At 53.4% G+C, this 277,643-nt stretch overlaps 11 protein-coding genes and 1 long non-coding RNA gene across 32 annotated transcripts in view; 6 read left to right on the forward strand and 6 right to left on the reverse strand.

The window, feature by feature from the left end:
- Window positions 1-14,200: 14,200 nt before the first annotated feature.
- Window positions 14,201-28,424, forward strand: LOC148224560 (interferon-induced very large GTPase 1-like). 2 transcript variants are annotated; one of them, XM_088162611.1, is made up of 2 exons: window positions 14,201-14,245; window positions 16,838-28,424. In XM_088162611.1, the coding sequence occupies exon 2, from the start codon at window positions 16,840-16,842 to the stop codon at window positions 24,172-24,174; it is 7,335 nt and encodes a 2,444-aa protein (XP_088018737.1). In that variant the 5' UTR covers window positions 14,201-14,245; window positions 16,838-16,839; the 3' UTR covers window positions 24,175-28,424. The 2 variants fall into 2 exon arrangements, with proteins under 2 accessions (XP_088018737.1, XP_088018736.1); XM_088162610.1 differs by lacking the exon at window positions 14,201-14,245 and adding an exon at window positions 15,525-15,659.
- A 7,002-nt stretch (window positions 28,425-35,426) lies between these two features.
- On the reverse strand, window positions 35,427-63,876 carry SELENOI (selenoprotein I). Its single transcript, XM_088162622.1, has 10 exons — window positions 63,669-63,876; window positions 49,644-49,712; window positions 49,276-49,384; window positions 47,362-47,436; window positions 46,325-46,587; window positions 44,215-44,323; window positions 42,743-42,791; window positions 42,193-42,373; window positions 41,239-41,421; window positions 35,427-39,453 (listed from the first exon to the last, which is right to left on the reverse strand). Exons 1-10 carry the CDS (start codon window positions 63,714-63,716, stop codon window positions 39,337-39,339), a joined length of 1,203 nt encoding a protein of 400 aa, XP_088018748.1. The 5' UTR covers window positions 63,717-63,876; the 3' UTR covers window positions 35,427-39,336.
- A 1,774-nt stretch (window positions 63,877-65,650) lies between these two features.
- LOC106860365 (interferon-induced very large GTPase 1-like) lies at window positions 65,651-79,432 on the reverse strand. Of its 2 annotated transcripts, XM_088162612.1 has the most exons (3): window positions 79,350-79,432; window positions 77,936-78,124; window positions 65,651-74,895 (listed from the first exon to the last, which is right to left on the reverse strand). In XM_088162612.1, exon 3 carries the CDS (start codon window positions 74,891-74,893, stop codon window positions 67,586-67,588), a length of 7,308 nt encoding a protein of 2,435 aa, XP_088018738.1. In that variant the 5' UTR covers window positions 74,894-74,895; window positions 77,936-78,124; window positions 79,350-79,432; the 3' UTR covers window positions 65,651-67,585. The 2 variants fall into 2 exon arrangements, with proteins under 2 accessions (XP_088018738.1, XP_088018739.1); XM_088162613.1 differs by lacking the exon at window positions 77,936-78,124 and having other exon boundaries at window positions 79,350-79,410.
- A 127-nt stretch (window positions 79,433-79,559) lies between these two features.
- Window positions 79,560-82,157, forward strand: LOC148224561 (uncharacterized). The gene is made up of 2 exons (XR_015802776.1): window positions 79,560-79,951; window positions 80,415-82,157. It is a non-coding gene; the product is annotated as an uncharacterized LOC148224561 (long non-coding RNA).
- A 951-nt stretch (window positions 82,158-83,108) lies between these two features.
- On the reverse strand, window positions 83,109-89,441 carry LOC148224562 (protein aveugle-like). Its single transcript, XM_088162623.1, has 4 exons — window positions 89,176-89,441; window positions 88,548-88,647; window positions 87,840-88,071; window positions 83,109-84,015 (listed from the first exon to the last, which is right to left on the reverse strand). The coding sequence occupies exons 2-4, from the start codon at window positions 88,605-88,607 to the stop codon at window positions 84,011-84,013; spliced, it is 297 nt and encodes a 98-aa protein (XP_088018749.1). The 5' UTR covers window positions 88,608-88,647; window positions 89,176-89,441; the 3' UTR covers window positions 83,109-84,010.
- Window positions 89,442-91,700: 2,259 nt separating this feature from the next.
- HADHB (hydroxyacyl-CoA dehydrogenase trifunctional multienzyme complex subunit beta) lies at window positions 91,701-106,221 on the reverse strand. Of its 2 annotated transcripts, none has more exons than XM_014888190.2 (16): window positions 106,138-106,221; window positions 104,424-104,679; window positions 104,057-104,098; window positions 103,061-103,157; window positions 102,053-102,097; window positions 101,400-101,499; window positions 100,168-100,255; window positions 98,784-98,971; window positions 97,180-97,360; window positions 95,833-95,954; window positions 94,242-94,321; window positions 94,107-94,154; window positions 93,721-93,808; window positions 93,569-93,643; window positions 92,844-93,008; window positions 91,701-92,261 (listed from the first exon to the last, which is right to left on the reverse strand). In XM_014888190.2, the coding sequence occupies exons 2-16, from the start codon at window positions 104,488-104,490 to the stop codon at window positions 92,226-92,228; spliced, it is 1,422 nt and encodes a 473-aa protein (XP_014743676.1). In that variant the 5' UTR covers window positions 104,491-104,679; window positions 106,138-106,221; the 3' UTR covers window positions 91,701-92,225. The 2 variants fall into 2 exon arrangements, with proteins under 2 accessions (XP_014743676.1, XP_088018747.1); XM_088162621.1 differs by having other exon boundaries at window positions 106,062-106,141.
- A 218-nt stretch (window positions 106,222-106,439) lies between these two features.
- On the forward strand, window positions 106,440-132,752 carry HADHA (hydroxyacyl-CoA dehydrogenase trifunctional multienzyme complex subunit alpha). The gene is made up of 20 exons (XM_014888189.2): window positions 106,440-106,560; window positions 111,658-111,699; window positions 111,785-111,855; window positions 112,894-113,027; window positions 114,071-114,209; window positions 115,063-115,182; window positions 115,264-115,366; window positions 119,840-119,962; window positions 120,559-120,677; window positions 121,408-121,464; window positions 124,231-124,340; window positions 125,087-125,221; window positions 126,061-126,232; window positions 126,849-126,935; window positions 128,305-128,445; window positions 129,467-129,535; window positions 129,764-129,959; window positions 130,279-130,393; window positions 131,154-131,299; window positions 132,234-132,752. The coding sequence occupies exons 1-20, from the start codon at window positions 106,473-106,475 to the stop codon at window positions 132,377-132,379; spliced, it is 2,313 nt and encodes a 770-aa protein (XP_014743675.2). The 5' UTR covers window positions 106,440-106,472; the 3' UTR covers window positions 132,380-132,752.
- Window positions 132,753-133,516: 764 nt separating this feature from the next.
- GAREM2 (GRB2 associated regulator of MAPK1 subtype 2) lies at window positions 133,517-139,772 on the reverse strand. The gene is made up of 6 exons (XM_014888188.2): window positions 139,646-139,772; window positions 138,199-138,339; window positions 136,850-136,980; window positions 135,350-136,444; window positions 134,699-134,862; window positions 133,517-134,601 (listed from the first exon to the last, which is right to left on the reverse strand). Exons 1-6 carry the CDS (start codon window positions 139,755-139,757, stop codon window positions 133,755-133,757), a joined length of 2,490 nt encoding a protein of 829 aa, XP_014743674.2. The 5' UTR covers window positions 139,758-139,772; the 3' UTR covers window positions 133,517-133,754.
- A 2,470-nt stretch (window positions 139,773-142,242) lies between these two features.
- On the reverse strand, window positions 142,243-185,222 carry RAB10 (RAB10, member RAS oncogene family). Its single transcript, XM_014888194.2, has 6 exons — window positions 184,739-185,222; window positions 157,998-158,058; window positions 150,804-150,942; window positions 148,013-148,102; window positions 147,308-147,409; window positions 142,243-145,254 (listed from the first exon to the last, which is right to left on the reverse strand). Exons 1-6 carry the CDS (start codon window positions 184,863-184,865, stop codon window positions 145,171-145,173), a joined length of 603 nt encoding a protein of 200 aa, XP_014743680.1. The 5' UTR covers window positions 184,866-185,222; the 3' UTR covers window positions 142,243-145,170.
- A 9,908-nt stretch (window positions 185,223-195,130) lies between these two features.
- Window positions 195,131-207,916, forward strand: KIF3C (kinesin family member 3C). 2 transcript variants are annotated; one of them, XM_014888214.2, is made up of 8 exons: window positions 195,131-196,571; window positions 200,892-200,993; window positions 201,133-201,255; window positions 201,337-201,455; window positions 202,556-202,672; window positions 203,027-203,162; window positions 203,683-203,858; window positions 204,577-207,916. In XM_014888214.2, exons 1-8 carry the CDS (start codon window positions 195,159-195,161, stop codon window positions 204,668-204,670), a joined length of 2,280 nt encoding a protein of 759 aa, XP_014743700.1. In that variant the 5' UTR covers window positions 195,131-195,158; the 3' UTR covers window positions 204,671-207,916. The 2 variants fall into 2 exon arrangements, with proteins under 2 accessions (XP_014743700.1, XP_014743701.1); XM_014888215.2 differs by having other exon boundaries at window positions 203,054-203,162.
- Window positions 207,917-216,046: 8,130 nt separating this feature from the next.
- On the forward strand, window positions 216,047-264,904 carry ASXL2 (ASXL transcriptional regulator 2). 2 transcript variants are annotated; one of them, XM_088162625.1, is made up of 12 exons: window positions 216,047-216,268; window positions 233,187-233,269; window positions 239,884-239,992; window positions 240,935-241,085; window positions 248,190-248,302; window positions 249,765-249,918; window positions 250,587-250,721; window positions 252,990-253,153; window positions 254,026-254,122; window positions 254,902-255,007; window positions 256,243-256,870; window positions 258,673-264,904. In XM_088162625.1, the coding sequence occupies exons 1-12, from the start codon at window positions 216,047-216,049 to the stop codon at window positions 260,854-260,856; spliced, it is 4,146 nt and encodes a 1,381-aa protein (XP_088018751.1). In that variant the 3' UTR covers window positions 260,857-264,904. The 2 variants fall into 2 exon arrangements, with proteins under 2 accessions (XP_088018751.1, XP_088018750.1); XM_088162624.1 differs by lacking the exons at window positions 216,047-216,268; window positions 233,187-233,269 and adding an exon at window positions 235,791-237,248.
- Window positions 264,905-268,929: 4,025 nt separating this feature from the next.
- The window catches only part of DTNB (dystrobrevin beta), a 119,699-nt gene continuing 110,985 nt past the window's right edge, over window positions 268,930-277,643 (forward strand). For 4 of the 16 annotated variants that reach the window (XR_015802778.1, XR_015802781.1, XR_015802784.1 and 1 more), the window contains exons 1-2: window positions 268,935-269,029; window positions 269,600-269,678. The gene's annotated coding sequence lies outside the window, so the exon portion shown is untranslated. Of the gene's footprint in view, window positions 269,030-269,599; window positions 269,679-277,643 lie in introns of all 16 variants that reach the window. The other 12 variants (XR_015802777.1, XR_015802779.1, XR_015802783.1 and 9 more) reach the window with 7 other exon arrangements.

Genomic DNA, 277,643 nt, shown 5'->3' on the forward strand with positions numbered 1-277,643 from the left:
GGTCAATTGTCCAATTACAGCTCCAGGTTATGAAGTCCCATCCTCCCAGATTGCACTCCTCAATCTGCTGTTGTTTGGTTTTTTTATACCCAAGGCATCATCTGCAGGGCCTCTGCCACGTTGCTTTTCTTCCCCCCAAGGTCAGGTGGAGACAAGCTGATCTGTGCTGCCATGACATTCTGCAGCCATGTCCCACCACCTGTAGCCCAATTCCATCTTTCTTCCCACCAACAGTGCAGGGAGACTGGCTATGGTGGGTTTTGGTCAGTTGGTTACTCAAGATCTTTTTCAGTTTGTTCAGGAGAGGAGGTTTTTCTCTGCTATGCTGTGGGGTCGTTCCTATGGCATTAACTGGGGTCATGGTTGGAGACAAAGACACGACCCTCTGTGATCCATGTGGCAAAAGCCACTTTATTCTGAACCCTTCTTAAATAGAGGGTTTAAATTTCCTGGCTCATGAGAGATGATTGGTTGGGAGTTCAGGCTGCTCAGCTCTCTGACCAGTGAGGTGTGTGCAGGTTAGGATGGAATATTGTTGGGTGAAATCTCTGTTTGAATAAATCTTATCATTGTTTACCCAAGGGCCTGTTTATCGAAGCAGGCTAATCTATTTGCATTTCTTATCTATGGCAGAATTAACTGCCTAACTAAAAGTCAGCTTGTGCTGTGACACTTCCCACAGGCAGCACAGCTCTCCCACAGCTGCAATGGGGTGGGTCACTAGTCCAAGGCTGCAGTCTTTTAAGGAACAAGGGCCCTCTCTGTCTCTTTGGGCCTCCCACTGATTACATCTTCCTTTGGCACTTTTCTTATGGGCTGCCAGTGCATCTCTGCATCCCCTTTGGACTTCAGGGATTACAGGAGGACAGGTTTTTTTCACTGTGCTCCTTACCACGACTTGCAGAAGAATTTAATCTCTGACTCTTGGAGCGCCTCCTCCCCCTCCTTCTCCCCTGACCTTGGTGCTCCTGTGGTGTCTTCTCTTACATGCCCTCATTTCTTCCTCTTCTCCATCAAAAAAAAAACCCACTTCTGTCCGTAGGTACCACTGCTAACAAGCTCCACTAATTCAAAGACCCTTGAAGCATCCCACAGTGTCGAGAGGTTTGATTTCATTTAGGTTCTGCATCAAGGAATCACTTGCCATATTTCTACTGCCGGCCCTGTGGCCCCTGCTGCCACTGCATGGGCAATGACGGCTGCTGGCACTGCCCCTGCCCTCCTGCCCACGGTGTGGCTGGCTAGAGGTGGCCAGGAAGGCAGAGCTGGCTGCAGCCCAGGCCAAAATAGTGGCAGTGGAGGTGATGCATGGCTGAGTCCTGTGCCGGGATGGCCCCAGTGGCAGCAGCTCGCCACCCCTGGAAAAAACTGTGCTTGTGCTATTTTGATTTTCTTCTTCCATATGTCATCACAGGAGCTTTACCAACCTGTCTGTGTTGGTTTGAAAGAAAAACCAGTGTGAGACTCCAAGTCAGTAATACCACTTAATAGGAAAAAAGAGAAAAAATAAAATACATGCAATAATACAAAAGAAAAACCAGCGACAGAGTCAGAAATACAACCTGACACCCTGTCAGTCAGGGTGTTGGTAGCAGTCCCATTAAATGGTGGCTGCAGTCCTCCTGGATGACAGATGTGATTCTGTTGAAGCAGTGCTCCTGTAGAAGGTGCAGTTTTCCTCTGAAGGTCCAGCCATGATGTGGAAAAAAGGTCCGACTTTCCTCTGGGATCCAGTGGAAAGGGCTGCTTTGCATGCCAAACCCCAGTTTTTTATCTAGGTAGGAAAGGCTTGGCTCCTGCCCCTGGTTGGGGCATCTCCCAATGGGATGATGTAATCTTATCAGTCACACAATAGGACTGAATGGCCCATTAACGGAATATATCTTCTGGAGGAAGGATGGGTTGTGAAAAGATAACGATGATCATCCCCCTGATTTTATCAGAGGATATCTCCCACAGAGATAAGGATCACCACCCCTCCCACATTTCAACAGATGGTGATAGAATACACATTTTTGCATTGTACCCCAGGACACTGTGACACTGTCTAATTGGGCCAGCAGTGTGTTCATCTTCAGAGCCATCAGAGACCCGCTCTGCCGGATGTGCTGGAAGCTTCCAGCAACTTCTCACAGAAACTCCCTCCGTGGTTCTCTCACTACCAAAAACCAGGCCACATAAAACTCCCCCAGCACTGGCCACTTTTCCAGCCCTTCTGTTCTTCTCTGCTCTGTCCCACTGGTTCCTGTGCATGTCCTCTCAGAATTCATGCTGCCTCTCCCTTTGCCCTGTGTCTTGGTTTAGTAGGTAAATTTGGGAGAAAACTTCTAAAGGGGGTCTTTCAGAAATGTAGACTTAAGTGACCCCTCCCCCAGCTGGTTTGGGAAAAGATTTTTTTTTGAGAGAGGTGGGGAAAAAAATGTTTCTTTAACAGGCAAAGCACTCTTTAGCACAAAAAATGAACAATGCTGAACAACAAAACCTTTCACTGCTCTGAAGAGATGACAAATTCAGAAAAGTCCCTTTTGTGGGTTGTAGCTTGGCTCACTCAGTCTTCTTGGCATTGTAAACTGTCACAGCCTAGGCCAGGCCCCATTGGGCCATAGGTGTGAGTTCCTGGTGTTCTCCTGAATTTTTAGTCTTGAGGAGGTTTAAACAATTGTAAGAAAAAAGAAAAAAAACTACAGTCTAGGGAACTTCTTTGCTAGTTAAAAACTAACTAACTAAAAAGCGAAGGAGAATTCTCATTGTCTACTACAGACAACAATACTGTCTGTGAGAAGAATGTGTTGGAGTGCCTGTAATCTCTGATAATAAATTTTCTGCTTCTTCTCTGCCTCTTCACCCTCAGACCTAGTTTTAAAGTCGTAGAACTTAATATTTAGCATAAACAGAATAAGCCATTGGGGATACAAGTGTTATATAGTTCTCCTGGACACGCTGAGCAAGGGGGGCAGCTGGGAAGGGATTCTCGAGTTGGGGCTCTCTGGTGTCTGTCACAGAGAGGGAGGAGACGAGGACGGTGCCCAGGGCTCCGTTGCTCCCGGAGCTCTTCCAGGGTGAGGAGGAGCGTGTCCATCTCACAGCACAGCTGGGAAAGCAGCAGCCACTGCCCATCTATGGCACCTCAGTTCCCTGCTCCCCACAGCCCTCCCAGTCTGGACCCGATGCTCCTCCACGCCAATGTCTTCAGTCTGAAGAATTCAGAATTTAAGAATTAAGAATTCATTCAGACTGAATGGCGGAATCATGCACGTGGAATCGTGATTAGCTCGGGAAGAATGACAGCCGTTAATGGGCACTTCAGGATCCTGGAGAAAACAGGTACCTGGATTTTCTCTCATTGCTCGTGAAGCCCAAAACTGGGCAAGAAAATAAAACTCTACAGCCAAACAGCTGCAGAGCAGGTATTGATTTATTTAGTGCTGGGAGTGAGGGGGATCTCTCTGCCAAAAACTCACTCAATCTTCTTTAGCCTACAGGAGCATTTCAAAAATGCTTCCCCTCATTGTCACAATTACAGATTGTTAGCATATTCATATTTGCACAAAGCTGTGTCGTGATTTTACAAGTTTGTTGCTTTCACACACACATCAGTTCCTTCTGTGGTGGTTGTCAGTCTTTTGGTGGTCTTTTGATGAAGACTCCTGTAGTCTTCCTTTATCTTTTTACCCCTATCTTCACTGATGCCTTGGGTTTTAGCTTTTATATTTTTCAGAATTTCTGCTGCTTAGTGTCTAACTCTGAAACTTCATGCTAGGTGTTAGTAAGTTCTCTTCACAAGGTAGTTCGACAAAACAATCCCTTCCCAGCTGGAGAATCAAGGACAACTGGTACCCAAAAAGCAGAAACAATGGTGAGGGAAAGGGGGCAGGTCAGGAGGCTGAGACTTGATGACCTGGGGCTGTGCTTGGACAATTGACCCCAAAATGTAGATGAACCAAAACTTATAAAAGTGTAAAGACTCATGACCAGGATTAATTTTATTTGGGTGCACCCCCAGCCAGGCTCTTGCACTGCCCAAGGTGGATCCTTTCAATAAATACCTATTTTATTCCTTTTGCTCTGTCTAGTCTCTGTTCCAGGTCAGCCTTTCCAGGCATCACCACTGCATGCCTGGTGCTTCTTGGTTTTCAGTCTAACTTATTTTCAGCTAACTTTGCAGTTTGCAAGTTCTATAAAACTTGCTATCTTGCTCTTGATAGCACATGTTATCTCCCTTGCCCTGCTGTGTTGCTTTTGTTGATATCTTGTTTGCTCTGCTCTCTTGTTTGCTCTGCTCTCTTGTTTGCTCTGCTATCTTGCTCACTTTACCTGCACCTCTTGTTACAATATTACTTGTGGATAACCATTTATTATCAGCCAATAGGGAAAGAGAGAAGGCCACGTGCAGCCAGGAGTTAGGATAAAGGGAGGCTGCGCTCACTGAAACACCAAGGGAGAAAACCCGGCAGGCGAGTGCCCCTGTGGGCTCTCTGCCTTTATTCAAATAAAGTTGAAGGACTCCTCTGAATCACAGAATCACAACGTTAGAAGAGACCTTTAAGACCACCAAGTCCAACCCAGCCCTAACACCACAACTAAACTATGGCACTGAGTTCCACATCCAGTCTTTTTTTAAACACATCCAGAGATGGTGACTCCACCACTTCCCCAGGCAGACAACTCCAGTATTTTATCACTCTTCCAGTAAAAACTGTTATTCCTAATATCCAACCTAAATTTCCCTTGGCACAGCTTCAGTCTGTGTCCTCTTGTTTTGTCAAGAGAAAAGAGAGACTGTTTGGAAAAAGAGACTGTTCTGGTTTGGATTAATTTATTTTTTGATAAGGAAGGAAAGGAAAGGAACCAATTATGGAAGCAGGGGCCAGGCAGGAGGATGGAAGACCATTAGCCTGCAGCTGGAATTTAACTGAATACACCAAAAGCCAGAAAAAAGCCATGGAGCCAGAGCAGCCACCACTGTTTCTCGCTGGGCCCCTGCAATCCTGAATTCTCTTGTAAGTTATGGAGAAGATATGATTGATACATCAGACTTTTTTTTACCTGTAACTCATGGAATGCATTTTGGGGGCATGAAGCATTCTAACCACAGCCATGAGCAGAGGCACAAGCGCTAAAGCAAGCAGATGTTGAAGTAGTTGTGATCCCATGAGAAGTTTGAACTGAGAGAGAAGAGTGATGAAGAGCCTTTGCCCCCAGGGAAAAGAAGAAGAACTCTGTTCCCAGAGATGAAGATGGTCTCAGAAACAGCTGAAGAGAACCTTTGCTTTTGAACAGCTTATTCTTAAAATAGTTCTCCATCATCAGTTTGACGTGGCCCATGAATGCAGCTGTGGGAAGGCTGAGAGAGATGGGAGGGACTTCACAATTGCAGATTTCTGGGTGGCTGCTATTCATGGAAATTAAAAGCCACGAGAGAACTGTTTCTTGTGGAGAAGTCTCCGTGGCATGGCAAGAGACACTCCTCTCCCTAAGTAAATTGGAGAAAGCCTGTAATTATCCAGATTGGTGCAATTACACCACTCATGCTCTTTCTGAATCCTCTATCCACCCCAAAACGTTACCCCGTGAAAGGTTTCTTATCTGTGGTGATCAGGTTTGGCCTGGAATCCTCTCTTGCCTTCAGGGGGGACCCTGTAGCCTTGGATGGTTTTTCCTCACAGTTCTAAAGTTGAATGTTTCTATTTATACAGTTAAATCATAAAAAAGGTCAAAAGTTTTCTTCTTTATAGAGTTGAGTACTAATTCGTAACTTTAAGCAGTTAAATTTGTGACACACTAAAACAAAGGTTGGTGGTTTCGCCTGAAGGCTCTGGAACATAAATGCTGCAGCTCCAGTGATACATGGAGCATATCAGCAACTGGGAGAGCTGAGTTTATTAAATTACATTAAAAGCTTCATTCAAATTAAAATCATGCCATCTGTGTCATCTTACCTGCAAAGGAGCCTTGCAAGTAAAATGACAGAGAAATAGCTCCATGTTTTTAAATAAAAAAGAAACTGGGAATTGTCACAGCACAAGCTAGGCAATTCATTCAGCCATAGATAAGAAATGCAGTGCGATTAGCCTGCCTCAATAAACAGGAGTGAACAATAATAGGATATATTCAAACCCAAACCCAGAGATTTCACCCAATGACATTCCATTCTAAACTGCAGTCACATCACAGGTCAGGGAGCTGAGCAGCCTGAACTCCCAACCAGTCATCTCTGATGAGCCAGGAAATTTAAACCCTCTATTTAAGAACGGTTCAGCAGTATAAAGAGGCTTTTGTCACATGGATCACAGAGGGTCGTGTCTTTGTCTCCAACCATGACCCCAGTTAATGCCACAGGAGCTCAGGTCTGCCCAGGTGGGCAAGAGGCCAGTGGCCCCTGGGCTGTGCCAGCTGTGAGGTGGCAGCAGGGCCAGGGCAGTGCCTGTCCCCTGTGCTGGCACTGCTGGGGCACCTCCAGTGCTGGGGGCAGCTCTGGGCCCCTCCTGACAGGAGAGCCCTGGAGGGGCTGGAGGTGTCCAGGGAAGGGAACGGAGCTGGGCAGGGGCTGGAGCCCCAGGAGAGGCTGAGGGAGCTGGGAAAGGGGCTCAGCCTGGAGAAAAGGAGGCTCAGGGGGGACCTTGTGGCTCTGCACAACTCCCTGACAGCAGGGGACAGCCAGGGGGGGAACAGGGACAGGACAAGGGCAAATGGGCTCAGGCTGGGCCAGGGCAGGCTCAGCTTGGACAGCAGCAGCAATTTCTCCATGGAAAGGGTGCTCAGGCCTTGGCAGGGGCTGCCCAGGGAGCTTTGCAGTGCCCATCCCTGGAGGTGTCACCTGGATGTGGCACTCAGAGCTCTGGGCTGGGGACAAGGAGGGGATCAGGCACAGCTTGGACTCCGTGGTCTGGGAGGCACTGTTCCTGCTTTGCTTTCTCTGCTGGAGATGTGTCCAAGGAAGGCGAGGCTGGATTGTGCTTGGAGCAGCCTGGGACAGTGGACGGTGTCCCTGTCTTGGAATGGGGCAGCCACTGCTGATCTGGGAATTCCATTCTCACAAATCTCCCAGGGAACAATTCCTTCCCAATATTTCGTGTATCCCTGCCAGAAGGCAGTAGGAAGCCATTCCCCCTTGTCCTGTCCCTCCAGGGCCTAGTCCAAATTCTCTCTAATGCTTTTTTTACAAGTATGCATATCCAACTATCACAGTTTCAATTTTTATTATTATCAACATTCAGCACAGTAATTAAGGCTCTGAGATTTGCAAGAGAAATTCTGACTGTGACCCACCTGATTTAGAGCTAGTGTGGAATTTTAAACATAATTTGATAATCTGACTCCAGTAGAGTGTTTCCACGTTCACTTTCTGCTGCAGTAAAATGCCTGATTTCCTGGAATTACCCCACTGCCTCTGAACAGGAGAAGCCGCACCCACTGGAGAGCCAGGGCTGGTTACAGAGGGGCTGTGCTGGATTTCTCCCTACCCTGAGACCTACAGGGCACAGAGGGAGAAGGCAGGGCTATTGGGATGAGCTGAGGGCTGATGTAAATGTGGTGTTTGCACCACTTAATTAGTGGCTTGTCTGCAGTTTTCTTCTCTCTTGACTCAGAGTCAGGATTAAAAAACACAAAGGAGATCAATTCTTCCGTGTTCGGGTTTGGTTGTTTATTAAATCTTATCTAAAGTACAGTGAGTTCAGCAACACTTCTAGATAGCAGCTAAAAACAAGCAAAAAGGAGGTGAAAGTAGGTGATTACAAGGTCTTTTTAAGCTAGATAGTCCGATAGAGAATTAACACCTATATTATTTCTATTTTGACCCAATAACCAAACTCCTGTGACCCGCAGTACTGAGAGCTCTGAGACCAGCATGGAAAAGAAACCAGCATATGCAGAGAGGCACAAATCCATGGTTTATTCTATGAAAGCATCTTATCTAGCATATACCAACAGCTATTGTTTTACAGGGGTTTTTATATCTTTTGAGGGTTTTACAGTTTGCACCAATTACCAAGGGAATTCTACTTTCTAACCAATCCCTGAGCCATTTTACATTCAAAGCTGGCCTATGGATACTAAAAGAAAACGAACCACTAATATTAAAGATAGATAAGAGGGTCTACCAAGGGGGGAGAAGTGGATTCCTTTTTGTATTTGTCATTTCACAAACCATTTCTTATCTCTAAGCTACGGTTTTCCAAGGAGCTTGTTCTGAGGATGCAGGGAGACTTTCTTCTTTATGAATGCTTTCTGCTCCCTCCACACATCACGACTTTTTTCCCCAGTGTGAGCTGATGCCAACATGGCAGAAGAAAAGGCGTCAATAGACACATGCACATACTTAAATCTTCTAAATTCCGCCATGTGGGTAACATCCGTCTGCCAAAGCTGCAGGGCCTGTAAACCTCTAGCATTCACACCCACATGCAAAGGTGCAGCAAGCCCACGGCAGTCAGCACGAGAACTGACAATGTCACAAGCCTCAATCATCGTCAAATGAAATTGCTTTGGCAAAGTATGTGCATTATGATGGAAAAAGCTATGGAATGCCCTGGCCTGTGCAATCCTGTCCGGCTGAGGTGCCACCCACGCAGGGTTAGCCAACCTATCAGCCCTGGCATTGCCCTCCGTTATGAAACCTGGCAAATTTGTGTGACTCTGTATGTGCAGAATATAATATGGATGAACTCAGGCTTGAATCGCGCACCACGAGGCTTTCAACAGCCGAAATAAAACAGCATCGTCAACTTCCTTCAAAAGTGAGCAATCCAAGCTCTGAGTTATGTCTGCAACATCAGCAGAGTCAGTGATCAAATTCAAGGGTACCTGAGAAAACTTTTGGAATGCCATCGTGACAGCCTTCGACTCAATTATTTGGGCAGAGCCTGTCTCATGGCCTCCCAAGACTTACCAGCCAGGCTCATCCTCCCAGGTAACAATGGTCTTCCCTGTCTTGCCTGATCCATCAGTGAAGACAGTAGGACCTTGCACTGGTACTCAACTATTCTTGGGTCTCAACAACAATTTAACTGTTTTCACCATTTGTAATCGCTTACGGTTGGGCAGATGATAGACAATCTGTCCTGTAAAATCTTGCAGCAAAATCTCTGCAAGGGAACACTGTTAACAAAGTTCCCTTCAAAAAATTCCTGCTCTGCAGGAAGATCAATCTTCATGGGAACCACTGCCATCAATTGCAGGCATTGTTGATGGCTTTTGAGTATCAGCTGAGAGAACAATTCAAACACCATAGTTGCCATCTTTAACTGATGCGGCAAAAAAACCATTCTAGAACGTGCAAGGGATCAGGCCATTCATCGTTCCACTGGCCAATGATACCTGTAGGATACAAATCTGGATTGGTAATAAACACAGAGATATCAAAGGAAGGATCTACCCAATATACCTGACGAGGAGACAAAGCGTGCTGCACCTCCTTCAGCACCTGCCGCACCTCAAGGGCAAAACTCCGAGGTGAGTCCAGACAAGAGTCCCCCTTTAGGATGTTGAAAAGTGGGGACAACGGAGACGTGGTCAGTCCCAACTAAGGACGTAACCAACCGACAATTTCTGGGCATCATTCAGAGTCTTAATAGAATCCACAAATTGCACCTCTTGATGTTGAATCGTTTGATCCAAGATCTTGACCCAAATACTTCCAAGGAGGTTGCTGCTGGACCTTCTCTGGGGCCACTTGCAGTCCATAACAGCGTAAAGCAGCGAGCAGCTGAGGCTCTATCCTCAGCAAGTCATCTGGAGTAGAAGCTGCTATTAGGATGTCATCCATATAGTGATAACAATCAGGAAACTGCTCGTGGACTCCAGACAAGGCCCGAGCCACATACCATTGACAGATAGTTGGGCTATAACAACAGCCTCGTGGCAAGACCTTCCATTGATATCTCTGTCCTAGCTAAGAGTTGTTAATTGCAGGCACCTTAAAAGCAAACTTCGGTCTGTCATCAAGACACAAAGGAGTTGTGGAAAAGCAGTCCTTCAAATCAATGACCAGAATGGCCCATCCTGCTGGGAGCATGGTGGGTGAAGGCATACCAGGCTGCAATGCCCCCATGCCTTCCATCACTGCATTAATTTTCCTGAGATCTTGTAACAATCTCTATTTGCCTGACTTTTTCTTTATCAAAAAAAACGGGCATATTCCAGGGGCTGTGAGAAGGTTCAGTGTGTCCCTGCTGTAATTGTTCCTGAACTAATTGGTGAAGGGTGAGCAACTTAGTTTTCGCTAGGGGCCACTAATTTTGCCAGATGGAGGTGTTGGTCAACCACCGTAAAGGTATCATGGAATAATTCTCACCCTTCATCCCAGTGGCCCTGATCAAAAATTTGCTTCAAGTCGCACTCCCCAGGCCACCAAAACATCCCACCCCCAGAGGCTGACTGGGGCTGTGGTAATGTAGGTCAGACTGTGGCTGTCTGCCCTTCCAAATTTTTGAACAACACAGCCCAATGACTTACAAAGGTCTGTGCTGTGCCACCCACTCCCTCAATGGCCTGGCCAAACAGGGCCATCGGCCATGTGGGAGGCCAGGCAGAAAGGGAGATCACCGTTACACCCACCCCAGTACCAATCAAACCTCTGAGCTGAGTTTAAGGCAGGATGGTGCCAGGCAAGACCAGAGTGCACAACATCTGTGGGAGCCGACTGGAGATGTGCATAGTCCAAAAGACCTGTGGTGGTCCCACAGATCCGAAGCCACCGTTGTCATGTTCTTGTTGATCAGCCCTTTTTCAACGAAGAGAAAAACAGTCTGAAGTCCCGTGGATTTCTGTCCTGCTGCTTCCAGCGGGTGGCATCCACGGCTTCCCAGCTAGCTCAAACTCTGGCTGATCCTCACAGTGCTGATTTCAGCTGCAGGCTCTGTGTCCCGGTTTTCTGGGTTACTCAGTCTGCCCACGGCACAGCTCTGGCCAGGCTCAGCCTAGCTCAGTCCGTAAGCCCCTGTTAAGACAGACCTCTAAGTGATCCGTGCCCGTCTCGGCAGGCTTCAAGCCCCGGATATTTCCAGTGCCCTAACGTCAGTAGAAGTCCCAGTAACAATAGTGGGTGGAAGCCTCCAGATGTTTCTGATATTCAAGGGCTAACTATTGCACGGCTGTAATAACACACAGCATCGCACTCTCCTCTCAAGACAGGAAAGAGACACAAAGTTTTATTGTAATACACACTCCTTAAATACACTCAAGCACTACTCCAAGAACAGAATACAGCCCATTGGTCAGAGTGGACAGCACCTCTTGAACAGATGTTTTCATTATAAACAACAGAGTTCTCAAAATGCACACTCTGCAAACAGCAGCAGGTGCCTTTTTTTGTTCCTGGGAAAACCTCTGCCCCCAGGCCAGCTCCTGGGAAAGCTCCGTGTTCACAAGAAGCCTTCGCATGGGCTGCCTGAGGCCTTCTACACATCTGCAAGACAGACTTACCCTTTCAGCCTGTGCAGAAGACAAGAAAAGCAAACCACACTTTCTAAAGCAACCTGGAAGTCCCGTCTTGCTGCTTCATTAAGAAAAAAGGAAAAATCCCTGCAAGAAGATGTATCATGGGAGCAATAAGCCCACACTTAGAAGATGTGATGTGGGAGCAAAATATCCACAGGTAAAAAGCTACATTCAAATTAAACTCATGTTCTTTGTGTCATCTTACCTGCAAAGGGCACTTGCAAGTAAAATGATAGAGAACAAGTTCCATGTTTTTATGTTAGGGGTTGCTTTTTCCTCTCTGCCTGTGGAATTTTTCCCCATTGACATGCTAAGGGAGGACACTGTTGGCTTGAGATGGGGGAGGGAGAGCCACCCTGCTTTTTTGGGAATTTTCTCTTGGAGGTCAGCAGGGGGGGAAAGGGGGTGGTTAGAAGATTGGAAGCAGGTAAAGGCGGATGGGATGCAGTTGTTCCCTCGTTTGCTCGCTCTTGGAGTCGGAGGAGGAAGATCTCTGCTGCTGCTACTCCTCCCCCACCATCCCAACACCTGGAGCCGCCTCTTCTGTTGTTGGACCCGCACTGCAATCCTGCTTGGACGCCATCTCCTTCAGCTTGGTACCTCCAAGCATCCTGTTGGAGCACCGGGAGCGATGCTGTGAGCAAAGTCTCTCCTCCATCCCTTTCCCATCTGGGACACCACCACCATCACCCCCAGGGCAGCTGTGCAGGACCTGCCCCATCCAACACGGGGAACTGCAGCATAGAAGGACCGGAACCAGGTTACTGTTCTGTTTGTTGTTAATTCCAAAACTGTTTTTGCTATGTTTGTCTTGTTATATATATATATATATACACACATGAACTAGTAAAAACTTTTATTTCTATCCCCATATCCTGGCCGGAGAGACCCTGAATTTCAAATTAATACTAATTCAGAAGGAGGGATTTACTTTCTTCATTTCGAGGGAAGGTCCTGCCCTACCCTAGCACACGTGTTTTTTCAAACCAGTACATTTTATTAAAAAAGAAACTGGGAATTGTAAAAGCACAAGATGGCTTCTAGCTAAGCAATTAAATTGGACAGAGATAAGAAAGGCAATTTGGTTAGCTTACTTCAATAAACAGGCCCCTGGGTAAAATATGATTTATTCAAACCCAGAGATTTCATCCAATGACATTCCATCCTAAACTGCAGACACCTCACTGGGGTAGTGTCTATATCTCCAACCATGACCCCACTAAATGCCACAGGAGCTCAGGTGTGCCCAAGTGGGCAAGAGGCCAGTGGCCCCTGGGCTGTGCCAGCTGTGGGGTGGCAGCAGGGCCAGGGCAGTGCCTGTCCCCTGTGCTGGCACTGCTGGGGCACCTCCAGTGCTGGGGGCAGCTCTGGGCCCCTCCTGACAGGAGAGCCCTGGAGGGGCTGGAGGTGTCCAGGGAAGGGAACGGAGCTGGGCAGGGGCTGGAGCCCCAGGAGAGGCTGAGGGAGCTGGGAAAGGGGCTCAGCCTGGAGAAAAGGAGGCTCAGGGGGGACCTTGTGGCTCTGCACAACTCCCTGACAGCAGGGGACAGCCAGGGGGGGAACAGGGACAGGACAAGGGCAAATGGCCTCAGGCTGGGCCAGGGCAGGCTCAGCTTGGACAGCAGCAGCAATTTCTCCGTGGAAAGGGTGCTCAGGCCTTGGCAGGGGCTGCCCAGGGAGCTTTGCAGTGCCCATCCCTGGAGGTGTCACCTGGATGTGGCACTCAGAGCTCTGGGCTGGGGACAAGGAGGGGATCAGGCACAGATTGGATTTGATGACCTGGGAGCTCTTTCCCAGCCTCAGGGATCCTGGAATTCTGTGCCTGTAACACTCCTGCAGCAGGGAATTCTTGAGGTGTAGGAAATATCCCTCTGGAGCCAGGCTAAGCTCACCTGGGCAGGGAGGGACCAAATCCATGCTCTGCAGCTGATGTGTCCCAGCCCTGCCTGGCAGGGCCTGAGGCTTCCCCTGAGCTGCACAAATGCCAGCTGTGTCTGCTCCAGCACTTGTGACTTGGCAGCCTGGGCCAGCTGGTGGCTGCTCCTGGCAGGCTGGAGCTCTCCATATCCAAACTGCAGAGCTTGTTTGGAGCCATGCAGCAGGATTTGTGTGTGCACATCCCAAGGGAAAAGCAATCCAGGCACCCTGCTCTGGTTGGGTGTTGAATGTCCTCTGCCAAAGCCCAGCGCTCTGTTCCTGTCAGGTGTGGGATGTCCCCTGCCAAGAAAGCTGCAGCCAGGCACTGTTCCTGCTTTGCTTTCTCTGCTGGAGATGTGTCCAAGGAAGGCGAGGCTGGATTGTGCTTGGAGCAGCCTGGGACAGTGGACGGTGTCCCTGTCGTGGAATGGGGCAGCCACTGCTGATCTGGGAATTCCATTCTCACAAATCTCCCAGGGAACAATTCCTTCCCATTAGCGCATCTATCTCTGCAGAGGGCACTGGGGAACCATTCCCCCTTGTCCTGTCCTTCCAGGCCCTTTTCCAAAGCCCCTCTTCTGCTTTTTTCACATGTATGCATATCCAACTGTCACTGTTTACAATATTATTACCAACATTCGGCACAGCAATTAAGGGTCAGAAGTCCGCAACAGACAAGTGTCGCAATTTGGACCATAATTCTGTAATCTAACTCCAAAAGAGTTGTTCCACTTTCATGTTCTGCTGCTGTAATATGCATGATACCCTGGAATTACCCCGCTGCCCGTGGAATGGGAAATGCCGCACCCACCGCAGAGCCAGGGCTGCAAAAACAGGCGCTGCGCTGGACTTGTCCCATCCCCGGAGCTGCGGGACACGGAGGGAGAAGGTAGGGCCCGCGGGATGAGCTGTGCGCTGGGAGCCGGCAGCAGCAGGAGCGGGATCTTGTTGGTCTCCTGCCTCCTGTTGCGTGTGTTTGCCACGGCTGCGGAGATGGCAGGGCAGGAGAAGAGGGCTCTGAGGGCAGCGGGCGGGCGCTGTCTGCTCCGAGCGTGGGCTGCAGGAGCCGCCTTTGCTGGCAGCCGCTTTGGGGGAGCTCGGGGGAGCCGTGTGCGCTGCGGGGCTGAGCTGGGAGGGGGGCCGGGCTCACAGCTGGGGCCGGATGGCTGCGCTCCCCGCATGGCACGAGCCATGGCACTGATGCCGGGGGGGTTCCTGGCCCCCGAGCCGCTCCTTCGGGAGCAGGCCAGCCCCGTGGGGATGAGGGGCACGCACGGCACACCCTGCTCTGTCCCCAGCCCAGACTCAGTTCTTCCTTTTCCTCCCCGTGCAGGGAGGGTGGGATTCTCCTCTCTTACAGTCTGAGCGTCAGCACCCAGAGCGCTCTGCTCCCTGGGACAGCCCCACAAAGGTGTCGGTGTTGCCAGAGCCCCTTTCCCTGGGACAGGGCTGGGGAAAACACTCTCGGGGGGCTGTTCCCATGAAACGGGGTGCGGCACGTCCTGCTGCTTGTTACTTCTTGCGTGTTCTACAAGAGAGGAGCTGGATCCCGAGTTATGCCCTGAATGTGCTTAGAGCCTCTCTGCGGGCACTGACACAGTCGCACGGGGCTTTTCCCTGTTCCTGCAACAATGGGGAGCCGTGCAGGGACTGCCAAGGGTGCCTGGGGGAAGGTGCAGGGTGTGGCTGGGCTGGAGTTAACGTTGTCCAGGGCAGCCTCTGGCTCCTGAGACTGAATCAGTGCTGGCAGTGCTCCAGTGGGACAGGATTTGGGAGGGGACAGGGCTGGGACAAGTGCCCAAGGGGACAAGCTCCAGCAGCGACCCTGAGCCAGCAGTTCCCTTCCTGAGCAGCTGTCCCACACTGGGGCTCTGCTGTCCAGGGAGCAGCTGGACATGTGCCCAGCGAGGGCCCTCGGTGCCCGAAGTCCCTGCTGTGCTCTGCCAGCACGCCCAGCTTTCCTCTGCTGCTCAACTGCCCTTGTGTCGAGCCAGTGGCTTTTCCTGCTTCTGCCGTCCCCAGTGGAGGAGAAGGGTTGGCCTCCAGGGCTCCCTGGAATGAATCTGCCGTGCTCATGGGTTGCCTTCTCCTGACTGCCTGCTCTTCTCCTTTAGGATTTTGGGCCTTGCCTTCCTGCTGCTCTTCCTCCTGAGTTCTCGAGTGCTTCCCATCTTCTTCTGCACACCCTGCCGTGTGCCCCAGGCCTGCCACTGCTGCTGGGCTGTGTCCCCTGAGCTGGGGCCCTCGGCTGCCGGTGTCTGCTGGGAAGCCAAGGCTGGGAGAACGGGAGCATCTGCTGTGAGGTGGGTGAGGGAAACCAGAGCCCACAGCCCTTGCTCAGATTGCCCAAATGTGCAGGGATTGCTGAGGGAAAGCTGCCCTTGAAGGCTCTTGATGGGATGGAGCCTTCGGATGTCTAGCTGAGTCCAAGCCACTGGGATCCATTCCTGTTCTCTTAAGAGTGTTGTGGCCCTGGTGGGATGGAGGCTGAATGCTCAGAAGGATTTTTAAAAAGTAATAAATGTCTCCAGTATCCAAGTTTAGTGAGACTGGGACTAATTTAAAAAACCTCAAACAGGTGCCTAGTTTAAGGTTTGCAGGCACTTCTCCTCCTGTCACAAGAGATTTTCAGTTCAGTGACTGCACCTTGGTTGTGGTTGAGATGGCCACCACTGGACACTTGGCTGACGAGACCCTTTGTGCTAATAAGCAGCAGATGATGGAGGGCACCGCTCTGAGTCAGATCCCAAAGTCTCTGGTCTCTCCTGAAGGGCCAACAAGATGCCCCAGGCACAGCTGTGGGCAGGGACAAGGTGGATTTTCCCCCCTGAGTGTGCCAGGAAGCAGCTCCTGGGACGAGGTGTGAGTGGGGTCAGGCAGGGGCTGTGCTGGCAGCTGGAGCAGGAGCACAGGTCAGAGCCCGTGTGGCCGTGCTGGCTGTGGGGCGAGTGTGTCTGGGGAGTGTGGGGTGCCATGGGGGGAGTGGAGTGTGTGAGCGCTGCCTCTGGGTGCTGGGAGCAGCAGGCTGGGCCAGGCAGCGAGCAGGGCAGCCGTGGGGCTGGGCAGAGGGTGCAGGATGCAGGCAGGGCTGTTGGGTGGCAGAGGGGCTGTGCCAGTGCTCCAGGGAGCCAGGAATGCCCCAAGTGTCTGCACTTGTGGGTTGAGGAGTTCAGCTGGCAGGATGTGGGTGATGGTGAAGGCAGCACCATGTCCAGGGCAGGTTGAGTGGCTGAATCTGTGTGTCTCTGTGTCTGTGTTGTGTCTGTTATTCACACTCAGCTTCAGGGTTGATCCTGCAAACAGGAAAGCAGCAGCCACATCCAGGCTGCTGGGAAGGAGAGCCTGGCTCTTGTGCCATCCCAGGCCGGGCTCCTGCAGCCGGGTGGGAGCAGCCCCAGCCCCGCAGCTGCTGCAGAGCCTCTGCCAGGAGGCCGGGGCCTCTGACAACACCTCAGGGAAAGTCTCTTTGCTTCTTCCACAGCCATGGCTTCGAAGGAGGACACACAAGAGGGGGATGCAAAGGCACAGCTCCTGGCAGAGGCTTTTCAAAAGGAAGGACTGGATGCTGGATACTGGCTGCCCAAAATGTCGCAGATCCTGGGAATCGAGTGCAGAGAAGCCCTGCAACATCTGGAATATAAAGACTACATCAAGCTGGAGTCTGAAGCTCGGCACCCCTGGGAGAAAAAGGCTCTTCAGAAAGTCCTGAAAATAACAGATGACAAAACGTGTAAGGAGATGCAAAAGCGTAATTCAGAGAAGACAAAGCAAAGGCAAGAAGTGGCCAAACAAGCCCTGAATGACCTGAAAGAAATGCTCAACAGCCGCAGCCACAGCCAGGATGTGCTGAGGAAGAAAGCAGAGACTCTGTGGCAAGCCATGGAGATTCCCAAAGAGTTCTGGCCATCACCAAAGGAACCCTTGGCAGAAATGCTGGAGAACATCCAGAAGCAGCTGGAGCAGCAGCAGGAGGTGTCAGCAGGCAGGAGGGAGAACATCCCTGACACCGAGGTGCTGAGGCGGGCGTCGGGGGGACTGGCCCTGCAGGGCATCTACAGAAGCAGCAGAACTGGAGATGTGCTGGCAACACGAGAGCAGCTCCTCAGGGTGCCTGAGGGATTCCAGCTCGCCGGTCCGAACCAAGGATCGCAGCTTGAGAGGAGGGAGTTCTCCTCTTCTGCAGAAGAATCCACTTTCACCAAGTCCATGGAGCACCTGGGGTTCAGCATGAGCTTTTCATCCAAATTCTTGGCATTTTGGGGGATTAATGTGGGACAGAGTGTAGATCACAGCAGCTCCTCGCAGACACAGGACACCCACCAGTCCCACTCTGAGCAGAGCTACTTCTGCACCACCAAGTTCCAGTACATCCCCCTGGCCTCCTGCTACTTCCAAAGGCATCAGCTTCGCCTCTCAGATGCAGCTCTGAGGGAGCTGCAAGACATGGAACAGATTTTGGCCTTCACTCAGAAAGAAGACAACCCCATGTTTGTGAAGATGTGTGAGAGGTTCTTTAGCAAGTTTGGGTCTCACATAAACCAGGGTCCCCTCCACTTTGGGGGGATATTCTGGTGGAAGGCATCCACAGAAGGATTCCGAAAGGAGCAGCGGGAAGAGGTGAAGCGACAAACATCTGCAGCACTGAACAGCATGGTCAGGAAGAGCTATGGTGAGTTCCTGACAAGAGCTGCAGGGGCCCTGGATGTTTCTAAATCCAGCTCAAAGGCTTCTGTCCTGGGAAGAGCAGCAGCCCATAGAGCAATTCAGCTTGATGTGGCCAACACAGGGGGCCCAGCAGACACAACTTCTCTTCCTCAGTGGAAAATGGGGCTCGTGTCTGATAACACAACGTGGTGCGTGATCGACCGCGGCTTTGAGCTGATCCCAGTGTGGGACGTCATCCTGTGCAATCACTGCGGGGATTTTAACTCTGTTGATCAGATGAGCAGAGCCCTCAGGGATGCGTACAAAGCGCTGAAAAATCAGAGAATTGGCACCATTTTTGGAGAGGAACTGGGCAGTGCAGTGCAAAAGGCCAGAGATTTCATGGAGACTGTGAAGGCCTGGGAGGTGACAATGGTTGAAAGGAAGCTGTTCACGCTGATGGAGCTCAAAGATGATCTGAATGCAAAAACCAGGAACCACAGTGTGTGGATCAATGTGTGCCTGTCACACAAATCCCTGCAGAACTTCCTGGTGAACACCGTGCGGAGCTGCCAGGAGTCACCTCCAGAAAACACCACTTCTATCAAGGTCATTTTGAGAAGTCTCCTGGATCCTCATATCCACTCTGTCAAAAACTTCCCTGAGGCTTCCTTCATTATGCAGTGGATCTTCAAAACTGAGTACCCTCTTCCCACGTCTCCCAAAATCTCTGAGCTTGAAGACCTCATCAAAACACTGCAGCAAATGAAGGAGCACATCTGTGCTGTCACCTACGCACCAGGAAGCTCTGCTTCTGCCATTCATGAAGCAAAGATAGAAGCCACCCTGACCAGCAGCCTCGCCATTTATTCCTTACTCCAGTCTCTCCAGGAACGGGACAAGAAGGACATGGAACTGTTGGTGCTCTTGATTGCCACCAGCACAGGGTACCAGGTGGAAAGCAGCACTTTTCAGCACCTCCTTGGACACCCAGAAATTCAGTACATGGCCAAGGAAATGGAAGCGGCACATGAGGAGTATGTGAACCTGAAGGAGCAAGATGCCGACAGAGCTGAGGCCTCCCTTCTGCTGATGGGTCTGACTGTGACACCAGAAAGTCAAAAGCTGTCCCCTGAGCAGAAGAGGGAGCGTTTAGTTTTCATGGAAGATCACATGAAAGGCTTGTGGTCCACACGGATAAAGAACCTCCTCCAAAAGCACAGTGCAGACACAGACTGGGAGAGGCTGGAACGGGACTTGCATTCCTTGATCAGTGGGAGCTTGGATGAGGAATGGGATGAACACAGGATGCAAAAAATACTCACAGATCTGGAAGACACTTTTACAACACCTGAGCCACCCAGTCAGTGCCAATCCAAGTCAGACAGCAGCCAATCCAAAGCAAAAGAAGCCATTGCAAACCAGGAGTTCCTCCAGTTGCTCAAGCGCCTTGGACTCGAAAGTCGCTATCCAAGAAAAATGGGAATGGGAGATTTCCGCACCATCTGCAAGATATCTCTGCAGGACAGCCAGCCCAGCAAGGACAAGGAACTGCCATTCTACTTCTTGCAAAAGCTGTTAACTGTGGATTACCAGGTGAGGTACCTGACTTGCTGGGAAGAGAACAACCCAGGCCTTGCGCCCATGCCACAAACCCGAGAGCAAAAGGACCAACACTCAGACTCCTTTGAAAACTTCCTTGATAATCTGATGGGAGCAGCCCCTGAATGTGCAAGCAGGGACGGCCATGTGCACCCCATGGACCTGCAGATGGCCATTTTCCACTGTGCTGATGACTTCCTGAGACAGTCCCTTGCAACCAAGCTGGCCTTCTGCCAACTGGCGCTGCCTCTGCTGCTGCCCAACCCCTGCACTTCTCACATCGAGTTCCCGCTCTACGCCCTCAGCCAAATCCAGAGGAGCTGGAAAGAGGCAGAGAAGTCAGGAAAGCAGGCCCAAACAAAGAGTTACAACAACAAACTCATCTTCCAGGCACAGACACCCATCGTGTCCTTCATCCGCATTGGCAGCTCGGCCTCCTCTTCCAAGTCTCAGCTCCTGAACGCTCTGCTGAGCAAACGCAAACACGACACTTTCTTCCACCGCCACTGCAGAGGCAGCACCAGAGAGCGGCTGCTGATGGAAGGGGTGGTGGAGATCGCCTGGTACTGCCCCCGGGGAAGCCCTGATGACACCTTTGAGTGCTGTGTGGCTTTCTGTAACCTGCATGGAGACGCCAGGGAGCACGGAGCACAGCTGCAGTTCCTGCAGGACATATCTGCTGTCACTGTGGCTCTTCTGTCCGATTCAGAGCACATGGACAACATGGGGGAAAAGCTTCTGCAGGACCTGTGGCAGTCACAAAGGCCTTTGATTTGTCTTCTCACTGAAAAAGAGAACATTGCAACTGGGCGATCGAGCAAAAAAATTAAAATAGGGATCAAGAACAGAAATGAAGCAGAACTGATGGACCAGCTGACCAAAATGATCAGAGATCTCCTGGAAGGGTCGAATCCACGTTTCAGCCTGGAAGCCTGCGCGGACAAAGCTCGCCAGCACGGATTTGTGGTGGATGCAGATCAACCTGCGTGTGTGACAGCCAAAGCAAAGGCAAAGGAGCTGGTGGACCTTCTGAAGAAAGAGAAGCTGTCTGAGATCAAATCCCAGCTGCTGCCTCTTCAAGGAAAACTGTGGTACCAGTGGTGCAAAAAGGACAAAGAACTCACTCGCCTGCAGGAGAAGGGGAACAAGAGCATTGAGCATCATCGCAGCCAAATTGAATATGAGAAGAAAGCAATAAGAAAAAAGCAACTGGATCAAGCATTCCCTCTCAATCAGCTGATGAAGTCATTCCTTGGCTTTCTCCAGGCCCAGCCAGCAGATAACAAGAAATATTTCCTACAGTGGATGAAGGTGTTTATGGACGAGCTGTCCTGTGGTCGCCTTGAAGAACTGAGGATCGACTATCACAAGTTATGGACTGAAATCCTCTCAGGAAAGAAAAGCAAGAAAAAACCCAAAGAGAATGCACCATTACTGAGTCGCTTGAATGCCATCTCTGATGAAATCAACGATTCATCCATTGGCCTGGAGCACTTTCTGAGAGAAGTTGGGCAGATTTATGAAGCTCTGGAATTAACGAAGTCCGAAGAAAACAAATTTGCCAAACTGCCTGAAATTGCAGCAGAGCTGATGGTGTCAGGGTATCCTGTGGAGCTGATGGATGGGGACGCTTCTTACCTGCCCTTGCGCTGGGTGGGAGCAATCTTTGACAGCCTAATTGAGAGGCTGGGGGACAAACGAGTGTTTGTGCTCTCCGTGCTCGGCATCCAGAGCACAGGCAAGTCCACCTTGCTGAATGCCATGTTTGGGCTGCAGTTCAATGTCAGCGCGGGGAGATGCACCCGTGGAGCCTTCATGCAGCTCATCCCACTGGGCAAGGAGCTGCAGCAGGACTTGGGCTTTGACTTTCTGCTGGTGGTTGACACAGAGGGACTTCGTGCCATCGAGATGGCCAATAAACAGTCCCTGAACCATGACAATGAGCTGGCCACATTTGTCATTGGTGTCAGCAACTTGACTGTGATCAATATCTTTGGAGAAAATCCATCAGAAATGCAAGATGTTCTCCAGATCGCTGTGCAGGCTTTCCTGAGGATGAAGAAAGTCAATCTTTCCCCAAGCTGCCTCTTTGTGCACCAAAACGTGGGAGAAGCAACTGCCAAGGAGCAGAACATGGAAGGACAAAGGCGTTTGCAGGAAAAGCTGGATGAAATGACTGTGTTAGCTGCCCAGCAGGAATTCTGTGACGTCTCCTCCTTCAGCGACGTCATTGGCTTTGATGTGAACACCCACATTCACTACTTTGCTCACCTGTGGGAAGGAAACCCCCCAATGGCACCGCCCAACCCCACCTACAGCCGGAACGTCCAGCAACTAAAGAGCAAAATCCTCCAGGCTGCCAAGCAGCAGTCGCAGCGCAGCATTTTGAGGCTCTCGAGTCTGAAAGATCGTATCAGTGACCTCTGGAATGCTTTGGTGAATGAAAACTTTGTTTTCAGCTTCAAGAATTCCCTGGAGATTGCTGCGTACAGGAAACTGGAAAGTGCCTTTAGTCAGTGGACCTGGAGGCTGAGGAGTCACTTCTTAGATGTACAGATGAGAATGAACAACAGAATTCAGAATGGGGACTTGCGGAATGTCACCAGAGAACACCTTGAAGGGCTGGTGAAAGAGACAAGTGATGCCATTGAGAAAGAAGTGGAAAAGTATTTCAGGGAAAACGATGACCATGAGACACTGATCCAGTGGAAATCAAGCACAGAGCTGAAGCTGAAAGAACTAAAAGCAAGTCTTCTTCATGAAACGAAAAAGAAATGTGAGCATCTTATTGAGCTACAGAAGGAGCAGAGGAAACTGGATGCAAGGAAGTTGGAATATGAAGATGAGCTCCTGAGAAGGAGTAGGGAGCTGGCTATGACTCTGAAAGGGAAGAGCCTTAGTGAGAGAGAACTGAAGGACAACTTTACCTCTGTCTGGAACAGTTGGATTGCTGAAGTCTCCCGAGCTGCTCGTCCGCCAGAACGGGTGGATATTGATGCAGAAATCGAAGATGTCCTTCTAGAGCACTTTAAGGAGCCAGGTTTCCATGAACGGATCAGGTCATTTCCCAAAGGCAGAGGATTTTCTTTTGACATGGAGAAACATATCATGAAGAAAGATTGTTCAGGCACTTGGTCAAATCTCAGCTTTTCCAACGCTGATGTAATCAATTTTCAGCACATCACAGACAACATCATAGCGTGTGTGAAGGGAAGTATTGATAAGAAGGAACAGGAGAAACGGGATTATAGTCGGAATTTTATTCATGAAATACTCAATGAAGTACAGAAAGGTGTGAACTCTGTCCCCAGCAATGAAAAATGGACTTTTAACAGAGAGTGCAGAATCGATTTGTCTCTGTATCTGTGCAAAACGGCAGCTGAAAGGTTTAAAGCCATGCACGAAGCATTCCAAAAGGCAAATGACCCAGTTGTGTACCTGAGCAGCAAGAGAGAAGATTTCTTCCAATGTTTCCAGATTTCCTGCCAAGGAGCCGCTTCCATCACAACTTTTGCTGTTTTCCTTTGTGACAAGATTGAACCAGCTCTTCGCAAGGCGGTCTTTGAGAGGACAGCTAAAGATATTGTTGAGGATATGAAGAGCAAATTCCCAGACTTCAGGGATAACAGGGCAAATCTGGAAGTTTGCATCCTGAGATACCTGGCTGAACAGGAAAATTTTGAGTATTTCAAGCAGTACCTTACATCTCCAAAAGAGTTTTTTCACAGTTACATTGAGAGACAAGTTAAGAGTCATTGTTTAGATGGGAGTAGGAGGCTGAGGATGTTTTTAGATTCCTCCCTTGAATCTCTCTATGGAAACATCCTCTCTGCTGTTTCTTTATCAACCCAAATTGTTAAAGACAGACAAGACAGAGAAGACCAAATCTCTCTTTGGCTGGATGAATTTTGTGGGCAACTGATAGAGGTGATCAACTTGCCTAGAAGTGAGCTGAAGGGCATCGAGCACCAGGAGGTGACAGACATTGAGTTCCTGAGCAGTGCCATGGCAGAAGTTCTGTATGACCTGAGGGACAGGCTCATGAAAGAATTGGCTGGTGCTGACATGAGCTCATTTTCAAGGCAGCCTCACACCATCCTGGCAGAGCATTTTTCAGGGTGCTGGGAGCAGTGTCCCTTTTGTGGGGCTGTCTGCACAAACACCATGTGGAATCATGATGGAGACCATCAGCTGGTCCTCCATCGCCCACAAGCTTTAAAGGGAGACACATGGTGGATACGTTTACCTTTCACTTCCGTAGTGTATGATACACACCAACTGAACATTGATACTTGTTCCAGCCATGTTGCAAGCAGCTTTGAATTCAGACTTGCTGATCACCAATGGATCCCTTACAAAACATACCGTAATGCTGGACCTCCTTATTCTACTTGGAACATTCTTCCTGATCCATCCATGAAGGTGCAGGCGTACTGGAAATGGTTTGTGTCTCATTTCAGGAAACAGCTGGAAGATTTGCACAAGGGGAAATTTCAGGGCAAAGGAGAAATCCCTTTGGCATGGCAGAGAATTACCAAGCAGGAAGCTCTGTCCGAGCTGGAGCGGCGTTAGGCCACATCCATGGCAAGGAAGAACCACGGTGGCTTTGCAGTTTAGGAGAACTTTGTACCAGGCTCTCCACAAAATGCAGTTACAATGACAATGCTTTCATGCCCAACGAAGACAATGATATCCTATCGTTCCCAAATTTCATGAAATAAGGTTTATTACTGTGGCCATCACTCTGCAATTTACTCACTTCATGAGAATGCCAGAATCCTCTTGCCTTCTTGCCATAAACATTTCTCTCTGCTTTGTCCTAGATCCAAACCAAACCCCCTCTTTGGGGCGATCAGCCTCGTGGCCAGCCCTGAACCCAAGGCCAGGGCAAGGGCAAAGGCAGCACTCAAAGTACTCCTTGGCTCAGTGGCTGTGAGACAAGAAGGGACAGCGTCCCAGAGGCAGTTTTCCTGCAGCAAGGAAGTGTCCTGCTCAGATAAAGGGTTGCAGGACCTGAGGCCAACTCCATGGTGGCTGCAAGCTGGGCTGCTTGGCTTTTGGGTGTCCCAATTATGATTCATCTAAAAGACGGATTACCACCTCTAACATCAAGAAAAACAGAAGGGCAATCAGTGGGTGATTCCCTTCTGAGGGGAACAGGGCCCCGTATGTCGACCGGACCCATCCCACAGGGAGGTCTGCTGCCTCCCTGGGGCCCGGATAAGAAATACCACTGAGAGACTTCCTGGGCTGATTCAGCCCTCTGATTATTACCCACTGCTGATACTCCAGCCTGGCAGTGATGAGATTGATAAGAGGAGTGTCAAGGTGATTAAAAGGGACCTTAGGGCACTGGGTCAAGTGGTTGATAGGATAGGAGCACAGGTAGTGTTCTACTCAGTCCCCTTGGTGCCAGAGAAAAATGATCAAAGAAATAGGAGAACTCACATCATTAACAAGTGGCTCAAGGGTTGGTGTCATTGGCAAAATTTCGGATTCTTTGATCACGGGGCAACTTTTATGCTCTACTAGAACTAGACGGGATCCATTTCTCTGTTAGGGGCAGGTTTTTAGCTCATGAACTGGCAGACCTTGTTGAGAGGGCTTTAAACTAGGTCTGAAGGGGGAAGGGGATGCACCTGGGCTGTCTGAAAGCAGGCCCAAGGGTGGTAAGCCTGAGCTAGGGGTGAAGTCAGTAGCCCAGCTGAGGTGCATGTATACCAATGCACACAGCATGGGTAATAAACAAGAGGAGCTGGAGGCCATGGTGCAACAGCAGAACTATATAGTCACCATCACAGAAACATGGTGGAATGACTCACACAGCTGGAGCACTGCATTGCACTGCACTGGATGGCTACAAGCTCTTCAGAAGAGACAGGAAAGGGAGAAGAGGTGGAGGAATGGCACTTTATATTAAGGACGCTTTTGACACCATAGGTATTGAAACTAATGATGATGGAGTTGAATGCCTGTGGGTAAGAATTAAGGACAAGGCTAACAAGGCTGATATCCTACTGGGAGTCTTGTTATCGTCCACCCAGCCAGGAAGGGACTATGTTAGACCTGCTGTTTTCAAATAGAGATGGGCTGGTGGAAGATGTGGTGCTTGGAGGCCGCTTGGGGCACAGTGATCGTGAAATTGTAGAGTTCTCAATATTTGGTGAAATCGGGAGGAACACCAATAAGACTCTTACATTGGACTTCCGGAGGGTAGACTTTGGCCTGCTTAGGAGATTTATTCAGAGAGTTCCTTGGGAAGCAACCCTTAGAAACAAAGGAGTCCAGGATAGGTGGGCGTGCTTCAACACAGAGATCTTGAGGGCACAGGAACAGACAGTCTCTGTGTGCCGAAAGACAATTCGACAAGGTAAACATCCCACTTGGATAGGCAAGGAGGTCTTGAAGGAACTTAGGAATAAAAGGAGGATGTATCATCTTTGGAAGGAGCGTCAGGTCTCCCAGGAAGTATTTAAGGGGGCTGCTAGAGCGTGCAGGAAGAAAATTAGGGAGGCCAAAGCTCAGTTTGAACTTAAAATGGCGACTTCTGTAAAGGATAATAAAAAATGTTTTTACAAATATATTAATGGTAAAAGGAAGGGTAAGACCAACCTTTGTTCTTTTCTGGATGAGGGAACTTAGTGACTGCAGATGAGGAGAAGCCAGAAGTGCTTAATGCCTTCTTTGCCTCAGTCTTTAGTGGGAAAATGGCTTGTCCCCAGGACAACAGTCCTCTTGGGTTGGTTGATGGTGCCAGGGAACAGGATGGTCCCCCCATTATCCAAGAGGAGGCAGTCTGAGATGTCTGGATATTCACAAATCTATGGGACCAGATGGGATCCACCCCAGGGTGATGAGGGAGCTGGCAGATGACACTGCGAAGCCGCTCTCCATCATTTACCAACAGTCCTGGCTCACTGGGGAGGTTCCAGATGACTGGAAGCTGGCCAGTGTGACATCCATTCACAAAAAGGGTGGAAGGAAGATCCTAGTAATTATAGTCAGTACTGACCTCAGTACCTGGCAAGATAATGGAGCAATTTATACTGAGAGCCATCATGCAGCATCTGCAGGATGGCCAGGGTATCAGACCCAGCCAGGGTTTAGGAGGGTTTTAAGTGACCCGCCTGGTGGATGCAGGAACGGCTGTGGATGTTGTCTATTTGGACTTCAGCAAGGCCTTTGACACTGTCTCCCACAGCATACTCCTGGAAAAGCTGGCAGCCCATGGACAGGAGCACTCTGCTGGGTTAAGAACTGGCTGGATGGCTGGGCCCAGGGAGTGGTGGTGAGCGGTGCTGCATCCAGCTCGGGATCAGTCACCAGTGGTGTCCCTCAGGGGTCTGTGCTGGGGCCAGTTCTGTTCAATATTTTTATTGACGACATGGATGAGGGGATTGAGTCTTTCATTACTAAATTTGCAGATGACACTAAGCTGGGAGTGTGTGTCGATCTGTTGGAAGGTAGAAGGGCTCTGCAGAGAGACCTGGAACGTTTGGATGAATGGGCAGAGTCTAACAAAATGAAGTTTAGTAAGTCCAAGAACCAGGTCCTGCATTTTGGCCACAATAACCTCCTGCAGCATTATAGGCTGGGGATGGTGTGGCTGGACAGTGCCCAGGCAGAAAGAGACCTGGGAGTACTGGTCAACAGCCAACTGGACACGAGCCAGCAGTGTGCCCTGGTGGCCAAGAAGGCCAATGGCACCTGGCATGGATCAGGAATAGTGTGGCCAGCAGGAACAGGGTCACTGTTCCCCTGTACTCAGCACTGGTGAGGTCACACCTTGAGTGCTGTGTCCAGTTCTGTCCCCTCAGTTTAGGAAGGACATTGAGATACTTGAGCGTATCCAGACAAGGGCAACAAGACTGGTGAAGGACTTGGAACACAAACCCTACAAGGACCAGCTGAGGGAGCTGGGGTTGTTTAACCTGGAGAAAAGGAGACTCAGAGTGACCTTATCACTCTCTACAATTTCCTGAAGGGTAGTTGTAGTCAGGTGGGGGTTGGTCTCTTTCTCCAGGCAGCAACAGACAGTACGAAAGGATACAGTCTTAAGCTACGTCAAGGGAAATATACGTTAGATATTAGGAAAAAGTTTTTCACGGAAAGAGTGATAAAGTAGTGCAATTATCTGCCTGGGGAGGTGGCAGAGTCACCATCCCTGGATGTCTTTAAAAAAGACTGTATGTAACACTTAGTGCCTTGGTTTACTTGAGGTGTCAGGAAACAGGTTGGACTCGATGATCTTGAAGGTCTCTTCCAACTTGTGATTCTTGTGATCCATCCCTCCCTCACTGCAGCCTCCTAGACCAACTGAGGCTGTTCTCCCAGCAGCAGCTGTTGTGCCTCTGGACTCAGGAAAGCAGTGACACGATCAGCCCAGGGCTCAGGCAGTGCTTTCCCTCCCTGTCTCAGAGGTGCTGTGTCTCTACCCAGGGCAGCCCCTCCTGCTCAGGTGCCTGGGGCTGCTGCCCTTCCCTCCAGCCCTCAGCCCCGGCACGAGCTGCTCCTGCCCTTGGCCTCGCTGCTGAGCAAAAGCCTTTGGAATGCCCCATGTGGAGAATGCCGTCTGCCAGCACCTTCCTCAGCAGCCCTCGGGGCAGCGCTGCTGCTGTCCAGGCAGGCTGGTGGCACCGGAGCCGGGCTCTGCACAAGGTGGCACCAGCTGGCTCTGCCCCAGCGAGGTGTCAGGGGCTTTTGCTGGGCAGCTGCTGCAACCCCGCTGGCACTGCCAGGGCCAAGCCCTCCTGGAGAGCTGCCTGAAGGGCTGCTTCAGCCTCATGCCCTGCACGCTCTGCTAATAAAGGACTTGATTTGGACTCTGCTGCTCTGTGTCTCCTTTGTGTTGAGGGGAGCCACAGCTGGGGCTGACTCCAGCTCTGTGCTGCAGACGGGCAGGGGACAGGGGGTGGCACTGGGGGAGGGAGGGGGTGTGGCAGCAGAGGCTCTGCTCCATTCAGGGGCTTTGCTCCAGGAGCAGCTTCACTGGCTGCAGGGACAGCACAGAGGGCAGCCAACCCCAAACCACAACACCCAGGGAAACCAGGGGCAGGGGCCAAGGGAGGCAGCCCAGGGAACCAAGCCTGGCCTGTCACACACAAGGAGGGCTGAGAAGGTTGATCCCAGCCAGGTTCTGTGCTCTGCAGCTGCTCAGCTGGGAACCTGCAGGACTAAAGGGGAACGGGCCCAAACTCTGCCAAGCCCAGCAGAGCCAGGGACAGGAGCCAGAGCTGGGCCATGGGAGTGTGTGCTGCAAGGGCTCAGTGCCAGGGACTGGGAACCCCTGGGCTGGGAGGGCATTTGGGCCGGCCCCCCCAGCCAGACTGGCAGTGGAGGAGCCCCTGGCCATGGAGTCACCTCCTGGACTCAGTGGGATCGTTGTGCTGCTACTGAAGTGTAGGGGTCCCAGTTCTGTGTTTGGACTTATCAGTGATTCTTTTTCCTGTTACCATCGTAAAGTTGCTGGGAAGTGGAATAATGAATAGCCAATAATTAAGCCACATAAAGGAATAGCTAATAGCCCTCACTTACCAACTTGTGATAAGGGGTGTGACTATGTAAAATAAAGTAATACATATCCATCAAGTAAGCAGGGATAGCTAATTAATATGCAATCAGTGTGTATGAGAAGAACTCTGTTCACCCCATTCACAGCACACTCGATTCAAGGAAAATTCCCCTGAGCACTAGTGCTGCAATAAAGAGTGCCTGCCTTCTAATAGCCACAACTGTGTTAGAAAGTTTCTCTCAAGCTGATTTTGGTAAGAAAGGCCACTAATTAAAACTGAGTATGTGTATGTGTCATGGTTTTGGCTTAACCAGGCAGAAACATCAATTTAATATAGTGATTTTGCTTTGCCAATTTGAAATTTACTGGCCAATGCTAATAATTTATGTCGTGGGTTAGCATTGGCCAAATTGTCAGTGCACCCACTGGAAGTATTTACTTATTTCCTGCTGTGAGATAGAATTAGGAGGAAGGCAAAACAGGCTTTAACTTTAAAGGGTACAAAGAAAAACTTTATTATTAGAAACTCTAAGAAAAAAGAATAAAAGAATAAAAAATTTGGAATACTTCCCCCCCACACACTTCTTTCCTTTCACACTGACAGCATATAGAAAATCAATCAGTTTACCAACTTTAAAAAAAAAAATTCTTTCACTAATTTGCTTGGGAGAGGAGACTTCTCTCTTCAGTCTGTGGAGATTTCTCCACAAGAAACCATTTTCTCATGGCCTCAATGTCACAGTGATCTGCCACCCAGGAGAATGGAAATATGGTAACTATGTAAAAATCCCTTCCTCAACAAATAGTTTTCCCCCAATCATTATTGAGCACCTTATCAACCTATGGGGCACACTTTAAGGATTATAACAGTTCAAACAAAACTCTCTTCAGCTTTGAAAACAGAGGTCTTTCTTCTTCTTCTTCCCTGGGGAGCAGCAGGGATCTTCATCTCCTCTTCATTGGAACTTACAGGATCACAGCAATTTCAACATCTGCTTACTTTAGCTCCAATGCCTCTGCTCTTATCTACAGTTAAAACAATCACCCACCCTATAAATATCTTTATGTGTTATAGGGAAACAAGACTCTCTTCTCTACAGCATAAAAAAAAGAGAAATTTCAGTCCATGATTCTCTTTGCCCCATCCAGGACGTGACTTTTCCTTTTGTCTGACCTCGGTGTTTTCATGTTTCTGTGCATCCTCATCTTGGTCCTTTCCTTTCACTCAGGAGAGAGAACAAAATGTCTGAAAGTCTCATTTTGGGCAGTGAAAGAGTTCATATCTTGCCTGGACATGCAGATGGTCATGGGATCCCTTCCAGGTGGTGGCCAGAGCTATTTAGGATAAAAAGTCTTTCAAGGCCAGATTGGAGCTGGACTAGGATCATAAGGACCCAGCCAGAAAACTGAGATTTTAGAGGGGCAAGAATTCAGCCATAGCTCAGAGTGGTCACAGGTTTCTCCATTATAAGGCAATATATAACATTGTAATCCAATGGAAAGTTGCTGAGAATTTCATTTTGTTTTTCTTACCTATCACCTTTACTTAATTCTGCCTCACTGCGTGTACTTTTATCCAATGGTCTACTATTACACGTACACACATATACTTCTACTATCTAAACTCTTAGCTTAGCATATACAGTTACATCACTACACTACAAAGTCCTTCTCCATCCTACCCAATACAGTTTCTTATTTACTTAAGTCATATCCTTACTTACAACTATAGAAGCATAAGTTTATAATTTTTCTGCCTAATGTCTGTCTACTTTTATTTTTATATCAATCCAAGCTTCTTCCAAGGCTGCAAATCAAACCCTTCAGTACCTCTGGAATTTTCTACTTTTCCATTTCCTACAGGTGTGGTTCCCCTGCCCACCCTGAGGTGGGGATCCAATTTGATGCACAAGGGAACTTGAGGGAGGTAAAGAATCATTTTCCCTGAGTGCATTATCACAAACATCCTGCACTGCATTTTCATTAGTGTAAGGGCAATCAGGTCAGGCATATGCAAAAATTGGTGTATTAGCCACAAGTTTGAATTTCAATGATTGGAATAATGGCTTTTTTTCCTTTTTCTGTGTCTCACCATTTACATTTCTTGTCTCTAGCTAAGCTTTCCTTTACATGTATTCAACAGTGAATCTGGTGCTCTTGTATCTATCAAAAATCTATTTCTTCATTCCCCAGCTTTAGCACAACCAGAGGTTCAGCTGGGATAATTCCTGAGTCCTCTTCATGCTTCGTCCACATCAGTTTGACTGCCTGCAGGGTGGGCTCTAATGCTGAAGGATTAATTCTCTGTGCCTGAGGACATTCTTTATTCCCTGTGTTTTGGTTTAGAGACAAGTTTAGTAGAAAACACTCCGGAATTATTGTTTCCTCTAAAGCAAAGAGCTTCAGTAATCCCCTTTCTGCCAATGAGAAAATAAATACCAGTAGGTGAAAGTGAAAAAAAACCCCACAACTATTTATTGACAAAGAAAGTGCCTGCACAGCACAGGAGAAAAAAAAACCCAAAAAAGAATAAATTATAGATACCAAACCATCAGAACTTTACCCTTTTCTCCCCTAACCTCAGCAGACAAAAAACCCCCAAAATTCCAGAGAAAAGAACAAAACAACTGACCACGTAGGAAGAAAGACCAAAATAGTGCCTGACTCTGTTTTGGGGAAGGAACAAAACTTCGTGCAGCAGCTCAGGAAAAAAAAACAGATGGGAACCTGGTGAACCTCTGATGTTGGTCTCCTCACAGCAAAGTTAGTGGATTCAGGGTCCTTTCTCTTCCTGGTTCAGCTTTTTTTGATGTCTGGGGCCGGGCAGAGCAGCTCCTGCAGGTTCTGCTGAACATCTCCCATCGATTGTCTGATCTCAGACCAAAATGAAGCCCAAAAGTTCAAGAAAAAAAAAAAAGGATATTTTTTCCTGCTGAAGGATTGGTGCTGCAGCCTCCTCAAGGCCAGGGAAAGAGAAAAAAAAACTTCGTGCTTCAGCTAACAGAAAACCAGGTCACTTAAGCAACGGAGTAATGTCCACAGGGCACCCAGGATTGAGGCTTTGAACCAAGGCTGCACAAAAACCCCGAGGCTCCCGATGATGCCTTGGAGTGGCTGCCTGGAACAGAGACGGGGACAAGATTAAGAAAATAAAAGCAAGTCTTTATTCAATAAGTGCACCTTGGGCAACCAGAAGCCTCCCGGTGGCTACACCAAGGTGGGCGATGGGCGCTGCAGCCTCTCTGCCCCACAGCAGCCAGCAGCGCTCCCCGCTGGGTGTGCTTGGAACTGCACCAAAGGGGAAATTGCTGACGGGTAATGGGTTTTCTGGGAGGGTTTTGGTTTTTTTTGTTGCTGCTGTTGTCTGTCTTGTTATATATCTATATCTATATCTATATCTATATCTATATCTATATCTATATCTATATCTATATCTATATCTATATCTATATCTATATCTATATCTATATCTATATCTATATCTATATCTGTATCTATATCTATATCTATATCTATATCTATATCTATATCTGTATCTATATCTATATCTGTATCTGTATCTATATCTGTATCTATATATCTATATCTATATATCTATATCTATATATCTATATCTCCTAGTAAAGAACACCTATTCCTTTTCCCCTATCTTTGCCTAGAAGCCCAGTAATTTCAAAGTTATAATAATTTGGAGAGCGAGGGTCATCTTTCCATTCCAGGAAGGTTCCCACCTCCTTGGCAGACCCCTGTCTGTAAAACCAGGACATTCTATCCATTCTCTCTATTATATCTATCTCTTTATAACTATAACTATCTATCTATATCTATATCTTTGTATCTCTATCTCTTTTTATATCTATATATATATATATATCTATACCTATCTATCTCTCTATAGCTATAACTATCTCTCTATATATCTTTGTATCTCACTCTCTTTCTGTATATGTTTTTATATCTATATCTATATCTATATCTATATCTATATCTATATCTATATCTATATCTATATCTATATCTATATCTCCTAGTAAAGAACACCTATTCTTTTTCCCCTATCTTTGCCTAGAAGCCAAATAATTTCAAAGTTATAATAATTTGGAGAGCGAGGGTCATCTTTCCATTCCAGGAAGGTTCCCACCTCCTTGGCAGACACCTGTCCGTAAAATCAGGACATTCTACCTATTATATCTATCTCTTTATAGCTATAACTATCTACCTATATCTATATTTTTGTATCTCTATCTCTTTTTATATCTATATATATATATCTATACCTATCTATCTCTCTATAGCTATAACTATCTCTCTCTATATCTTTGTATCTCTCTCTCTTTCTGTATATGTTTTTATATCTATATCTATATGTCTATATCTATATCTATATCTATATCTATATCTATATCTATATCTATATCTATATCTATATCTATATCTATATCTATATCTATATCTATATCTATATCTATACCTGTATCTATATCTATATCTATATATCTATATATCTATATATCTATATCTATATCTCCTAGTAAAGAACACCTATTCCTTTTCCCCTATCTTTGCCTAGAAGCCCAGTAATTTCAAAGTTATAATAATTTGGAGAGCGAGGGTCATCTTTCCATTCCAGGAAGGTTCCCACCTCCTTGGCAGACCCCTGTCTGTAAAATCAGGATATTCTCTCTTTCCAGCTTCAAGGCAACGCTCTCCTGTAGTTCAGGCTGAACAAAATCTTCCAGGTTTTTGCCCTTGCTCCTTTTCCCCTGGTGACACTGTGGCATCTTTAGGTACTGCAGCACCATCCTTCTGCTCTACCAGATGATGGCACATTGAGAAATAAATCGACATGTGATATTTCATCCCATTTTCCTTCTCAGTGACAAAACATTAATTATAATAAGGTGTTATATATGAAAGTACCATTCTTTGGCTATTTTTCTTCATCGTTTAACACACAGATTGGCCACCAATGGTTACAATATTCAACCAATTGTTTTCTTGTCAAGGAGAAGACCCATCCCCTTTCTCCAGTATTTCAATATACAGCCAGAAGGGAACTTCCTTAGAATTCCTGATTTAGATTAGATTCTTAGATTCCGAGAAGGTGGGAGCAGCTCCAGGAAAGTGGGAGCAGCCCCGGGAAGGTGGGAGCAGCCCCGGGAAGGTGGGAGCAGCTCCAGGAAGGTGGGAGCAGCCCCGGGAAGGTGGGAGCAGCCCCAGCAAAGTGGGAGCAGCCCCAGGAAGGTGGGAGCAGCCCCGGGAAGGTGGGAGCAGCCCCGGGGAGGTGGGAGCAGCTCCAGGAAAGTGGGAGCAGCTCCAGGAAGGTGGGAGCAGCCCCAGGAAGGTGGGAGCAGCCCCGGGAAAGTGGGAGCAGCCCCAGCAAAGTGGGAGCAGCCCCAGGAAGGTGGGAGCAGCTCCAGGAAGGTGGGAGCAGCCCCAGGAAGGTGGGAGCAGCTCCAGGAAGGTGGGAGCAGCCCGCGCCGCCGGCACCCGGTGCGCTGCCGAAACCTATTGTCATTAGCAATCCTTTAATTCCATTACACCTACCGCAGCAATCCGCTTAGGGGAAGCTGTGGAGAGGCTGAGGAAGGAGGAGGCATCGCTTAAATACACCTAGGCTTTATCCCGAGGGGAAGCGCACGGCAGAGGCCGCAGGGCTCTTGGGCTCTGCTCAGGGTTGGCCACCAGCCTGCAGAGTCCTGTGCTGCTCTTGGGACAGCTCCAGCCCCATCCCTGGCACTGCTGGCACTGCTGGCACTGCTGGCACCTGTGTCCCTCTGCTGCTCTGAGGGTCCCCAGCCCAGCTGCTCCCCCACATCGTGCAGGTGTGTTCCGAGGGCTGGAGCCTCTCTGCTCTGGAGCCAGGCTGGGAGAGCTGGGGGTGCTCACCTGGAGAGGAGAAGGATCCAGGGAGAGCTCAGAGCCCCTGGCAGGGCCTGGAGAGGGACTGGGGACAAGGCCTGGAGGGACAGGACACAGGGAATGGCTCCCAGTGCCCCAGGGCAGGGCTGGATGGGATCTTGGGCAGGAATTGTTCCCTGGCAGGGTGGGCAGGGCTGGCACAGGGTGCCCAGAGCAGCTGTGGCTGCCCCTGGATCCCTGGCAGTGCCCAAGGCCAGGCTGGATTTTGGGGCTGGAGCAGCCTGGGACAGTGGGAGGTGTCCCTGCCCATGGAATGAGATGGTCTTGAGCATCCCTTCCCACCCAAATCACTCTTGACGAATCCATCTCTGCCTGCTGCTCTCCAGCCCATTCCCTGCTTCACCTTTTGCTCCTCACCACGTTCAGCAGAAAGAAAAGACAAACACCTGTAAAAGGTGTGGAAAATTTTATTATTTTCTGAACTTTATTCATTTTCTGTTTGGCTTAAACACAATAAATATTTCAGCAGTAGCATCAAACAGACTGGAATTCACACCCACTGCAGTACCTGAACCCCCAGACTCTGGACTCTGGGAAAGCCATTGGGGCCCCCGGGACCACAGCACCTCAGTGTGGGCCACTGCCAGCATCAGTGTCCCCTTCAGCCCAAGGGACAGGAGCAGGGCCGTGTCCCTGCTGGCAGGGAGGGATGGGGGCAGATTCCGAGGTCTCCAAGCAGCTCTGACCAAACGGGCTCCATGGCTGCTGTGGGCTGAGGAGAATCACCCCGAGAATTTCTGCTCCTGGGGCAGGGATGGCCCAGCCACTTCCCTGGAGCCCAGCCTAGGGACTTCTCCAGCCAGGTCTGAGCACACCTGGATGGGCCAGAGGGTCTTTTCCATGGGGAAAGAAGTCAGAGTAGTTTCCATTGTCACCATCGAATCATTGGCGTTGGAAAAACCCTCAGAGCCCACCAAGTCCAATAGCCAGCACTGCCCAGGCCACCACTGTCCCATGTCCCCAAGTGCCACATTCACAGGGCTTTTAAATCCCTGCAGGGATGGGGACTCCAGCCCTGCCCTGGGCAGCTGTGCCAGGGCTGGACAGCCCCTTCCAGGCAGGAATTGTTCCCAATTGTTCCAGCCTAAACCTCCCTTGGCACAGCTTGAGGCCATTTCCTCTTGTCCTGTCCTTGTCCCACCAAGAGCAGCCAGTGTGTCACCTCAGCCACTGCTTTGACACAGCTCAGAGGTAGAGATGGGCAAAATCAGGAACCAAGGATGTTTCTGAAAGCAGCCCCTCCCCAGGGACTTTGCAGCTCTATCAGAAGCAGGCATGGATGCTCTGGGAGGAGAAGAGTTCAGGGGCCTCACTGGAGCTGAGATCAAACCAGCTCTGACTCCCAGCTGCAGATCCTTGATGGGCCAGGAGGTGACACTAGGCCAGCTCTATTTAAGGAGCTTAAAGATGTTCCCAGAGCCTCGGGAGCTCCCACTTCCAGTGGGAAGCTGCTCCCGGTTCTGGCAAAGCCTTGGGGCAGGTGGATGAGGGTTATGAGGAGAGGCGGCTGCCAAACCCCACCATGACCAACCAGGGGAGCTGGAGAGGGACTGGGGACAAGGCCTGGAGGGACAGGACACAGGGAATGGCTCCCAGTGCCCCAGGGCAGGGCTGGATGGGATCTTGGGCAGGAATTGTTCCCTGGCAGGGTGGGCAGGGCTGGCACAGGGTGCCCAGAGCAGCTGTGGCTGCCCCTGGATCCCTGGGAAGGGTCCCAGGCTTGGATCTAACACTATCCCTGGAAGAAGAGACAACACAGATCAGCTCTTGGGCACCAGGCAGGAGGAGCTGAGCCAGGACCTGCCCTCTCCATCCCCAGAACACCCCATGGGAAGAACAGAGCCCAGGCAGTGACCACCAGCACAGAACATCCCCCTCAGGGGCTGTGACCCAGCAACACTTTAATTCTTAAAACCTAAACCCTTGGGAAATAGAAGGGTTGATTCTCAGCTGCCACACAGGGTTTGGTCTCTGTTTCTATTCCCCTCTCAGAATCCAGGAGCAGAAATCACTGCATTTCAAAGATCCCAAGGAGAATCCCCCTCCCCAGCAGCTGCCTGGGCACTGGGCATGGGCTCTGCTCCATCCCTGTCCCCACCAGGTACAAGCCAGCCCAAACCCCAGCGCTGATTGAAGATTTTTTTTCTACTTTCAAGGTGCAATAAATTTAAGGCACCAAAGAGCCAGAACTCCTCCAAGATAAAGCCTGTGCAGAGGAAGCAGTTCCAGTTTTGGAGAGGGATGTTTCTCCTATACATCAAATCAAGACAACTCCTCCCAACCTCAGCAGCATCCCAGTCCTCTGGGGCCAGTGATGGAAAGAAACAGGACAAGGCAAGTGCCAGGTTTGGGAGCCCAGAGTTCAGCTGGAAGCCTGAGGGAACAGCTCAGTTCTTCCCTGCTTGGGCAAACACAAAACTAGACAGAAAATCATCCAACATCCACATTTTTCAGTGCTGCCAGCCCAGCTCTGCTATCTGAACAAGTCCCACAGGAAGCTGTGTCCCAGCTGAAGAGTCCCTCGGATTCCTGTGCGAGCAGAACTTAAATTTATCTCCATAATTCTATTTCATGAAATAGCAGGAATCAAAAACTCAGGTGCAGCCCAAGTCATTTGTCCATGGATGTTTGTTTTTTGTTTTTTGTTTTTTTGCTGTACAACATCAGTAAAATGGATTGGAGGAAGCTACTTTATTAAATAAACTCTCCATGGAAAACCATCCACCCCTTCTCCCAGTCCCAGGGACACGTGAGCACACAGAGAACTGGAGCCTCCCACGATGGATGGCAGCCCTGGGGAGGGCCCAGTTTGCTCCTCACAGGCTGTACCTGCCCAGGGGCTGCCCAGGGGCTGCCAAAGCAAACCCCTGAACACACGAGCTCCACCTCAGGGCTTTCCAGTCTCCTCGGCGGCGTGACAGCGATTCCGATTTCCAAAAGAAAAAAGCATTAAACAGCAGTTACACGTTGAGGGTTTCCCAGAGCAGAAGGAAACTGCTCTGACCAAGCTGTGAAGCTCCACGTTGCACAACAAAATCGGTGTCTGGAGGACTTTGTTCCCATGGTGGTTCCACCTGCACGATCAGCTGTGCTTGTTCGCTTCCGGATGCAGCCTTTCCAGAGCCTGGCTTTAAGCTACACTCTTCATTCAAGCACAGGTCTTCATTGAATCAAGCCAACAGGAAAGAAAATCAGCATTCAGTCTTCACCACCCCACTCAAACTCAATTATAAAAACAAATTAAAAAAACCAAATCAACGCAAACACAGCTTTGACAAGAGGACAGTAAACGAAGAGATGAGACACGCGGGTGCTGGGGACAAAGAGAGGGAGATGTGGAAAGGTTCCCACCCCTGGGAGCATCCTGAGGGTGCACACAGGACCAAACCTGGGCTTCAGGTGCTTCTCCCAGTGGTGGAATTGCAGTTGGGAAGGGCCAGGCTGCTCCTGGCTGTGGAAAAGGGGCTCAGGCAGCAGGAAGGAACCCACGGAGCCAACCCACGACAGCAAATCCATGCTGATAGGAACGGGGAGAGCTTGGTTCTGCAGTCTCAGCCACCTTCCAGAGCCCAGATCCCATTCCCAGACTGGGAACACACATGGACACACAGGAACACGGTGAGCTGTGGCCCCAGGTACCACACAACATGCAGAAGCCACGTTCCCATTGCTTTGGGAAATTGAACCCTGATTTTCCAGGCCCCCCAATTAGGATTGAACTGCACGTTTTGAGTGTCTTGTCTTTTTTTTCCCCCGTTTTAAGGGAAAAAAAAAATAAAAGAAGAAAAAAAGAAGACAACAAAGGTGCTAGCAAGTATTTGCCCAAAAGCAGGAAGGCAGGACAGAATGTGGGAGAACTGTCACCATCTGCTCCCAAAGTACCAGCCCAGCACAGGGGCTGTCCAGACAGCAGGACTGGGGACAGCCAGGATCCACCCCAGGATGTCCCCCTGCCCTTGGAGCAATCGGCTGTGTTGGTTTTGGTGTCAGGCCAAGGTGCTTTGCTCAGGTAAAGCATTTGCATCCCCAAGCAGCTTTCCCTGAGCAAGGGCTGGAGTCAGAGGCTTCTCTGGGAACATTCAGCTGGTCTAAGGTACAGTAACAGCGACCTGAAAGGCTCCTCCTCCTCCAGCTCCACCCAAAACCCGAAGCTTGCAGGGATGGAAGAGCAGCAGGAGCCGCCCCGGCCCGGCCCGGCCCCGCCCCGGCTGCAGCGGATCCCGCGTGTCCTTGGCCCTGTCCAGAGGAAAGTTTGATCTGTGGTGATGGCTGAAGTATTTACAGGTATTTGCAGCAGGTATTTACAGTCCCTCTGCAGCCCGCAGGCCGATTTTCTCCTCCTCTGCTCCCAGTCAGTCCGGAGTGGGTTTCCGTAGGGAGAAGGGCCGGATGTTGAAGTGCCGGCTCAGCTGGCTCACCTGGGACAGACATGGGAGCGGGTTATCCCGGATATCCTGGATCCCGGGCAGTTATCCCGGGTCCCAGGGCGTTATCGTGGATCCCAGGGGGTTATCCCGGGTCCCAGGAGGTTATCGTGGATCCCAGGGGGTTATCCCGGGTCCCAGGGGGTTATCGTGGATCCCAGGGGGTTATCCCAGGTCCCAGGGGGTTATCCCGGGTCCCAGGGGGTTATCGTGGATCCCAGGGGGTGATCCCAGCTCCCAGGCACGAGCAGCAGAGCAGGCAGAGCCCCAGACCCGCTCCCTGTTCCCACCAAGCCCCTGGCACCCACTCTCCCCCTGCCACCCCAGCCCTGTCCCTGTCCCTGTCCCCAGGCACTGGCTCCACGGGGAGCAGCCCTGCTGCCTTCCCAACCTTCCCAAACAACAGCCTGGTCTCTCTGGGAGTGGCCTCACCCTCCATTCTTGCCCTCTGCAGGGGCAGGAGTTGGGAATGCTGAGCCCAGGCCTGCAGGATTTTAGCCTCCTCCTTTATTATTCTGTTTAAATTAATTTGATCGTCTCAGAGATCTGTATGAAATATTCCTGAATCCATTCAAAGTGGGAGCTGGATAATTTACTTCCTGCAAAAGGAGGCTGAGCTTGACACAGTCAGGGCAGAGGCTTTATTCCTAATCAATCTTCCCAAATTCAGAGCAGTTTGGGATTATGGCCCAATCCCAAAGCTTTTAAAGGCTCTTCAGCTCCAAGTGACTTTGCTCCTGGAAGAGGAGGTGGCACAGATGGGCCCTTGGAAAGCCAGAGGGAGGGAAAGAGGGAGCAGAGAGGAGCAGAGCACAGGGAATCTCCTGGCAGGATTACACACCCGGCTCAGCCCCATCTCTAGCTGTGATTCCAAGACCAAATTTATTTAAGCTTCTTAGTAATTCAAATCCGTCTTGCACAGAAGCCTCATTAGGCTAATTGGAAAGACAAGGCAACCTGGCTATTGCTCCTTGGCTGTAATTACAGCTGGGACTCGACTCCACAGGCTCTGGGGGAGAACTGGGGCTCCCAGGGGAAGGGGCTGCCCAAGGAGGGTGTCCCCACTTCAGCTGGGACATGTGGAACCTTCCTCAGCTTCCCAGGGCACTGCCAGCAGGACTCTGGGGCTTCTCCAGGTTTGTTCTCTCTGTTAATCAAAACTCAGGGAGCCAGGCAGAGCATGAGGAGGAAATCAATCCCTGGGTGTGTGTGCACAGCCCTTGCAGCAGGGGAGGCCCTGGAGCTGTGTTCCCACTTTCTCCAGCAGGAAAATCCATCCTGGCTCTCTCAGCATCTTGGAGACCTCAGTGGGAGATTCTGAGCCCCTCGCAGGGCCTGGAGAGGGACTGGGGACAAGGCCTGGAGGGACAGGACACAGGGAATGGCTGCCAGTGCCCCAGGGCAGGGCTGGATGGGATCTTGGGCAGGAATTGTTCCTTGGCAGGGTGGGCAGGGCTGGCACAGGGTGCCCAGAGCAGCTGTGGCTGCCCCTGGATCCCTGGCAGTGCCCAAGGCCAGGCTGGACATTCCTGGCACACTGGGAGGTGTCCCTGCCATGGATGAGCTTTCACACCCCTCCTAACCCAAACCATTCCAGGATTTTGTGCTTGGTTTCCCACTCTGACACACCCCAGGGGAAGGACAGCCCCTGCCACATCCTGTGCAGTCCCTTCCAACCCCATGCAACCTTCCCAGTCCTCTCACAAAGAATCCAGCCCAAACTCCAGAGGCTCCCAGAACCACTCCCAGCCACAGCCCAGCCCAGGAGGTGGCACCTACCACGACCACTCCGTAGTGGATGTGTGCCAGGGTGAGGAAGGCAGTCAGCAGGTACAGCAGGAGAGTTTCACTGCCAGGAGCCAGCCCAGACACCACCAGCAGCAGCACGGCCGCGATGGGGAGCAGCATCCAGTTGAGGGGCTGGCACCGTGTGCTGCTCATCTGGCACACGATCAGCTGGCACTGAGGGGACAGGGACACAGCCTGAGCATGCTGGGGGCTCTGGGAGCCACAGCTGATTGTCCCCAGAGCAGAGGGGATGGTCACTGGTGTGATTTGTCACACTGTCCCCTGTGCTGGCACTGCTGGGGCACCTCCAGTGCTGGGGGCAGCACTGGGCCCCTCCTGACAGGAGAGCCCTGGAGGGGCTGGAGGTGTCCAGGGAAGGGAACGGAGCTGGGCAGGGGCTGGAGCCCCAGGAGAGGCTGAGGGAGCTGGGAAAGGGGCTCAGCCTGGAGAAAAGGAGGCTCAGGGGGGACCTTGTGGCTCTGCACAACTCCCTGACAGCAGGGGACAGCCAGGGGGGGAACAGGGACAGGACAAGGGCAAATGGCCTCAGGCTGGGCCAGGGCAGGCTCAGCTTGGACAGCAGCAGCAATTTCTCCATGGAAAGGGCTGTTAAACATTGGAAAAGGCCCGGGGCAGTGGTGGAGTCCCATCCTTGGAGGGATTTAAAAACCCTCTGGATGTGGCACCCAGGGTGACCTCGGCAGTGCTGGGGGCCAGTTGGACTCGCTGGTCTCAGAGGGCTTTTCCAACTTTAACAATCCCATGATTCTACCACTATGCAGCTAAATTAAATTTTGACCAAAAAATTTAGTCCTCCCATTTTAAGTTAATCCCCAAAAGGAGGCAGAAACTCCTTTCCCATCAGCACTTTGCTGCTCACAGCACGTGTGAAAACTCAATTTAACCAAATCTCCATTTTCTCAAGCAGAAAGCAGAAGCTCTTACAGAGATGTTGGCGAAGGCTGTTCCAACCATGAAATAGAAGAGCCTGGGCTGGACCTCCAGGATGTCAGTGGGGGACAGGAAGATCCAGGTGGTGCAGAGCAGGAACAGCAACACTGGAGACACGAGGGGCAGCAGGATTTCGTACACAGAGTGGTGCTTCAAAGTGTTATTTTTATAGGCCCTGAAACACATGCAAAGAAATAAAAAATGAAAATGAAAAAAATGGAATCGGTGAGAAATCTCTGGTGCTGCCTGCAGGGCTCCAGGAGAGCTGGAGAGGGACTGGAGGGACAGGACACAGGGAATGGCTCCCAGTGCCCCAGGGCAGGGCTGGATGGGATCTTGGGCAGGAATTGTTCCCTGGCAGGGTGGGCAGGGCTGGCACAGGGTGCCCAGAGCAGCTGTGGCTGCCCCTGGATCCCTGGCAGTGCCCAAGGCCAGGCTGGACATTCCTGGCACACTGGGAGGTGTCCCTGCCATGGCAGGGGTGGCACTGGGGGGGATTTGGGTCCCTTCCCACCCAAACCCTCCTGAGATTCTCCAAACTCACTTGTAGAAGTTGTACAGGCTCATGGGCAGGGTCACAGTGAGGGCACAGACTGGAAGAGAAAAGTGCCACGTTAGTGCCCCAGGGCACAGGGGACACCCCATGCACCCCCAGTCAGGAGGCTCAGGCTGGGCTCTAATTTAAGTTCCCTGCAGCAAAAATAGCTCCGAGGGTGCCCCAGGAATAGCTCAGCACATTTGGAAGTCGCTGCTCCCAAGTCTGGCCCAAGAGCTGTAATTAAAAGTTAAAGTCTGCTGTAAATTGAAGACATTTCCATTTGAAAGGGCTGCATTAAGGAGCTCGGGTTTGTGCTTTGAACAGTGACAAAGCTTAATTATAATACAACTCTAATGAGACATGAGTGTACACTCCTCAAATGACGTGGCTGGGGACAAAAATTTTCACAACAACGGCAATTTGCTGTTTTTCTGGTTGTGTGCAAACATTTCCAGTGACCACACTGCCAAAAAGTTGACATTTAACTGGATAAATGATACAAAGCACCCAAATAACTGCAAAATCCTGACCTCAATCAGAACCATCAACACCACCCATGATGTTCCAGCACAACTCCTTCCCTGTTTATCCAGCAGAAGGTGTGTGAACAGAGCTGGAAATATTCCTGCTTTAATAACCCAGCTCCTCTCCCCCGTGTGGGAATTGGGCTCAGTTTCTCATATAGGAAAAGCACATTCATTATTCATGTGAAATCACACAGCTGTCAAAGGAAAGTTGGCAACATCCAGCAGATACAAGTGCAAGAAGTACTTTTAACACACCAATTAACTCAAAATTAAGCAATTACAAAGAACACCTGAAGGGACACAGAAAATAAACTGAGCAGAACTTGTGAATTAATGGCATTGAACAACATCAGCTCAGCTGTACCCTTTGCAGTTAGTTTGACTGACCACAGGAGAGCAAGGCTGGGCCTTTATTTCAATTTGATGATGATGATGATGATGATGTAATGTTCAGGTGGGTGGATGGAGGGCAGGATCCCCAAACAGCAGAGCTCCCACCCACCTCTGTGGCTGCAACCTCCCTCCCACACAGTGTTTGGGCTCTGGGGTGAGAGGGAGCCTCAGAGCAGCAAAACAAAAGTGTCCTGACCCCCCCCAAAATCAGCCCAAGGCTTGGGGAGGCTTCACTGAGAGCCAGGTCCCACCACACCGTGCACACTGGGCTTTATCCCCTGGAAAATCTGGGTTTATCAAACTGGTTTTATCCCCAGGCTCTCACTGAAGACAAACTAAGCTTCTCTGGAGTGAAGTCAGTGCAGTTCTCCAAAATAACTCTGCAGGAGACAAGGCTGTTTTGAAATGCTGGGAAAGGGCAGGCTGTGAGAACACCCTCAATTAGTCACTTCAACAACAGCCCGGGGCAGCAAACAGAACAGTGTTAGCAGCTCATTAGCAGGGGGTTTGGGAAAAAGGTGCAGTTTAAAAGACAGGCTTCAACATGGAGTTTCTTACCAATAATCATTGCAGTGAATAGGTCTCTATATAAGAAATTAAACAGGAAAGGTGCATACCAGGCCTCAACTCCCACAAAGGCTGTCACTATGTAGACAATTGAAATGGTCTGAAAGAAAGCACAGGACAAGCAGGGGTGAGAAATGTGACGGGCAAGGCCGGCAGCACCTGGTTGGCAGCACCGTGTGTGTGTGCCAGGCAGCTCCAGGGAAAGGCAGATCTAAGCTATGACATGTTCAGTCCTACCCACCAGCAGGAAAGGAGAAAAATAAATCCACAAATATCCCACGTTACCAGGTGTAGGAAGTGTGAGGGTGGGAGGTGCCTGTCCCCTGTGCTGGCACTGCTGGGGCACCTCCAGTGCTGGGGGCAGCTCTGGGCCCCTCCTGACAGGAGAGCCCTGGAGGGGCTGGAGGTGTCCAGGGAAGGGAACGGAGCTGGGCAGGGGCTGGAGCCCCAGGAGAGGCTGAGGGAGCTGGGAAAGGGGCTCAGCCTGGAGAAAAGGAGGCTCAGGGGGGACCTTGTGGCTCTGCACAACTCCCTGACAGCAGGGGACAGCCAGGGGGGGAACAGGGACAGGACAAGGACAAATGGCCTCAGGCTGGGCCAGGGCAGGCTCAGCTTGGACAGCAGCAGCAATTTCTCCATGGAAAGGGTGCTCAGGCCTTGGCAGGGGCTGCCCAGGGAGGTGGTGGAGTCCCATCCTTGGAGGAAAATAAAAACCACGTGGATGTGGCACTTGGGGACATGTGGCAGTGGTGGCCTTGGCAGTGCTGAGGACATGGCTGGACTCGATGGGCTCAGAGGGTTTTTGCAACCTCAGTGATTCCATGAGAATCCATGAAATTCCTTGAGATACAACCAGGAGCTGCCCTGGCTCAGCCCTGAACTCTCGAGGTGACCAAAGCACAGTTTTACACAAGCTGCAGTGACCCTGGAGGGGTCACTCAGGGACTCTTCCTTATCCCTCTGCTGCTGGATTACAGGGAGAAGCTCACCAGGGCTATTTCAGCTTTAATAGTCCCCTGAAGCTGGGTGCAACACGCTGCTCTGCCCTCCACCCCTGCCTTTCTCCAGCAGGCAGCTCAAAGACCTGGGTTAAGCAACATTTTGGGAGAAAGGATCAGAGTACAGTCAGGGACCAGCTCTGGTCTCCTTTTAGTAGGAGAGATGATTATTCCAATTAATGCAGCTGCATTAATTGAACTCTCCTTCCAACTCGTTGCATTTCCCACCCAGCATCTGACAAGGCAGAAGATAAATAAATGGACTTAAGATAATGAGTTATAAGGAAGAAGCTTTTTTACAATGAGGGTGGTTGCCCAGAGAAGCTGTGGCTCCCCCATCCCTGGAAGTGTCCAAGGCCAGGCTGGACAAAGCTTGGAGCACCCTGGGCTGGAGGAAGGCACTGCCAGCAAATCCAGGTGAGCTGCCTCATCTCTCTGCTGAATTTTTGACCCAGATCCTGGTTGTGCCAAATTCATCCCAAACTTCCAGGCTTCACTTTACCCACACTGGTAGCATGTAGGGAACTACTTAAAGCAACAATTCAGGTGGGTAGGAAGCAGGGAGAGGAGAACCAAGGCAATGCCCATCCTTCAAACTTTGTTTGTCATGGACAGTCCGTGTCCATGGAGTTGATGCCTTGAGGAGCTGGAGCAGAGGCTGCACACAGAGTTAAGGGGAATAAAATGGGTATTTATTGTGAGGCCCACGAATGGCCTGCAAAAGCCACAGCCCAGCAATATCAGTGCCACAGTGGTGGCCCCTGCCTGGATGGCTCCAAGATGGAAGGAAAGGAGGGGGTTGGTCACAAAATCTTACACTTTTATAGGTTCTGGTTAATTTGCATGAACCCACCCTCCACCTTTCCATGGAGTTTGTGCTTAGGGCTGAAGTTTGGAGAAACTGTCCTGGAGTTTTTAACTGGAATAGGACTGGTTTGTCTTCATCACCCCAGCACATCAGAAAAGCACATCCAAGGAGAACAGGAAAACTTAAAACTAAAGGCATCAGAGTGATTCCATGACTTCCAAGGCTTTGGATGAGCACTGCACCCCTCAGTGGGCAGCACTGCAACCCTCAGCACCTTCTCAGGGCGTGTACTCACCACCTGGCTGACGTCATATCCCCAGGGCAGGAAGAGAATCCCTGTGTTATACTTCTCCCAGTGGGAGAGGATGAAGGAAAACAAGACCACCCAGAGCAGGAGGTAGAGGACGAAGACGCTGACGCCGGTGGAGCCCCGGCCGAAGGTGGAGTACACGGTGACCACGAAGTACACGCAGGCCCAGCTGTCCAGGCCGTGGTCAAAGAGCTCTCCCAGGGGGGTGCTGGAGTTGGTCCTGCGTGCCTGCTTCCCATCAACACCATCTGGGAAAAGGGGGAGAAACATGGGAGCTTTCCTGCAACGTTCCACACAAAGCTAGGGTGGATTTGCCCACCTCTGTCCTGGATTGAGGAGTGGGGTTCCTACCCCCTGCTCCATGGGAGGATGAAAAATGCAACAGTCTGATGAGACTGAGTATTTATTGCTTTGTGTTTCCTCTATATTTCCTTAAAGCAGCCTCTTCCTGTGCTTAAAGGAGGTCCAAGAGAGCTGGAGAGGGACTTGGACAAGGACCTGAAGGGACAGGACACAGGGAGTGGCTTCTCACTGGGAAAGAAGAATTTGAGTGGGATATTGGGAAGGAATTCTTGGCTGTGAGGGTGGACAGGCTCTGGCACAGGTGCCCAGAGAAGCTGTGGCTGCCCCTGGATCCCTGGAAGTGTCCAAGGCCAGGCTGGATGGAGGCTGGAGGAGCCTGGGATAGTGGGAGGTGTCCTTGCCCATAGCAGGGGGTAGAACTCGAGGATTTTGCAGGTTCCTTCCAATCCAAACCATTCTGGGATTCTCCCATTATTTAAATCAGACCCAAGACAGAGTTTCACAGTTCATCTCAAAGTCAGTTCCAGTATCCTCCTTTCCCATCAGATGCTTTGGGACAACTTCCTTGTCTCCACATGGCAAAGCTGCAATTTTTTTTCTGGAGCAAAGCAGCTCCCAGAAACTGCTCCTGGCAAAAGCACAGAATCCAACACTCCCCATGGGCTCAGGGAGGGGAAAACACAACCACAGCACGAGGGGGTGAGCCTGAAAACTCTTACCTAACGTGTAGGCCATGAAGTTGAGGAGCCCCACCACGATCCACACTCCGTTTGGAACGTGCTGGTGATCAGGAGCTGCAGGGATCAGACAGAGCCGAGTCAGCACAGCTCAGGATGTGCTTGCAGAGGGTTTATTTTGGTTTTATTTTATTCACACAATGAACCTGGGATGTGAGCTTTGCAGGATGTGATGGCAGAGCTGCCCCACAATATCACAGAACCATGTCAGTGAGGACTTTACTTTCAGGATATATTTGTCCTTTGTTCCAAACTCTCCAAAATCATGGGATCTGAGAACTGAGTTCTGTAGTGCCACTGCAGGCACTGCCATGCAAGTGTGTGCAGAGGACACTCCTCAGCAGAGGAGCATCCAGTGGAGCCTCTTTGATGTGGCAACTCCCTGCCCCCGCAGGAACATGCCAGGATTCCCCGCCCAGTCTCCAGTCCCATCTTGCCAATGGAAACCGAGCTCTTCCCCAAGAGCACCTCCACCTCCTCCAGCAGGGCTCGGGCAGAGAGCCAGCAGAGCTGGCTGCAATCAGGGAGCCCAAAGGGGCACTGAGAAGGGCAGGGAGAGGCACGGATCATCCTTGTGCAGCAGGATCTCCTGGGGGAATGAAGATCCTGTGAAATGCCACCTCCTGTTTCCTCAGGGCAGCAGGATGGTGCCTTTGCAGCAGCGAGGGGAGGGAGGGCGTCACTGCAAAGCCATCCAAAGAGGAGGGAAGGCACAAAATTAACCAGCACCAGGAAAAATTCTGTCTCCAAACAGGACATGTATGTGAAAGGGTTATGAGCTTCTCCATCCTTCCAAAGATAATTTTTTGAGAGGCTGGGAGAGTTGGGGATGCCCAGCCTGGAGAAGGGAAGTGTCCAGGGAGTTCTTAGAGCCCCTTCCAGGGCCTAAAGGGCCTCCAGAAGATCTGGAGAGGGTGGGAGAAAGGGATGGAGGGACAGGACACAGGGCATGGACTGCCAGAGGGCAGGGCTGGATGGGGCTGGGAGCACCCTGGGATTGTGGAAGGTGTCCCTGGCCCTGGCAAGGGGTGGGACTGGATGGGCTTTAAGGTTCCTTCAACCCAAACCATTCTGAGATTCCCTGGTTCTGGATGTCTGACATCCTGGGGGTCTTCACCTTGAGCTATTGACAGCTTTTCTTCTCCTGGCTCATGGACCATCCCAGCCCAAATCCTGGCCAACAGCCACGGATGCCACCTGAGTCTTCAACAGCCTTGACTTATAAAGGCAATCCCAAGAAACCAGGATTTTTGCCATGTGTTTTGATGATGGGTCCAGTTTAGAAGAACTACATAAACCTTCCTGAGCAATCTAAACCACACCTGGCAGGGTCTAAGGGAGAGAAAAACCCAGGGAAGTTGCTGAGAATTATCACACTTCATGAATCCTTTCCCTGGGACTCCTCCATGTGCAAAGGGACACAACTGAACCATTGGATTCACAGACAGATGAACATGGGGGCTGTTAGAAAGTTTAAAGCTGTGAATAGTGAAGCTCAGAAAGCAGATTTGGCCTTGTTAGTCTGATGTGGTGGTGGTTTTGCCAAGAGGGGAACGAGCTGGGGTGTGAAAAACAAGGCTCTACCTGCTGATTTCAGGGAAGCAGCACTTCCTAACATTTTCCTGTCAGATTTTCAAACAAGGGCACTGGGTTGTTTGCTCTGCAGGCAGAGCCAATTCCAACCCAAGATTCTGGATGTTTCCTCCTCCCTCTCCAGCCAGGGGGGAGGTGTCACACCCGGACAAGTCCGTGTCACAAAACCCAGCGAGTTCAATCCCCTCCTCTGTCCCAGTCACTTTGGGAAGGCCCAGACCCAGAGGCCTCACCAAGGAGCACTGGAATTCCCAGCAGAGGAGGTGACAGATTTCCCATCTGACCAGGAACATGCAGCCTTACCAGAAGCATAAAAGTCAGGGTCGAAGTATGCCATGAGGAAGAAGTTGAAGACAAGCAGCAGGAAGCCAGAAAACGTTATCAAATTTGGGGCCAGCCAGGTAGGGAAGATCTATGGGAAAGCAGCAAAAGAACAGGTGAACTCATTAAAACACGGACTGGGGAGCAGGTGCTGCTCCAGGCACCATCCAGGTGTTAGACAACACTGCCAGGAGCAGCCAGAGCATCCCAGGGCAGCAGGAAGCGTGGGGCTGGGATGCAGGAATTCAGGGATTTGGGGCAGGCTGCAGGCAGCCCCTCACTCATTAGTGGCACCACAAATGAAGCAGCTGATGGTGTTACAGAGGTGAGCTGGGGGGACAGGGACTCACCTTCACAACAGCATTCCAGAAGGGATGCATGACATACAGGGACAGGGGGTTGCTGTCCACGGCGCTGTACTGGGAAAGGGAAACAAAACCCAACAGTTAGGGAGGGCTGCAGCAATTCACAGAAAAAGCCACAGATCTGGAAGCTTCTGAGCCCCAGGAGACTCCTGATGTACCCCCCAGCAATCCTCCACCCTTTGGAAAGGCCAATCCAGCTCTCCAAGTGGACATAGGCAAGGAGCAAGATGCTGATCCTTTGCTTCCAACTGCTCTGCCCCACCTGGATGAGGAGAAATGCTCTGGGTCCTATCCCCCAGCAGTGTCACCTGCTCTGCTGTGACCCCTTTGCTCCCTTGCTGGTCCCAGTCTCATCCCCAGTGCCCAATCTCCATTCCAGCAGTGGGACTGGGAGCCCCTGGAGCAGGATGGGTCTCAGAGGGCCCCTCTCCACTGAGGAGCTGATATTTCACCAGAGGCAGCTTAGGGATTGGGGAGGGAGAGCTCTTAGCCCTCATCCCATCACTTTCACAACATCTGAGGTGCTCAGGGTGTGTTTGTGGTGGGGGAAATAAAAATAGAAATACAGATCTAGAAGGCATGAAACAACTTGAGCAAGAAAGTTAAAATTTGACATCATTTGGCTTTCAAGAGCAGTGTGAGCTGTTATCTGCTCCCACAGCCCCTTCCAAATACAGATTACCCTGGCTAAAGTCCTCTTCCCCCCAGGAAAGTTTGATAAGAATCCCAAGAACAATTCCATAGGCTACCAAACTCCTGGGCTCACATGCTCAGTGCTGGGCTGGGCAGAACCTGCTGCTCACCCACCTGCTTGGGCCAACACCCCCAGCTCCAGCACAGGCATCTGCCCCAGTCCCATCCCAACCACAGAATCCCAGAGGGGTTTGGGTGGGAAGGGACCTTCCAGAAACTCCAGTGCCACCCCCTGCCGTGGGCAGGGACACCTTCCACTGTCCCAGGGTGCTCCAAGCCCCAATGTCCAGCCTGGCCTGGGCACTGCCAGAGACCCAGGACCTCCCCATCCTTCTAGGGAACAATTCCTGCCCAAGATCCCACCCAAATCTCCTTTTCCAGTTTGATCCACTCCCTGTGTGCTGTCCCTCCAGGCCTTGTCCCCAGTCCCTCTCCAGGCCCTGCCAGGGGCTCTGAGCTCTCCCTGGATCCTTCTCCTCTCCAGGTGAGCACCCCCAGCTCTCCCAGCCTGGCTCCAGAGCAGAGGGGCTCCAGCCCTGCAGCAGCTCCGGGGCCTCCTCTGGACTCATTCCAACAGGTACCAAATTTGCTTTGGTTGGTAAAATTAAACCTCTCAAAGCAAAGAGCAGCTCCAGGTGTCCCCCCCAGCCCAAGGCCTTAAACCAGCCCCTGTCACTGCACCCATGGATCGTTCCAACCTGTTCCTCTCCTTGTCTGCATAGCCCACTTTTCCCTGGAAGCAGAGAAGTGGTGGGAAAGGGCAAAGCAACGCTCCCCAGGACAGGCACCAGGACCAAGGAGGGGCACCGGGTCCTGCTGGGGTTGCAGCTCACAGCATTTGTTCCCACGTGGGTGAATCCCATCCCTGGCAAGGATTTCTGGACCCCCTGGCAGCCCTTCCTTGCCCTCCCTGTGCAGGGTCAGCCCATCTCCCTGGGATTCAGCCCCAGAGGTTGTGTCCCCACACCAGCAAAGCCACAAGAGCTGCAGAGCAAGAAGCAACAAACCCTGAAGCCCTACAGAGGCAACTCTAAGCTGCAAGGAATTTCCATCTTAGCTTAATGCAATTTTGGGGGGCAGAATTCCAAATGCTTTACAAGATAATAGGATTTGAAGCACCAGTTAGGGGAGGAGGAGAGACTGATTTAATCTCATTATCCCCAAAACAGCCTGGAAGAAGAGAACAGATGCAAGGCTTGGAGTGAAGCAGGGGAAGCTCTCCAGAGCCTCTGTGCCTGTGCTTGGAAGGTATCTCAGGGAAGTTCCATGGCTTGGGAAGTTTTCCTTTCTCCCTGCAAGGACTGGGGACAATATTCAATAAACAGCTTTTCCCCACAGCTACACACGTTCCCACCTTGCTTGCAGAACTCAAAGAGCTGGAAGAGCCATTTCTTGGACAAAGGGCAGCTGCTCTGCAGAAGTTTGCTGATACAACCATGGAATATCCTGAATATTCATGAAAATTCATTGGTTGGAAGGGACCCACAGGGATCATGGAGTCCAACTGCTGTTCCTGCACAGATACCCCAACAATCCCCCCTGTCCATCCCTGGCAGGGTTATCCAAACTCTCCTGGAGCTCTGGGGCTGTGCCCATTCCCTGGGCAGTGCCCAGCACCCTCTGAGGGAAGACTTTTCCTTGAGATCCAGCCTGACCCTCCCTGACACAGCTCCAGCAGTTCCCTCGAGTCCTGTCCCTGTCACAGAGAGCAGAGATCAGAGCTGCCCCTCGGGAGGAAGTTGTGACATCCCTGAGCTCTCCTCTCAGCCTCTTCTCCAGCTGAACAAGCCAAGAGCCCTCAGCTGCTCCAGGTGTGGCCCCTCCAGACCCTTCCCCAAGTCTGTGCCCCTCTGGATGCTGTCCCACAGCTTTAGACCCTTCCTATCCCCCCAGCTGCTGCCAGGACACTTGTCTGTGTGCTGAGCAAGGCCAGCGATGCTGTGCCCACTCTGGGGACACCCTGGGGCACGGGGACAGAAGCAGGGCTGGCTCTGGTGCCAGCTTGGCTGCCACCCTTGGGGACAGTGCTCTGGACAGCCAGGACACGGCTGTCTGCCCAGGACAGCTGCTCCCAGAATATCAATGAGCTGCCAGGCATCTTCAGGGACAGATCCCAGGAGTATCCTGGCCATGCCCAGCCTCCTCCAGCTGCTTTTCCTTGTCAGGGTCTTCCTTACAAACATTACTAAAGTTGTTCCTTCCACCTCTTCACTTGTGAAGCCCCAAACCCAGCAGTGTTTGAGCCTGGCACTGGCTCCATTATACCCTCACCTCATCCTCGCTGGAAATTAGTGTCACCTTCTGCATTTTGGATCTCCACACACTGGTCTAAGTGACTCACATCCCTCTCTAAGCCCTCCTGTCATGACCACCAGCCTGGACTCTGGATTTCTGCCCCATTTTCAGGGAAAGAAGGTTAAAGGGAAAGCAGAAGTGCCCAGAAGGAATTTCATACAGCCCAGAAACTTCATACATCTTCCCAAAGCAGGCAGGCATTTGTAAAGGGTCCTGCTCTAGAACAGCTCCATGTTCACAACCACAGCTTCTCCTCAGGGCTGCAAGGAGGAGCCAATCCAGCCCAGACAGCTCCCTTGGGATTGGGGTCAGAACTCCTTAGGGAAAGAGCAAAACCAGCAACAATCTTACCACTGGCACCACACAGGAGCCTCCTGGCCATGCCAGGGTGGCTCCAGGGAGCCACAGGCACCCCAAGAGCTGGGGACAGGCCCCATGGCTGTGGTGTCATTGCAGACGAGCTGGCTGGTGTTGTTATGGGATTTACAGACACAAATGGCTTGTATGGCTTCAACCCAGCATTAATCACACAACCAGGATGCTTCTGGGAGATCCAATTATGTGTCCAAAGAGGAAAAAAAATACAGATTTATAGCCCAGATTCTACTAATGGTCTTCCTGTCCCGGAAAAAAACAATTCTGCTTTGAAGTAATCTGGTTACCCAGAGCCAGCAGCACTGCCAGAGAATCCTGGAGTGTCCTGAGTTGGGAGGGACTCCCAGGGGTCATCACAGCTCCTGGCCCTGCAGAGGACATGCCAAGAATCCCACCGTGTGCCTGGTGTGATTCACACCATCACCACTGTCTGCTGTTGGGTGGGGGACAGCAAACAAAGATGGATTTGCACATCCCATCATGCTCCAGGCAGGATCAGGGCACTCAGCAGAGCAGCTCCAGCAGCTCCACCAGGCTGCTCCCTACAAATCCCCTTAAACACAAAGAAGGCACAAGGCTAAGAACTTTCTCCCCTCAGGCTCAAGATAAGCCAGGAGGCAAAAAAACTCAACCAATCCCAGCAAATGGAAGTGAGCAGAGCTGTGCCAGGAAAAACAAGGCACGTTTGCCCTATGCCCACCCTTGGCCAACGTGTGAGGAGTCACCTCACCCTTTAATGGTACTGATTAACTCGAGCCCTGTTTGTCTTTTCCAAGGTCAATTCTCAGCTGGCAGCAGAAGGGAGCAGGTTGGCAGTGGAGAGCTGCCCCCACCACATGAGCCCAGGGGTTTGGTTCCCACCAGGAAGCTGCAGGAAGGATGAGGGTGTCCTGGCTGTGTGCTGCCCCAGCTGCAGCTTCTGTGTGTCCTCTCCTCTTACCTGGGTTTCACTGGGCAGCTTTTAGACACCCAGCAATGAATGATGCTCCAGAACACAGTAAAAAGTCACAGAATCACTGAGGATGGAAAAGTCCTCTCTGAACATCGAGTCCAGCCATCCCCAGCACTGCCAGGGCCACCACTGCCACATGTCCCCAAGGGCCACATCCACAGGGCTTTAAATCCCTCCAGGGATGGAGACTTCAAAGCTCCCTGGGCAGCTGTGCCAGGCCAGGACAGTCCTTTCCAGGCAGGAATTGTTCCCAATGTCCAATCTGAGCCCTCCTGGCCCAGCCTGAGGCCATTTGCCCTTGTCCTGTCCTTGTTCCCCCCCTGGCTGTCCCCTGCTGTCAGGGAGTTGTGCAGAGCCACAAGGTCCCCCCTGAGCCTCCTTTTCTCCAGGCTGAGCCCCTTTCCCAGCTCCCTCAGCCTCTCCTGGGGCTCCAGCCCCTCCAGGGCTCTGTTGGCAGGAGCCCAGCACTGAACACTTGTCCCAGAAAGGCCAGAGCCCCGTTCCTCAATAAGGAACTGCCACACTGAGCAGAAGCCTCCCTCCTGCTCCCCAATCCCCACAGCATGTGTTAATTCATTGGGAAAACCACATTCCTACCCTGCCAACACACTCTGATATTCACAGCCTTGGTTCTCAGACAGCAGCTGGGACATTCATGGAATCCCACATTGCTTTGGATTGACCTCAAAGCTCACCCAGTGCCACCCCCTGCCATGGGCAGGGACACTTTGCACTGTCCCAGGTCACTCCAAGCCCTGTCCAACCTAGCCTGGAACACTTCCAGGGATGGAACAGCCACAGCTCCTCTGGGCACCCTGTGCCAGCCCTGCCCACCCTGCCAGGCTAGAATCCAGTGCAGTCTCTCTCTCCAGCACAGCAGCTCCAGGTGGGACACTCAGGGCTGTGGCTCTAATGCAGCACTGGAATTATCCCAGAGTGGGACAGAGTGGGATTTGGCCCCACCACCCTGGTGTCAAATCCTGACCCTATCCCACTGCTGTGCTGGTGCAGGGGAAGTCATTTCCCCAGGGACACATCATGTGGAGCAACACTTGATGTTGATGGCTTTGGCAAGCAGCCTGCCAATTCCAGCTGCATCCATCCTGGAGCTCTCTCTGCTCGGGAACATCAAAAATCCATGAATAAAAGGCCATGAGTGTGAGGTGATCAGCTGCACAGGGCTGGCAGTGATGAACCTTCAGGGATGCAGTCAGGAGGATTGGTCAGCAGTGAACCTCTGGAGTGGCAATCGAGGGATGAGAGCAGTGATTTGGGGGATGAAGACTGGGGGAGGGGGGAGGAAAGGCAGAGTCAAAAATGCAGGGACAGGAAATTTGTTACAATAAACACTGAGACTGCCGAAAGAATTTCCTGTGTTGCCAGAGCTGGTTTGGGCTTCAGAAAATAAGGGGAAAGAATTATTCCCTTTGAAGGTGGGCAGGCCCTGGCACAGGGTGCCCAGAGCAGCTGGGGCTGCCCCTGGATCCCTGGCAGTGCCCAAGGCCAGGCTGGATGGAGCTTGGAGCACCCTGGAATAGTGAAAGGTGTCCCTGCCCATGGCAGAGGGTTGGAATTAAATGACCTTTAAGCCATCCAAACCAGTCTGGGATTCTGTGATAATGCACGAGTCAGTGGAAGAAAAGAGAATTTCTTACAATCCCTAGAAAAAGAAATCAGATTGAATTTTTCCATTCAAGGAAGCCACAAGCCCACACACATCAGGAGATGATTCCAGGTAAAGCAAGGCACTGCAGGGAAGGAGGGGCAATGCTACCCCCAGGTTTCAGCAGAGCCTTTGTGAAGGGCACAAGTAAAACCTTTTTTTTTTTTCCAAAGCACATTTCTGCCCTCTCCACAAAGAAGAAATTCACAATTAACAGGAAAAAACCCACAATTGACATCCAGCTTTGTGCAAGATGTGAAGCACAGAGAGTCAGGTCACTGACACAAACCCTTGTAATGTGGCCACTTTTGGAGCCAGCCACAGGAAGTGATACTTGAATTTCCACAATGCACTCCCAGTTCTCTTCCAAACCCTCTGCACAGCCAAAGACTTGCTGCTTATTTAGCAATGAGTAACTTTTCTGCTGGAATTCCCTGCAGCCAAGACTCAGCAGACACCAATAAACATTGCAGCAAACTTTCAGTGCAATTAAAGAGCCCCAAGATGGGCTGACAAACAGCCCACGCTTTGTTTACCTGATGGCTCTGCACACCTTGCAACACTCAAGGCACGAGCTGGGACCCAGCCAAGGAGAGAGAATTTCCAACACATGGAAAAGCCACAAACCAAAGGCACCAGCAGGCTTAGCACTGTCACCACTTCAACCACTCCTTCCCCTCCACAGGCCTGTGGCTGCTCATCGTGGCACCTCTGTGCCCAAATTAACAGCTGGCATTGGGAATGCAGCTTCCTGCTGCTCCACTGTGCTCACATCCATGAGAAAGGCACCTGCTTCTAGCAGATGTCCCCAGCCACCAGCTGCCTCAAGGATGCAGGCACAGCAGGATGGCACAGGATGGGCTTCACACAGGTGTGCTTCACCTGCACCACAAGCAGAGAGCCCAGAGGGCTCCTGCTGTGGGACAGGACAAGGAACCCAGGAAGATGGACAGGACCTGGCTGTGTGTGCTGGTACCTGAAATCCCCCAGGCCTGGGCTGATCCCCCAGTGCGGGCTCAGGTGAGACCCCACCTGCAGAGCTGCCCCAGCCCTGGGGATTCCAACAGCACAAGGACCTGGAGCTGCTGCAGGGCTGGAGCCCCTCTGCTCTGGAGCCAGGCTGGGAGAGCTGGGGGTGCTCACCTGGAGAGGAGAAGGATCCAGGGAGAGCTCAGAGCCCCTGGCAGGGCCTGGAGAGGGACTGGGGACAAGGCCTGGAGGGACAGCACACAGGGAATGGCTGCCAGTGCCCCAGGGCAGGGCTGGATGGGATCTTGGGCAGGAATTGTTCCCTGGCAGGGTGGGCAGGGCTGGCACAGGGTGCCCAGAGCAGCTGTGGCTGTTCCATTCCTGAAAGTGTCCAGGGAAGGTGTGGCAGCCAATACAGCCACAAGCTGCCTGTCCCTGGGCCAGTCATTATCTCATACAAAAACCCACACAGGTCTGAAGCTCCTCCTGGAAACCCTGCAGGACTCGCTGGGGACTGAAGCTGCAGCAGGTCCTGACCACAAAGAGCTTCATCACCACCACTGAGTGGCTAAAACAAGTGAGTTTGGGAATCCCTTACCAAAACATGGTTCAATACCTCTGACACCCTGTAGAGCAAAGGCCACTGCTCAGAAACCAGCAGCACTCCAGCAGCAATTTCAGGGTTGCTCTGGAGGAAGAGATGTAAACACAGCCAGAACAAGTCCTGGGAGTGGCACCAGCTCATCACTCATCAAAACCTTCCAGCACGTCAGAAGTGTCTCTAGAAAGCTGCATAAATCCCTTCCTTCCCCTCATCCCATCGCTGAGCACAGGGGCAAAGCTCAGCCAAGGCTGGTGAGCTGAGTCGCTGCCATTAATCCACAAACACTGCTGCTGTCTCCTCCAACCACAGCACTTCCCAGAGCACCAGAGCTGCAAGGGACAAGCTGAGCTGGGCAGTGCTTCAAAGCCCTGAATTTAACCACAGAAAAGGAGGAGAAAGAAGAAAAACACCTCGAAGTCGGAAATCAGAGTCTAGGAGGTGCTCAGCAGGTTCCAGGCAGCACCTTGGGAAGCTGAGTGTGTTTAAAGGCAGCCACACACTCGGCTGTCTCACAGCAATTAAAAGAGCCCTTGGGGAAGGAGTCAAGTGATTCCAGAGCTGGCCTCAAAGGCTTCCCCTCCTTCTCACCCTTCCTGCTAAGGAGAAGCCAAGCTGGCAGGCTGGGGGCAGGCACTGGCCTTTAATTAATCACTGTGGCCTTGAGCCTCACAGTCACAGCCCAGCAGCAAAATGCTTCCCTTGCTGCTTCCCTTGCTCCCAGGGTTGTTGTTCCATCAGTCTGAGCTGCCACCGGTGTTTCTGAACACCCTGCAGAGATCTCTCCAGGGCTCCTGTTTCCAGAGCAGCCTAGAGAATCCTGCCAGGAACAGCTTCCAGCCATCTGCTTCCCAGCATCTGCAGCCCTGCTCCCCGTGGCACTGCCAGCCTGGAGGCAATGGGATTTCTGGCTGATGGGCAGAGCACCCTCTTCTTCAGGGCACAGATGGGACCAGCAGCCGGGCTCCCACCTGGAAGAAGGGTGCAGAAAAGGGAAGAGAGCATCCAGAAGGAAAATGCTCTCCACAATAAAGAGAAATCCCTGAAGCCTGATCCTTGGGTGCATTCAGTGCCCCAGGTCTCCAAGTTCCCCCTTTCCATCTAACACTGGAAATGAGGAATAGAGTTGTTTTCCTGTAAGAAAACCCTTTGAGAACTTGAATAATCAAATGTGGGAAGGATTTTCTACAGTTAGGACCTGCCAATAACATGGATCAGAGGCCCATTTGCTGCTCCCCCACCCGGGATTCACCCCATCCAAATGGATGCAGTATCTATAATTTTCCCTCCTCAAAGTGCCAGCTCTAATAAACAGCATTTCAAAGGGCACCTTTAGGTCCCTTAAGGCCACCATCAGCTCCTGCTCAGACACAAGGACATAGAATGGAAGTGTTTGAGGGTTTTTGGAGCAGTAGCTTTGCTAGAAAAGCCTCATTTGAGTTTCTTCTTGCTGAACTCACGCTGGTTCCAGAAGCTTCTGGGGTGAGCCACCAACCTGGTCCACCTTTGGACTCAAATGTGACACATGGCACCACCTTCCCTCTCCATTCCTCCCGTGCCTCAGGTAAGGAGTGGCATTCTCACCTCCTCCTTCGCTGGCATTTCCCCAGACCAAGATCCCTGAGGATAAGATCCCAGGAATGCCTGAGGCCCATGTGGCATCAGGACAAAACCTTGTACTTGCACAGAAAACCAGGGCAGCAGACACTCACGTGCAGCCAGGGCCTCCTGCACAACACTCGTCACTCAAGCACCTTCCCTGCTCCTGTGGGACCTGGATCCAAGAGCCACACATGGATCACAGGCCTGGGAATACTGGAAATAGTCATCAATGGCTCCATCACACCAGAGACACCCATAGAGGACAGGATCCCTGAGGGCAGAGCTGGACAACACGGAATCACAAGCAGCTCAGACAAGGCTGGGTGAGAAGAGGCTACAGAGAAGGCAGGGCACGTGACTGGAATAGAGAAAGACAGGGACAAACCATCAGAGCTGGCTGCAACCACCAGGGACATGAGAGGCTGCAGAGCTGTGTCTCCACTTCGAATCATCAAATCCCAGACTGGTTTGGGTGGGAAGGACTTAAATCTCACCCAGTGCCACCCCTGCCATGGCAGGGACACCTCTCAGTGTGCCAGGAATGTCCAGCCTGGCCTTGGGCACTGCCAGGGATCCAGGGGCAGCCACAGCTGCTCTGGGCACCCTGTGCCAGCCCTGCCCACCCTGCCAGGGAACAATTCCTGCCCAAGATCCCATCCAGCCCTGCCCTGGGGCACTGGGAGCCATTCCCTGTGTCCTGTCCCTCCAGGCCTTGTCCCCAGTCCCTCTCCAGCAGAGGAAGCAAAGCAGAACAGACACCTCTGTGAACACTCCAGAGGGCCCCATCTCCCCCTCTCTCATACATCTCCAGAGGGACGTTGCCCAGAAGCTGCCCACAAGCCCATCTGCAGACAGTTGTTAAGAACCCGACCTCTGGCATCCAACTGCAAGTTTCCACTCAGAAATAGCAGTGCCTGAATAGCAGTGCCTGGCTGCAGCTTTCTTGGCAGGGGACATCCCACACCTGACAGGAACAGAGCGCTGGGCTTTGGCAGAGGACATTCAACACCCAACCAGAGCAGGGTGCCTGGATTGCTTTTCCCTTGGGATGTGCACACACAAATCCTGCTGCATGGCTCCAAACAAGCTCTGCAGTTTGGATATGGAGAGCTCCAGCCTGCCAGGAGCAGCCACCAGCTGGCCCAGGCTGACAAGTCACAAGTGCTGGAGCAGACACAGCTGGCATTTGTGCAGCTCAGGGGAAGCCTCAGGCCCTGCCAGGCAGGGCTGGGACACATCAGCTGCAGAGCATGGATTTGGTCCCTCCCTGCCCAGGTGAGCTTAGCCTGGCTCCAGAGGGATATTTCCTACACCTCAAGAATTCCCTGCTGCAGGAGTGTTACAGGCACAGAATTCCAGGATCCCTGAGGCTGGAAGAGCCCTCCCAGCCCATCCAGCCCAAGCTGTGCCTGATCCCCTCCTTGTCCCCAGCCCAGAGCTCTGAGTGCCACATCCAGGTGACACCTCCAGGGATGGGCACTGCAAAGCTCCCTGGGCAGCCCCTGCCAAGGCCTGAGCACCCTTTCCATGGAGAAATTGCTGCTGCTGTCCAAGCTGAGCCTGCCCTGGCCCAGCCTGAGCCCATTTGCCCTTGTCCTGTCCCTGTTCCCCCCCTGGCTGTCCCCTGCTGTCAGGGAGTTGTGCAGAGCCACAAGGTCCCCCCTGAGCCTCCTTTTCTCCAGGCTGAGCCCCTTTCCCAGCTCCCTCAGCCTCTCCTGGGGCTCCAGCCCCTGCCCAGCTCCGTTCCCTTCCCTGGACACCTCCAGCCCCTCCAGGGCTCTCCTGTCAGGAGGGGCCCAGAGCTGCCCCCAGCACTGGAGGTGCCCCAGCAGTGCCAGCACAGGGGACAGGCACTGCCCTGGCCCTGCTGCCACCCCACAGCTGGCACAGCCCAGGGGCCACTGGCCTCTTGGCCACCTGGGCACACCTGGGCTCGTGTCCAGCTGCTGGCACATCATCCCCAGGAAATCCTCTCCAGCACCATTAAAGCCTGACACCCTCTCTGCCAGCGCTGCACCTTGTGCTGCACGGCTCCCTCAGGCTCAGGAGCTCCTCAGGGTCCCTTCAAGAGCAGCCTGAGCACCGTTCCCTCTGTCCCTGCCAGCCTGGGACAGCAGGAGCACACTCCTGCCTCTCCCCTAGCCAACAGGAATGTGAACACTGCAAACTGAAACCATCTGGACTCCTGGCTCCGTGAGTGACCCAGCCAGGGCTGGAGAAGGCCGTGGATCATCCTGCATGAAACTCCTCAGCTCCAGGGACACCAGCTCCTCTTCAAGGACAGGCCCCTTCCCTGGGACACATTGCCTCCTCCACAACACCCCAAATCCACCTGCTCTTCTCCAAATAGATGGTGTGTGGCTTCTGTCAGGCACAGCCAGGCCCTGGCATCGGTTGCCCAGAGAAGCTGTGGCTGCTGCATCCCTAGAAGAGTTCCAGGCCAGACTGGGCTTGGAGCAGCCTGGGACAGTGGCACCCACGGCAGGGGGTGGCACTGGATGTGCTTTAAGCTTCCTTTCAACCCCATCTGTGATTCTGACAAGGTAACCCAGCTTTGGAAGCTGCAAAGGGCAGAGCACAGCAGGCCTCAATGCCTAAATCAAGGCTGGAATATGTGACCCAGTACTGAGATTTGTGCTGGATCAGCCACTTTCCCAAGGCTAAAATAGCCAAGAACAAAGCTCCCCAAGGAACCAAGACACAGAGGAAGCAAGGAAGGCAGCAGGGCAGAGACAGGAGCGGAGCACAGATGGTTCTCTTGGAGTGAACCCACCCATTCCTGTCACAGTCTATTGACTCAGTAACACCACAGGCTCTGGGGCAAAGCTCCTCCTGTCCTCAGGACACAGCTCCATCAGAGCCCTGCTCCCACATTCCAGCCCTGTGCCCTCAAAGCAAGGCCAGGGAGAACCCCACCAGTGCCCAACTGGGACTGGATGCTTTTTGTGCTGTGTGGGACTTTCCTCCACACCCAGGTGCCTTTCAGGGTTCTACTCCCATATTTAACTGCAGCAGCATTTCTGTCAGAGGTGTCTTCAGGGAATTACATGGGAGGAGTTCTGGTCCCTGACACATGATCCAGAAGGGTTGGAGACCCCCCCTTGTGCCTGTACAGGTGCTGAGAGATGGCAGCAACCCCACCAATCCCTCCAGCACGACAGGAAACAGGCAGAACATCCAACAGTCTCCCTCTTGGAGCAAAAGAATTATCTTTGCAGGAGCCAAACCAGTCCCTTTGGGAGGCCTGGCTCACAGTTGAGTGTTTTGATTCACTTTCTCCAGCACCCACGCAAACCCACGGTCATTCACTGCCTTTCTAAATACAAGGAAATTTTCCTGATGAATCCCCACCCAGCCAGCCTTCCCCAGGGAATCTCGTCCACCCTGACACATCATTCCAGGCCACTCTCCCAAGTCCATTTCTCTCCACCTCACCAGGGTGCAAGAGGAGTGTGAGCAAGCCCCACACACAGCTCCAGGAGGAGCTTTGCTCCCTGAAGGCCTCAGACTCGTCCTGATTGTCCCACACTCCTAAGTGACACCTCACGAGCCACCCTGGAGGACAACTGGAATGTGGGCCCATAAGATTGATGCCACAACAAGAGCAAAGCAAAGAAGGTGAAGTGAAGCCTTTTTACTTCACTGCTGGTGTGGGAGAAGAAGCAGAAATGGAAAACACCTTCGTCTCCACATAAACATAGGATCCAGCATTCCCCCGTGTTAAGGATGTCGCCTACTTTGGCCCAAAATCAGTCCCGGGGGATTTAAATGCCACAGCAGAGACATTTGGCACTTCCAGCGCTTCCTTCCAAGGTTCCCAGTGCTTTGAACAAGACACAGTTTGGCCACGGGGCAGGAGCACGGCAGTCCTGAGCTCCATGGGGGCAGTTCCTGGGCCAGCCCTGCTCCTGGGAAACCCACAGCCCCCTCTGTGGTCCCTTCATGGAGGGCACAGCCCCAGAACTCGCTGTGTGCAGGCCAGGTCACCACTGCCTCCCTGGCCCCCAGCCCAGGAGGAGAAGCTGCCAGTCACACCCTGATCATCCCAGCAAGAGGGGTCCCATGGCACACACAGTCCCACCTTAACCACACTGATCCTCACTGCACCCACAGCCCCCCAAATCCCAGCTCTCACTCACTGCAGTTCCTCTGCCATAAAACCCTGGGTCCCTCTGCAACCCCCTCAGCCCACAAACCTCGGGTCTCACTGCAGCCATCCCGCCCAGACCCTGTGTTTCCCTGCAACCACCCCCAAACTGGGTTCTTACTGCAGAGCTCCCCCTACCCTGAAACCCCAACGTGGCACTGGAGTCCCGTTCCCAAACTCCAGGTTCCCTTTGCAGCCCCCTGTCACCAGCCCAGATCTCACTGCAGTCCCCTGCCACCATCCCAGGTCTCACTGAAGCACCAATCCCCATCCCCAAACCCCCCTGTGTGTCACTGCAAACCCACCAAACCCTGGGGATCACTGCACCTCCCACCCCTTCCAAACCCGGGTTTTGGGTCTCACTGCAGTCCCTCAAAACCCCGCACATCGCTGCAAACCCCAAAACCCCAGACATCACTGCAGACCCCCCCAAAACTCGTACCGCCCTGCAGTTCCCCCTCGCTCCCTTTCAATCTGGGGTTTCACTGCGGTCCCCCCCTACACCCCAAACCCCGGGACCCCCTCTACATCCCCCACACTCCACGTCTCCCTACAGCCCCTCCGAAGATCCCACCCCGGCTCCCAGGCCCTGCTGGAGCCTCCCCTCCTCCATGCACCCCAACGTCCCCCAGCCGCCCCTCGCAGGCCCGGCCGCCCCTCAGCGCTTCCCTCACGGGCCAGGCCCCGAGCCCGGCCCCCGCCAGCACCGCTACCTTGTACTTGCTGAAGCCGGCGAGCTGCTCGGGGGTCACGTACTCCATGGTGCCGTTCCTGCTGTTCCCGGTGCCGCTATTCCCGCTGTTCCCGGCGCTGTTCCCGGCGCTGTTCCCGGCGCTGTTCCCGGTGCCGTTCCCGGTGCCGCTCCCGCTGTTCCCGGCGCCGCCGCCGCCGCATCGGCCCACCCGGCGTGGCCGTGACGTCACCGAACCCCGCCCCGCCCCGCCGCCATGGCGCCGCCTGGCGGCCGGGAGGGCCCGAAGCGTGAGGGGAGCAGAAAAAGGCGGGAAAAAAAGACGCCGAAAAACGCATCTTAACCGTGCCCTGGGTCGGCGTGCAGCGATTCCCCGTGTCCTGGCACTCCAGCTCTGCTAAGAAGTCTCTCTTCGTCTCTCTTGGATCTCCTTTAGGTAGCAGAAAGGGCTTAAAGGTATTGCTGTACCATTTTCATCTCCTTGAGGCCTCATGGATTCCGTGTGGGATGAGACGCCGAAGTCCATCCAGTTCCACCCCCGGCCATGGGCAGGGACTCCTTCACTGTCCCAGGGTGCTCCAAATCCCATCCAACCTGGCCTAGGACACTGCCAGGGATGGAGCAACAACAGCTTCTCTGAGGAGGGAGGGAGAAAAAGAACAGGAAGAGAGCAAAAGGAGGAAGGGAAACTAAGAACAAAATTGGTCTTCTCAGACCTCCCCAGCTGCTCTTTCATGCTCAGCTCTGTCTCTCTCCTTTGCCAGCGTGAGCAGCAGACAGACCCCACTGCACAGCTCTGCTTTGCTTTCCAGTAACACCCAACACCACCAGCTCTCCTTCGGACCCAGGCAGGGTGTCAGACACTGGAAAAGGTCAATCAAACTCCTTGATTTTCTATCTTTTGCTGTCAAGGTTCTCTGTAATTTTGACCTCTTGATAATACCTGCTCAGTATTTCTCCTGTGTACCAGCCCAGAGTAAAGAAACCTCAGTTTAGCCCCTTACATTTAAATGTTCTGGGGTGTTAACACAGGGTCACTGCACCCAATCCCAACTGGTGCAGCCTGGCAGAGCTGCTGCATCCCGGTGTCACTGCAAGGCACCACATCCATGAATTGTTGAGGCTGGAAAAGATCTTTAAGCTGTTTGTGCTCCTCCCCACAGCAGGACCTGCAAGGAAGGAGGTGCCAGACATTGGCACAGAGGGAGACTTTGGCCAAGGACTCCTGGAAGAGACAGGGAAAGGTGCAGAGAACAGCCTGGCTGAACAGGAGAGGGAGCTGGGACACCTAGAACAGGTGAGGGGAGCAGGTGAGGGACACTGCAGACTCCTGATACGTCAGCCCAAACCTGAGGCCACCCCTCCTGGCTGCACTGGGTCCTCTCCACTACACCCAGTTGTGCCACTGGGTCCCCGGCCACTCACTCCAGTATCTGCACTGGGGCATTCCCCACTCGGTCCAGGAGGTGACACCATGGCCAGGGGCTCCTCCACTGCCAGTCTGGCTGGGGGGGCCGGCCCAAATGCCCTCCTAGCCCAGGTGTTCCCAGTCCCTGGCACTGAGCCCTTGCAGCACACACTCCCATGGCCCAGCTCTGGCTCCTGTCCCTGGCTCTGCTGGGCTTGGCAGAGTTTGGGCCCGTTCCCCTTTAGTCCTGCAGGTTCCCAGCTGAGCAGCTGCAGAGCACAGAACCTGGCTGGGATCAACCTTCTCAGCCCTCCTTGTGTGTGACAGGCCAGGCTTGGTTCCCTGGGCTGCCTCCCTTGGCCCCTGCCCCTGGTTTCCCTGGGTGTTGTGGTTTGGGGTTCGGTGCCCTCTGTGCTGTCCCTGCAGCCAGTGAAGCTGCTCCTGGAGCAGAGCCCCTGAATGGAGCAGAGCCTCTGCTGCCACACCCCCTCCCTCCCCCAGTGCCACCCCCTGTCCCCTGCCCGTCTGCAGCACAGAGCTGGAGTCAGCCCCAGCTGTGGCTCCCCTCAACACAAAGGAGACACAGAGCAGCAGAGTCCAAATCAAGTCCTTTATTAGCAGAGCGTGCAGGGCATGAGGCTGAAGCAGCCCTTCAGGCAGCTCTCCAGGAGGGCTTGGCCCTGGCATTGCCAGCGGGGTTGCCGCAGCTGCCCAGCAAAAGCCCCTGACACCTCGCTGGGGCAGAGCCAGCTGGTGCCACCTTGTGCAGAGCCCGGCTCCGGTGCCACCAGCCTGCCTGGACAGCAGCAGCGCTGCCCCGAGGGCTGCTGAGGAAGGTGCTGGCAGACGGCATTCTCCACATGGGGCATTCCAAAGGCTTTTGCTCAGCAGCGAGGCCAAGGGCAGGAGCAGCTCGTGCCGGGGCTGAGGGCTGGAGGGAAGGGCAGCAGCCCCAGGCACCTGAGCAGGAGGGGCTGCCCTGGGCAGAGACACAGCACCTCTGAGACAGGGAGGGAAAGCACTGCCTGAGCCTTGGGCTGATCGTGTCACTGCTTTCCTGAGGCCACAGGCACAACAGCTGCTGCTGGGAGAACAGCCTCAGTTGGTCCAGGAGGCTGCAGTAAGGGAGGCATGGATGACACCCAAAAGCCAAGCAGCCCAGCTGGCAGCCAGCCTGGAGCTGGCCTCAGGTCCCACAGCCCTTTCTCCACGCAGGACACCTCCTTGCTGCAGGAAAACTGCCTCTGGGGCACTGTCCCTTCTTGTCGGGATTGTTATGGGTTTGTATCTTGAAAAGAGCAGAGCAGTTGTTGGTTGCTGTGAATTTGTTCATTACAGGAGCACAGCAGTCTCAAATACAGGAGTCTAAAGCTATAAAGGCCGTGTTAAAGCTTTCACCATAGAGTCCCAGTTAAAGCAGAAGCAGCTCCCTGGTGCAAAGTCCTGGGCAGAGGCAGGAGCAGCAGTTCTCTGGTACAGAATCCTGGCTAAAGGTGGATGCTGTGCCCTGGTACAGAGTGTCAAGCAGAGGCAGAAGCTGCAGTCTGGTACAGAGTCCTGAGTAGAGGCAAAAGCTCCCTGGTCTTTCTTCTTCGGTTCTTTTCTTGTTCTTCTTCTTTCACGTGATGGTAGTGATGATGATGATGGTGGAGGAAGAGAGAGAGTGAGAGAGCGAGCCACTCCCCAGTGCACAGATTTTTATTTACAAATTACCCAATAAGCTAAAAACACAAACTTGAAGCATTTCTTCTAGACTTATTAGAATTCTGGTTCTAGAATATGAAAGTTACGTCTAACCTAGCATGTAGCCTATCCTATCTGAAAAATGGAAGCAATATTCTTACTATGTTTCTCTTATGTCTAAAACTATGTTTTTGAGCTCTCACTGAAACTTGTTTTTGAAGCTTGTTTTTTCCACTCGATTCTAAGGCTTTTGCTCTTTAAGGCACTTAAAACGTATTTGTGCTTGCTTAAAACTAAGATTTCTATTTCTGCTTCATATCTATTCAACTTAATAATATTTCGACTTACTTAAAACTAAAGCTTACACCTCTATTTCATGTCTATGTGGCTTAATATACGTTAATTTCTCTAAAAACTTTAATTCCTACATACTGTTCTCTCTCTGAGGGACTCAGAGAGGCCTCTGTTTTCACATTCCAGCAGTCCCTTCTTGTCTCACAGCAGCTGAGTCAAGGGGTGCTTTGAGTGCTGCCTTTGCCCTTGGGCTCAGGATTGGCCATGAGGCTGATCCCCCCAAGGAGGGGGTTTGGTTTGGCTCTAGGACAAAACAGAGAGAAATGTTTATGGCAAGAAGGCAAGAGGATTCTGGCTTTCTCATGAAGGGAGGCAATTGCAGATTGATGGCTTCACTAATGAACATTATTTCACCAAATTTGGGAACGATTGGATACCATTGTCTTCACTGGGCTTGAGAGGGTCGTCATTGTAACTGCATTTTGTGGAGAGCCTGGTACAAAGTTCTCCTAAACTGCAAAGCCACCGTGGTTCTTCCTTGCCATGGATGTGGCCTAACGCCGCTCCAGCTCGGACAGAGCTTCCTGCTTGGTAATTCTCTGCCACGCCAAAGGGATTTCTCCTTTGCCATGAAACCTCCTATTGTACAAAGCTTCCAGCTGTGTCCTGAAACGAGACACAAACCATTTCCAGTACGCCTGCATGGATGAATCAGGAAGAATTCTCCAAGTGGAAACAGGAGGTCCAGCATTACGGTATGTTTTGTAAGGGATCCATGAGCCACCAGGAAATCTGAATTCACAGTCACTTGCAACAAGACTGGAACAAATATCAATGACCAGGTGGTCTGTCCCATACCATGTGAATCCCGTCAGAGCTTCTGGGCGATGGAAGACCAGCTGATGGTCTCCATCATGATTCCACATGGTGTTTGTGCAGACAGCCCCACAAAAGGGACACTGCTCCCAGCACCCTGAAAAATGCTCTGCCAGGATGGTGTGAGGCTGCCTTGAAAATGAGCTCATGTCAGCACCAGCCAATTCTTTCATGAGCCTGTCCCTCAGGTCGTCCAGAGCTTTTGCCATGGCACTGCTCAGGAACTCAATGTCTGTGACCTCCTGGTGCTCGATGCTCTTCAAGTCACTTCTGGGCAAGTTGATCACCTCTGTCAGTTCCCTGCAAAATTCATCCAGCCAAAGAGAGATTTTGTCTTCTCTGTCTTTTCTGTCTTTGACAATTTGGGTTGATAAAGAAACAGCAGAGAGGATGTTTCCATAGAGAGATTCAAGGGAGGAATCTAAAAACATCCCCAGCCTCCTACTCCCATCTAAACAATAACTCTTAACTTGTCTCTCAATATAATTCTGAAAAAAGTCTTTTGGAGACCTAAGGTACTGCTTGAAATACTCAAAATTTTCTTGTTCAGCCAGGTATCTCAGGATGCAAACTTCCAAATTGGCTCTGTTGCCCCTGAAGTCTGGGAATTTGCTCTTCATGTCGCCAGAAATGGCTTTAGCTGTCCTCTCAAAGACCGCCTTGCGAAGAGCTGGTTCAATCTTGTCACAAAGGAAAACAGCAAAAGTTGTGATGGAAGTGGCTCCTTGGCAGGAAATCTGGAAACATTGGAAGAAATCTTCTCTCTTGCTGCTCAGGTACACAACTGGGTCATTTGCCTTTTGGAATGCTTCGTGCATGGCTTTAAACCTTTCAGCTGCCATTTTGCACAGATACAGAGACAAATCGATGCTGTACTCTTTGTTAAAGGTACGTTTTGCATTGCTGGGGACAGAGTCTACACCCTTCTGGACTTCATTGAGTATTTCATGAATAAAATTCCGACTATAATCTCGTTTCTCCTCTTCCTTCTTATCAATGTTTGCCTTCACACACGCTATGATATCATCAGTGATGTTCTGAAAATTGATCACATCAGCATCGCAAATGCTCCTGGGATCTGTGATAATGCCTAGGAACTTTTTCTTTGTGATGTGTTTGTCCTTGTCAAAAGAAAATCCTCTGCTTTTGGGAAATGACCTGATCCGTTCATGGAAACCTGGCTCCTTAAAGTGCTCTAGAAGGACATCTTCGATTTCTGCATCAATATCCACCCGTTCTGGCGGACGAGCAGCACGGGAGACTTCAGCAATCCAACTGTTCCAGACAGAGGTAAAGTTGTCCTTCAGTTCTCTCTCACTAAGGCTCTTCCCTTTCAGAGTCATAGCCAGCTCCCTACTCCTTCTCAGGAGCTCATCTTCATATTCCAACTTCCTTGCATCCAGTTTCCTCTGCTCCTTCTGTAGCTCAATAAGATGCTCACATTTCTTTTTTGTTTCATGAAGAAGACTTGCTTTTAGTTCTTTCAGCTTCAGCTCTGTGCTTGATTTCCACTGGATCAGTATCTCACGGTCTTTGTCTTCCCTGAAATACTTTTCCACTTCTTTCTCAATGGCATCATTTGTGTCTTTCACCAGCCCTTCAAGGTGTTCTCTGGTGACATTCTGCAAGTCCCCATTCCGAATTTTGTTGTTCATTCTCATCTGTACATCTAAGAAGTGACTCCTCAGCCTCCAGGTCCACTGACTAAAGGCACTTTCCAGTTTCCTGTACGCAGCAATCTCCAGGGAATTCTTGAAGCTGAAAACAAAGTTTTCATTCACCAAAGCATTCCAGAGGTCACTGATACGATCTTTCAGACTCGAGAGCCTCAAAATGCTGCGCTGTGACTGCTGCTTGGCAGCCTGGAGGATTTTGCTCTTTAGTTGCTGGACGTTCCGGCTGTAGGTGGGGTTGGGCGGTGCCATTGGGGGGTTTCCTTCCCACAGGTGAGCAAAGTAGTGAATGTGGGTGTTCACATCAAAGCCAATGACGTCGCTGAAGGAGGAGACGTCACAGAATTCCTGCTGGGCAGCTACCCTGGTCATTTCATCCAGCTTTTCCTGCAAACGCCTTTGTCCTTCCATGTTCTGCTCCTTGGCAGTTGCTTCTCCCACGTTTTGGTGCACAAAGAGGCAGCTTGGGGAAAGATTGACTTTCTTCATCCTCAGGAAAGCCTGCACAGCGATCTGGAGAACATCTTGCATTTCTGATGGATTTTCTCCAAAGATATTGATCACAGTCAAGTTGCCGACACCAATGACAAATGTGGCCAGCTCATTGTCATGGTTCAGGGACTGTTTATTGGCCATCTCGATGGCACGAAGTCCCTCTGTGTCAACCACCAGCAGAAAGTCAAAGCCCAAGTCCTGCTGCAGCTCCTTGCCCAGTGGGATGAGCTGCATGAAGGCTCCACGGGTGCATCTCCCCGCGCTGACATTGAACTGCAGCCCAAACATGGCATTCAGCAGGGTGGACTTGCCTGTGCTCTGGATGCCGAGCACGGAGAGCACAAACACTCGTTTGTCCCCCAGCCTCTCAATTAGGCTGTCAAAGATTGCTCCCACCCAGCGCAAGGGCAGGTAAGAAGCGTCCCCATCCATCAGCTCCACAGGATACCCTGACACCATCAGCTCTGCTGCAATTTCAGGCAGTTTGGCAAATTTGTTTTCTTCGGACTTCATTAATTCCAGAGCTTCATAAATCTGCCCAACTTCTCTCAGAAAGTGCTCCAGGCCAATGGATGAATCGTTGATTTCATCAGAGATGGCATTCAAGCGACACAGTAATGGTGCATTCTCCTTAGGTTTTTTCTTGCTTTTCTTTCCTGAGAGGATTTCAGTCCATAACTTGTGATAGTCGATCCTCAGTTCTTCAAGGCGACCACAGGACAGCTCGTCCATAAACACTTTCATCCACTGCAGGAAATATTTCTTGTTATCTGCTGGCTGGGCCTGGAGAAAGCCAAGGAATGATTTCATCAGCTGATTGAGAGGGAAAGCTTGATCCAGTTGCTTTTTTCTTATTGCTTTCTTCTCATATTCAATTTGGCTGCGATGATGCTCAATGCTCTTGTTCCCCTTCTCCTGCAGGCGAGTGAGTTCTTTGTCCTTTTTGCACCACTGGTACCACAGTTTTCCTTGAAGAGGCAGCAGCTGGGATTTGATCTCAGACAGCTTCTCTCTCTTCAGAAGGTCCACCAGCTCCTTTGCCTTTGCTTTGGCTGTCACACACGCAGGTTGATCTGCATCCACCACAAATCCGTGCTGGCGAGCTTTGTCCGCGCAGGCTTCCAGGCTGAAACGTGGATTCGACCCTTCCAGGAGATCTCTGATCATTTTGGTCAGCTGGTCCATCAGTTCTGCTTCGTTTTTGTTCTTGATCCCTATTGTTATGGTTTTGCTGGATTGTCCAGTTGCAGTGTTCTCTTTTTCAGTGAGAAGACAAATCAAAGGCCTTTGTGACTGCCACAGGTCCTGCAGAAGCTTTTTGCCCCTGTTGTCCATGTGCTCCGAATCTGAAACAAGAACAACGTTGACAGCAGATATGTCCTGCAGGAACTGCAGCTGTGCTCCGTGCTCCCTGGCGTCTCCATGCAGGTTACAGAAAGCCACACAGCACTCAAAGGTGTCATCAGGGCTTCCCCGGGGGCAGTACCAGGCGATCTCCACCACCCCTTCCATCAGCAGCCGCTCTCTGGTGCTGCCTCTGCAGTGGCGGTGGAAGAAAGTGTCGTGTTTGCGTTTGCTCAGCAGAGCGTTCAGGAGCTGAGACTTGGAAGAGGAGGCCGAGCTGCCAATGCGGATGAAGGACACGATGGGTGTCTGTGCCTGGAAGATGAGTTTGTTGTTGTAACTCTTTGTTTGGGCCTGCTTTCCTGACTTCTCTGCCTCTTTCCAGCTCCTCTGGATTTGGCTGAGGGCGTAGAGCGGGAACTCGATGTGAGAAGTGCAGGGGTTGGGCAGCAGCAGAGGCAGCGCCAGTTGGCAGAAGGCCAGCTTGGTTGCAAGGGACTGTCTCAGGAAGTCATCAGCACAGTGGAAAATGGCCATCTGCAGGTCCATGGGGTGCACATGGCCGTCCCTGCTTGCACATTCAGGGGCTGCTCCCATCAGATTATCAAGGAAGTTTTCAAAGGAGTCTGAGTGTTGGTCCTTTTGCTCTCGGGTTTGTGGCATGGGCGCAAGGCCTGGGTTGTTCTCTTCCCAGCAAGTCAGGTACCTCACCTGGTAATCCACAGTTAACAGCTTTTGCAAGAAGTATAATGGCAGTTCCTTGGCCTTGCTGGGCTGGCTGTCCTGCAGAGATATCTTGCAGATGGTGCGGAAATCTCCCATTCCCATTTTTCTTGGATAGCGACTTTCGAGTCCAAGGCGCTTGAGCAACTGGAGGAACTCCTGGTTTGCAATGGCTTCTTTTGCTTTGGATTGGCTGCTGTCTGACTTGGATTGGCACTGACTGGGTGGCTCAGGTGTTGTAAAAGTGTCTTCCAGATCTGTGAGTATTTTTTGCATCCTCTGTTCATCCCATTCCTCATCCAAGCTCCCACTGATCAAGGAATGCAAGTCCCGTTCCAGCCTCTCCCAGTCTGTGTCTGCACTGTGCTTTTGGAGGAGGTTCTTTATCCGTGTGGACCACAAGCCTTTCATGTGATCTTCCATGAAAACTAAACGCTCCCTCTTCTGCCTAGGGGACAGCTTTTGACTTTCTGGTGTCACAGTCAGACCCATCAGCAGAAGGGAGGCCTCAGCTCTGTCGGCATCTTGCTCCTTCAGGTTCACATACTCCTCATGTGCCGCTTCCATTTCCTTGGCCATGTACTGAATTTCTGGGTGTCCAAGGAGGTGCTGAAAAGTGCTGCTTTCCACCTGGTACCCTGTGCTGGTGGCAATCAAGAGCACCAACAGTTCCATGTCCTTCTTGTCCCGTTCCTGGAGAGACTGGAGTAAGGAATAAATGGCGAGGCTGCTGGTCAGGGTGGCTTCTATCTTTGCTTCATGAATGGCAGAAGCAGAGCTTCTTGGTGCGTAGGTGACAGCACAGATGTGCTCCTTCATTTGCTGCAGTGTTTTGATGAGGTCTTCAAGCTCAGAGATTTTGGGAGATCTGGGAAGCGAGTGCTCAGTCTGGAAGATCCACTGCATAATGAAGGAAGCCTCAGAGAAGTCCTTGACAGAGTAGATATGAGGATCCAGGAGGGTTTTCAACATTACCTTGATAGAAGTGGTGTTTTCTGGAGGTGACTCCTGGCAGCTCTGCACGGTGTTCACCAGGAAATCCTGCAGGGCTTTGTGTGACAGGCACACATTGATCCACACACTGTGGTTCCTGGTTTTTGCATTCAGATCATCTTTGAGCTCCATCAGCGTGAACAGCTTCCTTTCAACCATTGTCACCTCCCAGGCCTTCACAGTCTCCATGAAATCTCTGGCCTCTTGCACTGCACTGCCCAGTTCCTCTCCAAAAATGGTGCCATCACTCTCATTCGTCAGCGCTTTGTACGCATCCCTGAGGGCTCTGCTCATCTGAGCAACAGAGTTAAAATCCCCGCAGTGATTGCACAGGATGACGTCCCACACTGGGATCAGCTCAAAGCCGCGGTCGATCACGCACCACGTTGTGTTATCAGACACGAGCCCCGTTTTCCACTGAGGAAGAGAAGTTGTGTCTGCTGGGCCCCCTGTGTTGACCACATAGAGCTGAATTGCTCTATAGGAACCCTCTGCAACTCTTCCCAGGACAGAATCCTGCGAGCTGGATTTGGATACATCCACAGTCCCTTCTACACTGGCCCGGATACCACCCCAGCTGCCCCCAACAAAGCTGTTCAGTGCTTCAGATGTTTGTCGCTTCATCTCTCCACGCTCCTCAGCTCGGAATCCTTCTGTGGATGCCTTCCACCAGAATATCCCCCCAAAGTGGAGGGGACCCTGGTTTATGTGAGACCCAAACTTGCTAAAGAAACTCTCACACATCTTCACAAACATGGGGTTGTCTTCCTTCTGAGTGACCCCCAAAATCTTTTCCATGTCTTGCAGCTCCCTCAGAGCTGCATCTGAGAGGCGAAGCTGATGCCTTTGGAAGTAGCAGGAGGCCAGGGGGATGTACTGGAACTTGGTGGTGCAGAAGTAGCTCTGCTCAGAGTGGGACTGGTGGGTGTCCTGTGTCTGCGAGGAGCTGCTGTGATCTACACTCTGTCCCACATTAATCCCCCAGAACGCAAATTTGGCAGAAACGCTCATGCTGAACCCCAGCTGCTCCATGGACTTGGTGAAAGTGGATTCTTCTGCAGAAGAGGAGAACTCCCTCCTCTCAAGCAGCGATCCCTGCTCCGGACCGGCGAGCTGGAATCCCTCAGGCACCCTGAGGAGCTGCTCTCGTGTTGCCAGCACATCTCCAGCTCTGCTGCTTCTGTAGATGCCCTGCAGGGCCAGTCCCCCCGACGCCCGCCTCAGCACCTCGGTGTCAGGGATGTTCTCCCTCCTGCCTGCTGACACCTCCTGCAGCTGCTCCAGCTGCTTCTGGATGTTCTCCAGCATTTGTGCCAAGGGTTCCTTTGGTGATGGCCAGAACTCTTTGGGAATCTCCATGGCTTGCCACAGAGTCTCTGCTTTCTTCCTCAGCTCATCCTGGCTGTGGCTGCGACTGTTGAGCATTTCTGTCAGATCTTTCAGGGCTTGTTTGGCCACTTCTTGCCTTTGCTTTATCTTCTCCAAGAGTTCCTTCTGCGCTTCTTTAGAGGCTGTTTTGTCATCTGTTATTTTCAGGAGTTTCTGAAGAGCCTTTTTCTCCCAGGGTTGCTGTACTTCACACTCCAGTTTGAGGTAGTCTTTATATTCCAGATGTTGCAGGGCTTCTCTGCACTTGATTCCCAGGATCTGCGACACTTTGGGCAGCCAGTATCCAGCATCCAGTCCTTCTTTCTGAAATGCCTCTGCCAGGAGCTGTGCCTTTGCACCTCCCTCTTGTGTGTCCTCCTGCGAAGCCATGGCTGTGGAGGAAGCAAAGAGACTTTCCCTGAGGTGTTGTCAGAGGCCCCGGCCTCCTGGCAGAGGCTCTGCAGCAGCTGCGGGGCTGGGGCTGCTCCCACCCGGCTGCAGGAGCCCGGCCTGGGATGGCACAAGAGCCAGGCTCTCCTTCCCAGCAGCCTGGATGTGGCTGCTGCTTTCCTGTTTGCAGGATCAACCCTGAAGCTGAGTGTGAATAACAGACACAACACAGACACAGAGACACACAGATTCAGCCACTCAACCTGCCCTGGACATGGTGCTGCCTTCACCATCACCCACATCCTCCCAGCTGAACTCCTCAACCCACAAGTGCAGACACTTGGGGCATTCCTGGCTCCCTGGAGCACTGGCACAGCCCCTCTGCCACCCAACAGCCCTGCCTGCATCCTGCACCCTCTGCCCAGCCCCACGGCTGCCCTGCTCGCTGCCTGGCCCAGCCTGCTGCTCCCAGCACCCAGAGGCAGCGCTCACACACTCCACTCCCCCCATGGCACCCCACACTCCCCAGACACACTCGCCCCACAGCCAGCACGGCCACACGGGCTCTGACCTGTGCTCCTGCTCCAGCTGCCAGCACAGCCCCTGCCTGACCCCACTCACACCTCGTCCCAGGAGCTGCTTCCTGGCACACTCAGGGGGGAAAATCCACCTTGTCCCTGCCCACAGCTGTGCCTGGGGCATCCTGGTGGCCCTTCAGGAGATACCAGAGACTTTGGGAGAGGTGCCCTCCATCGTCTCCTTCTGTTAGCACAGAGGGTCTCGTTATGCAGGTGCCCATTGGAGGCCATCTCAGCATCAGCAACCACGGAGCCACTGAGCTTAAAATCTCTGGAGACAGAAGGAAAAGTGGCTGCAAACCTTCAACCTTGGCCTTGATGGGAGCAGACTCCAGGCTCCTCAGGGACGAGTTACAGAGTGTCCCTGGGAGATGGCTCTGAAAGGTATTGGGCTCGGCTCTTGTCTTGGGGATAGTTTTTATCCCAGAGCCAGGTTGGTTTTGGTTTGTGTCTCGAGTTGTCACTGTTTCTCGACCCAGTGTCTCAGAAATATCACAATGTGTGAAGAGCGGCCCAGGATTCAGTGTGGGATTGGGGGTTAGGGGCTGCTTTTCCTTCCAGCAGGGCTGATCAACACAGGCATGATGCTATACAATTGGTCTGACAGGAGATCTTCTTGTCCTATATTTTTTGCATTTTTTCTTCTGTTTTTTTTTCTTGCTTAGCACTGTGACCAGGGCTTGCCAACTTACTTCTCTGCTCCTCTGCTGCTTGGGAGCCCAGAGCTGGGAGCACCCCCCAGCCCCACCAGGCCCGAGCTCAGGACCAGCCCTTGCCAGTGAGCCGTGCAAAGGAGCGCTCCCCCAGCCAGCCCCCCCTCCTTTGGGGTGTTTTGCTGCACTCCAATTCGCATCCCAGGTCTGCAGTGGTGCTGAGTGGCCACAGGTGCTCCCTGTGGGCTGTGCAGGGGAAGCCAACTCTCCTCTCCCCTGTGCCAAAGCCGCCATTGCCAGCGCAGAGGCTCCACAGCGCCCCCTGCAGGCGTGGAGGAATCATCGCACCCGCCCTGCCTGGCCAGGAGCCACCAGCGCCCCTGCTGGCTGTGCCTGGAACTGCACCAAGGGCAGCCACCTGACAGGTGAGATAAGGCTGGGATGGTGTACAAAATGGAAAGACAGAAACTTCCAGAGATACTGATGGGCTTGATTTGCAGCCTTGGAAGAAGCTTGCATTGATGTAAAAATAAAAGTATGCAGTAAGCAAAAAAAATTATAAACTTATGCTTCTATAGTTGTAAGTAAGGATATGACTTAAGTAAATAAGAAACTGTATTGGGTAGGATGGAGAAGGACTTTGTAGTGTAGTGATGTAACTGTATATGCTAAGCTAAGAGTTTAGATATTAGAAGTATATGTGTGTACGTGTAATAGTAGACCATTGGATAAAAGTACACGCAGTGAGGCAGAATTAAGTAAAGGTGATAGGTAAGAAAAACAAAATGAAATTCTCAGCAACTTTCCATTGGATTACAATGTTATATATTGCCTTATAATGGAGAAACCTGTGACCACTCTGAGCTATGGCTGAATTCTTGCCCCTCTAAAATCTCACGGCCTTGGAGGCTGATGTCTATCTGAGTAATAAATCGATTTTAGACCAAGAGTAGTCCCATCCCTGCATTAAAGCAATGGTAATAGGATGTGGTTTCTGGTTTTGTTTGTTGCTGCTGCTGTTGTTGTTTGTTTCTCTTGATATATATGGGTATTTATACTTTGGTAAATACCTGCTATGCCTTTTCCTGTTCCTTTGCCTGGTAGCCCCATAATTTCAAAGTTACAATAATATGGAGAAAAGGGGATTGGATTCTCCATTCCGAGAAGGTACCTGCCTTCCTTGGCAGACACCTGTCTTATAAACCAGTACAGGTCCATCACTGCTGGTTGCTTTATATGGAAAAACCCCCAAAGGACATGGCAGTCATGGGTCACAGCCACTACGGACTCAAGAAGCAAAATCCTGCTTATCTTACCCTCAATTCCCTTTCACAACACATTAACCCATGGAGTTGATCGAGGACAGCTCAGTTAATCTGAGCTTTTTGGATTACAGTCAAGCTTTCCATCTTGCCTACCCCAGCTTCCCGGTGTGTCCCTTCCAACTCAGGCCATTCCATCATTCCATGATTCTCACCTTAATGGACCTGCAGCTTTCACTGGACACCTGCCTTTAAACCTTGGGGGTATCTGACACTGTCATACAACCCTGAAAATTGTCCCAGTCTCAGTTCACTTCGATACAGGACACATTTATTCCTTGTAAAAAATCCTTCTGAGCATTCAGCCTCCATCTCACCAAGGCACAACACTCTTACCAGAACAGGAATGGATCCCAGGGTCTTGGACTCAGCTAGAGATCTGAGGGCTCCAGCCCCAACCAGAGCACTCAGTGGCAGCTTTCCCTCAGCAATCCCTGCACATTTGGGCAATCTGAGCAAGGGCTGTGGGCTCTGGTTTCCCTCACCCACCTCACAGCAGATGCTCCCGTTCTCCCAGCCTTGGCTTCCCAGCAGACACTGGCAGCCGAGGGCCCCAGCTCAGGGGACACAGCCCAGCAGCAGTGGCAGGCCTGGGGCACACGGCAGGGTGTGCAGAAGAAGATGGGAAGCACTCGAGAACTCAGGAGGAAGAGCAGCAGGAAGGCAAGGCCCAAAATCCTAAAGGAGAAGAGCAGGCAGTCAGGAGAAGGCAACCCATGAGCACGGCAGATTCATTCCAGGGAGCCCTGGAGGCCAACCCTTCTCCTCCACTGGGGACGGCAGAAGCAGGAAAAGCCACTGGCTCGAGACAAGGACAGTTGAGCAGCAGAGGAAAGCTGGGCGTGCTGGCAGAGCACAGCAGAGACTTCGGGCACCGAGGGCCCTCGCTGGGCACATGTCCAGCTGCTCCCTGGACAGCAGAGCCCCAGTGTGGGACAGCTGCTCAGGAAGGGAACTGCTGGCTCAGGGTCGCTGCTGGAGCTTGTCCCCTTGGGCACTTGTCCCAGCCCTGTCCCCTCCCAAATCCTGTCCCACTGGAGCACTGCCAGCACTGGTTCAGTCTCAGGAGCCAGAGGTTGCCCTGGACAAAGTTAACTCCAGCCCAGCCACACCCTGCACCTTCCCCCAGGCACCCTTGGCAGTCCCTGCACGGCTCCCCATTGCTGCAGGAACAGGGAAAAGCCCCGTGCGACTGTGTCAGTGCCCGCAGAGAGGCTCTAAGCACATTCAGGGCATAACTCGGGATCCAGCTCCTCTCTTGTAGAACACGCAAGAAGTAACAAGCAGCAGGACGTGCCGCACCCCGTTTCATGGGAACAGCCCCCCGAGAGTGTTTTCCCCAGCCCTGTCCCAGGGAAAGGGGCTCTGGCAACACCGACACCTTTGTGGGGCTGTCCCAGGGAGCAGAGCGCTCTGGGTGCTGACGCTCAGACTGTAAGAGAGGAGAATCCCACCCTCCCTGCACGGGGAGGAAAAGGAAGAACTGAGTCTGGGCTGGGGACAGAGCAGGATGTGCCGTGCGTGCCCCTCATCCCCACGGGGCTGGCCTGCTCCCGAAGGAGCGGCTCGGGGGCCAGGAACCCCCCCGGCATCAGTGCCATGGCTCGTGCCATGCGGGGAGCGCAGCCATCCGGCCCCAGCTGTGAGCCCGGCCCCCCTCCCAGCTCAGCCCCGCAGCGCACACGGCTCCCCCGAGCTCCCCCAAAGCGGCTGCCAGCAAAGGCGGCTCCTGCAGCCCACGCTCGGAGCAGACAGCGCCCGCCCGCTGCCCTCAGAGCCCTCTTCTCCTGCCCTGCCATCTCCGCAGCCGTGGCAAACACACGCAACAGGAGGCAGGAGACCAACAAGATCCCGCTCCTGCTGCTGCCGGCTCCCAGCGCACAGCTCATCCCGCGGGCCCTACCTTCTCCCTCCGTGTCCCGCAGCTCCGGGGATGCGACAAGTCCAGCACAGCCCACCCAGCCCGGCTACTTTAGAGGGAGCTGCTTCCCCTTTTATAGGAGGAGTCGGAGAGCAGCTACTGATTTCCTATAAATCATGTGTTTTCCTGTAAATCCTGTAGATCTATATCCCTGCAGCGGTATGAAAGTGAAACTGCTGCTGCCTAGTTTGGAGTGAAAATATTTCGGCGAGACATGGATTTGATGTGGGCAGTTTTCTCCAACCTTAACGATTCTGTGACTCCATGAAAGGCAGCAGAAGCCGCTACCTTGTCCCTCCGTGTCCCGCATCTCCCGGGATGCGAGAACTCCAGCACAGCCCACCCAGCCCCAGCTCTTCTGCAGGGAGCGGCTTCCTGTTCTGTGGGGGCAGTCGGAGAGCAGCTACTGCTTTCCTGTAAATCAAGTTTTCCTGCCGCAGTGTGAAAACGAAACTGCTGCTGCCTGGTTTGGGTGAAAAGAGGTGGAAGGAGGCGGTGCAGGCCCGGGCAAAGCGCAGGCATCGCCATCCCAAAAATCATCGCCGACTTCGGAGCAACCAAGCGAGCAGACAGACAGCGGGCAGGTACTCACACACGGTCATGGAGATACTGAGGCGTCAGGAGAAATAACGGGAAGGGTCTTCGTGTGCTGCTCCAACGAGGATCCGCCTTCTTGAATGCTCGAGGGACAAAGAGCCCCCGAAAAAGGCAGGGGTGGGTTTAAATATGGGGTGTGAAGGGGCGGAGCACAGCACTAAGGGCCAATGGTGCGAGGGCTCGGGGCTGGTTCCAAGGTGGGGAAAAGCAGAAACGAGCAACGGGAATGTGGGGGTGGAGAAGCGGGAAAAGGGAAGCCAATGGGAGAACAGGATACACAGAACATTCTGGAATTGGGGAGGATCTCAAGGATGACTTAACTTGGATTCATCTCCATAATAGGGTAAAGGATTCTGGGGGCGAGGCTTTCTAAACCTTCTCTGCACAAAGGGTGAGGTGCCCCAGGAGCTGAAGATTTCCTGGCTAATTTGGTTTCTGTATCCCTGGCAGGCTCCTGGGCCTCCACAACAGACTTGGGGATGTCAGAGTCTTTTCCAACTTGAATTCTTCTATGATTCCGTGAAAAGCAGCAGAAACAGATACCTTGTCCTTCCATGTCCCACAGCTCCCAGGCTGGGAGAAGTCCAGCACAGCTGATCCAGCCCTGGCTGTTTTGGAGGGAGCTGCTTCCCCTTTTATGGGGGCAGTGGGAGAGCAGCTGTAAATCCTGTAAATATATGTAAATCAATGTAAATCCCGTCAATCCATGTAAATTCCTGTAAATCATATGTTTTCCTGCAGCAGTGTGAAAGTGAATGGTCAGGAAGTGGATCAGTAATTTTGATTATTGGCCCAATCCTTGTCTAGGCTTTTAAAACTGCCCATAAATATTTTATTAGATGGACTGATGATATTCGGGCTGCTTTCAAACCGTTTAAGAAACCTCTCATGAGGGCTCCATCTTTGGGCTTGTCATGTCCCATGAGACCTTTTGAATTATTTCTTTATGCCAAGGCTGGCCCAGCTGTGAGCAGCTGGTGGTGTTGATTCAGGAACTCCTAAATTGACTCTGGGACAAAGCAGGACAGTCTTTGCAGCACAAATGAACTTGGAACAAAAAGGGGGGTGGCACTGCCTGTCTACCAAAGGGTTTTTTGGACCCTCAGAGCCACCTCCAGTGCTAATCCTGCTGGGTTTCTGTCACCACCAAAGCAGAAAGGACTCCAGGATTGATTGCCTATGAACCATCACAGGGGTTTATTGCAGCTGCCTGGATTTAAAGGACAGAGAACCCACACTGGGAGCTGTACACGGATGGAAAGAGCTTTGGTAGCCCTGGAAAAAACACATCAGGGTAGTCGAGCTGACCCTGAGAGAGGTGATTTTATCCAAGGCTCCAGATGTTCCCGTGGGCATTGGAGCTGAGTGAAAGAAAGTGAACATCTGGGGAGATTATTTTGGTGTAGTGCACGCCCTGGAGAGAGAGTGGTTTGCTATCAGCACAAGGTACCTCAGCCAAACGTGGGACACAAATATCACATTTCTTGGAAGCAGCAGAAAAAACAGCTGAGGTTGCAGTTCCTCACTATGGAACACACCAGACTGACACTAAAATCGGCTGCAGAGAAAATTTCTAATTTCTAAGTTTGGAGTATTAGAAAGCAGCCATTCCTTATTGCAGCACTGGTCATTTTTGGGAATTTGAGACTTTCTGTGCTTTTTAACACTGACCCCCAGGAGAACACTGCTTTTGACCTGAGGCCTTGGAGAAGGCTTCCAAAATTGAATAATAAAACTGAGATGATGGGTGTGTAGTTTGAACAGAAGTGTGTAATATCACATGGTAAAAAATGTGGAATTTGGGGTTTTAGAATGCAGTAATATATAGAGGGCAATGTGGAAATTTTAGGGCAGAGGTTTCTTTCTTCTCCACCTTTTTCTTCATGGTTTGGGTGATATTTTGTAACTGGATAGAAAATTCTGCATTGTGGGCCACGGGAGTTTGGTTATTGGGTTAAAAGTAAAAATAATTTAGGTGTTAGTTCTTAATTAAAAGGCCTTGTAGAGAATGAGATCCATCTCCATTTTTTGTTTGCTGGCTGGAAGTGCTGTAGCACTCACTGTAATACAGATTTAATAAACATTTGAGAATATAATACAGATTTAATAAACATCTGAGTCCAAACAAGAAATTCCATCTCACTCATTTCATCCCAACCCTGGCAGGAAAAAAAAAAAAAAAAGAAGATAAAACACGATAGGAAAGGTCCCTTTCCACCTTGGCTGGGGTGGAACTGGTGTGTCCAATCCCAGCCTGGACATCTGCAAATCCTGACAGGTTTAACTGAGAGAAATGAGGAAATTATTCCAATTGACCTCTCTTTGTTATCATGAGTGTTTCCTGGAGTGTGGCACTTGGTAGCAGAGCAGCTCCCAGGGGCTGATTTTGCTGATTTTCCTCACAGCTGAATTCTGAATTTGAGGTTTCCTGACATATTTTATCCAATTTTAATTTAATTGTGTAATTCCCTCACTCCACTTTGCCACTAGGCTGGGGCCTAAAGGGAGTGTGAAGATCCCAAGCTATTCCCAAAGCTTTCCCAAGCTCTTGTATCACTTCTGCAATATTGTGGTGTTATAAATAAATATATTATTGGCTTTCTTATTTATGGATTCATTTTAGCAAGTTATTATTGATCATTAAGGCTTTGGTATAATACAATTTGTGGTTCCTTTTAACTGCTTTTTGGTATTATATACTATTATATACTATTATATACTATAATATAATATAATATAATAGTATAATATAATATAATATAATATAATATAATATAATATAATATAATATTATATAATATTATATTATATTATATTATATTATATTATATTATATTATATTATATTATATTATATTATATTATATTATATTATATTATATTATATTATATTATATCATTTTACTATATATAATTCTATATTATATATTAATATTATAGTATAATAAACAGTTTATGTATGTACCATATACTTTATATAAATAAATACATATGTATGCACCGTATAGCTTATATAAATATTTATATAAATATATAAATGTAATATTAATTGCATCTTAAGCCATAAAAAATATTAAAATATTAATATTAAATATTACATTAAAAATTAATTTTAAAATAATATAATATTAAAATAAAGACTATCTGATGTTAAAATGCTTTTTTATTTCATAGAACTAATTAATAGTGTAAATTAATTAGGTAGCTCCTCACATTTTGTGGACAATCTCATCTGAATGATAACAGCAACAACAACCAGAACCCAATTTACTGACTCCTCATTATCAGAGTGTAAAAACAACAGGATGAAACCACGAAAAGAAATAAAATAGATTGATTTAATCTGAAAGACAACATGCAGACAAGCCAAAGGTTAAAAGCAAGCAAAAACTGCACGAAGCAGCTGCACTCAGAGGAATATTTGAATCTGTGTAAACTCTCCTGAGTGTGCAGCTTCCCCTGGCATGGAACACGAGATCACCAACTTTGTTTGCAGCTCACTCTGGGGTTTTTTTTGGCTGATCACCAAAACACCCCAGCATTGGATTTTGTCCCTTTTATCCCTTAATAAACTTCTATAAAAATTTGGAATAATTTCTCACTGTGATGACATTCCCAAAGGTACCCCCAATTTCCAGATTTTATTTTATTTTGTTTGCCCTCTTAGGGTTTTTTCCTTAACAAACTCCACTTTTTTTGCTCCCGATTGCACGATTTTAGAGCCGATTTCAGATTTTCGCAGAAGTTTCAGGAGTTTTTCAGCACTCCAGTGAGAGCCTTTGTGTTTGTGATCCCCCATTTCACACAAGATCGGTTCTAGCAATTCTTTCTGCCCAGATTTTTGATTTTTGGGGGTGACTGCCCGGCCTCATGGATCCAATTTTGCTTTTAGGGTTCTGCTGTCTTTATCAGCTCCTGCACTGGGCAGGATCTGGATTTTTTTGGGGGAGGTCACAGTGATCCCAGGGCTCCTCCAAAATTATTCCTGAGTGTTTTGCTCAGTCCCAGCTGCTTTTTCCTTGCTCTGGGACATCCACAGCGACATCTTCACTCTGGGGAGAGGGGGGAAGGTGACACTGTTATAATATCAATAATAATAAATAATTAATACATAAATAATTATGTCGTTGTTGGCTTTCACCATCATATTGGCTTTTGCAAATTATTTTTATATCGTACAGTTTATAATCTCTTTTTAACTACCTTTGATATCATTTGTCATTATATGGTTTTATGGTTTTTATATTTTAATAATATGTCATTTTATGCTTAATGCCCTAATCTTGGTGTAGATTATGTATTTTAGTGTGATAAATACATTCTACTTTAGTTTATCATAAAATATTAAAATAGAGACTATGTCTTGTGTATTATTAATTTTTGCAGAAGTAATTAGTTGTGAAATAACAACTAAAACCTTTATTTTTGTAACTAACTGACAGCGGTGAAATAGCTAACATTGATTAAAATACCTGTAAAAATAGCTAAAATGTCCACATGATAAATTTGAAAATCACTGAAAGAGCAAGGAGGAATCCACCACTAACCCTTGAGCAATCAACAATTGTCAAACCACAGAGCAGGGAGCCTTGTGAAGAAATAAAATACAAAACCCTCAAAATCACCTCTGCAATGTGGCATGTGCTCTAAGATGAGGTCAGGACTAAGCTAAAGAATTCTGGGGAAATGTAAGCTCAAAGCCACGTTTAAATATGTGTAATCATGAATATGCATTTGAACATTAATGTTTGGTTTATGTTTATGTTTATGTTTATGTTTATGTTTATGTTTATGTTTATGTTTATGTTTATGTTTATGTTTATGTTTATGTTTATGTTTATGTTTATGTTTATGTTTATGTTTATGTTTATAATCATCGTGAATATGCATTTGACCAATGCAATGCAAAAATAAATAAGATTTGTTAGAGTTAACCAAGTGCATCTGGCCACTGCACCCAGCGCTGTGAATTTTGCTGTGTCCCTTATTAAACTTTTAAAAATGTTAAGAGTGTGATAATTGATAAAAGATTCGTGTTAATCACAAAAGCATTGGGGTTTGTATAAACCAGAATACTGAGCTCTGAAGTGAAGCATGGACACTAGATAAAGGAAATTATATGATTAAATCATTCTGGTTTAAATCACCTTGTTATGAATATTATATTTTCCAAATAAGTTGCATCAGTTACCAGCAGCAAAATCAGAATTTCCCAATAGCCCAAAATCAGAATTTCCCAATAGCCCTTCCTGCCTTTGTCTGATCAATTCTGTCTATCCCAAGGACCAGACCTGCAGATTTCACTGGTGGCTATCTGTGAAACTGAGATTTTGTGAATTTGGATACACATGTTTATTCTGTAAATAAACACTGTTGGATCTCAGGAATCTGGAATTTTTGAGCTTTCTGTGCTTCCAGGCACAGACCCCCTCTGGAAAACACTGCTCTGGAGCTGAAACCTTAGAAAAGGCTTGTAAATATAAATAATGAGTTAGAAAGCACAAATGTGTAGTAAGTTAAATGTATTTTCACTGAATAATAAATTTTAAATTTAAAGTTGTATAGTATAGTTGTGGTTATAATACAAAAAAAAAATATAGCATCTTTCTGTTTATTCACCTTCTTCCTTCTTCTTCACAAAACTCAGATAATAGTCTTTAATTAGTCAACCAAATGTCACTCTAAAAAAATCATAAAAATCTATTATTAAGTTTAAAAAGATGATGTAAGTGTTAAAGTTTTGTTAATTTATTTAGCTTTAAAAGACCTTAAAGCAAGCTCAGCTAGAGCCATTTTTTCCCGCTTCTAGCAAGGAGCTCGAGGTGCTGTCGTACTTTCTATAATTTTTGATAAAATATAATTCACATCCGAGCCCGAACACAAAAATCGTTTCGATCGCCTTTCTAATAATCCTAACTCTGAACAAAACCAAACAAAACTGATAGCAAACCACAAATAAGTCGTACAAAGCCGAGGATACACCCCCACAGACCACCGCTGCTTACCTGGCAAAATCATGACAGCAAAAAAAAAAAACCCGAATTTTATTGATTGGAACGAGAACCCACAGCGCAAGAAGAGGCTGCAAACCGAGGTCGGGTGGAGCGGTGACCCCGCACGTTCCCCCAGCGCTGCTGGTGCGGACACATTATTAAAGATTTAGGGAAATTACAGCCTGGAAAATCATTCCCGGGCTGGAGCTTCTCCTGCTCGCTCCGGCTCCTTTCCCAAGCTGATAAAGTGGCAGCTCCGGACGGGAGATTTTTCTGCCAGGATGATAATTTGGTCAAAACAGAATGGAATTAATAACAAAGATTAACACCTGGTGCAGACCGTGGCACTCATTGTGCAGTGCTGTCCCAGAGGCGTTTTCTGAATTATCCCGTGAGTTACGGTCTTGTCTTAGCTCTGCACAACATCCTATAAAAGTACGAATCGTGCTCTCAATAAACGCCTTTTTTCTCTCCTAAGGAGGTCTCTGTGTTGCTGTCCTTGCATCCGTATCAAACAAAGCCATCTAAATTTTGTTGAATATCGAGGCTTTTGTTTCTCATTTATAACGAGAGTGAGACTCACTGGTCACAGCATCATCCCCCTGGGCTGCTGTAAGGGTCGGTCCCAATTTCCCTCGTTTTTTGCCTCCCGACCGTGGCAAGGAGACCCCGAGGAGCCCACCCAGGCTGACTCTGAACAGTGGTTTCCTGGCCGGGCCGGGTGGATGCTCTGACTGTGCTGGTGTATTGTGTTCACTGGACTGTGCTGTTGTGACACCAACCAGAGATTGTGTTGTACCAACTGAGGACTGCAGGTACTGCCCGAGCACACCTGTATCCCGCAGCACCACACAATGCTCCATAAATCTTCCCGCTTTTTGGCCAGAAGCCACTCGCTTTGGAGAAGAACTATAAAAGAGCGACCCTCTGGAGAAGACCCCTGAAATCTCCCCACGGATGAAGACCCGTCTATCGGCTGACCCGTGAGGACGCCCCTCTCATCTGTCTCATCTGTCGCTATTTTCCCATCCCCTTTTTTCTCTCTCTATCCTTTGTTTCCTGTATCTCTCCCCTCTATCGCAACCGACTTGTTGGCATTTAATAAAAACGCATCGCTGTTGTTGAATAAACTGATTTTGTCCCCTGCATTTTGCCTGTTTGCACCTCTGAGATCAAAGGAACCATCACGACCCCCGCTCTGCATTTACGGCCGGTGGTGACGGGTGGGCAGCCCCTGCCTGTAGGAATCGCTGCCCTGGGACGGTCGGGACAAACTCAGGCGCTCTCTTTATTCTGGTCTTAAAGTTTTGCAGTTTATTTCGTAGGGCGTGGGTTTATATAAGGCCCTGCTGGGAACTGCAGCCACAGCTCAGAGCAGGAAGGAGAGAGGGAGAGAGTGAGAGTAAGAGAAGAAAGTTTAAGGGAGCTTAAGAAAGTAAGAACGAAGAGAGTAAGAGCATAAGAGAGAGATTTTCCCGTTTACAATACATTAAATCTTTTTCTACGTTGAATATTCTAATTTCCACTAACCAATCTAATACAAGATACAAATTCTCTAACATTTGCATGCAGCCTATAAGAATCACCATATTACCATGTTTTACTGCTTTTCTTATCTCTAAATTTCCTCTGGGACTCTTCCTGCCATGCCTAGGGAGGATGTCTGTTTGTTTTTTTGGTATTGGCAGCATCTGACATTATCTAAACAAAGGGGCCTTCAGGCATTCAGTTGCTTTCAGCCACACAGTCAAAAATTGCTCTCATTTCTATTTCATTTTCCATATTCTCAAAGTCTTTTGCTGGGCACTCGTATTTATAAGGTTTTCCCTAATTCATCCTTCCCAACAGCTGCCCGCCTCCCCCCAGCCCCGGGGGATGCTCACCGCCCGCGATGCTCCGCAGCTCCCGCATCTCCTGCAGCAGCCGCAGCTGCAGCAGCTCCCGCAGCAGCTCCCGGCGGCGGCTCCGCGGGGTGAGCCCCATGCGCCGCAGGGACCCCTCGCTCAGCAGCAGCAGCGCCCGGCCCGTCAGGCCGTGTTCCCGAGCCAGCTCGGCCGCCCCGCCGTGCTCCGCCAGCCACGAGCCCACCTGAGACCCCGACCAGCGCCCCGCAGCCTGTGCGGGAGGAGAGGGGCAGCCCCATGGAAGGCACGGTGCCCCCGGCCCAGCCCGAGCGCAGCCCCCTGCGCTGATGCTCGTCCCCGTCCTCGTCCCCAAATCCCTGCCTGTGCGGGTCCCCCATCCTCCAGCCCCGCAGATCCACGAATAAATGCCCGTAGGAATCCCCCATCCTTCACCCGTGGGGACCCCCCATTCCGTACCCCCTTAAATCCCCACCCTCGGGGGTCCCCGAGCTTCCTCCTGGGGGGTTTCAAACCCTCCACCCATCTGGGCACTCAAACACCGACCCATGGGCTCTCCTGTCCTCCACGTGTGGGGATCCCCCATTCCCTGCCCATGGGGGTCCCCAAATCTCCACCTCTGGGGGTCTCACATCCCCATCCATGGATGTCCCCCCTCCTCAATTATGGGGGTTCTCAGGGATCCCACTGCGTTTCCCGGGGGTGTCCCCAGCCCCTGCCCACTCTCACCTCAGCCTCGGGGCTCCCCTCCAGGGCTGCCTCAGCCCCGTCCTGCGCCGGCAGCTCCATGTGGGGCCGGGCTCAGGGCACAGGGTCAGGGTCTGGCTCCCTGCAAACGGGGGCTCCATCAGCGGGGGGGTCCCCCGGGCCAGCCCCCCATGTCCTGCCTGCCACACAACCCCCCCAGCCCCCCACCCTGGCAAACAAGCCACCGTCCCTCGGTCCCTCCTGGGGACACGCGGCGGCTGTCGCGCTCCTCGGTGCCACCCTCGCACAAGGGGCAGCTCCCGGGGGTCGCGGCCGGTGCCACCAGAGCCCCGGTTCTCCCGTGTCCTGAGCCCGCAGGTGCCACCGGTACCACCCAGCCGGGACCTGTGACCCCCCGTTCTCATCCCCCCGCTCCTGCCTCGCTCCGGCTCCGTGCCCAGCCCCAGCAGAACGAAAGGAACCTTTGCCCCGGGCGTGCCCCTCAATGGCCCAGCCGGGCACCAGGGACCCCTGGGCACACCTGGGCGCCCCTGGGCACCCCTGGGCACCCCGGGCAGGGTCCGAGGGGGCTCCACGCACCCCGGGAGCTCTTCCGAGGCTCCCCCAGCCCTCCCGGCTCTCACCAGCCCCACCCCGCTGCCCCCAGCACCTTCCACTCCGCTCGGGACGCGCCGGAGCCGCCTCAGCCACGGTGGCACCGATGGCAGCGAGGGTCCCACGGGCTCCGGGGACACCGGGGGGACACCGGGGGGACACCGGAGAGGCAGCGGGGACACCGGAGAGGCAGCGGCGGAGCGGGGCAGGAGCGGGATGAGGCTCCAGGATGAGTCACATCCGACCGAGCCCTGCCCGGCCCAGCCCCCGCCTGCAGCTCCGCGCTGCCCCCGCAGCCAGCAAGGGGTTAAAGCCCCTCTTTGGTTTAGGGTAAATTTGGGAAGAAATTTTTTTTTTTTTTTTTAGGTAATAGATTTAAGCAGTTTTTTAACTGGTTTGGGGAAATATTTTTTTGGAGAGAAATGGAAAAATAAACCCTGTTTATTTAATAGGTATTTTTTAGCACAAAAAATGAACTAAATAGCAAAACCTTTTGTTGCTTTGAAGAGATGATAAATTTAGAGAAGTTTTTTTTTATGGTTCTAGTTTGGTTTATTTAGTTTGGTTTTAGTTCTTTTGGTGCTGGGAAATGCCACGGCCCAGGTTAGGTTTGGTGGGTTACAGGTGTGAGGTTTTGGGGTTTGGTGGGTTTTTAGTTTAGAGTAGGTTTGAATAATTTAAAAAAAAAAAAAAAAAAGAGAAAAAGAAATTTTAAGAAAAGGGAGCTTCATTGCTTCACTAAGCTAGAAAAACTAAAAGCAAAGGAGAGTTTTTCCTGCTGTTGACTGCAGACAGCACAGGCTGTGAGAAGGGGAGCAGGGGCAGTTCCTGATCACAAACTCGGCACTTTTTTTCTCCCTCTTCACTTTTGGAACCAGTTTTAAAGCTGCAAAACTTAATATTCCACATTGACAGGACAGGCACTGACCCCATGGAGATCACTGCTTTTGAACTGAATCCTTAAAAAAACCTTCCAAACTTGAGTAATAAAGTTAAAATCACGAGTGTGTAGTTAAATATAGTGAATAGTTTTAAACTTTCACATAGTGAAAGGTTTTAAATTTGAAGTTTTTATAACGTAGTAATAAGTGTAAAACAAAAATTTTAAGTCGTTTCAGTGCTCACCTTCCTTCTTTTTTGTAGTTTCAAGTAGTAGTTTCTGGTTGAACAGTCAGTACCACATGAGAATCATAAAAATTTAGTTATTAAAAGTATAAATAAATATTATTTCTTTATTAAACTAGACCTTGTAACAGCCAGATCAATCTCCATTTTACTCACTTCTAGCTGGTGGCTAGAAGTGCTACTAAATGTTCTGTACTTTTAATAAAATTTAATAAAAAAACGAACACGAAAAAATCAATTTCCTTAAGTAAAAACAACAAAAAAAAAAAAGCTCCAAACAAAGCACTGTTACAGCTGAACTTGGTGATGATCCCGGTTTTCTTTTCCACCCTGAAGGATTCTGTGGTTCTGACCCTTCTCTGGCTCCCCCTGGGCTGTGTGCAGTGAGGAGTGAGCAGCACAGCCCGGCTGCTGCACCCATCCCTGATCTCAGCCAAGCCCCAGCACAGCTGGTGGGTGGCAGAAACTGCTTAAGTCATAAAAAGAACTCGGAGGTGTTTGGGAGGTGCTTTGATAGAAACTCTGCTCCCTGGCAGGTGAGAGCAGCCACCCTCAGCATCACAAAGCCACGAGGAACGAGTGAAGAAAACAACAAGGATATTAAAAAAAACCCAACTCTCCCACCTTGCCCCATGCCCAGGAGAGAGCCCTGCACATTCGATGTTTATCAAAACCTCAGAGCCCCCGGCAGGGCCTGAAGGGGCTCCAGGAGCCAACCTGGAAGCCAAGGGCCTGCATTGGTTTGCACAGAACTGCAGGGGCAGGAGGTCAAAGGGAAGGCACAGTCAGGACATTTTCCCCCTGGTGCTGCCCCTCCAGGCCCGTGTCCCCTCTCCAGCTCTCCTGGAATTAGCTGTGTATGGAGAATTAACTTGAAAACCATAAATGAAGAATTAACTGCACATTCTGCAGTGTCTCTCAGAGGCCACAAACCCCCCAGACTGTTGGTTTACAGACAGTTTTCAGGGACACTGTTGGTGTAAAAAGGACACAGAGCTGGTGGAGGCCATGGAGCTGCTCTGGGAGCTGGAGCAGCCAGGCTGGGAGAGCTGGGGGTGCTCACCTGGAGAGGAGAAGGATCCAGGGAGAGCTCAGAGCCCCTGGCAGGGCCTGGAGAGGGACTGGGGACAAGGCCTGGAGGGACAGCACACAGGGAATGGCTGCCAGTGCCCCAGGGCAGGGCTGGATGGGATCTTGGGCAGGAATTGTTCCCTGGCAGGGTGGGCAGGGCTGGCACAGGGTGCCCAGAGCAGCTGTGGCTGCCCCTGGATCCCTGGCAGTGCCCAAGGCCAGGCTGGACATTCCTGGCACACTGGGAGGTGTCCCTGCCATGGCAGGGGTGGGAATGGGTGACTTTTAGAAGCCCCAGTTGTGATTCCATCATTTCAGAGTCACCAGCACAGAACAATCCCCAAAGCATTTCAGGTGAAGGGAGGGAAAGAGAACAGCCAGAACTGGGTTTTGTCTGAATTTATTGCAGTTCCATCAGTGACATTCATTTGTCAGATGCAATTTGCTCATTCCAACAGTATTTGGACAGCATGGAGCAAACTGCCCCCTCAGAGCCCAGCTCAGCCCCTGGGACTGAACCTGCTGCCCCAAAAATCTGCTCCTCCCCACAGCATTACCTCCCCTCTCAGCCCACCCACTTCCACTGCTTCACGTTCTCCTCCTCTCCAAACTTTATTCCCCATAGAGAGCTTTGGAATAGTTTTTGTTCCCCAGAGGGAGAAATCCTGAAGAGTTTCCAGAGGGATCAGACAGTGACAAGGAGCCTGCAGAGACTCAGAGCCACGTTGACTGCTCCTCTCCTGGAAGTGGAATAGAGCGTGCTCATTAGATAAAAATTACTGGCTGAGTAGCTAAAAGGGATTGATAAAGGCCACAAATGCCCTCTCCAAGAGGATTGGGTGTAGGATTTATTAGTGCATTGAAATGGCATTGCCAGGCACAGGATGAGGCACAACTCTCCCAGTGCTGTTACTGGGGGTAAAGCTCCACAATCATGGCATGTCCCTGCAACAGAGAGAGACAAAACATCAAAGAAATGGCTCATTAACAGAGATGAGACTAATTACAGACACAGGCTCCCAGGCACAGCATCAAGAACATGAGCCACAGCAGCTGGACACGAGCCCAGGTGTGCCCAGGTGTGCCAGAGGCCAGTGGCCCCTGGGCTGTGCCAGCTGTGGGGTGGCAGTAGGGCCAGGGCAGTGCCTGTCCCCTGTGCTGGCACTGCTGGGGCACCTCCAGTGCTGGGGGCAGCTCTGGGCCCCTCCTGACAGGAGAGCCCTGGAGGGGCTGGAGGTGTCCAGGGAAGGGAACGGAGCTGGGCAGGGGCTGGAGCCCCAGGAGAGGCTGAGGGAGCTGGGAAAGGGGCTCAGCCTGGAGAAAAGGAGGCTCAGGGGGGACCTTGTGGCTCTGCACAACTCCCTGACAGCAGGGGACAGCCAGGGGGGGTCAGGCTGTGCTGCCAGGGACAGCACTGAGGGGTGATGGGGACACACAGAGGGGCCTGGGGCAGCTCTGAACACCCCGAGCTGGGGTGACCAGACAGGACTGCAGCCCCAGCAGGACCAGCCCTGCACCATTCATTACCTGCCCTCCTGCAGCACAGGCAGCCACCAGGCCATACTGTCCCCCCTCCTTCTTCAGCCTGTGGGCAGCAGTGATCACCAGGCGGCACCCGGTGGCCCCAAAGGGGTGGCCCAGGGACAGGGAGCCCCCCCAGGTGTTGAACTTTTCCAGGGGAGGGGCTCCAACCTGTGGGGACACAGAGGGACACGCTGAGGGACACACCCCATCCTCACCTGGCTGGAAGGGGGTCATGCCACCAAATCCCAACACCAAACCCGCAGGATGGCACAGCCAGGTGGGTGACGAGGGGATGAAACCACCCCAAAGGAGCTCGTGCTTCACCCGCAGCCCTGCACTGAGCCCTCACTCTGCTCCCAGGTCCCTCCTCTAGCAGGATCGTGGCTCCGCATCTCCACCTCCTGCCGACAACGGGAACAGCATCCCAAAGAAAACCTCATTTCCCCAAGAGGCCACACCAACTGGGATTTGCTAAGCCAAGCTCAAGGAGCATCACTGCTCCTCACAGGCCAGGAGGGAGCCCGGGAACCCCAAATTTAACTGAGCTGGAGAGTCCAGAGGAGGCCACAGAGCTGCTGCAGGGCTCTGTACTCTGGAGGTGAGGCTGCTTACCTGGAGAAGGATCCAGGGAGAGCTCAGAGCCCCCTGCAGGACCTAAAGGGGCTCCAGAAAAGCTGGAGAGGGGCCTGGAGGGGCAGGACAAGGAGAATGTCCTGACTGTGCCTTACCTTTGACTTCCTGCCCATGTAGTTCTGTGCAAACCAATCCGAGTCCATGGCTTTGAGGTTAGCCAGGATCTGCCCCTGCAGGGGAGGAGAGGGTGACATTGGTGACAGGCCAAGGCACGTGGCTCCAGGGATCCCAGATTTCGAGCACTTACAGCAAAAGCCTCGTGGAACTCAAAGACATCGATGTCACCCAGGGTGAGCCCGGCCTTCTCCAGCACTTTGGGAGTGGCATAGGTGGGGCTGAGGGAGGGAAGGCACACAAATCTTTCATCTGTGTCCCCTGTCAGCACCATCCCCCTTTCTCCAGAGTCACATCCTTCTCCCTGGGCTCATGGCCCAGCTCTGCCCATCCCTCTCCAAGGGAAGCACAGCCCCCAGAATTATTCTGAGGTACCCCAGCAATGCTGGGCTGTTCCTGTTCACTCACACCTCCCAAAGGCCTGAAGAGAGGCCACATCTTCCCAAAAACACCCCGAGGCAAGAGAAGGGTGTTGAGGGAGCAGGGGCTGTGGGGGGGATGATCTCCATCTCCACCTACCCCAGCAGCAGCTGGTCCTTGGGATCCTGGGACACGTACACAAAATCCCTGTGCAGGAAAAGGGAAAAATCCCTGTCAGTGCCAGGGAGAGGAGCAGGAAGTGAGAGCAGAGGCCGCTGGAGCAGCCCCTCCTACCTCAGGTAGGCCTTGGGTTTGTATCCCATGGCCAGGGCCTTCTCCTCAGACATGATCAGCATCGCTGAGGCCCCGTCGGTCTGGAACGGGAGAAATGGGCTGAGTGAGGGGGGAGGGAGCTGCACACCCCGATCCCCACAGGCCCCAGAAAGGGAGAACTGAACAGCAGCAGAGCCTCCAGGACACCCCACCACGACAGGGGCCAAAGGATTGAGTGGGTGCAGGGATGGCTGGTCACTAACAATGGCACACACACACACGCTGCTGAAGCATTTCCTTACAGCCCACAGGAACAATTCCCCCTGCTTTCACCAGCACAGAGGTGCCCAAAAACCCTGCTAGGCCTGGGATAAGCTGATCATCCCAAACACTCAGCTGTCCTCCCAGTTCCATCCCAAAACTGAGAATAATTCCAGAAACCACATTAAAAAATGAGCATTGTGGGTTTGGCACATCAAATCGTGGAATGGTTTGGGTTAAACAACATCCAGGGACACCTCCCACTGCCCCAGGTTGCTCCAAGTTTTTAGCTTTTATGTATTCTCATGCATTTGTAGCTTTGTGGCCTGTTAAATGCTCAGGTTTAACCTCAGTACTTCTCCAGTTTTTCTTTCCTGCAGTGAACAAACTCTTATTGAGGCATCCCTAAAATATTGTTTAGTCTTGCCTGTTATTTCTCCAAGGATTTTCTATTCTGGACCATGTAATCACAAATATGATAAAGGCAGGGGAGAAGATGGGGAGGAGAGCTCCCATGGGGCAGAAGCCAGGGGGAATTACTTAATTAACTTCTCTTCTAATTGCCAGATCTTGTATTAAATAGTATTTAATTGTATTTAATTGTATTAAAACAACTCTAATTCAGGATGTGGATTTTTGCCATATTTTGTACCTGAAGGCTTTCAAGGAAATGTTTGCTTTTATATTGTCATTCTAACACAGTGTGGAAAAGTTTGTGTTTTATTTCCAGGCACCACAAGCCTGGCCTTGGACACTTCCAGGGATCCAGGAGCAGCCACAGCTTCTCTGGGAATTCCATCCCAGCCCCTCCCCACGCTCCCAGGCAGAAATTCCTTCCCAAAATCCCATCCAGCCCTGCCCTGGGGCACTGGGAGCCATTCCCTGTGTCCTGTCCCTCCAGAGCTGTGGCTGCTCCTGGATCCCTGGAGGTGAGGAGGAACCTGGAACAGGATGAGATTTAAGGTCCCTTCCAACCCAAACCATTCCATGATTGTGAGAAGCTCAGACTAAATCTACTGAGTGCAGTTGTGCAAAGTGACCAAGCCCAGCCTGGGACAGAATCCCTGCATGGGCCTTGGAAGGATTGACCCTCCTGAAGCAGCTCCAGAGAAACAATCAGGTCAGACATCCCAAAACATCCCAAAACTTCGGGGCTTTTGTTATGGATTTTAAAATGAAACAACCCAATACCCAAATCCACCAGATTACAACTGAATTCCAAGATACACTTGGAATATCTGGAAAAAATCGATATTAAAAAGTTAATTCTCAGATTACACCAGCTAAGGGAGGCAGAGGGTCAGGGGGACAGCTCTCCCCTGTGGCTGACAGAGCTGGGAACAGGAATTACCAGGAAGGAGGAGTTGGCTGCTGTGACTGTTCCATAGGGTTTGATAAATGCTGGTTTCAGTTTTGCCATTTGCTCCAAGGAGGATGGCCTGATCCCGTTATCCTTGGTAACTGTGTCTTTGCCTGGTGGGGGGGAAAAAGTCCATTTAAACTACAAAAATCAGCAAAGCACAAGGATTTCATCATCAGGACTTCAGGGAGGGGAAATCAGAAAATTGAGGGGTTCAGGACGAGCATGAGGAGGGAAAAAAGAGGAAAATCTGTCTGTGGCATCAGGATGCTTAGCATGGTTTAAAATAGCACTTAGAAATTGAAGCTACCTCACTTTTCCCTCAAAATACAGCAAAAACCAAGTGCTGCCATCTGTTTACTAGAAGGAAAAATCAGCACATGGGAAACCCAGTTGAGAAAAGAATTTAAATTTAGATTAAAAAGCCTAAATGGAGAACTGGGCTTAAATCAGTTTACATGTATGTGCCGAGTTTGAGGAATAAAAAGCACTGGGAAAACCCAAATACATCCATCTGCAACTATGCTAACTGCTAAATAAACCTGTTATGAAAAAGTGGCAATGAAAACCACATGGAACCACGGATCTACAAGGGAAATTTCTCCAAGATGCCAAATAGGGCTCCCAAATGAAGAGGTATTGCAGCAATACCTGTCCCCAAAGTGTGTCCCCTGCCTCCTGGGGGACACCAGGACAGCTCAAAGGTTCTCCCCAAACTGTTTCACCTCCCAGTGAGGAGTGTGGGGCCTGGTGAACTGGAACCTTTCACATTCCAGCTCTTCCCATCCAGCACCTGAGTTACTGGGCTGGGGTTTGGTTGGGCTTGGTGTTTGCTGTTGATATTCTGGGGTGTAAAGGTGATTTTCTCTTGCCTGCTGGAAGAGCAGGGGGATTCCAGGTCCAACTGTCCTGATTTTCCTTGCTCTTGGTAGAGATGTGGGGTGGGCAAGGAACAATTTAGGCATGTGAAGGTATGACAGAGGGGGGCAACATGACAGAGGGCAGGGTTAGGTGAGATTTTGGGAAGGAATTATTCCCTGGGAGGGTGGGGAGGGGCTGGGATGGAATTCCCAGAGAAGCTGTGGCTGCCCCTGGGAGTGTCCAAGGCCAGGCTGGATGGGGTTTGGAGCACCCTGGGATAGTGGAAGGTGTCAGGGCTGGAACTGGGTGATCTTTAATACCCCTTTAACACTCCACACTCCGATATCCCATTTACAAACAAATCCCTCCACCAGCAGCTTTCCGGGAACAAACAAACCCTGCTAAAACCCAGCCAGACCCCCCAGAAGTGCTCCCAGCAGTTGAGCAGTGCTGGCTGTGGCACTCTGGCACTGTCACCTGGCACTTTGAAGGGCACCACGTCCTGCAGCAGCCCCTCCTCCTGGGCTTTCTTGGCCAGCGAGTGCGAGCGCAGGGCGTACTCGTCCTGCTCCAGGCGGGACACGCCAAAAGCGGCAGCCAGGCGGTCAGCAGAGTGCCCCATGGTCTCACTGGTGGAGAACTCTGCCACAGCTGGCAGCTGCAGAGAGAAAGGGAAAGTCAGAACAGGTTAAAAAACATCCTGGGAGCACACAGAGTGCCCCATGGTCTCACTGATAAACTCTGCCACAGCTGGGAGCTACAGACAGGGAGGGAAAGTCAGAACAGGTTAAAAAACATCCTGGGAGCACACAGAGTGCAGCCAGGGAGGGAGAATCAGCACAGATTTAAAAAAAAAAAAACAAAATAACCAAAAACCTGGGAGCACACAGAGCTGAGCTCCACATTAGAAGGAGGCAGAGTGCCCCATGGTCTCACTGATGAACTCTGCCACAGCTGGGAGCTGCACACAGAGAGGGAAAATCAGAACAGGTTAAAAAACCTCCTGGGAGCAGACAGAGCTGAGCCCCACAGACAGAGGGAGGCCCTTTGTTATTTCAGAGCTACACAATGAACAGACAGCAACCAGAGCACAACAGACCCAGTCAAAGGTGTCAGAGAAACCATTCCTTTCCAAGATTTTGGAAAAAAAAAAAAAAAAAAAAGAGGGCCAGGCTGCTGTTTACTCCAAGGGATCCAGAAGTGTGTTCCCTTCATCACAGAGCTGTGAGAGCAGCTGCCTGGGCATTTAACAGGGAATCCATGACAAAGGTGAGCAAAACTTTTGGGTTCAGCTCAGACACCACATCCTGGCACCTCCAACCTCCTGTCAGACACCTCCTCATCCAAAAGCAGAGCCCAGAGGTGATTTTGGCTTAGTTTAACTCTTCCAGCAGCACACAGGAAATCCCTGCATGCATTCAGGTCTGAAATTTCCCTATCTCATGTGGATTTGGGATGTCAGCTCTGCCACACTTATCCTGCACTCCCACTAAAGGCAAAGCCATGGATGCAGGTTCCTTGTGCAGAGCTCAGGGTGGGAAGGAGGGAAGTGCTGCCCCTTTCCATCCCAGGACAGAGCAGGGGCTCACTCTGCTCCTGACATGGCTCTCTGGATGCTCTTCAGGGCAGCTGAGCACATCCAGCCCCTGGCAGGGTTTGACCAGGAACACCAATTATATTTAAGATGCATTAATCAAATTTGTATATTCCTAATACTAAGGGGGTTGCTTCTATTATGTAGTAAAATTCCTCTGACACTAGAATTCTTCTGACACTTCAGAATAACTTTTATATTTATGGGAAAAAACCTCCTAGTTCAGTCATCTGCAGCACAGTTTGTCCAGGAGTTGCAGGAAAAGGTTTTGAACTAAGCTGGGTTTACATGTGGGAAGAAAAAGCAGAGTCCCAAATGCTGTGAGATGCATTAATCAGTGTTTTAACCCAAAGCAGAGGACAGAGATGGATCATGGTGAAACTCAGGAGCCACCACACCCATCTCAGATGACCAAAAAAAAATTACTTGTTCACACCTTCTAAAAATAATAAATAATAATAAATACATGAAAAACAAAACAAAATACCTCGGGAGCAAAGTAGTCAGGGCGAATTTTGGAAATGAGGGACAGCTTCTGGCCCAGGGTCTTGGCTCTGTTCAGGGTCAGCAGGGTCTTCCTCATCTTCCTGCTGTGACGGATGGGGACGTCGGACATGAGCTCCACGCCGCCGGCCACCACCACGTCACACTGGCCAGCTGCAATCATGCCCACGCCTGTGGGCACAGGGACACTGCCAGAGCAGGGGGACACACGGCCCTGACACAGCCCTGGCTGCTCCTGCATGCCCTCCTCCAGCCCCCTCATGTGACACAACAGGAGCTGCTGTCACTCGGCTGCCACTTGTCCTTGTCACACAGAGGACAGCCCCGGTGGTTGGAGGGGTGTGGACACACACATTGACAGAGCTGGGCAATCACAGCTTGGGAATTCTCTCCAGGCCTGGATTTCTCCTGACTCTCAGCTCCATTCCCAGGCTGACAAGCTGACTGCAGCTTCAGTTAGGGAGGAGTCTCCCAGGGTGACAACATGGTGACAAACAGAGTGGAATTCATCACCAACATTAACCCCTGGTGTCTTTCCCGTGGGACACATCCTGAGGTGCTGTCCCAAGGATGTTTTTCCCAATTGTCCCATGAGCTCCTGTCCTGTCCTGGCTGCACTGACACACTTTAAATCCGGGCTGTCTGTACAATAAATTGGCCTTTTTTCCCCAGAGGGCTCCGTGTGTGCTGCTGTCCTTTCTCTCTCTTTTCAGCACAGTAACCACAGAGGTGTGTGTCCATTTTTTAGCCCTGTTTAGGCTAAGCCTGAGATGAAAATTTACTCCTTCGAGGCTCCTTCTCACCTCTTTACCTCCCAAATAAACACAGACACCGGGCAGAGATGTTGCTGCAGGCCTACAGCACACACTCAGTTCATGCTGTATTTTGTTGGCTAAAAAAATTCCAGAATCCCTGAGGCTGGGAAAGAGCTCCCAGGCCATCAAATCCAATCTGTGCCTGATCCCCTCCTTGTCCCCAGCCCAGAGCTCTGAGTGCCACATCCAGGTGACACCTCCAGGGATGGGCACTGCAAAGCTCCCTGGGCAGCCCCTGCCAAGGCCTGAGCACCCTTTCCATGGAGAAATTGCTGCTGCTGTCCAAGCTGAGCCTGCCCTGGCCCAGCCTGAGGCCATTTGCCCTTGTCCTGTCCCTGTTCCCCCCCTGGCTGTCCCCTGCTGTCAGGGAGTTGTGCAGAGCCACAAGGTCCCCCCTGAGCCTCCTTTTGTAAATAACTCCATTTTTCCTTCCATTCCACCATTTCCTCAGCTGTTTTTTTACATTCACAAGCAATGCAAGTTGACTAAGGGCTGTCAAAGAATTCCCCTGCTCCCTCTGAACCCCACAGCTTGTTCTCCCAGCTCACATACCTGTGGTCATGGCCTGGTTTGAGGAAATGCAGGCCATGGTGACGGTGTGGGCAGGAGTTTTGTCAGAGAACCCTGCTCCCAGAGCAGCCTACAACGACAAGAGTGCCTGTTAAACCTAAACCTGCTCCCAGGCCAGAGCTGCCCCTGCCCAGCACACCTTGCCAGGTGAGGAGAAAGACATGGAGTTCTCATCCAGACAATTGTGGCAGCAGCTCCTCCCCTCCCCACACTGGGGAGCAGGAGCTGAGGTCACTGCTCGTGGCCACACTGAGAACAATCACATTTTTTTAATGAAGAGACAAACTAATCACACCCTTCACATTATAAAAAAACACATCAAAAGAGCCTCCAACTACTCAGCATCATCTTTGCTTCACTTTACTGGCAACGTGTGAAAGGGGTGACTTAACTCACTGAGCACAAGGGAGCAGCAAACTGCAGAGCAGTGACTCATGGCAGCAGCCCAGACCTTCCCTACTTGGGATGTGGCCAACTAGTTGAAAGTTCAGTTGTTCCCGAGTTAAAATTACCCTGCAGGCCCATCTGACTGGCAGGTGACCAAAGGCAGGCTTGTATTGCCGAGGCTGAGGCTGCACAGGGAGCCCAGGTTACATCATGGATTTATCCAGGTGCAGAGCACAGCAGAGGCTCCAGGTTAGCAAAGTTTGCCTCTCACATGACTCCAGAGGATCAGCTGCTCTGGGGATAACACAGGAATTGTGTTTCCTGGCTGTTGGGACAAAGGGCAGCAAAGCTGCTCTGCTTCAAATCCTGTGAACGCTTTGTCCGAGCAGCCAACTCAAATAAATGCATAAATGCCACATCAAAGCAAAACCTCAGAGCTCACTCTGCTCCTCCCAGGATATTGGGAAAGGAAGAAATCCAACTGGTATTTAGGAGCTGAGGGATCAGAAAGCCTCAACAAAACTTTTCCTTGCAGGGAAGAGTCAGGCAGAGGCTTCACAGCATTGAAATGTGAAAATTTGATAAAAAACGCTAAATGAAAATTTGATAAAAAACGCTAAATGAAAACTGTGGTAGATTTCTGGAGGCAGAGAATCACGAAATCATTTTCCTTATAGTCCCAGGAACTCATTTAACAGACAACAACTATTTCATACTCTCAAACTATGTATAAAGAAATAATAATACTGGGAATTCATTTTTAGCAAGGATTTGCCATCTTCAGAGCAGTTGCAGAAATCAGAGCCCCAGGGAAATGCAGAACCCACCTCTCTGGCAACATTACTGGTTTTCACCTCCTGGATAACTGTGCCATAAACAATGTAATCAACAACATCCCTTGGGACACTGGTGCGGGTCAGCAGGCCCCTGAGGAGAGGAGCAAAACAAAGGGAATTTGCATCACAAAAATAAAATAAAAAAAAAACCTCTCCAACATCCTCTTCCTGCCAGCTTGGCTGGAGAACAAGGCAACAACAGAGCCACAGCTTGTTCCCCCTCAGAAGAAATCTCGTGTGAAGTGAGATGCAAACAATCATGGTGATAATTTCACTATAAATCATTACAGAACTTAATTAAAACAAAGTATTTTATAGCCCTTCCACAAAATGGCTCAAAAAAATCGTCAAATCTCAGAATGGTTTGGGTGGGAAGGGACCTCAAAGCTCATCCAGTGCCACTCCTGCCATGGCAGGGACACCTCCCACTGTGCCAGGCTGCTCCAAAATCAAATCCACTAAAATTTGTCACCACCACCACCACAAACACAAACCTCACCGTTTAAGCCACTCACTAAAGGAGGGAGGCCAGGAAAAATAAAGCACCTGAGATGTTTAGAACCAAGCCCAGAGCCTTGGCTCTGCAACCCTGAAATCTCAGTTTAACAAGAATTCTGAGCCCTTCCAGTGTTCCATTTACTTACTGCAGTGCTGCTCTGGCTAAGTCGTGTGGCATCAGGTCAGCATACCTGCCAGGTGGAGAGAAAAGGAGGAAACAGAGGTGTGAGAAATCAGAGCAGCATTCTCAGGACAGAAATCAGGACACAACTCTCCTGTGAGCACAGAGCAGCAGCAAAAACTGGGGATGCACCAGAAATGCTCCATTGTGCTTCTGAGCAAATATTTCAAGGCATCACAGGTTGATTTGGGTTGGAAGAGACCCCAAATCCCCCCCAGTGCCACCCCTGCCATGGCAGGGACACCTCCCAGTGTGCCAGGAATGTCCAGCCTGGCCTTGGGCACTGCCAGGGATCCAGGGGCAGCCACAGCTGCTCTGGGCACCCTGTGCCAGCCCTGCCCACCCTGCCAGGGAACAATTCCTGCCCAAGATCCCATCCAGCCCTGCCCTGGGGCACTGGCAGCCATTCCCTGTGTCCTGTCCCTCCAGGCCTTGTCCCCAGTCCCTCTCCAGGCCCTGCCAGGGGCTCTGAGCTCTCCCTGGATCCTTCTCCTCTCCAGGTGAGCACCCCCAGCTCTCCCAGCCTGGCTCCATCACTGCACTAAACCCACAGAAAAGCAGCAGGGATCAGACAAAGAAATCCCTTCTCCATCCTAAGTCAGGTGTGGTTTTAGCTCAGCTCTGCACTTGGTGGCACAACAATCCAGCAAGAAGAGCCCAGAGCAGGTTCTTGGCCTCTGTCCTGCCAGTTTTGTGAAATTTGTTGCTTCATCTGCTGTAGATTCTCAACTGCTTCCTCCAGACATTCTCCACAAATCCTTACACTTCCCAGGACTCCCACACACAGACAACCTTCTCCAAACCACAACTCTGCCCTAAATAACTGCAGCATCCCAACTCAGGGCACCCCCCGAGCCTTTAGACCCAATAATAACTACATTAAAATGAGCCAGTGAGGTTTTGTGCAGAAAAGAGTCAAGGATTACCCATGTCAGGGGGTGTTTTCTGTGTTTTATTCCTCTCTGATACTCACGAGGTGCCAGACAGCAGAAAGGGAATGCGAACACCCTCCACCACCACCACATTCTTCACCCCAGTTTTGCCCAAGGTCTTCTTAGTCTTGGGCTGGGCTGTGAAGAGAGAAGTGATGGTGACAAGAATATCAGCAGTTTTCATACAGATCCTGCAAAAAATTCTAGAAAATAAAAAGAAAATTGTCCTCTTTTTGGTGCATAAGTGAAAGGCAGGGAAGGTAGGACACCAGAGTTGGGATCCTGGAATGGTTTGGGTAGGAAGGCCCCTTAAAACTCATCCAGTGCCACCCCCTGCCTTGGTAGGGACACCTCCCACTATCCCAGGTTGCTCCATCCAAGAGGGCCTGGAACATTTCCAGAGATGGGGCCTGTGCCTCATCACCCTCACAGCCAAAAACTTCTTCCTAATGGGAAGAAATTCTCTCCTCAGTGAGAGAAGTTCAAGACAAGGGATGCCATGATCCCTTCATTCCACAGGCCAGTGCCAGGATGAAACTCCAGCACTGTCTGGAGATTCCTTCAGGCTCTTCCCAAATCCCAGGGGATGATAGGGAGCTGCTGTCCAGGCCTGTTCCCAAAATCCCAAAGCCTGAGTCACCTGAGCAACTCCCAGAGTGAACCCAGAGCATGGATCACCCCAAGCACTCACTGTGGACTGTGACTAAAAATTGGGAATGGCTGCTGGGAGCCAGGGGCACACTGGGAATGGCTGCTGGGAGCCAGGGGCACTCAGAGGATGAGAGGACCCTGCTGCAAACACTGGTTTGCCTGAAGTTTTCCCTGCTTGCAGCTTTTCAGGAACACCTGAACCACTCTGCACCATTTCTAAGATTTAAGTGGAACAAGACTCTGGGAAAGGGAGGCAGCTTCCAAAAGAGCCTTGTCTAGCCCAGACCCACTGATTGCTGAGGTTTCTCCCTTATCACAGACCCACTGATTGCTGAGGTTTCTCCCTTATCACAGCCCCACTGATTGCTGAGGTTTTTCCCCATTACCTGCAGCTTGGAACTGTGAGGAGCAGCTGAGTGATCGAGTAACTGGAAAACAAGAAAGGGGGAAAAAAGCAAAAAAAAAATATCAGAAACAGTTCTGGTCTCTGCAAGAAGGGTTAAAAAAGTAAATAATACCACTGTAAGACACCTGTGGGGTGTTGGGTGGTTTAGCCTGCTCAGAAATTTGGATTTCTGTTAACTCCTCCCCATATGAGGCGGGGAAGGGACAAACAAGGCAACAACGTAATTAGGGATTTAAAAAAAAAAAATCAACATTATCAGCCTCTTAAAGGTGAGAACAGGGCAGATCCAGATCCCAGCACCCATCCCAAAGCCAGCACTCCAACCAGTGAAAGCCAAAAATACTCACAGGCCCCGGCAGCCCAGGCTGAGGACACGGGGAGGGTCCGCAGGGCAGAGCTCAGCATGGAACTCATCTTGGAATCTAAAGAGAGGCTGGGATCACTCCAAGCTGCTCAGTCCACAGAAATCCCAAGGGAAGCGACCTGCCTGCCTCACACAGAGCCGGGAATTGAGGGGCAGACACCCCAAGGGCAGCAGCAGCACAGGGAATCACCTCCCACCACGCAGAGTCAGCCCAGGAGGAGGCTGGCTTGGAGATGTGCCTGTGAATAAATAGTGCCCGGTGAGCTTCTCAATTCCCTCCCAGCAACTGCTCCACCACTTCCCACTGGAAAGTTGTCCCAGAGCCCAGGCAGCCGTGCTGCCAGCAGGGCCTCCTGACGCAGTGTCCTTGGCAGCCCTGCCCCTTGTGAAGCCCTGGTGCCAGCCTGAGGAGCCTCTGCTGTGCATCCCCGAGGCAAACAGAGCCACTTCATGTCCCCCAGCCCCCAAAATCCCTCTGCAGCTTCCCCAAAGCTCGTTCGGAAATGGGGTTTCCCTATAAACAAACCCTCATCGGCAGGTTTGATGGCTCAGGATGGCTCTCACAGCTCTTTGGTTGGTCCATGCCAACGTTCATCTCCCTCTGTCACACTTTGGGCGTTCAAATCCGAGCACTTTCTCTCTCAAAGCACAAAGTTTTTCTCCACGGTGAACCACAGGAACACCCACAGTTCCAAACCCAACCTTCTGCAGCTCCCCAAAACTCAGCACAAGCTGCAAGTCACCCCCTTTGACACGTCCCAGCTGCAGCATTCCTCCCTTCCCAGCTCACAAACCAAAGCCAGGCTCCTCCTGCCAACAAAGATCCCAAATCCAGACCTTTCCAAGGCATCCTGCTCCTCCTCACTTGTGCCAACCTCTCTCCTCACACCTGATTGAGGCTCTTCCCTAAACTTTCCCTGCCCAGCTGACAGAAGTTTCTCCCAGGTGTAACCTCCTCCCGTTCCTGCCCCCCCAAACATCCCCAAAATCCCTCATTTTCGGCAGCCAGGGCACCCCAAATCATCAGGGCAAAGCTCCTCGCAGAGCCTGCAGGATTTGCCTGGATTCTACGGCTGAGCTGCACTCCGTGATCCTCATGGATTTCTTCCAGCCCAGGATAATCCACAATTCCATGAACAGCCCCTACTCCCTCCCTTCTCCACAAACCCTTGACCCTTCACACCGCGGGACTGGCAGCGCCCACCTGCTGCACCCCAAACCCCCAAAAACCCCAAACACAGACGTGCTTCTCTGAGCGGCCCCCAAAATCCCCTCGTCCATCCAAGACTGAGTCCCAACCCCTCGATCCCTTCATCCATCCGGGATCGACTCCCCGGACCCTCCTCACCCTTTCCGAGCACCTCCCGTCCATCTGGAACAAACTCCTGACTCCCCTGTCCATCCAGAACGAAACCCCAACTCCCCTCACGGCTCTCCCGTCCATCTGGGACCGAACCCCCGACTCCCCTCACGGCTCTCCCGTCCATCTGGGACCGACCCCCGGACTCTCTCCATCCTTCCCCCCCACTCAGCACCGACCCCCAATCCTCTGCTCCATCCCCGAGCCGCCCACCCCTAACCCCCACTCCTTTTCCCGGGACCGACTCCCAGCTCCTCTCACCCTTCCCGCACCCCAGGACAGAGCCCTTGACGTCCCTGTCCCCTCCCGTCCGGCCCTGCCCGCTGCCGCCGCTCACCTCGGCCCTCACCCCGCTCTGCCGCCGCCGAGCGCCGCCACTCAGCAAGGACCCCGCTCCCCCCCACCCTCCGGGCTGCCCAATGCACGCCTGATCCATACCGCCCCCTCACAGCCGCCCCGCAGCCTCTTCCCGGCCTTTCTCGCAATTTTCTCCCGCTCAGCACGGATTGAAAACACCGACACACCGCAGAGAGCGGTGACACCGCGGTCATCACCGTGCTGGCGGCGGTGAGATGCGCAGGCAGCGCGGCGGGCAGCACAGGCGGGGCGGCCTGGGCGGGGCCGGCGCGGTGAGGACCCCGGCGGCCTCTCCCTCATTCGACCTCGGCGAAGATGGCGGCGACTGTGAGGGCCATCGGTAGCCTCGGCCGCCTCCCGGCCGCCGCCAGGGCCGGCCCGACGCGGCACACCCCGCCCCGCGGTGAGCGAGGGGACGGCGGGGAGCGGGAGCGGCCGGCGTGCGGTGTCACCCGCACGAGGGGAGCACTGAGGGATGGGGCATGGGGGGCGGTGACGGGTAAGGGGCGCTGAGGGGACGTTGAGGGAAGGGAAGCTCTGACGGGCAGGGGGACAGTGAAGGGTTGGGGGAGAACTGAGGGAGTGAGGGCTGGCGTGAGGAATGAGTTCGGCGGGGACAGTGAGGGCAGAGGGGACACTGAGGGTGCGAGGGGCAGGGCGGCGCTAACCGGGCACTGAGCGGGGAGGAAACACCGATAGGGCGGGAAGTGGGTGAAGACTGGGGTGGGATGAGGAACAGGGTGTCACAGAGAAGATTTCCTGGTGCTGTGGCAGGCCTTGGGGGCTGTCCCGAAGGGCTTTTCGGGTGAGGTGACAGTGGGGGCTCTGAGAAATGGGGTGAGCCTGGCAGGTCCCCACTGTCCCCCCCGAGGTCTGTCCCTCCATGTCCCGGGGTCTGTGCGGGTTGTGTGCCCCCATGGGGGACCTCCTGCCTTGCCAGTCCTTGCACAGTGGGAATTTCTGCGGAGTTTCGGGGCGTCCCTGTGAGCTGGCATGGAGGAGGAGGAGGACACACCTCCTGTCAGGATGGTCCCTGCACGTGAGCTGAGCCACAGGGAGAGAGTGTCCTTGTGCCCTGACACATGTGCCTGTCCCCAGTGCCTGCTCGGAGAGGAGAGGATGTCCCCGTGTCCTTGGGGATCCTGTGGCTGCTCTCCAGGCACGCTGGTGTATCTATGGGAAGGGATATCCCTGAAATCCCTCCTTGAGGGAGGGTGTGGCCAGGCCTGGCCGTGTCTCCAGGTGCTCCACGATCTCTCGTGGAGCTGAGGGAATTGGGATTGTTCAGCCTGAGGAAGAGGAAGCTGTGGGGGGAATTTTGAGCACCTTGCAGAGGTTAAAGGGGCTCAAGGACAGGGATTTGGGATAAAGGATGGAGGGACAGGACACAGGGAATGGCTGCCAGTGCCCCAGGGCAGGGCTGGATGGGATGTTGGGCAGGAATTGTTCCCTGGCAGGGTGGGCAGGGCTGGCACAGGGTGCCCAGAGCAGCTGTGGCTGCCCCTGGATCCCTGGCAGTGCCCAAGGCCAGGCTGGACATTCCTGGCACACTGGGAGGTGTCCCTGCCATGGCAGGGGTGGCACTGGGGGGGATTTAAGGTCCCTTCCCACTTAAACCATCCCAGGATTCAGTGATTCCATGATTTTGTGTGAGGTATCTCCCCTGGCAGCTCGGGCAGGGCTGTGTCTCTGTCCTGCCTGTTCACACAGCTGCCTCGGTGCTTCCTGCCTACCCAGGAGCCCTGGCAGCTCTGGAAACCTCTGATTTGAGCACTTTAAAGGACCTCAGAGTCTGATGTGGCTGTTCACCCAAAATCCAGCTGTGTTTCGTTTAAACCCAACCCCAGCAGTACTGGGCTCAGAGCTCTTTTCCAACGTGAGCAATTCCATGATTTTGGGATCACAGCCATGCTCTGTGCAGCCCTGGAGCAGGTTTGTACGTGACAGGGTGCTGCAGCCACTGATGAGGAGACTTGTGGCAACTCCAGGCAGTTCTCAGGCTGGAATTCTTGTTCTACCTGGTAGAACTCTTCACAATAAACAGCCCAGGAGGTGCCGTGAGGACGCTGTCACTGTTCATAATTAATTAATAGCCTTGTTTTGCCTTGCAAAGCGTTTGGGAAGGGGATGCAAAGCCCTCTGGGGCAGCCCAAAGGCAGGGAGCAGTGAGGAGCCAGGTGAGCTCCAGGGCTGGCTGTACCTGCTGGGCCACATCCAGGTGCCTGCAGTGGGTTGGGAAGCTCAGTCTGCCAGGAGCTTCCCAGCTCACAGCTCCGTGTGAGCTTCATCCCATCCATCCTGCTGGGGTTTGGGGTACTCCAGGACTGGAAAAAAAAAGCTTTTTCCCTGAGCCAGCACCCATGGAGGCTGTTCCCAGTTCAAGTGGTGTGTCACATCCTGGTGAGTGGAAGGGCAGGAAGGGGAAGTGCTGGGCAGGGAAGCAGCTGAGGTAGCAAGAGGGGAAAGGGAAAGTGGGAAGGAGCAGGCTGGGCTGTGGGGTGGGTGCTGTCCAGTCTCTGGTGCATCCAAAGTCCTGGGGGCACCTGAAGTGTTGGTTTCCAGTCTGTGAGCTGAGGAGTGAGACTGGAGCTGATTTTCAGGGCTTTAAATCTGAAATGAATGATGAGACATGGTGGAAGTCTGAAGCTTCTGCTTCCTGCAGCATTTTGGAGGATTTTTCTGGCTCCAGTCTTGGCACATTCCCGTTGCAGTGCTGGAGGGATCAACACCTAAAGCAGATGTGCTTTTGCTTCCTGGGAAAAATATTTTCCACAAATATTCTGGATTTAAACTAAACCACTGTCAGGCTACAGAAATCTCACTGCAGTGTTAACCAGCTGGTGCAGCACCTCTCTCGAGAAAGTTTATATTTAAGTAGAGTGAGATCTGTCCAGTCATGCCTTTGATTTATTTATTTTTTTCCTACTTCATATCTTCTTTTATTTTTTATTTTTTTTTTTGTGAGCATGGAAGGGCAGAGTGGAATTGAAGGCTGAAGGTTTTCATGGAAGGAATCTGTTTAGGAGCTGATATGGAAAAGGAAAGCCATATAAAGAGTTAAAAACATGGAATCCCAGACTGGTTTGGCTGGGAGGGATCTTAAAGCTCATCTTGTTCCACACCCCTGCCATGGGCAGAGACACCTTCCACTACCCCAGCTTGCTGCAAGGATTGAATGAATAAATTCAGGGAGACAGTTCAGCCCTTACCTTCTCTTTAAAGAGGCTGCACGGCTTTTCTTGGGTTAAAATACTTCTGTTAAAGGTGCACGGTGTTAAAACACTGCTGTTAAAGGTGAGGCAGCATCTCTCAGCAGAGGAATGGAATTGTTGTCAGCCCACACTTGGTTTGTGGGAATTGAATGTTGGTGCTTATTTTCAGGAGGACACGAAGAGTTGAGGGAAATTATCGTAGATGGAGCAACATGTGGGAATTAAATATTGCTGAGGAGCAACATGTGGGAATTAAATATTGCTGAGGAGTGGGAAGCAGTTGTCTGTTTGTTTGTAAAATGCTGCTGTGGGCACATGACACACACACACACACACACACTCCAGCCCAGTTTGCTGGGCCAGCCTGACACTGAATTTCCATCCCCACGGCATCACCCTGCATATGCTGGGCTCAGGAATGGGAGCAAAGGTCAGTCCCTACTGCCAGCAGCCCTGACAAGGTGGAAAGGAGGCCAAAGTGCAGCCCTGAGCCCTCGTCACGGGGCTGTGGCAGGGGGAGACACAGTTTGCAGTTTATTCTCCTGGTTTTGGATTATTCTGCCTGCTCAGGAATGGGAATGTTTCATTCCTGAAGGTTTTATCAGTGCTGAGCAGAGCCCTCCCCTGGCTGTGTGCCAGCTGGTAGATCCATGTGGAAGTAAAACTTTTTCTGGAATTCAGATTTAAAGCAGCTTTTTGGCAGGGATTCAGCCTGCATCTGACTTAGGGGATCCTCGGGGTCAAGATCAAGGTTGCTTGAATGGAGATGAGGTTTATTCATGTACTGAGAGATGGTGGGCTCAAAGACAATTTCTGAGCAGGAAAAGGAGATTTAGGAGGCAGAAACCTGTGGGCAGGATTTGTTCATCCTGTGCTCTGAATTTTCTGAGGGCTCTGGAAGAAATTTGTGTGCTTGCTTTGTCATTATTAGAGGTGGATCCAAGAGCTGGACCTGGAGGGACAGGACACAGGGAATGCCTTCCCTCTGCCACATGGGATACTGGGCAGGAATTATTCCCTCTGAGGGTGCCCAGAGCAGCTGGGGCTGCCCCTGGATCCCTGGCACTGTCCCAAATCCAGGTTGGATGGAGCTGGGAACCACTTGGCACAGTGGGAGGTGTCCCTGCCATGGCAGGGGTGGCACTGAGTGGCCTTTGAGGTCCCTTCCCACCCAAACCACCCTGGGATTCTGAGTATTTCGATAGATGGGGGCAAGAATAAATATTTTGGGAGCCCTTTGTAGCCCTCCAGTTGTGTCCCCTGAGATCTGTGTGCTCACACTTGGACTGGCCCCATTTGCTGGCACCAGAGTGTGTTTTTACAGAAATACCCTGGACAGTGTTTGCTCTGCAGGGAATTCACCTTGGAGCTCCCTGCTGGAACCCAGAAACAGGAGATTTTTAAATTTTCTGTGCATTTTAACACTGACCCCCAGGAGAACACTGCTTTTGACCTGAGGCCTTGGAGAAGGTTTCCAAAATTGAGTGATGGAGTTCAAATCACTGGTGTGTGGTCAGAACAGAAATGTGTGAGCTCACATGGGGATGGGTTTGGAGTTTGGGGTTTTTAGAATTTAGTAATAGGTATGGGACAAAATGGAGGATTTTGGGTGTTGTCTCCTCTTTCTTCTTCCTCCATGATTTCAGGCAGCAGTTTCTGGTTGGACTGCACTGTGCACTGTGGGTCACAGGAGTTTGGTTATTGGGTCAAAACTATAAATAATATAGGTGTTAATTCTCTATTGGACTGTTTAGCTTTAAAAGACCTTGTAACTAAATTTTCCTCCATTTTGCTCACTTTTAGCTGGTGGCTAGAAGTGTTGCAGAACTCCCTGTACTTTAAATAAGATTTAATAAACAACCAAGCCCAAACACGAAAAAAATTCATCTCCTTCGTGTTTTTAATCCTAACTCTAAATAAAAACACAAAAAAATAAAAACAAACCGTTAATGAAGTAGTACAATTAGCAGCTCTAGGGCTCCCCAAAGTGCAGGGAGGTGTCTGGATTAGAGGGAAGAGGTTGGAAGGAGGATGATAAAGGCAGAACTCCTTGTGCCACCTGCTGAAGGTGGATTTTGTTTTTTCTGCTCCCCGTTGGGCACTGCTGGGTGTGGGGTCTGTGCTGGAAGGTCACTGCAGTGCTCTGCAGCCTGCTGGACTCTGGTGGGGACACAGGCCTGGCAGGAGGGACTGGCTCATGCCCAGGGCTTCCAAAATCTGTCCTTGGCAAGCAAAGGGAGCTGAGAGTGCAGAGAATTCCTTTAACCCCTGTGACCTCTTCTCCTTAGGTTATGCCTGCCGTAACATCTCCACCTCCAGTGCCCTCCAGAGTAAGTGAAATTCTTTTTTTTTTTTTTTTTTCTCCTTAAAATGGCCTGGAGCAGGAGCTGAGCCCAGCCTTGTGTTTGCTTGCAGACAGAACCCACGTCAGCTGTGATATCAAAGGGGATGTTGCTGTGGTGAGATTCAACACACCAAATTCCAAGGTACTCAAAATTGCCATTTCAGGCTAAGAAATTTCCTAACCTGCAGCTTTACAAAGTTAGGAGCAAAGGAAAAATAGGAAAAAAAAAAAGATTTGGGGATTTTAGTGAGATATCTGGAGGTGCCTCTTGTGTGTGCTGAGCTAATTTGTCTCTCTCCCAGGCACAAGTTCCAAATCTTAAGAAAAACTTTTTTTAAAAAAATTAATCTTTCTTAAGTCTTTTATCCAAGTCAGTAAAAGAACCTGTCCATACTTCAGTAATTTGGAATCCATAAATGCTTTGGATTCTATTATCATGAATACAATATAAATAGAAGCTAATTCTCATTTTCTAGGTCAACACAGCTGCAGTTGTTCAGATATCAGAGGCAGGAACTCTGTAAATGACATCTAAGGAATACATCTAAAAATGAGAATTTTGGAGTCCCATAAGCAGTAGTGAATTTCAGATACCATCTCACAGATGGAAATGCTCTTTATGAGCAATGGTAGAGCTTGCAATAAAAACCTGGTTTTTAAATTAAAACAGCTGAGCTGCTCTGATATTATACAGGATATAAACATTGAACTACTACTGCTATGAAAAATCTTGTATTAATTGCAGCAGAGAAGGGATTTTTTATATACTCCTTTCCTTTGAGGAGCAACAGCAGTCTGTCTTGAAATATTCTATTTTATGTGAGGATTTGGTGGTACCTAAAGAACCCAGGGTTTGTCCTGCTTGTTGCAGCCTTTCAGTAAAGCTGGAGGGGCCTGGGGGAGGTGTCCCTGCTCATTGCAGTGCCTGGGAGGACAATCCTGGGGCTCACAGCACCCAGTGAGAGCTGGTTCTCTTGCAGGGGGTTGGATGAGATGACCTTGGAAGGTCTCTTCCATCCCAAACCATTCTGTGACTCTATGATTATATAGAAAAAAAAAACAGTTTACGAGTTCGTTTTGGGCCACAAACCCACTGTTGGGAAGGTTAAATTCCTAGTGAAAGGTGCCCTGCTGCAGGGTTTTATGCTGAGTGCTGAGTGCTGGTGCTGTTTTCTCCCAGGTGAACACCCTGTCCAAGCAGCTGAGTGCAGAGTTCACCGACGTCATGAACGAGATCTGGGCCAACGAGGCCGTGAGGAGCGCCGTGCTCATCTCCTCCAAGCCAGGCTCCTTCATTGCTGGGGCTGATCTCAAGTAAGCACAGGGCTTCAGGAGATGATGGAGCTGGCCCTGAATTCCAGCAGTTTGTCCCTGGGCTGAAATCCTCACGCTGGGAGTGTTGGAATGGAGTGAGGATCTCAGCAAAGAGGGACGTGGGGAGTCCTCAAAGCCCTCGTGGCTGTGACACTTGGTCACACTCTGCAGCCAAGGAAACCCATCCTGGCTCCGGGGTGGCCATTGGGGTGCAGCAGGATTGGATAATTGACATGCAGGACTCGTTGAAGCTGGGTTGGAGTGCCTGGCAGCCTTCCAGCCTGGCCCCTGTTTTGGGCAGGCTTTGGCACTCTGCCCTGTGCTGAGCAGCCTCCCTGGGTAACTTCTCCAGGGTGTGGGATGATCCTGTGGGTGCCCACTGCCACCTGGAATGCCACTGGCTCCTGCTGCTGACACTGACAGGACAGGATGGTTGCTTAAAGATATTAAAAGCCAGAAAGCTCTGAGGAAAATTAAAAATAGACCCTCCAAAACCGTGTGACATTTTTGGCTGGCTTTGTCCAGGGACAGAGGCTCGCTCCCTGTTCAGAAAGGAAGGTGAGCAGAGCAAAGGCCAGGCTGTGGTTAAGAGCTGTCTCCTGGCCTCAGCACCTCCAGCATCCCAAATTACTCCTCCCTGGCAAAGGCTGAGAGTCTCCAGGAGGATAATCAGCACAGGGAGTCTCTAATTGGCACTAATTGGCATCAGAGTCCTGGCCATCTGCTCCTCTGGGGAGTGATTCTGGGCTCTTTCCTCCACCCTTCCTGGCAAGTGCTTTGAGGCTTCCTATGACCCTTCCTCCTCCCCAAAGGCTTCCAGAGCCCTGGCACAAGGGATCCCACTCAGCCCATGTGCAGGGCCTGACCCTGCTGGGTTTAGTCTCCCTGTGTTGTCTGATCCAAAACTGGGGCCTAAACAGCTCTTGCCTGCCCGCCAGGCACCGGAGGTTGTGGGGAAACAGGGACAAACTCATCAAAACCTCTCATTTTCCTGTGTTTTGTCAGTGCTTTTCCCATCCTGATCACTTCTCTCCTCCCCCCAGCATGCTTGAAGCCTGCAAGACTGCTCAGGAAGTGACTCAGCTCTCTCAGGATGGACAGAAGATGCTGGAAAAGATCGAGAACTCTCCAAAGCCCGTGGTTGCTGCCATCAGTGGCAGCTGCCTGGGAGGAGGGCTGGAGGTACTGGACAATCCTGGGGCTCACAGCAGGAGTGGGAGCTGCCACTGCTGCTTCTCTGCTTACCCAAATGATTCCAGCAGGACTGGTACTGGGAGACGAATTTGGGAGCTGATGAGGGCTCATTACATCATGTAAATGAGTTTGTGGCAAGTTAATGGCTTGCTTGTGCTTCAGGGCTCTGCCATGTGAGTTCTGCTGCTGCTGTAGCAAGAGAGCAAATCAAATCTGAAGCTGTGTGAGCCAGGCTAATATTTAGATGAGTGTCCAAGGGAAAACTGGTTGTTTCCAGCAGGCTTTGGATGTGCTTCAATGCTGCTGGCAGAGTTCAGCCTGGAAATTGCTGCTTTTCAGATGAAGTGAGCCTTGTATCCCAGCAACTTCCATTCTTTGTAGGGCTGCTGTGAGAGGGGAGAGTGTGGGGACCCAGCCAGGCTCCACTCCAGCACCTTGTCATCTCCATCCAGGATTTTGTAAACTCCAATAATTCCTGGAGCAGAGCTGTTACTAAAAGTGTCATTTTGGAACGGAGTCTCTCCAGTTTTTATTGATTTCTCAAGATTTTTACACCCACTCTGTTGACTCACCTGGACTTGGCAGTCCAGGGATAAACCAGGAGCCATGGCTGGTCTGTGCTCTTGGTGTAGTGCATTAATTAAGCCCTTGATGGTCTGGGTGAGATTTAAAATCAGCTTGGGAGTTTGATGTTCAGTTCAGCACAGAGGCAATTTGGGCAGTTGGATTAAGGAATTGGGGCAGGATCACGAGGAAAGCTGAGAAAAGAGCTGTGGGATGGGTGCCCAGTCCTCCTGTTATCCTTCACAGGGGAACCTTTCCTTATCTCTTCCATTTTAAGGTTGCCATTGCCTGTCACTACAGAGTAGCAACAAAGGACAGAAAAACAGTTTTGGGAACACCTGAAGTGATGCTGGGTCTCCTGCCTGGAGCAGGGGGTACTCAAAGGCTGCCAAAGATGGTGAGTAAGAGAAAAACTTGACCCCGTAGCCCCTTGTGGCTGGCAGGCTCCCACTCTGGACTCCTCTTTGTGCCCTTCTAGGTGGGACTTCCTGCTGCCTTTGATATGATGCTGACTGGGAGGAACATCCGTGCAGACAGAGCCAAGAAGATGGGGCTGGTTGACCAGCTGGTGGAACCACTAGGTCAGAATTGGTGTCCCTCAGTTCCTCCATGTGCTGCTGCCTGTCAGGGAACCTCTCCCCTCACCAAAATGTGTGCAGAGATCTTGTGGGAAATCCCTGTTGCCACCTTACAAGCACAGGGACCATGAAATGTGAGGCTGCTGCAGAAGCTGAGTGAAGAGGAGAGGTCAGCATGGAGGACAGGCCTGCTGGCTCTCCTCCTTTAGCTAATTATCCAGATAAGAGCCCACACTGATCATTTATCATGTCAGGGATTGCAGCCCCTAATGGGAGGACAATAGATGGCTGATGTCTGTGTCTGTGCAGCCTGCACATGGTGATCCCTGACAGGAGCTGGAGCAGGCAGCCCCCATGGCTCAGACACCTGGAATTGGCAGCTGGCTCTCAGCTGGGTGGAGAAATTCCCTGCAAACTGCAGGATTCCAGGTGCTGAGCAGGCTGCTGAATCGTGTCTTGCTCTCAGAGTTCTTTCACTAGGGCAGCTTTCCTGGGAGGTGACTGAATGGAGGAGTTTGGGGACTAAACCCTCCTGTGAGGTGTCATCAGCCCCACTCAGGAGTTAGAATGGAAGCCACTGCTCCAGCTGGCACTGCTGTGGAGCTGGAGGGTGCTGAGCATGGCCAGAACACACAGGGGGTGCTGAAAAAAAGAAAATTAATTAAAAGCTGCTGCCCCCACCCAGAGCAGTGCCAGGGAAGCCCTGGTGTGTCTGTGCTCAGCTGGATCTCAGGATCATGGAATGGTTTGGGTTAGAAGGGACCTTAAATCCCACCCTGTGCCACCCCTGCCATGGCAGGGACACCTCCCAGTGTGCCAGGAATGTCCAGCCTGGCCTTGGGCACTGCCAGGGATCCAGGGGCAGCCACAGCTGCTCTGGGCACCCTGTGCCAGCCCTGCCCACCCTGCCAGGGAACAATTCCTGCCCAAGATCCCATCCAGCCCTGCCCTGGGGCACTGGCAGCCATTCCCTGTGTCCTGTCCTTGTCCCCAGTCTCTCTCCATATTTCCTCTCAGCTCCTTCAGGTCCTGGAAGGTCCCAGTTATTCACCCCAGAGCCTTCCCTTCTCCAGGTGACCAATCCCAATTCTCTCAGCCTTTGCTCCCAGCAGAGCTGCCCCATCCCTCTGATCCCCTGGGTGCCTCCTCTGGGCTCTGCAGCAGCTCCAGGTCCTTGTGCTGTTGGAATCCCCAGGGCTGGGGCAGCTCTGCAGGTGAGGTCTCACCTGAGCACAGAGGCACAATCCCCCCTTTCCTGCTGCCCACACTGGGGGATCAGCCCAGGATACACAGATATCCTTAGCTTACCTTCACCTGTATTCATTCCTCTAAAAGACATCCATGGTTCTCAGGCTGGAGTTAAAATTGCCTGGATCAACTTTCCCACGTGATACTTGCTTAGAAGTGAATTGTTTTTTAAGAGCTCACAAATGTGGCTGTTTATACCCACAATTACCCCAAGCTGCTGAAAGGAAACGTGAATTTTCTGAGGAGCTGCTGGCAATGCTGGCTCAGCCCAGAGAAGCACGTAGGAGGAACACAGAAATACAAATTCCATGCAAATATTGGATGTGTTCCTCATTACCCAAACAGCAGGCAGGGCCAGGAGGGCTCCTGTTCACTCTGTGTCTGGGGAAAGCAGCTCTAGCTGGGGTGATGCTTTAAATGAGGACAGAAAGCTTGCAAGGAGACAGGCACCATCAATCAGGAGGCAATTTCTCCTTCAGCAAGGAGCTCTGCAGCATCCCCTGCATCCAATTCTGGCATGTGCTATTTATAAAAGAAAGCAGATGGGAGCAGACAGCTCAGAGCTCCTGGGTTAGGACACAGCAAAACACTGGGAATTAAATGCAGGTAAAGTAAACTCACATATGTGGGGTCAGCCACTTGGTCTGATTGGTTCTCACAGCTCAGAGTTTGCAGCAAAAGCAGTTTTCTTCAGCTGGAGTAGCAGAATCCAGCACTTGTTAATGTATCCAAGCTGATGAATGTGAAATCAGGGATTGGCATCTTGTAACTTAAGTTATAAAGCTGAAAGTTTCAGCTTTGAATGGTGAGAATTTGGAAGCTGGTGGAGTCTGAGCTCTCGATTCCCAAATGCTCTTGGGTTTCCAATGAATTCTCTAAAACCCCCCTGGGCATTGCTGAAATGCAGTGCTGAATTATGCAGCAGCTCTGAGCTGTATTTTGCCTGCTGCCTGTTAAATCAACTATCTTGTTTTGTTTGGCCTGTTCTTCCTTGGACTGGCTCTGACATTCTGCCAGGGCAGGAGGGAGACTTGCACAGGGAACTTCCCTGAGGTGTCAGAGTGTTTGTGCTGCTTTGTCTCTTCCTTGCTGAGAGATTCCCTCAGCAGGGAGCAGCTTCTGGGCTCTGCTGGGTGGAAACCCTCAAGGGGTTTCACAGAGAGGTGAAACAAAAACAGGGCTGGAGCCAGGCTGGGAGAGCTGGGGGTGCTCAGCTGGAGAGGAGAAGGATCCAGGGAGAGCTCAGAGCCCCTGGCAGGGCCTGGAGAGGGACTGGGGACAAGGCCTGGAGGGACAGGACACAGGGAATGGCTGCCAGTGCCCCAGGGCAGGGCTGGATGGGATCTTGGGCAGGAATTGTTCCCTGGCAGGGTGGGCAGGGCTGGCACAGGGTGCCCAGAGCAGCTGTGGCTGCCCCTGGATCCCTGGCAGTGCCCAAGGCCAGGCTGGACATTCCTGGCACACTGGGAGGTGTCCCTGCCATGGCCTGGCCTTTAACATTCCCAACCAACCAATCCTGAGTTTCTGATTAAAACCTTAGAGCTGAGGACCTCAGACTTTTGTGGAGGAGAACAGTGGGAGGTGAAACAGGAGGGAGTTTCTGATTTTGGATTTTATCTTTCTCCTCTCTTGGGGTGTCTGTGGGGTGTTTCCTCAGCTCTGAGGACTCTGCAGTGTCTGGGTGTGTTTGGAGCAGTTTGTGTGAGGGTGAATGGCCCTGCCCAGCTGCAGGGTTGTGATTTCACCACGTTTGTTCATTCCAAAATTGCACATTTAGCTCCAGGGTCCAAACAGTGACCCTGTGCAGCCTCACCAGGCACTGCTCTGTCATTTCTGACTCAGAGTTTGCCTCTGGCAATATCACAGTTCCGTGGTCAGCCCTGTGCTGTGTCCTCCTGTCCTGATGATACAATTGTCTGGAAATGAGGATCCCTGTGCTTGGAAATTGTGCAACTCACCCTCAGAGGCTGCTAAAACTGGTTCTGTGGTGGCTTGCTTCATTGTGGGCCAGCTTTAAGTTGGGCCAGGTGTTACAGTAGCTGAAGCAGGTGAGAGGTTTTCCTGCACTGAGTTCAAAGGTTGGGGTTGGTTGGACATTGGCTCCTGCACAGGAATTTCCAGGGATTCAGATTCCCAAAATGCTGTGTGTGTGTTTAACAGCTCAGTGTTGACACAGGGAGAGGAAAGAGGAGAGGAGAGGAGAACCTCAGTTCCCTCAGGATTCTGAGTGCCTGCAGTTATGTCACATCCGTGGAATAAAGTGCACAAAGTAGAAAAAAGATGGTCAGGAGCTGAAGACACCTCCAGAGAGGTCCTGGAACTGTGACCTTGGAGGTGTCCAGAAGGTCCCTGAGCACCCTGATCTGGTTGCAGAGTTGGATGTAACTTGGCTCTGCTCCCACGGGGAGCTGCCATTGCAGCATTTCTGTACAATGCCCCCTGTATAAATCCCCTGGGGCCTTCATATGGCCCCTGCTCAGCCTTCCCACCAAGAAAAGCCAAACAGGAGCAGGGAATGTGTAGAGGTGATATCTGCACCACTTAGTTAGTGGCTTGTCTTCATTTTCTTCTGCCTTCACTCAGAGTCAGGATTAAAAACATGAAGGAGATGAATTTTCTCGTGTTTGGGCTTGGTGGTTTATTAAATCTTATTTAAAGTACAGAGAGTTCTGCTACACTTCCAGATACCAACTAAAAGCAAGCAAAAAGGAGGTGAATTTAGTTAGTTACAAGGTCTTTTAAAGCTAAACAGTCCAATAGAGAATTAACACCTATATTATTTATACTTTTGACCCAATAACCAAACTCCTGTGACCCACAGTGCAGCACTGACTGTCCAACCAGAAACTGCTGCCTGAAATCATGGAGAAGAAGACAAAAAAAAGATGACACCCAAATTCTTCCATTTTGTCCCATAACTGTTACTACATTCTAAAACTTTCAAATTTCAAACCCATCCCCATGTGAGATCACACGTTTCTGTTCTAACCACACACCGGTGATTTGAACTCCATCACTCAATTTTGGAAACCTTCTCCAAGGCCTTAGGTCAAAAGCAGTGTTCTCCTGGGGGTCAGTGTCAGAAAGCTCAAAAATAACCCAGATTTCTGAGCTCAAACATCAGTGGAGTGGGAGCAGTTCAAAGCCCATCATGTTGTGTCTGGTCCTGCTTTCCCTGCATCCCCATCCCTCAGGGGTAACTTGTGCTGTGCTCTCTGCTCTCCCCAGGACCAGGACTGAAGACTCCTGAAGCAAGAACAATTGAATACCTGGAGGAGGTGGCCATTGGCTTTGCCAGGGGACTGGCCAACAAGACTGTGTCTGCCAAGAGATCCAGAGGGCTCATGCAGAGTAAGTCAGCATGGAAAATGCCCAGGGGCAGCAGGGAGTGTAATCCAGCTTGGCTTCTTCGTGCTCCTACTTCATTCCATTCCATTTCTTCATGCTCCTACTTCATTCCATTTCAAAACCGAGTTATTTCATGTTGGAATCATCTCTTGAGCGTTGTGGGGTGGTAGAGAAAACGTTACCCTGCAGATCTGGATGTGGTGGCTCCTGAGGCTGCTGGAAGGGAGCCAAGCCTTAAGGAGTGAGAGGAGCAGATGCCTCCAGGGACTGTCCAGCTGCGAAGTTTTACTGGCAACTTCTGTACCAAGCTGGTGAACTCAAGTGGGAAGAGGTACATGGCGCATAGCACAGCCCAGAAATGGGGACATTTCTGGGAATTCTGCTTCCTGGGGCTCAGTCTGTCATAGGAGGACACTTCAGCCCTCAGTGAGGTTTGGAATAATCCATGGAAAGCCTGTGAGCAGCCCCTGCTGCCTGTGCCTGTGTTTCAGGGGCAGATACTCACATTTGTGTTCCATTACCTGTGCAGTGCATGGTGGCAGGCTGGCTGTGCTCCAGCACTGTGCTCACCCCTGTTGTGTTTGTGTCCCACCTTGCAGGGCTGACAGACTATGCCATGGCTCTTCCCTTTGTCAGGCAGCAAGTTTACAAGACAGTGGAGAGCAAAGTTCAAAAGCAAACCAAAGGGCTCTACCCTGCTCCTCTGAAGATCATCGAGGTAACCCCCCCTGCAGGGCACCTGGATCTGTGGGATAATGTGGGACAGGCAGAGGGAAGGTGATCCTTCCTCTGAATCCATCCAGCATCCTCATCCTCACAGAGATCAGTCCTGAGGAGGGCTGGCTGTGGGGAAGAATTCAGAACCACTGCCCAAAATATGATCACCAGTTTATGGGTACTGGTACCAGTGAGGGGTAGAGCAGGAATCCCAGCTGAGGGAAAGCTTGGCTGGAATATTTTGTCCATGAGAATTTCAGCTACAGTTTTACCAGATTTTCTATCCAGTCTCTGAAGAGTTCAGGAGACCTGTTGGATGCCATAAAAATAGAAATTGCTATAATTTTCACTGCACTAATTACAAAATACCTTATTAGTCCCCTCTGTTACACAGATACTCTGTTACAGGCACTCTGTGAATGAACCCTTATTGTAAAATGACTTTTCACTACTGAAGTTGTTGCCAAGACTTTTCTCTAAAACCTGTAAAAGATTAGAGAGCAGTGACATTACAGGAGCACAGTTCCTAAAACCACAAGGAGTGGCTAAAAATGAAGCTGGTGGTAAATTCCTCACTGTGCTGTGCTAGGACAGGGTGACACAGCTCTGCTCAGAGCAGCAGGGACAGGACTCAGGGAGTCTGAAATGTGCCTTGAATGATGGGAGACAACAGGAAATCCTGTTCATGTGTGTGCATGACTCAACTGTGCTGTGTTTTTACTGCTTTTCAGGTTGTAAAAACTGGTCTGGATCAGGGCAATGATGCTGGATACCTCATTGAAGCCCAGGTAAGAGAGGAGATCCTGGCAGGGTCAGGCACTGCAGTGCTCAGGGGATCTGTGTTTACACCAAGGGGTCATCACAGCCTGCTGCTTATCCCAGCCCTGCCATGCTGGGATTAAACACAAAATTAGTGCTTCATTTTCTCATCATTTTCTCATCATCTCATTCTCTTTTCCCATAAAGATCATGACTTCCATGCTCACACAAGGCACCACTTAATTAGTGTTTGATTTTCTTTTTTTCCTTTGCCTTTAGTCAGAGTTGGGATTGAAGTACAAGAGACTGAGTTTTGTGTTTGGATTCAGTTATTTATTAATTTTTATCTACAGTACAGTGAGTGCTACAGGACTTGTAGCTGTCAAGTTAAAAATGACAAAATGGAGTTGTATTTTGCTTGTTACAAGGTTTTTCAGGCTTAACTATTCAATTAAAAACTAACATTTCTATTATTTGTACTTTTGATCTAATGACCAAACACCTGTGACTCACAGTGTGGTATTTTCTATCTAATTAAAAACTTAAAAACTTAAGAAGAAGAACAACAAGGAATAAGAAGTCAACACTTTAGAATTTCTATCTTATCCCCCATGCCTATTACTATATTCTAAAACCTCAAATTCCAAACCCTTCACCATGTGATATTACATACTTTTATTCAACTACACACCAGTGATTCTAATTAATTTTGGAAGCCTTCTCCAAGGCCTCAAATCAAAAGCAATGTTCTTTTGGGGGTCAGTGCCAGAGAACACAGAAAAGTTTTAAACTCCCAGGCTTCAGGATTCCAACATTCAAGGACACCTTCCCCTACCCCAGGTTGCTCCAAGCCCCATCCAGCCTGGCCTTGGGCATTTTCAGGAATTGGGAGCCTGAACACAAAACCACTGCCAGCTTTGTGGGTGATTGGTGCTGCTCCTCCTGGAGGAGGGAGCAGAGCTGAGGTTCCATGTTGGAATTTTGAGGTTCCACCCCTTCCCTCTGGGAGCTGCCTGTAGATGTTTCATTTCTTCACTCATCTCACATGTGCTGGCACGTGTCCTAAACACCATCCAGTCCTGCCTGAGCTTGGCAGGGACACGTGGAAAAATGGAATGGAGTTTAATTGAGAATTTAATTGAGAATTTAATTGACAGGGCAGACTGTGATGGGCAGATCCAGGGCTGGAGCAGGCAAATGTCCCCCCCAGCAGCTTGTGTGTGACCCTTTCATTCCACACACACACACACAGAGTCTTTGTTTTCCTCACCATCCTCATCCCTCCATTTCTCTGCCACAATAAACAACCTATCCCTATTTATTTTTTCCTCCCCAGTCCTGTTTTTGCCACGGTTGTGCTCAGATTTGATATTTCTGAGGCAATTCTGGCTCTGCACAGAGTCACAGGTGGGGTTACCTGGGCACTGCCAGCTCTGCAAGGCTGAGTCCCCAGCAGCCCCACATTTCCATCTGATTTTCTCTGTATTTGGGTCATCCCCAAGGTTATTGCCCCTTGAATGCTGCTGAAATCCATCCATTTCCCACTTCCCTGATGTGCCTTGTAACTCCTTTTGTTCCCTTCTGGTGCCAAAGGCTGAGCTGTAGCTGTCACCTCAGCAGTGCCCTCCTGGCTGTGCCCCATCCCTGCTGCTTGTGCATTCCACACACGTTTGGTCTGGTGCTGAATAAAAGCCTTGGGGGATACTCTGTTCCTTACAGCAAAGAATGAATGGGGTTTTTTTCCCCCCCAGAACAGCAGCAGGATGGAGATCTTCCCAGAACCCCTGAAGAATAATAAGTGTCAGTGTTGTGGCTTTTTTACTGCCTCCCCCAAGGACAGGAGTTTGCAGATTCTCTTCTAGGCTTTGTTTTGGGTATTTTAACTCCCAGGGCAGTGGTGAAGGAAGGTACAGCCTGCTCCAAACCACATTCCCTGCTTTTCCTTGGCAGCCTTGGCTCAGCCAGCCTTTGTTCTGTGTGTGCTCATGCTTTGTGTTCCTCAGAACACCCGTGCTGAGTGCTGGGAGGTTGTGCAGGCCTGTGATCCTCTGAAAATAAAATCAGGCTGCTGCTGTCAGAGACAGCTGAGCTGTTGGGAAGGATTTTTGTCAAAGCCTGAGGACAGGATCCTTCCACCTGGATCTGTGGGGACAGTGGCCCCAGTTAATGTGGAGGGAAGGGTCTCATGTCAGGGAAGTCCAGTCCTGTCACTGAGGAGCTGGAATCATCAAATTCCAGAATGGTTTGGGTGGGAAGGGACCCCAAATCCCCCCCAGTGCCACCCCTGCCATGGCAGGGGCACCTCCCAGTGTGCCAGGAATGTCCAGCCTGGCCTTGGGCACTGCCAGGGATCCAGGGGCAGCCACAGCTGCTCTGGGCACCCTGTGCCAGCCCTGCCCACCCTGCCAGGGAACAATTCCTGCCCAAGATCCCATCCAGCCCTGCCCTGGGGCACTGGCAGCCATTCCCTGTGTCCTGTCCCTCCAGGCCTTGTCCCCAGTCCCTCTCCAGGCCCTGCCAGGGGCTCTGAGCTCTCCCTGGATCCTTCTCCTCTCCAGGTGAGCACCCCCAGCTCTCCCAGCCTGGCTCCAGGTGCTGCAGGATGGGCTGTGCTGAGCCCAGGATGTGCCTCTCCTCAGAGCTCACCTGGCCCCTTGTCCCTTTTCCATCCAGGTGACAACCAGACAGTTGCTGTCACCCCCCCTTGCCACGTTTTTGATGTGCTGGCACTGAGGCAGTGTTTAATGCCAACAAGCAGTGAGAAAACCTCTGCTTCCCTCTTCCCTTTCTTCCAGAGCTTTGGCCAACTTGCAGTGACCAAGGAATCCAAGGCACTGATGGGGCTCTACCACGGGCAGGTGCACTGCAAAAAGAACAAATTTGGGACACCTCAGAAAGAGGTCAAGTAAGTGGCATTATGGGATGGCTGAAGGAGCTCTGAAAGGCTCCTGGGACTGACTGGGCTGTGCATCAGAGCAGAGGTTTCCAATTCATTCTTTGGGACAATTGGGAAGTGATTTTCTATGCCTAGGAAGAGAATTTAGTTCATAATATTACTCTAGCTTGCAGTCTATAAATCGTTATTAAAAAAAAGAAAAAAAAAGTTCATAGATACATAAAAACAGCAAAAATATGGAAGGAAAAAGAAGGAACTAGTCTTGCATTAATTACTCAATATATAATTATATATATAATATATAACTATATAATTATAGAATTCATTAATTATATATCAAGCAATAATTAACACCACACAAACTGCTTTGATCCAAATTGAGTACTTTTTAAAAATTCACAAAAACCCCTCAACTTTATTGTTACTTGTGGCAGCTGGCATCATGTATATTTATCATTTGTTTCTTAAAAAAAAATAACAACAAGCCCATAAAAGCTCCAATCTTCAGCATCTTAAGATTTATATTGCTTTACCTTTGTTCATACCAGATTAACCTTTTGAAGGCCAATGGAACAAAGATTATCTACTATTTTTTTCAGCTAAATATCGTGAAGTACATTTTTTATTCAGAACACTGCAGTGCAGTTTGGAGGCCTCACTCAGGTGGTGCCTGGGGTGGGTGGCAGGAGCTGTGTGAGGGGAGTTGAGCCATGGCCAGCTCTGAATGTGTGTCCTTGGTCCTTCCTTGCCTGCAGGACTCTGGCTGTGCTGGGAGCAGGGCTCATGGGAGCTGGCATTGCCCAGGTCTCTGTGGACAAAGGCATCAAGACCATCCTGAAGGACACAGCACAGAAGGGTCTGGACAGGGGCCAGCAGCAGGTCTACAAGGGGTATGTGAGCTCAGGGGGATCTGCCCTGCTGGCACTGGTGTCTTCAGTCACAGCTCTCCTCTGCTGTCAGCATCCTGACACTGCTGGATGGCACAGAAAAGCTTCATTTTAGTGTGTCCCCTGTGTCAAGGACACTGTGGTGTCCCCTGTCCCCTCCCAGGTGATCCCTGCTCACTGTGGTGTCCCCTGTCCCCTCCAGGTGATCCCTGCTCACTGTGTCATGTCCCCTGTCCCCTCCCAGGTGATCCCTGCTCACTGTGTCATGTCCCCTGTCCCCTCCCAGGTGATCCCTGCTCACTGTGGTGTCCCTTATCCCCTCCAGGTGATCCCTGCTCACTGTGGTGCCCCCTGTCCCCTCCAGGTGATCCCTGCTCACTGTGGTGTCCCCTGTCCCCTCCAGGTGATCCCTGCTCACTGTGGTGTCCCCTGTCCCCTCCAGGTGATCCCTGCTCACTGTGGTGTCCCCTGTCCCCTGCAGTGTGCTGGGTTGTGTTGCTGTGGGATAGGCCCAGTGGCTCAGCCTTAGGTAGGCAGAGACCTGAGATTCAGGAGTGACTTCTAGAGCTGAGGAAAGAGTGGTTCTGGCTGCCTCAAGGCCCCTGGCAGGGGAGGCATTCCAGGGTTTCCTTCCTGGGTTTATGTCCATGTTCTCCTGGCTCTGCAGTCACAGTTCTCAGCTGTCAGCAATGTCAGTGACTGCCCTTCAGCTGAGCTGTGGAGGGAGGGTCAGAACACAGAGGGACAGTCCTGCAGGGCTGGAGATGGAATTTGGGGAGGGACACAGGAGGGATTGCTGTGGAGCAGCCTGGCTGTCCTGGCTCAGAGCTGTCCCTCCCTAGGCTGAACAGCAAGGTGAAGAAGAAGAGCCTGACATCCTTTGAGAGGGACTCCATCCTCAGCAACCTGATGGGCCAGCTGGACTACAAGGGCTTTGAGAAGGCAGACATGGTCATCGAGGCCGTGTTCGAGGACATCAACGTCAAACACAAAGTGCTGAAGGAGGTGGAGGCTGTGAGTATCAGTGCTGGGTGCTGGAGGCTCCTGGGCTGTCCCCAGGGTTTGTCCCCTCCCCTTTGTGCTGCACTTGGGTTCTTGGTACAAATCATTTACACCAGGACACGGCTGAGCATCGAGGGCAGCCTTTCTGTCCACTGGGAATGTACCAGTTCCTGCTCAATAAGGAACTGGTGCCTGAATGGGACAGTTCTGACATTCCCTGATTCCTGGGAGTGCTCCAAAAGAAGCTTCCATTTGTCTGATGTGACAGTGACAGTGTGATTGATGTGACAGTGATGTCCTCTGCTATCTCCACACCTTGCAGTCCTTCACCTGCTGTCCCTCTGTTCTATTCAAGGGCACACTGCTCACTGGTGTCCCTTGTCCCCTCCAGGTGATCCCTGCTCACTGTGGTGTCCCCTCCAGGTGATCCCTGCTCACTGTGTCATGTCCCTTGTCCCCTCCAGGTGATCCCTGCTCACTCTGTCGTGTCCCTTGTCCCCTCCAGGTGATCCCTGCTCACTGTGTCATGTCCCTTGTCCCCTCCAGGTGATCCCTGCTCACTGTGTCATGTCCCTTGTCCCCTCCAGGTGATCCCTGCTCACTGTGTCGTGTCCCTTGTCCCCTCCAGGTGATCCCTGCTCACTGTGTTTTTGCCAGTAACACCTCTGCCCTCCCCATCAGCCAGATTGCTGCTGCCAGCAAGAGGCCCGAGAAGGTGAGTCCCTGCAGCCCCAGAGCTGTCCATGCTGAGGTGGCTTTGCTCTGGGGACCTTCTGCTCCCTCCTCAGGCCACAGCACAGCTCATCCTCTGCTCCCAGGGCAAGCTTTGAGCAAAGAGCTCGAGATCTGGGGGAAGCAGGGGAAGATGGATTCACCCCAGGGGTGGTGGGGCAGCTCAGAAACATCAGAAAATGTTGGTGCACGTGGGGCAGAGAAGCTGTGGAAGGTTGGAGCCAAGTGGGGCTTGGGCTCTGCTCCCAGGGAACAGGGACAGGATGAGAAGAAATGGCCTCAAGCTGTTCTAGAGCAGGGTCAGCTTGGACATCAGCAGGAACTTCTCCCTGGAAAGAGTAGTGAGGCATTGGAAGGGATTGCCCAGGGAGGTTTGGAGTCTCCATGGAATTCCTGGATGTGGCACTCGGAGCTCTGGGCTGGGGACAAGGTGGGGGTCAGGCACAGCTTGGACTCCATGATCTTGCAGGCAGGAGCACTGATTCCTCCAGTGGAGTGCCCTGCAGGGGTACCTGTGCTGCCTGTGAGTGTGAGGTCACCTGCTGGAGGTTCCTGTCACCCTGCTGAGCCTCTTCCTCATTTGCTGTGGGACCTCTGTTGCATCCAGATTGCCAACTGAGCCTCATTTGTTCATCCTTACAATTAACATCCTCTTGCTGTTTAAATTGCCTGTGCAATGGCTCCTATGAGGGGAAACTCATAGGAAGTCAGTTAACTAATTAGCACGTTTTCCTTAATTAGTTTTGCAGCCTGCAGCTCAGCAAGGTGCCTGTGACTTACCCAGGGCTTGGTGCCAAGTGTGGCTGCCAGGAGGCATGAAGGTGACACGCTGATGGCATGGTCACATTCAGACTGTGAGGCACAGAACAGCATAATCTCCACTCAAATATTGTTCCCAGGGGAAGGCTGCACTTCCCTCTCTAATGAGTTTCTGCAGAGAAGCCTTAAATCTCATCCTTAAATTCACTTCCTCACCAAAGACATTCACAGGCAGCACACGGGGACTCCCTGAGTGCTGCTCCAGCAGCTGGGTGGGGCTGCCCTGTCACCTCTGGTGTCCCTCCAGGTCACCCCATGCTCATCATTTCCCTGGGGATGAGCTCAGGGATTCCCAGGCAGATTGAGCTGCCAGATTATGAAGTGGTCCTGTAAAAATTGAAGGCAGGAGCTCCTGGGCATGTGCTGTGTCCTTGGGAAAACCAAGGAGAGGAGGGAACTGCAGAGCACTCCTGTCACAGAGGGATACAGAGTGTGCTCTGCAGCCCATGCTGGCCTTCCCTCTGCACTCAGCTTGCCCAGCTGATCCCTCTGGGAGCCACAACCCCTCTGAACCCAGCTCTTTTCTGTGCCAGGTGATTGGGATGCACTACTTCTCCCCTGTAGACAAGATGCAGCTGCTGGAAATCATCACCACAGACAAAACCTCTCAGGATACAGCAGCCTCTGCTGTTGCTGTCGGCCTCAAACAGGGCAAAGTTGTCATCGTGGTGAAGGTGAGGGGACACTGCCCACGGCAGGGATTGGGTAGTAAATGAAAGGGTTTTGTGCACTGAGGGGAGGGTGAAACGTGTCTGTGGGCACGCTGGCATTGGCTGCTCCTCTGAGAAGTGAAAGGGGAGGTGGGAAAGGGCCAAGTGCCCAGGTGATCCTCACACATCCCTCAGAGCAGCCATGGGAAGGCACCAGGGCCATGTGCAGGGAGGAGCTGGCACTCGTGTCCCACACAGCAGCCTGCACACGACTGTCACCACCCCGGCTGCCTGGCAGGCTGCGAGGACAGAGGCTCAGCGAGCAGGATCCCTCCTCTGCTGGCTTACATCCTGAGGGAGAGGGGCAGGAGTACATGGAAAAGTGGATTTAGGTGGGATATTAGGGAGGAATTGTTCCCTGTGAAGAACAGGTTGCCCAGAGGAGCTGTGGCTGCCCCATTCCTGGAATTGTCCAAGGCTGGGTTACACAGGGCTTGGAGCAGCCTGGGACAGAGGAAAGTGTCCCTGTCTTGTTCCTGATTGCTGAGGTTGCCAGCAGTGCTGGGAAAAGTGGCTTGTCAGAAAGTGCTCTGGGCATCTCCAAACCCCCGTGGGGACACAGTGCTGCTCCCTGAGCCTCATCCCCGCCTCAGCTGCCTCCCTGCAGGGCAGTTTGCAGCTCATCTGCTGCTTCCTGACTCTGTGGAGGTGGAACTGCTGGTTTCCCTTGTGCTGAGCACCCTTTCCCTCACCAGCCTGTTGGGCTTGGTGAAGGAGCAGCCTGCTCTGGACCTGCAGGTTCAATAAAACTGGTATAACTAGTTCAAATAAAAACACTGGGATGGGAACTTCCAGGGGTTAAGTTGATGAAAACCTGCAAACACTGCTGAGCTCTACAGTGAAAAAAAACCCCCAAACCTATTCTAGGACTACCATAGTGTAGGAGATGGGGTTTGGGGTGTGTGAAGTGCAGCCTGGGCTGTGGAGCTCAGTTCTGGTGCTGCCCAGAGCTCACCTGGCTCCCTGCTGCTCTGCTTTTCCCCAGGATGGGCCTGGATTCTACACCACCAGGTGCCTGGGGCCGATGCTGTCCGAGGTGGTTCGAGTTCTGCAGGTGAGTGTCCTGTCAGCTACTGAGCACCCCCCAAATAAATCCAAAGCAATTTCTGCTTTGGGCCTGGCTGTGTGGGCAGGAGGGGATGTGGGTCACCAGCCCTGGCTCTCGTGGCTGTCCCCAGCCTGCTCTTGGCTCCTGTTTGCAGTCACTCAGTGGGGCCGGGCTCTCTGCCCCACACTGGGCTTTCCCTCCCGAGATCCCATGGCTTCCCCTGCTATCCTGCAGGAGGGCATTGACCCAAAGAAAGTGGATGCCATCTCCACGGCTTTCGGCTTCCCGGTGGGAGCGGCCACGCTGATTGACGAGGTGGGCGTGGACGTGGCCACCCACGTGGCCGAGGACCTGGGCAAGGCCTTTGGCCAGCGCTTCGGAGGGGGCAGCATCGACCTCTTCAAGCTCATGGTGCAGAAAGGCTTCTTAGGTGAGCTGCTAAACTGGCTTCAGCTAAAGGGGGAAACAGCAGCACCCACCGGTGGGAGAGCAGCCCTGGGAATGGGGCAGGAATCCCTCCCTGCTCTTGGTCCTCTGGACCTGGAGAAGGATTTAGGGCCTGGCACGGTGGCAGCATCTTGCCAAGGGCTCAGGTGGAGCTGGGTCCCTTCCCTCTGGCCCTGCTGAGGCAGCAGATGTGTGCTCTGAGGTGCTGAGTGCTGGGAGGAGCTGCTCCAGGAGCAGGAGCAGCAGTCACAAAACAAGATCCAAGGTGGCAGGAGCTGACTTGTCTGCTTTGATCTCTGCAGGTCGCAAGGCAGGGAAAGGCTTCTATGTGTACCAGGAGGGAGTGAAGAACAGGAGTGTCAATTCTGGCATGGATGAGATCTTGGCAAAGTTCAGGGTGCCAGCAAATCCTGATGTGTGAGTAGCTGTGTGTGAGGGAAGGCTGGGGCTGGCTCCTGCCCTGCCCAGCTCCTTGTGCTCTTGAGCAGCAGCACGAGGTGCATCAGGTGGTGTTGAGGGACGTGGTGCTTCAGGGGCTGGAGCCAGGCTGGGAGAGCTGGGGGTGCTCACCTGGAGAGGAGAAGGATCCAGGGAGAGCTCAGAGCCCCTGGCAGGGCCTGGAGAGGGACTGGGGACAAGGCCTGGAGGGACAGGACACAGGGAATGGCTCCCAGTGCCCCAGGGCAGGGCTGGATGGGATCTTGGGCAGGAATTGTTCCCTGGCAGGGTGGGCAGGGCTGGCACAGGGTGCCCAGAGCAGCTGTGGCTGCCCCTGGATCCCTGGCAGAGCCCAAGGCCAGGCTGGACTTGGGGACAGTGGGAGGTGTCCCTGCCATGGCAGGGGTGGTACTGGGTGAGCTTTAAGGTCCCTTCCCACCCAACCATTCCATGATTCCGTTGCTGAGCACAGAGGCTGTGCTGATCAAGCCCTTACTTTTATTCCAAATCCATCTGGACACAATCCTGAGTGCCATGCTCCAGGAAACCCTGCTTGGGCATGGAGAAGGAGCCCCAGGGTTCCCTTCCAAACTCAGCCATTCCCTGATTCTCAGTGCCTGCCTCAGGACACATCACAGAGCTTAGCCCTGATCCTCATGTGGATGGGGACACTCCCAGGGCTGGCTCTGTGTCCCAGCTGTGCTGTCCCTGCCCAGCCCTCACGGCCTGTGTCCCACAGCTGCTCGGACGAGGACATCCAGATGCGCCTGGTGACACGATTTGTGAACGAGGCAGCCATGTGCCTGCAGGAGGGCATCCTCAGCAACCCCCTGGAGGGGGACATCGGGGCTGTCTTCGGCCTGGGCTTCCCCCCCTGCCTCGGAGGTGAGTGCTCTGGGCTGGGCTTTGGCCTCCAGAGCTCCCCATAGGCTGCAGGAGTGAGGGCCAGGTTTGAGCTGCAGCCTGAGGAAATGGCCTCCCAATCAGGGAGGGTGTAGGCTGGATATTGGGAATAATTCCTGTATGGAATAATTCCTGTGCAGAGCAGTGCTGGACTCCCCATTCCTGAAGAATGTGCATGTGGCGCTTGGGGACATGGCTTAGTGATAGTCTAGCACTGCTGGGGAGTTTTTGGACTCAGTAGTCTCAAAGGGCTTTTCCACCCTAAATAATTCCATGATTCTGATGCTGTCTCTTGCCCCTGCTGCTGGAGTTCACCAGTTCACCTTAGCCGAGGTGGTGCTTCTGCCACGAGCCTGGTGCTTTCCCTCCTTGAGCCAAGTTCAGACCGAGGGAGCAGCCCCCAGGGACTTCTTACAAAGGCCTGGAGGGACAGGGCAATGCAGAGTGGCTTCCCATGGTTAGACAGGGTACTGGGAAGGAATTGTTCCCTGGGAGGGTGGCACAAGTTCCCCAGAGGAGCTGTAGCTGCCCCTGGGTCCCTGGAAGTGTCCAGGGCCAGGTTGGACACTGGGGCTTGGAGCAACCTGGGACAGTGGGAGGTGTCCCTGCCATGATAGGGGTGAGACTGGATGGGCTTTGAGGTCCCTTCCCACTGAAACTATCCATGATCCCATGGTTATCCATGTCCCAGCTTGTCCCCAGCCCTGAAGCAGACCCAGCTCAGGTGAGCAGGGAGCAGAGTCCTGCCTTACCCTGATGGGAGTTTGGGAGGTCTCTTGTGGAGAAGGATGAATGGGACAAAACCTTTGCTTCTGGATGCTGGGACCCTTCCAGGCACCTTGGTGCTGTGTCCCTGTCCTCACTGTGTCCCTGTCCCCTCTGTGTCCCTGTCCTCACTGTGTCCCTGTCCCCACAGGTCCTTTCAGGTTTGCAGACTCCTACGGTGCCCGGCAGCTCGTGGACAAACTGCGCAAGTACGAGGCCGTGTACGGCAGCCAGTTCACACCGTGCCAGCTCCTGCTGGACCATGCCAACAACCCCGGCAAGAAATTCCACCAGTGAGGTGGCCTGGTGACACCCTGACAGCTCCTCCCGCCGGGCCCCAGCTCCCCACAACACCCCATTGTCCATAGGTTAATCTCCAAAGCTCCCGGGGAGGAAGGGAAGAGGAAGGGAAGGAGGGAGGGGGGCAGCAGGTTGCCTCATGGCTTGTAGTCATTTCAAGTGCCTTATCAGCCACTGTGTGTTGGGCACATCCGTCCTGTGCCAGCCTGGGCCTGGGGGATCCGTGCTGGGGGAGGGAATTCCTGCTGCCTCCACCCCCATGCCGTGGCCTCCAGAGCTCCCAGTTTGGCCAGTAGCATCCAGCTTGTGGCTGGAACCGAGGCCTTGCCTTTCCATGAACATCCACCAAAATAAAGCCCCATCTCCTGGGTTTGGACTCCTGCTTCTCTTCCCATCTCCCTGAGGGAGCAACTCGAGTTGGGATTGAGTGGTTCTGGCAGTGCCCTGGGGTCCTGTCCTTGGCATGCTGGGTCCCATGGATGGGCAGGATGGCAGCAGTGCAGGACAGAGCACTGTCACCTCTGCCATCACTCAGGGCTGTGAGGAGCCTGCAGCTCCCTGTGCTGCAGGGTGATCCTGGCAGGTGATCCTGGCAGATGGACCCGCCTGTAATTGCAGATGGAGCAGCCAAAGGCCAGAAGGGCCCCCCGTGGGGAGAGATCAAGTTAAACTAAAAGGCTTTAAATCTCCAGGCACCTGTCACTGGCCTGGCTCCCCCTCCTTGGCTTCCTTTCCAGCTTCCAGCCATTTTCCTGCTCCCTGGCAGACCTCGGGCCAGGAGCTGAACGCTGCTGCTTTTCCTGTCACCTCTCCCTGTCCTTCAGAGCTCCCAGACCGAAACTGGGCCAAGACATCATCTCCTCTGCCTCTGCTGAGTGCTGGGGGAGCCACGGCGCTGGAAACCAGCCTTCAGCCCTCCTGGGGAGTTCAGCATCCCCGGGACCGAGCAGGGCCTGGGATCCCTCAGGCTGAGGGGGCTTCCTTGCAGGCCCCCCAAGAACAGCTCTGACAGCAGCATCTGCCCCTGGAGGGGGACATAAATCCCTTCCCGAGAGGTGCAAAGGGTCTGCAAGGAGGGGAGAGACCCCTCAGAGCTTCCATCCTCCTCCCCGAGCAAAGGCCTTCTCTGGGGGCTCATTACTCTTCCGTACATTTATTATGCTAATCCACAAGGATTAAGTTAAACCAGCCGACGCAAAATCCAGTGTTTTCCAGCCCGTTGGGGCCAAAATTACTGTCCAGTGTTAAAACGGGGAAGGGGGGAAGGGCTGGGCACTGAGGGAGGAGAACCTGCAGCATCAGAGAGGGACGGGAGCGGGGCCACCCAGAGCCGTGGTCCGGGTGACTTTGGGGGGACACCCCCGGCGTGGCGCTAGATCTTGGGGCGCCAGCCCTTGATGAACTGCATGATCTTCTTCACCTGGAGCTTGGTGAGGCGGAAATCGTCGGCCAGGATCTCCTCGCTGAGCTGCACGAAGATGCTGCCGTCGATGCGCTCGCGGGCGAAGAAGCTCACGACGTCCTCGGAGAGGCCGATGAAGCGCAGGCACTTGGACACCTCCTCCAGCGACAGCGCCGACAGATCTGCCGGGGGCAGCCAGGCCGGGCTGTCCCCCCCGGGCCGGGCCGAGGCCGGAGGGGCTCCCCCATCGCCCCGCGCCGCCGGTGGCACCTCGATGACCCCCTGGGCCAGGTAGAGCCGGGTGACACCCTCGGCCCCGCGCAGGACGGCGGGGGACAGCGGGGCCGCCCCACGGATGACGATGCCGTCCCCGTCCAAACCCTTGGGGGGGCGAGGGGGGGCCGCCGGCTCCTCGGAGGGGGCGAAGGGCTCCGGCGAGGAGGAGGAGGAAGGAGCGGCCGGGGCCGAAGGCGCCTTGGGCCACTCGGGACTCTCCGGCCACTCGGCGGGGCTGGCGAAGGGGTTGAGCGCCCCGAAGGGAGCAAAGCGCTTTTGGGGGTGCGGGGGCTTGAGGCGGGGGCAGCTGCGGAAGGGTTTCAGGGGGGGCTCGGCCCCCAGCAGAGGCGTGGAGCAGCCGCTCCCGGCGCCCGGCTCGGAGAACGCCCAGGGGTCGGACCAGGAGCTGGGCGCGGGCTGGGCGGGGGGCAGCGGCCGCCCGGGGGGCTCGGCAGCCTTGCAGTCGGCCCAGGTGCAGGGGTAGCAGTACAGCGAGTAGGCGTCGGGCGAGGGCGAGCCGCTGCCGCTCCGCGGGGCCGACCTGCCGGGGCGACAGCCGTGTCACCATCACCCCCCGGCGCCGTGTCCCCATGTACCCCCTCCCCTCCACCCAGTCCGCTGTCCCCGGAGCCACTCACCCGTCGTGGAGCCCCGAGGAGTAGTAGGAGAGGCTGGGGCTGGGCGAGGGCGCCGGTGCCAGCTTCGGGCAGCGCAGCGGGGCCGGGGGGCTGCAGGGGGCCGGGGGGCGGCTGCCCCGGGGCGGCACCGGGGGCGCGTTCAGCAGCCGGCACTCCTCCTTCACCTGGAACGGGGACAGCGCCGTCAGGGCCCTGGGGGAAGATGGGGATCCCCGCGGCTGGAGGGGTGATGGGGGCTCGGGGACAGCCGGTCCTGCCGAGCCACGAAGCTCTGGGTGCAAGTGGGGAGGCCTGGGGCCCTCCTATGCCATGGTGAGAAGAGACCGAAATGTTGGGGTACCCCGTGGTGAAGGGAAGCCCAGAGGATCTGGGAACCCCACGGTTCCGAGCAGCCCAAGAGCTTCGGGTACTCGATGGTGCCGAGAGCCCTGGGGAACCGGGGGTACCTGGAGATGCCCCCGAGGATCTGGTGATGGGCAACCCTGGGGAGCTGCGGTGTGAAGATTTGGGTGACCAAGCAGATTTGAGGAGGGTCCCCAAGGCCAGGGGACAGAGAGGGGGTCGGGCTGCCCTGCCATGGGGCTGGCGGAGTGGCTGACAGGACCCCAGCGATGCCTTTCCCCATCCCTGAGGACAGGACCGGGCTCTTACCGCCTCCGATTTGGGTGGCACCGGGGGCGGGGTGTCCCCGCGGGGCTCGTCCCCGGCCCGGTGCGGGGTGACAGCCCCGAAGGACACGAGGTCCGGCCGGCCGCCGCTGCCGCCCAGCTCGCAGCAGCCCTCCGGGCTGGGATTGCTCCACAGCTCCTCGTAGGGAATCTCCAGCGCCTCCTGAGTCCTGAACTCGGGCTCGGCCCAGTCGGGCGTCATGTACTCGCGGTCGGGGTCGGGGAAATCGGGCAGCGGCGGGCGGGGGGTGCCCCCGCCGAGCCCCCGCGGGGCCTGGCAGCGGGCGGGGGGCTCCCGGGGACCCCCGGAGCCGCAGGCACAGAGCGAGAGGCGCTGCAGGGGCTGGCTGAGCTCGTCTCGGGCGCAGGCGGGCAGGCAGAGCCGCAGGCGCCGAGGGCTCGCACATTCCTCCAGCAAGTCCGGCTTGGCTTCGCGCACCGCCCGCGAGTACTCGTCGGGGTTGAAGCGATCGTGGCAATACGCGGCGCTGTCCCGCAGCAGCTTCTCGAGCTGCGGGTCCCCGGCCAGCAGCCCCTCGGGCAGCTGGAAGCGCGGCATGTCGGTGAGCAGCAGGAAATGGAAGGGCACCAGCTCCTCCCGCCGCAGGATGCAGCACAGCACCACCGTCTTGGAGATGATGCTGACCAGCTTGTAGCAGTGACCCTCGCGGATGGCGTGCAGGTCGTAGGGGTTGCGGGCGGGCCGGCTGGGCACGGCCACGTTCACGGGCAGCCGAACCTTCTCGATGATGCTGCGGATGGTGTGCTCGCCCTCCTGCAGGCGCAGCTCCAGCGGGCTGCGAGTGCTGAAGCGGCCCTTGCACTGGAAGGGCAGGCTCAGGCTCTCGTTGGTGCGGTGGTTCATGCAGATCAGACACGGCATCTTGCCCTTCACCTGCCTCGGCCCCGCCGCCGGAGCCGCCTTGCCCAGTTTGCGCAGGAGGGTGTTGAACCGCGACTTCTCCTTCACCGTCTTGGCGCACAGGATCTCCGCTTGGCCCATCAGCGTCAGCTCGTCCCCCGCGTTCAGCGTGAAGTTGTAAACCTCGCTGTCCTCGCTGAACTCCCCCGACACCACCTGCCCGCGACAGCCCCAACGTGGCACCCGCAGTCCTGCCCCGGGACCCCGACACCTCAACACTATCCCTGATGTTCCACTACCATCCCCTGACATCCCACCACCATCCCTGACATCCCACCACCATCCCCTGCCATCCCACCACCATCCCTGATGCTCCACCACCACTCCCCGCTGTCCCCCTCTCCTCTCCTGTGTCCCAGCACCACCTCCTGCTTTCCCACACTCCCCCCTTTATTCCCACACCCTGCTGGTGTCCTCCCAATACCCCACCGCTCACCCCTGCTGTCCCACCACCAACCTTTGCTGTCCCACAATCCCCCCAAGTCCCTGTCCTTGGTGACCCCTGCCATCCCCCCAGCGTCCCCCGCTGTCCCAGCAGTGTCCCCCGCTGTCCCCCAGCACCTTCACGCTGAAGGTGATGGCCTCCATGACGAAGATGCGGTCTGGGAAGATGCTGGCCACCTCCTCCACGCTGTTGAAATACTGCACGGGCTCACGGAGGTCCCGGTCCTGCTCCAGCAGCTTGAACTTCCCTGCGGGGACCCCCGAGCCCGCCGAGGTGAGGGGAGCCCTCACTGGGGCCTGCTGTCACCCCCCTGGGGCCAGCACAGCCCTTCACGGGGGCGGCCACCCCTGAGGCAGCCTGGGGTCCCCCCACATCTCTGGGGACACTCCCGTGGGCTTTGCCAGCGTCCAAGTGCTGCAAGGGGACCCCAGAGCATCCCCCGGCCCTGCAACCCCCCCAGCCAGCAGCAGATGGGGGTTTCTGGGTGGGTACGCGGGGGTGTCTCAGCAATGCCACTCGGCACCCCCAGAGCTGCAGGGACCCCCTCAAAAACAATTTTGTGAATGGAAAACACGCCCAGAGCAGCCCAAATTGAAAGGGGTGCCCATTACCCTCCAAAATCCTGTCCCAGCCCTGCCAGGGCAGTGACCCCACGGCTCGGGGGGAAGAGGAAGGAACGGGAATGGGGAAAGGCAGGGACGGGAATGGGGAAAGGCAGGGATGGGAATGGGGAGAGGAAGGGATGGGAATGGGGAGAGGAAGGGATGGGAATGGGGAAAGGCAGGGACGGGAGCGGGGGAGCTGCAGCCACAGCGAAGCCGCCACCGGCATCGGCAGCCGAGGCCGGACCTGAGGGGAATATTAATCCCGGGCGGCAGAGCTGGGACACCAGAGCTCCTCGCTCGGCCCTGGGGCAGCCGGGGCTGGAGCCGGCTCAGCCCCACATCCCCGGCACGGCCGAGCCCCCGAACGCTGTTAACTCACTGCCCAGCCCCCCTCCATCCCCCGTGGGACGGGTGATTAACCCCTCCCCCAATCCATTTCCCATTATTTATTTATTAGCAGGACTCATTACCGCCATGGAGCACTTAGAGGGGTCATTAAGGCTCTGGCGGCTGCCGGCAGAGGCAGCTCAGCACCTTCGTCTGCACTGCCGGCCCCATCCCAGCCCCATCCTCATCCTCATCCCTACCCCATCCCATCCCATCCCATCCCATCCCATCCCATCCCATCCCATCCCATCCCATCCCATCCCATCCCTGTATCCCATTATCCCATCCCCATCCCTTCCAGCTCCCCCTGCAGCTCTGCCAGGGCTGGGGGCAGCCCCCAAACCAGAGCATCTCCTAAACTCCACACTGGACTTCACTGGAGCAGCCCCAGCGGGCGGGGAGGGGGGGCAGCTCCCGGCTCTGCTGGCCCGGGGTCACCATTCCCGTTGTCCCCGTTGTCCCCAGCCCCCCACCTGGGTACTGGAGCGGGATGTCGATTTTGGGCCCGATGACGTAGTGTCCCTCCTCCAGGCTGTGCGCTGTCACCGTTGTCCACTGCCGGCACGAGTGGACCAGAAGCACGTCCTGGGCTGTCACCCCCTCCACGCGCTCACCTGGGGGGGGACAGGGTTGTCACCGTCGCCATCCCCCCCCCACCCCCCGGCGCCGCTGGACGGACGGAGCGAGGGATGAGCAGGTGCCGCTGCCAAGAGCCGCCAGTTGCCCAGGAAACAATTTCTTTGTCCCCCCTGAAAAGCTGCAGCCGCCGCAAACAAGAAGTTTATTGAGTCGGGGCCGGCGCAGGCTCCCCCCGGGAACGCTCCAGAACCGCAGCACCCCGAGACCCCCCCAGGGCCCCCGAGCCCCCCCCAGGGCCCCCGAGACCCCTCAGCTCCCCACTCAGCCCGGACAGGGGGGTCACAGCCCGGCCGTGTCCCAGGGACGGGCGGAGGGGACACGGTGGCTCCCAGCCCCTGCCAGCCTGGTGCCAGCACCTCCGGAGTGTCACCCGGGAACGGTGACAGTGGGGAAAGGTGCTGGGGGCAGTGGGAGCAGCCTGGGCCCCACAGGTTCCCCCCTCACATCCCCACAGGGAGGGGCAGGAGCCCAGGGACCCCCTGAGGGGCAGCCCCGGCTCCTCCACCCGGAAAGATCCGAGCAGAGCAGCCCTGGAGCCGGGACAGCAGCTTGGTCTCACCTGGCCCAGCCTTCCTCCCTCCTCCTCCTCCTCCTCCTCCTCCTCCTCCTCCTCCTCCTCCTCAGCACTCCAGACTCTTTCCTTCTCCTGGTCCCTCCCGTCTCTCTGCTCCTCACCCCTTCAGCCTCTTCCAGTCTGCTCTTCACCCCTCCAGCTTTCCTCTCTCCCTCCACCTCCTCCTCCTCCTCACTTCTCCAGTCACCATTCCTTCTCCTCCTCTCCATCTTCCTCTTCATCCCTCCACTCTCCATCTCTCCCTCCAAGCCTTCCCCTCTTCCTCCTCCTCACTCTCAAGCCTTCCTCACTTCTCCATCCCTCCACCGCTCACTGACCCTCATCACTCCAGCCTCCCTCCCTCCTCTTCGTCCCTCCAGACTTCCTCCCTCCCTCTTCCTGGTCCCCTCGTCCTTCTTCTCTCCCTTTCCCGCATCACTCCAACATCCCTCCCTCCTCGTCCTCACTCTCCAGCCTTCCTCCCTCCCTCCCCATCCCTCCGCCTTCCACCCCTCCCTCCTCCTCATCACTCCATCCTTTCTCCCTCCTCCTCATCACTCCAGCCTCACTCTCTGTCCCTCCATCCTCCCTCCCTCCCCTGGTCCCTCCAGCCTTCTTCCCACCCTCCTCCTCCTCCTCCTCCCCATCACTCCAACCTCCCTCCCTCCTCCTCCTTCTCGTCCCTCCAGACTTCGCCCCCCGCTCGTGTCCTCCCCCTGCGGGCTCACCCTGCCCGAGGCAGACGAGGGTGGGCAGGCGGCACTGGCTGACGATGGCGTCGAGGGGCAGCGCCGCGGGGCTCCAGCGGAGCCGGGCCAGCCCCGCCGCGAGCTTCTCCATCGCATCGCGGCTCAGGCCGGCCCCGGGCCGGGCTCCATCGCCGCCGCCGCCGGGCCGGGGCCGGGGGCGGGGGGCGGCGGGAGCGGGGCAGGAGGAGCCGCCCCCCGCCCGCCCCCGGCCCCTCCTGCCCGCCCGCCCCGGCAGGCGGAACCCCCCCGGCGGGGGCGGGGGAGGCGGCGGCGGGCGGGGACCCCCGTGCGGGACACCCCCCCCCCGGACCGGTCATCCCCCCCCGGACCGGGCATCCCCCCCCGGATCGGGCATCCCCCCAGGACCGAGCATCCCCCCCGGACCGGGCATCCCCGGCGGGGCCGTTCCGGGGATGTTCCGAGGGGGCCGCGCTGCCCCGCGGGGGGGCTCAGCCCCGGCTCGCTCCGGGGTCCCGGGTTCGGTTCTCTCAATGGGCCGGGGGCGCCCCGGGGACCCTCCCCCCGTCCCGTCTCGCTGCTGGAGCCGCGGAATCGTCCGGAACTGCCGGGGGGTCCCAGGTGGGGGCTGAGGGGGGCACAAGGGACCAGTGGGGGACGGGAGGGACCCCGATGCCGCCCCACACCCCAATGTCCCGGCCAGGTATCCCCGGGCCGGCGCTGCCGCACAAATTCGGAGCACAAACGGCACCGGGAGAGGGGGCCAGGGATGTGACAGTCGGGGGGACCCTCGGCAGGGACATCACCGTCACCCTGGGGACACCCGGGCCCCCTGAGCTGGGGACACGGTGCCCGGTGTGTCCCCGCACCCCTCGGTCACTCACAGCCCGGGGTGGAGAAGCCCCGGTCCAGCTCTGCAGCGCCTGGTCCGGACCCCCCTCCCCTGCCCTTTGCTGGCTCCATCCCCACTCCCTGCGCCGCTGGAGACCGGGCTGAGGAGGATGAAGGAGTGGAGGAAGCAGCAGTGCCCGGCCCTGGGGACGTGTCACCGTGTGCTGTGCCCTGTCCCCATCACTGTCCCCCACAAGCACGAGCGGAGGCTGCTGGACAGGAGCAGGGATGGGATGGAGCAGGGAAGGAGCAGGGATGGGATGGAGCACGGAAAGGAAAGGAGCAGCTGTAGGAAAGGAGAAGGGACAGGGAAGAGGCACGTATGGAACAGAGCAAGGGTAGGATAGAGCCGGGATGGGGATGGGGATGGGGATGGGGATGGGGATGGGGATGGGGATGGAGTCGGGATAGGAAAAGAGATGGGATGGGGACAGCAAGGAAGATGCAGCAGCAGCAGCAGCAGCAGGAGGAGGAGGAGGAGGATGGGGAAATCCCAAGCCTCACTGCCGGGGGTGGCACGGACCAGCGGGACACTGGGAGCTGCTGGACGCTGTCCATGTGGGGAAGGTCCCTGCCAGCCCCCCCTCCCCGAGACCCCGGGGGAGTTCCCCCCAAAATCCCCCAGCCATGGGGGGCAGTGCGGGGCTCCCACGCCGTGAGCCCCCGGGATGGGGAGGATTTGGGATCGCTGAGCTGCTCCCCACGGCCTCGCCCCCTCCCAGGGACTGACACACTCCCAGCGGCACAAAAAACCCCATAAAAAACAAAAAAAACATTAAAAAAAAAAAAAAAAAAAAAAAAAAAAAAAAAAAAAAAAACACCATAAAAACAAAACAAAACAAACCATAAAAAACAAAAAACCAGCCTCTCCCGGATACTGGTGCCATGGGAACGGGGACACCGCGGCACTGGGGACACCATGGAACAGGGACACGGTGGGAAAAGGGACACTGTGAGGACAGGGACATGGTGGCAGTGGGGACATGGGGCATGGTGGCAATTGGGAGAACAGAGACACCATGGCTGTGGGGACACCGTGGCTGTGGGGACACTGTGGGGACAGGGACACTGTGGGGACAGGGACACCGTGGCTGTGGGGACACTGTGGGGACAGGGACACTGTGGGGACAGGGGGACACTGTGGGGACAGGGACACCGTGGGGACAGGGGGACACTGTGGGGACAGGGACACGGCGGCAGCAGGAGGGCAGCAGCAGCAATGGATCCTCTGCTGTCACCAGGAGGGTCCCTCCCTCCCCGGGCTTTGCTGCAGGGGCCACCCCCGCCCCTGGAGGCTGCAGGGAACAGGCGGAGGGGCAGAGGGGAGCGGCCAGGGCAGGGGGGCAGGACACGGGCACAGCAGTGGGGACAGAGCTGGAACCGAGGCAGGGCCTGGGCGTGCGGAACACGGAACAGCCGCTTCCCAAAAAACGCTGCCCAAGGCGCTGACAAAGCAGGGGCCCCAAAGGAGATCCCAGAGCCCCAAACCGGGTGTTCCCCCCCATGGGGGCTCCAGGTGGGGATGGGGCAGCCTCGGAGCCCCCGCTGCCCTTCCCACCATCCTCCCCTTGGAAAACGCTTTGGGAAAGGCAGGAACAGCTCCCCCCCAAAAAACCAATCCTGGTTTCCTGAAGGTTTGGGGGGGACTCATCCCAGCTCCAGCAGGGCCAGCCGGGCTCACTCCCAGCACAGCCAGAGGGAATCCAAGGGGCCCAGGAAGTCACCACTGCAAGTTTATAAAAGCTTTTATTTGCTCTTGGTACGACCAAGAATGGGACAGTGATCTTTTATACAATTTGATACAGTAAGTGGTACAAAAGAATGTGTTTTAAATAAAAAGCCAGAGTGGAGTAGCAAAAATATTAAAAGATTAAGTAAAAAATTGTCGGCATGGGAATTAATCCAAGACCTTGATGCTGTTTTTTTATTCCACCGTCCGAGTCCGAGGGCACGAAGCGACCCCGGCGAGTGACACGGCCGTGGCACAGAGCCAAGCTCAGGTTTGGTTTAGCAGGACCAATTTCATCGTTTAACAATTTTTAAATTTGTTTTTTTTTTTTTTTTTGGTGGCCAAAGGGCAGCGCTGAGCTCCCCCCGCGGGGCACGGAGGGGCTGCTGACACCTCCCGCTGCCCTTCTCTACTCCACAGGGCTGGGCTGGGTTCCAAGCACAGGTTTCACAAGCAGTTAGTCTGGAACTAGCAGGGAGCTGAGATACCAGCAGACATCAGGTTACCGCAAACTCCTCCGACATGATTATTTTTATTATTATTATTATTATTATTATTATTTTTAAGGGGTTTTTATCTGTTTCAGCATCGGCACCGACTCGTGCTGCTCCCTCCTCAGCCCGCGGGGGCAGCTCGAGCTTGGACAGGACCAGAATTAGACCCGAGAGAAACAGCTCAGATTTACTGAGCGGGGAGGGACGAGGGGCAGCGAGTGGCACCAGCGAGTGGCACCAGCGAGTGGCACCAGCGAGTGGCACCAGCGAGTGGCCCGGGCTCTGCCTGTGCCTCCATGGGCACGGCGTCTACAAAGGGGGCACACTCAGGGAGCCGAGCCCCTGCAAGCAAATAAAAAGCTCAGTTTAAAACAAGGATTATACAAAAAAAAACAAAAAAAAAAACCAAAAAAAACCCAACCAAAACAACACCCCTTGATGTAGATTTCGCCATTTTTTTTCCCTTTTTGATCACATTAGAAAGTGCAGATTTTAGCCAAAAGTCGCCGGACTCTGTACGAGGCTGAGCCCGAGCCCAGCAGCCACTCGCCTGGGAAGGGTTAACACACACAGGGACAAAAATGCCAAATACAGAGGGACAGGGACACAGCTCGGGGAAGAAGGAGCCGCTCGGGAGCAGGAGTTCCTCGGTAAAACAAACACCGTCATTTCATTAAAATTCACTCAGCGTTAGCGGCCAGGGCGGAGCCGGCCCCATGCCAAGGCCGGGGCTCAGGCTGGGATTCACCGCCGGGCATCCATCGCTCCCGAGGAGCCGGGCCAGGGCCACAGGGCCGGGACAGGGCCGGGACAGGGACACAGGGCCGGGACAGAGGCAGGACAGGGTCACAGGGCTGGGGACAGAGGTGGGACAGGGACACAGGGCCGGGACAGAGGCAGGACAGGGCCAGCAGGGTCGGGACAGAGGTGGGACAGGGACACAGGGCCGGGACAGAGGTGGGACAGGACCAGCAGGGCTGGGGACAGAGGTGGGACAGAGGTGGGACAGGGCCAGCAGGGCTGGGGACAGAGGTGGGACAGGGCCAGCAGGGCTGGGGACAGAGGTGGGACAGGGTCACAGGGCCGGGACAGAGGTGGGACAGGGTCACAGGGCTGGGGACAGAGGCAGGAACCACGGCCGGAGCCATCGCTCCCCCATCCATCCATCCCAGCATCGCCACCCGGATCCGGGGCTGGCCCAGCACGGCTGTGGACACTCTGGAAAAGTGGCAAGTTTCTCCAGGGAGGTAATAAATTAAAAGTGCCCGCTGGCTGCTTTTGTTTCCTTGCCTTTCCTCCTCTCTCCATGCGCGGCGGGCGGGGCAGGAGCTGCGAGCTCGCGTTAATGAAGTGCTGAACTGTCAGTTTGGGGATCCAGGTTATATTCATACACAGAAAATAGACAACCACATCACCCTCCATAGAAACTAGTGCATGCAAATAACTCTTCCATATGGGAAAGGGAGGGAGGAGGGGTCACTAGTGACGGACAGGCCTAGGGGGGTTAGTAGGAATCTCAACATTTTTTACCTCGGAAGCTAAATCAGTGCTTTGTATTAAATTTTTTGGCAAACACACCGCGTTGCCATCCTTTCCATTAACACATCACACCATGGAGAAATGCAAATCAAAGCGGCATGCAGGCAAAAAAAAAAAAAAAAGAAAAAAAGAAAAAAAAAAAAAAAGGAAAAAAGAGCGGCAAAGTGAGGGAAAAAAAATGGCAGCAGGAAGAGTTGGGAACGGCGGGATCGCCAAGAGGAGACACAGCAGGTTACAGGGAGATCGCTTTTGTTTTGCACCACCCTTTGTCCTCGATGCATGACACCAACGTTACAGAAAAGCAACCACTACAGAGGTCAGGACTCAATGGCACGGGGGGATGGGATGTCTCCTGCACATGCTTCCACCAGAAAAGAGAAAAGAAAGTGAAAATAAAAGTTCCTTTTTCCACATAAGGCACAGGACAAAGAAACCCCACTCACGGACTCAAGGCGAAAATGAGTTTTTCCTGGCTCTTGCCTGATGCATCTAGAGAAATGTGGTGACTCAAGCACATGATCCATGACAGAAAATTCCACTGTTGTACAAAATCAATTGTTAATTCTAACCTTTATTCTTATACAATTTGCAGAAGAGAGTTGAGTATGATTGCTCTGGGGTTTAATGGCAGGAGGGACGGGACTATAATACAACCCAAACGTAGTGGTGAGTTGAGCAGGGACATGGAAATGAAGTCACAGAGATGAATTTCCTATACATGTGTTGAGAAAACTGGAGTAGGCAAAGCTGTCCTAGCTGGAAAACCAAGGGGAGGCAGGAGCTCGTTAAGATGAGGAACAAAACCATTGGTTTGAGGTTAAAAAACGGGCAGAGTGGTTTGTTTTGCAGCGAGAAAAAAGGGGTGGATGGCGATTGGTGAGGCAGGAGAAGGTTCAGCAGCACTTGCTCTTCCAGCCCGTCACCCCACCTCCACTGCTGATATCTACATTTTCACTGTTGGGCTCTTTTACAGGGGTCTGCAAGGAAACAAGGGACACGGTTAGATGGCTCTGGAATGGCCAGGACAACACTCAGAGCTGGGGAGGCAGCAAGGGCTGACATCACTGGGAATGTGCACAAAGAGCTCCTCAGAAAGGCAGGGAATCCTCCCCCCACTCCAGCACCAATGTGCAAAACCCATTGCAGGGGGTTTTTTTTGTTGTTGTTTGGGTTGGTTGAAATGAGGAACTGGAAAGCTGGGAAAAAACCCAATGCTTGAACTGGGACCACCCCAAAGTCAACTGGAATTATTTTAGGTTGTGCACACAGAGCCAATGCTGGGTTTGGTGGAGTGAGGAAATCCCAGCTGAACTCACATCATGTGAACTCATGACCTCCAAAAGCCACAGTTTTTGTGGATGAGCTGGGCTCGTTCCCAGCCTCTGCTCCCAAGGGAGAGAACACAGGCTCCTCCTTGGCACAGGACAGAACCTGGTGACACCAGAGCCAAAACCCCACTCCAGAGGATGTGATCCAACACCAACATCCAATTCCAGCTGGCTGGAAAGGAACCTAAACCCTCACCACACTTCAGTCTCCACATTCCTGTTTTAGCTCTCTTTGTCACAGCCTGGGATAATGACAGAGGCCAAAAATGAAGATTTAAGGCCCAAAGGTTGGTGTGGTTTGTAGCCCAACCTCCTGTTCACCAAAGGCCAGGGGCTTTAACCCTGTTTATCACACAAAGCTTGCCAAAAACTGATTGAGAAATGACTGCAGTGACAACAGGCTGACATTATCCACAGCATTCACACAGGAGAGGAAGACAATGAGACAGGGATGGGGTTTGTTTGTGGAGGAACAGGAGCACAAGTGCCAGCCTTGGCCAACCCACGTGTCTGGAGCTCCACAGAGTCCCCATGTCCTGCTCCCAGGCAGGAATGTTCCAGCACAGGGGTTCTGTGCACACTGAGCCCTTCCACGGGAGAACATCCCACAGAACAGCCCTGGAGCCAGCAGGAATCCTGCAACACCTCAGGGGCACCTGATGCATTCTGTACTCAGGACAGAGGTCATGGCCACAGGTACAGCAGCTCTGGGCACACAGGGATCTGCTACAGGCCTTGGGGACAGCCTGGGCTGGGCCAGGGCAGTGCCTGTCCCCTGTGCTGGCACTGCTGGGGCACCTCCAGTGCTGGGGGCAGCTCTGGGCCCCTCCTGACAGGAGAGCCCTGGAGGGGCTGGAGGTGTCCAGGGAAGGGAACGGAGCTGGGCAGGGGCTGGAGCCCCAGGAGAGGCTGAGGGAGCTGGGAAAGGGGCTCAGCCTGGAGAAAAGGAGGCTCAGGGGGGACCTTGTGGCTCTGCACAACTCCCTGACAGCAGGGGACAGCCAGGGGGGGAACAGGGACAGGACAAGGGCAAATGGCCTCAGGCTGGGCCAGGACAGGCTCAGATTGGATATTGGGAACAATTCCTCCTCAGCTCTGGCACAGCTGCCCATCCCTGGAGGGATTTAAAGCCCTGTGGATGTGGCACTTGGGGACAGTGGTGGCTCTGGCAGTGCTGGGGGATGATTTGAGCTTTTCCAGCCTCACCAATTCCACGGTTCCAGGGTGCACTGCACCTTTCAGGAAGGGGAGCCAACCAAGAAATGATCTGGGGCAAGAGGACCCCCAAGGAAATGCCCTGGCTGGGAGCTGATTCCTGGGAGGGGCAGGGCTGGTTCCTGCCCCAAACTCCACACCTGAACTCTTCCCAACAGCCCCTCAGGAGCTGCCAGGGCATCCACACTGAAGGTGGCAGGAAAGGAGAATTCTCCCCACACAGTGGAAATGGTTTCACTCCAGCACAGGCACAACCACCATGACTTTAAGGGCCAAACAAACAGGGATTTCAGTTCTTGGCTCTGATGGGTGTCACCCCCTGCAGGCTGGCCCCTCACAACGACAAAACATCAAACAAACTGCACAAGCTCAGCCCTGCTCCTTCAGGGACTCTGCCTCAACAAAGTCAGACACTGCAACACCTCAGGTGAACACCACAACGGTGGGAGGTGGAATTCCAGGATATTTGTTCCAAAGGAGCACCTACCTTTCGAAGAATGTCTTCTGCTAATGTGAGGAATGCCTTCTCAATGTTTATATTTGCTTTTGCACTAGTTTCAAAAAACCTAATACCGTGCTCCCTGGCAATCTGCAGCAAACAGAGAGAGGAGATTAGAGATGCTGGGGATATTCCAGCAGTGCCAACACCACTTTGGGAGCAGCAGAATGTATAAAGCAGGGAGTACTGGTGTGGGCACGAGCCCAGGTGTGCCCAGGTGAGCCAGAGGCCAGTGGGGACAAGGAGGGGATCAGGCACAGCTTGGGCTGGATGCTCTCAGAGTTCTTTCCCAACCTCAGGGATTTTGGGATTCTGTGACTCCCTCAGTACCAGCAGCACCAGCCAGGTGAGGTGGCTCAGAAAATCCAGAACTTCACAATCCAGAACAATTAAAATCTACTAAATAATCCCAAGTCTGTGTGTGGGCCCCAGAGAACAGACACCACACACTGTCACACAGTGAAAAGCTTCAGGGATGTCTGGGAATTTTGAGTCATCAAAGGAAGCAGAAAGTGCAGCTGAACTTCTCCCATTCATGGCAGTTTCTGAGCAAACATTCCCAGGATTCCCATCATTAACTCCTGCATTCATTGCCTGGCACATCCCCCTGGGCCATCCCCACCCCCTGGAGCAGGCAGAAGCCTTGGCAGTGATTTGGTGACCTGGATAAAGAAGTTTTTGTTTGAAACTCACCTGTTCACCTTTTGCTTTAGGGACAACTCTTTTGTCTTCCATGTCACACTTGTTTCCTAACAGCATCCTCTCCACATCCTCGTTGGCGTGCTGGAGGACACAGGGACACAGGGACAGGGTCACACACCTCCCCCAGCACCCCCAAAAGATCTGCTTCACCTTTCTGTGGCCACCATCTACAGCTGCAATCCGGGGACATTTGCAGCTGCCCATGCACTGCAGTGGCACAGGAACAAGCTCTTAATTAACCCCAGCCTCCTAATGAGTTCCTAGCACTGCTTAATGCTTTTCTCCTCCTCACTTTGCCACTGCACAATGGGCCAGGGGAGAAAGAGGGACTGGGGAGGAAAATGGGGCAGGACCCAAGGAGAGAAATGAGGGAGAGAAGGGGAACAGGAACCAGGGAGTGGGGCAGGGTGCCCGAAGGGAGCAGGGAGGGGAGGGGTCGGTGTTTCCTTGGTGTCAGCCTGGCCAGGGATGAGGAATCCCAGACCCAGCCATTCCCTGCAGCACAGGCCTCCCTGGAGGGGCAATATTTATCATTTCTCATCATTTCTCATCAGCCCTGCTGAGCTGGGAAGGTCCTGTCTCACTGGAGCTTGGCCAGAGTGATGCCAGGCTCCAAGAAACGCTGAGGGAGGATCCAGGAACTGCAGGCCCGACCTTGGAGCTTGGGAAGGTGCTGGAGCAGATCAGCTGGGGTGTGATCACACCAGCCTGGCTTTGTGACAGGTCCTGCTTGACCAACCTGATCTCCTCCTGTGACAGAGTGACCTTGATGGATGAGGGAAAGGCTGTGGATGCACCTGCCTGGGCTTTGATGAAGCCTTTGGCACCTTCTCCCACAGAATTCTCCTGGAGAAACTGGCTGGGCCTGGCTTGGATAGGTGCACCCTGCTGGGATAAACCTGGGAGAGCTGGGGATGGAGAAACATCCAGCTGGGAATGGCACCGGGGGGCTCAGGGCTGCCTCAGTCCTGTCCAACACCTGCAGGGACGCTCTGGGCATGGAGGGAACCACCCTGGGTGAGCTCCTGGGCAGCCCCAGGGGCTGGGATGGGAAATGCTGGGACAGGACAGGACAGGACAGGACAGGACAGGACAGGATGGATCCTGGGCTGGGATGGGAAATGCTGGGACAGGACAGGACAGGGCAGGACAGGACAGGACAGGACAGGATGGATCCAGGGCTGGGGCCACTGGGTGAGGGCCAACAAGGCCAAGAGCTGCTCTGGGGTCACACCAACCCCATGAACTCCAGAGGGGCTGCAAAGCTGCCAGGCAGGAAAGGACCTGGGAGAAATTCATTCCCCACAGGGTGCCCAGGCAGGGGTGGAGTCCCCATCCCTGGAGGGATTTAAAATCCCTGTGGATGTGACATTTGGGGACATGGGACAATGGTGGCCTGGGCAGTGCTGGGGATGGCTGGGCTCAACGAGCTCCAAAGGATTTTCCAACCTCAATGACTCTCTGATTTCTACAGAGATATTCCACTCCTGAGCTTCTCCCATAATAAAAACAGCTCCCTAAGGTGTCAAATGTCCCTTTTACAGCCACAGTCCCTGAGCAGCCTCCTCAATGCACCTGGAATGAGCTGCCCTGTGTGTGATCAGTCTGTGACCAAAACAAAATCACTTTGTGTGGCCCAGACTGAAAACACGAGGTGACCAAAAGCCCTGCTGGTACCAATGACATCCATCACTCACCTGGGACACCTCTGAGTTTTTTAACAAAGCAGCTGCAGAATCCAAAAGCTGAGGTTTCCACTTTAGTCCAACTCATTGCTGAGTCTCTTCCTTTGCTGCCTTATCCCCTGTCCTGTCCCCACCACACAGGGCACTCCTCCACAAACACCACCACGTCCCACTTTCCATGCAGGGAAATTCAAATCCCAACATCCCATTTTTGCTGTGCTGCTTTCTCCAGCCTCAGGGCTGCACTGAGCAGTGCCTGACAGCCCTCACCTGTACTCAGCTCTCCAGGGTTTCTGTAGTTTCTCTGTGTGCTTTCTAGGAAAATCCAAACATTTATTCCACTTGGCACCAGCGTGACAAAACCAGGAACCACCAGTTGTGCTGCTCTTTTGCCATCTCAGAACTCCTGCAGGATGAACTCGTGGGGATCCAGGCACTTAATGCTTCCCCATCACTTTTTTCTGCTTCACTTGACCTCGCCTGAAATTTCCCATCCTCCCTGTGCTGCTTCTCCTCTTGCCAAGGGCAATGATGAGCAAACACTGCCAGCTCAGGAGCCTGCACCAGCCATGAGAAACCTCCAAAGATTTCATGCCGTGATTACTATGGGATGGAGATGGTGATGCTGAATGACCTCTGAGCATTTCCAGCTCACACTGAGGATCCTAACAGCTGCTGTGAGTAGTAACACACGGTGTAGCTACTCTGCAGCTCGCTGTGCTCTCACTGTGTGCTGTCAGCTGCTCCCAGACTTCTCCGTGCCCCTCCCTCCTCCAGCACAGGCACAGGGTGTGCCCAGGTACACGGTGGGCATTTCACAGGCTCCTGGGTCATGTCCCAGCCCTCCTGGCACAGCTGAAGTTGAGCTCTGGGCATCCTTTGGGTTTGGGTGTGTGACCTGGCACATCTGGGGATGCTCTGTTCAGGTTTGGGGTGTGTCACCTGGCACATCTGGGGATGCTCTGCTCAGGTTTGGGTGTGTCACCTGGCACATCTGGGGATGCTCTGTTCAGGTTTGGGTGTGTCACCTGGCACATCTGGGGATGCTCTGGGTTTGGGGTGTGTCACCTGGCTCATCAGGGACCCTTTGCTCTCACCTCATCAATGTTCCTGAGCCACTTGCTGATGTTCTCGAAGCTCTTGGCGTTGGTGATGTCGTACACCAGCATGATGCCCATGGCCCCTCGGTAGTAGGAGGTGGTGATGGTGTGGAAACGCTCCTGGCCTGCAGTGTCCCTGTGGAGACAGCACAGCCCTGTCACAGCTGCCCCAGCAGCTCCCCAAGCCACACCCAGCTCTCCAGCTGAGAACACCAGCGGGGTTTGAGGCTTTTTGTACTGATTTTTTTTTGGAGAATTCTCTTTTTGATTTGATGTCTTGGAGAAGGGTTTTTGAATTAGAGTGATGAGGTTAAAATTATGGGTGTGTAGTTAATTAGAAGTGTGTAAAAGGTTTTAAATTTGAGATTCTTATAATATAATAATAGCTATAGGACAAGATGGAGGATTTTGGGTATTGGTTTTTGGTGTTTTTTCTTTTTATGGATTTTAGGTAGTAGCTTTTGGTTGGTTAGTTACTGTTACACTAAGGGCTATGGGAAGTTAGCTATTAGATTAAAAGAAAAAATAATATAAGTGTTAACTTTTTATTGGATTGTTTAATTTTAAAAGACTTGCAGTAGCTGAATTTGGTTTTATTTTATTTGTTTTTAGTAGGTGATTAGAAATGCTGTTGAACACTTTGTATTTTTTGGAAAGATTTAATGAACAAGCTTAAACACAAAAAAATTGTTTTTATTGTGCATCTGTTAATTTTGGTTTTGAGTGAAAGTAAAAGAGACTAAGACAAACTATTAATTAAGGGGTGTAAAACTTTTATTGCTGATACACAGCCTTCTCCAGGAGCCTGGAGCCACCATGGCCCAGGGTCCCTTTCCCTGCCAGCAGCCACAGAGAAAAGAACTCACAATTCTGATAGTCACACCAAACACTGACAGGAATTGTGTTCTCAGATCAGTTTTTTAAGGCTTTAACTTGATCTGTATATTCCTGACATTTCTGATCAAACTCTAGGGAACATCAATCAGATGTTTCAACCTTTCCAGGCAGGAATTGTTCCCAATGTCCAAGCTGAGCCTGCCCTGGCCCAGCCTGAGGCCATTTGCCCTTGTCCTGTCCCTGTTCCCCCCCTGGCTGTCCCCTGCTGTCAGGGAGTTGTGCAGAGCCACAAGGTCCCCCCTGAGCCTCCTTTTCTCCAGGCTGAGCCCCTTTCCCAGCTCCCTCAGCCTCTCCTGGGGCTCCAGCCCCTGCCCAGCTCCGTTCCCTTCCCTGGACACCTCCAGCCCCTCCAGGGCTCTCCTGTCAGTGCTGCTTTCTATAATCAACACGCTGAAAACCGAGCACAAAACATCAAGGACAGCCTGGATGTTCCCATCTCTTTGTGGGCTCTTTGGTGGGATGGGTGAGATGTGGTTAAACAACAAGGCAGTAAGGTGGGAATTAGCTGTGTATGGAGAATTAACTGAGAATTCATTTGAAAATCATAAATGAAGAATTAACTGCACATTCTGCAGTGTCTCTCAGAGGCCACAAACCCCCCAGACTGTTGGTTTACAGACAGTTTTCAGGGACACTGTTGGTGTAAAAAGGACACAGAGCTGGTGGAGGCCATGGAGCTGCTCTGGGAGCTGGAGCCAGGCTGGGAGAGCTGGGGGTGCTCACCTGGAGAGGAGAAGGATCCAGGGAGAGCTCAGAGCCCCTGGCAGGGCCTGGAGAGGGACTGGGGACAAGGCCTGGAGGGACAGGACACAGGGAATGGCTGCCAGTGCCCCAGGGCAGGGCTGGATGGGATCTTGGGCAGGAATTGTTCCCTGGCAGGGTGGGCAGGGCTGGCACAGGGTGCCCAGAGCAGCTGTGGCTGCCCCTGGATCCCTGGCAGTGCCCAAGGCCAGGCTGGACATTCCTGGCACACTGGGAGGTGTCCCTGCCATGGCAGGGGTGGGAATGGGGGGGATTTGGGTCCCTTCCCACCCAAACCATTCTGGGATTCTATGAAGTAATTAAATCCTTTAATTGATTTAATTGATTTCCTAGCATATCCCAGATCCTTTCCTCCACTCAGGACTCCACTCCTGTAGAACATCTCCACTCACACCTCATCATTCTCTCTGTCCCCACGTTCTGCACCCACTTCCCATCACCTTCCCCAGGTTACTCCTCCCAGTGGCTCCTACCAAGCAGGGCAGTGCTGGAAAAGCCTTCCCAGGCCCAGCAGACATTTGGGATGTGGGATTCCTCCCTGCAGCTGTCACAGGAACAATTCTGAGTGCTTTTACACGACTTGGCAGCTCGGAGCTGCTACTCACAGCCTGTCACATCCCCCAGCTGACTGGCCTGGTTAACTCCCCCACTGCTCAGCTAATGGAGAGAGGAGAGCAGGGGAGGGAAGAAGCAAACAACCTGCAGTGTTTCCCTTTTATTTTTTTTTTTTTTTTTTAATAAATACTCTAGCTGCCCTTTCCCCTGGTTAATGGATTCTCCATTCATTATTCAGAGATAACTCCTAATGGATGGCAGATTAGAGCTGGCTGAGGCAAACAGAGGAAATGAGTTATGGAGCTGGATCCACCCTGGGCAAACGGCAGCAGCCAGCTCCTGTGTGCTGCCCTGCCTTGCTTCAAACCCCTGGCACAGGGCAGCAGGCTCCAAAAGCTCTGGGTGTGGGCACAAAGCTGCCTCACCCTCCCAGTGCTGCATCCCTGAAACCTGGGATTTCTGAGCTTCCCAACAATGACCCCCAGGAGAACACTGCTCTCCACCTGAGAGCTCGAAAAAGCTTCCAAAATGTGAGTGATGGAGCTCAAATCACTGGTGTGTGGTGAGAATGGAAATGTGTGATTTCACATGGTGAAGGGTTTGGAATTTGGGGTTTTAGAACATAGCAATGGAGGTTTTTGGGTGTTGTCTCCTCTTTTTTCTTCCTTCTCCATGATTTCAGGCAGCAGTTTCTGGTTGGACAGTCAGTGCTGCACTGTGGGTCACAGGAGTTTGGTTATTGGGTCAAAAGTATAAATAATATTAGTTCTTTATTGGACTGTTTAGCTGTAAAAGACTTTGTAACTAACTAAATTCTCCTCCATTTTTAACTGGTAGCTAAAAGTGTTACAAAACTCTCTGTGCTAGAAATAAAATTTAATAAACAACCAAGTCCAAACAAGAAATTCGTCTCCTTTGTGTTTTAATCCTAACTCTAAGTAAAAACAAAAAAAAATCAAAAAACCAAAAAACCAACCCACTAATTAAATAATACAACTAAGCCATTGCACCCCAGCTCCCATGAATGTGGGAAGGGTTATTGGAACAGCCAAGGAAAAAGCAGCACAGGAGGAGAGGGAGGGAGCTTGGATGTTCAGCTTTGTGAAGACAAAGGAGCTTTTCCTGTGGGACTGGGGAAAGGAGATGCTCAAGGAAAGTGCAAAATGTATTTGAATTATTCTCCTGCCAACACTAAAATATGCATAAGCTGTATCATATTAGAGGTTTAACTTGGAGAGGAAGGAATTTCTGGGACAGCTTTCCAGCTGACCTGGCAGAGACTAAAGGAACCTTCAAATGTATTATGATTTATTGATGAAAGATTTACAAGGCTGCAGCAGCAAGGAGAGATTAGATCTGATGATTTGTGAGCACCCTCCCAGCCCACGTGGCTCAAAATGATCTTCAACATATTAAACCAAGGAATTCCTAGGAAAAGAATCCCCAGAATTGTCTTTCTGTTGTTCCATTTGCAGAAGAGTGTGGCATTGGAGAGGCTGGGGAAGAGCAGGAGCTGCAGGTGAGGACTCCCCCAAGGTGGGGATCAGGCACAGCTTGGACTCCATGGCCATGGCAGGATGTCCCCACCTCAGTGACCCTGGGATTCTGTGCTCTCTCAGGTAATCCATGACTGGAACATTTCAGCTTTTTTCAATAACACTCAGATATGAAAAGAAAAAAATCCAATTGTTTTCTAGGATTGCCATGCCAGAGGAATCTTCCACCTCGAGTCTGAAAATCCCTCAGCAAACAGAATTAACTTGCAGACTCTGCTGGGGTAATTGCAGAAATGAATGAGGCAGCAGGGGATGGAGCTGTGTGCTCCACCACAACTCACAAAAACCACCAAAAGCTGCACAGCCCAGGGAATTCCCACTGCTGCAATGGCTCAGGATGGCCACACCACTCTGCTGCACCTGCACAGCCATCCCAGCACATCCCAGGCCACTGATTCTGACATGAGATCATTGCTCAATTCACCAAGATCCTGGGGACACTTCTCTGGCCATGGAAATGTGCTGCCAGCAGAGATGCACTCAGAGAAAAATGTTATTTTATAGTCCTCCACACAGCTAGGGGCTGCACACTAAAAACATAAAGCTGCTCCTAAAATTTGGAATCAGCCAGGAAGACTGTGGGAAAACAAGTTGACACACAAATGTCATTGAAGATAGGAGAGCTGGAGGAGCAGCTAAGCAGGAAAAAAAGAAAAAAAATCGATTTTTAGCTGACAGTTACATTCCTTTGAGCCTGGGTTTTGCCTGGATCACAAACCCAAGCCCCTCAGAGCTGTAGCTGGGCAGCCCAGAGGTTTTCCAGCTTCCAATTCCCAGTGGTTGAGGAATTCTGGAACCAGGGATCCCCTCTGTGGATTGAAAGGTCCAAACCTGACTGTGAAATCCCTTGTGAACTCATCCATGGACACCTGCAGCTCCCACTGCATCCCATGAGGAGTTTCCCAGCAAAATTTCATTTCCTGCTGTTTTCCACGTGCCACTTTCTGATGTTGTGGTGCTGGGAAAAGGCAGCAGGTTCTGTCAGAGCCTCCCTGCCTGCTCAGGACATCCAGGATTTTCAGGATGTGCTCTGACACCCTGAAGAACTCTCATTTTTGCAGCTGTTCTGCTCAAACCTGTGTTCTGTGGGACTGCCACACTCACTTCCTGCCCACACCACCAGGAAAATCCCATTTCATTTCTCAATGCTCCATTATGTTAATGAGTTCTGGGAAATGCCAAAACCTCCTGGTTTCCATTTCCAAGCAGCTCTACCTGAGTTCCTGAATGTGTGATATCACACTCAATTTTTAGCTCCACTACCCTGTCCCTTTGAAGTCCTTCAGTGTTTTCCCAAAGCCAGCACCATCTTTTCCTGGATCTCCCACTCTGGTCCTTCATTCTTTCCCTGCACCATGACAGGGTTAATATTCTTCCAGACATTCAGCATCCAGGTCCCACCCTTTGTGTTCCCTTTCTCCAGATCCTGGAGCAGGTTCATCATTAGTGCCTGTCCCAGCAGCAATTCTCCCAAGGAAGACAATTCCTGGGGTTCTCTTGCCAAGAAATTGTCCAATTCCCAAGAGGGGTTGGACAATGACCCGGCCAAGGACACCCTGAGCTCCTGCAGGGATTGCACCCAGACTCTGGCACTCACAGTGGTTCTCCTGATGGATGTGCCCAGGGTCAGCTCACTCCTTGGGAAGTCAGTCCATGCAGTGTCCCAGGCTGCTCCTGGCAGGCACATTTCACATTTGGAGCAGCAGGAGGAGGCTCCAGCCCAGCCTGATCCCGACACAGCAGCACCCCCAGCTTTCACAGCTCACTATCAGATTGCTTCTCACCTCAGGCAGGCTTTAATTCAGCCTGACCTTTGTGTTCCTAAATATAAATTTCAGAGGTCAGGGCATGTCATGAGGGCCCTTTTTCCATGCCCAGGAAGAGGAAAGGAGCTGTCCTGCTGTGTGCTGTCACACCTGAGGGACAGGGCCATGCACAGGACAAGTCCAGAATGGAATCTCACGAGGTTTAATAGAACAACTCCAGCTCCCAGAGCAGCCTCGGGTTTGCACAGGAAATGTTGCCCTAAATCCATCCCCTGCTCACTCAGCTGCTGCCTCGGGTTCTTCTGGGAATGTTGCACAGCTCCTGCAAGCCAGGAGTGAGCTCAAAGGCAGTGGGGACATAAAGATGCACTGCACAAAACACCTCCACAAGACACTGAGCCACTGCTGGGCAGAACTTCTGCTACAGGCAAAGCTGGAAACTTATCAGAATTTTTTTATTTTTCTGTAGGAGCTTCATTTTCTGCTTTCCAAGTTTCATTTCAAATGTGCAATCTGAACCTGGCAGAAACAAGCAGTAGGTTCAGGCCACAACTTCCCAATTTTGTGACATTTAAAAGTTGCCACTGCATAAATCTCAGCTCACCCAACTCCACTTCCCCAAGGCACAAAACCCCACAGTGTGTACAGCTTCATCTTGCTCTTTATACATGCATTAAATATCCTCATTTTCCCATATTTTCTGATTTTTACACTTCGTGATGATTTTCTTTGAAAGTTTAATTATGGAATCCTGGAATGGTTTGGGTTGAAAGGACCTCAAAGCTCATGCAGTGCCATGGCAGGGACACCTCCCACTGGCCCAGGTTGTTCCAAGCCTTGGCCTTGGGCACTGCCAGGGATGCAGAGGCAGCCCCAGCTGGATCTCCCCACTCTCCCAGGGAACAATTCCTGCCCAATATCCCATCCAAACCTGCTCCCTGTCAGTTCCAACACTGCCTCGGGGTGCTGGTGCCAATAGCACTCCAGATGTAAGGACAATCCCTGATGATTATCCTGGAATGACTGGAAAGAGCAGTGCCCCTCCAAGCTGGAACCCAGACATTTACAGACACCAATAAAGCCCTGGGATTGTTGTGAGTGGGACAAAAGGGACAGATCCCAGCTCAGAGCTCAGCAGTGGAGATGTGAGCAGGGAGCCCAGGCACACCCAGGGGCCAGGAAAAGCCACAGGCTCTCCTGACCTGAGCTGCTGAAAAGCCTCAGGTTAAAAGCACAGAAGCTCACACAGGAAGGAGCTGAGGCTTTGCCTCTTGTCAGACATTCCCACAGAGCAGCTGAGCTGCAGCCAGCTGAACATGGAAAATTCCAGCCCAAGTGCAGCCCTGCATTGCATTTTCTTGCTGACACAAAGCAAGGCTACGAGTCAATTTATAGTCACACACTGCAGGCAACTCCTAATTTCAAAATTCCAGCTTTAAACCACTTCCCACTAAATCACAGCCTGTGAGGATGCTCTCCCCACCAAGGGGAGCTTTGCCAGCAGCCTGCCCAAGGGATTCACACACTGCTCCTGCTCCAGACACACACATGGAAACACAGGACACAGCTCCAAAGCTGCATCCCTGAAGGGAATTCAGGAGCAGCAAACCCTCCCCAGGAACACCTGCTGCTGGAGGAAACTGTGTGCTACTCACCAGATCTGTAGCTTGATCTTCTTTCCTTGCAATTCAACAGTTTTAATCTTGAAGTCTATCCCTAAAATAAACAAACACATAAATAAGTAATTAGTGTTTATCTATATTTAAAAAAAAAATCAATTCCACATCAACTCCAAACAGCTGAGACAAAGGAGCAGCTTTTTTAATGTTCATTCACTGAACTGCCAGGTTAAGCAGGGATGTCCAGGGCCACTGAAATGGGGAAGGAGCTGGGACACCAGCAGGGCCTGCACTGAACACCCTGAGTGGGAGAGGGCCCACAGGGATCACTGATCCAACTGCTGGGCCTGCCCAGGACCCCCCAACAATCCCCCTGTGCCTGAGGCTGCTGCCCAAGGGCTCCTGGAGCTCTGGCAGCCTCATTCCCCACGGAGCTGCCCCAGCACACATGGGGTTAACAGACACTGAGATTTCACAGGGATGCACAACGGTTCGGGCCACTCCAAGCTTTAACCAGCAAGAAAAAGTGAATTATCAGAGCTCTGTTTCCTTGTCCAGACCCATCCCTGCTTCACCCTTGGCTTTGGGACAGAAGTGTCAGCAAGGCTCTGAGAACTCAGCCAAGCACAGACCATGAAAAAGGTTTTTACTTTCAATATCAACTAAGACAGAAAGTCCCCGAGTGCCACATCCCCAGAGCTGTTAAATCCCCCCAGGGATGGGCACTGCAAAGCTGCCAAGGCCTGAGCACCCTTTCCATGGAGAAATTGCTGCTGCTGTCCAAGCTGAGCCTGCCCTGGCCCAGCCTGAGGCCATTTGCCCTTGTCCTGTCCCTGTTCCAGCCCCTGCAGGGCTCTCCCGGCAGGATTGAGGCTTCTCTTCCCAAAGCTGAGTGCAGGAATTAGCAGAGGTTACAGCAGAGCAGCAGGAACTCTCCAAACCATCCCCTCAAACTGCTCTGACATTAATTAGATGTCACCATCCCGACTTTCAATTCCAGTCACAGAACACAACTGATCATCCCTCGTGCTTTCCAAAAACCTGTTTATATTTAGACTTTTGAAAAGGCAGCAGCTGCAATCTCAAACTTCCCTCCCAAATCTCCAAGGTCACTTTCTAGCAAGGCAGATGAAACAGAATTTATGAAATGCTTTATTACATAAGGAGTTTGCTTTGAACTCCTCTTAGCCCACACCCAGCACAGGTCAGTGCTCCTTTGTTTTCCAGTCATCCCTCGTATCAGGTCACATTTATAAATCAATGTATTAACCATCACACAAATGGGACTGGGAATATAAACCCGATGAATGATTGATTGCCAAAACTGCCCCGAATCCACCCAATCCTGTATTTTTTCAGCATTTCAGGGAGTTGTTTGCTGCCATGTCGTGTCCCCAGCAACACAAGCGAACAAATGAACACCAAACACGAGAAATGAGATGTTTTATATGGTGACAGTTACTTCTGGGCTGTGCCCAGCTGCAGCAGAATGTTTGAGAGCCACTTTTTATGTGTTAAGATAAAGCAAATTATTAACCCAGCTAAGGAAATTAACTCTTCTCTGCACTGCAAGGGATTTAGTATTTGGGGATAAAATAAATCCCTAATCCCATGTTATACTCAGCTCCTATTCCAATATAATACCAGTTCAGCCTTCAGAACAGAAAGGTTGTTATAAATAGCAATGGATTTCCCTGGAAATATTTCCAAAGGAGTTCCAAGAGCCTGGGAAAAGGAGACTCCAGCGTGGCTGAAGTGACAATAAACAGCAGAAACACAAAGGCTTCCCAAAAAACACATATGGGGAGGTTTCCAGGAAAATTCAGTTCAGGAAAGAGCTGAAGAGGGTAAGGGATATAAAACCTGAGTGGCTGAAGAACAGACATCTCGTCATCACAAGGGGATAATGAAAGAGCTCATGAATTAAAGATGAGCATGAAATGACTCTCTCATTAAGTGCCAATAAGATATTTATCACCTCCAGCAGGACAAGCTGGAATTCACGGGAAAACCTGGAAGAACACGGCCTGGTGTTAAAAAAAAAAAATCTTTAAAAAATCTTATAAATTCCAGATGTTCCAATTAAGGTAGGGAAATGTTCACTGCCCTTCAGCAGAGCTCACAACAGGAGCTCCTCACAGCTCACTTCTGCATTTCCTTCCCATTCCCAGCCTCCCAGCTGGGGCTGGACATTCCTGGCACAGGGGGAGGTGTCCCTGCCATGGCAGGGGTGGCACTGGGGGGGATTTAAGGTCCCTTCCCACCCAAACCACTCTGGTTCAGGTGTGACAAAGCTGAGCTCAGCTTTAGGAAGGACAGGATGGGTTCGTGGGGGTACCAAGGCTCTGAGGAGCAGCAGTTGATGCCACGGTCACCGGCTGTGCAGCAGCTCAGGGGCTGCCAGCTCACCCTGGGCACTGCATCCTGCAGGGAAACCTGCCCACAGCCCCACTGCACCTGCCAGGGTTAAACCTGCCTGGCCTGCTGGATACTCAGCTCTTGGCTCAAGGGATTTGTGTTTCCAGCCCCCTCACATCGGAGATGTTCATGAGGAGCTGCATCAGCAGAAGAGCTTTAAGCCCATCATCATTTCCACATCACTCGATACCTTCCCGAGCCCCTGCCAAGGAGCCACTACATCACACAGTGACAGTTCTTGACAAGTGACAGAGCCGAGGCCACCGTGCACAGACAGGGAGGGAGAAAAAGGGATTTTCCAGTCCATTGCAGAGCTACAAATGATGAGCTGGCCCTTTTCACACAGCCCGAATTTTGTTTGCATTCCTTCCAAACAAAGCCCCCTTTGAGCACGGGGAGGACGCTGGGAGGAAGCGAATGTAGGGCAGGAGGAGGGCAGGGCTGGGAGCTGGGAACGGACAGGCTCTGCACAGGGACATCCCACCCTAAAGGGACATCCCACCCTAAAGGGACATCCCATCCTACAGGGACATCCCACCCTAAAGGGGACATCCCACCCTACAGGGACATCCCACCCTAAAGGGACATCCCATCCTGCAAGGGGACATCCCACCCTAAAGGGGACATCCCACCCTAAAGGGACATCCCACCCTAAAGGGGACATCCCATCCTACAGGGACATCCCATCCTGCAAGGGGACATCCCATCCTACAGGGACATCCCACCCTAAAGGGACATCCCACCCTAAAGGGGACATCCCATCCTACAGGGACATCCCATCCTGCAAGGGGACATCCCATCCTACAGGGACATCCCACCCTAAAGGGACATCCCACCCTACAGGGACATCCCATCCCACCCTACAGGGACATCCCACCCTAAAGGGACATCCCACCCTACAGGGACATCCCACCCTACAGGGACATCCCACCCTAAAGGGACATCCCACCCTAAAGGGACATCCCACCCTACAGGGACATCCCACCCTACAGGGACATCCCACCCTAAAGGGACATCCCATCCTACAGGGACATCCCACCCTAAAGGGACATCCCACCCTACAGGGACATCCCACCCTACAGGGACATCCCACCCTAAAGGGACATCCCATCCTACAGGGACATCCCACCCTACAGGGACATCCCACCCTAAAGGGACATCCCATTCCACCCTAAAGGGACATCCCACCCTGCAAGGGGACATCCCATCCTACAGGGACATCCCACCCTAAAGGGACATCCCATCCTACAGGGACATCCCACCCTAAAGGGACATCCCATCCTAAAGGGACATCCCACCCTACAGGGCCATCCCATCCCACCCCACCCTACAGACACATCCTATAGCTCCCATCTCAGCACATCCCACCCAGCACAGGCCAAGAGCAGAGGAGGAACGGCTGCATTTCGGCTGTAATTCATGAATAATTGAATTGCAGCAGCACCACGTGAAGGAAGGGAAGCAAACGAGCACGGATCCATCCTGGGAGCCCCAGGAGAGGCTGAGGGAGCTGGGAAAGGGGCTCAGCCTGGAGAAAAGGAGGCTCAGGGGGGACCTTGTGGCTCTGCACAACTCCCTGACAGCAGGGGACAGCCAGGGGGGGAACAGGGACAGGACAAGGGCAAATGGCCTCAGGCTGGGCCAGGGCAGGCTCAGCTTGGACATTGGGAACAATTCCTGCCTGCCAAGGACTGTCCTGCCCTGGCACAGCTGCCCAGGGAGCTTTGAAGTCTCCATCCCTGGGGGGATTTAAAGCCCTGTGGATGTGGCCCTTGGGGACATGTGGCAGTGGTGGCCCTGGCAGTGCTGGGGACGGTCTGAGCCCCCTTTTCCAGCCTCACCAACTCTGTAATTCGGATCCTGTGTGTTCAAGCTGCCCAGCTTTGTGCCACAGGCTCTGACAACAGGCAGGATTTGTAAGGGTGTGCTCCAGGAAGAGTTCCCGTGGCAGAACTCAGGGCACACTCCTGTCAGGGTGGCCCTGAAGTTCTCAGCCAGAGCCACAAGAGCCTCACCTGACTATAAAATCATGGAATGCTTTGGGTTGGACCTTTTAAAGCCCATCCAGCCTGGCCTTGGGCACTGCCAGGGATGGGGATGGAGATTATTGCTGGATTATCTAGTCTGTAAATTTATCAGCTATACATGAAGTCACTGTCCCACCAAAACAGAGTTCAGGTTTTGTTTGGGTTTTATTTTTTAATAAGGTGAGGAGTTAAGGTTTTTCCCACCAGGTGTGCATGTCTGTGTAACCCATGTGCTCTTCCACAGGTATCCACAGAGCTGGGATCCAGCAGTGCCTGTGTCCCAGGCACAACGAGCCCCTGGCCTGGGGTTTGCTATTGCCCCTCCAAAATAAACTCTCCTGTCTGAGCTTGTGCTTCCAAAACCTCTCACACCAAGTGAAATCATCCCAGCATAGTCCCAGTGCTGGGGACAACACCTGCAAAAACTAACACTGAGATCTTGTGAAGGATTTCCCAGGAAATAGAAAATCTAGAAAACCTCTGGAAAGGGGTGTTGGCACTAAAGATGTCGAGTGTGGCTTGAGATGGTTCATCCACACCGTGCAGCTCTGAATCCCTCACAGAAGAAACGTTTTGAAAGACTTAAGTAGTAACTGAGATCATTAAGAGCTTAATTAAAAGCAGAACTCTCAGCTCTTGCCTGATGCTCTTGTGCTGGGCTTTCCTTGGAAAGAGAAAGTGGATTTAGTGCTGGGGCTTTCTTAGGAAATCATTCATTATTACCTGAACTGACAGCCAAGGCTGCCTGCTCTGAATGACACTGAACCATCACAGCTGCATTGTCCTCAAAGAGTTTGGAGCTCTGGACCCGACACATTTGGGGAGTTTGCTCCTGGCAGGGCCTGGAGGAATCAGCAGGGATTTCTCCATGGAAAGGGTGGGCAGCCCTTGGCTGCAAGGGAGTGCCCATCCCTGGAGGTGTCTAGGGAAGGACTGGATGTGGGAAGGGGACAAGGGGACAATCCAGTTTGGATTCCACGGTCTTGGGGATCTTTTCCAAACCCAGGGACTCTGCACTAAGGTTAATGCATTTCTCTCGAGGCTCAGACTCAGGATGAAATTGCTGTGTTTAGAAAGAGCAGACAAAGCTCTCCACCCCCGAGTTAATTTGGCAATTTTAAATGCTCCCAGGCTTAATTATTGCTGCTGTTGTCAGTTCTCTTTTAAAAGCTCCCAGGGTTAATTATTGCTGCTGTTGTCAGTTCTCTTTTATTGCACTTTTGTTATTTAAATAAAGGCACTTTGGGGCTGTTTCCTGGGCCCTGTGTAAGCTCTGAGCACACCTGGAGGATCCCAGCTCCACACTGACTCCAGGTATGGCACAGCCTGTGCTCCTGGGATTGCTGAGGCCTCGTTCTTCACACTTCATCAATGGGACAGTTGTTCATTCAGTGAACACAGCAGCAGTTTCCTTCTGTCTGCACAGGCACTTTCTTCACTCCGTGCAGGAATTTCCAAAAAGTGAGGCAGTAAAGACAAGGTTTATACGTTCCTGTGGCTATTAAAGCACCTGCTCGAGCTGGATGGGTGTAGGGAGGTGTTCCAGGCCAGGCTGCACAGGTGTCCCTGCCCAGGGCACTGAGCTGAGCTCTAAGCTCAGCTCAGAGCTTCCAATCCAAACCAATCCATGATCCATTCCACGATTACACTGCTCAGCTTCAATCCCTGCAGCCCCTCTCAGCTCCTTGGGGTGTCTCCTTTCCCTCATCCACGGCAGGGAAGGAAGAACAGGCTCCATCATCACTTGTACGAAGCACAGCTCTCTGAGAAGGGTAAAGGAGAAAGTGCAGCCACTCCCAGCCTCATCCTGTGGCAAAGGCTTGAGTGAAAGGCTGGGTTTTACCAGGGAGCCCAACTCAGCTGATGTGGGAGGGATTGGGAAGCTTTAGGCTGGCTGGGACAAGCCTTGGCACTCGTGGCAATTCCTCCTGCCATGAGGCAATGCCAGCTCTGGCAGCCAGCACAGCTCCCAGCTGCACAGGGCAGGAACTGCTGCAATGGGGCTCCACGGGCAGCTGGAACACACAGTGGGAACCCACTGTGCCCTCCTCCCCCAGTCCCAACAACTTCTCTGACAGGAGGGTCTCTGACCATCAGTGCTCTGGGAGCTCTTGGTCAGGAGAAAGCTTCAAGGGGTCACTAGGAAAAGTCAAAAATCACCCCCTGACAATGAAATTATCAGAGAGACCTGAGGAAAGCTGAAAGCTTGGGACCACTTGGCTTCTTTTAAACTGTACCAGGAACTTCCAGATGCAGGTAAGGAATGGACACTTCAGGCCATGGCTGCTCTTGCTAAGAAAACATTTCTTCATCACGAGTGAGGGACTGCACTGCATTTGAACTCTTCCTTGTGTTCAGCCCTGATCACCTGATCATGGTCAGGTAGCTGGGAAGGACAGGAAGAGGGAAAGGCAGCCTGATCAGCAACACAAAACCAGGGATGGAACCAAAACAAGAAGCTCGTGGATGCTCTGGGCCTGACAAACACAAGCTGCTCCTGCTTAAAGCACCAATTCTGCTCGTGCCTCTGCAGGAGGATGCCCCAAGTGCACACACCCTGCTCTGGGAGCTCAAGCACATTTAATGCCCCGAGTAAACAGCAGAGTAAGTCAGGAAATGCAGCAGCTGCTCCTCCTCCTTCAGGGCAGAGCCGTGCACACACAGCTCACCTGCTGGGGTGTGTGCACACACATCCCTGGGACAGCACCATTCCTGCACGGATCCTTCCTACACTGACATGTGGCCGTGGATTCTTCGAGGAAATAGAAAATAAACAGCACTCATCAAATCCCACAATGGTTTGGGTGGAAGGGACATTAAAGTTCATCTTTAATGAGTGCTGTGGGCAGGGACACGTTCCACTGTCCCACGTGGAAAAGTTTGTGTTCTATTTCCAGGCATCAAAAGCCCCATCCAAGCTGGCCTTGGACACGCCAGGGATAGCCAGAGCTTCTCTGGGAAACCTGTGCTAGGGCTTTCCCAAGGGGAATACTGGGATTCCTTCCCACTATCCCTGTCCTTTGGCCACGGGAAGCCATTCCCTGTGTCCTGGCACTGTCTGTCAGTATAACCCAGGCAGAGAGCAGAGGACCCAAGCCCTGAAGAGCTGGATCAGACAAGCCCACACAAAGCTTTATAAACAGGTTATAAATAATGCAGGGCCCCACCACAGAGGCAGCAGAGCTCGGTGGATGTGCTGGGCCACTCTGCACATTCCAGCCCTCTTTACCACAGGTTTACTCCCACACTGCTCAGAGCCAGCCCTCCAGCTGTGCTCCACAGTGACACGGGAGTGTCCTGACAGCCCCCCCAGCTGCACTGACTCACGATGGGCAGAACCTGCCTGACTTGTCGGGACACAGAGCCTGCAGCTCGGCACAGGCAGCAAAGGGCAAATGAGCAGAGGCAGGGCAGGAACTCCAGAGACCCTGGGATCCCACAGCCATGGGGAGAGGCAGGAACAGCCCTGGGAAGCACCCAGAGCCCATCACAGTGACACTGGAATGGCCTCCTGGCTGCCTTGGCTCTCCCCTTCTGCACCTTCAGTTCCAGCATTTCGGACACCCCAGAACCAGGAGCGTAACAAAGAACTCAAGGAATGAGTAAACCACGGATTTATGTGTTTGCAAAGCAGAAATTCCGTGAATTCAGGTGTTTCACCTCCTCTGCAGGAAGTTTTTCCCGGTGCAGAGTGTGCAAACCTGAGCTGCAGCAGGAACTCACTCGTCCTGCTCTGCGAGGTTTCAAGTCGTGACAGCTCAGCACTGAGGGGAATCTGAATAAACCCAGCACACGCCTCACATGAAACAAAGCAACACACACCTCTGCTGAAACCTTGGGAAATGTGAGCTCCCCGAGCTCATTTACAGAGCACAATCATGGAATCGTCCATGCTGGAAAAGACCTCTAAGATCACCATGGTCAACCATGCCAGTGGTGTAAGGAAGCTCCACAAGTGGGAGGGAGAAATTCCCCCCGAAGGTGAAGGTGCTGTCTGCTTTGGGAGCCTGGTTTGGACCCAGCTGGGCTTGGCAGGGCCATGGGAACAGAGCCAAGTGATTCAATTACTTGAATTCCAGCAGTCATGACCAATGTTAAGTTTGTTCCCATACATCCAGTCCTTGGTGCCAACCCTCCCATCCTCAGTCCATCACCCTAAGGTTTCTCCTTCCCCAAAAGCTCTCTCATCACCCCCTCTCCAAACCATCCCCTGCACCCTTTGCTTTTCCCCCTGGGTAAACATTCCCTGCTTCATCCTGAGGTCAGCAACCTCCACCTATCCACACAAAACTGCTTTTCTGGGTAACTCTCAGAGAAACTCCCATGGGAACAGCTGGATCCAGCTGCTGGGGACCCACAGTATCCTGAAAATTGGTATTTTGTAGAGCAGCTATCAAGAACAGGAATTATGACCAGATCTCACTCTGTAAAGATAAATGAAAGACTCTTATCCAGTGACATTTGCTAGCATGAGTGTGTTGATCTTAAAAAAAAAAAACTTATTTCATTCCAGCATCTATTTTTAGGAATGCAGTAGATTCCTAAAATCCAAACGAAGCACTTCAGCTTTCAACACAAAATTTGCTAAATGAGACATTCTTAAACCCAAGTGTATTTCCATTCCCAAGAGGCTGCTCGAGCTCTGCCAGCCCCTCTTAGTGACCCCTGGCTCTGTACTGAATCCCTCATTCCCCAGTGCTTTATAAAACTTTATCAAACTTTTTATCCAACTGCCCTTCCGGCTGAGTTTCCCCAGTCCCACTGCAGTTCCAGAGCTGGTGATTAAGGCAGGACAGAGGACAGGGGGGCTGCCAGCTCGTCTCCTCGCAATTAATCCACTGTTAATGAAGCAGATGAGAGTGGTGTGAGGAGCAGCTCGTGGGGGTGACCCACCCTGCCCTGCTGGCTGCAGCTCTGAGCCTCAGTCGCTGTCACACATCCCGAGCACGGGACCTGCCCTGCCCTGCCCTGCCCTGCCCAGCCCATCGGGGACTCGCTGAATATTCTCAATATTCATCTGGGTGATCAACCCAGAGCTGGAACCCCGAGAGTCTGGAACTTTCTGTGCCATCGGGCACTGACCCCCAAAAGAACATTGGAGAAGGCTTCCGAAATTGAAGGACAGAATTGAGATTATGGGTGTGTAGTTTAAATAAAAACCCCTCACATAATTGGAATTTGGGGTTTTAGAATACAGGAATAGGTATGGGACAAGACAGAAATTCTAGAGCATTGACTTCTTCCTTCTTGTTCTTCTTCTTCCTGAGTTCAGGTAGTATTTTTAAATTGAATTTTAAAAATGCCACACTGCGGGTCACAGGTGTTTGGTCATCAGGTCAAAAGTAAAAATAATCTCAGTGTTAGCTTTTAATTAGAATATTTAGCTTTAAAAGACCTTGGAACGAGTGAGATGCATCACCATTTCTTCATTTTTAACTTGGTAACCAGAAATACTGCAGCACTCACTGGACTATAAATAGAATTAATAAACAACTGAGTCTGAACACAGAATTTCGTCTCTCATACTTTTAGTTCCAACTCTGACTGAAAAAGACAAACACTAATAATCCATTCCTCTGCTTCTATCCCCCCAAATCCCAGTTTAATCCTCCCCACACAATAAGAGCTGTTGTTATCCCCTTGCTGGGAATTCATCCACATCTCCAGTGCTGGGAAGAATTTGGGGATCCTCCTGCTACAGGAGCTTCCCAAATCCAGCTCAGATTGCCCTTACAACCAATTCAGGATTCTGAATGCCAGGAGTGAGGGACACCTCCCTAACAGCAAATCCCTTCACTGGAATTCCACCAAAGCTGTGAGCAGGTGACATCTCTGCTCTTGGCTCCTTCAGGGATTTCACAGCAAATACCAAAATTGTCTCATTGCAAGTGTCACCTGAAACCTTCTCTGGGATCATTTTTATTAAATTTTGTATTAAAATTGTAAAAACTGTATTGTAATAATTGTAAAATTGTATTAAAATTTGTATTAAAAATAACAGATTAACATCTAAGTCACTGCAAAAGGCCATAATGTTGCCAAGAATTCTTTCAGAACATTTGGCAGCAGTATTAAAAAAAAAAAAAAAATTAAAAATATGAAGTGACCAAGGAGACAGAGGTGGTGGGAGCTGAGTGTTCCCCACACAGCACTGGGGACCTTCCACCTCCCCACTGCTCATCACCTAAATGAAAACATTAATCACTTCCAGGAACAACCCTTGACATCTCCTTTGTTCCACCTTATTCCTTCCAGCAGGGAGAAGTCATTACCTTGCTATTACACATTGCATACTTGCAGATATAAATCATTTTATCAGCTGAACATGACTTTTTCCTTCTCAAAAATTCAGATTCTTGCACACAGGGCTGGAAGGGAGCAGAGTATTCCCCCATCAGGGATCCCAGGAGCTGCTGCTCCTCAGGCACTGTTCATGTCTGATAAATAATTACACTGAAAGCTGCTGTTCCAACCCACACCTGGAGTTAAAATCCAAATAATCAGGAGGTGGGAAAGGCCCTGGTGGCACACCCCATCCCATGGACCTGCCTGGGAGGGATTTCCAAAATTCTCCTCCTCATTCAGTGATGACACACAGAGCTTTCCCAAAGCTCCCCACCAACCTCAGCCTCCTCACCCCATGTGCTGCAGGTATTTAAATACTGCCCAAAGTGCACACAAACTGCCTGGCATGGATCTGGTACTCATCTTTGCAAATAAAATCCAACTTTTCAGTAAAGTGAAGGTGACAGCTCCTCCAAGGGAGGAATTAGGGTGTGTGGGTTTAAAACCATCACTCAGAGGTGGCTCCTGGGGGGCTGGAGGCAAAGGGGACTCAAGGGACTGAAGTGAAATTTAAATCCCCATCAGCTCAAACCAACCTTGGTTTGGTTTCTACCTTGAGGGGCACCACCTCCTCCTCCAGACTGACACGAAGGGACAAGGGCACACCTGAGAAATTCAGGTGCCACAGAATCATTTGGGCTGGAAAATCCCTCCAGGATCACCAAATCCAACTGTGCCCAACCCTCCCCCTGCCCCCAGCCTGTAACAGGGCTGTGGGAGTTTTGTATTATTTCATTAGTGGTTTGTTTTAGGGTTTTTTTTTAATTTAGAGCTAGGATTAACAAAAACACGATGGGAATGGATTTTTTGTGTTTGGATTTGGCTGTTTATTAAATTTTAGTAGAAAGTATATAGTGTTTGACAGTACTTTTAGTTACTTGCTAGAATGGAGGAAGATGGAGCTGCTAAAAGGTCTTTTAAAGCTAAACAGTCTAATAGAGAATGAACACTTATATTATTCATACTTTTGACCCAATAACTAAATTCCCATGACCCTTAGTGTGACACTAAGCAGAAACTATTACATGAAACCCATGAAGAAGAAGGAAGATGAACACTGAGAAAATGCCCAAAATCTTCTATATTTTCTCATTACTATACTATAAAAACTTCAAATTTAAAACCTATCACCATATGAAAGCACACACTTCTATTTCACTATATACTTGTGATTTGAACTTTATTACTTATATTTAGAAGCTGTTTCCAAGGTCTTAGGGTTCTCCAGGGGGTCAGACAGCACAGAAAGCTCAAAAACCCCAGGTTTGTGGGATCCAGCACCAGCCCAGAGCTCTGAGTGCCACATCCAGGAATTCCTTGGGCACCTGCAGGGATGGGCACTCCAAACCTCCCTGGCATCTGTGCCAGTGCCAATGTGGGGGATTACCAAACCCAGCCGTGGTGGTGTCGAGCTGAGGCAGCACCAAGGGTCAGTGTGGGTCTCCCAGCCAGGGCAGGGGAGCTGGGTGAGGAGCTGTGCCAGGACACTGCAGGGCATGCTGAGCAGTGCCCACAGCCAGGGCAGTGCCCAGGGCAGTGCCCAGGAGCAGGGCACAGCCAGGGGGCCAAGGCCTCGTGGCACAGTTCTGATTTGGTGCTTCCATTCCTGAGGCAGCAATCTCTGTACCAGTGCCTGCCTGGGCAAAGTTCAGCAGATAACCAGGCTGGGGAGCATGGCCCATAAAATGGGGCATTTCCCTAACATGGAGCAATTCCCATTGAAATGGGGCATTCCCCCTAACATGGAGCAATTCCCATAGAAATTGAATATTCCCTATAACAGGGAGCGTTCCCATAACATGGAGCAATTCCCATAAAATGGAGCATTCCCTATAAAATTGAGCATTCCCCATAACATGGAGCATTCCCTATAAAATGGAGCAATTCCCATAACATGGAGCATTGCCCATAACAGGGAACATTCCCCAAAACATGAAGCATTTTCATAAAATGGAGCATTCCTCATAGAAATGGAGCATCCTCCATAACAGGGAGCATTCCCCATAACAGGGAACATTCCCCAAAACAGGGAGCATTCCCTATAAAATGTTTCATTCCCCATAACAGGGAGCATTCCCTATAAAATGTTTCATTCCCCATAACAGGGAGCATTCCCTATAAAATGTTTCATTTCCCATAACATGGAGCATTTCCCATAAAATGTTTCATTTCCCATAACATGGAGCATTTCCCATAAAATGTTTCATTTCCCATAAGTGGAGCATCCCCCAAGCACAGTGATCTGCAGGGACAGGCACTGCCAGCAGCTCAGGATCCAGATGTTTCACTTCAGCACCCAGCAGATGTGTTCAAGGCCCAGCTGCTGAAGTTTTGGGACCAGTGGGTGTACCTGACATGCCAGCCATGCCCACAAACACCTGGATCCCACAGAGAGAGAGAATTCCAGAAGTGCTGGGGCTGGAAGGGACCTGTGGAGATGCTCCTGGAGCAGGAGGGCTGGACACATGTCCAGAGAGGGACACTGCACATGTTCCCTGGGCAGGATGGCAGCTCTGTCACCCTCCAGGGACAGTTTTTCCTTCCCCATGGGCAGGAGGAGCTCCCTGTGCTCCAGCTCCTCATCCTGGCCCCGCTGAGCAGAGCCTGGCACCATCCCCTGGCACCCCCCCTTGGAAATAAATACCTGTGTGCACAATCACTGTGGGCCACCAACTGGTCACACAGGACATTTGTGAGGCCACAAGCCCTCATGGAACCTCCTCCTCCCTTCCTCATCCTCTCCTGCCTCAGCTCACAAACATCAGCACGACTTCAGTCCAGGGAGGTCTGACTTACCCACATCCCCCCCGGGGAAGGAGTTCCAGAAGTCACATGAAAACACAGCTCAAATCTACGTGTAAAAAACAATCTCTGAGCAGAAAGAAGGCTCCAGGTTCCTGCTGACACCACCTACACTGTCACTAAGGTCCCCAGACCACAGCTTCAACACAAGCAGTTATTCCTTCCAGAAAAAAGAAATTTGATCGTTTTGTTATTCCAGCAGCTAAACCTTACACAAGGCTCCCACAAACAAAACAAAAGAAAATGAACAAAGGAACTGGTTTAGTGATGTTTTATGCATACCAAGAGACAAGAGAGACAATAAGGTTTTTATTCATAAGGTACTAAGGGGGGAAGAAAAGGAAATGAAGCTCTAGCAAGAAACAGAACTTCCATCAGAGCTGTTCCCATGCTCTGCTCAGTGTCAGTTCATTCCAGGTTTGAGGGCTGATTTAATTCCCTGCCATTACATCTTTCATTTCCCAATCTACTCAATTAAGTCTGGTCCAGGCACCTTTCCCAGGCCCTGTTTTTAGGGAGGGCATCACATGGAGCAGCTGCACGTCCTCATGAACCCCATGGCCAACCCAGCAGGTCCCACACCCAAAATCACAGCAGGGAAAAGTCTGCACTCCAGACAGCCCAGCCTGCAATTGGAATTCTACTCTAAACCACCAAGGCCATGAATTAAATATGTTCAAGTTCAATTACAGCCAATTAAATCAGTTTTCATGCATGTCTCACCCTACTTGAGCTATATTTGTTAGCTAGAAAATAAATACAGTACACGAATCTGCTTTCACATAGACTGCTATTTATGAAACACTGAATTTGTCACTACTCGCTGCAATGGTAATTCTGCCCTCAAATTACATAAAAATAAAATTCAAGTTAACACTTATCCTGGCTAATTTATACTCAGCAGATGGACAAGACAGATAATACATAAATGAAGGGAAGTGAATTCATTCAGAAAAGCATCAGCTTCACCAAAGAGGAGGCTTTATTACCCATTGGATACTTGCAGATCTAAATCCTTTTATCAGCTGAACACGACTTTTTCCTTCTAAAAAATGCAGATTCTATGCACACATTCAGGGGAGGCCATTCAAGGATTCAGCCACTCATGGAATCACTGAGCCCCAGAACGGTTTGGGGAGGGCAGGATGTGACAGCTCCACCTTGTTCCATGGGCAGGGACAATTTCCCCTGGCCCAGGTTGCTCCAAAAGGACTCATGTGATGACTGATTACACAAAATAATCCCATTATTTCCGAGAGAGAGCCAAGCCGGGCTGCCCAGAGCAGAGAGCTGTGTCACTGCTGGCAGCAGCACTGCCACCCCACATGTGACAAAAAGGGCTGGGGCCAGCCTGGCTGACAATTCCTGCACGGAATGGCTGAGGAAGGACAAACCCGATCCCAGCACAGAGCTGGGGGCAGCCCCTGAGAGCCCCCCGTAATCAATACACACAACAACGAGGTGTTTTAATTACACGACGAGGTGTTAATGAACCGCTGCCACATCGCTGGGGGGGTTCCCAGCTACTGAACTGCAACTCACACATCAGAAAAATCAGAACAAAAAATAAATTTCATTTATGAACCCCACAGCATCAATAAAAAGCATGGCAGCAAGTTCTGTTCTTAGTTAGTTTTTCTGCTTAGCTAAGGCAAAAAAGCTCCCTGAAGTGTTTTTTGTTATTTTTTTCCCCCTTTTTCTTAAAATTGTTCAAACCTGCTCTGAACTAAAAACCCAAAAAAGCACCAAAACCTCACACCTATAGCCCACCAGGCCTGGCCCTGAACCACGACATTTCCCAGCACCAGAAACACTAAGAACAAACTGAGTAAGCCAGGCTACAACCCACAAAAAGAACTCTTCTACATTTATCATCTCTTCAAAGCAACAAAAGGTTTTGCTATTTAGTATTGTTCTTTGCCTGTTAAATAAACAGATTTTTTCCCATTCTCTCAAAAAAAATATTTTCCCAAAGCAGTTAAAAAAATACTTAAATCTGTTCCCTAAAAAAACCCCATTCAAAAGTTTCCTCCCAAATTTACCCTAAACTAAACCAGCTTCACACCAAGTTTTAGGAGTGTGTAAGGCAATTCCTTCACATCAGGGGACATCACCCCATGCCCTGCTGCAGCCTCCCCATCCCTCCACCTCCCAGCAAAGCCTTTTCCTTCCCTGAGCTTTATTTATAGCAAGGTTTTGGGGATGAACGTTGCAGATCTCAGGAATTTTCAAGCCGGAGGTGAGTCCTCCTGTGTGCCAAGCTCTTTGTTTGTGCATGTATTTCATATTTCAGGACTTTACAGTAGACTTTCAAAGGTAAGAGTCACAGATCTTAAATACTTTTGGAGATTTATAGCAAAAAAAAAAAATCCCCTTTAGATACAGAATGCTCTGCTGACAAGCAGCAGCCACCAAAGACCCTGCAGCAATTTTCTCAAGGCCAAAAGGATTTAATGTCTTTATGTGCAGCGATGGCAATGGAGAAAGAAAGGTATAAAGGGCAAACCTGCCCCACGGCACAGTGTGACCATGAGAGACCCTCCAGCTCTCGGAGGAGGTCAAATATTGGAACACCAGATGTTTCCAGCCAAGCTCTAAGCTCCCCAGCAAGTGAGAAGATGAGTGGCAGAGCTCTCAAGTTCATCAGCTGGGAAAAAAACCTTGAAATAAAGGCCCCATTGTTATGATATTGCCCCGAAGCATCGCATTTATCAGCAAGTTTTATCACCTTTTTTAGCCGTTATTGATACTGCAACAGCCTAACCGAACTCAGGGAGAAAGCCTGAGAAACAGGAATAATGTGTCTTTGAAAATGTGGAAACAACTGGAAGAATGTCACTCGACACACCTAGAATCAAAATTTCTTGCTACCCAAACCACTGGCACCCCCCGAGGCAGCTCTGAGGGCTGGGAGACTTGTTTGGATGTTTTAGTTTGCTGGATTCTGCAAGAAGGTTCACAGAAATCCAGAGTGGTTTGGGGGGGAAGAGACCCCAAATCCCCCCCAGTGCCACCCCTGCCATGGCAGGGACACCTCCCAGTGTGCCAGGAATGTCCAGCCTGGCCTTGGGCACTGCCAGGGATCCAGGGGCAGCCACAGCTGCTCTGGGCACCCTGTGCCAGCCCTGCCCACCCTGCCAGGGAACAATTCCTGCCCAAGATCCCATCCAGCCCTGCCCTGGGGCACTGGCAGCCATTCCCTGTGTCCTGTCCCTCCAGGCCTTGTCCCCAGTCCCTCTCCAGGCCCTGCCAGGGCCACAAGGTCCCCCCTGAGCCTCCTTTTCTCCAGGTGAGCACCCCCAGCTCGGGTTTGGTGCTGAGGACAAAAGGATCAACACTGATCTCAGCAGGGAAAACCCGATCTGGGTACTGGGGAAAAGCTGTGCTGGCACTGCAGTGCTTGGGGCAATGACAGAGCCCAGACAACCCGAATGAAGGCAGCCCTGCTGTGAGGTGACAACCACAGTGTGCTCCACAGGCTGCCAGGACAGCACCTGAGCTGGGGACCCCATTTCCCATTTCTCTGCTGGATGGGGTCTCCCTGTGACCCTCAGAGCATCTCAGCTCTGCAAGAGCTCCTAAGCCTGCCGTGGGGGACAGGCAGAATGAGGAGGTGACAGAGGTGGGGTGAGAGGTCCTGCTGTGAGCAAGTGCAGCCTGTGTCACCCAGCAGCTGCCAGAGGTGACACAGCGACTGTCAGGGCTGTGGTTTGGCACCCTGGGGCTCGTGGGGCTGCTGGCCCAGCTGTGAGCAGAGCTCTGCTGCACCTCAGCTCCCTTCCTGGAAATCCTGATGATGTTCTCTGACACAGTCCATGACTGGGCTGCAGCTTGGAACAATCTGGGCCAGTGAAGGTGTCCCTGCCCACGGCAGGGCTGGAATGAAGATTCCACATTTAAGGTGAACTCCAATGCTCCTTCCACCCCAATCCATCCTGTCATTCCACAGCCCAAACCCAGGCAGCTCCATCTCCTGTTCTCTGGCTGGGTCAAGGTCTCAAAACACACTGGGACACATCCCTGGGGATGGGGGACATCCCTGAGGCTGGGAACACATCCCCGAGGATGGAGGACATCCCTGAGGATGGGGGGACACATCCCTGGGGATGGGGGACATCCCCGAGGATGGGGAAACATCCCTGAGATTGGGGGACATTCCCAAGGATGGGACACATCCCCGAGGATGGGGACACATCCCTGAGGCTGGGGGACATCCCTGAGATTGGGGACATTCCTGAGGCTGGGGGGGACATCCCTGAGGATGGGGGACATTCCTGAAGCCTGGGAGTTTTAAACTTTCTGTGCCTTCTGACACTGACCCCCAGAAGAACACTGCTTTTCACTTGAGGCCTTAAAGAAAGCTTCTAAATTTGAGTAATGGAGTTAAAATAAAAGGATGCAATTTCATATGGTAAAAAGTTTCAAATTTAGGGTTTTAAAATATAGTAATAGGTATGGGACAAAATAGAGATTCTTGAGTGTTGTCACTTTCTTCCTTCTTGTTCCTTCTTCATAATTTCAAGTAGTTTTTATACTGGATAAAAAATCCCACAGTGTGGGTCACAGGTGTTTGGTCATTGAGTCAAAAGTATAAATAATATAAATGTTAGCTCTTAATTAAAACTAAATTCACCTCCATTGTCTCACTTTTAGCTTAATAACTACAAGTACTAAAAAACTGTCTGGACTTTAGGTAAGATTTAATAAACAACCCAGTCCAAAGAAGAAATCCATCTCTTGAGCATTAAATACTGACTCTAAGTAAAGGCAGAAGAAAAAAAGGAAACCACTTCCACAATCCCTCCTGGGGAAGGAAGAGGAGAGGATGGATGAGACACAGCCTGCAGCAAGCCTTGGAAGGTGTGAAATCAATGTTGCTCCCTGAGCAACTGGAAACTTCCAGGTACTGCTAGCAGCATTGCAAAGAGCTCAGTTCAGATATTTATTATTTATTATTTATTATTGAAGTACAGTCAGAGCAGTGCCCTCAGGGAAGGCACCTGCCAGGGAGATTTGGAGGTGAGGAAGGACAGGAGATGACACCTGGCACATAAATATGTCACCAATAGGTGAGATCCCATGTCCAGGTGCCCAAAGTCAGTAACTGAGCACCTGAAGGGAAATGTAAAATCACATTTACTGTGCATCACAGTGCTGGTGAGATCCACCCAAGACACAACCATCTCAGGGGCAGAAAAACTTATTTGGGACCAGGTAGAACCTGTTCAGGGGATGTTTTAGGGAAACAGGCAGGAGTTGGCTCTTTCAGGTGCACATGAGCCATGACAAAGCCCAGCTTTCCTGAACCTTCCATAAATGCAGTGCTGGTACCTCAGCCTGACCCAGCCCAGGTCAGCCACCCAGCTGGACATGCTGAGATGACACCAGAGCACCACCCACCTTTGGAACCAGGGCTTTTAGGGCTTCTGAAGCTCAGATGGGGGCCAAGAAGATGCTGATCCCAGCCCCTCCAGCACCAAAGGAACTCCCAGTACCCACAGCAGCAGCATGGCACACCAGAGCCATGGGTTTGGGCAGAGAGCATTCCCAAAACTCCTCCTAGTCCAACAACAGCCTCAGGGGATCCAAACATGAGAGCACACCAGTTTGAGAGGCATCCTTGAGGAAAAAGCTGTACAGGTATGGACATCACTGCAGAAATTCCATACCTCACACAAGCAGGCATCTATCCAGGAGCTCTAATTCAGATTTTGGAAATGCAAGACACAAAGGAGTGTTTCTCCAGGTTAGAGAGAACAGTCACAATCCCAGTGGGAGAGAAAGCCTGGAGTTGTTTTAGCTACAGAACAGAACCAAAACATGCAGAGACTTTAGTTAAACCCACACAAGACTTGTAGTGAAACCCACGCAGAAAGGAAAACCCACACACAAACAGCAGACGTTCAACACAACTTGCAGGAGCAGCTCTGGTCTCTTCCCTGCTCTTCAGGGCCAGGCAGGGAATTCCCTCAGCACCAGGAATTCACAAGGTGCTTTTTCACAAAGCTTGTATGAAGTACCTTACTCCCTTCACAGCAGTTGCACAAACCAAGGCTGAAATCCTTCTCAAAAAGTCACGGAGCAAAAGGGGCAAGAGAATCCATGCAAGCTGCTCTGCTCCCATGTCCTGTCTGGGCATTTCTGGGATGGATTTTCCTGGCAGAGCAGCCCTCTCCCAGGCACCGTTCTTCCAACAAGCAGGGACACGCTGGTTTTCTGTGCTGCAGGGAGGAGGAGCAGGACACCCAGGGCAGGCAGGGAGAGCCCACGCCCTGCTCCAGGGCTGCAGGAGCAGGGACAGGGAGCAGGGCATGCCAAGGCAAAACCTCTCACAGGCAGCACTGCTGGACTACAGGCAGCAACATCTGCATAAAACCGCTCAGGTTAGGGCTGATTCTTCCTGTCCCCCATGAGGATTTCATCAATAGGCTCTCAATTGATCTCCTAATTAAATATCAGTATTGACCTGAAGAGTGGGAGAAAAGATGAAGTGTTTTCTCAGGACAAAGAGGATTTCTGAGTCACAGGATGGCTTGGGTGGGAAGGGAACGTAAAGCTCATCCCATTTCACATCCTGCTGTGTGCAGGGACATCCTCCACTACCCCAGGGCCCTCCAAGTCCAAACTGGCCTTGGACAGCTCCAGGGATGGAACAGCCACAGCTTCCCTGGGCATCCTGTGCCAGACCCTGGCCATCCTCATAGGGAAGAAAATCTTCTGCAAGAGCGTAACAGATTTTCTTTTGAAAGACATAAACCAAGGAGTCAAGAGGAAATCACTTCTCTGCACTTCCCAGTTTTGTTTATCACTCAACAAGGCACTAAAAACTAATCACTGGCTACTTAAAACAAAGGCTGTGTTCCTGTTTAGGAGCTCATGAATAAGTTTCTCCCAACACCAACAGACATTTTGTTTGGCCTCTGAAAATTCACACGCAGCCCACAGATCATACAGCCTGTCACAAGGAGCTACAGGCACCGACAGCAACAGCACCAGGGGAGGAGCAAGGCCCAGTCTGGGGCTGGTTCCATACTGGGAGAAGGGAAGGCCTGGAACTGCTGCCAAGAGGTTTGTTAATGTGGAACTGCAACCAGAAAGTGAACTTTCATGGGGAACCTCTCAGGGCCAGGGCAGTGCCTGTCCCCTGTGCTGGCACTGCTGGGGCACCTCCAGTGCTGGGGGCAGCTCTGGGCCCCTCGTGACAGGAGAGCCCTGGAGGGGCTGGAGGTGTCCAGGGAAGGGAACGGAGCTGGGCAGGGGCTGGAGCCCCAGGAGAGGCTGAGGGAGCTGGGAAAGGGGCTCAGCCTGGAGAAAAGGAGGCTCAGGGGGGACCTTGTGGCTCTGCACAACTCCCTGACAGCAGGGGACAGCCAGGGGGGGAACAGGGACAGGACAAGGGCAAATGGCCTCAGGCTGGGCCAGGGCAGGCTCAGCTTGGACAGCAGCAGCAATTTCTCCATGGAAAGGGTGCTCAGGCCTTGGCAGGGGCTGCCCAGGGAGCTTTGCAGTGCCCATCCCTGGAGGTGTCACCTGGATGTGGCACTCAGAGCTCTGGGCTGGGGACAAGGAGGGGATCAGGCACAGCTTGGGCTGGATGGGCTGGGAGGGCTCTTCCAGCCTCAGGGATCCTGGAATTCTGAGTACAAGCACCACCTCCTCTGCTGTTTCCATGTCCCCTGCTGCCCTGTCACCCCCCCAGCAGAGATTTGGAGGGTCATGTAAGGAGCCCCATCAGGGAACCGATCCAGCTCAGCTGAAAAAACAGCCACGTTACATAGAGAAGTTTCCAGCCAGCTCAGTTCCTCAGCTCTTCACCACAACCATCCCCAGTTTCTCATCAGCTCTGTGAGGCGTGTGCAAAACTGCTGCTCAATATTCACTGCCCTAGATGAGAAAAAAATCCCCAAACACTCACACACAAAACCCCAAAAAAAACCTTACTAAACGAAAGCAAAACCAAACCACCCTTTTTGTAGAGCACCACACAAGTCCAGCCTGCTCTGTAACCCTTCTGCACCTCCCAGAAGAGAGGACAGCCCCTCCCCAGGCCAAACAATGCTTGTCCAACCTCCAGCAGCCAAGAGCTGAGGGGATTCCTGAGCTCCAGCCTGCATCCAGAGTGCAGCATCTGATGGCTCCAGTTCCATTTTCTACTTTCACTCTGAACCCACCCATCTTTTCCCCTCCAGAATTCCCCTGGCAGCCAGTTCTGCAGCACAGCCACCTCCAAGGGAAATGATTTTGGCCTCTCCTGCTGCCTGATGGGTTCAGGTGATGGAAATGACTGAGCACGAATTGGAATCGGGGGGTTTTGCTGCGTTTATTGGCATTTTTCCTTGTCTAATTCACCTGCTCCACGGCAGGAGCCAGACTGAGCCCACAGCCTGGGCACAACATGAACACAACCCACAGCTGCTGCTGTTCCTGTAGGCTGCAGGTAGGACACAGAAAAGGGATAGAACTATGGAATCATGGAATGGCTTGGGTTGGAAAAGCTCATCCCATAAAGCCATGGGCAGAGATCTTCCACCAGACCACACTGCTCCAAGTCCTGTCCAGCCTGGCCTGGAACATTTCCAGGGATGGGACATCCACAGGGAACAGCAAGCCAGGACTTCCAGCTGCTGGAGTAACCCATTTTTTATCTGAATCCTGAAATTCTTCTTCAAACTTCACTGCAACCCCTGCACAGCAACAGCACCTTCACCATTCAAACCATCATTTATTTCCCAAAATCTGCCAAGTTTTCCCCCATTCTCTACCTGGAGATGCTTCCTTCCTTGCAATATTAGTATATCACAATCCTGAGTGAACAAATCTCATGGATGGATGAACAAACTTGGATTTATTACTTGAGGTCTAATTTTTTACAACTTCACTGCTTCAATGTGCCAATATGAAGCCATTTCAAAGCGTTTCCAATTCAAACTCACTTCAAATAAAGGCAGAAGAAATAAATAAAAAAGAATAATTTCATCCAAGTACTTTTCCTATACTTCCACATTTTAAATAACAGTTTTGCACGCTCCTAGCACAGCTTTGGTTGTGTTCAAAAGAAAACAAACCTCAAAAATCACTGGTTTTTATCTCTGGATTTGCAGACTTGCAGCCAGGTGAGTAAAGCTCAGGAATACAAAATACAGCTGCAGCTCCAGGAGGGATTAAGATCCAGGGAAGTTTTACCTCCACCAGGACACTGGGGAGGAATCTCCCAATACTCACACACCCTTTGTTCTCCTGAGCTGTCACTAGACATTTCATGGGAAAACATTTTTTGTGACTCATCTCCATTTGCATTGCACTCAGTCAAACAACAGTGATTACATGCTTAGGCTCAGTTCTGGCATTCCAATTTTCCAGCAGCCATTCCTGGCCAGAAGAGCCTCCCTCCCTCCCTACCTGTTCCCAGGTGCCAAGGCTGGACCCTGAGGAGCTCCACAAAGTGTGCACAGCTCCTGTGGATCCTTTATCCACAGCTCACTTCAAAGCATCAACAGCCTGACACACTGAAAGCCAATAAAAAGATATTAAAAATTAAGATCTCAAGTATATGCTGCCTGGAAGTGACTTATCCTAACGTTTTTTACATTCAAAATAAAGACAATGTGCTGGTAGAGGAGTGGCAGCAGGGAGAGCACTAAAATGAGGAGGAGCCCCTAAAATGAGGAGGAGTCCCTAAAATGAGGAGGAGCCCCTAAAATGAGGAGGAGCCCCTAAAATGAGAACCTGCAGCCACCCATTGACCGAGCCAGGAGCATCCCTAGAGCACAACTGAGAAGCCACCACAGTCCTCAAAAATCAAATACCATAAAAATGATTTTTGCACCAGAAAAATTCGGAAGAACAGTTAAAATTTAAAATGGTTTGTGGTGGACTAAGCCTTCCAGGATTTATTCCTTTTGTACCTGCAAAGAGCAGGGCAGTGCTGGAGGCTGAGGCCCTGCCCTCTCCAGGGAGGTTACAATGACTCTGGGATTTCTTGCAGAAATGCCATCTGGAATATTTATAGTGCCTGAGACGGGGCAATGAAATCACTCACACTGGCACCTCAGCACATCCAGGAGCTTAACTGCTGCTTTAGCAGGAAATATTAGATTGAAGTGACTCAAAGTGAGAGTATGTTGAATTACAGGGACAGTAAGTGATACCTGAGCAGCCATCATGGATCAGGATTAGTCCATGTGCAAAGATGAAATGTGAAGTGAATAGAATTACTGAGGTGAAGTAGAAATGCTCTATTAGTGAGTCTTCCCTTACCTATGCAAACAGGCTTTTGGTTTTAGAGAATTAAAACCTTTTAATTAAAACCTTTTCCCCATGCATCCTCCTTAGACAGAGGTCAGTTCCATTATTCCTTGAGATCCTTCTTTTCCTTACAACTAAAGACTGAGTTGAAGGGACCCTACAGAAGAGCTCAGAGGGACTGGGGACGAGGCCTGGAGGGACAGGACACAGGGAATGGCTCCCAGTGCCCCAGGGCAGGGCTGGATGGGATCTTGGGCAGGAATTGTTCCCTGGCAGGGTGGGCAGGGCTGGCACAGGGTGCCCAGAGCAGCTGTGGCTGCCCCTGGATCCCTGGCAGTGCCCAAGGCCAGGCTGGACATTCCTGGCACACTGGGAGGTGTCCCTGCCATGGCAGGGGTGGCACTTGGGGGGATTTGGGGTCTCTTCCCCCCCAAACCATGCCAGGATTCTATGAACCAGCCCCCACCAAACACTCGAGTACACTTTAGGTGTATCCCAGGCTGCTGGTGGAGCTCTGAGCAAACCCAGAGCCAGGGATCAGAGCTGCTGGGGTTATCCAAACACAGGAGAGCCTCAGCCAAGGATCCAGTCACCTCCTGCCACCCACTGTGTACACACGGGCTTTGGAAACCACATTTCCTTGTTGCTACAGGTCAAAGACTCCAGTGAAGGCTTTCCCTGAAACCCTGCTCTTCCAGCTGCAAAACCACCCAGAGCTGCAGGGTGGCTGTGCTGGGATTTCCCACAGCAGGGACCCCATGGAAAGCTCCTTTCCAGGCTCCTGGATTGCCCCTGCTGCTGCAGGGCCAGCCTGGGCAAGTGGGAGAGCTGCTGTCACCAGTGGGAATTTGAAACCCCATTTGCAGCCAGATTGCTGCACGGCTTGGGAATAATGCAGAGAGAACTGAGTGGATCTGGATAACTCAGGGGTTTGGATTCTTCCCTCATGGATGGGCTGTTTTTCCCAAGGTGCCAATGGAGAGTCTTCCTTTCAACTGATATTGTCTGTACACAGCACTTCCCTTCATGTTTCCAAATTACCTTATGGAAGAACTATGGAAACAGCACATTTAAGGCACCTTTGGGCAGTTAAACACCACACAGAAAATCGATTTGTACCCAAATTCCACTGTGAAGACACAAACCTGACACACCAAATGGAAACCAAAGAGTGTACACAGCTACCATCACCAGACATTCAGTTCAGAATTCAGGGACTAAAACACCTCTGCCTTCCAGTTTAGGCACTCCAGAAACAAACAGCCACTGGTCTGACTGGTGGGAAACACTTCCAAAACCTGCACGTGCACACGTCCTACTCAACTTAGTGATATTCCTCTTGAAGGCCCCAAAACCTCAGAGTTAGACCAACAACTAATATTAATTACTAAATGACTAATTATTAAAAGCACAAGTTGTCTGGAGCAGGAGCCACTGTGTGCCCGCTGACTTCTTAACTATGACGTTGACTATTTTTAACTTTGGGAATTGAAATAAACCTTCCCAACGAACTCCAAAGGCAAGGAATGTCATGTGATCCCAGCGAGGATCTGCCAAGCAGTGCCAAAATACACCCTGGCCACAGCAGCAAGGCCATGCCACGGGGGGGGACAACATCAACAACTGTCACACGGCCCCCCCAGAATTCAGAAAAACGCCCAGCTGAGGCCCTGAGAGGTTTCAGGCAGTAACTTTCTCGACACTTTGTTGTCACAAAGATTTTTTTTTTTTAAGCTTTAAATTTCCCAAGCCTTGCTTAAGAGAGTATTTTTATGTGCTATAGTCCGAGGTGCAATTTCTGGGTGATGTTTCAACACAGATGAGGAAGTGCAAGGGGTGAATTCACACCCAGCACCAAGATCTACACTGACACTCCACGTTCCCTCACTGAACGGCTGCATGGCCAGTGATTTAAGGGATTTCCAGCAAACACAGAAGTCAGATCCAGTTCAAACTCCTCAAAATAATTTTCTTTTTTATCCAGATGTGGGTATTTGCACGTGTTACACCAGTGGGTGCTGCGAGGAAGCTGAGACACGAATTACCCTTAATTTCCAGAGCCAGTCACCAAGAAGGTGAGAAGCTGCTGACCTGAACTCTTCATCTGCAAAACAAGATGTTCAGGAGAAGGAAACCTGGTGATACACCTGGAAGGATACTGGGTACCAGGCCTGTCCCACGGCACACACTGCACGGAAAAGGCAAAGACACGTCCCTTTTTCATGATGTCAGAGCAGCTCTACCTCGGTCAGGAGCTGCTCTGCGAGGAAGGGCTGGACTCAGCTTTGCCAGGAGCCCGGCCAGGGGGGGAAGGACAGCTTTGTTGGGCGAGAAAACAGACCCCACCCACGAGGGGGATCGCCTCCGAGCCACATCAATAGCGGTGCAAACACGGCGACGGGCATCCCAGCGCGCTGCCCGCAGGGATTAGCGCTGATGGAAGGGGCCAGGTGGGCTCTGCGGCTGGCACAGGGCGTGGGGGGCGAGCTGCCAGCGCAGCCCCCGCGGCGGGGACAGCGAGGGTCGCTCAGGGTCACCCAGAGCGGAGGGAGGAACCGAACCCACCCTGCCCTGCAGCGGGGGCGAGGCGGCGTCGGGCGGCACCGGGGCGGATCTGCTGGGGCTCCGTGTGCCAGGACGGGGACAGAAGGGGGTGACACAGGAATGGGGATGGGGGGTGTCCCTGGGGGGGATACAGGATTTGGGATGGAGGGTGACAATGGGGGTGACACAGAAACGGGGCTGGGGGTCCCTGGGGGGAAAGGGGGGGGTCACAGGGGATTGCTGATGGGTGACACAGGGGATCCCCGGGGGGGTGACACAATAACGGGGCCGGGGTGGACACTGGGGGTCCCCGGGGGTGACACAGGAACGGAGCTGGGGGGCACGGCGGTGGGAAGAGGGGGATCCGCAGCCCCTCGTGGGGGGAAAAGCACTGACCAATGGTGGAGATGAAGGTGGTGTTGAAGGCATCGTCGGAGAAGCGGAAGAGGACGCAGGTCTTGCCGACCCCCGAGTCCCCGATGAGCAGCAGCTTGAAGAGCAGGTCGTAGGTTTTCTTCGCCATGGGGGAGGGCGCGGCGGCCGCCGCCGCCCCTCCTCGCCGCCTCCTTCACCGGGCCCGGCCGCTCCCGAGGGCGGCGGCGACGGCGGAGGACGAGGAGGAGGAAGAGGACGAGAGCGAGGAGGAGGAGGAGGAGGAGGGGGCCCACAAAATGGCTTCCTGTGGCGGGGCGGCCTCGCGCGCTCCCCGCGCCCGCGGCTCCTCACGGGGAGGCGGCGGCTCCCGCCCTCATAACCCCGCGGTCCGCCCGGGCTCCGCTCGGCTCGATGGGCCCCCGGTTCTTGCCGGCCCTTCCCGGTTCTCCCCCCCGGGGCTCGCGGCGGCTCCTCAGAGGCGCTGCCGAGGCTGCGCGCGCCGCCTCCCCCGCCTCACGCACCGCGCAGGCCCGGCGGGGGCGCGCGCGCACGCTCTGTGACGTCACCGCGCGCGGGCGGTGCGGCGGCGCGGGTGACGTCACCGCGCGGCCCCGGAGCTCGTTTGTTTTGTGCGGTTTTTCGCTTTGATTCGCGGCCCGGGGCTGCCCGGAGATGGAAAAGCTCCAAGAGCGAGAATCTCGTGGGGTTCGATGGGACCAAGTGCTGGTGCTGCGCTTGGGTCGGAGCAAAGCCTCGGATCCATCCAGGCTGGGGATGAGCAGAGGGAGAGCAGCTCTGGGGAGGACTTGGGGTGTCCATGGATGAGAGGCTGGACATGCCCTGGCCCTGAAACCCCTCTTGTGCTGGGCAGTGATCCCCAGTGTGGGCAGCGGGAAAGGGGGAATTGTGCCTCTGTGCTCAGGTGAGACCTCACCTACAGAGCTGCCCCAGCCCTGGGGATTCCAACAGCACAAGGACCTGGAGCTGCTGCAGGGCTGGAGCCCCTCTGCTCTGGAGCCAGGCTGGGAGAGCTGGGGGTGCTCACCTGGAGAGGAGAAGGATCCAGGGAGAGCTCAGAGCCCCTGGCAGGGCCTGGAGAGGGACTGGGGACAAGGCCTGGAGGGACAGGACACAGGGAATGGCTCCCTGAGGGCAGGGCTGGATGGGATGGTTAGAACCAATCCCCGGATATTGCCCCGCTCAGGTGCGGTTCCCCCACCCGGGTCCGCAGAACCTCGCGTGATGACGTCACCGGCGGCCGCGCGAACCGGGGGGGGTGCCGACCCCGCCCTTGCGCCGTAGAAAGCCCCGCCCCCCCGCGGCGCTTTCTGCGCTCCCATTGGCTGCGCTTGACTCCACCCCCAGGGGTTGGAGTGACGTCATGGCGGGGAGGGAGGAGCGCGGGCGGGGCAGGAGGCGCCCCCTGGCGGCGCAGGCGTGAGGGGGGCAGAGAGCCGTGAGGGGATTCGGCCCGGAGCGGCGGGAAAGCAGAGACTGGCGGCATGGAGGACAGGTTTGGGTGGGAACGGACGTCAAAGCCCAGCTCATTCCACCCCTGCCATGGCAGGGACACCTCCCATTGTCCCAAAGTCCAGCCTGGCCTTGGGCACTGCCAGGGATCCAGGGGCAGCCACAGCTGCTCTGGGCACCCTGTGCCAGCCCTGCCCACCCTGCCAGGGAACAATTCCTGCCCAAGATCCCATCCAGCCGTGCCCTGGGGCACTGGCAGCCATTCCCTGTGTCCTGTCCCTCCAGGCCTTGTCCCCAGTCCCTCTCCAGGCCCTGCCAGGGGCTCTGAGCTCTCCCTGGATCCTTCTCCTCTCCAGGTGAGCACCCCCAGCTCTCCCAGCCTGGCTCCAGAGCAGAGGGGCTCCAGTCCTGCAGCAGCTCCAGGCCCTTGTGCTGTTGGAATCCCCAGGGCTGGGGCAGCTCTGCAGGTGGGGTCTCACCTGAGCCCACACTGGGGGATCAGCCCAGGACTGGGGGATTTCAGGTACCAGCACACACAGCCAGGGCGTGTCCAGCCTCTCACCCAGCAGCACTCCGAGGATGATGTGGAGGGGATGGCTCAGGCACTGACCCAGGAGCCCAAGGATCCCCTGCACCCAGTGTGTTTGCAATGGAGCCTGTGGCAACCTGGACAAGGGGAATTCCCTCACCCTGCTCTTCACACACAGGGAACTAAACTTTCTTTTAAGAGCCAAGCTGTGGGAGCACCACTGAAAGCACTGGAAATGGTGGAGATGCCCCATCACAGGTTTTGCACAGACCCAAAACTCCTCTCACGTTCAGTCCTGAGCTGTCCTGTGGTATGATCCAGCACACTGCCAACTGCAATTTGCTGTCATAATTAAGTATCCTGCTGTTAGTAACTTCCCCACTGTTTGAAGGATGAGTTCTCTCAAATCATGTGGGAACAGAGGGCCTTGAAGCATGGAAAAGGCCCTGGGGTGCCCATGCCAGTGGCTGGACACAAGCCCAGGTGAGCCCAGGTGTGCCAGAGGCCAGTGGCCCCTGGGCTGTGCCAGCTGTGGGGTGGCAGCAGGGCCAGGGCAGTGCCTGTCCCCTGTGCTGGCACTGCTGGGGCACCTCCAGTGCTGGGGGCAGCTCTGGGCCCCTCGTGACAGGAGAGCCCTGGAGGGGCTGGAGGTGTCCAGGGAAGGGAACGGAGCTGGGCAGGGGCTGGAGCCCCAGGAGAGGCTGAGGGAGCTGGGAAAGGGGCTCAGCCTGGAGAAAAGGAGGCTCAGGGGGGACCTTGTGGCTCTGCACAACTCCCTGACAGCAGGGGACAGCCAGGGGGGGAACAGGGACAGGACAAGGCCCAATGGCCTCAGGCTGGGCCAGGGCAGGCTCAGCTTGGACAGCAGCAGGAATTTCTCCAGGGATCAGACACAGCTTGGACTGGGAGGGCTTTTCCAGCCTCAGGGATTCTGTGGAAGGTTTCCTGCAGGTCGTGTCCCTCCCCAGGCCCAGCTGTGAGCACAGAGCAGGGTGTATTCAGTGTTTTGGTTTCCCAGCCCTGCTGGCAGTGGGCTCCCAGCTCTGTCCCTGCTCAGCGCTGACACAGCACACACAGCAGTCTGCAGCCTCACAGCCTCACAGCACAGGGTTATTTTTAGCTCTTTGCTGGAGCACTGTAAGGGCACCACACAAACACTTCCTCTGTGACTGAGCAGATCGAATGGGAAAGCTCCCGTGCCCATGGAGAGCTGTGTGGCACAGGAACCACAGCCCGGTGGCTCCAGGCACTCCTGGGAGCTTTGTCAGCTCTGGATGTTCACAGCTCTGTTTACAAGATCCTTGTGTCCTAGACAGCTTGCTCATGGACTTCAGCATTTCAAGGAGGTTTATCTTTAGGATCCTGCAGAGGAAGTGGTACCACACAAAATTCCAGGATCCCTGAGGCTGGAAAATCCCTCCCAGCCCATCCAGCCCAAGCTGTGCCTGATCCCCTCCTTGTGCCCAGCCCAGAGCTCTGAGTGCCACATCCAGGTGACACCTCCAGGGATGGGCACTGCAAAGCTCCCTGGGCAGCCCCTGCCAAGGCCTGAGCACCCTTTCCATGGAGAAATTGCTGCTGCTGTCCAAGCTGAGCCTGCCCTGGCCCAGCCTGAGGCCGTTTCCCCTTGCCCTGTTCCAAACCCCTCTTGGCAGCTCTTTCCAATGCCTGACCACCCTTTCCAGGAAGAATTTCCTCCTGAGAATCTCACATATTCCTCTGCAGGCAGGACAAAGTGTTTTCTGTCTATTGTGTAAGGCTGGCCCTTGTGTCAAATTGTTAAATGTTATCCCCTGAGGGAAGCAGTCCCTCAGGAGATGCCTGACCAAGGACAAAGACACCTTTGGTCTTGGTGGCTCAGTCAGGAGACCATCACTGCAGGACTGGGAGATTTGGAGATGTCCAGACAGAGGTGAAACAGCTCCCACAGCTCTCCCTCCCACATCCTTCCCAGGATCTTCTGTCCTGATCCCCAGAGGACACCAATCTGTGACGAGGAGAAATTACCAAATTAGGAGGAATGAGGTGCAAAGGGAGAGCCAGCAGGACCTGGCAGCCTCTTGCTGGGCTCTGCAGGGACAGCTGAGCAGCAGGAATTGCAGCAGCCCGCTGCAGAGGTGCCCTCGGGCTGTCTGTGGGACAGAGCTGTGAATCAGCAGCCAGTTGTGCAACAGGAGCAGAGCTGTGACACCCTGAGCTCGCTGGTTACTCACTGACAGCCTCACAGAGCAGGGCCCAGCCCGTGGTGCTGGGATGGAAGGGCCTTTGTCATCCTGCAGCCTCTGGGAACAAGCTGCTCTGTGTTCTGCCACGGCAGGGCTGGGGGCTGGGCATGGGCACAGGCCAGGCCACCTGAGGAGGTTCTGGGACCACCATTCCTGGCTGTTCACCTCGAAGGATGAGCTCCCACAGAGCACAGACCCTCCCAGCCCCTGGATACCTCCACTTCCCCCTCTTCAGGAGTGTCTGGAACCCAAACAAGGCCCCCAAGGGAGCTGTTAAACAGCCCCAGATGCTCAGGAAGAACAGAAAAGGTTAAATTTGCTCCACCTGCTGCCATACAACGTTGTTCTCTTAGCAGGAGTGTCCACAGCATGTTCTGTGCACCTCGGACACCAGAGCAGGAGCTCTGAACTCCACACACCTCTGGCTTTTTTTTTTTTGTCCTAATGTCATCATCAGGGCAGGAGAACTCAAATAAATGTACAGAATCACAGAATCTTTCAGGTTGGAAAAGACCTCCAGGATCATTGAGGCCAATCTGTACCTGATCCCCTCCTTGTCTCCAGCCCAGAGCTCTGGGTGCCACATCCAGGTGACACCTCCAGGGATGGGCACTGCAAAGCTCCCTGGGCAGCCCCTGCCAAGGCCTGAGCACCCTTTCCATGGAGAAATTGCTGCTGCTGTCCAAGCTGAGCCTGCCCTGGCCCAGCCTGAGGCCATTTGCCCTTGTCCTGTCCCTGTTCCCCCCCTGGCTGTCCCCTGCTGTCAGGGAGTTGTGCAGAGCCACAAGGTCCCCCCTGAGCCTCCTTTTCTCCAGGCTGAGCTCCCTCAGCTCTGGTAAATTTTTTGAGACACCCCAGAAAAGCCCAATGTGAGAAATAAGCTTTGTCAGAATGTTGAATTCCTCAGCAGAGGGAATGACAGCACAGCAAGAAGAGTCCCACACACAGATTTTCCCTTTTGCCTCCAGCTGTCCCACACAGCCACACTGAGTGGCTCTTGCTAAGGCCTTTTGGGCAGTGCCAGGAGCATCTCCTAGTGCTGCTGCCAGCAGGGTCAGGCTCTCACCACGTTGGATTTCACCTCTTTTTCTCACCCTTCTCCCAGGCAGGTGGACAGAGAGCACCTGAGGGGAACAAGAAAGGCAGCTCCGTGTTCCTGAAATGGGGACTTCCCCCTGGTTTCTGCTCCAGCCAGCCCGTTGGGAGGAGAAGGGCTCAGTCAGCACTGGTAGGTGACAGGGAGGACACAAAGGGCACACGGAGGGAGCCCAGTGCCTTTGGCAGCAGCTCTGTGGGCCAGGCACGTCTCTGATTTCTGCACAGTCACCTCGCCTTGGCCTCGGGTGTGGCAGTGCCAGCACGGGGCACTCAGCCAGGCTGTGCCAGCGTGCCTGGACACATCCAGGAGCTCCCTCACAGGGGCTCCTTCCCAGCTGTAATGCCTCGGGACCTCGGTCTTCCCATGCCTCTGCTCCTCCAGGACAGCCTTCCCCCTCCAGAGCTTCAGCCCCTGTAGCCAAAATCCCTGCCCTGTGGCCATGGCATGGCTTGTGCTGGGTCCTGTCCTGCCCTGCCCAGAGGGGGAAGAAGCCCAGCGTTGTTGTCAGTGCTGTGCAGAGCCGCTCACAGCCGTGTTTCCTGCCGTTGGGAATCGGGAGTGAAGCAGGGGTGGAGCACGGGACTGAGGAGTGGTGATGGATGGATCCCCACTGCTGCTGAGTGAGGCGCTGACCTCCAGCAAGGGCAGCTCTGCCCCCCTCAGTACCCAGAGACAAACCACGAGCCTGGAGTCACGGCAGCACAGGATCCTTGAGGTTGGAACAGCCCTTGAGACATCAAATCCAACAGTGCCACCACTACCCCCTGTCCCCATGTGCCACATCCCGGCACAGAGGCAGTGCCACTTTCAGTTCCTGTGAGAAGCTCCCCGGCAGCTCCTTACTGACAAATCAATAGTTACCTACGAAGGAAAATGAAGTTTAGTCCCCGGATCCGTGGAGAATAGTGCCTCCCCACACACACTGGGATTTCCTGTGCTTGCTAGAAGGTTTGGAGGGATCTCGGGAGCGTGGGAATGCCCTGTGCATCAGCTGAGTGCTGCACAGCCAGAGCTCTGCCTTTTTCAATTACTTCTTGCCAGCGGATTATTAAATCCTTTAATCTCAGCGCAGCAATGCTGAGCTGCTGCCTTACAGACATTGCTCACTCCACATCTGGCAGAAACCACGACCCAAGATAAAAGGCTGGAGCCTCCCACACGACTGCCAGCCGTCCCTTTTCCCCCTCTCAGCTCCCGCGTGAGGTGATGGCAGAGGTGGGAGCAGGGAGGGTGGAGCTGCGGGACCTTGGCCAGAGGACACGGAGTTCCCCAGGTCCCACAGGAGCCAGGACATGGCTGGGGACCACAGACCAGGAGCACTGGGCAAGTGTGGGCTCCCAGGTAGGGCTGCAGCTCCTCCCAGCCCCTGGAGTGTGGCTGGTGAGTGGTGACATGGCCAAGATGCTGCTGAACCATCCCAGTGGGATTCATCCACTGGGGCTGCATCTTCTCCTGGGGGCAGCCCTGCAGGAGAGACAGCACTCTGCTTTCATTCCTCGTGTCCCCGTTGGAAAGGAGACACAGCTCATCCCTCTGTGGTTTTTTCCACATCCAGGGCCATGTGGAATGCTGTGGATGGGGAGATGTTGGAGCTTTCATTCCTCGTGTCCCCGTTGGAAAGGAGGCACAGCTCATCCCTCTGTGGTTTTTTCCACATCCAGGGCCATGTGGAATGCTGTGGATGGGGAGATGTTGGAGCTTTCATTCCTCGTGTCCCCGTTGGAAAGGAGGCACAGCTCATCCCTCTGTGGTTTTTTCCACATCCAGGGCCATGTGGAATGCTGTGGATGGGGAGATGTTGGAGCTCTGTGCCCCGAGCTGGCTCCTGTTCCACTGCTGCTGTCTAATTATAGAGGAGTCAGCTGCTGGCAAACTGATCCATCCTAAATCCAGGCTTAGTGTGAGCTCTGCTGGCCTCTCCAGCTCCCCCACTTTGGATATGGGGTGAATCTTGCACTGGAGTGATTCCCTTCCTGCCTTCCCGTGTGGCTGTGGCAGCTCCCCTGTCCCAGCCCTCCTGTGCTGTGCCTGGGCAGTCTCTGCTCAGTTCACAGTCTGAAAAACCACACAACCCCTGATCTCAGCCCAAAAGGGTGGCTGGAGCCTGAGGCCCTGCTGCTCCCCCACCAGCAATGTGGCACATGGAGATGGGGACAGCAGGAGGGAAGCCAGGAGCATGGGGAGGATGAGGAGTGCCACAAACAGCTGAGCTGAACCACAGAACTGCCACAGAGGAGGAAAATGGGAGATAAACCCACTGGATCTCTGGCAATGCTGACAAGCTGGTTTTGAGGGAAAGCAGATAAAGGCCTGCTGGACCCTCAGCATCCCTTCTCCCCTGTAGAAGCCAAGAGAGTGAGAGGGTGAAGAGGGGAAAATGAGAGGATCCACCCCCTGAGCTGGGACATCACACTGGGATGTGTCCTTTTCCCACCAGGCTTTTCTCCAGGGCTGCTCCAGCTGGCCAAACACCAAGAAAAAGCCTGAGGAATGTCAATCCAACACTGCCAACATGGAGACTGATTTCCCTGTTCCCATCCTGTGTGCTTCCATCTGTCCCCACAGCAGCACCCACAGAGGGAAGAGGTCCTCCCTGGGGACAGCAGTGCCTCCTGTGACCCTGGCAGCAGAGGCAGCACTCTGACCAGAGCATGTTCCTGAGCTCCAGCACGATTTCCTGGTGACAGCGAAGGTGAGAAGGTTTTGGCAGCCATGGAGTGCCCCTGTTATGACATGTATGGGCAGGATGACATGGAGGGACACAGTGCCAGGCGGGGCAGGGTGCCACATGAGGACACTCCCTTGCCCACAGGTGTCAGCACAGGAGCAGAGTGTGCTGGTGGTGGCCAGTGGCCTCGGGGCTGACCCTCGGGACTGTTCCTGGGGTGGTGGGACTGAGGGGACAGGGACCCCTCATTGTGGCCAGATGGGGTGGTTGCCCCATAGTGTCCCTGCCCAGGCACCCCAGGGCTGGCCCAGGATGGCCACAATGAGGGGTCACTGTGCCAGGATGTGGGGACAGCACACCAGGTCTGTGCTGTCCCATGGGGACTGTCCCCACCCCTGGGAAAGGGCAGGTGAGGAAAGCTGGCCCCAGCAGTGACCCCTCCACAGCCCCCATTGTCCCCCCATCCCATTCTCTACCTCCTCCATCTTCCCATCACTGCCTTCATCCCTTTCCATAACTCTCCATCCCTCCATCGTCCCTCCATCCCTCCATCCCCTCCATTGTCCATCCATCTCTCCATCCCCTCCATCCCCTCCATTGTCACTCCATCCCCTCCATTGTCCCTCCATCCCGTCACTCTCCATCTCTCCTCCACCCTCCTTCTCTCCTCCATCCTCCTCTATTGCCCCCTCCATTTGTCACCCTCTCCATCACCTCCATCCCCCTGCATCATCCTGTCATCCTCCCTCCACCCCCTCCATCCCTCCTGCCATCACTGCTGCATCCTCCCTCCCTCCCCCCTACCTCCCCTGAAGCTTCCATCCCCTCCATCCCCCTTCACCCTCCCCATCATCCTCTCCATCCTCTCCATCCTCCACTGGCCTCCTCCATTGTTCCTCCATCCCAATTCCATCTCCCCTCCATCCCTGCTGCATCTCCCTCCCACTTTCCTCCCTCACACTCTCCTTTGTCCCCTGGTCCCCTTCCATGGCTGGGGCTGTGCCTTTGGGGAGGGGACTGTCCCCGCCTGGAAGCTCCTCCTGGAGCCAGAGGACTGGGATAGCGCCAGGCAGGGCTGTGTATGGCAGCAAATACCCTAATTAATTGATTATGGGATAATCTGGTTCCAGAAGGGAACGGGTGGCTGCTCAGACTTGATTAACCACAAGAATGTTTAATCTCCCCCCGCAGCCCCGTAAAGCACCAGGATTATTCCCACTGGGCAGTGTGGGGATGCACAGGGGACACAGAGCCTGGGACAGCCCAGGGACCCCCAAACACCACAGGGGATGGGATGGGATGGGATAATGGGATGAGGGGTTATCGCTGTGCTGGTGCCAGGTCTGAGGAAAGAGCTCTGTCCCTGTCAGAGTGCTGGGACTGGGCATCCCCTGCCTCTCCTGCCTCTGTCCTGCATCCTGATCCCACATCCTTGATCCCCCATCATGGACCCTGCTCCACCCTGCTTCCCATATCCCAGTCCTGCATCCTGCATCCTGCATCCTGCATCCCACATCCTGCATTCCACAGAAGTACTCTCCATCACATCCTGCAATATGCAACCCACATCCCGTATCCCACATCCTTCATCCTCAATCCTTCATCTGGAATCCTTCATCCTGCATTCCACTCCTGCATTCCAATGCAGCATCCAAGCCCAGAATCTCAGTCCTGCATTCCAGTGCTGCATCCCAGCACTGGACCCCACTACTGCATCCTTCATCCCACATCTCAGTCCTGCATTCCAGGGCAGCATCCCGGTCCTACATTCCAGTCCTTTGTCCTACATCTCAATCCTGTATCCTTCATCCCATATCCCAGTCCTGCATCCCGCAGCCCATTCCTGCATTTGTGATCCCATATCCCAATCCCGCATTCTGTATCCTGTATCCTAACCCTGCCTCCCAGCCCTGCCCGGCAGCAGAGCCGGTTCCTTCATCCTGCATCCTAATCCCGCATTCCAATGCCGCATCCTTCATCCCACATCCCGGTTCCGCATTCCAATGCAGCATCCCAGCCCCGCATCCCTCATCCCACGCCCCAGTCCCGCATCCCATTCCCGTGCGCAGCACAAAGGCCGCACTACAGCTCCCGGCGTGCCCGGGGGGTGCCGGAGCGCTCCCGCCCGCGCCTGCGGGTGCGCGGCCGCGGGAGCGCGCTCGGGGGGGGCCACGGGAGCGCGCACCAATCGCGGCTCGGCCGCGCCCCGGCCCGGCCCGCCCCGCCCGCCCCATCCCCGCACCGGGCGGGGCGCAGCGGCCGCGCTGCCATGAGCGAGCGCCCGGCGGGGCCGCCCCGCCGCGCCCCGGCCGCCCGCGCCCCCCGCCCCGGCCCCGCCCGCTCCGCCCCGGCCCCGGCCCCGGCCCCGGCCTCGGCCCCGGGGATGCCGCGGGGGCGGCGCGGCTGAGCCCCCCAGCCCCGCTGCGCCGCCGGCCCCGCCCGCCGCCGCCATGGCCGGTAAGCCCCGCAGCGGCTGCGAGGCGCTCCGGGTGGTGGCCCGGTGCCGGCCCATGAGCCGGCGGGAGGAGGCGGCGGGATACGAGCGCGTCCTGGAGCTGGACGTGAAGCTGGGCCAGGTGAGCATCCGCAACCCCCGCGCCGCACCCGGGGAGCTGCCCAAGACCTTCACCTTCGACGCCGTGTACGACGCCAGCTCCAAGCAGGCCGACCTGTACGATGAGACGGTGCGGCCGCTCATCGACTCGGTGCTGCAGGGCTTCAACGGCACCGTCTTCGCCTACGGCCAGACCGGCACCGGCAAGACCTACACCATGCAGGGCGCCTGGGCGGAGCCGGAGAAGCGCGGCATCATCCCCAGCGCCTTCGAGCACATCTTCACCCACATCTCCCGCTCGCAGAACCAGCAGTACCTGGTGAGGGCCTCGTACCTGGAGATCTACCAGGAGGAGATCAGGGACCTCCTCGCCAAGGACCAGAGCAAGAAGCTGGAGCTGAAGGAGAACCCCGAGACCGGGGTGTACATCAAGGACCTCTCGTCCTTCGTGACCAAGAACGTCAAGGAGATCGAGCACGTGATGAACCTGGGCAGCCAGACGCGCTCCGTGTGCAGCACCAACATGAACGAGCACAGCTCTCGCTCCCACGCCATCTTCCTGATCACCATCGAGTGCAGCGAGACGGGGCCGGACGGCGAGGAGCACATCCGCGTGGGCAAGCTCAACCTCGTGGACCTGGCGGGCAGCGAGCGCCAGAACAAAATGGGGGCGCACGGAGAGCGCCCCAAGGAAGCCTCCAAGATCAACCTCTCCCTCTCGGCCCTGGGCAACGTCATCTCGGCGCTGGTGGACGGCCGGAGCACGCACATCCCATACCGGGACTCCAAGCTCACCCGCCTGCTGCAGGACTCCCTCGGGGGCAACGCCAAGACAATCATGGTGGCCACCTTGGGCCCGGCCTCGCACAGCTACGAGGAGAGCCTCTCCACCCTCAGGTTCGCCAACAGGGCCAAGAACATCAAGAACAAGCCCCGGGTGAACGAGGACCCCAAGGACACCTTGCTGCGGGAGTTTCAGGAGGAGATCGTCCGGCTGAAAGCCCAGCTGGAGAAACGCGGGATGCTGGGGAAGAAGAGGAGGAGGAGCAGCCGGAGGAAGAAAGCAGTGGATGGAGAGGGCACCGTGGACAATGAAGGGGAGGATGAGAATGAGGATGGCCTGGAGAAGAACATGGAGAATTACTTGAAGGAGCAGAAGGAGAGGCTGGAAGAGGAGAAAGCCGCTATCCAGGATGACCACAGCCTGGTGAGTGAGGAGAAGCAGAAGCTGCTCCGGGAGAAGGAGAAGATGATCGAGGACCTGCGGAAGGAGCAGGAGGCCACGGAGCTGCTGGCCATCAAGTACAAGGTTCGTGTTGCCACACGTGGTGACAAATGGGGCCGGGGTGTGCCCCCAGCCCCTCGTGTGGAGTGGGAATGGATCCCGAGCAGGGGGCCTGGGGGAGGTGCCCACCATTGTGCACAGACCTCCCAAGCAAGGCAGGGTCCCCAGGGGCAGCCCCAGCTCCGCCGTGGGTGGCCCAGGGGCGCTGTGTGGGAGCTGCAGGGGTGGGAGGGAAGGGCCGCAGGGGAATGGGTCACTGGTGGCACGAGCGTGCTGTGCTCAGCTCTTGTCCCTGTCAGCACAACAAAGCAGCTCGTGTGGGAAGGGGGAGCGAGGAGAGTGATGCTGCAGATTCGTCCCTGGTGGCCTCGGGAGCGAGCCCGGGGCTGGGGCTGGGGACACGGTGCACCTGCCCCCACTTCCGTGCAGCCCCTGGCTCCCAGTAGGCCCTGTGGGCACGGGCAGGGCTGTGAGCCCACGGCAGGGCCTGGCAGCTCTGCAGGGCCCCCCATCCCAATCCCCCTCCCCACCCCAAATCCTTCCTGGCGCCCCAAGCCAGGGCAGTGTGGATGGCGGCACTGCTGGCTCAGGGATTTGGTGCTGAGGGTGAGAGGGGCCACAGCAGCCCCAGCTGTGCCGGGGGTCTGGGGCTGCACGTCCCCCTGCCCCAGCCCTGCTCCTGTCCCCACTGAGCTGGGGGGTCCTGACCCCTCCCTCTGCCTGTGGTGGCCGTGGGGCCAGGACCACACAAATGCCAGGGCTGGGCAGGGGTCTGCACCCTCTTCACGGCCAGGGTCGTGTTTGCTGCAGCCCCAGGGACTCACGGCCGTGCCCAGGGATGTGTGATCGTGCCCAGGGATGCGTGGCCATGCCTGGATGCCTGCACAGAGACCGTGGGATCCCTCTGGGATGTGGCACTGGGGCAGAGGCGTGGGCAGCTGGCTGGCACAGCGGGTGTCCCGTGATGGGTGTCCCGTGACGATTCCTGGCCCAGGGGCCCTGCAGCCATCCCCCCGTGGCTGTGGGGTGCAGGCTGTGGGGTGCAGGCTGTGGGGTGCAGGCTGTGGGGTGCAGGCTGGGCTGGCAGCTGCCCAGCACGGTCTCCCTGTCTGGCACAGCAGGGCTGGCTCAGGGCCACTGTGTGTCCTGGAAGTGCTGAGTAACAAGGCAGGGCCGGAGGCGAGATGACACCATGTCCCTTTTGGTGGCCTTCAGAGCTGCTCCACACGCAGGGAGCCTCTGGCTCTGGGGGTACAGCACAGTGACAGCAGAGGTGTCACCTCAGAAAATCCCCCTGTGCCAGAGGGGCACAGCCTGCTGTGACACCCTGGTGGAACACTGGAGGGACGCTGTGGGGACACCGGGTGGCTTTGCCACACCGTGGGGCCAGGCAAGGAGCCACAGGCTCCACAATGACCATGGCAAAGGCAGCCGAGGTGACAGGGACACAGGGACCCATGGGTGACACACTGCACCCTGTCCTGCTGTCACACTCGTGGGTGTGGGCTCTGCCACCCGGCTGGGACATTGAACTCGGAGAGGTGGGGTCAGCCTGCCCCAGCAGATGTGCATTTGGGCGCCCAGATGTGCATTTGGGCACCCAGATGTGCTCCTGGGGGCCCAGATGTGTGCCCAGGCAGAGCGGCTGTGCCACAGGGGAGCTGGGCACGGGGTGTGGGTGATTCCCTGTGCCAGGGGCCGAGGCTGAGGTCAGCGAGAGGGAAAGTGCTGGGAAGGTCTCCGGGTGCCGGAAATGAGTTCCTGGGAGAGGCTTAGTGCTAAAGGAGCTTGGGAGTCTCTTCCTTAGAGGGAATAAATGCCCTGGCAGGGAGAAAACTGCTCTGAGAACCCTCTTAATCTGGGGATGGTGTCTGCAGGGGGGTCTGTGGGAGGGGATGGCAGCAGGACCATTGTCCCAGCACCCCCCTGGTCCCTGTCTCCCTGTCCCAGGGGACACCCAGCATCAAGGGGAGCAGCTGGGACCAAGAACTGGGTTTGGAGGAGAAGGGGTGAGTGGCCCGTGGCACCCCAGTGCCCCCAGGCCTGGCAGGGGACGGCACAGGATGGGGTGGGGGGCTGCCCTTGGGGGTCTCAGCCCCCAGCAGAACAGCCTGGACACCCATTGGATGGGAGGAGACCCCAGGGGCAGGGGGGCTGGATGGGGCACCCATGGGGGGCTGTGGGGGTCTCACTGGGTGGGAGAGGAGGAAGGCACAGTTGTGGGGGTGTCCCCTGGGTTCCCACAATGTTGCCCCTGCAACCAGAAGGGGAAAATGAGGGGAAAATCATGGAAATGGAGTGGAAATAGAGCCTTGCCCCGGGCAGCTGTCAGTGGGGACGGGGGGCCTCTGATTTGCCAGAGCCCCCCCACTCTGTGCACAGCACCCCCATGGAGACCCCTGCCCAGGGACATGTGACAGCAGCCCCGTGTGTGCCCCCCCAGTGCTGGCACCACCCTTGGGGTGGCCTGGTGGCCCCCCTGCCCCTCGGGGCCTTGGTGGGGAGGGGGACAGGCCCTGTGAGGAGCAGGGCTCCCGGATCTGGGGGGGCCAGAGGGAGCTCAAGGGCAGATGCCCAGTGGGTGAGGGTGGCCACGTGCTGCTGGTGGCAGAGGGGACATTTCAGAGATGGTGGCCCAGCTGTGTCAGTGTCTGGGACATTGATTTTTCAAGCTGTGTGTGGTGTCCTGGGGACATCTGGGTCTGTCCCTGGGGGGGCACAGGGTGTCCCCCACGGACACCCTGACACCGGGGCAGGGCTGCAGGCCACAAATACACACAGACACAAATACACACTGACACACTGACACACAGACAGACACAAAGTGTGCACACACACACAGACACAAATACACACTGACACACACAGACACACAGACAGACACACAGACACACGTACACACACACAGACACAGAGACATAGAGACACGTACACACACACAGACACACAGACACACTGTGCACACACACAGACAGACACACAGACACAGACAGACACAGACACACAGACACACACACGGTGTGCTCGCCCCCTCCCACGTGTGCACACACACACGGAGCTCCTGCAGGTCCCCACGTGGGTGTGGATGTGTGATCCTGGCCCAGGATGTGCTGTGTGTGTGTGTGTGCACAGCCTGTGTGTGTTCGTGTATGTACAACCTCTGTGTGTGTGTGTGTGTGTGTGTTTGTATCTTTGTGCATTTCTGTGTGTATCTGTGTATGTGTTTGTATCTTTGTGTATGTGTTTGTATCTTTGTGTATGTGTTTGTGCATTTGTGTGTGTGTGTATTTGTGTGTATGTGAATTCCGTGTGCACAGCCCCTGTGTGTGTATTTGTGTATGCACAGCTCTTGTGTGTGCATATTTGTGTATTTCTGTGTGTTTGTGCATTTCTGTGTGTACAACCCCTGTGTGTGTATTCGTGTTCCTGTGTATTTGTGTGTGTTTCTGTGTGTGTATTTGTGTTTCTGTGTATTTGTGCGTTTCTGTGCACAGCCCGTGTGTGTATATTTGTGTATTTGTGTGTGTATTTCACATTTCTCCGTGCCCAGCCCCGGTGTGTGTGTGTGTATTTGTGTATTTGTGTGTATTTTTATTTTCACATCCCTCCGTGCCCAGCCCCGGTGTGTGTGTGTGTATTTGTGTGTGTGTGTATTTGTGTATTTGTGTGTGTATTTTTATTCTCAGATCCCTCGGTGCCCAGCCCGGTGTGTGCCGTGGTTCCGGGCCCGGCAGGCGGGGGCCGGGGCCGTGCCGGCAGCTGCTGCACATCCCTGGGATCGCAGCTGTGCGGAAGGAAACGGGCCCGGGCCCGGGGGGGACACGGCCCTGCGGCCACCGCTGCTGTCCCCGTGTGCTGGGCCAGCCCCAGGCTGCTCTGCTGGGTGTCCATGGAATGATGGAGCTGTGGGAAAAGCCCTTCAAGGGTCACCGAGCCCAACCATCCCCAGCACTGCCCAGGCCACCCCTGTCCCCTGTCCCCAAGTGCCACATCCCCAGGGCTTTAAATCCCTCCAGGGATGGGGAATCCAGCCCTGCCCTGGGCAGCTGTGCCAGGGCTGGACAGTCCTTCCCAGGCAGGAATTGTTCCCAGTATCCACCCTAATACCCATCAGCAGGGCTCTGGGCACTGAATGCTCCCACCTCCCTGAGAGCAGGGATGGGCACAGGGAGGGGCACAGGGAGCAGGAATGGGAATACCCATCAGGGACGGGCACAGCAGGGATGATGGGCACAGGAATGAGGGGTGGGCACAGGAATGAGGGATGGGCACAGGGATGGGGGTGCCCACCCAGTGAGGGTGGCACGGGGCTGGGAGCCCTGCCCTGAGCCCTGTGCCCTGCAGGCCATGGAGAGCAAGCTGCTGATCGGGGGCAGGACCATCGTGGACCACACCAACGAGCAGCAGAAAATGCTGGAGCTGAGGCGGCAGGAGATCGCTGAGCAGGTGGGTGACACGGGGGGGGTGACACGGGGGGGGTGACACGGGGGGGTGACACGGGGGGGTGACACGGGGGGGGTGACACGGGGGGTGACAAGGCTGTCCCTGTGCCCACCCCGGCTCCAACCTCGTCCCTGCACCACAGAAACGCCGGGAGAGAGAGATGCAGCAGGAGATGCTGCTGAGGGACGAGGAGACCATGGAGCTGAGGGAGACCTACACGTCCCTGCAGCAGGAGGTGGAGATCAAAACCAAGAAGCTCAAGAAGGTGAGAGCATGGCAGGGATGGGGACAGGGACAGGGGTGCCCAGCCCCGGGGCAGGGCTGAGGTGCTGCTGTCCCCTCCCAGCTCTATGCCAAGCTGCAGGCTGTGAAGGCTGAGATCCAGGACCAGCACGACGAGTACATCCGTGTGCGCCAGGACCTGGAGGAGGCCCAGAACGAGCAGACACGGGAGCTGAAGCTCAAGTGGGTGTTTGTGGGGTGCCTGGGGGTCCCCTGGGCACGGGTGGGCCTGAAGAACTGGGTAGAGGTGAGGTGTCAGAGCAGGGTTAGGGGGCTCAGAGCAGGCTGGGGTGCTCAGAGCAGGACTAGGGGGCTCAAGAGCAGGGTTGGGAGGCTCAGAGTGGGTGCAGAACTGGAGGGATTGACCCACCCAGAGACAGGGACAGCCAAGCCCTGCTCAGTGTCAGTGGTGGCACAAGGTGTGGCCACTGGGAGCTGTGTGCTGGGTGAGCAGCACTGGGGGTTGTCCAGGAGCTGCTGAGAAAGGGGAAAAAACCCGAAAATATTCCAGCAGAAACGCTGGCTGTGGCTGAAGCTGGGGGGTGACAGTGGTGGCTGGGAGCCCCTGGTGACCTGCTCTGGCCCCCACACCACAGCAGCTCGGGGGGGCTCAGGGTGACCCCAGCTCCCTGGAGCTCCCTGGAGCTCTCTGCTCCCCTGGCACCAGCAGAGTTTTCCCTCCGGGAGCCTCCCACAGCTGCAGCTGCTGCTCCACCGCCCCCGGGGGTTTGTTCTCACTTCAAACACTCCTCTCTTTCAGTGTCTGTAACCCCCTCAGATATTTACAAGCACTTCAGCATTCTCTGGGTGAAACAGTTTCACTACAAATAGAATTCCATCTCCAGCTTTGCCCCTTCTCTCCTCCGACGTTGTTCTGGCTGGAAGCCACAGTTCATTGATACATCCCATTGCCTCAAAACAATTTTTGACAGCTGCTCCACTTGCCCCCAAAAACCACGGGGAAAAAAGATTCCCTCTGGGGTGCACTTGGCATCGTTGAGCTTTCCTTGATTTTCAGGTCGGGCAGGGGGGAGCAGCCGTGGGAGGAGAGGAGGGGAGGGGTCCTGGAGCTGCCTGGAGCCCAGAGCTCCTCTCGGTGCCCGTCCCCTCCTGCTGTCCCCTCTGTGTGGCTGCATTGCTTCAACCCCTCCCCTTCATCACATTTCCATCCTCTGCATGTTTCCTCTCCCTGTCTCCTTCGCTTCCTGCCTTCCCTCTCTCTTTGGGAGCTGTTTTGTGTCTCCTGTCACATTAACCCCTTCCTCTCCTGCTCCACCCCTCAGGTACCTGATCATCGAGAACTTCATCCCTCCCGAGGAGAAGAACAAGATCATGAACCGCCTGTACTTTGATGGCGACGAGGACCAGTGGAAATTCCAGCCCCTGGTTCCCACTGGAGGGTATGTCCTGTGTCCCTGTGTCCCTGTCTCTGTCCCTGGGTCCTTGTCCCTGTGTCCCTGTCTCTTGTGTCCCTGCCCCCAGGGTGCAGTCTTTGTTCCTATGTTTGTGTCCTTGTCCCTGTGTCCCTGTCCCTCTCTCCAGGGTACAGTCCCTGTCCCTGTGTCCCTGTCCCCAGGGCACAGTCCTTGTCCCTGTCCCTGCCAATGGGCACGAATGCCTCGGGACTGTGGGGACCAGGGACTCTGGGAGGTGCCCGTGGTGGGAATCCCCTCCAAGCCCAGCCCTGTGGGGAGGGCTGCCCTTCCCTGGCTGGTGCAGCTCCCTCTGTCACCTCTGTCCCTCTGTCCCCCCAGTTCATGTCCCCTGTCCGTGTGCTCCAGGAGCAGCTCCCAGATGAAGAGGCGCCCCACGTCTGCCGTGGGCTACAAGAGGCCCATCAGCCAATACGCCAGGGTGGCCATGGCCAGGAGATCCCACCCCCGCTTCCGGGTACGGCACGGGGGAAACGTGGAGGGAGGGATGGGATGGAGCAACAGGGATGGAGGGATGGAGGGATGGATGGATGGATGGATGGATGGATGATGGATCCATGGATCCATGGATGGATGGATGGATGGATGATGGATCCATGGATGGATGTGAATGGAGAGTAGAGGTGGATGGATGAAGGCAGACAGTGAGTGGATGGTGGAGGGATGGATAACACTGGGAGAGGAGATGGAGTAAAGCAGCTCACAGGGATCTGGGATACACCAGTTAGAGCTCCCAGCTCCAGTCCTGGAGCCCCTGGCTCGGTGGCTGTGGCAGCTGCTGCCATTGGGAAGGCCAGGGCTGCTGAGCCCTGGGAGAGCCTGGAGCCCACAGCCCGGCGTGGCTGTGCCAGGGCAGCCAGGGGGGGCAGGATCCCCCTCCTCAGCAGCTCCCCTGGCACTGTGGGCTGCCAGGGCTGGAGCCGTGTTCTCCCCACGGGGACTCCCCAGCGAGCTGGCTGTCCCTGTGCCCTGGGCAGGCTGAGAACATCATGTTCCTGGAGCTGGACCTGTCCCCCCCGGCCATCTTTGAGTTCGAGCGCAGCCGGGACCCGGCGGAGCAGGACCCGCGGGCGCTGCACCTGGAGAGGCTGATGCACCTGGACAGCCTCCTGGAGAGGCCAGCGGCCTCCCGTGTGCGCAAGTCCCGCTCCTGGTGAGTGACAGCGGCCTGGGGACACCGGGGACACGGCTGGGACATTCTGTGGTGGCCCGGGGCAGGAGGAGGAGTCGCAGCAGAGCTGGAGAGGCTCCATCCCTCTGGGGCTGACCCTGCCCGTGAGCTGCTGGCTGTGGTCAGAGTTGGAAATGCTGCTGAGGGAACAGCATCGTGTGGAGGAACACGGAGCTGCTGCAGGGCTGGAGCCCCTCTGCTCTGGAGCCAGGCTGGGAGAGCTGGGGGTGCTCACCTGGAGAGGAGAAGGATCCAGGGAGAGCTCAGAGCCCCTGGCAGGGCCTGGAGAGGGACTGGGGACAAGGCCTGGAGGGACAGGACACAGGGAATGGCTGCCAGTGCCCCAGGGCAGGGCTGGATGGGATCTTGGGCAGGAATTGTTCCCTGGCAGGGTGGGCAGGGCTGGCACAGGGTGCCCAGAGCAGCTGTGGCTGCCCCTGGATCCCTGGCAGTGCCCAAGGCCAGGCTGGACATTCCTGGCACACTGGGGGTGTCCCTGCCATGGCAGGGGTGGCACTGGATGAGCTGTAAGATCTCCCCAAACCATTCCATGATTCCCTGGAATTACTCCTGAATCCCAGACCCAAGGGATGCCCTTTGGTGCTGCCTGCTCAGCAGGTGACCGGGAAAAGGGCTGGATTTGGGGGAGGGTGGGGAGGCAGGGCAGGGCAGTAGCCCCAGAGTGTCTCTGTGTCCCCAGGTGCCAGACGCCGCGGTCGCTGCCGTCCTCCACCACCCACGTGTCCCTGGCCTCCAGCTCCCCGTGTGCCGCCCCACTGCCGGCCCAGGAGTGACAGCCTGGACACCTCGTCCCGGACTGAGCCCCCGAGGGCCGAGGGGGGCCCAGCCCAGCGGCCCCAGCTCATCCTCAGCTACTTTGTGTGTGTTTGTGCGAGACACGAACGGCCCCGGGCCAGGGCGGCTGCCCCTCCCTCCCTCCTGCCCCTCCTCCACCCCCCTGATCCGGATCTGTCACTTTATTTATTTAACCTATTTATTTATGGAGTGGGTGACGTGGGGAGGCAGGATTTGTGCTCGGACTGATGGACATCCAGGCTGGCAGTGGGCACCGTGCTGACCCCTCCAGGTTTGCCCGGCTCCCAGCGCTCCCCAGCCTGCCTGGCACGGGGCTGGGCACGGGGACAGCACCAGGACACTGCTCCATCCGGGCAGGGGGGGCACGGGTCCCTCTCCAGGGCCTTTGGCTGAAGCTGAGCCCGCCCTGGCCCCTGGTGCTGCCTTTGCTTTGCTGGATCCCAGGGAATTTGGAGATTTCTGCGTGGATTGGGAGACTTTGTGGTGGCAGCGCTTGTCAGAGTCCCCCAGCCTGCATCAGCACTGGTGGCAGCAGGGACACATCGCGACTGTGGGCATGGCTGTCGCTCCAGGAGCACCAGCTCCATCCACAGGGCTTGCAGAGTCACCAGACCGAGTCACCCGAGGCCCAGGGCTTTGTCCCCCTGTGCCACGCTCTGGGGACAGCCCCACCGAGGCTCCTGATGCCCAGCTCGCTGCCACCCTGGCCGTGGCTGTGCTGCCAACAGCAGGAGGTGAAATCTCCCTTCCAGCAGCCCTGCAAAGCCTGGGAGCAGCCCTGCCTGTGGAACCCCGGGCTGAGAGAGGCTCCATCCTGCAGCTACAGACAGCAGAGAAATGTGGGACGAGGAGGGGACACCCCGGGCGGTGATGGCATCGCTGTCCCCTGCACAATGGCACACGGAGGTCACCTCTGTCACCTCCTGCTTGGGACACACTTCCTGGTGGGCTGTGGAGGGCTGGGTGTGAAATGGTGATGGGTCACGGGGGGAAGCCACGACGACTCTGGGGGTTGAATTCTGCCCCAGCAGCTGCAGGGACAGCACTCGGTGTTCTGTGGGACGTGGATTTTGGATGGAGGGAAGTTGGTGAAGACCCGTCCTGGCAGTGCCAGGCCAGCAGCTGTGGTGTCCCTGGGATGGTGGAGGTGGGGACATCCCTGTGTGTGATGAGATCCTCATGGATGAGGGAGTGACCCCTGGCTGTCCTGGGAGGAGAGGGGTCAGCAAGGGGCTGGACAGGGCAGGTCAGAGAGGACTCAGGTAGGGAAAGTCCTGTGGCACAAAGAGAATTCCTGCATGGAATGGGTGAGGCTGGAAGGGACCCTGGAGCACTCAGGGCTGTGTCCAGAGGGGTTTGGAATCTCCCCAGGGAAGGAGGCTCCAGGACTGTTGTGGGCTGTTGGAGTGGTCCCTGCTCTCCTCGCTGGCTCCTGCACTCAGGACAGGGCTGAGGGAAGGGAGGGAGGGGGACAAGGCACAGGCAGGGAATGGGAAGGTCCAGAGGGAAGCAGGAGCTGTGCCGAGCTCAGGGCCAGGCAGGTCCCACAGCAGCCGTGTCCCCTCCACACGTGGCTGTGCTGGGCCATCCCCTGCCCTTCCCTGTCCCCAGCACATCCCTGCCCTGCCCCAGGGGATCTCCCGTCCCCGTCTGGCACTGTCCTGCCTCGAGCTCTCCATCACTGCCCTCTGCAGCTGTGCCCCATAGCACCCTCTGTCCCCCCCAAATCTCTGTCCCCTTCTCCCCAGCCCAGCCCCTGCCTCGGGGTCACCTTGGCAATCTGTGGTGGCCCAAGGACTGAGCTGTGTGCTCACCTGGCCAGGAGGGAGCAGGGGAAGGTGTTTGAGGAGTGACAGGGCGTGGGGTCAGGTGTGTTCACAGGTACCCCCACAGCCAGGGGTGTGTGGGGTCGTCCCCCAGAGCTCGCTGGCCCTGCAGAGCCACCCCATCCCTGGCCAGGGCTTGGAGCAGCCTGGCACAGTGCGAGGTGTCTGCCCACGGCAGGGCTGGCACTGGATGAGCTTTAAAGTCCCTTCCAGCCCAAAGCAGTCTGGGATTCCCTGATTCTGTGAAACACAGTGGCTGGGAGAGCTGGTTCTTTATTTAATCATTTCCAGGAAAGCATCTGGGAGTTGGGGTCAGGAAGCACAGACTCAGAATGAGGAGAAGCTTGGGGAAGCTGCAGGAATAGAATTCCCTCCCTTCCTTCTTTTCCAGCAGTCCCAGTTCCCCTTCGTGGATCAGCAGCTCGTGGAGCCCCAAAGAGGAGCAGTGACCTTGGCTCCATTCTCACCCAGGGCGTGGGGGACAACTCAGGAGCTCAGGGTGTCCCCAGCTCCGGCTCACCCGGCCCATGGAGCATCCCAGGCAGGGTGGCAGTGCCCCAGGGCAGGGTGGCAGTGCCCAGGGCAGGGTGGCAGTGCCCAAGGCAGGGTGGCTGTGCCCAGGAAGAGTGGCTGTGCCCAGGGCAGGGTGGCAGTGCCCCAGGCCCTATCCCCCAGTACCCATGGGTTGTCCCTGTGCCATGGTGAGGGACAGGCCCTGGCACAGCTCCAGCAGGACTCTGGTCACGGTGGGACCCTCTGGAATCCCATCCAGCATCCAACAGCCCAGACTGGGAGCACTGGGAGCTGTCCCAGCCCAGACTGGGAGCACTGGGAGCTGTCCCAGCCCAGACTGGGAGCACTGAGAGCTGTCCCAGCCCAGACTGGGAGCGCTGGGAGCTGTCCCAGCACAGACTGGGAGCGCTGGGAGCACTCGGGGTGTCGCTGGTGCCCGCTGTGTGTCGGTGGCGTTCGGTGTCCGTGTGTCCCAGCGGGGCTGTTCCTCGGGGCCAGGGGCGGGGCTGGGCTGGGGCTTCCTTTCGTTGTTGTTGAGCTGTTCTTTTGGGGTTCAGGTTTGGCCGTTTTTCCGCGGGGAGGGGGGTGCGGGTCTGTTCCGGGGTCATGGACAAGGTGAGGGCCTCGATTAGGACCAAATTTTCGTGCCTGTTGCTCTGGTGATTTATTTAGAAATCCAAAGTTTACTGTCTGGTGGCCCATCCTTGTCACTCTATACATAGGAATATACAGGACATATTATAAATATATATATATTATACATAGTGTGTGGAGAGGCCGCTCCCGGCGCCTCGGACTCTCCTCACTGTGCTCTAATGTAGCTCCGACCCCGCGCTGGGAGCGCCCTCCAGGATGGCAGCGACACAATAAAGGAATGAGCATCAATCCCTGCCGGGGCCCGCGAGCCTCCTTAGCCCGGCCCGCAGCGGGAGCAGCCGGGACAGGGAAAGGATTCCCCAAAAACCCCGGGAATTGCGGCCAGGTTTGTGTTCGGGACACGGAGAGCTGGAACAAAGCCCGGGAGTGGCAGCTCAGGGACAGGGCACAGCCTGGGGGGTGACACGGACACAGCTGGGGGGTGGAAATGGGGAAATGGGAAAGGGGAAATGGGGAACTGGGAAAGGGGAAATGGAAATGGGGAACTGGGAAAGGGAAATGGAAAAGGGGAACTGGAAATGGGGAAATGGAAAAAGGGAACTGAGAAAGGGAAATGGAAAAGGGGGACTGGAAAAGGGGAACTGGAAATGGGGAAAGGGAAAAGGGGAGCTGGAAAAGAAGAACTGGAAAAGGGGAACAGGAAAAGGGGAGATGGGAAAGGGGAAATGGAAAAGGGGAACTGGGAAAGGGGAAATGGAAAAGGGGAACTGGGAAAGGGGAAATGGAAAAGGGGAACTGGCCAGGAATTCCCCCAGGCCCCGGTTCCTGCACAGGGAGGAGAGAAGAGCCCGAGGTAAAAGCAGAAATAAGATTAAACAGGAATACCTACAGCCCCCAGGGACATCCAGGGGGATCCAGGCTGCTCTGGAACAGGGGCTGGTGTGGCCTCGCTGCCTCAGGAGCTGCAGTTTGGGGTGGGGAGGGGCCGGGCCATCTCCCAAGGGCTGCTGCATTTTCCCCTTGCATTGGAAATGGGGAAATTGCCGTGGCTCAGGCGTTAAAGCTGCTCTGAGAAAACGTTGGAAGGGACAGAATGGGTTGGGTCAGGTTGAGTTATGAGGGACCCCAAATCCCCCCCAGTGCCACCCCTGCCATGGCAGGGACACCTCCCAGTGTGCCAGGAATGTCCAGCCTGGCCTTGGGCACTGCCAGGGATCCAGGGGCAGCCACAGCTGCTCTGGGCACCCTGTGCCAGCCCTGCCCACCCTGCCAGGGAACAATTCCTGCCCAACATCCCATCCAGCCCTGCCCTCTGGCAGTTTAATTCCCAGCTCTGAGGTTCTCCACAGCAGAGGGATGTCCAAAGCCACTTGGGGACATGGTGGCCTTGGCAGTGAAAGGTTGGGCTCTGCTCTCCCAGGGCTTTTCCAGCCCCGCTGAGATTTGTTCTGTTTCAGTCGTCATGGAAAAGGTCACTTGTGATCAGGTGAGTCACAATAAATGTCATCAAAAAGAGACTGAGGCTGGAGTAAGAAAAGCAAAGATTAAAGGTCTCTCAGAGGCACTGGATGTCCCCAGATCAGCCAGGTCAGGTTTAACTCATGCAGAGGGAATTGGGTAAAGTGGCCTCAGAGCTGTGAGGGGTTTGAGATCTCACAGAGATCCAAGTGTCCAAACAGGAACAGGATAAACATGAGGAATATCTTTAAAATGGAGAAAGGAGAACTTGAGGGTTCCTCTGCTCAATTTAACTTCACCTCCTGAAAGGACTGAATGGATCAACAAAATCCATCTGAAAATCCTGGCAGGGGAACTCGTGAAGGTAACAACCAACAAGGGCTGGCCCAGAGCAAATCCCAGCAAATCCCAGCAAATCCCAGCAAAGCAGCTCCATGTTCTGCTGGAATACCAGAGCCTGCAGGTGTGAGGGGCACAGTCTGGGGTAGAATGAGGGATTTTGGTGAAACTCTGACACCCTCCCTGAGGAGAGGCCCAAGAGGAGCCAACAGTGGGAGTTTTCCAAGAGAAACAGGTCACAGGGAGGCAGAGACAAATGGGATTTGTTCTCCTTCAGCCCAGTGCTCCTGTGGATTTTCCTGCGGGGAAAAGCCTGCAGGAAATGGGACACCATTTGTGATGGTTTTGTGAACAGGAATGGTGTGAAAACATGAAAGATTTCCATCTGGGATCACTGTGGAGAGCAGTGGTCATGGCCTGCCAATCCCAGAAAGGCAGCTGCAAGAGGAAGGGATTATCCCATTGCTGCTACCAGGAGGAGACAGGACAGGAACTTCTGAAACACAGCAGGGAATATTTCCATGAGAATTTGGGACACCAAATTCCCCAAGGCTGGCACTGGAGGAGTTCCCCCTGTAGGAACAGTTCCAGGGGAGGTTTTTAAGGGCAGATGGGGCTGATGGCACCAGGCCCATCAATGACACCAGAGGACACAGGATGGTGGGACAACACCTGGACATCCCTGCCAGTCCTGCCTAAGGTGGGTGTGTGATTGGAAATGACACAGGGTGAGCACAGGGTCCCTGAGGGACAGTGACACAGCAGCAGCATGGCCACAGTCAGGAGCTCTGGGCAGCCCAAGCACTCCAGGGCTCAGCCAGGGAAAGCCAAGGCAGGAAATTCCCACACCAGCTGTGGGTGCCAAAGGCACTCTGGAATGGCAAAGCTCATGTGGGGATAGAGGGTGAGCTTGGGCAGGAAAAAATGCTCCAGTCCCCAACATCCTCTTCCCTTGTAAATTCTGCAGGGTCTGCTTGGCAGTGGGGCCATTGGGCTCCCCTGGCCCAGCAGAGCTCAGCTGCTGGGCTGGGATCATGGAACCCCTGTTCCTGTGTCCTGAGGGTCAAGGCCAGCAGTGGATCCTGAGGGTCAAGGCCAGCAGTGGATCCTCAGGGTCATGGCCAGCAGTGGATCCTCAGGGTCATGGCCAGCAGTGGATCCTCAGGGTCAAGGCCAGCAGTGGATCCTCAGTCCCTGCTGCTCTCAGCTCCTGCAGCCATGAATATTGATGGCCCAAGCTCATAAAATTTGCAAGGCAGGGAATACCCAGGGGGGTCTAAGCCTGCAGCCCTGCCTGGCTTGGTTTGTGCTGTTTGCTCCTTCCTGGGGCCACATCAGCTTCTCCCAAACATCTGCTGTGGTTCCAACGCTGGGGACATTCCCTGGATCTCCCCTCAGATCCCAGAGCTCTTTGTTTCCCTGGAAGAACCCCCCTTGCAGTCCTACAGAACACCACGGTTTTTATGAGAATATTGAACCAGGTTACAGGAATAGGATTTGAAGGGTTATGTCCCATCTGCTGACAGTTCAGAAAAAATTGTAGTTCTAATTGAAATCTAGAAAATTCAGGATAAATTCAGTACAGCAATTTTTGTTTCATTCTTAGTACAATTCATAGTACTTTTTCTGTCATGAATCTGAAATTTCTACCTCAAGGTGCCCAGAAAAGCTGTGCCTGGAAGTGTCCAAGGCCAGCCTGGATGAGAATTGGTTCAGGTTGGATTTTAGGGAAAGGTTCTTCCCCCACCCAGAGGGTGCTGGGCACTGCCCAGGGAATGGGCACAGCCCCAGAGCTCCAAGGGAGTTTGGATAACCCTGCCAGGGATGGACAGGGGGGATTGCTGGGGGTCTGTGTGTTGGACTGGATGATCCCTTTGGATCCACTCCAACCCAGGATATTCCATGATTCCTGTTGCTAAGGCAGTGCCAAAGCTAATTATCATCTTTGCAAAGTGCTCTGGGATTTATTGGTTATAAAGAATTCCTAAAGGGCCAAATGTTTTCACTCCTGAGTGGATTTCAAGGCACGAAGGGAGCCACAGCCACCAGGAATGTTCTGTGTGCATTTCCCAAGAGAGAAGCTGTGTGGGAAGCCCTTGGTGCAGAGAGGGTTTGGGGATTATTTTGGAGATTTTTGTTGTTCCCTGACGCTCTCATGACACCCTGTGGGCTCCCCCTGTATTGCTGTAGCTGCACAAACACCAAGAATTCCACTCTTGTCCTCCCTTCACTTCTGTCCCCACAGTGGCTTTTCCTCCAGGCTGTAGCTCAGCCTTTACCTCAGCAGGGGAATCCTGTCACTGTGTGCCTGCCCCTGGATCCCTGGCAGTGCCCAAGGCCAGGCTGGACATTCCTGGCACACTGGGAGGTGTCCCTGCCATGGCAGGGGTGACACTGGGGGGGGATTTGAGGTCCCTCCCAGCCCAAACCATTCCAGGATTCTGTGCTTCTATGAAAACAACAGTCAGTGCTCTGCCAAGCTGAGATCAGACTGAACCTTGGATGAGAACTGGTTGGATTTTATTGGGAATATCTTCCCAAATGACAGCAGCAGAGTCAGTCCCAGAGATGTGATCATTCCTGCAGCTCAGCAGGGCTGCCAGAGCCGGCAGTGGTTCAGGGGAAGGTGAGCCAGGGCACAGGCACAGCCTGACAGCTCCTCTGGGAAATGAGGCTCACGTGCTGCCAGGGAATTCTGTGTGGGATGAGGGGAAGCTCTGAAGGAGCAGCAAACTGCCCAGGATGGGAAAAAGAGAGCAGTGTCCTTCCCAGGAACAGCCCCAGGACTGCCAGGGGCTGCTGCAGGCCTGGGAGTGCTCCAGGCCCAGCAGTGCTTCCAAGAGCTGGGGAGATAAATGAAATGGAATGGAATCCAGGGTGGATTTCTCAGGGAATCATAGAGAGGTGGAATGACACAGAACCATGGAATGGTTTGGATTGGGAGGGACCCAAATCCCCCCCAGTGCCACCCCTGCCATGGCAGGGACACCTCCCAGTGTGCCAGGAATGTCCAGCCTGGCCTTGGGCACTGCCAGGGATCCAGGGGCAGCCACAGCTGCTCTGGGCACCCTGTGCCAGCCCTGCCCACCCTGCCAGGGAACAATTCCTCCTGATATCTGAATTATTTAAGTAATTGCAGCCCCTCTGGTTGGGTGTCCACTGGAATGTTTGCTGCTTGGAAGAGCAGGTGGCAGCCTGCTGTGAGCTGTGAGGAGAGGGAGCTGGGCTGGGCTGAGCTGGGATGGGCAGGGAGTGATGAGCTGAGCTGGGCTTGGTTGAGCTGAGCTGAGCTGGGAGTGATGAACTGAGCTGAGCTGAGCTGGGAGCAATGTGCTGAGCTGAGCTGAGCTGAGCCTGCAGTGATGAACTGAGCTGGGCTGGGCTGAGCTGAGCTGAGCTGGAAGTGATGAACTGAGCTGGGCTGAGCTGAGCTGAGCTGAGCTGGAAGTGATGAACTGAGCTGAGCTGGGCTGGAAGTGATGAACTGAGCTGAGCTGGGCTGGAAGTGATGAACTGAGCTGAGCTGGGCTGGAAGTGATGAACTGAGCTGGGCTGGGCTGAGCTGAGCTGAGCTGAGCTGGGAGTGATGAACTGAGCTGAGCTGAGCTGGAAGTGATGAACTGAGCTGGGCTGGGCTGAGCTGAGCTGAGCTGAGCTGGGAGTGATGAACTGAGCTGAGCTGAGCTGAGCTGGGCTTGGAGGGATGAACTAAGCTGGGCTGAGCTGATCTGAGCTGAGCTGGGCTGCCCAGCAGCTCTGGTGATCCCAGCCCATCCCAGCCCCAAGGGATTGAGCACACTATGCCGTGTGGCAAAAGCCATCCATGGACTTCCTGTTCCCCTGGGGAAACCCAGGCAGCCTGGCCTTGAAGGCTGCCCTTCCTCTTGCTGTGCACGGTGAGGGTGGACAGGAAAACTGAAATCCAGCTGCAAGGAATGACCCATCCAGCAGCTGCTGCCCCATGAATCACTTCCCAGGAAAGGGAGGTGGAGTGTGCCTCCCTTTGGGGCAGGAGCAGGGTGACCTCACTGTTTGTTGCCGTGTCTCACACCTCTGGGCAGGAGGGAAAGCTCCCAGAGCTCCCGGGGGCTGGGATCAGCAGCTCTGGGATGTGTCACAGCCGAGTGCTGGAAGCCAGCCCAGAGTCGGTGTGGGCTGTGGGTGCTCACTGCAGCCATCCCGTTCCCCTGCTGGGATCACCTTTGGGTGCAGCTGCTCCTTCCTTCCCTCCCTGGGGCTCCATCCCTCACCCTCTCCCATCCCCCTGTGCTCCTCCCTGAGCCTTTTCCCAGCCCTGCAGTGTTTGATTCTCCCATCCCTGAGTGCACCGAGTGAAGGTTTCACCATGGAACCACGCCTGCAGCAGCAGGATGCCAGGGTGAGTGCAGAACAGCAGCTGGAAAGCTGGAACTGAGGGAAGAAACCGGGATTTCTGTGGGTGTCCCATCTGCTGGGGGCAGGGCACCGTGTTCCCGAGGGGAATCATCAATGCCCCATCCTTAATCAGCTCACCGTCAATGCCGTGACTCTGTGGAGATCCTGGACGCTGGGAACAGACAAAACCACGGGATGCTGGACCCCACAGAAGGGAAGAGAAATAAATCCCCTTGGGGGGAGCAGATATCCTCAGGTTACCATTGCCACAGCAGCCTGGGGAATTCCCCCTTGGCCACCCACTGCCATTGTTGTTGTTCCACACTGCTGGATTTATTGTCAATTATTGCTTCATCCCCCCAGCACTCACCTGTCACCTCCTTTGGCAGCAAGTGCCACCTTCCAGTGCTCTCCTGCTGCCCCTGGACTCGTGGAATGCCCTGGAATTGTGGAATCCCTCTTTTCCTGGCTCCACATTCCACGCTCCCTGTGCCCCCGGCTGTCGGTCAGAGGAACCTGGAAGCACACAGCTGATCAGACATTAAATATCTCATTTATTCTGTATTTAACAACAACTTTCATAACGCAGCTGTTGGAGGAGATTCTGAGTCTGGACCAGGCTGTGCTTGGAGCACCCTGGGATGGTGAAAAGTGAAAATTTATAACAACTAATTTTTAATATTTTTTTCATTGCATTGGTCAAATGCATATTAATGATGATTATATATATATATATAAATTTTTTTTTAGTTTATATGTCCTGGGAATCCTTTATCTTCATTCTTTATCTTATTTTCTTAGAGTATGTGCTACAGTGCAGATGTGATTTTGAGAGTCCTGGATTTTATTTTTTCACGAGGCCCCCTGGTTTGTGGTTTGAATAGCTGAAGGGTCAGTGGTATATTTTTCCTTGCTTTTTTGGTTTTTCAAAAATTTTATTTTATTATCTAAACGTTCTAGCCATTTTTATGAGTATTTTTAATCAACATTAGCTATTTTATTGTTGTCAGTTAATTATAAAAATAAAGGCATTACTAATTATTTTACAACCATAGTTATTTCTGCAAAAGTTAATGTTGTAATACATAGTATATAGCTTCTATTTTAATATTTTGCAAAAGCCTAAGCTTTAATATATAAGGTTCACATATATATTTATATATAAGTATATAAATAATAGATATTTATCACACAAAGATAAATAATTTATATAAGGATTAGGGTATTAATTAGAAAAGGCTGACAAATTATATCAAAGGGAGTTAAAAAGAGATTCTATTCAGTGCACTATATCAAATTAATTTACAAAAGCCAATAATAGCGAAAGACAATAGTTATTTATAACAGAAATGAGAAACTGTTCAGCACAGGGTGCAACACAGAGGTTTTCACAAACCCAGCATAACATGGAGCAAAAATGGCAACATTTGTACAGTAATATTGTCATAAAATTACCTTTGTAATGCAGGGGCGCTGCCTAATGCATATTTATTTAGCAATACTCGTTTCTGTGCCTGCCTGGCTGCTTTAGGGGGGCTCTGGGGAGCTGCCCCCGATCCATTTTAAACAAAGTTCACCACGGAGTTCTTGCCAAGCAAGACGTGCGTGCTGCCCTGGGCCACAGGTTGTGAGCAAGAGTCTTGTATTTACTTATATTTATATTTACACCGTGTCACCAGGCAGGTGACAAGAGACACGGCCTGTGGCACACCAGGAGCCAACACTCAACCCCAGAGCCCGACTGTGCACTAAGTGCGCTCTGAGGCAGCTCAGCCTCCCTCCTTTGAGGCTTTCACAACCCCCTGCCCATTCGCCATGATTCGCTGGACGAATTGTTCGCTATTTCTGACTCTTGAGACGCCACCTTCGGTGTCACTGCGGACAGGGAGGGGGAGGCTGAGGCTGTGAGGGAGCTGCCGCCATCTTGCCCCCTCCACCACCGCGCCAGCGCAGGCTGCGGGAATCGCCGGCGAGGAGGAAGCGGAGGCTGCGGAGCTGCGGTGGCACTTGGTGGCGGAGGGAGAGGGGAGCTGCTGGCGGTGACAGCAGAGTAGGACACGGCACGGCCGCCATGGCAGAGCGGCACCGCCGCCCTCAGCCAACCCCGCCGCCATCTTTGCTCCCCCTCACGCGCCGCCGCCATCTTTGTTTGCCGCTCCGAGAGGCGGGAACGCGGGCCGGGGACGGGGTGGGCGTGGCTCCATCAGGCCCCGCCCCTCTGTGGGCGGGCCCGGCGGGCGGGGTCACATGACCGCGGCCCGTGCGCAGCCGGAGCCAACATGGCGGCGGCGGCGGGCGCAGGGGCCGCCGCGCTCGGCGCTGCCCGCCTTTAGGGGCCGCCGCCCCGGCCCCGCCGCCCCCCGCGCCCGCCGGACACCCCTGGAACAACCCCCGAGCCCCGCCGCGTCCGACATGAGGGAGAAGGGCCGCAGGAAGAAGGGCAGGACCTGGGCAGAGGCCGCCCGGACGGTGCGCGGGGGGGCCGCGGGGCGGGTCGGAGGCCGCGGGGCGGGTCGGGCCGGGCCGGGGCGCTCCCGGCGGGGCGGGGGGGGGGGAACGGGACCGCCCGGCCCTGCCGCCGCTCCGCGCCCGCGCCTGCACGGCCAAGGCGGTTATTTGGACCTGTTCTCCCGTGGCTTTAATGCTTCCCGGCAGGAATTTCCCGGGGAAGCGGCGTGGGGGAGGGAATGCCGCTCGGATCTGCTCTGGCGAGCGAGGGGGGAAGTCACATCCGCGAGCAAGTGACAGGCACGGGGGGGTTCGGTGTTTGCGGTGCCTTCCGTGCGGCTGAACTCGTTCAGGTGGGAGCTGCTGAGCTGCCCCAGGTCGGGACGAGCCGTAAATCCCGAAAGGTGAATTTTTATCACCCCCAGCGTGGCGGGATTTGTTGCTGTCCCGTCGCCTGGCTGGCCTCGGCGCTGTCCCTGTGTGCGCCGGGCACGGAGGGTGGAGAAAAGGGAAGTTCAGAAGTGGGACGGGAATGAGAGAGGAAAAAAAACTCCACGAGTGCGACCTGCAGGAGCTGGGCTGGAACGCTGAGTTGTGAAAGCTCAGCTCACGCTTCCCAGCTCGGGATAAATCCCCCTCACGGAGAGAGGGAGGAGCTGGGGCTCTGAGAGCCCTCCTGGAAGAGGGATCTGTTCAAACAAGACTTGAAAAGTCTGGCTGGGAAGCAAATGTAAATAGAAACCTGCGGCTGAGACTTGCAAGGGGTATTTTAATAAATAAATTCATTTGGACTTCGTGTTAAGAGCTTGAAAGGCATCAGAATAGCTGCTGTGTTCAGGAGATGCAGTGCAGTCGGAGATTTTTGAGAAATAACTTAATAGCGTGCAGGCAAACACTTTGGTGTTGCTCTGTGTGTGTTTTTGTGTGTATTTTTTAACAGTTTCTTTTGAAAGAGCAGCGCCAGGATCTCCAGTGGAGGGTAGAGGAGGGATCAGCTTTTTTCCAGCCTCTGTGCACAGCTGTCCATCCACTGATCCCTTCCAGGATCCACTTAAGGGCTAAACCATGTGTTCAGCAAAGCTGCACTGAGACCTCTCAGCACTGCAGGTTGCACCTTGCCCAGAGCCAGGCAAAGGAGGCAAAAGGAGGAGAGGATGAGTAAACCCCTGCCAAAAGCCCAGCTCTGACAAATCTGTGTGCTCAGCAGGAATGTTGGAGGGCTCTGGGCAAACTCCAGCTCCAATCTCCCCGAGGTTTCTCTGTGTTTTGGGGTTGAAATCGTGGCTGTGCTGCTTGTCCCAAGCTGTGTGCTGGGCTTGGCTCTCTGCTGCTGCTTGGGGTTTGTAGGGAAAATTGTAAAAGTTGCCTTGTAAACTGTAAAATTGTAACATTGTAAAATTGTAATTGTAAAACTTTGTGCTGAGGAATGCAAAAGCTCTCAGGTGCCTCGTTGTTCTGCTTTTGGGAGGTGCCATGAAGCTGTCCCCAGGCTCAGGAATCTGCCCTGTTGTCTCCAGGTGTCCCCTCTGTGTGGGGGTTTCCTCCCTGAGCCCCAAGGGCTGCAGGGGATGGGCCTGGGGCTCTGTTTGTCACAGGATCCGACTCATCCAGCTTGGAAAATCCCTCCCAGCCCATCCAGCCCAAGCTGTGCCTGATCCCCTCCTTGTCCCCAGCCCAGAGCTCTGAGTGCCACATCCAGGTGACACCTCCAGGGATGGGCACTGCAAAGCTCCCTGGGCAGCCCCTGCCAAGGCCTGAGCACCCTTTCCATGGAGAAATTGCTGCTGCTGTCCAAGCTGAGCCTGCCCTGGCCCAGCCTGAGCCCATTTGCCCTTGTCCTGTCCCTGTTCCCCCCCTGGCTGTCCCCTGCTGTCAGGGAGTTGTGCAGAGCCACAAGGTCCCCCCTGAGCCTCCTTTTCTCCAGGCTGAGCCCCTTTCCCAGCTCCCTCAGCCTCTCCTGGGGCTCCAGCCCCTGCCCAGCTCCCTCAGCTGCTCCTCACAGAACTGACTCTCCAGGCTGGGAACCTCCCCAGCTCCCTGCAGAGCTGCCTCAGGTCATCTCAGCTGCATCTTCTGAGACAAGTCTGTTCCCCCTCTGTCACCTCTGCACTGGTGCTCACAGGTGGTTGAGGCAGCTAAACCACAAAAAACATTGTTTTTTATAATTAACTTCTGGTGCTGATCTGTTCTTCCTGTTCCATTTCAGTCCCCCTGGCCAGGAGTTTGGGATTGGGTGTCCTCCAGTTCTGGGGAGGTCCTGGGCATGCACTGAGGTGATTTATTCCTGAATTAACTGCATCCATTGGAGTCAGAGACGTGGGAGTGAGGCTGTGCTGGCAGGCCTGGGGGAGCTGTAGGGATGAGGGAATTCCAGCTGTGCTGTTTGGAGACGTGTGGGGCTGGCAGCTGGGGCAGCAGAGCTGTGTGAGGTGAGGGAAGGGTCCCTGCGAGGGCAGGAAGTTGCTGTTGATAAACAACCTTTTCTCATTTCCTGTGCAGCTGCAGAGAGCTGGGAGCTGCTGTGTGTGCTGGGGACAGGCCCCGGGGTCCCTGCAGCTCCACAGCCACCTGCAGCAGGGGGGAGGCTGCTGGGGGACAGGGCTGAGCAGCACACAGCTTCTGCTCGGGCTGCCCTGGGAGCCGGTGCCAGGCTCGGGATGGGATCGTGCATCCAGGGCTGTGCCAGGTGTGTGTGCACAGCCAGGGAGGTGCCAGGGTTCAGGGCAGTGCCCAGGCAGCCCAGGGTTAGCAGAGATCTTCAGCTGCTGCCCCTTCACCCTGTGCTGGCACAAAGAACAGGTCTGGGCTAGGACTGGCCTTAGGCTTGTCTGGGATGTGTGGGCAGCAGGAAAGGGGGGATTGTGCCCCTGTGCTCAGGTGAGACCCCACCTGCAGAGCTGCCCCAGCCCTGGGGATTCCAACAGCACAAGGCCCCGGAGCTGCTGCAGGGCTGGAGCCCCTCTGCTCGGAGCCAGGCTGGGAGAGCTGGGGGTGCTCACCTGGAGAGGAGAAGGATCCAGGGAGAGCTCAGAGCCCCTGGCAGGGCCTGGAGAGGGACTGGGGACAAGGCCTGGAGGGACAGGACACAGGGAATGGCTGCCAGTGCCCCAGGGCAGGGCTGGATGGGATCTTGGGCAGGAATTGTTCCCTGGCAGGGTGGGCAGGGCTGGCACAGGGTGCCCAGAGCAGCTGTGGCTGCCCCTGGATCCCTGGCAGTGCCCAAGGCCAGGCTGGACATTCCTGGCACACTGGGAGGTGTCCCTGCCATGGAACTGGGTGAGCTGTAATGTTGCTTTTCCCCAAAACATTCCAAGATTCCATGGCCACCACTGCAGTGTCCAGTGGCCCTGGTGTCCAGTCCAGTGTCCCAGGGCTGAGGTTGAAAGTGATGCTGTCAGGACTTGGGTTGTGCAGCAGAAAAGCTCTGTGGGATGTTCTGAGTGCTCAGGTCCTGCAGCTGCTGCTTCTCCTCTCCCTGTGTTCAGCTCAGTCCTCGGGATGCAGCTCCCTCAAAGGAGGGATGGGGGGACAGAGCTGAGTGTCCTGCTGTGCCCTGCTGGCCCTGTGCTGGTGCCACAGGGTCCTGTCCCCATGCCACCCCTGGCTGGAAGCCCCAGGCAGGCTGTGGGTGCTGCCTTGTGGGCAGGGATGGGCTGAGGCTGAAGGGATCTGCTGTTGGTTTGTCACGGGAAGTCCCTGTGGGTGACCTGAGGAAAGGGGCTCCTGCTGCAGCACCCAGCAGTGCTGGGGAGCTGGGGCTGGGGGGGAGCTGGGCCCTGGAAATGTTCCTTGGCTGGGCCAGCCAGGGACACCAAGGGCTGAGGTGACACTTTAGTGAAGGGCAGTGTGCTGGGAATGCCAGGATGGTCTGGGGGGAAGGGACCCCAAATCCCCCCCAGTGCCACCCCTGCCATGGCAGGGACACCTCCCAGTGTGCCAGGAATGTCCAGCCTGGCCTTGGGCACTGCCAGGGATCCAGGGGCAGCCACAGCTGCTCTGGGCACCCTGTGCCAGCCCTGCCCACCCTGCCAGGGAACAATTCCTGCCCAAGATCCCATCCAGCCCTGCCCTGGGGCACTGGCAGCCATTCCCTGTGTGCTGGGACACTCTGGCATCTTGGATATTGCTCACCTTGAGTGTCTGGGCTAGGACAGGACACCCAGATGTTCCTTCCTAAGGAATCCCCAGCCTGGGTGACCTCACATCCCCCTGAGTGAGGTTTTTGGGATGTGGCTCTGGTAGAATTGCCATGAAAACATTTCCAGCCTGCTGGGGTTGTCCTGTGCAGGATTTCCCCCTCACAGCTGGGATCCTGGGGCTCTTGCACAGCATTTCAGCAGTGGGAAAAGGGGATTTGTTGGAAGCCTTTTCCTCGTGGGATGGTTCAGTGTTTGCCTCGGGGTTCCTTGGGGTTGTGGCTGCAGCAGGGAGGGCTCCAGGGAGTCCCTGCAGCTCCCAGGGGGGTTTGGCTTTTTCTGGAGCACCTGGAGAGAGCCCAGAGGAGACCCCAGAGCCTTCCCTTCTCCAGGTGACCAATCCCAATTCTCTCAGCCTTTGCTCCCAGCAGAGCTGCCCCATCCCTCTGGTGCCCTGGGTGCCTCCTCTGGGCTCTGTGCAGCAGCTCCAGCTCCTCCTTTTCCCATGGGAAAAGTCTGGAGGCTGCTGTGGAGCACAGCAGGCTCTTCCTGGAGAACCTGGAATGGGTTTTTCACTTCTCACTGAGGTGTTAATAAAGGTGGTGCTGCAGAACATTCAGGGATTAATCCCAGCTTGTGGAATGAGCTGAGACCTGGTAAAGGCTTCCTGGATTTTTTTTTTTTTTGGTGGAGGGGATTGTTTGTTGCCCTATTTGGGTTTTTGGTGATGCTTTGTTTTGTTTTGAAGGCCCTGGGGATTATCAGAGCTCCTTGCCTGTTCCCAGGCCGTGGCCAGGGATGAATTTCCAAGTCAGACACAGAGCAGTGGGGAGGGCTGGTGTGTCACAAATGCCTTTGCAGAGGTTTCTGAAGGACAGGGGCAGGGCAGGTGGTGGCCACAGCTCTGGGAACTGAGGCTCTGGTGTCCTCCCAGCACGTGATGAGCCCCCAGTCTGCTGGCTGGGAATTACCTTGGCACTGCTGCCAGGGAAACAGACTGGGCAGGGCTTGGCACAGCCTCTGTCACACGGGCATGGAGAAGGGCACTTTGCCTCACTCCTCACTCACACAGAGCCCTGAGCAGCTGCAGCTCCTGGGTGTCTTTTAATGAATTTTTTTTCAAGTTTTTCCTGAAGGATTTATGTGTGGAGGCACCTCCAGTGCTGGGACAGCTCCTGCCAGGAGAGCCCTGCAGGGGCTGGAGCAGGGACAGGACAAGGGCAAATGGGCTCAGGCTGGGCCAGGGCAGGCTCAGCTTGGACAGCAGCAGCAATTTCTCCATGGAAAGGGTGCTCAGGCCTTGGCAGGGGCTGCCCAGGGAGCTTTGCAGTGCCCATCCCTGGAGGTGTCACCTGGATGTGGCACTCAGAGCTCTGGGCTGGGGACAAGGAGGGGATCAGGCACAGCTTGGGCTGGATGGGCTGGGAGGGCTTTTCCAGCCTCGGGGATCCTGGGATTCTGTGACTTGCCAAAAAAGCCAGAGGTTGTAGGTGTGAGCTCAGCTTGATCCTCTCACACCTGCATTTCTGGTCCTTGAAGTTGTAGTGAGCTGAAATCTGCCTTAAGCTCATCCTGGGCATCTCCAACAGACAAATGGAGGCTTAAAAATGGTTCCTGTGTGGGAAGAGAACTTGTGAAGGATGAGGTGGAAGTGTAATCCCCTGTGATGGCTGGAGCAAACCAGCAGACTACAAAATCCTCCTTCCAGTCACAATAATCCAATTATTGGCCTGCCCTTTTAAACACTATTTTCCAAGTTGCTTTGCTCCTGCTGGGAGTTTTAACCTCTTGAAGGGCTCTGTGAGTTGCTGCAGATGCTGTGGGTGATTGCTCTGCAGCTCAGCTCAGTCCATTTCCCATCTTTGGGGCTGGCACTGCTGCCTGAAGTGGGGCTCATTTGGTTGCTATTACAATGAGTAATTAAAACACCTCCTTTAGAAGCTGCCCAGGGCCTGGCTGTTGGCTTGGCCGTGGAGCCCCCTGTCCCAGAGTGTGGGTGCAGTTGGAAAAGTCTGGAATGTTGTTTCCTGGGCAGAGCAGGGTGTGTGAAGAGGGAGCAGTGGCTGTGCCAGGTGGGCAGTCCCCAGGCCTGCCCCCAGTGCCTCTCCCAGGTGGAATTTTGGGCACCACTTCACCACTGCCATGTTCCAGGAGAACAATTCAGTGCTGCTAAAGGATGTCAAAGACATTCTCTGCATTTCATGGAGTCACAGACCAGTTTGGGTTGGGAAGGACCCTAAATGTGATGTGATGCCATCCCCCGATGGCAGGGACACCTCCCACTGTCCCAGGCTGCTCCAGCCCCAAGGTCCAGGACACTGCCAGGGATCCAGGGGCAGCCACAGCTGCTCTGGGAATTCCATCCTCACCCTCTCAGGGAACAGCTCTGTCCTTGTTTAACACCCTGAATGTGCTTTAGGTGTGGGTTTTACCACACTTGGGCTTGGTGTGTGTGAATCGTGTCCTTTTAGCAGGAGGGGTTCAGGCAGCCCTGGGGAGCTGCTCCCTGCTCAGGCTGTGCTCTGCTCCCACAGCTCTGCAAGGCTCCCTGAGCATTTCAGGACAAGGCTTCCCAAGTGCAGTGTTTGACACCCAGAGGCAGTGGTGTTCCCTGGGTGTGGAATGGCAGCATTGGGTTGGGTTGGGTTGGGAGGGACCTTGGGGATCAGTCACCGTGTCCCTGCCCCTGGCATGGCCCTTGCAGCACTGACAGACTCTGGTGTCTGAGAGAAATGGAGCAGCTGCCAGGAGATGTGCTTGGGTGTGCCCTCAGGTGGATTTTAGTTCGGAAAAGAGGGAAATTCAATATACAATCTGTATATAATACAGAATAATGGGGGTGTGGGTTAGGCTCAGCAGGGCTGGCTCAACACCATCCTGTGTTTTTGGGGTTCACTCACTGCTCCTCAGCTCGTGTCAAACACACCAGAACCAGATGCTCGAGATTTACATTGGATTTTTCTGTGATTGTCAGGTTTTCTGCTTCTCTGGCTCTGTTTGGAGGAGTAGGAACAGAGCTGGGACGTTCAGTCCCATTCCTGCAGTCTCTAAAACATCTCTGCTGTCCCCAGTGGGGTGTTCTGGGGGGTGTCACCCCAAATGCAGGTCCCTGGGAGCAGCCTGAGTGGGACACAGTGACAAATTCATCTCCAGTGAACCGTGAGGGCTGGAAAATTGTGCCCTTTGCTCACAATCTGTGGGTGCTCCAAAAGTCTGCTCTGCAGGGGAGCTGCTGTGGAGCTGAGGAGGGATGAAATTTGGGAGGAGGAATAGGATCCCAGAGTGGGCTGTGTGTCCCTGTGCCATGGGCAGGGCCAGGTTCCAGCAGGGCAGGGTGGAGTAAAGGGTTCACTGAGGATTAAAATGGCCCTGAGCTCAATCATCTCGGTTTTAAAGCAGGAACTCACCCCAGCACTGGCAAAGTCTGCTCCCCTCTCGTGCAGAATCGTTCAGGGTCTCTCTGCTCCCCTCCTGCAGCTGTTTCCAGCTGTTCCCAGCTGTTTCCAGCTGAACCTGCACTCCCCAGCTCTTGCTGGAGCCCAGACTCGTTCAGAAGGCAGCCAGGAGAGCTGTCCCAGCTCAGCAGTGATGGGTTTACCCTTCAAGCAGGGACATTTTCATTCAGGTGGGACCTGGGATGGATTTTCCTGTGCAGAATAAACTCTGGAGAAGAGCTGAGCTCCCCCCTGTGTGTGACCTCCTGCTTTGGGACCCTCATTCACAGCCCACAGAGGAGGCACAGCAGTGCCTGGCTGGAAATGTTGGTTTTTTCCTTATTTCCTTGTGCTGGGAGGGTTTGAGGGGCTTCCCTTCCCTTTGCCACTTGCTGCTCTTGCTGTCAAGCTGCAATTCTGCAAGGGAGGTTTGGTTCACTTCACTTTTGGGCTGTAGATGAGCCCTTCAGTAACAAACTGGTTTGATTTACACAGTGCACTTCTCTTAACCAGGCAGCAAATGTGCTTCAAATGTCATTTATTGGTGAGTTGAGGCCACTGAGGCTCCTGTCCCTCTCTGAGCTGTTGTTTCCTCTAGGCTGTGTGTTTTCCAGCCTTGAAAGGAAGGGATGGCTGCTGAGGTTTCTGCTGTGCCCCACAGAGGCAATGTGGGGGAGCAGTGCCCTCCAGAAGAGCTGCCCAGGCTCAGGTTGGCTCCTCCTGGGCCTGGCAATCCTCTGGTGTTTGGGGTCACCTTTAACTTCAGGGAAGGACCAAGGTGGCACTCAGGGCTGGGGACAAGGTGGGACAGTCCCAGGGTTGTGCCAGCCCAGTGCCCACGAGGGTGTGGAGCTGCTTGGCAAACTCCATCAGGAAGCTTTTCTTTCTTTAATGAAATAGCATGTGGTGCTGTTTTTGGCTTCCCACTTCCCACTCAGGAGCCCCTCCAGCCCCCCCAGGGAGCTCCAGGGGCACATTCAGGGATTTGGGACAAACCTTCCTGGCAGGGAGAGCAGGGAAGCCACGTGTCTGAGTTTTGCAGTGTTGGCTTGGCCATGGCCAGGCTTTCCTGCAGGAATCCTGGAAGCTGCTGCTGGGCTGCTTTGGCTCTGTGCCTGGGCAGCAGCGATGAGCAGGGCTGCTTTGGGGGATTTTTTTTTTTTTTTTTGTGGGGTTCTGTGCAGCTTTTGGGAGTCTGCCTGCTCTCCAGCTGCATTTCCAGGAATTTGTCATTTGGGAAATGGTGATGTGCTCCAGCCCTGTGCCAGCTCCCCTGGCTAAAGGCAGGTGCTGCTGCAGGGCTTGAGCTCAAACAGGAATTTAATTCCAAAAATACCAGTTGGGAGCTGAAGGATTGACAGCTCAGTGTACAAAAAATGCTGCAACTTGTTCTGTTTGGTGTGTGGATCCTGAATTCTTGTGCTGTGTGGGGGAGCCTGAATGGACAGGCAGGAGTGGGGCAGCAAGTCTGGCTTAGGAATTAAGAATTATAATTAATAATTATCTCTGGCTGACAACTGGGACCTTTTAGATCCCCTCAGCCTTCTCAAACCCTCAGGGATAACACAGAGGGGTTTTCTGGAAAAGGTCCCCACCAGCAATGTGCTCCTTTCCCACCTCATCCCATTGTTCCTGAAGGGATGTTGGACTCAGAGATTCTATCCCAGTTTATCTGCTGCTCTGAATTCAGGGATATTGGACTCAGAGATTCTATCCCAGTTTATTTGCTGCTCTGAATTCAGGGATATTGGACTCAGAGATTCTATCCCAGTTTATTTGCTGCTCTGAATTCAGGGATGTTGGACTCAGAGATTCTATCCCAGTTTATTTGCTGGTTTGAATTCAGGGATGTTGGACTCAGAGATTCTATCCCAGTTTATCTGCTGCTCTGAATTCAGGGATGAATGCTCCCAGGCCAGAAGTTGGAGTTGTTTTCTAGGGGTCACTGCTGGTTTTCCCCACAGAAATGCTCCCTGGACAGCAGAGCTCTCCTGGCCTGTGGGGTTGGTGTAATTCAAACTGAGGACTTGGGCTGGATTGCTGTGGGTCCCTTCCAGCTCAGGATATCCTGTGATTCTCTGGAGCTGTTTATTCTCCACTTAGAGCTGGGCTAGTCCAGTGACTGGTTTGGAGTTCCAAACTGGGTGTGTGGACCTTGCTGGGAGCTCAGGGCCCTTTCAGAATGCTCATGGTGGCTTTTGGTTGGACAGGTTTTGCACTGAGCCAGAAGCTTTCTGTTTGAGGAAGCACTTCAGTGTCCTTGTGGGCAGATATTTGAAATGAAACATCCCAAATGCAGTGTAGAGGGCAGGGATGGATGTGACATGGGAAGGAAATTTATCCTGGTTTTGGTTTGTTAATTTGAGATTTTTTGGCTAATGGATTAATTTAGTGTAGTGGGTCTAGTGTTGGCTGAATCATTAATGCATCTGCTAGAATTATTGATTTCTTTTTGTGTTGTGAGATGGGATTAGGGGGAAGGTAAAGTTGGCTTCAGCTTTGAAGGGTATAAAGAAAACTTCCTTAACAGAATAATAAGAAAATCAGAATAAACCTTTAAAACACTTCTCCTCTCCTCTCCCTTCTTTTCTCACAGGGTGCCCAGAGCAGCTGTGGCTGCCCCTGGATCCCTGGCAGTGCCCAAGGCCAGGCTGGACATTCCTGGCACACTGGGAGGTGTCCCTGCCATGGCAGGGGTGGCACTGGGGGGGATTTGGGGTCCCTCCCCAGCTCAGTGTGCAGTGTGGCCTCCAGTGGCAGCTGTCCTCTGCTCACACAGGGTGTCCATCCCTCCCTGACCTGCTTTCTGCCCAAATCCTCGGGCACCATTTGGCTCAGTGGATGAGTGGAGCAGATCCTGCAAATCTGGGTCAGGTCCTTGCTCCCCCCGTGGTGTTTGCTGGCTGCCCCAGGGTGACTGAGCAGGAATTTCACATCCACTGGGGCTTTTTACAGCTGACCCACTTGTCTGCCAGGTTGGTGTGGCAGGGGATGATTCCCTGCTGGCAGGAAATGTGCAGCTTTTGCTGCTGTGTGGAGCTGCAGCTGGAATTCTGCTCCTGGCAGGGATGGCTGGAGCTCAGGGCTCTGTGCTGGCTCTGAGGCTGAGCTCTAACCAGATGATCAGGTTTTGCTGCCTGTCTCTCCAGAGCTTGTGCTGATCCAGCTGGAAACTCCCCAGCTGCTGTGGATTCTGGATTTAGGAAGTTTAAGTTCTGTTTCCAGGAAGGAACCCCTGTAAGTGCTGACTGTGTTTATGACAGGGCCCAGTTTTAAATCCCAGTTTGCACAAGGGAATAACCCAGAGGAGGAATTCCAAAGTGCATTTTTGCCAAAGCTTGCTGAAAGCATTCATGGTCTGAGGTGCTCCTTCATACCCAGTCTTGGAAGATCTCTGGATTAAACTCTGATTGCTGATAAAAACAACCCCAACCACTTCAAATACAAGATTTCATTCTGAGCACTGGCAGCTCCCCGTGGGCAGGGCTGGGATCACCCAGAGCTCTCCTGGATGCAGGGGAGTGTGGGCAGCTCCTCCTGCTGCCAGGGGCACAGCCTGGGGCTGCCCAGTGCTGCCCAGTAAGGGGGGCTGTGCTGGACTGGGCTGGATGGAAATCCTGACTTTCAGCTCCTCTTCCTTGCCCTGGTGTCACATCCCCTGAGCCTGCCCAGCCATGAGCCTCGGTGTGTGTTTGTGGGGAGCTGGATTCATTCCCTGTCCTAACATTTCATCCCTCCTAGCCCAGAAATCAGCCCTGAACGTTGGGTTTTGTTCAGCTCTTGTCGAATTTCCAGCACTGAAAGTGGAAGGAAGGAGCTCCTGGGGCTCCATTCCCATCCCTGGTCATGTTCCAGCCCCTTCCCAGCTCTTTGCCTTTGCCTTTCCCAGCTCCCTCAGCCTCTCCTGGGGCTCCAGCCCCTGCCCAGCTCCGTTCCCTTCCCTGGACACCTCCAGCCCCTCCAGGGCTCTCCTGTCACGAGGGGCCCAGAGCTGCCCCCAGCACTGGAGGTGCCCCAGGGCCAGTGGCCTCTTGGCCAGTTCCCTGTGCCTTGTGCTGAGCCTGGGGTTTGGGACAGATGCTGGCACCTTGGCCAGCTCTGTTCTTTGGAGCAGCAGTGTTGGTGTCACACGGAGCTGCCACCAGCCTGTCACACACCCGTGGTGGCAGCAGCTCCATGGGAATCGTGTCTCTGATGGGACTTGTTTGTCATAAATGCTCCCCCTGATGCCTTAAGTTTTAGCTTTCATATTTTCCGGATTCTGTAACTCTGAACTCCATATAAAGTGTTCCCAGTTCCCCTCCCAGCTCAGGCACACAGAACAATCCTTTTCCAGCCCCACAACCAAGGACAGCTGCAGCTCCAGCCCCAAAAAGTGCAAACTGCAGAGAATGGAGGAGAGAATCTGGGAGGATGGGACTGCAGAACCTGGAGCTGGGATTGGACAATGAACCCCAATATGGAAATGGACCCAAACTTATAAAAGTGTGAAAACTCCTGACCCAGGGTCCATCCTGGGTGTATCCTCAGCCAGGCTCTTGTACTGCCCAAGGTGAATCCTTTAAAAGCCTTTTGATAAATCCCTGCTTTATTCCTTTAACTCTGTCCAGCCTCTGTTCCAGGGAGCCTCTCCAGGCTCCCCCCCCTGCAGTGCTGGGGTTTGTCAGTCGTTCCAAAGGCATCCCCCCTGCTCCCTGGGGCACAGCTTCCATCCCATCCCCTCCCCACTCCATCCTTCTGCTGCCTGGGACCTGCTTGTCCCCCTTTGCTTCCAGCAGCAAGCTCAGACTCGTGGTGGAAAGATTTCCTTCAAGGCTGAGAGAACACTCCCAGTCCTTGTCCCACAGGGACTTCTGGAGTCCTTACATTCTGTTCCAAAATTTGGAAATGCCAGTGGGCAGCATGGCCAGAGCAGGAGGGTTTCTCTGGGCTCTCTTGCAATAAGTTGGTCTGGAAGCAGAAAATGGACTTGGAGTTGAGTTCAGCAAAACCACAATTAAAAGAGATGGGAAGAATGATTGAGTTTGGGAAAGCCCTCCAAGCTCATTAGTGAGATGTAAAGTGAAGAAATGGATTTTCTCCTGATGATCCCGGGACTTTGGAAGCAGCAAACAGGGTCAGCAGGGGTTGGAATGAGATGATTTCATGGTCCCTTCCAGCCCCAACCGTTCTGTGATGGCTGGAGCAGGGCAGTGTTGAGGCTGCACGGTGATGAGGCCATCACTGCTGTCAAACAGGGAACTCCTGTAGGGAGAAGCTGTGGCTGCCCCTGCATCCCTGGCAGTGCCCAAGGCCAGGCTGGACATTCCTGGCACACTGGGAGGTGTCCCTGATGGTTTTGGAACTCGATGTTTTTTAGGGTCCTTCCCACCCAAACCATTCCAGGATTAATGCTTTTTGTCGGTCAGAGCTGAGTTGTGTCTCTCAGACTCTGTCCTGTGGCACAGCAGGATTTTATTTATTTACACACGGTGACTAAAAGTGACTCAAGTGATCTGATACGGGATTCAAAGGGCAGAGGAGAGGGGAGAAGGCACTTGAGGTGTATCTGCTCTTTAAAGGTGCGTCTGTTTCGTTCAGAGCCTCTTTGATCATTCCTGGTTCTTCTGGATCCGCTCGTCTGGCAGCACAGAGCTCCTGCTGCAGCTGGAGGTGTGAACTGCTTTGTTTATCTCAGAGCTAATACGAAACATTTCCTGGAGAGCACACTGGCTGTTATCGGGGCAGTGCACGCTGCTCTGGGGCTGCTCCTCTCCCGCCTGTCCCCAGGGCTGGGCGTGCTCAGCACAGCGAGCTCTGATGGTGGATTAGCAAAGCCCCAGTGAGGCAGGACACGACAGCTGGGAAACACCTCCAGGGTCAGGGAGTGCAGCCTAACGCTGGGGTCTGGGCCTTGTTCTCTGGGATTTGGGTCTTTGGGGGTTCTGGGACTTTGGGAAACCCGTGTCCAGCATAGGGAGCACTGGGGCAGGAGAGCCCTGGAGGGGCTGGAGGTGTCCAGGGAAGGGAACGGAGCTGGGCAGGGGCTGGAGCCCCAGGAGAGGCTGAGGGAGCTGGGAAAGGGGCTCAGCCTGGAGAAAAGGAGGCTCAGGGGGGACCTTGTGGCTCTGCACAACTCCCTGACAGCAGGGGACAGCCAGGGGGGGAACAGGGACAGGACAAGGGCAAATGGGCTCAGGCTGGGCCAGGACAGGCTCAGCTTGGACAGCAGCAGCAATTTCTCCATGGAAAGGGTGCTCAGGCCTTGGCAGGGGCTGCCCAGGGAGCTTTGCAGTGCCCATCCCTGGAGGTGTCACCTGGATGTGGCACTCAGAGCTCTGGGCTGGGGACAAGGAGGGGATCAGGCACAGCTTGGGCTGGATGGGCTGGGAGGGCTTTTCCAGCCTCAGGGATCCTGGAATTCTGTGCCTGTAACACTCCTGCAGCAGGGAATTCTGCCCAGGGCAGGGGTGGAGTCCCCATCCCTGGAGGGATTTAAAGCCCTGTGGATGTGACACTTGGGGACAGGGGGCAGTGGTGGCCTGGGCAGTGCTGGGGTATGAGTTGGACTTGGTGATCTCCAAGGGTTTTTCCAATCCAAACGATTCTGTGGTTCCAGGAATGTCCTGGAGAGCAGAGACTCCTGGCAGGGCTGGTTGATCTTCCCCAGTGACCCTCCCAGAGCAGCCCAGCAGGATCTGCAGGGCTGGCAGGAGACCAGGCCTGTCCAGCCTCACCCTGCTGGGCTCCAGGAGGGCATGGGAAGGGTTAACTGGGACAGGAGGGACAGGAGGACACGGGAAGGGTTACCTGGGACAGGAGGGACAGAAGTGGAGCAGCTTTTCTCCCCTCTGGCTGCTGGGTTTCCCCAAAATAAAGACAAATAATGAATTGTGCTGCTGCTGCTGCTGCAGTCGGAGCCACACGGGGCTGGTGAGGAGCACGTCCAGGGAGGGAGGGTCAGGGTGACAGCAGTGACAAAGTGCACAGGCAGAGTTTGGTGTGGTAGCCATGGCCCTGAGCTCCCTGTGAGTGCACTCCCAGCACTGCTTCACTTCTCTCCTGCTTGTGCCTCCTGCAGTGAGAAGGTTGAAAGCACTGATGGAAATGGAGATATCCTGAATTTCTGGCCTTCCCTGGGCTCCCAGCCCTGGGGTGAGCTGTGGGAATGAACACAGGAGAGGGAGGGATGGAACCCAAGCCTGCCCTGGGCTGGCTGAGGTCACCCTGTGAACACATCCACGCTGGATCCTTGTGCTGTGGTGTCTGGAGTTAGAGCAGAGCTGGGTGAGCCCTGAGGCTGTAACAGTGCAAACAAATCCCACTTGGATCTCACAGAGCAGCTGTGGCTGCCCCTGCATCCCTGGAAATGTCCCAGGCCGGGCTGGGCAGGGCTTGGGTTCACCTGGGGCAGTGGGAGGTGTCCCTGCCATGGCAGGGGGGTGGAACAGGATGGACTTTGGGGTCCTTTCCCACCCAAACCATCCCAGGATTCTGTAAAAGTCACATTTTAACATCACTTAATACGAGACTTTCCAGGATGGGGCCATCAGCTGGAGCTTCCAGAGCTGAGTGGAGGGATTTGTTCTGGGAGCAGGGAGATGCTGCAGCTCAGCAGGGGCCCTGAAAATCCAGGAGAGCTGGGCTGGGATACCCTGGTGTTCCTGGGGGGAGTCACTGGGGGACAGGGTCCTGGGGGAGCTCTGGGTTCTGCACAGAGCTGAGTTTGGATAATCTGGTGTTCCTGGAGGGTATCAGTGGGTCCTGGAAGGGTTCTGGTTCTGTACAGAGCTGGGTTGGATACCATGGTGGTTCTGGGGGGTTCTGGTTCTGCACAGAATTGGGTTTGGATACCCTGGTGTTCTGGAGGGAATCAGTGAGGATATGGGATATGGGATATCCCACAGTCCCTGGTGTTCCTGGAGGGAATCAAGGGGTCCTGGAGGGGCTGTGGGTTCTGCACAGAGCTGGGTTTGGATACCCTGGTGTTCTGGGGGTTCTGATTCTGCACAGAGCTGGGTTTGGTGTTCTGGGGGTTCTGTTCAGAGCTGGGTTTGGTGTTCTGGGGGTTCTGGTTCTGTTCAGAGCTGGGTTTGGGGTTCTGGGGGCTCTGGGGGCTCTGGTTCTGCCCGTGTGCCCAGGGCAGCAGTGGGAGGTGCTGCTGTCGCTCTGGGTGTCCTGGGCCCGGCCTAGGCCAGGCCTGGCCTTTGATGTGCTGGGCTCGGCTCAGGAGCTGATGGTTAAGGCAGGAAAGGAGGCATTTCCTGCCCATCCCCCAGCACCAACACGGCCTGAAATATCCAGTGACGTGTGGGGAGCGGCCTCTGCACGGCTGCTGCTGCATCTCCTGCACGGCTGCACCTCCTGCACTGCTGCTGCACTGCTGCTGCTGCACTGCTGTGGGTTCCTGCATCTCCCTGCAGTGCTGCAGCTGCACTGCTGTACCTCCCTGCACAGCTGCAGCTCCTGCAGCTCCTGCTCTGCAGCTTCACTGCTGTGGTTCCTGCAGCTCCTGCACGGCTGCAGCTGCACTGGTGCCTGCCCAGCCCCCTTGGCAGGCAGCACAGGTGTCCCAGGGCGCTGGGGCCCGTGTACAGAAATCCCATTTTCAAACGGCCCCAGCAGTGTCAAACCCCATTTCCCTCAGCTTTAGTTTGAGCCACACTGCTCAGTAACTGTGCCAGCCTAAAGATTTGGGGGTTTGGAAACGTGTCTGGGCACTTCCTGCTGCAGATCCTGCCAGCACTGCATCTCATTCTCCAGGGAATGTCTGAGGGCTGCACACTGCAAATAAAATCAGGAGAATCCTTCAGTCAGTCTCTGGAACCTCTGTTCTCCTCCAAGGTTGATGGGGAGGGGTTGAGGGTCTCTGGTCCTCCCAATAAAATCAGGAATTGCTCTGGGAAATCCTGTTGTCAGTCTCTGGAACCTCTCTGCTCCTCCAAGGATGATGGGGAGGGGTTGAGGGTCTCTAATTCTCCCAATAAAATTGGGAATTGCATTGGGAGAATCCTTTAGTCAATCTCTGGAACCTCTGTTCTCCTCCAAGGATGATGGGGAGGGGTTGAGGGTCTCTGGTCCTCCCAATAAAATCAGGAATTGCACTGGGAGAATCGTTCAGCCAATCTCTGGAACCTCTGTGCTCCTTCAGAGATGCTGGAAAGGTGTGGAGGGTCTCTAATTCTCCCAATAAAATTGGGAATTGCACTGAGGCCAATCCCTGGAACCTCTGTTCTCCTCCAGGGGTGCTGGGAGGGGTTCAGGGTCTCTGGTTGTCCCTGGGTCGTGTCCTTGGAGAAATCCAAGCCATTAAATGCAGGTTTTTGGTTGCATTTAAATGTAAATTCAGAATGCAAAGGAGTAACTTCTCAATCTGCTCTTGCTTGCCAGGTCCTGGAGAAATATCCCAACACCCCCATGAGCCATAAAGAGATCCTTCAAGTGATCCAGAAAGAAGGCCTGAAGGAAATCAGGTGAGTTGAGGAAAGCAGGAGCACCCCCTGGGGCTCCCAGTGGTTTTAGTTTGCTGTTAAGCCCCAGCTCCTGAGGAGTTCTGGCACTGAAATGTGGCAGGATTGGAGCCTGGGTTTATCTGTTTGTGAGCAGCTCCCAAGGGCTTTTCCCCCATAAAAAGCTGGGGAAGGCTCATCCCTGATCCCCTGGTGTGCAGGACTTGGCTGCAGATCTTTTTTTAGGATAACCCAGCCCTGCTCAGGGGTTTCAGGCTCCAGGGACTGAAGAAAACATAAAAAATTCTGATTTTTTTCCTTAAAAATGAAGTGAATGGTCAGTTTGACCTAAGCAAAACTCAGAGTTACCCAGGGAGTAACAGAGCAAGATTCTCACATAGAAAATTTAATTCCTGGTGCTGTTGTCCTTTGTGTGATTATTCCTTAGGGACATTCCTAAGGAGAACCTTTAATAAAACCTTTATTAAAGGAAAAGTCCTGCCAGGGAGGGAGTAAAAGCTGCCAGGTGAGTGTGTGGGGCTCTGCAGGGTCTGAATCCTCCCACTGGGAGCTCTGGGAGAGCCTCTGGCAGGGGGTGAGGGGGTGTGAGCCTGTTCTCAGCTGGCCTTTAATCAATAATCAATAATAAAGAAATAAACCAAAGTGCCCAAACCAAAGATACCTGTGCTGCCTTTTCCTCTCCATAACCAATAACATTCCATTTTTAACTTGGATTTTATGGAGAGAACCATCCTGGGAGCCTCTGGCCAAACACAGGAGCTGGTTTTACCCAAAAAGTGGTGAAAGAAGGAAATATTTTGGGATAAATAAATATTTGGGCTAAATAAAGCATCTCCTCCTTCAGCCCTGCCAGCTGTGACTTTGGGGTGTGCTTGTTGTGGGTTTTAAGTCCCTCACATCCTGGGAGGTGAGGAGTTAAACATCACCTTTCCCATCAGGAGTTTGGAAATCCCAGGTTCAGTGAGCTGAGAACAGGTTTGGGGGTGACAAGAGATTTTTCCAGAGGCTGGGAATGATCCCTGGGATGAGCTTGGGCAGGAGCAGCTCCAGGGCATGGGGCTAGAGCCCCAGGGCTGGGATTGAGGGTTTGGAATTGCAGTGGGATGGGAAGAAAATCAGGAATTTCTGATTTTGGGGGATTTATGCCACGTGCAGGACAATTTGGGGATTTTTGGACAAGAACAGGGCTTTGATAAGATTGTTTTGTGGCTGTACAGAGCCCAGAGGGATCCTGGCTGAGCTTTAAAAAGTCCTAAAATCCTTTAAAATTTAGGATTTTACCCAAGGGATTTTAGTGGTGACATTTGTCAAGGTTGAGCCTGGATTCCTCAGCCATCCCAGAGCTAAAATCCCATTTTTATGTGAACTGGTCCCTGCTCTGGAATGCCTGGGCTTGATGGGATAGCTGAGTCAGCAGCAGGGAATCACTTTAAAATCAAAAATGTTCAATTATTGTTGGATTTCCTTGCTCTCCCTGGGCTTGTTAAGGTCAGTGTAAGAGCTCAAATCAAAATGAGTTTTTTGGGAGATACCTGTGCTGGCTTTTCCTCTCCATAACCAATGATCCTCCATTTTTAACTTGGATTTTATGGAGATCACCATCCTGGGAGAGAACCAAGCACAGGAGCTGGTTTTACCCAAAGGGTGGTGAAAGAAGGAAATAATCAAAGCCCTGAGCCCATCTCTGAAATGAAACAGAGACAGCAAATATCCATGGGATTTCTGACATAAAAATCACACTCTTGAACCACTTTTTGAGGGGAAAAAAGGCCAAGAATCCGAATTTCCACTGTGCCAGGAATGTCCAGCCTGGCCTTGGGCACTGCCAGGGATCCAGGGGCAGGCACAGCTGCTCTGGGCACCCTGTGCCAGCCCTGCCCACCCTGCCAGGGAACAATTCCTGCCCAAGATCCCATCCAGCCCTGCCCTGGGGCACTGGCAGCCATTCCCTGTGTGCTGGGACACTCTGGCATCTTGGATATTGCTCACCTTGAGTGTCTGGGCTGGGACAGGACACCCAGATGTTCCTTCCTAAGGAATCCCCAGCCTGGGTGACCTCACATCCCCCTGAGTGAGGTTTTTGGGATGTGGCTCTGGTAGAATTGCCATGAAAACATTTCCAGGCTGCTGGGGTTGTCCTGTGCAGGATTTCCCCCTCACAGCTGGGATCCTGGGGCTCTTGCACAGCATTTCAGCAGTGGGAAAGGGGGATTTGTTGGAAGCCTTTTCCTCGTGGGATGGTTCAGTGTTTGCCTCGGGGTTCCCTGGGATTGGGGCTCCAGCCCTGGGGTCTCCTCTGGGCTCTCTCCAGGTGCTGCAGAAAAAGCCAAACCCCCCTGGGAGCTGCAGGGACTCCCTGGAGCCCTCCCTGCTGCAGCCACAACCCCAAGGAACCCCGAGGCAAACACTGAACCATCCCACGAGGAAAAGGATTCCAACAAATCCCCCTTTCCCTGCAGAGGAGAAGGATCCAGGGAGAGCTCAGGGCCCCTGGAGGGGCTCCAGGAGAGCTGGAGTGGCACTGGGGACAAGGACTTGGTTCTGAAGCACTCAGAGCACAGAGATGAGTTGGTAGAATCCATAAATAATAAATAAATGTAAGGTAAAATGTTGGTTTGAAATGGAATAGTTCAACAGGAATGAAAGGCTGGGTTGCTGCCGCTGGCAGGGAGGATTAAATACAATTATTTATTGTATTTAATACTCAGAGCTGCTCAGGTGACTCTGTGCATACCAAGGCTGAAATCCCAAAGTGACAGAATATTCCTTCCCCTTCTCTCATCCCAGCCTGCTTGCAGCAGTTTTTTGCTCTAAAATTGCAGAGGAGTTTTCCTGCTGTGCAGGAGGGTGTTCAGTGGTGCAAGGAGAAAAGTGTGTGGTTTTAATTTCTTCTTTAAAAATCAAGTGAATGGTCAGTCTGACCCAAGCTAAAGTCAGAATTACCCAGGGGAGAAACAGAGCAGCCTCAGTTCAAGATTCTCACATAGAAAATTTGATTCCTGCTGCTTCCTCTGTTGGTGAGGAACCTCAGAGCTCAGAAAACACCAGAGCTAAAAAAATCATCAAAAAATCATCAAAAAATAATCATCCTAAAGAATAAAAAAATAATAAAAACTCCCCCTGGATTTGGGGTTTCTCTTCAGTACAGGCTGCCTTGTGGTTCTGTAGCAGAAATACAGAGAGGATCCCAAAAAATTAAAGTTAAGTTAAATTTTAAAATTGAAAATTAAGTTAAATTTGAACTCTGGGCCCCAAAAACCTTGGAGGAAGGAGCTTCTCTTGTGACTGCTGCTCTGGGGTGAGGAGCTGCTGGTTCCCCTCTGGTGACATTTTTGGGGAGCCCATGGGCTAAGGAAGCTCCATGGAGCCCCAGGAGTTTGGGGTGCAGGGCTGGGGGGGTAAGGAGTGAGTAAATTCCTACTCCACGGTGTTTCCACATGGGGAACGTTCCAGATGTGCAATAATTTACATTTTTGGGGAGTCTGTGGGCTAAGGAATTTCCTGCTCCATGGAACCTCTGGGAATTTGGGGTTCAGGGCTGCTGTGCTCCCTGGGAGTAGGGCTGGGGGGGTAAGGAGTGAGTAAATTCCTACTCCAAGGTGTTTCCCCATGGGGAACATTCCAGATGTGCAATAATTTACATTTTTGGGAGCCCATGGATCATTCCTGGGGGGTGGAAGCTCCATGGAGCCCCAGGAGTTTGGGGTTCAGTGCTGGGGTGTAAGGAGTGAGTAAATTCCCACTCCAAGGTGTGTCCCCGTGGGGAACATCCCAGGCCTTGCCCAGGGTTCCCTGCCAGGTGCAGGTGGCCGTGGGGTGCCCTGGGAGCCCCTGGCAGGTTCTGTCCCCTGCCCTGGGGTCCCTTTGGGCTGTGCCCGTGGCTGGGGGGGTTTGGGGTGGCTTGGTGACGACTCCATTGCTCTGTGAAGTTGTTAAAGGGGTTTTTCTCTCCTTTTTTTGGGCTGCACTCCACCTGCAGAAGGTAAGACCACACTCCCAGCTGCTGCCCTGCCATCCCTGATCCCACACCTGCTCCTGGGAGTAACCCCGGAGTAACCCCGGAGTAACCAGTGCTGGGAGCCCGTGGGAGCTCTGTCCCTGTCCCTGCTGCCTGTCTGGGGCTGGCTTTGCATGGGGGCTTTGTGGGCTTTGTGCTGCATGTGGGGAAAATGCTGCCCTAACCCCTGATCCTGATCCCTAATCCCAATCCCTAATCTCTGATCCCTAATCCCAATCCCTGATCCTGATCCCTAACCCCTAATCCCAATCCCTAATCCCAATCCCTAATCCCAATCCCTAATCTCTGATCCCTAATCCCAATCCCTGATCCCTAATCCCTATCCCTAATCCCAATCCCAATCCCTAATCCCAATCCCTGATCCCTGTCCTGCTCCTGGTATTCCCAGCCCTGGGAATGGGGGGGTGGATTCACCTGGGGGGATTGTCCCAAGGGAAAATGGGAAATTCTCCCCTGATTTACAGAACAGGGGGATGCTCCAAAGGAGTTCCTATTCAAAATTTGGAGTCCCTGTGCCCAGTTTGGGGTCCCTGTTCCCAGTTTGGGGTTCCCGTGCCCAGTTTGGGGTCCCTGTTCCCAGTTTGGGGTCCCTGTTCCCAGTTTGGGGTTCCTGTGCCCAGTTTGGGGTTCCCGTGCCCAGTTTGGGGTTCCTAAGTGCTGGGTGCCATGGGAACACGGTGGCTCCTTTGAATTTAAAGCTCACACGAGTTTGGGGTGTGAAAATACAAATTCCATTTCAGACTTGCCTGGGATTTGGTGACTGCTTGGAACCACAAACATTTTGTGCCAGGCTGGGGCAGTGCCAGCTTTGGGGCAGCTCTCAGGAGATGGGCAAACCTGGGCAAACAAAACAAAAACCAGGGAGGAGCTGTGAAACAGGGACTGAGGAGCAGTGCAGATGGCAGGGGAGGAAAGCTGTAGTAGAGCTGTAGTAGAGCTGTAGTAGAGCTGTAGTAGAGCTGTAGTAAAGATTCTCCTGCCAAGGTTTCATTCCTGGGGCAGCTCCCAAATTGGCTCTGGAGTCCTTGAGGTGCTTGGTCAGAGCTGCCACCCTGCCCTGGGGCAGCTTTTATTGGGATTTGCTGTCTGGGCACAGCTCAGGGCCCTGGCAGGGCTCTGCTGCCAGCCTGGAGATCCCTGGAATGGGAGGGATCCCAGTGATCCCAGTGATCCACGGGCTGGAGGGACTGGGAACAGCAGCAAATCATTAAATCATCAAATCAATCATTAAATCAATCATCAAATCATCAAATCATCAAATCCCAGACTGGCTTGGGTGGGAAGGGACCCAAATCCCCCCCCAGTGCCACCCCTGCCATGGCAGGGACACCTCCCAGTGTGCCAGGAATGTCCAGCCTGGCCTTGGGCACTGCCAGGGATCCAGGGGCAGCCACAGCTGCTCTGGGCACCCTGTGCCAGCCCTGCCCACCCTGCCAGGGAACAATTCCTGCCCAAGATCCCATCCAGCCCTGCCCTGGGGCACTGGCAGCCATTCCCTGTGTCCTGTCCCTCCAGGCCTTGTCCCCAGTCCCTCTCCAGGCCCTGCCAGGGCCACAAGGTCCCCCCTGAGCCTCCTTTTCTCCAGGCTGAGCCCCTTTCCCAGCTCCCTCAGCCTCTCCTGGGGCTCCAGCCCCTGCCCAGCTCCGTTCCCTTCCCTGGACACCTCCAGCCCCTCCAGGGCTCTCCTGTCAGGAGGGGCCCAGAGCTGCCCCCAGCACTGGAGGTGCCCCAGCAGTGCCAGCACAGGGGACAGGCACTGCCCTGGCCCTGCTGCCACCCCACAGCTGGCACAGCCCAGGGGCCACTGGCCTCTGGCACACCTGGGCTTTGGGATGTGAGGAGTTGTCCCTCAGCTCTGTGCAGGGTCCCCTCGTGGTGGCCACCAGGGTGGCACAGGCTGTGACCCTCCTGTCCCTGCCCTGGGGACACAGCTGGGTCTGCTCCTGTCTGCAGCAGGATGGGTTCAAAACCAAACAAAACCAAACAAAAACCAAACAAAAACCAAACAAAACCAAACAAAAACCAAACAAAACCAAACAAACCCCCTCCAGCACGGTGAAAAGCTGGATCTGTCCCCAGTGTCCTGGCTGGGGTTGGAGAGCTGCCCCTTCCCTGGGGGAATTGCACAATTTGTTCCCATTTGTTGCCCCAGAACCCTTGTGCCAGCACAGCACGGGTTCTTTTTGGGGAAAAAACCCCAACACAACCTTGAATCCCTCTGGAGCCCATCCCCAGCTCACCCCAGAGCTGGAAGGTTCCTGTGCCCAGTTTTGATGTTTGGCAGAGAGATTTGGGAGAACCTGAGTATGGGGGGGGTTTGTTTGATTTTTCCTGGGATTGCAGCATCCATGGGCTGCTTCTTGGGGCAGCTTCAACCCCTTGGGAAGGGGGTTTGGGTGTGGGGTCCCTGGGGTGCTCTGTGTTCCCTTTAGGAATGGGATTTGGGTGTGGGGTCCCTGTTCCCTTTAGGAATGGGATTTGGGTGGGGGGTCCCTGGGGTGCTCTGTGTTCCCTTTAGGAATGGGATTTGGGTGGGGGGTCCTGGGGGCTGTGGGGGGCTCCCCAGCAGCACGGGGACACTCTGGGGGTCTCTCTGCAGTGGGACATCCCCCCTGGCCTGCCTGAATGCCATGCTGCACACCAACTCCCGGGGTGAGGAGGGCATCTTCTACAAGGTGCCAGGACGGATGGGTGTCTACACCCTCAAGGTGAGTGCCAGGGCTCAGGGCACTGCTGCCAAAAGGGTTGGGTTGGGATCCCACAGTCCCTGAGGCTGGAAAATCCCAAAGGGGTCCTGGAGTCCAGGAGTTCCTTGGGCACCTGCAGGGATGGGCACCCCACAGCTCCCTGGGCACCCTTCCCATGGGGAAATGGCTGCAGGTGTCCCAATGATCCAGGAGCTGATCCCTCCCTGCCCGGCTGCAGGTGCTGCTCTTTACCCACAGTGCACTTTGCTGATGGTAATTACTGTCCCTGAGTCATTAAAATGTTCATGTGAGAGGGTGACTTCACTGCTCTCAGCTTGTGTCTAGAGATGAAAAATCACCTTGTCCTCAGGCAGGGGATAATGGGGAATTGTCTGGTTGGCTTCTCTAAAAATGGGCTGTGTTTTAAATATTAGAAAGAAGCTGGCTCCCACCACCCCTGATTGGTGTGGATTTGTCTCTGGAGCCACCCAGAGCCACCCCTGCCATGGCAGGGACACCTCCCAGTGTGCCAGGAATGTCCAGCCTGGCCTTGGGCACTGCCAGGGATCCAGGGGCAGCCACAGCTGCTCTGGGCACCCTGTGCCAGCCCTGCCCACCCTGCCAGGGAACAATTCCTGCCCAAGATCCCATCCAGCCCTGCCCTGGGGCACTGGCAGCCATTCCCTGTGTCCTGTCCCTCCATCCCTTGTGTTTAATTTGGTGATCAGGGAATTCAGGAAGGGCAGCTGAGGAATCACAGTGGGGACAGAGCTCAGGGTGTGTCACCTCCATCCAGCATTTCCAGGGGCTCACAGGAGTTTGGGGCCAGCACTGGAGGAGCTGAGGGGCATTAAAGGGTCAGGGCTGGTGCCTGGGGGCTTTAGGGGATTGCTTGGGGCTGTCCCTGGGGCTGTCCCTGTCACCTGGCTGACCGTGCTGTGGCTCTGTCGTGTCCCCTGGCAGAAGGACATCCCAGATGGGCTGAAGGAGCTGTCAGAGGGCTCTGAGGAGAGCAGTGATGGCCACTCAGACTCGCAGAGCTCCGAGCACAGCAGCTCCAGCAGCGACGGCTGCGCCACCAAGGAGGGCAAGAAGAGCAGGTGGAAAAGGAAAGGTGAGTTCATGTCCTGCTCCAGGGCTCAGGCAGCAATCTCAGAGCAGCCCCAGCTGCCCTGGGCTCCTCCTGCACGTGTGGGTGCCCCAGGGTGGGCAGGGAAGGGCTGGGTACCTGTGCCAGGTGTGCTCTGGCACATCCCAGGCTTTGCCTCCCATCCCTGCATCCCTGGGTCCTGCAGGGTTTGACTCTGAGGTTCCTCTCCCTCAATATTTGGATTTTTAATTTCTTTTGATTAATGTTTACCCTTAATCCACTCTTTTCCTTCTTCCTGCTCCCCTCACTCTTGCACACAAGACATGATTTAAAAGGTGTTTGCAGTGCCCTGGCACTGCTGGGTGAGGTTGAGAGGTCCCAGAGCTGTCCCAGGGGGGTCACCTGGGCCAGCCCCACCCAGCCCTGCCCTGCAGACTCTGCTCTGTGCACCTGAAAGCAATGAAAGCACCAAGAAAGTGCAAAATGTTACAAGATCCTCAGAAATCCAACTTGGCTCCAAATCCATCCTCTGACAGGAAAGCTGGAGAAAGTCTGGTTGAAATATTTTCATTTTTAACAAATCCTTTTGAAATATTTGGTCAATAAGGGAGATTCTGGCTACTTTTCTTGTATTTCCAATGTTAGGTAAAAGCCTGTGAGGGAATTTATGTATATTTTATTTTATGTATATAGAGAGATCTTTATGTAGAGATTTGAGATAAAAGTTTTATACATCACATAACCAAAGGGCTGGAAAGGCAGGAGGAACCCAGGTGAGTGGAATTGTAACATGGAATGGGATGGAATGGAACAGCTGTGAGAAGTACCCAAAACAAGACAATTTGAAAGTATAAATACCAAAAAGGGGGGCTGGGAGGGCTTTTCCAGCCTCAAGTTTTTTGGGATTCTGTAAAGCTCAAACAATCTCTGCCTGAAGCATTTGCAGGTTCAGATCTCTGTGAGTCACCTTCTCCAGGCACTCAGTGACATTTTGGGGTCATTTTCACCAAGTGCTGTCCCCGTTTCTCTGTCCTGGAGCAGCTGCAGCCCTGGATTAAAGAGTTGTTGTGCTGGACACTGGGGCTGGAGCACACTGGCACAGGGAAATCCCATCCCAAACCAGCCTGGGATTCCATGAAATCTGCAGGGAGGGTTTAATTTCATATTCAATATTTCATTTCCTTCTTTCCTCTGGAAGGTTCTTTCCATGTCCTCCAGCAAACGCTGCAGCTTGATGATCTTGCTACTTACAAAAAGTAACATTTAACACCCAGCAGGAGCATGAAGGGCAGGACTGGATCAGAAAAAGGGCTCAGCTCCACCCCAGCCATGGTCCATGGCCCTGTGCTGCAGTCAGGGAGGGCTGGAAGTGGAAATGAGGGAATCTGGCAGTGCCCATCCCAGCCCCAATCCTGACTTTGGGGCACCAGGAGAGGCAGGGCTGAGATCCTCAAGCTTCCCCTCAGCTTTTTCCTTTTCCTGCTGGTTTTCTTTCCACTTTTGTCCATTTGTTTGCATTTTTTAACCAGCGAGGAGGATTCCTCTGGAGCTGTGGAGCAGCAGCCCTGGAATGCAGGGTCATGGCACACACAAAAACCTCTTTCCCCATTGACAAAATCCTAAATCTCAGGGAGGAGCTGGAGAATATCCCACTGCAGGGCTGTCCCTCTTTGGGATCCAGCACATCCCCAGGGTTTTTTCTGGGTTTTTTTTTGGGGGAATCCAGGGCACAGCTGGTTCTTCCTGCAGGGTTTGGTTGTGCCAGGAGGGAATGGGGCAGGCAGGAGCTCCGTGCCAGGGCTGTGCTCATCCCCAGTAAAACAGGAAATGTTGTCTGGGTGCCATCAGCAGCCACTTCCCTCTGTGTGCACAGACACACGTGCTGCCTGCACTCTGCAGGGTTGGATTTTGGGAGGGAGGACACAGCCCCAGTGCCTGTGCAGAGCCCCATGGGCCCAGCAGGAATGCTCGTGGAGCAGCTCCAGGCACTGCCCCGTGCAGGTAAGGCAGGAATTTGGGGCCCAGGTGTCCCTTTTGGGGCCTCTCAGTGGCCATGGGGGTGACACAGAGCCCGTGTCCTGTCTCACCTGCAGGTGAAGCAGCTGCTTCCCTGAGTTTGGTGATAAAAACAGGTTTTTCTGGGATTAAAAAAAAAGGCATTTGGGATGGAACTGCCTCAGCTCATCACAGGGAGTAAATTTGGGACGTTGGGGACAATCCCTTGATGGAAAAGGTGCTCATGGAGTGCCCATCCCTGCAGGGATTTAAAGATGGGGACAGGGCTCAGTGGTGGCCTGGGCAGGGCTGGGTCTCCCTGCTCTCCAAAGGCTTTTCCAGCCCAAACAATTCCATGATTCTCCAGGGCTGCTGGGGGATCCTGGGGTTCTGTGATGTTTGGAACCATCCTGGAAGCTCTTGGTGTTGTGCAGGAGGTTGTGGTGCTCATGGAGCACAGCTGCAGTCCTGGGGCTCCCCCAGCAAAACCAACCCGAGTTTCTGTGTTAAAAAGGAAAAATATGGGGGGAAAAAATGAGATTGTAAAGCCAAACTTAAGGGAAAAGGGGAAAAGGAGCAAGGCAGGTGATGGCTAATCCTTCTCCACCAGCCAGGGATCAGCTGAGTTTTTGTACATCTGAGGATCCCTCCTGGCTCCCAGAGTTTTGTTTGACCAGCTCAGCGTCCAAAATCTCTGTGTTCAGTGTCTGTAAAAGTTCAGGTACTGAAAACACGTGGGAAGGTTTGGGTGAGGATAAAATCGGTCAGAGCAAGAGCTCTGGAGTGGGGCAGGGAAGGGAAGCACCTGCAGCTGCTCTGTGCTCCCTGCAGGGCCCTGTGCTCGGCAAAATGGGAATTAGGGATGAAACTGCTCTGAACTGGAGATTTCTGCATCATCCCTGGGAGCCAGGGAAGTGCCAGGTCACAGCTGGGGGGTGGCACCTGCTCTGCTGGGGCAGCTTGGTGTCCTCCAAGGGTCAGGGACAAGAGACAAAAACGGGATTTTGTTTGGGTTCTGACACTTTGCTTCTTCCTGCTGAGGACTGGGTGGAAATATCAGCTTTTCTAAAAGCAGCAATTCCTGCATGTGACTGGGGGGAAGCTGCTTCCTGAGGATCCCCTTGTGCAATTCAGCAGGGATCTGCATGCCCAGAAATGTCCTTTTCCCCTTTTTTAGTTCATGGAGCTTCTTCTCTTCTGCCCACCCAGCCCAAGCTGTGCCTGATCCCCTCCTTGTCCCCAGCCCAGAGCTCTGGGTGCCACATCCAGGTGACACCTCCAGGGATGGGCACTGCAAAGCTCCCTGGGCAGCCCCTGCCAAGGCCTGAGCACCCTTTCCATGGAGAAATTGCTGCTGCTGTCCAAGCTGAGCCTGCCCTGGCCCAGCCTGAGCCCATTTGCCCTTGTCCTGTCCCTGTTCCCTGGCAGCACAGCCCGACCCCCCCCCCGGATGTTTTGGGTCACTCAGGGCAAATCCTGCAACCCCCACCGATGGTTCTGAGGATTCCTCATGTCCCACCCTGAGCATTCTGCATTTCTCTGCATATTTATATGATGTAGTTTGTACATCAGGCTTCTGCTTTACATAACAGCTGCACAGCTGTTAAATTAAAAAAAAAAAAAAAATCAAATTGAAAGTTTCTGGGCTTGCCAGGGGGTTTTAATGCAAGTTCCTGGAAATCAGTGCAAGGTGGGAGCTCCATGAGCTGCTCCTGAGCACATCAGGAAGAGCTGGAGCTGCTGCTCTGGGTGGGCTCTGACAGTGGCAGCTCCAAACTCATCCCTCAGTGGTGAAGAAGGAGCTGAATTCAGTCTCAGCTCATCCCTGGCAGTGCCCAGGGCCAGGCTGGACAGGCCTGGAGGACACCTGGGACAGTGGGAGGTGTCCCTGCCATGGCAGGGTGGCACTGCAGGGGCCCTGAGCTCTGGGATTTGGTGATTTGGGGTTTGCTGAGCTTTGAGGGACTCTCTGTGCTCGGGGCTGGCTGTGGCTCAGGGACAGACGTGACTTCAGCACATGTGGTGTCCCAGCCAGCCACGGGGACACTGAAAAAGAGAAGAGTTTGTTCTGGAGAACTGGGAGGAGCAGCAGAGGGATCTGCACTGTCACACACGGGGCTTTCACACTCGGGGCATTCCAGGGCACACTCCGGGGGTTCCTGCTCCAGAGCAAACACAGGGTTAATTAAATTAATTAATTTTAATTCAATTTATTTTTATTTTTAATTAATTAAAACCCGAATTCTCTTTGGTGTGTTCTCACTCCCATGGCAGTGGTGCAGTCACTGCAGCTCAGGCTCCCTTCACATTTCCCTCCTGGCAGCACCAGGGAAGGTTTTGGCTTCTGGAGCAGCTCGGAGTGCTGGGATTGCTGCTGTGCTTTTTCCACCTGAGAGGTGCCAGGAATGTCCTGACCAGGCACAGGAGCAGCTCTGTCAGCACAGGGTGTTCTCTCTTTTCTCTCTCTGGTGCTTTGGTGTTGCTGCTGTTGAGCCATGGCCAGGGGGAGCCTCCCAGACCTGCCCGTGCTGGGTTTGTGCTGCTCCCCAGAGCATCTCCCCTGGTCTGCTCCCACAGAGCCTGAGATCCCACACTGCCTTGGCTGGGCAGGGAATTAGAGATCATTTCATTCCAACCCCAGCACCTCCCAGTGTGCCAGGAATGTCCAGCCTGGCCTGGGACATTCCCAGGGATCCAGGGGCACTCTGGGCACCCTGTGCCAGCCCTGCCCACCCTGCCAGGGAACAATTCCTGCCCAAGATCCCATCTAAATCCACCCTTTTCCAGCTTAAAGCCATTCCCTGTGCCCTGTGCCTTGCTTGGAGCAGCCTGAGGCAGTGGGAGGTGTCCCTGCCATGGCAGGGGTGGCACTGCCAAGGTCCCTTCCACCCCAAAGCATTCCAGGCTTCTGTGATTAACCTGAGACATTTCCATGCTCCTCCAAGTGTGTTTTAATGATTTCCCTCCAAGTTTTTCATATCACACATCTGGATCCCATTAGCTGTTTAGAATTAGGATATTTTAAACTCATGACTGCACAGTTGAGGGGGGATTTCATAATTTTAGCTCAGCTTGGTTTTACTTTGAGCCCAGATGAGTGAAGTGCAGCTTTTCCATCTGGAGCTGCACAGGTGGAGCAGGTGAAGCCACGGGCATGGACACAGCCCCTGGATCCCAAGGCCAGGCTGGACATTCCTGGCACACTGGGAGGTGTCCCTGCCATGGCAGGGGTGGCACTGGAGGGGATTTGGGTCCCTTCCCACCCGAACCACTGTGGTACTCAGTGAGGTTGCAGTGGTTTGATGGTTTGCAGCAGGGCTGGTCCAGGATCCATCCCTCACATCCAGGGGGTGAGCAGTGGGTGAGGAAGGGGCTCTGGGGGTGCAGGAGGTGCCTGGTGAGATTTGGAGCAGACTGGGACCAGTTCAGATCCCTCACGGTGTACTGGGATCCACAGAGCCAGCGTGGGGACAGCTCTGCTCCTCCTCCAGCTCAGCTTTTGGGGATTTTTATTCTCAGTTCCCATCCTGTCCCAGTGCTGGGAGCAGGGCTGAGCTCCCCAGCTGCTCCCTGCATCCATCCTGGCTTTGCTGCGTGTAAAATCGCTCATTAGCTAATTACAGCTAATTACAGCAGTGCCCTGCGCTCTCCCTGAGATAATGAACTCCTCATCCTCGGCAGTGAATTGCTGCAGCCCGTGCTGCCGCTTCCCCTCCTGGCCGGCCTCGGGGGAATCGTGTGGCCACAATTTTGGGCTCTGGGGCCTCTCCTCTGTGCCAGCAGCGCTTCTGCCCATTTTTGTTTTTAACGACAGCCAAAGAGTTCCTGGAAACGTTTTGGTGAAATTCTCGGGAACTTCGAGGCAATTCTTTTATTTCACAGCAGATTTTCTCCCTGTCCGTGCTCAGGAGCTGTTCATTAATTACCTGATGTGTGACTCTTGATTGTCCCCGCGGCAGGGCCACCCCTCCACCAGCCCTGCCTCGACCCCTTCTCATCCCTCGGGGCTTCTGTCACCTCCTGAATTCTCGGAATTTGCTGACTCTGCGCTTGGTTGTGTTTTTTTTTTTTTTTTTTAAGAGAAGGATCGGGGAGAGCTCAGAGCCCTATTTATAGATCTGTATTTTTATATTGATATATTTATATTTATATTTATGGAATGTTTATAAAATATTTTCTATTTTCCTATTTATACTTATAATTATTTTTTATCTATCTATATCTATTGACATATTGATATATTGATATTTATCCTATCTATATTCACATTTCTATTGATAACATATTTACGTTTATATATTTATATTTATATCTGTATTGTTGTATTGATATGTTTATGATTATATACACTGATGTTCATAAAGTACTTATATTCATGTTTACATCGATGAACATTTATAACATGTTTTCTGTTTATATATTTATATATTTATAATTATATTTATATGTATATTTATGTCAATATTGGTATTTATATTTCTATCTACATTTCTATTTCTATTTCTATATATTTTTGTTGATATATTTATATCTATATCAATACAAATAGAGACAGATATAAATAATTATAAATATATAAGCATAAATAGAAAATATTTTATAATTATATACAGATATAAATATATTCATATATTAATATAAACATTTTATAAATATATATTGATATATTGATATTTCTGTCTATATCTACATCTATATCTAATCTCTATCTATATTATGTCTATATGATTTATATTTATATTTAAATATCTATATTGCTCTATTGCTATATTGCTAATTATATCAATATCTATATTTTATATTAATGTTTTGTGTCTATATTAACCTTTATAGTCATATTGATATATTTAATTTTTATATTTCTACCTATATTTATATTTTAATTTATAGTCATTGATATATTTATTTTTATTTATACTTACATTCACATGTATATTTACATTTACATCTACATGTATATTTATATTTTTATTTTTACATGTATATTTATGTTTACATTTATATCTATATTTACATTTACATGTGCATTTATATTTATATTTATATTTATATTTACATTGATATTTATGTTTATTTTTACATTTATGTTTATATGGACATTGACATCGACATTTCTGTTTCTTTCCTGTTCAGTGCGGTCCCGCCTGGCCCCGTCGGGCTCCCCCCAGCCCGGCTGTGCCTCCCCGTCCATCCCTGGCAAGGGCCTGTCCTGCTCCCAGAAACACAGCAAGAAGGCTCTCAAACAGGTCTGGGGGTGCTGGGGTTCTGGGATTCCTGGGGATTCTGGGGGTTCCTGACATTCCTGGGGATTCCCTGCAAATCACCCCAGGCAGAATTGGGATCCCAGAGCTCCTGGGGACCTCAGCACTGCCTTTATTTCATTTATTTCATTTATTTCATTTATTTCTGAAATCCCGTGGACTCCTTGATCTCCTGGCTTGTTTCTGCTGCCCAGGCCAGCTGGGTTTGGATTTTGGTTTTTGCAGTTGAAGCAAACCCCTCCTGTCAGCCCTGCCTTCCCCTGGGGCCCTGTCCTGCCTCAGCTCTTCCCAGAACCAAAGTTTTTTGGTTTGTCCTCTCCAGCCTTTGGATCTTCGTTACTCTGCTAATTAAAACCCGTCCCTAATGGCACTGGGGGAGATGGGGTGAGCCCCAGGGTGCTGCTAAATCTGAAATTCTGTGTGTGATCACTTCCTGGGGCAGCTCCACACCTGGAGTCCCTTCCCTGTGCTTCTCTGGAAATGCTTTAATCCATGGGACAGCACAGGAGGGGACAGGGACACAGGGGGACAGGGACACAGGGACAGGGACTGTAAGAGCCCAAACGAGGGATGTGGGGCTCCAGGTGGCTCTGTAAAATGCTGTTCATTGTATCCAAATGATGCAGCAGTTTATTTATTATTTAAAATGCTGTTCATTGTATCCAAATGAGGGGTTTGTCTGAAGCCACTCTAGTTCTGCTTACAATGCTTTATTTACTTTTCATTGCAGAGCATCTTAAAACATGACAGCCAATCAATACCTTCACTATTACCTCTAGCCCATCATAACTACTGACATTTCCATAGTCATGTTCCTATTTTCCAGTCACAAAAAGGCAGTGTGTTACATTTTAAGCTAGAAGTTGTTTTCCAGTTCTCTTGTAGTGGGAAATTTTAAGACCTTTCTTTCTACCTGCAACATGGCATTTTTGTTTGCCTGTGAAAATCTTTTTGGTTGATAAAAACATCTTTTGGTTTGAGGTGAATTTATATTTTTGCTCTGAGCTATAAAAGCCCCTTCCAGCTCACACACTAACATACCTTTGGCCTTCTTAGTTACCCAGACTGGCTCAGCAATTCTTTTCTTTTCTATCAAACCTTGCTGTCACTTCTATTCCTTCTTCAGATTCTGCACTCACAGATGTTTCTGTTACACACACACATCTGTGAGAGCTCCCTCACAATCCTCATCCTCCCAACAAGTGACAGTGACAGTGTCCTGTGGCTGCAGAGGTGGGAGGTGTCTGCTCACAGCAGGGTGAACACTTTAATCACAGTTTAATCGCAGTTTAATCACAGTTTAATCACACTGAGCAGGCGTGGGGGTGTCCCAGGCTGGGCTGGATTTAGGGTTGCCAGTTTTATCCCAGTCCCCATCCCAATGCCAGTGCCAGGGCTGTGTCCCCAGGCTGGGGCTGGCTGATGCCAGTGCTCTGTGTCCCTGCAGGCCCTGAAGCAGCAGCAGCAGAAGCAGCAGCAGCAGCAGCAGTGCAGGGCAGCAATGGGGGCAGCAATGGGGCCAGCAATGGGGCCAGCAATGGCTCTGCCCTCCAGCCAGCACGTCCTGCTCAAGGCCAAGGCCAGCACAGGCAGCAAGTCAGGTATGGGACAGGGAGAGAGCCCTGGCATGGGGCCATGGGGTCATGGGATAATGGGGTAATGGAATGGGATTTGTGGGGTAGTGGGGTAATGGGATGAGATCATGAGGTCATGGGATCGTGGGGTAATGGGGTCATGGAATGGGATCATGGGGTCATGGGGCCATGGGGTCATGGAATGGGATCCATGGGATCGTGGGGTAATGGGATGGGATCATGGGATAATGGAGTAATGGGGTAATGGAATGAGATCATGAGGTCATGGGGTAATGGGGTCATGGAGTAATGGGGTAATGGAATGGAATCCATGGGATCATGGGGTAATGAGGTGGGATCATGGGATAATGGGGTCATGGGATGGGATCCATGGGATCCTGGGATCATGGGATCCATGGGATGGGAAACTGCCCCTTCCTGCAGCTTCCTTTGGGGACCACAAGCAATTGGGATTAACTGGGAAATGTTGGGATGTGCCTGTCCATGCCTTTGTTCTGGGATATTCTGGTGGCTCCAAGGGATCTCCCACATGGAGCTGCTGGGCAGGAGGCACTCCAGGAGCACAGGAATGTTTGTCCTGGGATTGCAGGGGTGGCTCTGGGAGCTGCAGAGCCTCCATTCCCTGCAGGATCCCCGTGTGCCTCCCCGTGTTGCAGTGTGTCCCTTTCCTGCAGGTTGGGAAGGGAAGCAGGCAGTTGGACATTCCAGCAGCCCCCCAAACTGCAGCTCCTCACCCTCGGGGAAGCTTGAGAACTCCCTGCCAGGGCTGGCCAAGAAGCCCTTCCCCAGATCTGACAGGCTCCATGCACGTAAGAGAAGATTCCCTGCTCTTCCTGCCCTTTGGCTGCTCCAGTGCCATTGCTGGGGGACCCTGGCAGGTGGTGCCAGGCTGCTGGGAACTGGGATCAGTCATTCACAATCCCATCTTCAGATCAGTCCTCATCAGCTGGGCCTCCCCTGGGCATTCCCAGCTGTTGGGGAGCTGCATTATTTATGGGTTTTTAATGTCATTACACACTCCAATAACATGACAAAGGAAAAGAAATTCTGCCCTGGATCTCCACCCCCCAGACCCTGCTGGATTTGGCTCCCAGCCCTCCTGACCCTCCTGGTTCCTTTTACATTCCCCAGGGCTGGGATTGATTATGATGAATTTAAGGATGTTCTTACAAAGTCATGGAACGTCCTGAGTGGGAAGAAACCCACAAGGATCGTGGAATCAGCTCCTGGTGCTGACCAGGACACCCCAAAAATTCCATCCCTGGTGTCCAAACTCCCCTGGAGCTCTGTGGGCAGTGCCAGGGGGAAGAACCTTTCCCTGAGCCCCATCCCAAACCCTCTGGCCCAGCTCCAGCTGTTCCCTCACTCTGGGGTCTCCATCCCAGTGTCACTGTGGACAGCACGCACTTCCACAGGGCAGGGAAATCCAAAAAAGTCCCCAGGAGCACAGAACACACTGACCTTAACTGGAGACTGAGAGCACAAAGTGGCTGTGGCCAGGAGCTGTAGGAAGAGAAACCTCCAGGCAGGATCCCAAGAGAGGGATGGGATTGGGATGGGGATGGAATTGGGATGGAATTGGGATGGGATGGGATTGGAATTGGGATGGGATGGGATTGGAATTGGGATGGGATGGGGATGGAATTGGGATGGAATGAGGATAGAATGGGGATGGGATTTGGATGGAATTGGGATAGAATTGAAATGGAATGTGCTGTGCTGGCTCTCCCAGGCTCTGGTGGTGGCACTTTCTCCCCTGGTGTGTGCAGAGCTAACACGAGCCATGGGCCAGCTCCCCACGGTGCCACCTTGGCATTCCCTGGTCAGGGACCCCAGGGGGGCAGGTGAGGGGTGACCAGGTGTTACCACAATTAAATCTTCTTTTTCTTCTTGCCAGGGTTGGGATTAATGGCATGAGAGACAGAATTTCATGTTCAGACTCAGATGTTTTCTTTTTAATTCTTCTCTACATTCCAGTGAGTGCTGCAGCACTTGTAGCTAACAACCTAAAAATGGCCAAAAATCTCTCATTACAAGGTCTTTTAAAGCCTAATTGTCCAATTAAGAACTAACACCTAAATTATTTTTACTTTTGACCCAATGACCAAACACCCATGACCCACAGTGTGGCATTTTCCATCCAATTTAAAAAGTGCCAGGATGACCCTTGAAGAAGAAGGTGAAGAAGGAAGAAACCTCCACCCTCAAACCTCCATCTTGCCCTCCATTTATTGCTGTATTCCTAAACCCCAGATTCTCAATTTTCCACCCTGTGATATTGCACACTTCTATCCAAACCACACACCAGTGATTCCAGTTCTGTTATTCAGTTTTGGAAACTTTCTTTTGGATCCCAGAAATTTGGAATTTTTGAGCTTTCTGTGCTTTTTAACACTGACCCCCAGGAGAACACTGCTTTTGACCTGAGGCCTTGGAGAAGGTTTCCAAAATTGAGTGATGGAGTTCAAATCACTGGTGTGTGGTCAGAACAGAAACGTGTGATCTCACATGGGGATGGGTTTGGAATTTGGGGTTTTAGAATTTAGTAATAGGCATGGGACAAAATGGAAGTTCTTGAGTGTCACCCCATCTTCCTTTTCTTGTTCTTTCTTCTTCTTCTTTCTCCTTCCTGATTTCAGGATTTTTGGCATTGCAGGTCACAGGAGTTTGGTTATTAGATCAAAAGTATAAATAATATAGGTAATAACATGATAATAATATAGGTGTTAATTCTCTATTGGACTGTTTAGCTTTAAAAGACCTTGTAACTAACTAAATTCTAACTAAATTCTCCTCCATTCTGCTCAATTTTAGCTGGTAGCTGGAAGTGTAGCAGAACTCTCTGTACTTTAAATAAGATTTAATAAACAACCAAGTCTGAACACGAGAAAATTCATCTCCTTTGTGTTTTAATCCTGACTCTGAGTGAAGGCAGAGGGAAATGAAGACAGCCATTAATTAGGTGGTGCAATTAAACCACTGCAGCGTTGTGCAGGGTGCAGGGCAGGGCTCCTGTGGGGCAGGGGCAGCCCAGGAGGTGCCAGGTCCCAGCTGGAGCAGGTGTGGTGTCCTGGCAGGGCAGCTGAAGAGAGCACGCTGTGCTGACATCGATGTGGAGACCCCGGACTCCATCCTGGTCAACACCAACCTGAGGGCTCTGATCAACAAACACACCTTCAGTGTGCTGCCCCCCGAGTGCCAGCAGCGCCTGCTGCTGCTGCTGCCCGACGTGGACAGGCAGGTATGGCCCTCACTCACCTGGCCACTCACCTGGGGCAGGCAGGTATGGCCCTCACTCACCTGGCCACTCACCTGGGGCAGGCAGGCACTGGGGCCTGCAGGGAGCAGCTCCAGGTGGGATCCCCTTCTCCCTGTGGTGCCCTGAGAAAATCCAGCTTAGGGTGAGCTCACTGTGACCTTCCAGGACCTGAAGGGGCTCCAGGAGAGCTGGAGAGGGACTGGGGACAAGGCCTGGAGGGACAGGACACAGGGAATGGCTGCCAGTGCCCCAGGGCAGGGCTGGATGGGATCTTGGGCAGGAATTGTTCCCTGGCAGGGTGGGCAGGGCTGGCACAGGGTGCCCAGAGCAGCTGGGGCTGCCCCTGGATCCCTGGCAGTGCCCAAGGCCAGGCTGGACACCGGGGCTGGGATCACTGGGCTGGTGGGAATGTTCCCAAATCCTCCTGAACTGTGGGAGAAATAAACCCCCCCAGTATCAAGTTTTCAGTGTCACCCACTGAGGCATTGCTTTATTCTGGCCAAGTCAGACCAAATCCTGAGCTGGGCACAGAACCTGAGCTGGGCACAGAACCTGAGCTGGGCACAGAACCTGAGCTGGGCACAGAACCAGAGCTGGGCACAAATCCTGAGCTGGGCACAGAACCTGAGCTGGGCACAGAACCTGCTCCCTCAGCCTTGTCCTGAGTGACTGCAGGCAGGGTCCCCAGGGATGTGGGCACTGCTGAACTCGGGCTGTGCCCAGAGACACTGGCCCTGCCAGCAGGTGCCCAGGCTGTGGCCAGCAGGGTGTGGCCAGCAGGTGCCCGGGGTGTGGCCAGCAGGGTCTGGCCAGCAGGGCGTGGCCAGAGGTGCCCAGGGCTGTGTCTCTCCCAGGTCGGGGCCGATGGGCTGATGAAGCTCAGCAGCTCCGCTCTCAACAACGAGTTCTTCACATCGGCTGCTCAGGGCTGGAAGGAGAGGCTGTCAGAAGGTAAAACCTCCCCACACACCCCACACACACCCCACACACACCCCATACACACCCCATACACACCCCATACACCCCACACACCCCACACACCCCATACACACCCCACGGCTGGGCAGTGGCTGGGGAAAGCCCAGGGGAAATTGCTGCAGATGTGCAGGCATTCCCTGCAGGCATGGGAGCCAAGGCAAGCCCAGATCTGGGGGCTCACACTCAGAGGGGGCTGCACAAGGAGTTCTGTGCTGAACTGACACAGCAAATCTCTGGAATTGATGAGAAAAGAAGGGAAAATTGAAATGTTGTGAACTGGGTAGAGCTGGGGCATTCTGGAATTGTGGCACCTAAACACAGACACTGCTGAGGGGGCAGAGAAGGGAAATTCAGTTCCAGAGCAGAGAACAGGGTGCCCAGTCCTTGAGCCATCCCTTTGGATGTTTAGGGGGGATTTATATTGGGGGAAAATTCTTCCCTGTCAGGGTCCTGAGGCCGTTCCCTCTCCTCCTGTCCCTGTTCCCTGGCAGCACAGCCCGACCCCCCCTGGCTGTCCCCTGCTGTCAGGGAGTTGTGCAGAGCCACAAGGTCCCCCCTGAGCCTCCTTTTCTCCAGGCTGAGCCCCTTTCCCAGCTCCCTCAGCCTCTCCTGGGGCTCCAGCCCCTGCCCAGCTCCATTCCCTACCCTGGAGCAGCCCCTGGGGCTCAGGCTGGGGCTGGGGGCAGGTGCAGCTCTGGGGGCTCCATCACCCACCCCTGGCCTGTCTCAGAAATCCCTTTTGGATCCCACAGGAGAGTTCACCCCAGAGATGCAGCTGCGGATCCGGCAGGAGCTGGAGAAGGAGAAGAAGGTGGAGCTGTGGAAGGAGCATTTCTTTGAGAGCTACTACGGGCAGAGGTGAGAGCTCAGCCCTGCTCTGGGTGCCCCTTCCCTGAGCCCTGCATTCCATCAGCCCTGAGCCCGGGGAAGGTTTCTGGTCCCAGGAAAGCTGGAGATGCCAGCAGGATCCAGGGCAGGTGTGAGGTGTTTGCTCAGCCCTTACCCAGTGCAGGTGTCCTGGCTCCCCTCACCTGGAGCCACCCCAGGGGCAGCACCTGCATTCCCACATCTCCAATCCCACCCCACTGGGTAAACCCCCAAATCTGCAAAGCTTTTATTCTGTGCCTCCTCTTGCTTCAGGATTTTCCCATCTTGTGGGGCTGCAGGGAGGATTTGGGGTTTCTGAGGGAGTGACAGAGACCTGGAAAGGAGCACACACAGGGAAATAAGTGATCAGGAATTTCTGCCGGGTTTTTGTCTGTCATCCATCCATCCATCCCTGCAGGGTGATTTAACCCTGCAGAGCATCCAGGTTATTCCAGGCATTCCCTGGGATGCTGTGGGTGAGCCAGGGGCTGTAGGAACAACTCCAGGGATACACCAGGCTGAGAGTGCAGCTCATAAAAAGCTTCATCAGCCCCTGCTCCAGGTGTGTGCTCGTGGGAAGGTGACAACAGCCCCAGTCCTGGAGCGCTGGGGGGACAGGGGACAGCAGGACAGCGTGGAGGGGACATGTGAGAGAGCAGGACCTCATCCCTCCTGCTCCTGAGGACTTGTCTGGTGGGAACCAATCCATGGATTCACCAGACCTTCTCAGGGTTATGTTTGGGGAAAAAAAACCAATTTGACAAATCATTGAGAGGGATGGAGGGATGGAGTTAGTCCAAAAGGAGTCACTTTCCCCAGACATCATTCTGGAATTACATTCCCTGCTCCTGTCAGGGGCTGGTGGGACCTTTCTGTGTCCCTTCCTGCCAGTGTCACAAACGAGCTGGGGTTGCAGAGGGGGCTGTGGGGGCTCATGCAGGGAAATACTCACCGTTGGCCAAACTCTTTGGATTTGCAGCCTGGAAAACTGGTGTGTGGAGCTGCCCAGTGCTCCATGTGCTGCATTTAGCTGGTTTTAATCCTTGATGCTGATCTCTGCTTCCTGTGGAAGGATTGTCGGTAGGGAAGTGATGGTGGCACAGAACTGGGTGTGTGAGACACTTATTGAGGGAGTTCATTTCGAGAATCCTGCCTGCCTTTCCCTGAGGACAGGATGGTTTGGCAGGGGTGTTTTCCAAAGCAGAGCCTGTGTTTCCCTTTGGCAGCTCTGGGCTGAGCCCCGAGGAGTCGGAGCGACTGACGGCACAGCCCGAGGCCGAGCCCGCCCGGGCCCGCAGCCCCCCGGGCCCAGCCCGGCCCCAGGGCCCGGCCCCGGCGGAGCCCAGGCCACAATCAGCCCCGGGGCCAGCAGCCAACAGAGCAGCACAGGAGGCCAGAGAGGAGCCACAGCCCAAGGCGGCCAAGGCCACCGAGGCGTCCCCGGTGAGAGGCGGTGACAGAGAGAGACCCCCCGAGGAAAGCGTGCCCCAAAAACCCCTCGGTGGCTGCAGGCAGCAGCCGGAGGAGCAGAGGAAGGCTGGGCCAGGCAAGGAGGCTCCGGGTGCCCCCAGCAAACCAAAGAGCCCCGAGGCAGCTGAAGGAGCAGCGAAGGCACCGAGCCCCGCGGCAGCCCCGGACACGGCGGAGAAGAAACCCGGCGGCAGCGAGGCCATGGAGGTGGGTGTGGAGGCCCTCAAGAGGAAGGTGGAGAGCAGGGAGGAGGCTCCAGGCACCCCTGAGAAGAAGCCGCGGGTGGCTGAGCCCTGCCAGCAGCAGCAGCAGCAGCCCCAGGCCTTTCGGAACCAGCCCTTTCCTGGCGCGGGGCCGGCGGTGCCGCGGGTGCCCCCGCTCAAGGTGAGCCCGGCAGGGACAGAGGAACGGCCACGGCTCCCCTGGGACACTGAACCCCCGAGAGATGGGGCTGGGAGGGAGCTCAGGGGGATGGGAGGGAGCTCAGGGGGATGGGAGGGAGCTCAGAGCCCCCTGTCAGGGCAGGGACGCTCCTGCTGTGCCGGGCTGCAAAGGCTCCGCAGGGCCATGGGGACACAGAGGAGAGAGGAGCAGCCTGGGGGGCACAGCAGGGCCGGGGGGTGAAGGCTCCAGAACAGGGGGTGAATACTCCAGAACTGAGGGATGAATCCTCCAGGAACAGGGGTGTGAATGCTCCAGGACCAGAGGGTTGAAGGCTCCAGGAACAGAGGGGTGAATGTTCCAGAACAGAGGGGTGAATGCTCCAGGAACAGAGGGGTGAAGGCTCCAGGGCCAGAGGGGTGAAGGCTCCAGAACAGAGGGGTGAATGTTCCAGAACAGAGGGGTGAAGGCTCCAGGACCAGGGGGGTGAAGGCTCCAGGAACAGAGGGGTGAAGGCTCCAGGAACAGAGGGGTGAAGGCTCCAGGCTCCCCTGCAGCCAGTACAGACACTGGGATTCCAGCCAGAGCCCCTGGCAGCACTGCAGCCTGGTTTGTCGTGCTGCAGTGCCAGGGCAGGAACGTTTTGGGGAACACCTCAGCACCAGAGACCCTTTGGCTGCTGAGCCTTTGCCAGAACCCATCTGTGAGAGGAAAGAGGGAATTGGGTCTTGCTGGGATGGGCAGGGGGAAGCAGCAGCACTGAAGCATCCCAGGCTTTGAGAGCCAGGTCAGGACCAGGCAGCTGTTGCTGAACCTCTGGGCCCTTAGGCAGAAGCTTAATTCCTGTTTTCCTCAGGAATCCTACTCCTCTATTCATGTCCTTTTGTGCTAAAAGGCTGCGAACTCAAAATTTTAAAAGCAGCTCATTGTTCTCACATGTTAATAAGAAGAGCACAAAGGCAGGAAAGCATCAGTGAAATTGTCAGTGACACAGAATTGGGGAAACTGTCCATAAAGGAGGTCTGGAATACCCTGCAGGAAGGAGGGCCAGGGCAGTAAAGGTGGGATTTAATATAACAGCAGAGCGAGTTGAAGGTGATGGTGAATAGTTTCCCTTGCAAAGCAGGGGAAAATGGGGACAGACATGTCCCCAAGATGTGTCATTCCCCAAAAATGAAGTGGTTGATCAGAGCTCACTGGATCCAGTGAGGATTTTATGGATACAGAAAATAAATGTAAGCTCAAATCAGCTCCCTGAGATCTCTGCAGGGTGAGCAGGTCAGCACCAGGCTCAGTGCAGGACTCAGCACGTGCTGGGAAGAGCAAATATGGGAAAAGTCAGCTGGAACATTGGGAGAAATGTTTTAGAGGGAAAGAGTAAATTATTGGCATTTTTCCTGCAGCTCAGGGGATTATTGTGGCTTTGTACAAAGGCACTGAGGAGACAAATGATGGGAGAGCAAGGCTGGGTGCAGCAGGATGGTGACACCTTTCAAAGGACAGAAATTACACCTGAATAACGTGAAGCAGAGGGACAGGGGCTGGCAGGGCTGGGGGCTGGATCGGCCCTGCAGGGACTCTGGGTGATGGTACCCGAGAGGGACGAGCTCCACTCGGGGCCACGGGGTTTGTTCCACCCTAAACCTGCCTGGGAGGTGTCTGAGGGTGGGACACGACTCTTGTCTCACGGCAGGGACAGGAGGGGTTTCTCCACACCCAGGGCCGGTTGTGTCAGACAAAAGCACAGACCCTGGAGCTGAGCGTTCCCCGTGTCTGAGCCGTGCTTCTCTCCCGTTCTTTTGCAGATTCCCGTGTCCAGAATCTCGCCGATGCCATTTCCTGCGGGCCAGGTCTCTCCCAGGGCTCGCTTCCCCCTGTCCCTCGGCAGTCCCGGCAGGACAGGGGCCAGGACCTTGGCTGACATCAAGGCCAGGGCGCAGCAGGCCAAGGCTCAGAGGGCAGCGGCCGCCGCCGCCGCCGCCTCGGCCGGGGGAGCCGTGCCAGGGCCCGGCCCGGGCGGGGGGAGACCCCCGGGCAGCGGGGGAGACCCTGCGGGAGCCCCCCACCCCACAACTGGAGCCAACACACTGGAACTGGCAGGAACTGGAAGCGGGGGAGGTTCGAGAAGGTTCCTTCCCCACGGCCCAGGGCCCCGTTCCCAAGGGGAGGGGCAGGCGGAGCCGGGAGCTGCTCGCCATCCTGCTGGAGCACAGCTACAGCCAGGGGCCTCTGCGGCTGCCCCAGCGCTAGGGCACGGCTCGGGGGCCACCGCCAGCACCCCGCGGGCCACCGCCACCCCGGGGTCCCCAGGTGCCACCAGCGGGGACAGGGCAGCGACAGCCCCTCCTGCCCCGGCTGGGAACGGACCTGGCTGTGGCACCGGGACCCCGGGAGCACCCACGGTGACCCCGGGAGCACCCACGGTGACCCCAGGAGCACCCAAGGCCTCAGCAGGGAGCGGCTGTGACCCTTCCAAAAGCAAATCTCCTTCCCCTCCGGGCTCCTCCGTGCCACCCTCGGGCCCTGGAGCCCAGGCTGGAGCTGTGGGTGTGCCCGTGCCAGCCTCCAGCAGCTCCTCAGCAGCCCCCAGCCTTAAATCTCCTCCCGGTGGGGCCGTGCCCAGAGCGAGCTCCAGCATTCCTGCCAACAACCCTTTGGTGACGCAGCTGCTCCAAGGCAAGAGCGTCCCCCTGGAGCAGATCCTGCCCAAGGCGCTCACCAAGGCAGAGATGAGAACGGTCCCCGTGGCTGCTCAGGAAGAGAAGGGGGCTCCGGGGGACAGAGCAGCCAGCCTGCCCCCCCAGCAGCTCGGGAAGATCTTGTGCCACAACAGGCCCGTGCCTCACATTCCAAGGACCTTCCTGCCCTCGGGAAAGGAGCCCGGTGCTGAGCCCCAGCAGTGCCACGAGGCGCTGAGCAAATCCACCCAGGAGCAGATCCTGCAGACTCTCATCAAGAGGGTGCAGAGGCAGAACGTGCTGCCCGTCCTTCAGCCCTCGCAGCTGAACCTCCCACACTCAGGTTTCCCCACGGAAAGCAGCTCCACCAGCCAGAGATTCATGCTGGGCTTCACGGGCAGGAGGACATGCAAGCCTGCCATGTCCGGGCACTACCTGCTCAACATCTCCACCTACGGCCGCGGCTCCGAGAGTTTGAGGAGAGGCTTCTCCCTGCAGGCCGAGCCCCGCCTGGGGCTGGGCAGCCCCGCCGAGGCTGCCAGGGCAGAGCTGGGCGAGTGCGGGGACACGGGCGGCCAGGAGAGCAGCAGCGAGGAGGGCACGGATGAGGAGAGCTCCGGGGATGAGCGGGAGCGCACCAGCATCAAAGAGGAGCCACGGGCGGGGCAGGGCGAGCAGGAGCAGGGCTCGCACGGCGCCGTCCCTGCGGAGCTCGGCTCCCTGGTGGGGACCAAGGCCGGCAAGGCCGAGGCAGCCGCCAAGGAGAAGGTGCTGGATGGCTCCGCGCTGGCCCGGGACCTGCTGCAGGCAGCACAGGAGCAGATGGCCCACGCCATGAGGGGCAAGGGCCAGGGCAGCGCGGAGCTCTCGGGGCCCCCCAGCCCGTCCCCAGACTCAGCCCAGCCTCCGCTGCTCCCCGCCCCGCACCCCCCAAAGCTGCCGGGCAGCGCCGCGGCTCCGCTGCTGGGGCCCAGCTACAGCGGCACCATCAACGTCTCCACCTCGGCCGACGTGGGCCAGGGCTCGCTCGTGGGCGACTGCGGCCAGCTGGGGAGCAGCTCCATGGGCAACGTCATGTCCTTCTCGGTGACCGTCACCACCATCCCCGCCGGGCAGGCCGTGAGCTCCGGCGGCCACGGGCAGAGCCTGGCGGTGCCGGCGTTCGCCGAGGACGGCGCCATGGAGGAGCCGCCCTCCAAATGTTACTGCAGGTTGAAAGCCATGATCATGTGCAAGGGCTGCGGCGCCTTCTGCCACGACGACTGCATCGGCCCCTCCAAGCTCTGCGTGTCCTGCCTCGTGGTGCGGTAACGGGGGCGGCGGCTCGGCTCCCTCCGGGGGCTGCTGTGGGAAGGACCTTGGGAAGAAACAGGAATTTTTACTGCCTTGCACAAGAGACACGTTACTGAATCAGGAATCCAGAGTCAGAGTCCTTCTTTCATTGACGAAAGAGCACCTTCTTGTACAGGGAGTCGAAATCACGCTCGACGACGTGAATTGTGACAAGAGTTTGCACTTAAGGAATTATGTAAATACGCCACATTATTTTGTTTAAAGATATTTTTTCAATCTTTTAGGAGATAGTGTTTGACTTGTACTGCAGTTCCAGTGACCCCAGCCTGCTCTGAGCACGTTTGCTGAGCTCTGCTGTCCCCGGGGGGATGCAGCTCTTGTCTTGGCAAAGGGAACGGGATAATGCAAGGATAATCCAGGTCCAGCCGTGTGTGGTGGTGGAGCAGCGAGGCAGGAGCCCTGAGCAGGCTCCCTTGGCTGCTCCCCGTGTAAATGCCTGGGAACTGTGGCAGCCTTTCCCTGAGGAGCCTGTCCAGGAGGCTCCTGGTGCCCCTGGTGTGCAGGTGCCGTCTCCGTGTCCCGGCTGGAGGGAGCTGTTGGCTGTGCTGCTGCAGCTGCAGCTGCAGGGGCTGTGCTGAGCATGGGGTGGGATCCCCAGAACAGCTCAGCCCTGGGGGCTGCTGTGACCCACAGGAGCGGGGGTCACTCAGCTGTGCTTGGCCGGGCAGGGCTGGCAGGAATCTGCTCCCCGGGCATTCCCCAGGAGCTGGAGCTGCCATCCCACAGCCCTGAGCCAGCTGCTCTGGGGACACAGGGGTGGGTGAAGGGCACAAAGCGTCACCCTGGGTCCTGCCCTGCTCTGGGAAGCGTTTTGTGCTCATCCAAACGGCCCCATGGTCAGACATCTCCAGTTTCTATCCAAGGTTTTGTATTTCCTGGGTGGAGGGAAAGGCAAATGAGTGTGTGCCCGGGCCTTGCTGGGTGGCTCTTTGTGTTTGAAATACCAAATTGGGCTGAGCTCAGCTCAGCTTGGGCCCAGCTGAGGGAGGGGTGCTGGGGCAGCCCCTCAGCCCTGACTGGGGACAGGGCTGGTGGCACCTGTGCTCCCTTGCCAGTTCCTGATGCCTTCACTTGCACTGAAGGAAATCAAAGCACAGTGTTCCCGTGTTCCTGGGAGCTGAGGAGCTGATGCAGCACGAGTCACTCGAGGGCTGTTCCCCTCCTGGGTGGGTGAGGATTGCTGCATCCTGGTCAGGGAACAGAGCTATGTATGTTTTTGATGGAAAAGCACTGAATTCACTTTTAATCCAAAGGCCTTTTTAAGCTGAAGCAATATTCCCACAGCAGTGGGGCAGCTGAGTGGTGCACGGGGTCCTCAGCCTTCCCTCCCCCTGTCCTTTGTACTACTGCTCCCCTCCCCTTCCCCCAGGAGCCCAGCTCTGGTGGTGAGCAGCAGAAAGAATTCCCTGGCTGATTTTCCAAGGAAAAGGCAAGGAAGTGCCCAAGGCTGCCAGAGCTCCAGGAGCCTTTGGACAGCGCTCTCAGGCTGGGATTGTTGGGTCAGGAGTTGGACTGGAGGATCCCTGTGGATCCTTTCCAGCTCAGGATATTCCATGACTCTGTGGTTTAGTTGGTGATGATGAGGAAGAGGCAGTTGCAGACTTGATCCGTGGCAGCAGGAGCATTTCCATCCCTGCCCAGGGAGCAGCAGGAGCTGCAGCATCACCTGCTCTGGGCTCTGCCATCTGGAATTTACTGCCGAGCAGTGACCCCCACTGTCGTGATTCCACATCACTGCTCGAGCATCCCGTGGTGAGGAGCATTTAGGGATTAGAGATTAACTCCATTTTTTAAATCTAAAGAATTGCACAGAATTGTCCCCACGAGCATCTCACACCCGTGGTGGTGGTGATAGCCCAAGAACCCCCAGCCTGTGCCTGCTCCTGCCACTCCCCACATCCAGCTCTTGTTGGGAAGAGGAAATCCTGCATTTTTGTAACGCTGGGGAGGCACTGCAGGTTTGGAGCTGGGAGCAGGGTCTGCCCATTGCTCCCATCTAGGCAGGAGGGAAGCTCGTTCCCCCAGTGCTGGACAGACACTTCCATTCCTGGCTGGGACAGCCTGGGGGCAGCTTGGTGCTGGTTCCACACCAGACTCCTGCCCCAGCAGAGCCAGGGCTTTGCTGCACGCTCGGGGCAGTTCTGTCCCCCCTTGGCTCCTCTCAGGGTGCTTTTCCAGAGGGGAAGCAGAGGATGAGGAGGGAGCTGTGACCCTGGGCACTCACGGGGTGCAGCTGCTGCTGGAAAGGCTCTTGCAGAGCTCCCCAGCACTCCCCAAAGCCGCTGGAGCCTCCTGTTGGCTTTGTCCTTGCTGAGCAGGGATTGGGATTGCTGTGCCCGTTCCCAGAGCCGTGCCACGGGAATGTGCCCGTGCCAGGAGGGGCTGCCTGGTGGCCCTGGGTGTGGAGGTGGCACTGGCCAGGGCAGGATGGTGCTGGTGGCTGGGGCTTTACACCTGTCAGTGCCTTAGTTCCATTTCATGGATCAACACTTGGCTTGGGCTGCTTTTCTTCTGTTTCTTTTTAAGGAAATCGATTCTCTCAGTGCCCATCTGAGGTTTGGGCATCCCTGAGGGTGAGCACAGGGCACTGAGTGTGAGGAAATGGCTCAGTGTAAAAATCCCTGGAACAGGGATAAAGCCCTGGAAGTTTTGCATGTGCTGCAGCTGGCTTGGGCTGATGGGTTCCAGAAGGGGGAATCCTGTGGGGTTCTTGGGCTGGGATCAGCCTGTCCCACTGCTGAGGCTCCTTCCCACAGCCAGTAAATCCACCTCCACACGGGATTTGTAATGAAGGGATGTCGTGACAGAGTTTAAACCATCAGACTTTGGTCCCCCAGGAATGAGTTTAACAGCACTGCAGGGAATGGCTGCATCAAAAATCCAGGATTTCCAAAGCCTGATGTCAGAGTGTTTGTGGCAGGGAAGGATCCTGATGAGGGAGGAGGTTTCAGTTTCCCTTTTCAGGACACAGAAGTGGAATTAGAGCCCAGTTCCCATCCCCAAAGCCCACGGACAGGCTGTGGCACAGGAGGTGCCAGCGCTGCTCTGGGGGCTCAGGATTTGAGCCAGGTGGGCAGCAGGGGAACTTCGGTGTGGAGTTTTACTTTCCCTCTGGAATTTACAGGAAACAGGAGGTTCCAAGCAGTTGCACTGGTTGGGGAGTTGGATTTTTTATTATTATTATTTTTTTGGTTGCACAACAGAGCTGCTGGAGCAGCAGTTCCTGGTCAGGTCGTTACTGGGAGGGATCCTCGGGAGGAGGCAGCAAAGACCATCCCGGGAGGGTGCGCTGGGAGCAGTTTTGGGGCTCCTCTCTCCAGGGCTGCTCCAGCCCGTGGTTCCTGTGAGATCTGGAGAGCAGGACCAGGCTGTGGTTTCCCACAGCAGGAATGTGGGAGGCTGCAGGATGTGGCAGGATCACTTTGATTAGCACAGGTAATTAATTGCAGGGTGGGCAGAGTCCTGGGCCCGGGTTGTTTTTAATGCTGACGTTTGCTGCACGTGCAGAGCGAGTGGGAGAGCTTACAGTAATATATTTGGAGTAATATATATTTTAGTATGGGAAAAGAGACGACAAAGGAGGGTTCTGAGGTGGTCACAGGGTACTGGGGCAGTTCCTCGGGGGTTACTGCAGCACAACTGAAAAGCTTCAGTTCCTGCCATTAATGCAATAAAAACGGGAATTCTCACAAAGAAGCAATCCAATACTATTTCCCAGAGGCTTTTTCTGTGTGGACAACAGGCCTGTAAACACAGTTCCAAAAATCCTAAACCTTTGTCTTTTGCCTTTTTAAAAGGGACTTCGATTGGGCTTGAGGGTCTGTACAGCAAAATCGAGGTGACACCATTTGAAAATGTATTTTTACACAAATAATATAGAAAAAAATCATATTTTACATAAGAATTTTAAGTATTTGAAATATGTGTATATATATATACTGTATGTACTTCGTATATGCTTTATTTTACATTTTCAATGTATTAAAAAGTATTTGAGCTGGTTGGATCTGAGATGTAATGATGTTTAAAAACACAGAAACAAGGGAAAGGAGCGTGGGGGAGCTCTGCAGGGCAGCACAAGGGTTTGGGGAAGGCCTGAGCAGTTTGAGAGCCATAAATGATTCCATTTTCCTCGTGGATGATCCGGGAGCTGGGATGGATCCTCCCCACAACGAGGACCCCACACAGCCCCTCCTGGGCCGGGCCAAGCCAGGGTCACTGGGTGAGCTGCAGCCCCGGGAATAAACGGGAGGGTTCTCCACACAATCGGTTCGGATGGAAAAGATTCCCAGCCCACGGGGCCCTGCCTGGGACTGACTCCACCCTGCAGAGGAGTTCAGACACCAAAGCTGCCCCGGTGCTTCCCAGGCAGCTCCAGGCCGGGCATTGCTTTACTCTGCAGGGTTTAGGTGCAAACCTCCCTGCAGAGGTCCAGCCATCCCTGCAGCTCTTAGCACTGCAGTGAATCCCGGGGGGAGAGGGGTCCCACCACACCATCACACAATTAAATCACAGGAGCACACAATTAAATCACAGGAGCACACCATCACAGGAGCACACAAATTACAGAATCACAGAATCAGTATCAGACATTCACAGGATCACAAAATATCACAGGATCACACAATATCACAGGAGCACACAATCACAGGATCACACAATATCACAGGATCACACCATCACGGGAGCACCCAATCACAGGAGCACAGAATCAATCCATCATAGCAGCACACAATTAAATCACAGGATCACACAATCACACAATCACTGGGTTGGAAGAGACCTCCAAGATCATCGAGTCCAACCCAGCCCTAACCTCTCAGCTAACCCATGGCACTGAGATCCACATCCAGTTTTTTTTAAACACATCCAGGGGTGGTGAATCCACCACCTCCCCAGGCAGACCATTCCAGTCGTTTATCACTCAGTAAAAAACCTTTTCCTAACATCCAGCCTACCCCTCCCTTGGTGCAGGTTAAGGCTGCGTGCTCTGGTTGTGTCCCTGGGCACTGGGAGCAGCTCAGGGCTCTGAGCAGACACAGCTCCCAGTGCTGCAAACCCCAGCTCCTGGAGCTCTTCCCTGGGCCCAGCAGGCAGTCCTGCAGCACTGGGTGCCAGTTTGGGAAGCAGGAGGAGAGCTGGAGTGCCAGGCTGCACCCACACAGGGAGGGAGGGAGCAGAGCTGGCTGCAGCAGCCTCGTGCCCTGCCCTGGTTGGCTCAGGGAAATCCCAAATGATGTTTATTCCATTCAATCCGGTGAGTGTCCCTGGGATCCTGCCTAACCCAGAGCTGTGTTCAGCAGTCCCATCCCTGGGATGTGCAGGGAAGGAAATGAGGTGGGAAAAGGAGCAGTGTGAACATGACAGGGTTAAAGGTGCAAAAATGAACCCTGGAAAGACACAGAACTGCTGCTCCTGTCCCTGGTTGTGGCTGGGATGTCCTGCAGAGCCCAGCCCTGGCACACAGCTGTGGGAGCTGCTGGGGCAGGATGGGTTTAACGTGCTCTGAGAGGGTCCAGCTGGGGGTGAACAGGGGCTGTGCCTCCTGGCCACAGGGATCCTGCCTTCATCCCACTGCCAGCTTCCTCCGTCCTGCACTGCCACCCCTTCCTCCCTCAGAGCCCTCTTTGGAGATGAATTCTCCATCCTGGAGTTCCTGTGCACTGGGCACACACATCGGGGTCCACCTTCTGCCCTGACTCCTTCTCATGGTGGTTTCCAGGGATTTCCTTCTGCCTTCCCCTGACAGGGAGCTGCACTTCCCCAGCTTTACAAGCTCTGGATATCTGTTAAATTTTCTTTTGGCACATTTTAAGGGGGAAACATTGGTTTATTACTTAGCCTTAATAAGTTCTGCAGTTCCCTCACTTCTTGGGGTCCCAAGGCACTTCAGGAGCATGGAACTGTAGATCTAGGGGAAAGAAAGAAAGAAACAGGAAGAAATCTGTGATAGGAACTGATTTCCCTTAAAACGGGGGATTCGGGGAAACAGGTGTGTAACCAACTCACCTGATTTCTGACAGGAAAACTCCAAATGCACTTGGTAAACAGCTTGGTAAAATCAGCAGCACTGAGGAAAGTGCAAGAGCCTGGGATTTCTTTTCACTGAATACATTAAGAGTACCAACAATTCTATATTTTAACTGTGGAAGGGGTTGGAAACCTGCCAGTGGGAATAATCCACCCCAGCCCTCAAGTGGCATCTTGATGGCATCACTAGACTTTAATTTATTCTCCTTTTTAATCCGTGTGACTAATTAATGTCTCTATCTCATTGTTCAGTAAGTAAAACCCTTTTTTTTCTAGCCAGGCCGAATTCCCCTGGGACCCTTGGGAAGAAGGAGGATGGGCACAGCCCGCAGAGGAGAGGGAAGCCTGAACTCTGAGTCAGAGACATAAAGAAATAACTGAAGCCATGGCACCACCTGGTGTTTTTCCAGGTTCCAGCACCTCTCCCTGCAGCCCGCGGCTTTTCCGAACGCTGCTGCGTTTGGGATGGAAATGCAGCCAGCAGGAATCACCTCCGTGCCTTGGTGCCGCTGCCAGCCGTGGGTTTGGCTCCGGGATTCCGGAGCAAACCGGGCACTGCTGTTGGCACAGCCAGCTCGGAACGGGCATCGCTGAAGTCTCAGCAGCTTTGCCCTCTCATTTCCCTTTCCCTGACAGAGCATTCCCTCCTCTCCTGCCAACCGGGAGTGCTCCCTGCTCTCCACACTCCGAGGAATTTTCCTTCCCTCCTGCAGGCACAGACAGCGCAGTGCAGGAGGAGCTGTGACATTTCCACAGGGACACAGGAGCCTGGAACAGAGCCTGGAACAGGGCCCGTCCTGCCGGATCCTGCTCAGAAACGCTGCTGGCACTGCGGGTGCTGCCAGCAAGGCGAGCGCTGACATCCCCAGTGCCCATGGAGTGCTGGTGCCACATGGACGGCCATGGACGGAGCCGTGGTGGGAGCAGCCGCTGCTGCTGTGGCAGGGGAGCTGTGGGACACGGCAGGAGCCGGGAGCAGCCCCCCAGTGCCACCCCTGCCATGGCAGGGACACCTCCCAGTGTGCCAGGAATGTCCAGCCTGGCCTTGGGCACTGCCAGGGATCCAGGGGCAGCCACAGCTGCTCTGGGCACCCTGTGCCAGCCCTGCCCACCCTGCCAGGGAACAATTCCTGCCCAAGATCCCATCCAGCCCTGCCCTGGGGCACTGGGAGCCATTCCCTGTGTCCTGTCCTTGTCCCCAGTCCCTCTCCAGGCCCTGCCAGGGGCTCTGAGCTCTCCCTGGATCCTTCTCCTCTCCAGGTGAGCACCCCCAGCTCTCCCAGCCTGGCTCCAGAGTGGAGGGGCTCCAGCCCTGGCAGCTGAGGGAATGGAGCTGAGCAATGGCTGTGGCCGGGTGCTGAGGGGACAGCAGTCACTCACAGCTCTGAGGGGACTGTCCTGAAGGATGGCTGTAGTTCACAGCTGTGAGGGGACAGCCATGGCAGACACGGTGCTGAGGGGATGGTGCTGAGGGATGGTTGTGAGGGACAGCCATGGCTGACACGGTGCTGAGGGGATGGTGCTGAGGGGACAGCCATGGCTGACACGGTGCTGAGGGGATGGTGCTGAGGGGACAGCCATGGCTGACACGGTGCTGAAGAGATGGTGCTGAGGGGACAGCCATGGCTGACACGGTGCTGAGGGGATGGTGCTGAGAGATGACACTGAGCCATAGCTCATATCTCAGCGATAGCTGACAGAACCCCCAGCGCTGTCCCCACCACCGCTCCGCCTGCCCCGCTCCCCTCAGGCGGCCCCAGCCCCTCAGGGCGGGCCGGGGGCGGGGCCGTCCCCTGGCGGCTCGCGCTGCGCCTGCGCGGTCCCGCCGAGCCCCGGGGTGAGCCCCGCGCGGCGCGCGCGCGCTGCGCCGGGGGCGGGAGCGCGCCAGGCAGCGCTGGTCGCCCATTGGCTGAAGGGCGCGAGGAGGCGGGGCCGGGCGAGCGCGGATTGGCGGGGGGCCGCGCGCCCCCGGCGGAGGCGGGCCCTGATTGGCCGGAGCGCCGCGCGGCGGCGGCCGGGAGCGTTGGAGCGCGGCGGCGGCTGAGGGGGCCCGGCCGCCCCGAGAGCTCCGGGAGCCGCGGGAGCCCCGGCACCGGCTCAGGTACGGCGGGGAGCGGCGGGGCCGAGCCCGCCGGGGCCGCGGTCACCGGGCCGGGGGTGGGGCCGCTGGTTTGGCCATGCCCCCGTGTTCCTCCCGGCCGCAGAACAGCTGCTGGCAGGGAGCCGGAGTGTAGGCTGCATTGCTTTGAGTTAACGGGAGAGCCGGAATGTGCAGGCTCCATTGCTGTGGAATAACGGGAGAGCCGGGATGTGCAGGCTCCATTGCTGTGGAATAACGGGAGAGCCGGGATGTGCAGGCTCCATTGCTGTGGAATAATGGGAGAGCCGGGATGTGCAGGCTCCATTGCTGTGGAATAACGGGAGAGCCGGGATGTGCAGGCTCCATTGCTCTGGAGTTAAAGCAGAGCCGGGATGTGCAGGCTCCGTTGCTGTGGGGTTAAAGCAGAGCCGGGATGTGCAGGCTCCCTTGCTCTGGGGTTAACAGGAGCAGCAGCCAGGGCAGGAGCAGTACAGTATTGTGGCTGTGAAATAAGGCAATGTGATTTTTCTGTGGAAAACCTGCTGCTTTCTTGGAGAAGAAGCTCACTTGGTGTTTTCCACATCTCCTTAGGTTGTTGTTTAAATGTCTGAAGAAGGAAGTGAGCCAGGAAAGTGGAAGTTGCCTTGAGAGACTTCTCAGTGTGATTCAGGTATCGGGATCTGGTGATACTGACTGTGGTGTTGACCTTAAAATCTCGTGTTTTGTACGTTCACTTGCCTGTTTGTTACACTCACGAAACTGATCCTGACATTTTTCATTTATGACAAACTGGTGTTGTGAAGCAGTGACTTCTGTTTCCTGGTGTGTGCTGGATATGTGAAAAACCAGAATCATGTAAAAAAGATGGAATCCTGTGTTTAAAATTCCTCTAGAACTATGTTTGTTGTGCAACACATCCCACATCTGGGGAAGGTGAATCATAGAATTACAGAATGCTTTGGGTGGGAAAGGACTTTAAACAACATTTAATTCCACTCCCTGCCATGGGCAGGGACACCTTCCACTGTCCCAGAGTGCTCCAAGCCCTGTCCAGCCTGGCCTTGGACACTTCCAGGGATCCAAGGGTGCCACTGGATGAGCTTTAAGGTGTCTTCCCACTCAAACCTTTGATCATTCTCTGCTCTGTGTGCTGCAGCTGCAGTGACAAACCATTCCAGTGGTTCAGAAGGTCCCAAGTTTCAGTTCCAGGTTTGCTTTGACCCTGAAATGCTTCCCTGTGTGCAGGATGCTGCTCCAGAGGTGTCTCTTTTCCCTGAGCATATTATCCTGTGAAATCCTCGTTGGGTTTCTGCTTGTTCCCATCATCATGCACAGGATTCTTGTCTTGTCCTGGGGCTGTCTGGGACATCCCAGATCTGCTGGGGTCTGGGTCAGTCCCAAGGGAGCAGCTCCCAGGCTGGGCTGCCAGGGTTGGTTCCTGACAGTTCCAGAATCCCGTGTTTGAGGGGACCCCTCCATGGGACACCCTCACTGCTCACTGCAGTTCCTGTGGTGGTGAATGCAGCATTGCCAGCATTGTCCCACACTCCCTGCCTTTGGAGCAGGATGGGGTTTTGGAGCAGTAAATGGCTTTTTTTGTTGGCTGTGTTGCACTGATGCAGGCAGGCTGTTGGATCCCAGAAATCTGGGATTTTTGAGCTTTCTGTGCTGTCTGGCACTGACCCCCAGGAGAACACTGCTTTTGAGCTGAGGCCTTGGAGAAGGTCTCCAAAATTGAGTGATAAAGTTAAAATCACAGGTGTGTAATGAAAGAGAAGTGTGTGATATCTCATGGTAAAGGGTTTTAAATTTGAGGTTTTTATAGTATAGTAAAAGGTATGGAACAAGATGGAAGATTTTGGGGGGTGATATTTTTGCTTTATCCCAGGACCCCAGAGCAATACCTGTTGTAGGCAGTGCTGGCTGGTGCAGGGGGTTTAGGAAGGAGCCATAACACAAGAAAAAAGGGCTTTTGCAGCAAGAAAAAGCTTCACTTTTCAGCAGTTCAATGACATCACACACAGCACAGGTGAAGTGAGAGTGAGGAGTTGCAGCCCTGGGTGGGTGTTATGAGTTGTGCAGTTCTTTAAACCAAGGTGGATTTGATCAGTTGTGCAGCCCAGGGTGGATTTGATCATTTGTGCAGCCCAGGGTGAATTTGATCAGTTTGCAGCCCTGTAAAGCACGGTGGATGTTACCAGTTGTGCACCCCAGGGTGGATTTGATCATTTGTGCAGCCCAGGGTGGATTTGATCAGTTTGCAGCCCTGTAAAGCACGGTGGATGTCAGCAGCTGTGTGTTTTGGAAGCTGTGACAGTTTCTGAGGAGGGAAGGAGCAGCTCTGGAAGTTTGGAGCTGTGTTTGTTGTGGCTGGGTTGGTGCCTGAGCTCCTGCCTGCGTGGGCTGCTCTGAGCTTTAGGGAGCCTCAAGAGGCATTGAGAGAACGTGATTCAGGTGGTAAGGATCTGAATCCATCCTATTTGTATTGTGTTCATTGTTTTCCCTTTGGTACCAGGGAGAAGAAACCTTGGTTTTGGTTGTCTCTGGTTTAAACGGATTTCTGTTGATAAACTGTGCCTAAGTTTAAACAGTTTCATGGGCCTGTCCCAGGCCTGTGGGCTTTAAGCACTGAAGTATTTTAACTTCTCAGCTGTGCTTAAGTCATACAGATTTATTAAAAACTTATGTAATGAAGAGTTTCAGGCAGCCTAGATCTGGAGGAAACAGTAGGAGACCTTAAAATTCCACAGCAAATAGCACATTGTATTGGGCCAGGTGTTTCTGTGGAAGCAAATGGAATTATGACAGCAGGTGCCAATTGATCACTGCATTTTAAAAGAGTTGGATGTCTAAAGGGTGTGTTGTGGTTACAAACCACTTAAAATCATGGTAACTGAAGTACTGTGTGCAAGGTGAGGCGTTTTTCAGTTTGTCAGTGCAACTTTTAATTTTATTTAGGTCAAAGGTTGGACTCAGTGGGTGACCAAGAGCCTCAGTAATTCTGTGATTGGAGGTGGGGAGCAAAGGGGTGTCCTGGCATAAAGCAAACAGGGAGGGAGCTGAAGCCCTAAATATTTTTTAAAATTTATTTTTTTAAAACAGAAAGTGATAAAACGAAGGGATGAAAACTCTTAGTTTTACAGAAGGCAATGGCAGATGTCATCAGCTGGAGTTGTACTTCAGGCTTGTGTTGTTCCTGTAGAAGGAAAGCCCTTAGTTTGTGAGCACAGTGGTGAGGAGCAGTGTGGCTGCTTTTGGAGAAGGTGCTGTGTGTGTCTGGCAGCTAACACTTTTAACTTTTTAAATCACTTGAAACAAATTTAAAGTTTTCAGACCTGTGTAGGTGTTCAGTTCCCATGGCCTGGGGCAGTGGCAGAGACTTTGAAATGCAGATTAATGTCAATTCCTGCTGCTGTACTCCTGTACCCTTTCAGCAATACCTAACACTTCACAAACTCAGAATTATTTTCATTTAGGCCCGTGAAGCTGGTGAGGAGGATTTCACATTGTTGGTGTAGGGGGTGAAATGAATGAATTAAAACTGAGCCAGCTGTTTTATCCTGGAGTCAGCTGTGGTGGGCAGTTCCTGTTTCCAGGTGTTTCTCAGTGCCCCACTGGAATTTCCCTCCTCCCCAGGTGTGCCAGGAGAGCTCTGGGCTCTGCTTTGGCTCCTGGCAGTGCTGCCAGGTGTGTGCTGCCTGCTCCATCCCCCAGTGTGGCTTAATGGGGAGAAGGGCAGGAATGCAGCTCAGAGCCCTTCCTGACAATGAACATTGTGTTCATTATTGCATTCAGCTCCAGATCCTCTCCTGAGCTCCTGGGGAGGGAAGGCTTTGCCAGGTTCTCTTGGAAGCACTGAGTGCTCAGAAATGCCCTCCCCAAAAAAGAGTCTTCCCTTCCTGAGAGGGAGGGGTAAGCTCTTAATGAGACCATTTCCAACTTCTTACTGCTCAAAAACCCTCCTGTGACTTTCCATTTCTCTTATCCAACAGCAGCACTGCTTTATTTCAAGGGAACAATTCCAGCTGCTGGATTTGCTCGTGTTTGCAGGCTCCTGCTAAATGCCACAGCCAGACATTAAGTTCAGCCTGCAGACCAAGAGGCAGGATGTAAAAACCCATTTCTGCCCCTCAGGCTTTGGGACAATAAAGGAAGAGCAGAGTTTGGTTCTCTGGTCACTGCTGAGTGCTGTGGGCACCGAGTGTCCTGCCTGTGCCAGAATCTGTGCTGGGACACTCAGTGCTGTCCTTCAGAGCCTGCACGGCTCCTGAATGATTCCCTGGGGACTGAAAATGGATATTTGGAGCTGTGAGCTTAAAATGACACCATGGGACCTCCAGTGCCACTGTCACCCTCACCATTCTTACCCTGAGCTGCAGGCTCCTCGGGGCTGGGGCTTCTCTCTGTTCTGGGCACTCAGCTGACTCTTAGAGATGTGAGGTCACAAACTCAGGTGCTTTGGAACTCTCCTGGATTTCTATTGGTTCTGTTTTGTCTGGAGGGAACCTGTGTTAAATGTTTTGGAAGGCTTTCAAGGAAACCTCTCATTAATTATTGTTAGTTGTTCCATCGTTGTTTAACTTGAATCCAGTACAATCTTTATCAGTTTCTGACCAGGTGAGGTTGCTGGGCTCACACTGGGGCTTACACCAGGGGTTTTCCTGGAATCACAGAATGATTTTGGTTGTAAAAGTCCTCTAAGTCCAAGCTGTGCCTGATCCCCTCCTTGTCCCCAGCCCAGAGCTCTGAGTGCCACATCCAGGTGACACCTCCAGGGATGGGCACTGCAAAGCTCCCTGGGCAGCCCCTGCCAAGGCCTGAGCACCCTTTCCATGGAGAAATTGCTGCTGCTGTCCAAGCTGAGCCTGCCCTGGCCCAGCCTGAGGCCATTGGCCCTTGTCCTGTCCCTGTTCCCCCCCTGGCTGTCCCCTGCTGTCAGGGAGTTGTGCAGAGCCACAAGGTCCCCCCTGAGCCTCCTTTTCTCCAGGCTGAGCCCCTTTCCCAGCTCCCTCAGCCTCTCCTGGGGCTCCAGCCCCTGCCCAGCTCCGTTCCCTTCCCATCCTGGAGTGTTCATGGGGTTGGTGTGACCCCAGAGCAGCTCTTGGCCTTGTTGGCCCTCACCCAGTGGCCCCAGCCCTGGATCCATCCAGTCCTGTCCTGTCCTGTCCTGTCCTGTCCTGTCCTGTCCCAGCATTTCCCATCCCAGCCCCTGGGGCTGCCCAGGAGCTCACCCAGGGTGGTTCCCTCCATGCCCAGAGCGTCCCTGCAGGTGTTGGACAGGACTGAGGCAGCCCTGAGCCCCCTGGTGCCATTCCCAGCTGGATGTTTCTCCATCCCAGGTTTATCCCAGCCAGGAGTGTCCCTGTCCCTCAGTGATTTTCCCCCCCAGTGGCTGAGGGCTCTGTGGGGCTGTGCTCCCACATGCTGAGTCCTGCATGGACACACAGATGGTTTCCTGTGCCTTGGAAAATCCTCCCAGTTCCAGCAGAAATGGCAAGGCACCCACGAGGGAAAGCTTTCTGTTTCAATTGTATTTGTCCCCTAAACTCCAGGGTTACCTTTCATTTTTAATGAAGCTTCCTCATTTTTTGGGCAGGTTTTTGCAGAGTCTTCCAGAGCAGCTTTGGGTCCACTGAATTTATGGAGGAAAATAAAGGCACCATTGACTTGTTTAGGATTTCACTGCAGAGTTGTAATCACTGGGAAGTTCCAGTCCATTTCCTGGCTCCTTTTCCCTACACCCTCTGAGGCTGGAGGCAGTTTTGGTTTGCAAAGATCTTGCACAATCATCTGAGTCCAGGACATGTAAAAACATCAGTGAGGGACCCAAACCTTTGGGGTTTGGGGAAGCTGCTGCTGGCAGGTGTGTGGTGGTTCCTGAAGATACTCCTGTACTTACTGGAGATGCAGAAATAACATTTTAGGATATTTTTCATACTTTTGTGCACAGTTGCTTTTGCTTCAGTTACTTATCCTCTAAATGATGGGAACAGAGTTCAAAATGTTAAAGATAAATTAGAAGAATGGTCAGAAATAGTTAAAATGTGCTTTAAAAGATGTTGCCAGTCTCCTTGAATAAGTATGAAAGGTTTGTCTTGTCCCTTGCAGGGGTCAGATTTGTCCCCCTGAAATCACTTCTGGGTCACTCCTCTTCCTAGGAAAAGGCACAGGGGAACAGAGGAGCAGTTTGGATTAATTCTATTTGGCTGCTCAGGAAAGGGATTCAGAATATGAACCAGGAGAGCAAAGAAATGAGTAAGAGCATCAGATATTTTGGGTAGGCAGAGGGCCAGGAGGGGATTAAATCAGCCACTGGGGAGTCTTTCAATTAGGAAAGAAAAGGAAAAATACTTCATATTTTTATTGAAGTCTTAGAGTAACTAATGTAAGTACCTTTATATCATAAGTAAGTTTAATTTTATACTTTAACAAAACATTTATGACAATTCAGAAATTGTTTTAGATGATTTCAATCAAATGTCATTTGAAGCCAGACGAGTTCAGAAGCCCAAAGCAAGGAAGTGCCAGAGCAAGTGGGCACCAGTGACTTTTCCTGCCAGCACAGGTGTGCCCTCAGCTTTTATTCACTGTCTTCATCCCAGTTCTGATCTTTATTCAAGTTACATTGCAGAGAGTGAATGGACTGACAAGGGTGGAAAGCTTTTCCTGGAAACACCAGCAATGGTTGTTCCTTGTGCTCAGGAAAATGGCAGAGAGTCACTGACCCTCCTTCCCTGTGCCACTGCCATGGTGACACAGCCAGGGATGGCACAGCCAGGGGGGCACTGCCAGGGTGACACAGCCAGGGTGACAACAGCCATGGTGACACAGGCAGGGATGGCACATCCGGGGTGACACAGCCATGGTGACAACAGCCATGGTGACACAGGCAGGGATGGCACAGCCAGGGGGGCACAGCCATGGTGGCACAGCCAGGGATGGCACAGCCAGGGGGGCACAGCCATGGTGGCACAGCCAGGGTGGCACAGCCATGGTGACACAGGCAGGGATGGCACAGCCATGGTGACACAGCCATGGTGACACCAGCCAGGGTGACACAGGCAGGGATGGCACAGCCATGGTGACACAGCCATGGTGACACAGGCAGGGATGGCACAGGCAGGGATGGCACAGCCATGGTGACACAGCCATGGTGACACAGCCATGGTGACACCAGCCAGGGTGACACAGGCAGGGATGGCACAGGCAGGGATGGCACAGCCATGGTGACACAGCCAGGGTGACACAGCCATGGTGACACCAGCCAGGGTGACACAGCCAGGGTGGCAGAGCCATGGTGACACAGCCATGGTGACACATCCAGGGTGACACAGCCAGGGTGGCACTGCCAGGGTGGCTCAGCCCTGGTGACACAGCCCTGGTGGCACAGCCAGGGTGGCACAGCCCTGGTGGCAGTGCCAGGGGGGTGCCAGTCTCTGCTGTGCTCGGGGCTGCACAGAGCTCTGCCAGGGACAGCCCTGGCACACAGCAGGGGGGAGAAATAGGGACAGAAGAAAGGTGTCCAACAGGGGAAACCCGGAGAATGTGAGCTTATTAATGATAATTGGGATGGTGGCTGAGTGTAGAATTCTCCACAGTAATTGATTGGAATTTATTAATTGGATTTGCTGATCACTGTCAGAGGGAGCTCCTGGGGCCGTTCAGGTGTTGTTCCTGCCAAAGGGGGAGAAGGGGAAAGGGTGAAGGGAAATGATAAAGTTTTGGAAGTTTCCATCAGACACACTCAGCTGCCGTTTTCTAAGGTACTGCAGTTTTCTGCTTTTAGTTGAACATTTCAATAAATATTTCCAAATAACTGCACTTCCTGCCGCTGGCAGTGCCCAGGGATGGGGCTGGGAGCACCTGGCACAGTGGAGGTGTCCCTGCCATGGCAGGGCTGGCACTGGGGGGCTCTGAGGTCCCTCCAGCCCGTCCTGGGGTCTGTTCTGGAGTGGTTTCCCCTCCATGTGCCCATGGAATGTGAGCAGCCACCTCAGGAATTCCTGGCTGCCACATCATCCCAGCCCATGTTGTGTTTCCTGGCACTTTGCTCACGGATTTTGCTACATTTTTTTTTTTTTAAAGCAAAGAACCAGCAAGCAAACAAAATCCACCCAAAGAATCCCCCCCAAAACCTAAACCCAACCTCCCCACCCCCTTCAGAGAGCCCAGCCTAACAAACCAAACCAGCTCAGGCCAAGCTGCTCTTCCCTTCCCTGTTTTGGGAGCTGAGCTCTGTAATTTGCATCTCAAACATAGTTGCAGTTCTTGTGGGTTTGGTTCATTCCTGTTCTGAACTTGAGGAAGGCTCCTCATCTTCCTTCTTGCCAGCCTCATCAGCGAGGGATCCTCATGGTTCAGGGATTAAAAACAGGTTTGTCCATTATTCTGATCCTTTATGTCTGGCAGTAATGTGGGGGTCGGGCTGTGCTGCCCGGGGACAGGGACAGGACAAGGGCAAATGGCCTCAGGCTGATACTGGGAACAATTCCTGCCTGGGAAGGAATGTCCAGCCCTGGCACAGCTGCCCAGGGCAGGGCTGGATTCCCCATCCATGGAGGGATTTAAAGCCCTGGGCATGTGGCACTTGGGGACAGGGGTGCCCTGGGCAGTGCTGGGGGATGTTGGGCTCGAT

This window comes from Sturnus vulgaris, chromosome 3 (assembly GCF_052056855.1).
Source record: "Sturnus vulgaris isolate bStuVul1 chromosome 3, bStuVul1.hap1, whole genome shotgun sequence".
In the NCBI taxonomy this organism is placed as follows: Eukaryota; Metazoa; Chordata; class Aves; order Passeriformes; family Sturnidae; genus Sturnus; species Sturnus vulgaris.

What these genes read in the sequence shown, in the direction of transcription:
- LOC148224560 (XM_088162611.1), top strand. Translation starts at nt 16,840, where the DNA reads ATGGCTTCGAAGGAGGACACACAAGAGGGGGATGCAAAGGCACAGCTC.
- LOC106860365 (XM_088162612.1), bottom strand. Translation starts at nt 74,893, where the DNA reads ATGGCTTCGCAGGAGGACACACAAGAGGGAGGTGCAAAGGCACAGCTC.
- LOC148224562 (XM_088162623.1), bottom strand. Translation starts at nt 88,607, where the DNA reads ATGGAGCTGCCGGCGCAGGACGGGGCTGAGGCAGCCCTGGAGGGGAGC. An exon ending in AGGGGAGCCCCGAGGCTGAG is followed by an intron (nt 88,072 to 88,547) that starts GTGAGAGTGGGC and finishes CCTCCCGCACAG; the next exon opens with GCTGCGGGGCGCTGGTCGGG.
- HADHB (XM_014888190.2), bottom strand. Translation starts at nt 104,490, where the DNA reads ATGAGTTCCATGCTGAGCTCTGCCCTGCGGACCCTCCCCGTGTCCTCA. An exon ending in CCAGTAATGTTGCCAGAGAG is followed by an intron (nt 100,256 to 101,399) that starts GTGGGTTCTGCA and finishes TTGTCGTTGTAG; the next exon opens with GCTGCTCTGGGAGCAGGGTT. An exon ending in CAGCCAACTCCTCCTTCCTG is followed by an intron (nt 94,322 to 95,832) that starts GTAATTCCTGTT and finishes CTCCCGTTCCAG; the next exon opens with ACCGACGGGGCCTCAGCGAT.
- HADHA (XM_014888189.2), top strand. Translation starts at nt 106,473, where the DNA reads ATGGCGGCGACTGTGAGGGCCATCGGTAGCCTCGGCCGCCTCCCGGCC. An exon ending in CACCTCCAGTGCCCTCCAGA is followed by an intron (nt 111,700 to 111,784) that starts GTAAGTGAAATT and finishes GTTTGCTTGCAG; the next exon opens with ACAGAACCCACGTCAGCTGT. An exon ending in TCAACACACCAAATTCCAAG is followed by an intron (nt 111,856 to 112,893) that starts GTACTCAAAATT and finishes GTTTTCTCCCAG; the next exon opens with GTGAACACCCTGTCCAAGCA.
- GAREM2 (XM_014888188.2), bottom strand. Translation starts at nt 139,757, where the DNA reads ATGGAGAAGCTCGCGGCGGGGCTGGCCCGGCTCCGCTGGAGCCCCGCG. An exon ending in CATCCCGCTCCAGTACCCAG is followed by an intron (nt 136,981 to 138,198) that starts GTGGGGGGCTGG and finishes GGGTCCCCGCAG; the next exon opens with GGAAGTTCAAGCTGCTGGAG. An exon ending in CCATCACCTTCAGCGTGAAG is followed by an intron (nt 136,445 to 136,849) that starts GTGCTGGGGGAC and finishes TGTCGCGGGCAG; the next exon opens with GTGGTGTCGGGGGAGTTCAG.
- RAB10 (XM_014888194.2), bottom strand. Translation starts at nt 184,865, where the DNA reads ATGGCGAAGAAAACCTACGACCTGCTCTTCAAGCTGCTGCTCATCGGG. An exon ending in AAGATCAAGCTACAGATCTG is followed by an intron (nt 150,943 to 157,997) that starts GTGAGTAGCACA and finishes CTGTCTCCACAG; the next exon opens with GGACACTGCAGGCCAGGAGC. An exon ending in CAGAAGACATTCTTCGAAAG is followed by an intron (nt 145,255 to 147,307) that starts GTAGGTGCTCCT and finishes GTTTCCTTGCAG; the next exon opens with ACCCCTGTAAAAGAGCCCAA.
- KIF3C (XM_014888214.2), top strand. Translation starts at nt 195,159, where the DNA reads ATGGCCGGTAAGCCCCGCAGCGGCTGCGAGGCGCTCCGGGTGGTGGCC. An exon ending in TGCTGGCCATCAAGTACAAG is followed by an intron (nt 196,572 to 200,891) that starts GTTCGTGTTGCC and finishes TGTGCCCTGCAG; the next exon opens with GCCATGGAGAGCAAGCTGCT. An exon ending in GATCCCACCCCCGCTTCCGG is followed by an intron (nt 203,163 to 203,682) that starts GTACGGCACGGG and finishes TGCCCTGGGCAG; the next exon opens with GCTGAGAACATCATGTTCCT.
- ASXL2 (XM_088162625.1), top strand. Translation starts at nt 216,047, where the DNA reads ATGACCGCGGCCCGTGCGCAGCCGGAGCCAACATGGCGGCGGCGGCGG. An exon ending in TGGGTGTCTACACCCTCAAG is followed by an intron (nt 239,993 to 240,934) that starts GTGAGTGCCAGG and finishes GTCCCCTGGCAG; the next exon opens with AAGGACATCCCAGATGGGCT. An exon ending in CAGCACAGGCAGCAAGTCAG is followed by an intron (nt 249,919 to 250,586) that starts GTATGGGACAGG and finishes CCTTTCCTGCAG; the next exon opens with GTTGGGAAGGGAAGCAGGCA.